The following is a 243,793-nucleotide window of genomic DNA, read 5'->3' as shown; positions in this document are numbered from 1 at the left end:
GGAGAAGGACTCATTTGCCGGCCACATTTGAAGGACCTATTAAATCTAAATGGGACAGACTAGTCAAGTTGCTGTGATGCAATGTCTTTAAGCCTCTAAAGGATATGGCCACTGAATTGAGACACAGGCTGCGTTCGAATTACACTCACTCATTAACGCTTACTTCACTATATAGTGACTTTTATGTATCGGCAGAAGAAAAGGACGCTTTCGGACACAACTCAGCATATCTTCTCTGCACTGGTAATTATGTCATTGTCACAGGATCATGACTTACAACAACAACAACGCCGGCCAGTGGAAAATCCAAAAATAAATTGGATATGTTTATTTAGTATTAATACTTTGAGGTAAAAAGCACGTTGAACGTCTTTATTAAAATGTAGAAATAAACGTTTGACGCCGTTTGAGCTGCTCTTATTTACAATTGTACGACAGGTGGGGCTGTACCTGCTTCCCTCTCTCCTCTTGTCTCCACGAGCGCAATGCATGATGCTATATATTGCTCAGTTAGGGAGCATTGGTTGTACACTACCTTTCACGATGCATTGTGGGAAACAAAACTTTCGGACAGCAAAATGGCAAACTCCCTATATATTCCTTAGTGAGTGATTTCAGGCACAGCCACAGAGATTGGCTTTATTTCTGGATCGGGGGAGGAAGTGGAGACACGTCGTCCATCTTTAGATACAGTCTATGGTTAATCCTGTCCTGTATTCTGAGCTGCAGTGGTGTTACTTTATCACTTCAAGTACTGAACACTTAAAAAAAACAAATCCACAGTTTGTGCACGCGCTTGTGTGTACGCGCAGTGGTGCGTAGTGCCCCTTTAAGAAGAAAGTGGCCTGGCTGACGTCACCCTCATGAACATAATTGACAAAGGGCAGAGCGATCAGCTTTCTTCTCCCCCATCCACGCATCTTTCCTCTGTGTGTGTGTGTGTGTACGCGGCTCCAGCTCAGAACATGGCGCAGCAGTTTGTGCAAACTAAGATCAAAGGAGACAAAGTGGTGCTCTTCATCAAGCCCACGTGCTCCTACTGCATCATGGCCAAAGACGTGTTGGCCAAATACAAGTTTAAACCCGGACATCTGGAGTGTATTGACATAAGTGGCCGCAGCGACATGGGCAGCATGCAGGACTATTTCCTGGAGCTCACCGGAGCCCGCACGGTAAACACTGCACTTCACTTTAAAATCACACAACAATAGAAGAGAGTCAGTTTGACCAGTGTAAAAAAAAAAAGTTTTCATTCGTTTGTCTAACGAAAGTTAAACATGTTTTTGTTGTTGTAAATTACGTCATTTAAAACTCTTTCCATTCACCTCAAAGGCCAAATATAACCTGCAACACCTCCGCAATGATGTGGGTGTTAGCTATGATGAAAAACACTGTTAGAATCTGAATATATATTTTTTATTAGTTGTCCATGAAAGTCTGTTAGGAAATCAGGGCGTCTTCACTAAAAGAACTGCGCAAGCATCACCCCCATGACTCAGCCTTTTATCTCAAGCAACATAAAGTTCGTGACTGAACTCCAGGAGTGTACGATCAAAGGTTTAAAACTCTAACTGAGTGAAGTTATTATTAATGTCTGACAATATATGTGCAGGAGTGGGTGATATGGATGAATGTCTTTATCCTGGCAGATGATTATTTTCATACTTATTCTGGATAGCATATACTGACAAAAAATACTTAAGTCACATTAATGTAAAAAAAGTTTGGCCCATTCATTTGCAGCATCAATTGAACTAAAACACCCAGTTAAAGGGAAGGTTACTGTGGTTTGAACAGGGTGGGAAAATCTGTGATAGTAGACGAATGCATGTTGTATGATGGCCCTGAAGTGCAACTCACAATAGCAAATCACTATGACGACAATACAAAACATGACGACAAAACAAAATGGCTACTAAAAAAACACGACAATGTATCACAAAACACATCAAAATTGACAAAAAATCACTATTAACTCACAGAAAATGTTACCTGCTACTGACAAAGTTCTTCACTGGTTGGGCGGATGCACTGTCCGACTTTTCCACAGGAAGGAAACGCTGACAAAACATGTTTTTGGCTCGTATTGTGTTTTCTTATTTGTCGTGTTTACGTATTTGCTGTTGTGTTTTGTGATTTGCACTTCAGGGCTACCTGAATATTGTGGTATCATCATATTGCCTGACTCTGTGCATGACATTGAAAATCTGTGATTGCATATTCACCGGCTATTTTTCTCGTATTGATTTTTAATCTAGGTCCCTCGGGTGTTCATCGGTGAGGAATGCATTGGAGGCGGCAGCGACGTGGCGGCGCTGGATAAGAATGGTAAACTGGAGGTCATGCTGCAGTCTATTGGAGCCCTGCAGTGACCTGCCCCAAGCCCTGCAGGTACAGGATACTGCACAGACCCTCATGATGCATCTTTCTTTTATCTTGACACACACACACACTCACTCACTCACTCACTCACTCACTCACTCACTCGTATAATGTAGTTTGTAACAGCAGGCAAGGTAAGGAGGAAGGTGTCGCCGCTCTGAAGAGCAAGACATCAAGTGCGTAAATTAGTAGCAGTAGGCTCTCATTAGTGAAGGAATAAATAAACAATAGGGAATAAGATGCCTCAGGTGATGATCAGAGAGGTGAGATGTAATTACTCTAGTAAAAACCGGAGTAAGATCAGCTCTGAGCCCTCACTGCACCACATCCTGATGGAAATGTACAGTCAGTCGACAAATGAAACACCTGAATAAACAGGCAGAGAGACACAGATGCTTCCTGACAGGGTGTGTCGGGGGTGTGACATCACCCTCTGCAACCATAACAAAGTCCTCTTTAACACAACTATGACCAGGTACAACGGTCATCGTCAGTGTTATCAGATGGAACAGTAAAGTCGGTCCACGGCAACTTAACAATCGTCTGTCTTTAAGGACATAAAGCTGTGATTGGTCGGGGTCCAACTTGGACCTCTGTAATGTTTTTTGATTGAGTCACAGTAAGAGTTGATGACCTGTTCTGATGCAGTGTGAAAGACAAAGGTGTTATGATGCTATATAGCTGATCCTAGAATTAAAATGCAATCGTCAACACCACAATCACCAAACTAGATTGTAGCTCAGGCCGCATTTTCCTGTCTGAACCCATCCAAGAGAAAACTAACCGGGCCTGATCCAAACCTGACAGGCATTCTGTTTCTTGTTCCCCAACCTGAGCCTGATGCAGTTAATGTAAGCTGCACTGAGTCTGTTATCCTTTCCCTGACACGCATGGCTGATTCCAGACATGTACAGTGTAAGAAAATCAGCCCAGCCAAGGCAACCAAACCGGATCTCTTCAGAAAATTGTTGTCCAAACCAGGCAGGTAATCACATTCCACACCACCCCCCCACCAAAGAATCTATGCTGAAGGTTGTGGAGGCTCAAGGTGGCTCAACACCCCAAGGGCCCGGTCACATTCTGCAAATGGGAGGTGAATATCACCGGTTGAGGTTCACCAAATTTTTATTCTCAAAAGGTTGGCCCCTGATACATCCACCCATGTGTGACCAAGCCCTCAGGCACGTTCAGTAACAAAAAGGTGGATTTTGAATGTAGTCAAAGTGCACAGGGACACACACGGACACCCGGCTGCACCTGTACACGAATCAACCAACACAGCAGTTAATCATGGAGTCTCTCTTCATTCTAAAACATGTCTTTATTTAAAGTCAGACGTCAGGTTATCTACAGTCTGTACAACACTGGCTCAGTGGAGCCTCCTGTGTGGATTCACTACTTTCACAGTCCAGTGTTTCAGCTGCTACTTACTCACAGTAGACCGGGACTTTTTTTTTTTCTTTTCGGTTGTCATTCAAACTAGACACTTGCACTGTTGTGTTGCAGCAGTTTGTTGTTACTAAGGTTAAATACACACTGGCTGGTTAAGGGTGCAACCTCTTCGATGTCAGAATCAGACAGTGATTGTGGTCTTTACACAGTGTGCTGCAAGAACTGGTTAAACACACATCTACATGTTGTTTGACTCATACTGATGCAAGTCACTTTTGACCTGTTAGTACCATTTGCTCTTTTTTGGCTTTTCTATAAAGTTCTTTTGTCTTCTGTACCTCCAGTTTTTTTTTATTTTATATATTTCTCAATCCTTTTAAAGTAAATGTCAGTGAAACATTGGACAGTAAAGTAGTATGACCCAACTGTGTCTGCTCCAAATGTAAAAAATCAAATCATAAATGTCCACATACAGCACAGCGTACAAAAATAACTGCAGCACCAAGAAATCATAATCTCATTATGATTCAAAACAACCTCTCAAAATCAAAAGGATCAAAGAAATATTGCGAATACACCCAGAGGCATTTTGGCTTTATTGTACCAACTTATGTTCATGATTAGGGACATTCAATAAAAAAAATCAGAAAACAGTGGAAATTGAACACGATTTAATCTGGATCACAGCATGTACGGACTTCATATTAGTTTGCCGAATGTGGCTAACGTTAGCGTTGCCAACACCAGCAGCCTTTTCACCTCGCAGGCTAACGTGCACGCGTCTGTGCTGAATGTAGTTATGCATCCCTTCCAGTTTATTCTGTCACAGCAACCACACAACTTTGTTTTTACTGTCTAGATGAAGATGCTGCTAAACCATGTTGGTTTAACAAGATGTCGCCTGTCCCACTGTGCCCAGTGCTGGCTTACAACATCCAGGCATGAGCGTGGGGACGGTGGGCCTGCTGTCTGCTGGGAGCCGCAGCGCTTTCCAGTGGCAGGCAGCAGGCGGCTGCTTAGCATCTTACACTCAACAGTTAGACGCTGTTGTACATGAGTACTGTATAAATTCTAATGGCACTCAGTAGAGCACATACCTCCCCCACATCTGAACAATCCTACACATGACATGTAAAATAAAATCCTGAATGCTGGATCTTAATCCACATCTGCAACAAAATGTAAAGGGTTCTTCTCAGACCAAGGCTCAGCTCCATCCCTCCCACGAGTTTGGTGGAAATTGGTTCAGTAGTTTTTGTGTAATCCTGCTAATAAATAAAGCAACCAAAAGATACAGAGTAAAACAAGAGATGTTCCGATACCATTTTTTCTTTAAGAAACCGATTCAGATACTAGTGTATTTCAAAAACTAAAACCGCTGTATGCTACTAACCCCGTATGGAAGTGATGGTTGCTATCATCATCATCAAGTGTTGTAAATGGCATCACTGGTGCCACCCCTTAAAACCCGTCTTCATTTTACTTGTGGGCCTTGCTTGGAGTGGTGAAGAAAAAGTGATTTCTAGGAAAACAGAATTGCAGTTTTATCTGGATGAAACTAATATACTTTAAAAACATGGTAATGGATCAAATGTAGATTTATCTACTTGCCGCTGCCGGATCAGAGGCGTTTTCAATGCTGGTATCAGAGCATCTCTAGTGAAATCATAACCTCCTTGGCGGAGGTAATAATTAATTTAACGGACTAGTATTTCTGGTGCTGTCTAGTGAGGGTAGCAGCGTTTAATCAGAGTTGACTGATTACAATCATCCCTCTTCATGATATGGTTGTTTGTCCTAAATCTGTACAAGTAAATGCTCCAAAAGGCTTTAGCCTGTTTGTGCCACAGACGGATCTTTTTATTATTTGTTATTGCAGATATATAAGGAGTAGTTTCTACGTGATTTCACATTAACCTGCAGAGGAAATGTGCGCAGTTCAATGTCAGAGTTTAATTCTCCAGTCATTTCTCAATGAAGGTGAAATGGCCTCGTTTGACACAAGACTCGGGGCAGAACGTATTCCACCGCACGCTGTAATAACATCAGTCTGACTCTGAGGCGCTCACTGATGTCTTGCTATAGATCTGAAGGAATCTAATAAAAGAATTATAATTAAATTGGTCCTGCTCGTCTGCTTAACTGCAGCCTTGTTACATTACAGATGAAAATGAGTTTGACTGTGCGAGCAGCAGCGTTACCAGTTGCTCTCCACGCTGCTCCCTGTGTTAATGTAGGTCACCGCTCACATGAAATAACTCGCTGAGAAGTTAGCGGCTCACGAGTTATTTCAGCTCCGGATGAAATGCTGCAGATGTTCACATTCTTGAGATCCAACAGGACACAGATGCATTGTGGGTCTTCGTGGGTTCATTTCAAGACGGAACAGTCCGGCGTGTGTCGAATTCATTCAACCTGTTACTGACGTCCACACGTGATCCCGGGCGGCTGTGTGAGCTCATGTGTGGTGGTTGGATTCAGTACATTTGTACTTGTAATGGAGCCATTTTGTGTCGGTGTTTGTCTTCAGAAATCCTCCATTTTGCAGCAGCCAATAGAAATAAAATGATCTTTCACTCACGGAGCCACTGGCCAGTGACCAGACAGTCATTTTAAATTCACATTGGCTTTAAAGGATCAGTCATTTCTTATTGCCCTCAATGGAATAGTCACTATGCAAAGGACACACACATTCCTTCAGGGGAGGAGAGGCATGTCGCAGCGGTGCACGTCACTGCTCGACACACTGTACATACGACGCTGTCCGATTGGTTAAGGAGTCTCGTGACATGTTCCTCGCCCAGAGTCAGCCCTTCATCCAGCAGCACACACATTGTTCCTACTGTTTCCCCCACATTTTGACGAGCAGTTCATTATTTTCTCCTTTGATTCCCCAACTTTGCTTTTCTCAACAGGCCACTGGAATCCGCGTGCTGGGGTCACATGACTATGCAGCGGGACTTGCGTAGTTTGCGCCGCCGCTGCTGGTACTCGCTGAGCTCCTGCAGGTAGCCTCTGGACGGCCAGCGTAGCCTCTCTACCTGCTCGCGCTCCTCATCTGGAACACACAATCACTGATCAATAATCCACTGCATACGCAACTGTGGAAAAATCATTACAGCCCGATTTACTCCACTCGGCACAAACACACAAACCCACATCCAGTAACAGCTCCCTGGATTGTTGCCATGAACTCGTCTGACATGTCTGACTGAGATATTTGTTTACACCAAGAAGCCACAGAAGACCAACAGTGACCCATCATGTGCTGTCTCTTTGTCCTGACCTTTGACTTCGCCTGTGCCCTCCAGTACCCGTCCAATGATCTGAAATAAGTCTTGTGTCTGTGATGTCAATAAAAAGTGCTACTGCTACAAACCAGAGCAATGTTGCCGTTGGTCATTTTTCCGTCTTTAGCTGCTTTTATGTGGTTAGTTTAACACACAGGACTAAAATAACTAGGAGGCCAACAGAACTCAAGTGTTAACTTAGTAACAAGTAATCCACATAAGGACAATAAGAAGGCTTTAGTGTAAAAAGGCTGACGGCTCACAAATCTGCTAATGCGTGAAACACAGGTTTACACAGGATGAGTGCGACCAAGTTGGATTCTAAAGTGACGACGTTCATTCTGTTGTATAATTTATTAGTGGAAACCTTGCACCTCATGTATTTTGTCCGCTGTTGGCCATTTGACAGAAAACGAGGCATTCACAGCGTTTATCAGACAGATGCAGCCTGACCTGCACATACTGTGTTAAAAAGCCTGGAGGCGTTCTCACTTAATTATAACTGCGCAGCATAGCCGGAGGCAGGATATCGTTTTGATGTGTGTGGGCGTGTGTGTCTCCTAACTCCACAATGCATGAACGGATTTTAATTAAACTGTGATTATTAGTTGGGAGGGGTATCTCCAGAGATCAGGTTTTGGAGCTGATCAGTCAAAGGAGAGAGACAATCTAAAGCTTATATTGACCAGACAATTATTCCTCACGTAACATCATGAATACGTTTTCCAACCAATTACATTAGAGACAGAAATTACAGCTTGTTAAGATTAACCGAACATTTATCATATGATATCAATGACATTCATTCTTATTATATACAAGTAATAATGCTGACGCTTCTCATTTGTAAAAATGAAGAATAAACGTGTAAATGAGCAATCACATTAAGCTGTCCGTCAATGCAGCAATTTCAATTTTCATAATCATCACTTAACAGGCTTGGTTTCAATTGTCGGACGTGTTATTAGAAAGCTCTCGCACTGACCTGAGAGCTCCAGGAAGTCCGGTTTGTGACTGAAGATCAGGTAGTTGTTGGCGATGAAGTGCAGGAGCCAGACGTACAGCTGCTCTGCGTTGTGGCACTGGGGGTCAATAGAAACAACATGGTGAATAACAGTTATTCTCACAAAAACACTGCATGGAGCAATTCTTCAACCAAAGGTAGATTTCTTCCAAGAGAATCATCTGCATTTTGTTGGGTGAAGGAGATTACACTCATATTTTATTGAGGCAGTCATCAGTTCTGCTCTTGTTCCTTATTTTCCCCTCGTATACGAACCATTTCACTGACCTTTGCTCTGCGGAGTAGTCGCACCACGCTGATACCTGTGGAAGCCAGCTCTCTACTGGGCATGCTCTGAAGGTACGCGCACACACACACCTCACACAGGTGCTGCAGACGTTTCACCTGGTACATCTCGGCACAGACCAGCACGGCCATGGCCTGCATCACACTGGCTGGACACACAAACAAACACACAAGATACACAGCTGATATAAGCACTTACATTGCTATAAAACCAAGTATGTCACATTTGAACCCTGACGTGTGCTGTAGATGAAGACCTATTTAAAAACAAACGCCTCTGGAATAAATTAGAGGTTTAAAAGCATCGCATGAAGTTGAAGAGTTTTTATGTTTATTGTTTCAAAAGTCAAATCGGAACAGACTAACACCAAAAGTTTAAAAACAGCCAGATAACAATAAAAGTATTTTGTGTGTCTATTTCTCATACTTACTCTCTCAATATTTGAGAATGCTTAACAAGTTACAAAGACATCAGTCCTATCAGTTAATAAACTCTTAGCAGAGTCTTAAACGTAACTTTGACAAAATACCTCAAGTTTGTTGAATTGTTTGTTAATATACGACTTTATGAAACACAAGAAGTGATATCACAACAAAAACATGTTAAATAATACATTCAATGAAATAAATGAAAATTAACATGAGATAAAATGATCATGTGTCTGTCGTGTGTAAAAAGTAACTGTCACCCGACAATACGCCTCATCTCCAGAGAGCATTTTAGCATCGTTCAGCACATTGTTTTGGTTTTCCTGTCCACAAACACTCATCAGTCGCAGCAGTAACCTGGTTTTATAAATATACATAAACAAAGTGTACATGTCGTGACAATGTTAGCAACTAGCTGGTGAACATAGAGCATTTAGAAGGTATTTATGGAAACTAAACTTAAAGCTTACAGGGCTTAAGGAGTTAATACTGGACTCATTTAACATATAAACATGAATTCAAATGAATGTAATTGCTGGATATGTTTTTAATTGTTTACTAACACATTTGCAAATAACTGTATGGAGCTATATGAAGTGAGAATGTGTCACTAATCAATCTTCAGCTTGTTCTGCTGCTCCCATGTGGCCAAGAAAATCAATGAATGCAGCGTTAAATGAAGAAAATGAAGGCACGTGTACATATGAACCAAAGTGCAAAATCTGGCTCAGCTACAGCCTCATCTAGTGTTTACAAACACCATGTACGTAATCCACCTCGCTTTTCTCGTCATATTACAATTAGTGCAGTCGACAGTACATCCTTTGTGCACAAGATTTCATGGAAATCTCTTCCAACTCCATGGACCAAATCTCAGCTGTGTGTTTCTGAATAGACCTCACTTGTCAAATCCCACTTTATAAAACAAATTGATACATTTTCTCATTGCTCTTTTCACGCTGTCAAATTACATCCCTAAATGCATAAATGCAAATGTCAAACAAGTGGTGCCAATCCTCTTATGTAATGCCGGCACGTCAAATCAAATTACCCCTGATGTAACCTGTTTCCTGACATTAATGTGAGTCAAACACCGCCGTCAACCTCCCTCCCTGCCTCCCCCATCCTTACTGACTCTCTGCATGCGGCTCTGACAGGCTGCTGCACCGCCAGCTGAGCGGCATCCATTACACAGGGTTCGTTCTGCTTCACTGCACAAATCAGCCAAAACATTTGAATCAGCATTAATAACGGATTCTACGTAATACATTATTGATCTGAATGAAAAGGCTCTGATCGCGCCCCTGCTTTGATTTCACGCCGGTCGTTCTCGTCGCTGCTGGTGGAGTTACCTTGCTTTGACCTTGAGCGCTGAGCTCTTACGTAACAGTGCAGCGGCTCCAGAGGCTGCAGCCGCTTCATGGCTTTAATTTCCTGTTTCCATGGCTCAACCTGAAGCCGTATCTCTGGGAAACAGCTTGTTTACCCTCCTCGTACCTGAGCTGGGTCTTAGGGGTTGTTTGTTTTCCATTAAAACATCTCGTGCTGCAGAAGTATGGGATTGTCAGCTACTTATTCACAATGTGATTGTTCCACAATGTGAAAGTTTTACATTGTCAATCCAGCCGCTGCATTGTGTAACAGTACTGGAAATCAAGATGACAGTAAGTGTTATAATTAATGTCATCATTCTGTGACTAAAAGTTTAAGCTTTTTATTATCTAGTATTCAAACGAAGGAACATAACACACAGCCTTTTGTGTTTTTTGAATGTGTCATCATCTGTTGTTGTGAAGCTTTTACTAAGAGGGAGTCCAGCTGTGATGTCACCATGGTTGTCATTAAAGTATGCACACACACACACACACACACACACACACACACACACAAACTCACACACACACACAAACTCACACACACACACACACCATCAGTCCTGTCTCCATGACTTCAGAGGACATTACATTGACTGACACTTTCCTTCTTGAGGATTAACCATATTTACTTCTTTCCTAACCCTTAACCTAACTCCAACCCTAACTTGAACCTTAACCTAACCCAAATCTTAACTTTAATATTAAACGTTAACCTTAACCTAACTCTAACCTAAACCTAACCTTCAAACAGGTCCTCACCTTAAAATTTTATGATTTACATTATGGGAAATTGTTTTTGATCCCCATAAGGAAGACAAGTCCCCATAATGTGACTGTGTCAACAGATTTAGGTCCCTGCAAAATGAGCAATATAACACACTCGAAAACACACACACTCGCTCACACACACACACTCGCACACACACACACACTCGGGCACGCAGTCTTCTCAGACAACACTGCAAAGCCTTGCCATTCAATGCTGCATTTAGTAAACTTTAACCACTAGGGGGCATATCATTAAAAATATATACAGCATGATTTGATATATCAGCTTATCCAGTTGTTTTGGCCAATATGTTAATTAGTAACTCCCCACTCACTCATGACGCAGATACAGAGAACTTTAACATTGGATTCCTTCTGGCCACCTGATCAATATTAACTGATGTTTCAGGTTTGATTTAACAAACTCCTCAAACTATATTTCTAAATGTTCCTCTTTAAGTTGGACCCCATCATATGGTTAGTTTTTAATTTATGGGTTCGGCTGAAAGCTGCTCAGAGCTGCACGCCGGGGCGTTGATTCTCAGTGGGATCAACAGTATCAGTGCAGCTTGCACATGATAGGAAATTCCCTAATACAATTTTAATGTTGTAGCAGCTCCTCAAATTGTCCTCATTTGACTGCAGCTCACTGCCGTCAGAGATTTATCAGCACTAATTACTTTGAAAAGGCAGCGCACAATGTACCAGATAGTGACAACAGAGGAAAACAACACCAACAAGGATGTGTCTGGGGTCGTGATTTGGCAGCATCAAAACAGCACATGAGGCAGTGATGCCACCGGTTGCTTTTGTCATCTCAAAAGCTAATTTAATTTTTAGCTTAATGCAGTTCTCACGTACGCCTCCTGAGACCGACACTGCCAGCGTGTTGCACTCACACAGATGGTTAACAGGCTTTTGCTTTAGGCAGTGTTTTGTGTTTAGCGGCGGCCTATAGAAAAACTGATTCTTTTCATTTGAGATTTGTGCTTATCTCCATGGTTCTGTACAGTTACATCAGAGGTCCACTGTCCTTCTATAAATGGCTGACACTGTTGGTCAGAGACTTTCTTTTCCCCTTTTCAAGTCATTCTTATCTAAGCAAACATATTTATATTTACAGCAACACCCTGAGGATGTAGTTATCACCAGATGAATGGAAAACACACTGAGAGTAATCTATCTCAACACCGTGCAAAATCCACCACAGTTTAATTAATCCACAAGATAAAAAAGAGGAGAGGCCCCTGCTGTCACTATAATTAGCACCACTCTTATTGTAGTAAGAATATAGTTAAACACCTGGAGTGTGTGCAGTAAACTCACAAGGACAGCAGGAGTCAGTGTAGAGGTACTCCAGGAAGGAGAGGAAGGTATCTGAGGAGACTCCGTGGATGGGCACCACTCGGCTCCGGGCCTCTGCGTACTTTCCACTAAACATTGCCGCCATGACATCGCAGCGCGCCACCAGCACCGCCCGGTGGGCCGGCAACACGCTCCCTGGGACACAAAATAAACAGGTAGGCTTAGTGTGATGCTAAAAAGCATAAAAGATTCATAACCAATATATTAGTAACAGATTGTGCATCTTCGGTTAATTTGGACAATCACATTAGTATAGAGACCATAATTGACTTTGGCTTGTTATAAGGGATAAAATGATCTCCACCACGCCCCGACAATATGTGAATGAAAATGTATATATTAGATATTGAGGAAAAATGAATGGACATTGAGAGAAGGGTTTGAGGTGAAGGATGTCTCATAGGCTGGTCTGGGAGGACGCACCAAGGCCCCCAGGCAGTACCTAGAACTAGACATGCAAGAGATATACACCAAACTAGATCTATATAGGGATGTTGGTTGGGAAGAGAGAAGAAGGATGAATACATGTGGGTAGGGATGTGGGATGAAGGGATGAAGGTAAGGATAAAGGAAAGCGTATGGATGAGAGAAGGAGGATGAATGGATGTGGGTAGGGATGCAGGGTGAAAGGGTGAAGGAAGAAGGATGATGGAATGCATAGGGATGAGTGTAGGGATGAGGGTAAGGATGAAGGAAAGGGAGTAAGGGAGAAGAATGGAGGGATGAGGGTAGGTTTGACCGTTTTCTTCTTTTTCTCTTTTCCCAGGGAAGGGAAAGGGTGGGTCAAAGAATCTGAGACAAACAGAGCGTGATGGGTTGACTGGGTATGTGTCGGCTCCACAGGTGACTAGAGGTGTGGCTGAGGTGTGGCCCTGCTCCTGAACCTAAATTAACTAGTTAACTTCACAAGAAATCTGAGACATGTAAATCCTGGTCCACTTTCACTAAATGCCATTAACAGCCCCTGACAGCTCTCATCTCACTCCGTCAGCAGGTTATTACGGTAAAATTCACAAAATATTCTAGTAGAAATTGACTCTAACCTCCAGGAGCTGAACTCTCAGCTCTGAGGTGCAAGGACAAGTTCAAGCTCACTGCACTTTTTATGAGATAAATATTGATTAGCGGAGGCGTGTGGTCATTATGTCTGTATTTCTCTGTCTGATTCTTTAATAGAACAGTGCAGCTCGTGAAAGCTTTTGGCTGAAATGAAGCTCGACAGGTAGAGAAGGCCACCCGTCGCTTTTTATATCCTAATTTGTCTCCAAGTGGTTGACCACGCCCGGGACTGAGATCACGATTCAATCACAGCCACTGAAGTGTGACCTTCCTCCGCTGTGTGACGGTGCATGTATTTGTCAGGGTGTGTGTGCGTCTAATAGATCAACATGACCCCCCCACCTTGCACCATGAAGATGACATCTGAGTAGAGAGGAGAATTGAAGAGGTTGACGAGCGTCTGGGGGCCGAGCTGAGCTGCCCGCGCGCTCGGGGTATCCCTGGGGCCCTGCTCACACACACACACACACACACACACACACACACACACACACACACACACACACACACACACACACACACGCATACACACACACACGCACACACAAAACAGTGTAGAGGCAGCCAAAAGGAAACGGACAGAGTTAACATTCCTCTGCTGGATGTCAGGTACTAGTTACGAGCCCAATTACAATTCAGTGCATCTCTCCCACCTTGCCTGTGGAATACAAATGGCTTCTCTGCCAGTCTTGCTTAGTGCTACCAAAACATACTTGAACTGCAATGCCAAGAACGACACAAGGAAACTGGCGAACGGTGAGAACAGACTGAGAAGCAGACAGTCGTCCGAGCTGACTATTTATTAACACATTACTGCTCATTTGAAGCCATTTAAAGGCAGAATATTCCAATATGTATTTACATCACACTGCAGGTGAAATCAGAAGTGCACGAAAGGCAGACACTTCTTCAAGTTCTAATGAGCTTCTGTCCACAGTTGAGTGCCGTCAAAGGCTCCCATTACCATTACGTGACCTTTCTCAGCCAACTGAAGCACAAAGAACTGCACATTCTCAGGGGGAGAGCTCGGGAAACACAGTCTTCAGTCGAGGCAGCAACAGCCTCTTTTTATTTTGTAAAACAATGGAGAGCTTATGAAAAGCACATTTCTGCTGGTCTAATGGAGTCAGACGTCCTGGAGCTGTTTGCCGAGGATGAGATCAAACCATGGCAGGACCTCAGGGTTGTCTCCTCACATTAAAGTGGCCATGTCATGACGTCTCGGTGCACCGCCTCAGGTGAAGACCTAATTCTGTACAAATGGGTGGGTGCAGCATGCACGGTGCCAAAGGCTTGTCAGACGCAACTGTGTCATATCTCCTTGTCTCTGTCTAAGAGTTCAAGGCTACTTCCTATTACGCAGAGCACCACCTCAGAGATTAAAAGTGTGACGTTGCAGTTATAACGTCTGTGCTTTTTTGTGTGTTTTCTGGTGAGTAAATGAACGACTATGGCATATTATATATATTTTTTTTAATCTTTATTAGATTGTATTAACTGCATAATTTATTACATGCATTGTGTTATTTTCTAGTCTTTATGCATCAACCTGGAGTACCACTCTTAATCCCATTGTATTTGGTACAATACAATGACGATGAAGGCTTCCTATTCTATTCTATAATGTTAGATTTAATGGCTGACGTCCAGTGTAAACTCCTACACAGATCTTGTGTTGTGCTTTAACTCCTTTAGGTGACTGTCTTGTTTATTTTGTGCTAATTCCCACAGTGTGTGAGAAGTGATCACAGCCACTAACTAAGTAAATATGCTAATTGTAGCCTCATTATTACTGTTTTTTAACAAGGTCCTGCTAATTAAGGCGCCGTTGCACTGCAACTGCAAAAACATGTGTTTATACCTTCAAAGAACAAGTTTGACACATTAGAGGTATTTAACCTCTTTCGCTGGAGAGAGCTGTTATAGCATACACACCATAAGATATACCACTCAAACTTAAAGAAAGACAAGAGAGTAAGACCTCACCCTTTCTCTCCCGATGAGAGATCGTATGCGCTCCATAAGCTGAGCAACAGCCAGCGAGCTCTTCAGCTTCTCTTCCAGGGCCTCCTGGAGGTGCTCCCACTCCCACGCTCCTGCAAAACATCCATAGACACATTCTGTGGACCCACAATAGCATCGTTCACAGAAACACAGAAACAAACTTTTCTCTAGCTGGCACCGCGCACAGACCACCCACGTACCTGTACACCCAATGTTCCCTGCCTGGTTTTGACAAAGTTGGCTTGTTCTAAAATGTGTCTCTTTATGTAATGTATGGTGGTTATGGGTGTTGCAGCCATTCAAGGTTCTTCTGAACAGAAACCAGTGACCAAAAGATTGCCTGTTGCAACTCTGAATCCAAGTCAGTTGTTTAATAGTTGTAATAATAATAGTATGCAGGTTTAACCTTTTTCCATTTGGGCGCTGGCTACAAATAAAAGCTATAAATGTATTTTTAAACTTCAAATGATATTTAAAGCTTTGATACAATTTTCACAATTTAAATTTGGTTTCAATTTAGTTTAATAATCACAAGTGTAATGAAATAGTTTGACTTATAAACAAAGAGTCTAGTTGTTTTGAATTAGAATACAGTTGGATCAAGCATTTCCACTTCCTCCCACAATCCAGAAATGAAGCCAAAATACATCTTCTGCATATGAAAGCGGAATTTATGACCTAAACTGCAGCCAGCCACCAGGTGGCGATCAAGATGCTTTGGTTTCATTTTTTGGGAGCAGTCATGTCATCCATCTTTACATACAGTCTACGGTTCACATAGATAATTGTGAGACTGTATTCAAGCACAGCACTACCATTAGCTAAATGCTTATCTCAGCATGCTCACAGTAGTATAGTGAGAAATGTTTTCACCATCTTAGTTTAGCATGTTAGCATGCTAATATTTGATCATTGGAAATAAGCACAGATTGCAACAGATTTCAGCAAATTGTTCTAAATGTTTTGCCCTATAAAGCAAAACATTTCTAAGGATGACATTTTGAACTAACGCATGAGGCCTCAACTGCTGTTGAGACATTTCAGTAAAAACCACAAATGTGAGTAAAGTCTGGATCATCGAGGTCAGTATGAATCATGGCCGACCGACTTTTCCCTCCCCGGGGCTACATGGGAAATAGAAATTTACCGTCATATACATCAAATTAAAGTCATTAAAACAATGTGACATATAATGAGGGTATAAACTGGTGAAGCTGTTACGACACAGACATTTCTAAGTAATATTCTATTTGTAAAACACCTCCACTGCATTTCAGTATGTATATAGTTATACTCCTTTCCAAAGGCTGCACAGCACGCTGCAGCCTGATTGGGGTGGCGCTCTCTGTCTCACTGGGACATAAACAGACTGTCGAGGGAAGAAGGGAGCCGGACTGGGCAGGATTTAGCTCATCATTAGTTCATTATGACAGTTTTTTGTGTGATAGAGGGATTATACCTCAGCACACGGTCGCAGATAATGACACTGCACTGCGCAGGCACCTTCTCTGCAGGGTGAGAGATTAGCTGAGGAGCTGTGGTGCTGACACATGATGCAGCCAGGCACCAAAGAAACAGCACTGAATGGGCTGGTGCATGTTTTCATAGGCATATAATCGGAAAAGGAATAACACAATATATATATAAAAGATTCTACAAAATAATATCACAAATACAGTGAGTTTGAATGTTGATGTATTTCCTCTTATCCACCTACACAAACACACTTGGGAACAATTTGTACAGATTAACACTCATTCCCCCAACGTTGTTCCTTAATCTCGTCCAAAACTGCTGCATTCCTGACTCATAATCTCATCCAAACTTAAACCAAATGCCAACAAAGACAGAAACCGGTGACGTCCGTGCTGAACTCAGCTGCAAGGAAACGACAAGTGAGACAAGAAAAACAACTGGTGAGTGGTAGAAAACATGACCCCACACAAGGCCTGAATGACCACAAGAGACACAATGATTCATCTGTGTCACATACATGTACCACACGTGGTAAACATGCACATACACGTTAGCAACCAAGTGACAAATTCAATAATTCAGTAGAAAGCTACACAAGGAGACACAGTCCGATAGTGTTAACATCACACGAGCGAAGTCACATCCTCTGTGACTGTCCACACACACACACACACACACACACACACACACACACACACACACACACACACACACACACACACACACACACACACACATGCACACACATGTTTACTTCTATTTTAGTGAGGACACTCATTGACACAATACATTCCCTAGCCCCTTATCCTAACCTTAACCATCCAAACTAAATGCCTAACACCTAACCCTTATCCTAACCCTAACCCTAACTCCAAAACCAAGGCTTAACCCTGAAACAGCCCCCTGAAAAATTGACGGCCGGTCAAAATGTCCTCACTTTCCAAAAAATGTCCTCACTGTGGTCTATGCTTAAAATGGTCCTCACAAATATATAGTACAGAAACACACACTCAAGTGACAAAAAGCCAGAGTGTGGAATAATACCACGAGTGTGACGCTCTGTTTTTGCAGAGACATTACATTGTTATGGAAATTTGTTCTGCTGAGCCACTAAAATGAGCTACAATTGTCAAGTGAGTTGAACTGAATAGCGAACAGAAGACGCTTGTCCTGTCTCCGGCAAAGAAAAAGTACGACTTTATGCGGATTCACTGCAAATGAACATCAAACACTGGAAAACTGTTACTATGGGAACATATTCACGTCTGATCAATCAATTCAAGAAAAGAACATAAACACATGCATGTACACACACACACACACACACACACAGACACAGTCATTTCTCCAGGGCTTCAGAGGACAACACATTGACTTACATTGATTTCCTGATGACTTACTCTAACCTTAACCATGGTTACTACTTGCCTTAACTTAACCCTTATCCTAACTTTAACCTAAACCTAAACCTAAACCTAAACCTAAACCTAAACTTAACCTTAACCTTAACCTTAACCTTAAAACATGTAACATTTTATGATTCATATCATAGGGATTTGCCTTTTTCCGCACAAGGAAGACAAGTCCTCATAATACGGATTTAGGTCCCCACAACTTGAGTAATACCTGGACAGACACACACACGCACACACACACACACACACACACACACACACACACACACACACACACACACACACACACACACACACGCACATTCACACTGCATATGAGCTCAACTAATTTTAACCTACTGTAAGACCCAACATGTTTTCAGCATCAACATAATGTTCACACTAGACTTAACACTGATGCCCTGCAGTGTTTTATGGAAATGTGACAGTCGTATTCTTCTCAGCACACACACACATATTCCTTTTTCAACAATTACCTCCAAACCATACACACACACACACACACACACACACACACACACACACACACACACACACACACACACACACACACACACACACACACACACACACACACACGCACACAGCTATCCTTGTAAGGACTTTGCATTGATTTCACATCTTACCACTAACCGTAACATGGAGCTCAGAGAGGATGTTTTGCATCATTCTGACTTTTGGGCCTCATGAGGTCTACTGGTCCTGACAAGGTCAGTGTTTATTCTGGGAAGGTCCTTAATAGGTGACAACAAGTACACACCCACACACAAACACACACACACGTATTACCATTATGCTCTAATGCCCAGCTCTCCCACCAGCCAAACACTCAGCCTCACGTCATCTGACTGAAATGCACAGTAGCAGCACCTTATACTCCACCCCTCCTTTCTCTCACCTTCACATCCCACCGCCTTCGTCTTTCACCCTGTTTACAATTTTACACTCCTTACTTTTCCATCTTCCACACAAGCACTTACATACGTGCGTGGAAATACACACTGCCCTCTCCTACCGTATTCTTATTCACAGAGTCACTCACAGAGACTCGGTCTAACCCTATAATCTTTTTACCTTCTCCGCTCACCCTTTACCGGCACACACATGCACACAAGAGGCAGGCATGAATCAGATGTTGGCACAGCTTTCCGCCACGAGGACTCACGCAGGACATGCAGCCTGTGCTGAGGCGCTGGCATGCACAGGCGCTGCGAGCGAACATACAGCAGTCTAAGCCGCAGACTTAGACAAATGAAGATTTTCATTGCAGCACTAAAGTCACAGAGAATATCACTAACTCAGCTACTTAAATGATGGGAGTAAATTTTGCATGAAAGTGCCACAATTTGCATTCGTAATTGTTTTGGCTCTACATTTGATGCCTGTATCCTTGTTCAACCAGGTTAATATATGATACTATTATTTTAAAAAGGCATGTTTCATCAGAGTCCTTTATTTGTTGATATGAGGCTGCTGCAACAGGCTTCCGAGGCAGATTCTATCAATAGCCATCCGAGTGATGGAGACTCGGTTTCTGCAGACACGTCGCTCAGTGCACATAACCATTTGTTACTTATGTCCAAAGGAGTTTAATAGAGCTGAGCTGGCCGAAGATAAAGGACACACGAGTGGTCCAAGGCATCAAGTACAAATGTGGGTTAAGAAAAGCAGCGTGAGATCACACTATTACACGATGAACGACCAGGCTCTAGATTAAATATACTACTGTTGCTTACTATCAAGCACTTTCAATTTGACTGATCTCTGTTCCTCGGCGTAATGGAATATTGGACCAGACCCAACGGCAAGAAAAGTGCCCACTGCTGCCAGCAGACATTAATCATCACATCTCAACTATTGGAAAAATCGAGCTCCTCCTTTCGAGGGAGTGGAATCCCTGAGCTGTGGATGTCAGCCCGGCTCTGGTAGCTGTATTCAAACCCCAGTAGTAATGTGTGGAAAGTGTCCAATATGGCAAAAGCACCAGCATTTAGTATCACCCACAAATAATTGTCAACAAACATCTGCAACTATTTGATTTCCCAGGAACCATGTAGTGTGATGGGAGTGAACGGATTGATCCATCCGTGTTGAGTCCAGATTCCTCTGGACAGACTGTGTGTTGGCTGCTTTCGTTATTTGATCTTTCTATTTGGCTCCTGTGCAACTGGTCCTGATGCCAGAACGTCAGTTTGGGCAACTTCACTCTGGTGGAGCCAATCTGTGTTGCAGCCCTGCTGCTGTGATTTAGGTTAATGTAGGAATAATTGAATGACCTTCACTTAAGATCACTCCACCAACTGGAGATACAATGTTTTTTACATTACAGAGTTGGAACATTTATTAACTAGAGCATACATCCACCAGCACATACATCCACCAGCACATATATCCACCAACAGTCCAATTATGAAACCACATTTGAATTCACTAGATCTGGATTTTCACATGGATCTGCACCAAATTGCAGTTGGTTTATGACCAAATACCTGCAGAACTACAGACATTACTGTCAGTCTCACTTGCCCACTTTGTGTTTGTTGGTCATTCTAAAAGTTGACATGCTATTGATCCATTTTCTATAGCGCTTATCCTTTGATGCTTGTGGGGGGAGCTGGTTCCAATCCCAGCTGACTTTGGGTCAAGAGGTGGGTTACATGGGGACAGGTCGCCAGTCCATCTCAACATATAGAGACAAACAACCACTCGCTCTCACACCTACAGTCAATTTAGAGTCTCCAATTAACCTATCCAGGAAGCCGGACTTCCTGACCACACCACATTGCATTTCAACATGTGAACACGCTAAACTAAGGTGCTCAACAATGTAAATATTATACTGATGATACCAAAAATCCACATATTTAAACTGACAGTGCGAATAGAACAGTGGGTAAACGTTACAATGGATGAGTGTAGACTGGTGGTTTTTACCTCTGTAAATAAACATGAGCGTCTCCCACAAGCACATACACAGGAGGGGGTCCTTCACCACCAGCCGGGAGAGTCGTCCTGTCAGGTGCCCCTCTGAACGTGGCATGTCATCAATAATCCCCCCGTCCCAGGTGGAGAGCAGTGAGGGGGGGCCTCCATCCCGCTCTCTGCAAACACACCGCGACTGTGGGCGTTCCCTTTGAAATTCAAATTGAAAATAAAAAATTAGCTTGTCGGAGGAGTCCAGCTTGCGACTCCAGGCTCAGGTGGTGAAATAGCTGATTAAGCTCCGTCCCGTGGACCTGCTGCTCATAGCTCTCCTACCTGGTCTTAGGCCCCAGGAGCAGCTGTCTGAAGTAGGGGCTGACAGCACACAGCACAGCCGCGTGGGCCCAACCCAGTTCTTTCCCCGATTCTCCGGCGTAGAAAGCCACGTCGGCGAACTGCACGCCACGCTCCAACAACCACTGCAGGTCCTGGGAGAAGCTGGACTCCTCCACACGGATGGGAGGAAGACGAGCTGGACGGAGGGAGCAAGATGGTGAAACGGAGTGAGAAAGCTGAGTAGGATGAGTTAAGAATGTTCAAAGAACCCTAGATGTAATTTACATTTGCAGCATACTCATCTACCTGAATCTATCTTTTCTACTGAATGATTTCCTCCTTTTTAGCAATGATTTTTGACAACAGAGAGAAATGGAGTGTGTATGTGGAGAGAGTCATTTGGACGGCAAAACTGTCGTGGGATGTTTTTTGTCAAGACATCATTGCAAAGAGTTGTTACTTAAGCTAGAAAAAATGCTTCCGGATATATTTGTCTTAGCACTTACAGCAGAACTGCAGAGATATGAGCTGAGGCTGGATTCTGTTCCACTGAAGAAATATAGAAATCTACACGACAGAGGATTTATTCCTGCTTCTTTTGATCTCGGGGAACTGACACCAAAAAGTTGACGTTCAGTCATCAAGCAAAAAATTAACCCAGAATCCAAACCTCTAATCCAAAAGTTTGTTTTAAATACGGTTAGTGTTTAAAGAAGAAAAAATAAAATGCAGCGTCAGAGAGAAATGATTTGCAGAGAAATGAGCAGTGAAGCCAAAAGACAACACTGTAGTGATAGAACTACAAACTGGAAAAGGTGTCTGGAGCAAAAGGCCATAAATAAATACATCATCGAAAAACTAAAAAAAGAGTAAGACAAAAAAGGATGACGCTGAGTGATGCATCTATTCAGACATTCAGTTAAATACAAATTTGGAAAAAGCACCAAGCAGGAAGGTGAAGGAACTGAGGGCGAGTTGTCTCCACAAAACATTTTCCTATTATATCCCCATTCATGCCTAACACACTCTGCCTCTGTGTACCTCATCTCCTTTTTTATGGCTGCTCAGATCTGACCATGAACACAGCTCCTGTTCCTGAATCACAGCTTGTCATATTTAATGCAAGCTACACCAGGAGCAGGGGGAAGTAGTGTTGGACAGGCCCCAATTAATTCTACAGCACTGACTAGCTTTTTGGCAGAACTTAAATCTGTCAGTCATTGCATTAGATTGAGGCACACACAGCAGAGTGGTCAAATCAATATTTAACACCAGTTTGTGTTTAATTCTGGGTGTTTTATTCTTTAAAAAATAACTGCATGGAAAATTGGCACTAGTAGTCGTACCAGTTATTGTAACTGGAGACAGTACTCCCTCCTTTTCAAAATAAAGCGATTCTACATGATCCGTCTGTGGGGTCTGTGCTGTGTGCTGTTATTTGGGGCAGCACAGTGGTTTGTATTGTTGCTGGTTCGAATCCCAGTTCACATAGGGGCTTTCTTTGTAGATTTTGCACGTACTCTGGCCTGCTCCCACAGTCCAAATATTAAGTGAGGTTAATTGGGGACTGTAAATTGGCCGTAGGTGTGAGTATGAATGGTTGGCCTGTATGTTGGCCCTGTAATGGACTGGAGACCTGTCCAGGTTGTACCCCGCCTCTCGCCCGGTGTCAGGTGGGATTGACTCCAGCCCCCCGCTACACTCAAATGATAAGTGGTATAGACATCTTCCCATTATCTATACCAATCCAGCTGACACCGGGCGTGCGGTGGGGTTCCCCCTGGAAAGGTCGCCAGTGTATCACAGGGCAAACATACAGACACAAGCAACCATTCACATTTACATTCACACACATGGACAGAAGCTGGAGGCGTCTGATGCGACTCACTGAAATTCTCGGCACATTTATTTCAGTTGTATAATTTAAAATTGGGCACACAGAAAGCTTTTAGTCGGTGGCAACATTTGACAGTCAGACATGGCCGTCAACTCCAGGAGTCAATCAGATTGTCCTTCAGTCAATTAGGAGAGAGAGTGTCACAGTCTAAAAAACATGAAGACAAAGTAAAAGCAGCAGAATTGTTTCTCACGATTTGCTTCGATAATCAAATTGACTGTGTCTCTGCTGGACGCTGTGAGTGAATCTTTGTGATTCTTTAGCCTCTTTTGCCGTAGTCGTTTGTCTCTCCTCATAATTAGCATTTAGCATTTTCAGAATCTGATTAGCTTTTTCTTGATTATGTCAACAATAAATCTTACTCCATGTTTCTGCTACCAGCTAAAACTTCCTTTGATTCCAGCGTGAATCTGAAATTCTGAATTTCAAATAAGAAGATTAGAACTAAATTAGAGCTTAAATGATTTGTCAATAATTAAATGTTTTCGCAAAAAGGCCAGTTGTTGCAGCGAGGGGTGTCGAAATGAGCTCAGTGTAAAACGGAATCAAACATCAGTGAATAAAAGGCATCCTCCGAGCCTTTTCTCTTCCTTCTTATCTCCAGATTGGACCAGAGAATATTGATCTGGATAAAACCTTTGTGCTCAGCTCTTTTTATGGCTGTGTGAGCTCGAGAAGAAACAATCCATTCAGTCCGAATGCTCTCTATGCAACATAGAAAATGATTTAAACCGAACGTAATTACTTAAAATGACTCAACACTGTTCTCATCTCATTAATCACATTTGAATAACTTTCATTTAAATTTTTCCAACTTGCCTGACTGTTCATAGGAGTCAATAAGACACAAATACATTAAAAGTTGTCTCGCATTAGCAGCATGAGTTTTTAGATACCACAGTACTCCTCTGACCTGGTTGTTCTAAGTGAGGGGGACGAAGATCGTTCACTTTGTTTCCTCGCCTCTTCTCCGGCCTCTCTTTGGCTTTGTGTTTCAGACACTGGATCATGAAATACTCCAGCTGAACAACACAGAAACACACACATTAGTTCGGGCGGAGGTGGCCGCCTGTCCTCGTCTCCTCTACTTGATATGTGGAAATGTTGATCAGACAGAAAGAGCTGCTGCTGTCACTGCAGCTTGTTGTTATCCTCACATGTTGATTTACCTGAAAATAAGTACAATCAAAGACTCATTTGGGCCACATAAGGGCTTATTTAACCACTACGGCTACAAACTGTCTGAGGTGATGCCTGATCCCCTGGTCCCCGTGTGGCGTCATGGCTTACCACGCTGCCAAAGTAGCGCCCAACGAAGACGTGATTGAGAGAGGGCAGCTCCAGGTAGGTGGCCCCCAGGTCCCGGGACAGCTGCAGACCCTCACTGTGAGGCACACAGCTGCTCCAGTCCGACGCACACAGCGGACACGTACAGGGGGGACCCTCGTCTGAAGACAACAAGCAGAGAATTCAACTCTCAAGATGTGTGCACACATTAAAAGGTTAGCGGGAGTATAAGAGAGTCTCTGATACTGCAGCTATTCGCGATGCATGAATCTAGTGTAAACAGCTAATAATGGAAATGCTTGTCCCACATTTCAACAAATCAGCAGCAACAGACTATGATACACAAAATGAGTTACATGACATTCATGTTTGTGAGATCATTCAGGTAGAAGAAGAATGGCACTCAGTAGAGCGCATTCCTCCTCCAAAGCCCGACTTAAGTCTCCTTAAATCCAGTCAAGGTGCACCAAATTTCACACTCATAGATATCAGTTCCCTAAATGGGCCTGATTTTTCTTCATCAAGATCCATAGTGCATTCCTCCACCTGAACCGGATCCACACCAAAATTCTGTGTATTCTTCTCTGACCCATACAGCATCTTTCCACATTATCGTGTTAATCCCTCCAGTAGTTTTTGTGTAATAATGAATACAAACAAACAAACCAAGCAACAAACAATCGGACCGGGGTGAAAACATAACCTCCAAATACACCTTCAAGCACCACATTTTAATTTATAAAGTTAATGTTAGCAGACGTGGAACAAAACAGCCTCAGAGGACCCAAAATCTGCACAGTGTTGAGTCATATGGGGTTGTGATCTAAATCAACTGCTACCCGACTGGACCAAACAGAGCAGTGCCGGGTAACAATGTTTGACACTCCTTAAGGGTAAAAGTATCATACTAACACCAACCAAATCAAACTTAGAAAACATCATAGGACAGTATTATTTTCCAAACAAGCCTCAGTTCCTTCTTAACTGGACAAAAAGCACAGACAGAAAGTCATTTTGTGTGATGAACAGAACATAAAACACATTTCAGAACCCAGATTAAGACAGAAACCATATTTTGCATTGCAGAGTGCAACCAGATGCCAAAGCCACATCTGGTTTTATGATGCAGATTCGCACTAATTCCTCCAGTTTATCTCGCATTGACTGTCCATATCCAATAAGGGATTATAAAATGAACTGACAATGAATAAGTAACATTTCCTTTTCTTAAGTTTGTTAGCAAAAAACAAGGAATCTTCCTGAACAGCAACATGAGAATAAGGTCGTCTAAATGTGCAAAATCTGCCGTGACATGTGCACTAGCACAAGCCCGACTGTGGCCCGTGTGGATGGGCACCAAAGAGACAGAAAATTTGAAGGATTAGCTCGGAGGAAGAAAGAGAAAAAAACACTAGAGAAAGACTGCACAAAGGAGGAGAGAGCCGGAGAGAAAGAACAGGACATAACGCTAAAAGCTGAGGCATCTGATAAATCATATGGCTAATAACCTACAGGCAAGACACAGGGACGCAGAAAGACAAAGTGTGTGTGTGTGTGTGTGTGTGTGTGTGTGTGTGTGTGTGTGTGTGTGTGTGTGTGTGTGTGTGTGTGTGTGAGGCAGAAGGAAAAGAAGAGGGTGACTTGGCATATTAGTGCGACATTTGTGTGCGTGCAGTTCCAGGGATTAATCCGTCCGTCCTCCTGCGTCCAGCACTTCTTTAATGGCTACGTTAGTGCACGTGTGGTGGTGCTCGCTCTCTGCCACGGATGTGCCTTCAGGTGGTCTGAAGTCCGGCAGCAGGAAGCGCTCAGAGCTCAGCCGTCAGTCTCTGTGGTCATGAGGGGATAGCATGCACTGTACATACTCACGGCAGCCCTAAACAAGAAAAACAAACACAGGCCCGGGCTCCACAGCTTCCCACTCTCACTGCCTCGCGCTTTATCTGCCTCTCCCAGAAAAGAGTTGACTTCCACTGTGATCATCCTGCAGCGAAGACAGGAGCTCAAAGTATGTTGAGCGGCCGAGCTAAAAATATACACTGGTACAATTGATGGGCTTGTTTACAGAATCTGAATTTGACAAGGGTCAGTGTGTGTGCAGAAGCCCATGCAGACTCACTAAGGTGCACATACACATGCATGTTAACGCCCAAGCAGTCTACATGAGGCTTCACACCTCTACACAAGGGTTTAAACTCTGCTGTGCTGCTCTTTGGAGCCTTTAATAGGCAAAAAGTATTAAGCTAATGTCTTTCTTTGGTGTGTTTCCTACAGGGAAACATGAGCCCCGACAGCCTGAAGGCAGCCATGAGGAGATTTAATCATTAGCCTCCTCCTCGTTGCTGCTAGGACACGCTGGAGGACACGAGACTCAGACAGTCATCACACCAGCTCGACAGAGGGAACATGATACTGTCTTGAAAATCAACAACTGAGCCTACAGCAAATTACCCCCGAGATACCAGGATATCAACTTTAGTGGCATTGTGTATTTGCCCGCTCTCAAGCTCAATTGTTTCCTTACAACAATGACAAAACTGTTGGAGGAGCCATCAGTTGTCACGGCGCTTCTGGCACAAAAAAAACTGAAAACTCACTCCAGCTCTGACAAAGACACAGAACAAACAAAAGGCGTCCTCACCGTTCAGCCGCGCTCCGACTGCAACGAGGATGACTGGTACACCCCAGTGCCTCAGCAGCGGGCGCAGTCTCGGGGCGTAGCCGTTCCTGACCTGCTGGAACGCCAGCTTGTCAGTGACTGAATACTTAATGACCAGGATGTCTGCCTGCTCGAGAACTTTGCGCACGCTGGCCCAGTCGCTGTCCAACAAGTCCTGGAAAAGGTGAGAAAAAGGACAACAAATATAAATAGTAACATGATGAGAAGAGGAGTGGGTTTGTCTGTGCGTCCAATCAGTTCCATGAATCTCACCTCATATAACCCTGACCTGTCCCCTCTGAGTCTTCCTCAGTGTAAATACCCTATTGTGGCTCTTGGGACTTTGCCCCTAAGGATGTGTGTGGCTAGCAGATCTGAACCAGCCTGATTCACCTCATTAGGCAGGAGGAAAAAACAACACTTCAGAGAGCTTTGAGCAGTTTGAAAGAAAAAGACGTAGATTTAGACTGACAGACTTTCCCCAGCACCACCCCCTGCCAGAGTTAAACAGCCCTATAATAGGACGCATACAGCGCTGCCACAATAATCACAACAGCGCTTTCATTTCAGATGCATATGCTATTAAGAACAAAAGTTCTTTCATCGTTTCTGGTTTTTTTTTGTGCAGTGCATGTTAAAAGCGTCTGCCTAAGAATAGAGACGTTTTTATGAAGCTTGCAATCAGCACTGGAAGGTAAGTGGCTTCGGAATTTTAGATGTTTAAATGTACCGAGGAAAAGTAGCATGAAGAAAAAGTAAAGAGTATATCAGTGAAGTGAGGCCCAATCTTTAACAATGAGCAAAACTGCACCACTTTCTTGTGGCATGCTTTTTTCCTATTGGTCTGTCTTAATCTTCTTCTGCAAACCTGGTGTGATTGGCTGTCATGCAAGCAGGGAGGTGTAGGGTAAGAGCCAAAGCAACATTTAAAAAAGGATTCTTTTTATATGTATACTGGGCAGGGGGGGATCCAGGGCCGGGATCAGGGGGGCACAGGCCCCAGCTGAACGCGTTCAGATGAGGGGTGGAGCAGCAGAGGAGGGAGGAAGACATAAGTTAATTCCGCTGTGGAGATCACATGTTTGCAGCACAACGACACTGGCGTCAGCCTTTATCAACAAAAGCTCTGTTGACACCTTTGTTGGTGTCTTCTACTTATGGCACCGCTTTTTCATCCAGAGATAAGAGTATTTATTTTTTTTGCCTCAGTTTTGCGTCTCTCACATGTTAGAGCTCACTCGCTCACAGTGAATCCAGAGGATCTCCTGCTGTGTCCTCACATGGGCTCATTTGAACATTATCTGCAGTTTTCTCAGGGGCTGGCAGAAGAAATTCTGGAGAAGGTCCAGAGTCTCTCACTCGGACATATGCGTTCTCACAGCCCCTACGGAGAATGTCAGGAGATAATTTGTGTGTGTGTCAAAGCAGCTTTACTGAAACAGGAACTGTGCATGGATGCTGGACATATAAATGGCCCCTATGTCTAAATGTTGAGCCCTTTATGGCCCCTGAAACACACACATTACTTCAGGTGGATCAAAGCCATGATCCAAAACCCATACACCTCTCATGCTGTCCTGCACACAGACGGACCAACATGTCTCTTACCCAGCTGGGACAATCCCGCACCACCACGGTGACGTCTCCAAACACACGCGAGGTGTACTCCATGAACGCCGGGTTGTGGAGGCTGCTCTCCAGGTCGCAGGGTCCCACCAGCGCGCCATGACCCAGGTAGCTCCACAGCAGGCCTCCCTGCAGCTGCCCCTGGCCCATGATCTCCTCCCCTGGCCCGACTCCTCCGGGGCACTCGCTGCCCAGAGCCACGATGTGGATGGACCTGCAAAACCAGACAAGCGGAGGATGATGAGGATGTTGATGATGATGGTGATGGTGGTAATGATGATGATGATGCTGATGCTGATGATGGTGATGGTGATGGTGATGGTGATGGTGATCCACAGAAGAGGAGAGGAGGCAGCTCACCTCTCTGAGCTCTGCTGCTCATTATTCATGCCTGTCACATTGACTGAGAGGAAGGTTGCCATGGCCCTTTGTTGCATCTGAATGTGTGTTATGGTTCAATAAATCACTTTGATGGGATTATTTCTGATCCTTGATAAAAAAAAAAAAAAGCATGCAGCCCCAGCGGGGAGCGCTCCTCCTGGGTGCCTGCAGGAGTTGCAGCTTCGGGGGAAACTTACATGGTGTAACCTCGGTGTTTGCTGCTGCTGCTGCTGCTGCTGCTGCTGCTGCTGCTGCTGCTCTATGCTGCGGAGCCCGTTCCCCTCACGGTGCGTCTCCTCGCCGGTCTGCAGTCAGACTCGGCTTTTTCCGCAACGAGCCGCGGCTCCGCTCCGTGGTTAATCCCTCTCATCAGCGGCTGCCCCCCCCGGGAGCTGCTGCTGCTGCTGCTGCTGCTGCTGTTGAGTCTCGCATGTCCTCCCCCTTCGTTATTCATTCATAAAAGCGCGGAGCCCGGTACCGTCCCGAACCGACCGCAGAGGCGCACCGGGCACCGAGAGCAGCGGCGCGTGTCAGCAGCAGCGCCCATGGGCAGACACTGCGCTAACGGACACACAAGTTGTCACCGACCGCGGGAGACAGCGTCACAGCACCGCGTCCACACCGCAGACTGTGGCTCCACACCGTGCGGAGGGTGACGTCGGCGGATAAGACAAAAGTCCCAGCGGCGGAGAACAACTGGAGAGAAGGGGGGGAGAGAGAGCGAGAGGGAGAGAGAGAGAGAGAGGGAGGGAGGGAGGGAGAGAGAGAGAGAGAGAGAGAGAGAGAGAGAGAGAGAGAGACACACACACACACACACACACACACACACACACACACACACACAGAGAGAGAGAGAGAGAGAGAGAGGGAGACAGAGAGAGAGAGGGAGACAGAGAGAGAGAGGGAGACAGAGAGAGAGAGAGAGAGAGAGAGAGAGAGAGAGAGAGAGAGAGAGAGAGAGAGACACACACACACACAGAGAGGGACACACACACACACAAAGAGAGGTCGCGCCTGACTCAGCAACACGCACGCGGGCATAGATCAGGGGTCACAATTTACATAAAGGGGGATAATTATATGTCCAGCATCCGTGCACTATTCATGATTCAGTAACATTCAATTCAGTCCTTTCAAAGCCACACCTCATTGAATATGCTTTGAATATGAAGTTGAAGCATATTGTATACAAATTATAGTTGTAAACAAATTCACACAATCAAATACATCATCTATCTATCTATCTATCTATCTATCTATCTATCTATCTATCTATCTGTCTATCTGTCTGTCTGTCTGTCTGTCTGTCTGTCTGTTTGTCTGTCTGTCTATCTATCTAATAATAACAGTGATGTTCTTGTTCACTAAAACACAACACTGTTTCCAAAGCTGATCGTTTCATCATCCAGAGCTGCAGAGCTCTACACTGACTGTAACACCCGGCACATGTGTGTGTGTGTGTGTGTGTGTGTGTGTGTGTGTGTGTGTGTGTGTGTGTGTGTGTGTGTGTGTGTGTGTCATTAACTTCTATTCTCTTGTCACTGACCTTCAAAGACAGACACTAAATCCCCGACACATGACACAAAGGAATAAACCCAGTGGTAAACCCAGTGCAAATGATAATGACAGCAAAGCCATTCATCACACAGTGGAAAAAAGTCCAATGATACAGCAAGATAATGTAACACTTTGTTGTTCTGCTGAGGGAGTTGGTGGCTGATAAGAGGTGATAAGGAGATCTACAGTCCCTGGATCTTGGACTAACTCCAGAGCTTTTGGAGAGGAGGAGCAGCCCGGGCCTTAAAGGTTTAATCAGGGCCTCTTGTGTCATTCACCACCACAATGAATAATAAAACACAGAAGCAACAGAGAGTATGGAGGCCTTGTGGTTTGAATGGCCTCCCCATAAATCCATGCTGTTTACATGCGGTGCAATACCCTCCCAGATTAAGAGACGCTGGCCCTGCTAAGCAGCTGCCCCCAGACAGTCTGCTCCTCATCCTGACAAACAGCCACCCTCCACTTGACCTGCAGCAAATGACCACCTGCGCATTAATGCTCTCAGTCCCGTATATCAAGATTCTCAATTTGACTACATAATCACATTTTAATATTTAATGTGCAGTAACTCAGCCCCCCTTGTTGCATGTAACCCACGGCTCTGAGCACTTCTTGATTGTATCCAAAGCGTCACGCAGGCCGAGGCCCATCAGACTGTGTGGTGAGTGCGCTGCAGGCCAGACCAGCATCATTCATGCACACAGCAGCACCACTACACCACGGCCCACGTGTGCTCAACCCATGGCATTAACAGTCATGGGGCCATGTCACAGTTTTACCCTGCACTGTTGGCACAGAAGCAGAGAAAGAATTCGTAATGTGACAGGCTGTCTGCACCCTTTACATCAAATGGTTAAGAAAGGATAGAACTCAAATAACTTGCAGTGCGTGAAAAGAACAGGAGAGCTGGATGTATGCAATGAATCATGTTGCACAACAACTATAAAACCTGTACAACAGATGTGTTAAATTAGGCTAAATTTGAGTGTTGCGACGTTTTATATCAGTAATAATTTTAAAGAAAATTGGAGGGATGAAGCATAGCTGTATGTCTTTTGCATGACTTGGGTAGTTACCTCCACCAGATATGTTGTGTTTCCATCCCTCTCTGTCTTGTTGTTGGTTTGTATGTTTGTTTGTAAGCAAGATCACACAAAAACGACTGAAGAGATTTGTGTTTAAATGTCCCCTCTGTATAAACTGAAAAGGCAAACAGCACTGAGTGTGTACGCATCTTGTGTTATTAATAAAGTTGTTCTAGTGCAGTTTGATTTCCTTTGCACCTCGCGACTCCTTGTAGATACTCCATCACGTCTCCTTGATACCGTGACATTTTACATCAAGCTCAAGGAAAAGTGGTTCGGAAATGAAATTATTTTGTCCATTTATGGGATTTTTATATAACTTCTCATCGTATATAAAATGCTGAATGTCGGTAGAAAGAATAATTTCTATAATGCACCAGGGAAAAGAAAGTACATACAGAGCCCTTCATAATACACATTATAATAAAGATATTTAAAAAATAAGTACAAAAACAGTACAAGTACATAACACAGAGGACAGTACAGTACAAATACAAACAAAACAGTAAAAACAGAATATATTTATCATCGGTTGGCTTGATGCTGGCGTGTGCAGGTGTCTGTGTGCGTGTGTGTATGTGCGTGTAAGTATATGTGTGTGTGGGTGTGTCAAAGAAAAAGCAAATAAAAAGAAAGAAAGAGAAGCGGAGAGGGAGAAAGAAAATAAAGGAAAAGAAATGAAGAGGAAAAAAGGAAAAGACAGTGATCTGAGAAAAGGGGAGGAGAGAGTGTGTGAATAATAGCTGTCATAGAAGAGTGGCCGGGGAGCAAGAAGGTTCCTCCATCACTGCTGATCCGTTTCAGTGAATGAGGAAGACTCCAGATTTGTAAAGCAACCACTCTCCAATTGTACTATAGTGGCATCACCGCTGCCTCTAGTCTGTGTTCTTAGCTAATGCTGCTGATTTCAGCTCATAAAGTCACCAGACTGCTGCGGATCTCATCTCTGAGCAAGAGCGCAAATGATCACATTCATGAAAATGTGAAACAATTCTTCTAAAGTACAATAACCTGTTTGCTGAATGTTCACAACAAAACCTTAAATATCTCCACCCACTGTGCAGCGGACTGCTCATGAGGGTTGATGAGGGTCAGGACAGGAGAGCCTCCCACCCGCAGCACCTGTCTGTAGCTGCTGCTGTTGTTTTTTATTTTATTAAATTTTGGTTTGTTTGTAGGGATTATTTCCAGTGGACCAGACCCACGTCACAACATAAACCCCAAATGATTAAACCTGTGCAGGCTGTGGCCAGAAGTTCCTGCTTTCTGATATTACATCTGAGGGAATATGCAGACATGGATATTACAAGAAGTGGTCGCTACTGTGGTATGATCTTGAAATTTTGCATTAACCCTTCTCCACTCGAGGGCATTATTGATCAGCTTAAAACATGTTATCCTATTGATTTATTCATGTGTGTGCATAATACACAGAGTATTGAGATGTAAAGGGATGCACCAGTGTGGGCCTGGTCGTTAGTGAAAGATGAAAATATTTGACCCGATCTTGTAGGAAAACATTTTAATGTCTGTTATCAAGTAGAAAACTCACAATTAAAACAATGAAAAACTCTAAATTCTCCCGAAATAAAGAAGATTATGATTAAAGTGTTATATTGATACCTGACATCCTCTCTATACACACATCCGTTGGAGGAAATTAGGGGAGATTAAAAAAGAGAGACTAAAAATGGCATCTGCATCCATCTGTTACACCATCAGGAGGTTTTTTTCTCAGCAGCCCTGGCTTTGGCCCTTTCCACTTTGCCCTTTTCTCCCTGGTAGTAGTCTGAGTCGATCCAGCCTGTTTCCGCGGAGAGCTGGACGTAGACATCCCCGTCGGTCTCGGTGACCATGTGGGTCCGCTGCTTCACGCCCTTGGAGTACCATCTGGGCACAGGTGGCTTTCCCCTGGGGTCTGTGCCCTTGTATATGCCCTCCCCTTGGGCCAGGGAGATCTTGTACTTGTGATTTGGACAAATTATGCACAGCTTGCCATCAATTTCCTATGCGTGTTCGGAGAAAACAGGTAAACAAAGGAAGTGTTACTTCTTTGACATTTTAATTATAACATTTAATATTATGCAGGTTTGATTTCTTAAATACTGCATTCCTACAGGCCTTAGCTCAGTATTTACCATTAAGGATTTTTAATGCAGATGAATGCATGAAAAAAACAAATCTTTAATGGTATTTTTTACTTCTCTTGAGTCAAATGTTAACCTCACCTCAATGTCTCCATTCTGCAGCATCGCCCCAGTATCTGTAGGAACCATAAAGGAGCAGTGTGTCACAGACTTAGCACACTAACATGCTGATGACTGCACATACTGTACTTTGTGAGGTGATATGAGGTAAAATGTAAGACCTATAACAATTTGAGGCAGCCCGGTGTTAAGTAGCTCATGACAGGATTTCTATTAGCAGCAAAATATTTTTGAAGTGGATCACTGGAGGTCTGTATTAACATTCATAATCCCAATGAAAATACACATTGTTTTGTACTAGTGGTTTAATAGTTGCTATTAAATTTGCTCCAAGGCCCACAGGTCTCCTTAGATTAAATCAAACCGCACCAAATTGCACACACTTGTAGGAATCAGTCCCCTGAATATGCCGGATTGTTTTCACTAAGATCCTTGAATCATTTCCTGTAAAAATTGTGAAGGCCCTATCTCACAATATTTTAAAAAGTGGAAAAACTGATCCGCCCCCCAATCCGGATCTGCAACAACATTTGAAGGTCCAGTGTGTAAGATTAAGGTGAAAGCGATCTATTGACAGAAATTTAATATAAAATAATCCTAGTGATGTTTTCACGAGTGTGCTTCATCTAAATTATACAAATTGTTGTTTTATTTACCCTAGAGTGGGCCTTTATATTGAAATACTATGTATTTACATTAGGGGGGGGGGGGTCCTCTCTAGGGAGGCCAGCATGTTTGTTGTAGTAGCCCGGTCAAACTAAACACCGTTTGAGTTTTTATGACAACTGAAGGTTACCACAGGTTCTCTTACATGTTTAGAAGGGGAGGATGAGGTGAGGGGTATTCATCTGCCACATGCAACTTCACAACTAAATGTCACTAAATTCTACACACTGCAACTTTAATGGGTTCTTCCCTGACCCATACCCCCGTCCTTCCACAGTTTCGTCATCAAGATCCATGAATTATTCCCAGGGATATTGGTGAAAAATGCCCTATCTCCCAATGTTAAAGAAAGTTTAAAAAGGTATTCTCGGACCCAGCCTTTTGTCAGGATCCGCGCCAAATTGTAATGGCTGCTTTGTTGACCTAAGTCCCATCCTTCCACCAAGTTTTGTAGAAATATGCTCAGTAGTTTTTGCATAATCCTTCTGACAAATACAAGGTCAGGGGTGAAAGCATACCCTGCTTGGTGGAGGTAACTAGAGCATGAAGGTCACACTCTGTGCCAAATAAATGACAGGTGCTTTATGTTCAGCATGAAAACAACTATACTCACGATAACAGTAAGAATCCAAAGCATAGAACACTCCCTGTTGGTAGACGATAAGTATGTCCCGACCCTCCAGAGTTCTGAACGAGCGCTTCGCTGCAATCAGTTCATCTTTTGTCCCCACGAAATGAGGCCCTCCAGTAGACTGCTCCTTCTCCCCCATAGCTCTGTGCAATGTGAGACGCTGTTGAGAGGGAAGCAGGAAATATACCAATTTATCATAGTGAGGAAAGATATTTTTCATGACCAAATCACAGTTCACCAGCAGTCAACGTCCTATGGGCAGCAATGTAAAAATATTGTATTTCTTGGGTGAGAACTTTCACTAAAACCTTAACCACACAAGAAAAATGTATCCTTTGGATTTGTCTCTGCGATTTGTGTTGGCAACTCCCATCACAGCTGTCAGCTTAAACTAAATCCACAACACCTCCAGAACATTTAGCTTCAAGAATCCAAGCAGGGACACTTCCTGGCACTGATCTGTTCCACTTCCAAACACACAGACCTGCAACATTAATCCCTTAATATCTGACTTATCATCATAAAGTTGAGATATTAAAATGACTCAAGGAATAGCTCAAATGTGACTTTTACCTATTCACATATTAAGATTTATTTTTTCATTTGGCATCTTTCTTAAATCAAAGTAGCTAATCAAGTGATTGCAGTGCATCACCTACATTAAATTTTTGGCAAACAAAATGACATGAAACATTTGTCATCTTTGTAGAAAAGAATCAGGGTCATCTACAGAGCACAGTCCTGCATCATCTCAATGAATAAATCTCAGTGACAGTACAAATATCTGGATGCAGAGCAACCTGATCCCAAGTGTGATTCATGTATAGTGGGTTGAAATAATGAGCTCTTCAGTGCAGGCTGAGTAAGCACAGTAGTAGTAGCAGCTATAGTCACATGTCCTGAAGCCTCTGGCTAAACCAAAGACAGCTACATAATGTGAAGGAAGGAGGTAGAGAACGGTAAAATGGTTATTTATGTCAAGAAAACCATATATTTTTATCAAGTGAGCCCCCAAGGTTAAGTAAGATAGTTTTTTGTTAAATTCCCTCAAAAGCATGATATGGTTATATATAATCTCAATCTGTCTCTCTCCCTCAATATTTTTGGTCTTTGATTCAAAATTTAAAAACACATTCTCTTCCTGTTTCGGGCTTTACCTTAAAACTCAGCAGCAGTGTCTCCTCCGCTCCGTTCAAGCTGAACAACTGTCTGACAGCCCAGCGTTGTGTGTGAGAGGGGGGGGGGGGACCCTTCTTCATTATCTGCACACACAAGCTGTCTTCAGTTGGCCCTCTCGACACCGAGTACATTTCTTATCTGACTCCCACAAACCATGTGTTTAACCTTTCACTGGGAGACATTTCCAACAGAATGAAACGCAGTTTAAATGTGAGAATTTGAAATACACATGTAAATTACTTGGCCATTTAGTCTAATAGGTTCACCTGTTTTGTGTCCTTACATTGTTATATTTCCTCTCTCCATCATCATCTTCAGTTTGAGTTATAAAGGTAAATGAGAAACCAAGTACATGCACTCAAGCATTGTGCCTAAGTACAAATTTATTGGACATTATTTGTGTATTTACATTTTCTGCTACTTTATATTTCAGATGGAGATAATAAGATATTTTACCCCACAGTCAAAGTGCAGCTGTGGTTAGACTACCACCTAGTGTACATGTTACATACAAAAGACACGTCAAATGTATTATAATGAGGATAAATATATAAATAAATTTATTACAGTTATAATAATCTATAATAATATCAATGCTCAATTAATATAACATAACAGTATATTATATACAGGATAGAAGGAATCTATGTGTAATATATTAATAATACATTCAACAATACAATAATACACTTAAATAAAATCATTATAAATAATAAGTCATTTAATTCACTATCCGACCCGAGAATATTTAGTAGAGGGCTTTTGCAACTATTACTGTAATTATACAAAGCGGAACTGTCTTCATTGGAGGGCGGACCCATTTCTCAGTGCACCACTGTGCACCGCGGTCCCCAGTCCGTGTGAAACACACAGAGAGCGACAGTGAACACAGGTAAGTTGCAGAGTTTTTGCAGGTCAGGTGTGTAAATAATGACCAGTCACACAAGTGTTTGTGTAAGAAGAGAGGATGGTCTTTAAACATCCGCATTAACAACAGAAACCACAACACACGAAGAAAGATCCAGTGTGTTAAGGCACAGAAGTAAAGCTAGCTAACATGCTCGAGTCATACAGAGAATTAACAGCAATAGAATTTCTTTCTGGTTATGAATAGGATAAGAATAATGGGAGTCTGATAGTGTTTGGCCCCTTAATAGTTACATTTCTATTCATATTGATGTTTGCTTTCTGCTCACTGCTGGAATTTGCTTCGTTAATACACCAGATAAAAGCTAAAGTTAGACCAGTGGGCTGTTTGACCCGGACGTCCTGAACACACCAGGTTTAACTTGTTTGATTCAAGAGTCAAATAATAACTGGTTCAAGATTAATCCTCGATTTTAAAATATATTTTAAGAATTAGAAATTCCCTCGTGTCCCAATATATGTCTTCATCATGGCAGAAAGATATGAAGTAATAAAAGAATATTAGTAATATTGTTAATACATTAACATACTGCTTTAATTCAATGACTTAGAAGCTTGTTATGTGGGTGAAAAATCAGTTGTTAGAAACCTGACTAATGTTTCAATAGCTTCTTTAACTTTAGTGTCTATTTATTTTCTGGAAATCTGGAACACAACATGATGCAAAATGTGTAATTGTATTAAACAGAGAGATGGCGCTGCGAGCCTGTGGCTTCATAGTGTTTCGCCTGGCCGACTCTCTTCCCCCACCAGACAACATCGAGTACCTCCTCCTGCAGACGTCCTACGGCAAGCACCACTGGACCCCACCTAAAGGTGTTTACAAGTTCGAAAACTATATTCTGAGATTCAGAGTGAGCTTCTGTTCACATGGAATTTATATATAAATAACTAAATATGTTTGTGCCCAACATGTTTACCATCAGGTCATGTGGACCCAGGGGAGGATGACCTCACCACAGCCCTGAGAGAGACCAAAGAGGAGGCGGGGCTTGGGGCAGATCACCTGCAGGTGGTTGACGGCTTTTTGCAGGAGCTGCGCTACAACGTGCGAGGCCGACCCAAGGAGGTGCTGTACTGGCTGGCCGAGCTGAGAGACCCAGGGACAGCAGTGACTTTGTCTGACGAGCACCAGGACTACCGCTGGGCCCGGCTGGAGGAGGCCTGCAATCTGGCCCAGCACAAAAGCCTGCAGGACACACTGAGAGCAGCACAGACACACTTACAAGCTCGGGAAGACAAACAGTGATGTGACAAGGTTTAGGCTGAACAGAGAGGATGATTATAGAGATGGCTCTCAAGATGATGTGTCGACTGGCATGTTGAAACATCAACTCTTTTGACATCCAGTCTGAAAGCACTGCTTTTAATTCATGCAACAGAATAATGTTGTCTCTTTCTGAATGAACTGTATTTTGTCTTTGTTAATACATTGTCTGTGCTGTGCAGTCTTAAGGGAAATCACAGCTGGAAATGAATCAACGGTTGAAAATCAGATCACTGATTTGATGTTAGTCACTGCACAAAAACATGATTATCTATGTCGTTGAATTCATGTGTAACAGGATTAAAGCATAAATGATGCTGATCTGAATGTTATTAATCTGAAACTCTCAGTTGGACTCTTAATCCCTCTAAAGGTCAGTAAAATATCACATAAAGATGAGGATATGTGGTAATTCTTCTGTTATCTGTCTGTAGTTGAAATCAACAAGTTTTGTCTCGCATTCTGATTCTAAATATTTCGATTTCAATTATTTAACATTCCAAGAAAAGAGATGCAAAGGATCTCACACTCACAGAACAGATACCAGTATCCAATACTCGGGTAGTAGTGTTATAGCTCAAGTGATAAAGTAAGTGGATGAAATAAAAACAGATGCTATCACAGGTTGGAGACAAAAACTATTTTTCTCACAACGCTGTACAACACCACAGGCTGTAGCAACTCACCTCAGATGACCTTTGAGTTCAGTAACCGCCCTCAGGCTTTTCTTTCCAGCTCTCAACTTCATAATCAAAATGAGATATGGCTGTCTCTGTTGCAAATGAGTTCCTGCTCAGAAATGAACAGCCAGTGGGGGAGATAATTTTATTATGTAACAAATGGTCATAAATTGTTTTAATACAGTAATTCTACTTTAATTAATTTAGGATCATAAACAATGGGCAGCCCTATTTTATGATTAATAACAAGGTTATATATCATTTCAGCACTTTGTAATGAAATGAAAACAAGCAGTACTACCTTATAACTATGCAGTTTTCCTCAACTACTGTGAAGAAATGACCAAAGGAAAGGAATTGGGTCATTTAAAATATGGCGTCCAGTGGTTTGATGTGTAGACTAGGTATAACAAGAATGAAAATGTTTTAGTTCAGTCAGCTCAACATCATACTGGACAATAGTCCAGCAGTGCTGTGTAATCAAACTATACTATATCAACACAGTCAAAACCTAAAAAGTAACACACACACATCAATTCTATCCAACTGCTTGTTCTCTTACAACCTAAAGCTGAAATTGAATGGTACATAAAACCTTTACCCGATAGTGATCAACATAATGCCTCATTGTTCTATATATAGGTGCTTGTTCTGCTCTGGACTTCACTCAGCAGAGTTACAGATGGCCTCTGCTGAAGGTATGAAATAAGATTAATTAAAAAACATGTGCTCTTTTACTCGCACAGCAGAACGGAAGCCCTCACTTCAATTAACTAATGCCTATTATAAGAACATGGGAAAATCCAGTAAGTGGAGGTCAGTGAACTTTCCCACAGTGGCCATAAGATTTACATGAGATACACAGACTATAAAAAAACTATATAAATACTATAGCAGTCCAAGTTGGAATATTGCTTTGAAAATCACCACGGCATCGTTGACCCAGTAATTAATATGACGCCTGGAAGATACTTAAATTCCTGCCCTCAATGATAGGAGACAACTAATAGTTCTGAATTAAAACGACTATCTGTCTTCATGGTAGTTTTTGTGTGGTCTTTTTATGAGTTATTGAATATCATTTAATACATTAAATGCATTCATTGTCATTTGTTATAAATTGGGTGCAATTATGGACCATAATGTTTCATAAAATTGGCCATAAAAGAGTTTTAAAGGTCATTTGAGTACAAAGTAGGGGAGTATAGAGCATGGGAGATTTTTAATGTAGTGCACGAATCTCTAAAATTGTATTATTTAAAAAAATCCAGCAGCAGCAGCGACTTTCTGGGAACAATGTCACGCTGTTTCATAGGTGAGTGGGAAGTAGTTCCAATTAAAAGCTGTTCACACTGAGATATATGGATTATCCACAACAACAAGGCCATCATTTCTTGAAACACGGTGCTGTAGGATTATAAATGTGATCTGTCTAGTATTATGTGTGGGTCAAATTAACTCAATGCGATTTACATGACTAGATATCTGAAGTTATCCAGCAGTGACGGTGAACCAAGCTTTAAGCTAACACATTTTCAATAGCACACTAATTACAGTCTTTTGTGGTAATAGTCAGTGGTAATCAATGGGAGAATAAGGTGAAACCCTTCCAGCATTTTTTTAATGACATACTGATTTATTTTTGAATCATTTTCCAACTTAACCACAATAACTGAAACCCCTCCACTTGCATATCACTCCTAATTCTACCCCAAATACCAGGTCGCTGTGTTGCCTGTTCTGCATGACATGTAGGCTTAGCAACAGATACCAAAGCAATTTCGCAAACAAACCCAACAATGTATTTTTTTTTTTTTTTTTTTTACAATAGAAACTTTATGAGTGACGTTTGCATCCTCACAAACACAAAATTTGGAGGAAAATAATGAAATAAAATCAAAGATGAAACCAACAAGGACAGCATTAACATCAATAGGTGTGTACACGCTAGTGGTAGCATTGTGGACAGTTCATTCCATTACATGTGTGACTGTGCGAAGGCCTCAGGGGGACCGCACAGTGTTGACCCCCCCCCCCAACTTCAAAAAACACACACCTGTGCACACACACATGCTCACACACACGGATTAGATGAACTAAATGATGTCATTCAGTCTTTTTTGTACGCAACAGTGTGTATAGAATAATATCTCAACATCCTAGACTGTGATCCATTTTTTGTGTGTGTCATTACTTGGGTTGAGTTTGGGAATCCCTGTCCCTCCTTATCTTTGCTACACCTGCACTCATTGTAAAACTCAAGGCAAACATTTACGTGGATGATTCTAATATCGCAGCGCTCTAGACTGATCATGGAATTACTAATGTGAGGGCTGTAATACGCCTGGACTTTACACTAACAAAAACAATGATGCAGATTCAGATTTTTAACTTGCAATCAGAGGCAAAAACTTGGCTTTAAAGCAGGAAATCCACATTTTGGGGGACACCCTTTGATTACTTGAGAGTTAGATGAAAAGATTGAAACCACTCTCATGTATGTCAGTGAAATATGATGCTGCTGCAAGCCGCTGGTCAGCTTAGCTTAGCACGAGGCCCGGAAACAGAGGGAAACCACTAGCAGAGAAATGATCTGGCACCGAATTGTTTTTACTAGATATAAATATACGTTGTTTTTTGAATTACCAGCAATATATTAATTAGTGAGCTTCAAAAGTGCTGGTAAATGTTGTTACCTTTGGACAGAGGTAGTACTGTCCCAGTCTTTGTGACAAGGCTAATCTGCTGCTGGCTGTAGTTTTAGTTTTTAATAGTAAATTGGAATAGTCAAATATTTTGAAGAAATATGCGTGCTCACTTTTCGGCAGGGAGTTAGATGAGAAGACTGTTACTGCTCTCATCATGGCTGCCTGTTCCATATAAAGCCACAGCGAGCAGCCTGTTCCTGTCTAGGATTCCCAAAATGAGCCTCCCGGCACCTACAGCTTAATCATTAACATATTTTTTATCCAAACCAAACTCGTTTTATGCCATTTTATGTGGTGGACGATTTGCTCAAAGCAGTGGTCAGGCTATGAGCAGAGACCCCGACAAGTATATGACAAATGACAAACTGTAATCTTTGCTCCTAAGTTGTTGACGATATATTAATCACTAAGCTGAACTGGTGCTGCTGTGGATGTTGTTACTGCTGGATATTTTCAGTCTTTGTGATTAGCTAAGCTAATTGCTAGCTTCATATTGAACAAACAGACATGAGATGGTATTGATCTCTCTAACTCGCCACCAGAAAGCAAATAAGCATATTCACCCAAATAACAAAATATCCCTTTTGAAGGCACACATGAGATTGGTTCTTTCTGTTACCGACTATAGTTTCACTTCTCCATTATGGTGATGAATGGGCAAACATGGGTACCACATTAATAAAAGTTCAGAATCTCTGGCGTCGCTCCACTTCCTGTTGTGCCTTGATATCAAATCCAAGTAAGATCCGGTTCAGAAGACGTCCTCTCCGAGTCCTCCGCAGAATCTAATCTCTGTGGGCCGCTAAAGCTCAGCGGCCGGCCGGGCCGGGAGAAAGTGTTCCTCTCCTTTGGCTTCACATTAAAATCCAAAAGGAATCTCTCGAAGAGTTTATTCAAACAGCGTTAAATCTACTACATGCATCCATGGCTCCATAGTCTTTAACATGAGCAGTCGCAGGGGTTTTCTTTGAACTTTGCATAAAATCCAGCCGTGTGAATCAAAGGTGTGTCCCAGCGCTCCGTCCGTCGTGTTGAACAGGGCAAATGATTCTCACCCACAACTGTTACCCAGCTCAAACGTGTAGTTTACTCCATGCCATACGGGTCATATTAGTCTGTTCAGTGTCTTCACAAGTTTAATATTTGGAGGGTGTTTTTTTTAAATCAGTCAAAATTCTCAGTGAATTCAGACTCACTGAAGCAGCACAGGGAAAACACACTGAATGTTTTCTCAACTGGACAAAGCCCAAAGGGTCATTTGGGCAAACTCACTTGTGTGACAGACCGATTCCACAGAGACAGGAACATAAAAACCCTGACATCACAGTCAATGGATGAATAGTTAATGTAGATACACACACACACACACACACACACACACACACACACACACACACAAATAACAGGCAATCAGTGTCATATTCATTCAAATGCGTGTGTAGCGAAGCTGCATGTTGATTTTGTCCCTGTTGATCTTTGCAAGTGATTCAGCACAGTAACAACGTCCAGTTTTCACTATTTAAAGCATGATTTGGAGTCACAGCGCAAAATGTAACATTTCCACATCTATTGCAACATAATGTGACCACTGGCTTGAGGACAAAGTCCCTACAGGTGTATTTAGATTTTTTTCTTCAATTTTGACTCTAGCCTACCAAGAAGAAAACTACTGCAAATAACCCTAATCAGGACCAACAGCAACACTCAGTCATGTGTAAACACGCAGGCGGTGGGTTTGGAGACTTCAGTTCACTCTCTGCTCTCTAATAACACCCAGAAAATAAGAAAAACGGTGCCGGTGAGTCGCAGTTTGTGTCTTCGGTTTCTCTATGACTTTTCTTTCTCTCAGTGAAAATCTATTGAGGCCCTGAGGTTTAAGAGGCAGAGAGAGGTCTAGGAGGTGGTGTGAGCAAAGGTCTTTACCTTGTTCACCCCCACAACAAATGACGCTGCTTGGAGCAATGAAGGAACAGATGTGATGGACACAAGTAAAGGTAGGTACAGGAGGGGGGTGGCACAGCGTAGCCTGTGTTTGTCAGTTGAAGTTGATTGCATCAAAGTTGAATAGAAAGGTGTTAAGAGACAGAGATATTCTGACATGGGACAGTGACGAGGCAAGACGCCCAGTTCATCATCTGGTGGATGAGCCGACACATGAAAGTGTCCATTAACCCGACCGTCTGAGCCATCCCAGAGAAAACAAGGGACAAGTTAAGAAGGACAAAATGTCAACTGAGATGTACATAAAAAGACAGTCTTTCAACACAAAACCATACAGACTGACGTGTCAGCAGACAAAGAGCCGTCCAGATACAGTGGGGTTCAAGAGACCACCACACAGACAGTTTGTTTTCATCATTTATCAAAATCCTAAATGAACTTAATTTGAATAGTTTTCAAATAAAAAATACATCATATAGAATTTGAAAATGTGATTTTTTATTTTTGGGGGGGTGGGGGGTGGGGTAATTCCTAAAATTAAATCACTGGTATATGTAATGGAAAGATATACTAAAATTATTGCTGAATTCAATTTCAAATATCAACACATGTATGTTCCTACACAATGTTGCATTTTTGTGGTGGTTACTCGTTCTAATGCCTGCCCACGACAAACAGTTTTTCTTTGTTTTCCTCCAAACAGGGACCACACAGACCTACCCAGCATCTCCAGAAAGAACTGCATCAGCATCCAAGATGCAAATCGGTGCAACAAAACTAAAGTTAAAAGATCAATCAGCTGCAGCAAAAAACTATAATGGTTTAGACTCCACCAGACTGGTTACAATAAAGTATGTGAGGAGCTGCATGAGAAAGTAAAGCAGGAAATTAAAACCTTGAGTTGAACATGGTGGTGAAAATAAAAATGTGTGTGGATGTTTTTCCTTGTCTGAACTCTTGCACATGATTAATCACTCCCTGACCATAAACTAATACTGCTCCACTCTGCAGAAGCATGCCATCATTTCTAAACTGTGAGGCAGAAGATGGATCCTCGGCCTCCACATTTAAAAATGTGAAAATGTAACGCAACATTAGAAACGCTCTCGGCGTTCCCTCAAACAAGGCTGGATTCATTTAAATTCTCAGACTCTGCCAGACATTTCATGCTGGACCGATGCAGTGCAAGCTGTAATTAAGGCAAACGGTGGAAATCTGACTTTCAGTGAAAACAGTACCTGACAGAACTATTATTTGACCAATCCTCTGTACAAGTTTAATAAATGATGAAAATATTTTGGCAGTAGACTTTTGACCCCACTGTGTGTGCAAACACACACACACACACACACACACACACACACACACACACACACACACACACACACACACACACACACACACACACACACACACACACACACACACACACACACACACACACACACACACACACACACACTATTGTAACTTAACAGGGGAGTGGTGTGGGAGTTGGCAGGGGGAGTTCTGATCCAGATCATCACGAGTCTTCATTGCCAGAGTCGTCCTGGTTGTCGTAGCGTCTGGTGGACATCCCGCCATCCTCCATGCCGCTGATCCCACCGGCTTCGCCTACAGATTCCATCTCGCTCTCGTCATCCTCGTCATCCTCCTCCTCCATGTCGTCGTCATAGAGATCGTCATAGAGAAGGTCTGAACTGCTGTCCTGGGAGGGAACCCTGGTCTGGATGCAGTACTCCGCCAGCGTGGTCGGCACTTTGACACCATCTCGCTCAGCCTCTGCCGTTGTTGACAACACCTGCTTCCTGTAAGCCAAGAGCAATCAAATTTAAGTCTGTGTATAAGGTCAATTTCCAATTTTTTAAAGTGTAAGAAACAGTTTATTACCTGATAATCTCTGCATACTCCTTGTCCTTGCCTTTGCTGTCTCTCCATTTACGGAACATGACAGAGGCATCAACATTGGCTGGGGAGAACGTGTTGGGCTCATTGAGCAGCGAGATCACACTAAGCAGGATGGTCCTGAACATCAAAAACACCACAAAGAGTCACAGATTGACAGACGATGAGGACACGCCAACATCACATCCTGTGGTTCTATGAAAGAAACCCTCTCCACAGTCTTTTTGAAACGGTAATAAGCTGTAAGACTGCCCAGACAGAGGCGTTACCGCACCTCTTTTCTAGTAGCAGCCCAGTTACACGCTGCAGCCAATCTGCTCAGCTTTTTAAACACAGACTCAGCACTTTATCTCCGCTCCTAGAGAATATGTTTCTTGCTGACTCGCTGAATTTAAAATAATTTCAGAAATCTTCCCTGCGTTAGTGTCTTGTTCTTTAGAGGTAACAAAGGTATATTTAAAGTAAACTGTTGATTTACAGTGTTCTTGATTTTTGAAATTATTGAGCTATGCTGTACTGCATGGACATCAGATTCCTTGATTTTCTTTAGATGTGTTCTTAATGTAGTATGGCAATAACTCCAACTCAGCTTTTCTATCCTATGTTCTATATTTGACAATTCCAATTACCCTAAACCAGTGCTGAAATAAATAGTGACACACAAACACTGGGGTCCAAACGTCTGAGAACGTCTCATTCATTGGATCTATGAACAGACAAACTCGACAGCCTTCCCTATGTTGTAGAACGGTTGTGTAGTGTTGTGTGGCAGGAATTACCTGACGTTCTGGGTGGGGTTCCACCTTTCAGAGGGCAACTCCCCGCTCTGAGGGTCGTCAACAGGAGGGTGCAGGATGGAGATGCACACATCTCCGTTCTGGATAGAAAACAAATATACGGTGTAACATCTGTCATAAAGAAATGACCTTTAAATGATGAATATCTCTTTGCGGTTACCTCCATCAAGGAAGTTATATTGTTACCTGTGTCTGTTTGTTGGTCTGTTTGAACTGATATTAATGTATCGTTCTTGATGTGAAAGATCTGACATATGTATCATTGTGTAGACAGGTGTATGCCCTGCTGAGTGTCAGTCTAGTGAATGAAATGGCATGATATGACCAAAATTGTACGAAAACATTTAATGACAAAAAATGTATGTTTCACCTCATAAATGTTGGGGTGCCACATCTTGGTGAGAAAGCGGAAGGTTGGCGGGGAGTATGGATAGTCAACTGGAAACTTGATGTGAGACTGGAGGAGCAAACAGAGGCTGGTGGTTAAAACATGTGTTTAACAGAGAAGCAAAGCTCGACCTTCAATATGGAAAGTTTCAGACCTAAGACCCCACAGAGATGGGACATCAGGCTTTGGATGTTTATTGGTGGTATGAGGTTTGGAGATTGTTTGATTGAGTTGATGGTTCAGAGGTATCACCGGTGTAGCACAGTGACATGTAGAATGTGGAAAAATACATATTTTATAAATACAAATGAACCAAAACACACATGTGTGTAAAATATATGTCATGTTTCCTCTAACAAAGCTGAGGTGAAAGAGCAGCAAATGAATGCGAGTCCAGACTATATAGATCAAATCTATCTAAATTGATTGAACAGTAGTATTGCAATAAAAATAAGTCGTCTCTTTGCTGACTTCAAGCCTGACAGGCTGATTAATAACAAGAATTCAACCACAAAACAACTTCCTGTACCTTTTCCTTTGAAATAGTCCACATCAGACAAAAATACATGATTTAATCAATCACAACTTTATTAAATCAATAGTTCCTAACAAAGCTAAACAGAGCTGAACGTTACAGGAAGTCAAATAAGGTGCTTCTGTTTTGTTGTTCCTTGCCAAATTATTGACCAACCATCGAAGTGAAAGGCTTGTAGGCTTGGGTGTGTACGTGTGTGTAACACCACCCCAGCTCCCACTGAACTGCTGCCACTCAGATACGACTATCACTACTCCACAATTAGTCACTACTAGACTACAACTGCAGCCCTGGGACTTTAAAAACATGCTGTCATGTCAAACTGGCACAAGCTACTCTTTCCAATATCTGTCAGTTACCATACTCATACTGAATATAGACAGTGACACATGCCAAAAGGTCTTGTCCCTGTCACAAACACATGACTGTGCATGGTGTGCTTTTAAATCCACTGTGCTGCAGAAGCCATGCAGGTCAATCAGAGACAGAGCAATATAGTTAACATACATAGTCAATATTTTCTGCTAATATTTCATTGAATGCAGCCGAATTTTGACAGTTAAGGCTTTTCTGCCTGTAGTAACCCAGACTCAACAGGTCTTTATTAAAATATAAAGGGGATTTAATGCTGACTGGTTTCCCTGTATGATATGGTAAACATTTCTGAGGGTTGGTTGTACTGTTTCAATGTGTAATTACCGGGATTACTGTGGTGATTTGGTTAGTACTGTAACAGCATGAGCTGCTAGTGCTCTGCCATAGCTAGCAACTGCTAGAAGCCAACCATCGCCAAAAAGCATACATTTAACAAACGCTGATATTTTGTCTTGAATTTCCGACATTTGAACTTGAAGGCTGCACTTAACGAAACAAGTTCTCAACCTATTGTTCAATTGTTCTTACATGTAGCAATGAGGGCATCCCAGTGAGGTATTTGCCTCAAAGTAGGAAGGTCATGGATTAGAAAGTATGAGCAGGCTAGAGCCTCCAATTTAAAGACATTGTAGTCAGCTTGGATAAAAACTCTTATTTTCCCATCAATGTGCTTGTTTGTCTAAATTCTTTTGCTGTATATTATTTTGGAAACCTCTCAAGGTTGAATTGACCCCAGGGTCTAACAACATGAAGTTGACTATAGTGTAAAAGCCCTCTGAAACTAACGTGTGATGCAAGGCTATAAAAAAGATGCATCTGACTTGACATGACAATAGAAAACTCAAGGATGCCACTGTAAAGGCTAAACATAGATTAATCAACAGCGACCACCTACATGAGTCGACAGAGACACCTGCTCTGTGGGATTTTGGCGTTCCTGGAGGGCTACAGCGACATCTGCATTGACCTGACTCGAACGCTGGGCTCTCGCTGTACCGCATATTCTCAATTCGGTGAATAAGTAACGTTAAAAAAAGAAAAGAAAGATGAGTCTCATCATGCCCTTCTCTCTTACTCTTTCTCTGTGCTAAGGTGCCATTTATATCAGTCTTGCAGCTAAAAATAGCCATCTGAGGCACAACCATTATACAGTCAGGGGGGAGAGGGCCGGACAAGGAGAGTGGAGGGACAGGGGAGAAAGACAGAGAGTGAAAAAAAAAGAAATAAATAGCTGCAGCAAAGGATTCTTAGATTACACATATGAGACCAATGCAATCCATTACTCTACCATAATTGAGAGTTTTTTTTGACACTGTCAAAGAAGTGAGAATTTAACTGTAAGGTCATTGTTAGTGCCTGTTTACCATTGGACTGGCACTATAATCAGAGGTGTTTTTAATAATCTATGAGTGTAAATGGGACCTCTAACATAATGTAGTCCAGTACAACACCACCTTTAACTGAGACCTCTGTAATAAGCATATGAAGTAAATTAAACATTAAGGACAAAATGACCAAAAACTGAACGTTATAAACATTATAAGCCTCTGAATGTACCGTGTATCCCACAGAGATAAAAACAACTTGCCCAGTTACACGCCTGCAATATTTCCTCTTTCAAGGACGTTGTGATTTCATTGCTGTTTGTCTGTTTTTTAACAGGATTATTCATTAACTACAGAACCAATTTGACTGAAACTAGGTGGAAGGGTGGGGTATGGACCAAAGAAGGACCAATTAACTTTTGGAGCAGATTCGATTAAAGGGGCAGTTCCAGAATTTTTTTTTAAAACATTGTGAGATAGGGTGATGGCCTTTTCCGAGGTGGGCTCTCTCCGAGTGCCCTTCTCATCGAGTATCTAATATGTTGCTGTTGTTGCCCTGCGTTGACTTAACAGAAAACTTTGTCCCACCTTAAAATACCCCCCCTCGTACAGGGTGTTTGGGGGCCCGAAGATGGCCACCTCCCAGTTGTAGAGGTCAGACTCCTCCACCAGAGTGATGCGGAAGCCCTCCACCGGCTGATCCTGCAGGGACTTCAGCTCCATCATCAGGGCCTTCTGGGAACTCGGGGTTGACTGGTGGGCCATGGTGATCCCACGTCTGACACTGACGACCACAGATCAGCGAGGAAGAGGAGGGGGGTAAAGAGAGTAAAGAAGAAAAAAAAAAAAGAGCTTAATGACATTTTCAGGATTCTACTTTAAATCAATGCTTTTTTTTTTTTTTTTTCACTGCAAGTGTGGACTGTGCAGCAAACACCTGTAATGTGTTAGCTTTGTTTGCATTGACATGACTCTGGGACAGATGAGAAACAGCCTGCACAGATAACAGCCCTGCAGACAAGCTGAACCACACACACTGAACCCAAACTCAGCCAGGATATGTGGCCTGCCAGGCTAGCTCGGGTCAGTGGTTCAGCTCGCCACCAGGCCCTCTATGGGAGAAAACAGCAAAGTTATGAGAAGTGTTTACCTCCGTCTCCTCGCACTGTGATATGGATTCGTTTGGTTACAGCTGCACTCTGGAAGCTAACCTCACCGGCTGTCCATGCTAGCCGTGCTATGTCTTGACAAAGAGACAGTGCCAGGAGCAGAGAGGTTTTCTGCTAAAGCCTGTGGCTGCTGCTCCTCGTGTTGAGCCTCGGATATTCTTTGTGTTGACAGTTGACATGGAGCCTGGTATCAGTGTAAAGTCAGCGTCTCCTGTGGATCATGGTGGGGGCTCCGGCAGAGGGGAGCCGCTCTCCCTAACACCGCTCCGTGCTGCTGGCTCGGTTCGGACAGCCGCTCAGCTGATCGCCGCTTGTTTATGTTTGTTTATCTGCTCGGTGGCAGTCTCAACTTCTCCACACGTCAGCTAAACCCCTGCCGAGCAACTTGGTTGAAACGGAGCAGCTTCCCCGCTCCTCAGCGGCTCCCCCCGCACACTGGCAGCGCCAGAGGCCGATGATTTACGGAGAAAAGAGCAGAAAGTGAGAGGTTTACACTCGCGAATTCAGGTGGATTTAATCGATTTTTATTTTCCTCCCATCGATGCTTCCGGCTATCATTGCGCGTGTCTGCAGAACGTAAAGCACGCACGGTTCTAGACGTGACGTGCGCGCACCCGATGATGAACAAAATAAATAAATAAATTTGGGAACCTAAAAAAACGTATTTGTTATATAGCATCTTGTGCAACATTGGATAATTGCTCAATAAAAATAAAAAAACATTTTACATCCTGCTTTTTAAGTTTACTTTACTTAAAAGTAATTTTATTTACCTGCTTGAGTTTAGGTTTCTATGATTTCTTCACAGATATCACATTGATTTAATTTGAAATAATAAAAACCAAACGAATTCTGCTTCAGGTACTTTAAGAAGGTTATTCATATTTTAGGATATAATATTTCACATTAATATTACACTGGATAGTGAGTTAACGTTTGTTTATTCAGAAAGTTTCACTGAGCTCAAGCTAGTTTTTGCTGAAGAGATTAAATTTAATGAATTTATACTAAATTCCACCAATATTACGTCAATGCTTATTCTCAGTCATGGGGCTAAATGAACCAACTTTCTTTCAAGTTTGGGAACAGAACATGATGTTAATCAGTCTTTTGGTCGGAAAGCTGTGAATAAAATAATCACCATCAATATTGTGGATGACAGTGTTTCTATTTTTTGTACAGCAATTTTTGTACAGCAATAAAGATAAAGTATGATACAAATTAACAAACTTTGCTAACCAAGGTTTTTAAATGAATGAACTGGAGTCTGCACTTTTTGTTATTATAAGCCTTTTTAAATTTGTTTATAAAAGCACACTTTTAGATTGTATCCATTTTTTGTATTGCAACTAGTGATGGCGACATGAAGCTTCATGCGGCATTGAAGCTTTCCATCCAATTGGTTCACTCATGGGCCGAAGCTTCATGGTGCTTCATTTGCTCTACTGTGCCATCAAGTGGACAATAAATGTAAAACAGGCAGAGTGATTATAATGACACCATGGCTTTGGTGTGTGTAGCTTGAATTGAATAAATGAATGAATGATGTTTGTGACGCCAATACATAAATTATGAACGTATTAATATGGTGTCTGTCTTTATGATACAATGGCGGGGTCGAAAGGGAAAGAGGAAACAAATTGGGCAGAGGGCTGTGATGTGAATGTGTTTGTGTTACTTGGTTTGTGACTGTGCTTATGTTACTAGGGACAACATTTTATTTATTTTTATTTAAAAAGAAAAAAAATTACACAGTGCTGGGTCTCAGGCGGTTTCTTTTTTTTTTTTTGCAAACAAACGCACAATAAAGTCCCAAGTCCACAAAATGTGAGGGGGGGCTTTTAACGTCACCACATACGTCATCAACACAAGCCTCGATACGCGCTTCACAAAAAATCCTCCTGGATTACTCGACACACGCTTCGAAGCCTCGACACGGAAGAGCACATCACTACTAGCTACTCCCTTAGAATAAGACTTGTGTGTTTTTGCTTATTTTAATTTTCGGCCTGAAAGTCGACTCTTGTTAAATTCAGGGAGTTTTGGCCGCATCTATTTATAAGCTACTAGATGAAATGACTCATCTTTAAAGTGAGGAGCTCAGCTGTGACGGCCTCCTCCTGAGACCTGGACCTGTGCGAGCTGCCGGCACCTTCCACTCAGCTGGACGGGGAGTTGCGATGCTCTGACGTCACGTAGGTGAGTGATGTCAGACAGGAACCAGTGGAAGGGAGCTTGACAAATCAAGATGGCGTCCCACGCCGAAGCAGGAAAGAGGGTTCCAAATAAATAAAACTCATCTGGAGGACGGTTAGACTCGAGCGGCGCTTCGACAGAGACGTCGGTTGCATTTCGACAGAACAGGACGAAGCAGATACAGGTGAGAGCAGCGTGTGTTTCCACCGGGACTCAGTTTAGTTTCAGGGGCGGTGGCAGCGGATACAGCGGGTCCGTCCTACCCAGCCCCACAGCGCTTCTGCCAGGCCACGGCCACGGCTAAGCGGGCTAGTGTGGACGGTAGCTTCTCCCATAAAACATTAGCCAGCGGCTAGTGGTGCGTGACGGTGACTGGATCAATCTCACTGTATGATTTGCCTTAAAACCCAACGAATGTCAAACCCGGCGCGGACTCCTCAGCCTGTATGTTTGCTGTTAGCGCTCTGAGCTAGTATTAACCAAAGATAATAGTAGCTTAGCTTGTTGCTAATGGACGCTATCACAACTTATGTGATACTCGCTATGAACATGTCGTATCACCGTGCGTCTCTCGGTAATATCACGAGCCACGCGTGTCTGCCTGGAGCCTCGAAGTGTTTAACGCAAATTTCCTGTAAATGTGACGAACCACAGTAAATGGTATAATTTCGCTATCGTTTTAAGTTGTAAACAATTTCCTTCCACCGAGACAGCGAGCTAACACACCACCATGACGAGTTGTTTTGTGTACTTCACTGGATCATTCCAACTAATTACTCTTGATTGTGCTCTTATACTAAGTTAAAATAGCTGCCGGGAACAGCATGTGACGGGCTGTTATATAACGTTATTCCCAAGTACTGTAAGCTACTTTCAAGAGGTTGACCACTGAAATAACACGAGTTAATGCTGATGAAATCTGTCAGAGAGTGAAAGACCCACTCATTACGTGTGACCCGTCTCCACACATGTCAGAGACAGAGGAATAGTTAGTGATACTTCTGAATACTCAACTCTCCTGTAGACGTGTTGACTGGCCTGGTTAGTGTGGTGCATGTCCCCTGCCTGTGGGATGCATATTTACACAGATGTGCTCAGAGTAATGCATTGTCACATGTGTGCACCTCTGACCTATGCTGGTAATAATCAGCAGATTGGTATGCATTCCTAAATACTTACTTTTTGCACAAGGCACTTTATGAAGTTATTTTGCCGGAGGGCACAGACTGAAAACTGTTTTAATGTCTAATATAATGCTATCTGGACCTTTTCAAGCTATAGCCAAACTCAGTTGGACTAGAAGGAATCTTATTTTCATAATTTCAGTCATTAGAACCACGTTGTTGTTGGTTTTGTTGTTTATTTTTACTAAAACACATAATGATTTTCTAATTGGAATCAAAGGGAATCTATGACTATATGAATATCTCAACAAAAAAGGAGCAGCACTGAAGTAGCTCCTGAAAACTCAGAGACAGACAGACTAATCAAGACCAAGTTGAAAGAAACCATCAAATATTCGGTTTTTAGGCAGAAGTTTTGTTTAATCCGTAACATGCAGACCTCTGTGCAGTCATTTAAATCCAAACAGATTGAGTCAATTTCCTTTGAGCAAAAGTTTGATCCCAAAAATTCCTGGGAAAGTGGTCTGTCTCTCTTTGGCTTCATAGATGTTTAGATACATTTTTTCTATTTTAGTACTATTTTGTGCTGGGTGGGGAGTGTAAAATTGTGAGTTAGCTTTATGGAAATAACTGGCTATAGACCCATGTGTAATTTGGGAGATTGGATTGTAATTTAATGAAGAAGCACACAAAAGCAATCAGCTGCAGAGCTGGGTGTTAATTTTCAAGTGTTAGCAACCCAGTCATGTATCAGTTATTTGAGCTTTAAGAAGTTTTTACTGACAAACCAGGCACTTTCAGTTGTGTAAGTAATCAATGAATGTGGCTCTACAGCACACAGATCAAAGTTCTTTGTCAGCAGATGTGAAAACAGTGGTGTCTCTGTTTTGATAATGTCAGCCATTGTTGCACAGCATGACCAAATAATGAGATTATGTGAACTGAGATGCAAAGCATTGGAATTTGCAAAGCCACTGGGGTAGTTATGTGTTTATAATTGGAATAGAAGGAACAGTTTGTACAACTATGTGATATTGTTATTACTCGTGTGCTTTGATTAAAACTGTTGTGTGTGATCAGTTTCTTAGCTCAATGAGTCACGTAAATCAAAGTTATGATAATATCCAACCAAACCTGAAGGCTGGTGAAAGTGGGACTGGGATAATCCACTTTAAGATGGTTTCAAACTTTTGCACCAAAGTGTGTGTATGGTCAACTCTATGTCAAATAGAAAATATTTGCACTTCTAATCTTCAATAACATATGTCCACAGTTCTGTTTTCAGAGTCTCTAAATGGCTGCGAGGAAGTCTGGATCAGATGCATACAACAATGGTGAGTGCCTTTTTCTGACCCCTCTTAGTTTCACTGTTTGACGACCCTGTTGCTTTGAGTTGTCAGTTAAGGTTAGCTTCATGATCTTGCCTTTAGTTCCCATGTTTCTCTATCTAACACATGAGCTCTTTGTTTTTCTACACAGGACCCATCAGCTACCTTGATGAAGTTCCCTTCAAGATTAATGACAAGTTCCGCTGCCCAGCCAAAGTTGGGCTGCCTGTTGGTTTCTACTTGCCTGACTGTGGCTCTTTGCTGGTCGACACACAGGTAAGATTTTGTACTAGTGTTTGCTGTGGCGTGATGCACTTAAATGCTGACCTACAAACAAGATGGCACAGATCATTATGGGCTCTCCCATCAGTCCTGTATATAATTTTATTTGTTTTGAGAAATAGCCGTCCCGGAAAGTCTCCTTGTGCCTGGCTTGCACTAATTTAGATGGAGAGCTTTAGTCTCGCAAATGGGGGATAATATGTATCTTGAATTAATTTCAGTTTTCGTGAGGTGTTGGTCATACCTCCTGGAAAAGTTGAAGTACTTTTTATTTTAATTTCACTTTTTTTATGATTTAATTGCTGAACTGGAGTTGTAATATCATGCAACTCTTGTATTTATAATTATTCATCCTTTTCTCTGTTACTCTCTTGTGCCGCCCCCCCTCATGCCTCCTCTTATTACGGTTTCAACAGTATGACTTTTCTCTGGAGAGACGTAGCGTGCGGTGGGGGGTTGAACTGGCAGAGGCCAGAGCAGCAGAGGCCCGAGCAGAGGAGGCAGCAGCCAAGCAGGAGGCAGACAGCAGGGAGTGTTTGGCTAAGGCCCAGGACATTGATGGTGGTGGAGGGAAGAAACCCCGGTCAGCTGCAGATGACCAAGACCTTCTACCACCAGCGTTGAACCCCGTCATGGCGGGGCTGAGCCATAATGCCATCCTCACTCCACTGCCTGCCACAAGCCTTGGCCCCAGGAAAGCCCAGCCTAGTATTCCTCAGCTGCACAGCCTCAACCTAGCAGACTTTGAGCGGGAAGAGGACCCCTTTGACAAGCTGGAGCTCAAAACTTTGGACGATAGGGAGGAGCTTAGGAACATTCTCCAGAGCCAGCCCCAACCTCAGCCGCCTCTCTCTGTATCCCCACCAGAGCTTTCCCAGATAGGGTCTGTGTCTCGAGGAAACAGCCCATCTCCTCCGAGCAGCCACACCAGCATCCCAGCCAAACCAGGCTTCACCCACAAACCCAATGGGTTGGTTGCCTTGCTGGACATGGACAGGGTTGGGCATCATGGGAGAGTGGGATTTGAAACAGATGACCGACCCTGTAACATCCGCTCTCTGACTTTTCCCAAGCTCTCTGATTCTGGTGACCCAGAGCCAGTGAGGTACAGCCAACTCCCTGCACCCATTCCTGCTCACAGACAGAACCTCCCCAACGGAAGCCCTCCGACCATTCCCAAGACCCAAGTTATTGTTGCCCCTGAGCCACCTAGCCACATCAAGAGTGGTACACCTAAACAGGCGAGTAGAAGAGAACATACTGCTTGTATGACAAATTCTATAACTATAGATTGTTTGTGGTACAACATTTCAGAGTAAGATTCTAGATGTTTATTGTCACACCGTTTATACGGTAGAGTAGACATACAAAGATGGATGACATGACCGCTTCCCAAGAGTGAAGTCAAAGTGTCTCAATCACCACCTGGTGGCATGCTGCAGTTTAGGAAATGAGCCAAACTAAAAAGTCAAATTTCGTTACAAATATTTTTTTCTCAAAGATGTTTTCTGTCATTTTAGCTAGTTCTTATCACACTGATGTTTGTACAATTGCTCATTAGTTATTTAATACTAGAAAAACAGGTTGAAATGTCATGATTTACGGCAGAGACGGACCATTAGCAAAAGATAGGTAGTTTTGTAGTGAGAAAGAAGAATCAATAAATATTTAAGCAATTAAAAGAGATAGTAAGTGAGAAATATCATTGATATATTTACTTTGTTTTTTACTAGACCAACCCAGGGTCAGGATCCGCTGGTCTGCCGTGTGGTGGAGCCCTGCTTAGCATGACTCCCAGCGAGCGTCAATGTGTGGAAACCCTTGTAGGCATGGGCTACTCCTATGAGGGCGTCCTACGGGCCATGCAGAGACAAGGACAAAACGTGGAGCAGGTGCGATTCCCTCTAACCAATGCACAGACATCTGGATTCCTAGCTTACTCGCTCTCCAACATGCCTAACAATTAATTGTGTGTTTGCTTCTGTTTGTTTTCAGTGAAACATCAATCCAGTACATCTGTAAATGAAGCCTTAAATTGAAATAAAGTTGTTGCATTACACTTTCTGTTGTCTCAAAGGTTATGGGTGATATGTGCAGCTAATATTTGACAATATAACTTGTGCAACCATTGTCACATGATTAATGTATGAAAAGCAGGAGATATCGGGTAAAATACAAGCAGAATATAACCGGATCCACAGAGTTGGTGTGCCAGGTTTAAATTGCACCAACTGCATTTAAATGATTAACCAGCACTAGGCATCACTAAATAATAACACTTAAGCAACATACTCCACCAGAGGGCAGTAAATTAACCCTACAAAACAATGAAATCATCAAATTTCCATCCATGATAAAACATTTGATTGTATTCACAAAATAAACCTAGAAACCTCACAGCCATATTTTCTTTGTCTTTTATGTAGTGTTTGACTTAGCCTTATAAATATAAGGACTAAAGGAGATGCAAAGTAAACTTATAATAATATATTCATATAATAAACTTGAAATTACTGTTTGTTTAAGGTACTGGATTATCTTATTTTATCTGGACGTCTGTGTGATCGGGGCTTTGATGCAAGTGCAGTGGAGGAATGTTTAGAGATGTACCAATGCTCAGAGGAAAAGGTCTGTACACTTTGTTCTTAGGGAACTTTCCATTTTAAAAACATGCATTGTGTGATATTGCTTCATTACACTGCTAATTATTTACCTAAGACTGTAAGATTACATGACATACATAGATTATATGATGTGTATATATAGTAGTTTTATGTTTTTTCTTTCCAGACCCTGCAGTTTCTTGAACTAATGTCAAGATTTGGTGAAATGGGATTTCAGCGGGACGCCATCAAAGAGGTGCTGCTGGTCCACAACAATGATCAGGACAAGGCTCTAGAGGACCTGATGGCTCGTGCTGCAGCCAGCTGAGCCGAGCTAACCAGCCCAGCGGAGCCCAGCCCAGGGCTTGCTTCCCGCCACCACCCGACACAGCCCCCTTCTGCCTATCCCATCACACCATGCCCTGTCCTTGCCTTGGCTGTGGAGGGGACAGCTGGGAAACAGTTGTATTTCTCTCTGTGCTTAAGCGTATTGTGTCTCAGCACTTCTTAAAGACCGTGTGCCTAGATTGGAGGGGGGTCAAAGTGTAACAATTCGTCATGGTGGAGGTTTCTTTTGGTTTTTAAGAAATACTGGAGTTGGGCTCCAGGATTTGGTACTGTTAGATTATTGAAGAACGACCGAGCTTTGATGGAGAAACTGGGAGAAATGGGCTGTGGCGTTTTTGATGCCATTCTGATTTGCTTCCACTTGGAAGTGTTTATTATTCTGCTGGCAAAGCTTCAGGACTGAAAGGGGAGCCGGTGACACTATGTGCACACGGACAGACCAGTTTGAACTCTTGAAACTCCAAAACAATTAAGCTGCCATCTTCCACTGCTCAGTGCAGACATAGTAAATGGTGGAGGCGATAGGGGGCCTGAGGAAGCTCTCTTCAAACTGAACTAACTAACATTAAAAGAATAAAAAAAGAAAGGAAGAGGAAAAAACACAGGCAGTGACCAGACAGAGATCCGACTCTCTGGAAGTGCCCTCTCTGCTCTGGTGCCCTGCAACTAGCTCTGTTCGACTCTATGCTTTCATTCATTCACCTTTTTCTTGTTCGTTTGAGCACTTTTTTTCATGTCAGTTCAAAGATTCCATTTCTTTGCTTTAAGGTTTGGGAACTAAAGAACAACATAATTGATCTTTAGTCATTATAACTCAATGTAAGAGATACCACTGCCCCGGTGTTGCTCTTTGACCTGCACTGGAATGGCCTGTTGAAGGAGTGGGGAGAGATGGCGGGGAAGTTCCTCTGCGGGAGACAAGAAATATCCCATAATCCTCTGGCACTGGGGTGTCGCATACTGCACACACGTTTCATAATTAGAAACTTATTTAAAACAGTACACTGACACATTCATTTAAGAGTTTGATATGTTGATGTCAGCTATGTTAACTTACGAAAGTGATGCTCTTAACTATCACAGACTTCTGTTTGCAGACTGGAAAAGAGCGAGTGGTTTAACAAGAAACAAAATGTAAGTGAGGATTGTTCCTGCAGCCTCATCACTGTGCAATAGACCTATTTCATATTGTGTGACTGTTGTTTGACATTTTGAGTCTCAAGTTATTGTTGGGAGGTAAGGCAATTGTTTTCAAGCCTTGCTGGGAATTTGGATGTAACCAGACAAAAGTTTTGATTTCTATCATTTTTTCTCTGTTATTGGATTTCATGCCACAAAATCTAATCAAACATGACTTCAAATTTGTTGACTTGTCCACTTTTTTTCTCTTGTTTATTGTGAAATGGGAGTTCATCTTGATTTTAGGTTTGTTAGCATCTCCACTGTCTTAAATGTAAAGTTGAAAGGTCAGTCACCACATGCGAGAAGTGTTTTCACGTGTTGGGTGGTCGTCATCCTTCATTTTTTGTGAACCTAAATATGTTTTTAAAAATGTCACCTCAGCTGCACCAAGGGCAAGGATGGTAGAAGTTTTCATGATCTTGAGCTCTTGTGGTACTGATGAGAATTGAGAGGCTTAGTAACAGATTAAGGGCTTGAAGTTGGAAAATGTCTCTTTGAGAAATGCTCCTTAGTTCAGAGCTGGGCTAGTCACTTGCTATCTGCTCCACAAATGCAAATAGAATATTTTTAACTACCAGTGTATTTTACAACAACCCTGGGGATTGGTACATTTATTAATTGTGCAGTTTGTCTATTCAGACATCACTGTCTATTTGTTTGATTGAAAATATTAGCGACCACATGATTGCAGATATACAGTACCACTCCAACCAGAGGGATGAGCATGTGCTTTCAGTAAATTAAAACAGCTTCGCTCGTTTATCCAAGCATCCTGAAAGTGACATCACAAAACTTCCTTCATTTTTTTAAAAAGTGTGTTAGCACATTTCAATTATGTGTCTGGTGTCCTGTATGTTGTTGATACCATGATTGGCAAATAAGTGCTGTCACCAATCACCTTCTCTTTTAATTTACTGTGATAAAGGAAAGCATGACTCTTACCTCACAGATTATCACATGAGGTGTTGTCTTCATACACAACTCAAGTGTGGTTTTGTTGATCCTACACAAAGCAAGCTGATGTCCACTTGCCTCTCTCGATCTGACAGCCACAAAAGCTTGGCTGATTTCAGTACAGCAGGTTCTGGAGCTTCTGCATCAATGCCCCCTTCCACCTCTGTTGTGACCTTTCAGTTCTGTGGGGATGAGGTGCAACTAGGTTCTCATTATTTAAGGGGTTGCGTTTGAAGGTTTGTTTATCAGATCCACTTTAAGTCACTTCGTAGTAGAACACTGGGGGCTCTAATTTATCTAATGGACATTGATCTAAATGGTATAATGAAAGGTGGGTGAAATGAGGGTTTGTTCCCAAGCTACTCAAACAATTGCAAAACGTTCAATTCCCTTTTGGATCATCTGGAAAATCCATTTGATTAAATGTGCACATCTTTTTCAGTGGTGAGACTCAGTTGTTGCTTTTTGAGCTCATTTTTTTAATAGATATTTCACAACACTTTAAATGTGTAACAAGGAGCTGTTGAGGAAATGCAACTGTCCTGCTCCTCATTTTTTTCTCTTCTACAGCACATGGTTTTAATTCTGTTCATTTGAGAAGACAGCAAAAATACAGATGATTATCCATCCAGGTTTTTTCATTGAGAACTGGAAACATCCCACTGTGCAGCCTAGTCAGCAGAAAAAAGATGAATATGCATAAGAATAGAGGTCATATTTGCCCTACCTGAGCTTACCCGGGTAAATAAACAGAGAAAATGACAAAGTAACTTTTAATGGATCATTGTGATTTCAGATTTCCACATCAGCCATGTTTTGATGCTCATGCAAATGACGGCCATCTTAAGAAAAAGTCCAGTTTCAGAAGAATATATGATGAAGATGTGTCATTCCTTCTCTTGACCTTGAAATTACAATATTGCTCAGGTTGCTACTGGAAGTCTTTAATGCTCCCAGTTTAACTGTTATAAACATATGAGGAAACGTGACATAGACGGAATAATATAATAAAATAATCATAATCAGCAAAACTAGTGAAGAGATTACAATTTTTGTAATGTTTTATGCTTATATTTGTATTAACATTTATACTGCGTTGAATTAGATATTAGACAAATAATTAAATGCAAATGTATAATTTAGAATAAAAATATTAATTCATGCAAATTGAAGTCAAATAATCGTATATTATGAATCATTATAGAAAATAATTTACTCGCACTATTACTTCTATCACTGAAACAAAATAAACAGAGAAATTCGCACCATCACCTGACCAATGGCCCGACGCGTTTCACGTGAACGAGCACGCAAGACGTTCGCGCTCCCGTACGACCTTGTTTTTGTTGATGTCTAATTTGAGTGCGGCTGCGCGCTGCTCAATGCTTTCGCCGTTGCTGACGCGAGCTGGCCGGAGAAAAAGGACTGTGAGTCTCTGAGAAACATCCTCTACGGACTCAACCGGACCCAGAGCGACATTGTTCGGGGACGAAAGCAGCGATCATTTTAGCAAGCGACGAACCCACATCTCCCGTATGTGATCGCCCTGACCTCGTCGACGGACGCTGCCAGCGAGGGCCAAGGAACAGAAATAGCATATCGCCATTATATGACCCAGTGTCCAGCGTCACTTTTACCCTCCATGTGGGTGAGGGAGCTGTGTGTGTCGGATTATGGCGAGAAAAACAGTTAGCAGGAAAAGGAAGGCAGGAGAGCCCAAGGACCAACAACAGGTAGGCGGAAACCGGTGCGGGTCCGTATTAGCTAGCTAGTCAGTTATGTTAGCATGCTAACTAGCACTGGGCTAGCAGACTTATACTGTACGTCAGAGGCAGAATATCGATGACGTTTTGACAGATTGAGTACCCAATTACACTGCGTAGAGGTTATAAGAGATTAACTGTTGTAAAACACACACACAATAAACGTATATGTGATCCTATTTACTCAACAATAGTGTGTTTCTATTTCAAATTCAGTGTCCGGTAATGTTAGTTTGGCGTTAGCTAACGGCAGTCCGTTAACAGTTCGACAGCTAACGTCATCCAAAGCGCTAGCTAAAGGCTAGCATTCAATACGATAATGATAAAATAACATTTTTGCGGGTAGACAACACTGACAGTGGCTTGTTTGGTTGTGTTCGTCACATGTCATTCTCAAGCTGCCGTCCAGAATAATGTAACTCATCACTGAGGACTGAATTAGCTTCAAAGCTGCTAAATACCAGGAGTACCACTTAACTTAGCTAGCTCCCGTTAGCGTTAGCTGGGGGAAGAGCTGTTAGCAACACACACCAGTCTACCATAGATAATGTACGGGGACATTCGCTGAGCTGACAGACAGCATTCCCCATCAGCACGGAGCTCTCGTCTGTACAGTCGACACCGAGCTCAGCTGCCACACATTTGAGCTTTGACAATAACCAGAAACTAGTCGTCACTATTCAGTAGCGTTGTTTTCTAAGTATCATACGATGCGTTACTGCATTGCATGGCAACAATGTGAGCTCCTGTCTGGGGCCTGTGGGGCCACACACACTCACCAGCAGGAGACAGGAATAGATTAGGCTAGACTGACAAAATCAACCGTGATATTTTACTATGAACGTTTAGAAGAGTGAGGATTTCTTTGCATTTCTCGAATAGAATTCTATCTGTGAGATTAGATGCTGTGTCCACATCTGTCAGTGCAGAATGAATGAAGCAACGAAGGAAGTCATTTATCTGCTGATATCTTGTTTGGATTGTGGCTGTTACCTCTTCCGAATATGAATAACCACATAAAATATGATTGTAGCATTTACACTGATTGATTTTGTGACAATATTAATTTGCAATATTTACAAAAACTAAGCCTGCTGTTGCCTGAAGGTTTTTGAAGAGAAATGCTTGTGTGTGTTTAAAAGAGATTTTGTTGTCTTCCTTTCCAGTGATAACATGGTTAGTATCTTACTGGTGTCTGATGTTAGCTGTAGTCTCCACCTTCACTATAGTCAGCACTGACATGTGACAGTGGAGTTGTCATATGAAAATAGGGACAAAGACAGCATAAAAACATGTGATTGAATAAGATAATATTATTTTAAGTCTACTTTATTTATTTAATTAGAATAATTTAATTAAAAGTGAATCAACTTTTAATTGCCATGGGGCATTGGTTAGCAATGCAATTGTAAGCTATCTTCCACATTTCTCTGCTAAACATATTTAATGATTGTCTCAGACATTTTGGACATGACAAGGGTCTTGTGCTTTCCCTGTAGAAAATCTCAAGGCTTGAAAACCGTTCCCCTCTTTTTCCCCAGCTGGGCTGGTGTCAGGCGCCACACAAGCGGAGCCGTGTTTCTTGTTCGTCACGTCATGCCCAGCAGTGGTGGTGCAGTCGGCACTCAGTGGTTTGTGCCCTCCGTGGGCGGGAGTTCAGACCTCAGCAGCAGCATGAGTTGCGTTTCCAGCGGAGCCTACGGGGCTTTGCAGCGGGAAGACTCCCTGGCATCCTCAAGGAGAGGGAGTTCTCTCTGGGACGACTCAACAAGGTGTTTGCTTCACAGTGGCTCAACCACCGGCAGGTGGTGTGTGGGACCAAGTGCAACACGGTAAGATGTCCATAAATTTCTAACCTTTATTTATTGGTTAGGCATACCCACACGTAAACAACTTTCATGGCAGACAGGGGCGCGCATGTGTCTCTGCTCGTCTCTGTCGCTCTGTTTAAATAAGTGTCTCATAAATTCCATAGTGAACCGAAATAAACGCAAACCAAACCCCACAGGACATGCAGCAGGGTAATTCTGCACGGTACAAGGACACCGGACATGCAATGTGCCCCTGCCCCGGTACCGAAGTATCGGTTCTCGTGACATCCCTAGTCTCTATCATGAAATATTTTTGGAAACCATAAATTGAGGGAGTAAAAAAATTTATTTAGCAAAAAGGTTAGAGATGAAATGGTATGAAAATTTAGTATCACGATTATAGTGACCAAAATTATCATGATTATCAATATTATCGCAGTATTGTTAAAATATGCCGCAGATTTCAAAAGTTACTGATAAAATAAGTATTGTAATTTCACCAAGTTTTATATAGACATAATATATATTATCAATGAATAAGATGATAGTATTTTGATTATTTAATGAAGGTCAACAACTTGTTACGTTAAACACATGCAATGTGGCGACAGTGGATGTTAGCATTTGTTTGCTATGATCAGAGATTATTAACAGTTCTCCTGTTACAGCCCCCACCTGCCTGCCGCTACTTCTGCCCTGTTTTTATAATACACAACAAATGCTGCGCCTGTTTCTTGGAGACTTGCTGACTTTGGTTGATGCTGGAAAGTATCAACTCACACGTAGAACTGATATTTATAATAACCTGCTGAATTCATATTTATGTTCCTGGATAAACGGGGAGTTGCTTCTTTTCCAAAAATGAAGTTAAAACACAGCGTTTCGTCATAATCTGCGGCAACTTTTCTGTCTGCAGGAGTGTGTGCGTGGTTAATCGTAAAACCGGTAACCCTAGTCACGGTTTGCAGTTTGGCTACCTTGGGGTTCTATCCCCACATATTGCAGATGATGTTGGCCTGCAATGGTCGCAAGGCTATATATTCTGTTTGTGTTTGTGTGTGTGTGTATATATATATATATATATATATATATATATATATATATATATATATATATATATATATATATATATATAGCGTACACAAGAGTGGTTTGCCATTGGGTCCAAGTCCGAGGTTATGCTCCTCAGTTGGAAGTTGTGAGTGTGATTCACCACCAGTTTAGCAACATTGTGCCTTTGAAAGAGTGTCATAGATAATTTATTGGCCTAAACATTTTCAGATAAAAAACTTTCAGTAGTCCACAGTGACGCACATATTATCATTTATGATTCATTAACCTGTTTACATGTTTAAGATCTTTCATTGTGTCAACTCTATGCTACACTAACCGTGTGCCTTTCCTTTTTTTACCCACAGCTTTTTGTAGCAGATGTCCTGACAGGGCAGATAACACGCATTCCCATGCTGAAGGACAGGGAGTGTCATGGTAGTGGCTCAGCAGCTGTGGGTGCGGTGGTGGCGGGGCGGCATTACTACCCCACTGGAGGCTCTCGCTCACGGATGGACCAGCAGGGCTGTGGAATCCATGCTATTGAACTCAACCCCTCGAGAACGCTGCTCGCCACAGGGGGAGACAACCCCAACAGCTTGGCCATCTACCAGCTGCCCACACTGGATCCTGTGTGTGTTGGAGATGTAAGTGGTTTGGATTAATTTGGCTTTACAGACATCCATTGGCTGGAGCTGCACTGAGATCAGGGCGATGACGGTTGATTATTGTGATTGCCCAGTGAAAAACTGCATGCCCTTTGCAGGACTGCACACACGTAAAGTGGAAGCTTCCGATGTTATGTCAAATTCTGCCTGCTTAGCTGGAACAGTAAAAACTTTGACCTTGCCGACTTGACGGGCGAGCCAAAGTTTTTATATAAAGAGAAAAGGCAACAGTGGGGTAAAGATCAACAAATCATAATGAAAATGTGGTGGGACAAATTAGACTATGTGGGATCACCACTACCTAGGTAACAAATGGGACACACTGCAGTTATGTTTTATTTTCGATGAGTCACTTTTAGTCGGCCATTATTTGTGTAGTTGTTCAGCTGTCCAAGACACGGATACCACAGATAATAATTAAATCAAAGCAGAGCCGGGGTTAATCAAAGAATTCCCGGAAGAGTATTGAATATGAAGATTATTGGTTGATCATTCATGCACCGTGGTGGCATCAGCTATTCGGCGTCTCAATCTATGCACACAACGTTGAACGTGATTTGTTGTTATGCTTTTCTCATAGTAACATTTGTTTTCCAGGATGGCCACAATGACTGGATCTTCTCTATAGCATGGATCAGTGACAGCATGGCGGTTTCTGGTGAGTTGTCTTTTTGACCTACGGTGTGTGAATGGGTGATACAATGAGCAGGTCAAAGTTTTCTGATTCCAAGTCAGTCCTCTACGTACCCCATTGACAATCCTATCTTTTATTATGTTACTTTGGGATGTATTAGTAGATGAATAGTCTTGGCAGTAATAGACTGTGTGTATTTTAATTCGCAGGGTCCCGAGATGGCTCCATGGGCCTGTGGGAGGTGACAGATGAAGTAATGAGTCAGGCTGAAAGGAGTCAGACAGAGGAGGCCGTACCCTCCTACGCCCACATCTCCCACCGTGCCCTCAAGGACATCCCGAAGGAGTGCACCAACCCATACAACTGTAAAGTCCGTGCTCTGGCCTTCAACAACAACCATAAAGTAAGGGTCCTTCTGATGCAGCTGTTGGGAAACCATGATGCAGAAAAGTATTGATCATTATGTGATGAACAGTGTTGATATTGTGGAGTCGACATTTAAACTGTAACGAGTCAGAGATGTCAGCTGAGTCCGTGTGTGTTTGTGTCTCTGTGTGTTTGTCTCTGTGTGTTTGCCTGTAGCTCGCCAATGCGTGAGAGAGAGAGAGAGAGAGAGAGGGAAAATAAGAGTATGTGTGTTAGTGAGTGCCTTTATCTTAAAAAAAAAGTTACCTTTCCTTATAAGTTCTGGGACTCATCATACAGAAGAATTCGCTTATAGTGATAAATCTGACCCGCCAATATCTTCTTAAGAATTTTCTTAAATTTCTTCTTAAAGGGATAGTTCACTGAAAAAGAAAATTCACTCATTATCTACTCACCACTATGCCGATGGAGGGTGGATGAAGTGTTTGAGTCCACTAAATACTGCTGGAGTCTCAGGGGTAAACAACGTTACAGCCAAATTCAATACAATTGAAGTAAATGGTGACTCATTCAGACGTGATAAAACAACAGAAAAAGCTTAACATGCCTCTTCACTGTGCGTAGATTCTGTTCTTACATAACAACGAATCCCAGATAAGAAAACATTGGTGAATGTCAGAATCTTCGTTAAAAACTGCTTAAGTAGGTTTAAAGAATAAATTTCTTCTTTAGAACGGTTGGTGAATGAGGCCCAATAGGGGAAATGTGATCTTAAAATATTAAGGTTTAGGGTGATTTGCATCTAAGTAAAAAAGCTAAGTAGTCATTTGGAAGTAGCTGTTGTTTCTGGTTTCTTCTCAACAGCTTCACCTCAGCTTCAGTCATTTACCGTAAGTCTCATCTTCTTGTGCTGTTTTTCTCTTTGCAGGAACTGGGTGCTGTTTCTTTGGATGGCTACTTCCACCTCTGGAAAGCTGAGCACAGCTTGTGCAAGGTAAATTAAACATTTGACTAATAATTATTCGGTGACGCATCTCCCCTGCTTACTGAGGTGACACATTCAATGAATTATAAACAGGAGGTCATTACAGCCTGCGTTTGGTTTTATTACATGTTTACCATGCCTGTCTAGTAAAGTTAATGAGATCACTTGTCTGCCAAAAGACTAAGTAGGTCTCTGATTCCCTTAGATTTTCTTACTCTTTTTAAAAAAAAATTTTTTTAATGGAGCATAAATGTGCATTCTCACACTCTTGTGCTCAAATATCACAAAGAAACGGTTGTTGACAGCTTAAATCTTGACTTCATTTTATGGTGTTTCCCTCCAGATACTGTCCACCAAGCTGCCTCACTGCAAAGAGAATGTGTGTTTGGCATATGGACAGGACTGGTCGGTGTACGCTGTGGGTTCTCAGGCCCATGTCTCTTTTCTGGATCCACGGCAACCTACACACAGCATCAAGTCTGTCAATTCCAGAGAAAGAGGAAGCGGTAAGTGATCTGTAAACATGTCGCACAAGCAGAGAGCTGCTGATCTCCCTCAGCTACTCAATGAAGATGTTTGCATATTAAATATCTTTCTCATTTGGGCCTCTTTGTTTTTTGCACAATAGTAGTGGATGTTCTTTCATTTCTCTGTTTGCAAATTATGTGTCAGAGCTCAGTGTTAGTAGAGAGTAACTGTTATGGGACCTAGCCTTTAAGTTGGAGGGCACAAACAAACAGGGAGGGGTGGTGTTTACTTTTGAGGATCTTTGCATTTAAAACATCAGTGTGTGTTTGTGCAGGAATCCGTTCAGTGAGTTTCTATGAACACATCGTGACAGTCGGCACCGGCCAAGGTTCACTGCTCTTCTACGACATCCGGGCTCAGAGATTCCTGGAGAACCCTCTGAATCCAGCAGGGGGGTACCGGAAGTGCCCAGGAGATGGCATCATCAAGCTCACTACTGGCAAAGGCTGGCTGGTATACATTTTATTTTATTTTTAATTTTTTTATATATAATCTTTTTTGTCATGGAATGATGATGAGCTGCTGAACTGTAGGGTTTCCGAAAAATGTAGTTGCTATACAATTATGAACTAAAATGGCACTTAGTAGAGTGGATGCCTCCACCCAGGCCCAACAGTCCCTTCATGAAACCACGTTTAAGCCTTGAGCCAAGAAAAAATACAAATGCTCAAACAATCATGCAGGACCAGTAGGTGGCGATAAAGTCAAGATCACAGATTCATCAAATTCCAGGGAACAACACTGTCTCCCTTTTAGTGATTAAGTGCCTTTTTTATTGCAAATTATCCGCATTAGTATGGACAAGGCATCCACTTTGATTATTCCCCTAAATATACCTGATCCATAAATTGTCTGTCTCGCAATGTTAAATAAAGTTACGTTAAATTGAAAGGGTTCTTTCCTAATCCATACCACATCCTTTCACCAACTTTTGTGTTAATCCATCCAGTAGTTTTCGCGTAATCCTGCTAACTAACAGACAATCAAAAAAAACAAATGCAGATAAAAACATAACCGTCCTTGGCGGAGGTAATAACTTACATATTCTTAACATTTTCCTTTCTTCCCTCCTAATATCCCTCTCCTTTCTCTACAACTCTCCTTGTCACCCTCAGAATCACGATGAGACGTGGAGGAGTTACTTCTCAGACATTCATTCCTTCCCCAACGCAGTGTACACCCACTGCTACGACGACTCTGGCACCAAGCTGTTTGTAGCGGGTGGACCTCTCTGCTCTGGCCTGCACGGGAACTACGCAGGACTGTGGAGTTAGCCCTCTTTCGTCTCCTCCACTGCCTCTTTCCCCTCGTCCAGATTTATACTTTTACCAGTCCCTCCGATCCTCTCCCTCTTCCAGTCTGCCGTGACATCACTGTCCTTGTGCATCCCGCTGACTGTCACTCTGTTTTGCTCACACGTGGACTCAGGAGCATGAATTTTGTTCTTGTGTGTGTTTGTTTCCTCCATTATTATATCCCTCCTCCTGCAGTTGTTCTTTTTCTTATCCCTCCTCCACTTGGTTTGTTTGTTTTTCCATATAAAAATGTACAAACATTTAACTAGTAATTTTCAAGAGCTGCGGAGTCTGCCACTGAGGAGTAGTTTTGGAAAACATTAAGAATAAAGTTATACATATTCTCATAATTTAAAACGTACACATCCAGCCCGTGCACAGGGATTAGGCTATGGCCTTTTGTATGTAAGGAAAGTGTTTACCGTTGCTTTGTCTGTGATAAATGACGGTGTCTTTGTGAAATATTCGTGGAGATCTGTTTTTGTTCTTTCACTGAAAATGGATGGCAATAAGAGAGCGAGGCAGAGAGGAAAGAGGACTGAAAAGACAATTAATTTTTAAGGACTGAACCTGAATGCAGACAGAGAATATTTACTGGTTGGAACAGGTCCTGTCCTGCCCCCCAACAATCACTGAGACAATTCTCTCTTCTCCTGTCTGAAGTCAAATGAAGAAGCCAATCAAAATGGGACTTTGTGTTCATAACTTTTCTCACTGAGATGATGTAAAGGAGAAATATAAAGATTGCTCAAATGCTGTGTTGCTGTTCTGCTATGACTTAATCCCATCAAATGCTTATTTTATTTTTTGTGTGATTGACAGGCGTACCCCTGCTGATATCCTTATTTGCTTTGTGTATCTATTTTCTCCTTCCTGTGTCACCTTTATTCAATTGGTCAGGGGTATTTATATAAGCTTCTTTTGAATGACATGTCATCTTTTTGCCCTCTGCTTGTATTCCTGCTCTCTTTGACCAGAATGTGTTCAGACAATTGGTCGACAGTGTTGGAATCCTGAACTATAACCATTCTGTTAGTAGAGAATCCACCCTAAGATTTTAAGTTTTGGTAGCAAGTGTCATCAGATACGATGACTAATAGAGGAGCCTTTAATCACTGGATTAAATCCCTCTGTGGTTCTGGGCCTCCTCCACAGAAACTGGGGAGAAGATGACGTGGTAGCTCACCTTGTTCTTGTGAACCAAGCAAGAAGAACTAATGAGAATTGTTTGGACTGTACCGAGAAGTTGGAGGCTACAGGCACATATCTGTTTGTCGTCACAGTTCTAAATGTTTCTCTTCTTCTTTTTGTATCAAGGAGTGAGTAATTCTGCTCTTTCCCTTGTTTGGTAGAGGCAGGGTAGACTCAAGTTCTGTTTGGGTTTTGTTTTTGCCTTCAAGTCTTTCTGTGAAAGACTGCCACAGGCGATCATCGTTTTCCTTTTCTACATGGAACTTTCCACCAGTTTTCATGATAATGACAGAATCGAAAAGAGAACCCCCCCCCGATTATGACCACAAATTGAACAAAGAACCAACACTTTAAAAGTGTATTTTATATATAAATGTGTATATGTATGTGTAAAATACATAGGGACAATTGCATACATTTGTATGTATATGTCTGAGGAAGTGTGTGGATTGATGTCTATTTGGTGATGCCCTGTTTTTTTTTATACACGCCTCATGAATGTTTTTACAAATGACTGAATCTGAGGATATTGTAAGATAAACATCTGGAAAAAAACAAGCTATTAAATCTTTAAAAAGAGTAAATAATAAAAATGAAATGTATATTAATGTTACACTTGTCTTTTTTTGAATGACTCTGGATTTGGCCTTTCACAAATGAACAACGCAGCAGGAGATTCTCCGCTCAGACACGTTCACAACAACAGAGAGGCCTCTGGAGCGTTCAGGTGAGGGGTGGCGCAGAAGGAACATATCAATTCCGTTGCAGGGATCAAATGTTTTTGTCTACAGCACATCTACCTGTGCTGGCCTGCGTGTGACACCAGATATTTGTATACCTTTACGTTTTTTTTCAGTTTTGCATCCATAGCGTGTTAGAATCGTCATCAACACGCCCACTCTCTCGTGGTGAAGCCTCTGGAGAAGCTCACATGGTCTCACTCTGACATTATGCAGAGCTTTTATCAGGGCCCTGACAGGAGAAACTCACTCGGCCATTTGTGTTCTCACATACAGTCACTGTATTAATTCAGGACATTATCAGGAGTTCAGTGCATGTCTAAAACCTGAAAGCATCTAACAATACTAACATAACAATTAATGACAATTTGTAAAATATTTTTACCCTCTAAGCTTTTTTTGAAGTAGCCTACACTTTGTTCTTGAAAAAGGAACAATTTTCTAAATATATTCAACGATGTGTGGCTTTACTCGAAGCTATAGAGCTCACAGTAATAAAGGAATGACTTAAATGTGATGAATCAGGAATTGTACATGGATGTTGGGCCCCTCTGTGTAAATTGTGGCCCCTCCATGGCCCCTGGTCTGGAAAAATCCTAGATCCGCCACAGGCTCAGTCTGCAGTTCGAATTATTGAAGCTGCATATTCACAGAACACAACAGAAAAGCAAGCATTTTAGAAATGAAAGTGTAAAGGTGCGTGTCGACTGTGGAGAAGTTGTGACCCGATCGGGAGCCGAGCATCCACCGCGGCAGCGCACGTCACGTGACCACCTTGTCTGCTGCTGGCGATTGAAGCGTGATAGCAGGTAATAAAAACACCATTTCTACCACGTTTATAAACTTTACTTTCTCCGTTTCGTTGCATTTAAAGCACGCACCCGAGTGGGTTTGGGCTGAAATGGCCGGACGCCGATTTCTCCGCTGAGCTCACTCGCTGTTGTGAGGGATGTCTTTCGCAATTTTTCTGTTGTCTTGTTTCCCGGAGAGTAATGTCGGGATGGGGATTGTGCTCCGCTGCGAGGCCCTTTTTTCTCCCCTCACATTTGACACGGCTCTGTTGTTTAGCCTGTTAGCATGTGTTGATGCCGCGGACGAGCCTGGTGTCACCGCTAGCTGTTAGATAACCGTGCCCGTCTATTAATACCCCCGCGAGACTATCAAGCGAGCCAGGTCTTTTGGCTAACAGCTCGGAGCAGATTTAGATAGCATCGTTGGCTAGCTCCAGCCGTACCGCAGCGTTTATTCACGGCAGAAGCGTTAGCATGTCGGCTAACGTCGGTCCATGCTAGCGAGGACAAAGGGGGACCCCCCAGTACCAGCCACACTCAGCCGGTCAGTGTTGTCGAGAAAGACGCAATGGGTGTCCGGTTTGTTTTTGTTAGGTATACATGTGCCGTTAACTGTAGGAGAATTAGCCCCCTTAGGCAGGTTTAAAAAAACAAGCAGGCTAACCCAACAGCTACTTGCTAACGTTAGCATCGATTCAAAACAACGCTCCAGTGGCGTTAGCACTAAATTGTAATACCTGTCAGTTAGCTAGCTAACATCAGTTTGGTGTGAATACGTGGTAACGCGTAGCAACATGTAAGTGGGCGGAAATGGAACCGGTGGTTTTCTGTGTGTCCTGATAAACGATGAACAATAGAGATGTTCACAGTTACTGATTGATTGTTTTGTTATTGTTTGTGTCGAACCCTGACGGCTCCCCCACCGGCAGTGATATGTCAACATTTGATTTATAAACCGCAGACCGCAGCTGCTGCAGGTGAGTTCACGCTCCTGGAAATTAAACGGATTTTAAGATTTTCCTCTGAAATGACATTTAAAGCCACTTGATCCTTCTGCATTAGTTAGCTTTGTTCCGCCCAGCAGCCAATGGCAGCAGAGCGTTTGGCGGCGTCACTCGGCCACTGTGAGCTGGACTGCTATTGTTCTCTGATATCAAACAAATGGGTCAGAGGGGGAAACTATAGTTCATATTTTAGTAAAGGACACCACAGTCCGACTTTGCAGCACAGATTCAATCACAGGGTGTTTTGTGTTACTGTGTTGAGCGGCCACTCATTCCATGTATTTGCAGGTGGATAAAGCCCCATGTGTGTTTTGTTATTTAAATGTTTAGTATTTGCTTCTGACAATTATAAGTGTGTGCTTACAATGGATCGCACACAATTTGCAGTGTGGTACAAATTGTTCGGGGCTTAGTTTTCAAATACAGAGAAGTTATTCAGCCTTCGCTGCAGTAGCTTAGTGTTTAAGATGTGTGTGTGTGTATAATCTCAGTTGCCCTGAGCTATCAAGCAGCACAAGGGGATGTGGGGTCAGGGTGTGTAGGGTTTGTTCTGCTCCACACACACACACACACACACTGTGGTCTGTGGTATTTGTAAGAGGACACTGGGTCGCTCTCCTTCCTTGACCTAGATTTTCTGCAAAGCTGTTGCATCACCAGGCCACCTGTGTGTCTCTCATTCCACAAGGGGAGTGTTCATGGATGTGCAATAGGGCTTAACCATGCTCACAACACATTGCTCCCACTCCCACAAGAGAAAGTATTGAGTGTCTGTGGTATAAACATTGTAAAGAAACTGTGTGTGTTTGTGCGTCTGACATAATCTGTGGATTTATGATCTGTCAGTATATTTCACTCATCCTTCCATGTTTCTTGTTTTTTCTTTTGCAGATTTTTCTATTTTGTACATACAGAGTTTTGTATATACTGTATATGATGAGCTTGCTGGGCGGCGACAAGGCCCGGGGCCCCCGGGAAAAGGTGCTGCCCTCTGTCACTCACACATCACAACCACAGAAACAGATACAGGTGAGACACCACAACTACATGATAATGGGGAAAAAACTGTGTGAAATCAATCCTCTCAGCCAGAGAAAATTAAATGCAAAACACCAGGGGGAACAACTACAACAAATAAACTTCAGTGGACACATTATTCATAGGTCATTATCAAAAAGGACTTTCTTTTTCAATTGCTAGTGCCACACACACTTTTATTGGCATCAATAGGAGGCACTTGCTCAGTTACAATTTCTTTGTCAGCGATTTTAGACCATGAAAAGCAAGCTAAACAATGTAATTCCACCTCTATAGACTCTCTTCTCTTCTATTTTTCTCTTGTTAACCAAAAGCTTACCCTGTGGTCTTATTGTCTTTGTGTTGCAGGCTACTGCAGAACAGATCCGGCTTGCTCAGATGATTTATGACAAGAATGATGCTGACTTTGAGGACAAAGTTAACCAGGTGAGGAATTCTTTGGAATAAAAAAACAAGAATAGGCGTTTTTCACAGCAGACATTTTGACAGGTGTAACTGATGAAATGACTTATGGGGACAGTGACAGAAACACGACTAATGTTACCTGGAAGCCTGGGCCTACCCTACTGTGACAAGTCATGTTGCCATGTCTTCTGTGAAAAAGGTCTATACAAGCCTCATTGTCTGATTACTAAGCTGCGTCAGGCTGTGCTGACACATTCTTACATGACGGTGGTTCTCTATGTTTACACATGAACTCTGTATATTTTATGCTATGAGTGACACCATAACCTCATGGTCATGCTCTGTAAAACTGGTGCATTTTATCATCTGTGCACCTTTTTAATTAGGGCTGGGAAATTAATCAAAAATGTATCGAAACCAACTTTTATAACCTCTTCGACTTAATCTTGCTCATGTCATTTAATTTGGTTAATACTTTCCTCCCTCCACACAATCATACTGACCTGCGCTCACTTTACACTTAAAAAATGAACAACAACACTAATCAGAAGTTACTGTACTTGAAGTTTACTTTCTGTTTGTCTGCCCCTCCTGTAAAAATACTATATATAGAATTCTATATAATATTACAATGTTAACTTCAAATTACAATGTAATAAAATACTAAATTGAGTCATCTTTAAAGTAGAACTAAAAATATGCACTTCATTAGAAAAAATATATCGGCTTTAAAAGTTCAGCATATTTCCAATATAGACCCTGTCAGACGAGGGCAATGTTAAAAAAAAGATAAAATAATCGTTCATCAATTGTAATTGGGGTAGAAGTTTGAAATAGTCATGATATTAATTTGAAGTCATATCGCCCAGTCCTACTTTTAATGATAAACTTGACATTTCTAATGCGATGTATGTTTTTTGCTTTGTACAGCTGATGGAGGTGACTGGGAAGAACCAGGACGAGTGCATGATAGCGCTCCATGACTGCAATGAGGATGTTAGCAAAGCCATCAACTTCCTCCTGGAGAGTACCTCGGACATGGTAAATGGTAGCTTCTCACTTAAGTTGAGAAGAAAAAAAAAAAACTCCCCCTTACCAGTCTTATGTTTTAATTTCCACTATATTAACAGGAGACAACAAACAGAAACGGGCCACATGGATGAAAAAATTGATCTATGACCTATTTGGACATTACTTACTTTTACAACAACAAACTTCCATAAGAAACAGTCTCTACAGCTTTCTTTTTATTCACTGCAGACAAATGTCCCATGACAGTGAGCCAGCATGAGAAATACCAGGACCGTGACACTGAAGCAGTTTTTGTTATTTACACATTTGCTTTTCTTATTGTGATATGTCAGTAAGTGTCTCCTGCATATATTACAATATAATTTGCTAGACTAAACCAAGAATAAAAGATGATGGATCTGATGTTCTTACAATAAAAACGAACATGTGATTCGTTCCAGTGAAACCTTAAATTCATTATGGTCACAGATTATGGTCGTCATAGAGGTGGGTCCCAGATGGTGCAACTGGAGAAGAGCAGCTGCAGCACCTGACTCAGAGAACAGCGGCTATTACACACAGTGACATGGTGACGTTCTGCAGCGCTGGAAAAAGTCGCGCACATTTTTTAATCATCACTGATTATTTTTAAGTCCAGCATGCCTCTCCCTAAGTCACTGCTGTACGGCTCTGCATAAAGTTGAATGAGGCTTTTCTGATTAGTGCAATCTATGTTCTGGTAGAGCGCTCAAAGTCCAATACACAATCACTGTAGTTTTACTTTTAAATTGCATATAAAACAAAATACATGTAATTGTGCAGCCTTTGAAGACTCTATTGATTAAAATAGAATAATCTCTGTCAAATCAGTGTGCGACAGATGAGTAAAAAAGTTGCTCAGAAACTTCCCAAGTTTAACACGAGCAAAAATACAGAAATGTCAAACATCTGTGTTTCCTTGGGTAACAATGGGTAAAAATAAAGGATTCTGTCTCATCATTACTGCACAAAAAGTCAAAACCAATGTTGTGTCAGACATAATTTTCTTCTGTGACTGTGGTTGTAAATATCAAAAATGGCACTCAAATTGAATTCAGTAACATCAGTCGATGACTCTTGGACACTTTTCTCTTTCTAACATCAGACGCTTTTAGCATGAAGACATGATATTGTGCTATTCTCTTCTCCCTCCACTGCTCAAAGTGTAAAGTCAAAGAAGCGCCGAAATAATCTGCGAAACACAGAAGTGTTGTTCGACCTGTATGCTTCATGTCTGAGTGTCCCAGCCTTTTTGTAGAATACCAGCTGGCACAGATGCCAAGGAGAGGCTGTAGGGTGTGACTGGCCGCCAGCAAGCTCTACACATTGTTGGTTCAGTTTTATGGAAATCTAAAAATAGCAAGAAGCTGGTTCTCCTCTTTACATGGAAGATGCTATTGTTTTGGCAAACACTGCAAACCTCTGATAATATCTGCTTCTCCTGTTCTCTTTAAGATCTTAACTGCTATAAACAAAACAAATGGTCTCAGGTGTAAGAGTAGCTGTCATATAAGAGAAGGGTGGCCTTTTTAAATCATTAACACATTAGGTCCTGAATCTCAGTCAATTCATTTTGATTGACTGTCGATAAGGTACATAATTTTGATATTTCCTGTCTTTGCATGACACAGCTGTGTGGTGCGCACTTACATAGCAAGTTGGTCAAAAACAAAGCTGCCATCACAGTTCCGGTTGTGTTTTAAATGTGTTAATCAACCAACAGCAGAGCGCCGGAGGCTACTTCCACAACCTACAATTGTGAAATGTCACTGAAATGGAGGCAACTAAATGTTTTTGAACAATAAAACCTCTCTGCCTGCTTTGCTCACTAAAGCACATTGTCAGCATGATATCCTGTTTTGCTGCTGGCTAGAGATTTATAAGAAAATGCAATCAAAAACGCTATTCTATTATGTTAGGACAATGTTTTACGTTGTTTCATGTACTTGTTTTAACTCCCTGAATAGATTAGTCCTCTCTGATGTCATTCTTGTTCTGTGTTTAGACCTCATGGGAGACGGTGGGGAAGAAGAAGCCGCTGGTGAAGGAGGGTCCATCAGAAAGCAAGGAGAACAAGGAGAACCGGGAGAAGAAAGGAGAGAGGGAGGCAAGCAAAGGCCGCGCGGCTGCTAACCGCAGGGGCAAGGGGGCCGGTCGCAGCCGACCGGGTATGGACGAGTTTAAACTTAATATGAATCCACATGTACTGTAGAATCCCCAGCCTCTCAATATCCCATTTGATTATATCATATTGTTAATAATGTAGTTTACGATTTCACTTGACAGCGCGTCCAGAAGAGAATGGCGTGGAGGTGACACCGGTGGACAGAAGTTCAGATCGAGGTCGGAGAATCAAAGGTGGCCGAGGTGAGCAGCTGCTCAGCAAAACACCATCACTGTGCCAAACGTTTGAGTACATGTTACTGACTTTTGTGTGGATTTGATGCAGGATCTGGAGGCAGAGGTAGAGCACCAGCAGGGAACCGGTTCTCAGCCCAGGGCATGGGGTACGACAACAAGAACACACACACACAGTCACAGGGCTCACATTTAACTGAAGGTACTTGTGGGCCGAGCCTACATCCAGGACATGGGTAAACCTTACACCCCAGCCCTTCAACCTCGCTCTGCATCAGCCAATCGGCTTGCTGCTCCCTCACTGCGAGGGACACCTAGCCACTCAACAAAATCCCAACTGTTTGCTGTCCTGGCTCCCAAATGGTGGAACGAGCTCCCCATTGACATCAGGACAGCAGAAAATCCACACATCTTCCGCCGCAGGCTAAAGACACATCTCTTCCGATTACACCTTGGTTAAGAAGATGATGGTCTAATAACCATCGTCAACTATGGTGTTTAGATAAAAATAAAAGTTAGTTGCAGTTGTAGATTGCATTTACGTGTAGCACTTGTAGTTTGGCTTTTTTTAAGCTAATTGTACTTTCATGATTCTTGCTGTTCATGTACTCACTCTGACTTCACCCACTCTCCATTATAACTAATGACCATTGACTCTTCACCAGGACTTTCAATCCTGCCGACTATACCTCAGAGGCTCGTACACGGAACACACAGAGTGAGGTGTGGGACACGGTGGCCAACGACAGTACAGATGGGACAGGTGAGCTCCAGCACGTGTTGCTCCTGACTTACAGTAGCACTGTATTTGCTTTGTGTACTCGGCCGCTCTGCGTGTGATATTTTATGCAAACGTACACAAGCTCCAGGCATCTTGCATCTTGTTAAACTACTTGCCACACCCGTACTTGAGTTTGTGACTGGTTGGTTGTCTTCTAGTTGCCTGGAGGTCCACCATGGAGGACTGGACACCTGAGGACTGGAGTGAGGATGTTAGTGTGAGTTAACACAAAGGCCATCTACAGGAGACGTTTGTCATTTACAAGTGAATGTTTTCGTTCACAGTTCTGTCTCTGTGTTCCTGCAGCTCTCTGAGACCAAAGTGTTCACCTCCTCATGTGCAACTGCTGCTGAGAACCACATCACACCTGGGCAAAGGTATTTACCGCCCTGTTAATAATATACTCACCCCCAGTTCTCTTGTTATTTACACAGCAGTTTCCAACTGTTCCATCCATTCATAAAGTGAGTCAGTGTAGAAAAAAACATCATCTTTTTACATACATCATTTTTCTGTGAAGTATGTATGAGAAATAATGTCCATAAACAGGTTCTGCTTGTGAATATGCAGAATCTGTAGGTGAGGGACATGATTTGCTGCCTAGTTTGTCCAATCACGTTTGAGGCTTTGGTTTGAGCCTTCGCTGATTCATCAGGCTATTATCACATGACTCCCTTCTGGGAGAAAACACCCGGCATTAGCCTGGCTAACCGGTGTAGAACGCAACATGGATGATCAATTACAAGAGTTGCTGACTGTGATGACTTTGCTAACAACTGTTGTGCAGTTAAATCCTGTATTTTACAATGATACAACTGTTTACACGTGTAGAAGACAAGCTATTATTTGAGCAATCTGCGACAACCTCTGTGTTCAGCGGGACATGTGTGCCTTCCTGTTAATGTGCATGTCCAGTGTATGTGAGTGGTCACTTGATATGTGCTTTCTGGTGTGACTGTATGGACAGGGATAGGATTAAATCTGATACAGGTTCAGATATCGTTTTAGTAGTATTGATGTAGCCGGTGTCTGGGCCCAAGTATCTGCTGTCTACACCACAATCCACAAAATATTAGCTATTGCCCCCAGAGGCTACTTTGTCGTCAGCCAATGGGCTCAGAGATTGTATTGGAAATGGGAAATTGATGCCATACAGATGCTATACTTATCATTGGCAGCTTTTTGTTGTCTGCCCTACAAGCGTTTTCTAAGACTGTTCAACTGTTCCTGTGTTAGTCTGGACCTCGCCTCTCTGCTGCAGAAGCCTGTGGGTGGAGGAAGAGAGCCACCATCTTCATCTTCTCAGAGTCTGGTCTTCACCAACTCCCACCACCACCACCAGCCACCCCCGAGCCGCAGCGCCACCGGCAGCACAAGCTACGCACATGCTGCTCTGGTAAGAAAAGTTGCATTTGATAGTCTGCTTGTCATACAAACTCCTCATTTGTTAATAGAATACAGACAAGCTTAGATAATTACACTCTCTCCTCTTGCCTGTGGCAGTCGTCGGTTCTGGGAGCTGGTTTTGGGGACTTGGGTCAGGCCAAGAGGACTCAACCAAGTGCTGGAGCTCAGATACTGGAACAGCTGAAGGGCCCGGGCTTGGGTCCACTACCTTCATCACAGGCCGTGCCTCCTGCCAGCACCCAAGGAAGCAACACCTCCATTGGCCGACTGCCAGGCCTGGGAGCACCTGTACCTCCACCCTCGTCCTCTAGCTGGGACATGAAGGCTTCAGAATCCAACACCACCTCGCTGTCCTCACAGTTCAGCCGTAAGTGTTCAAATGGTGCACAGGTGCAAGCATTTAAAAAAGCTCTTTTTATTATGTGTTCTCTCTTTTGTTTATATATGTACCTATTTTTAAATGGTTGTGTTTTGTTGTGTGTCTGTGTCTGCAGGTGAGTTTGGCTTGCAGCCGGAGCCATCTCTGGTGCTGAGTCAACTGGTTCAGAGGCACAACGGCCCCTCGTTGCCTATGGCACGTCAGTCAAGTCCGCCGTCACAACAGCAAGCGCTCCCTGCTTCAGCCTCGCCTGCTCCCCAGCACACCAGCACGCCAGCACAGGCAGGAGCGGTGATGACTGTTGCTGGTATTAAACCTCCTGCGCCCAATGTGGGGCTGGACCCTCAGGGCGGCAGTACGCCACAGCAGCAGCGGGCACAGCTCAAAGGCCAGAAACGAAGGATACCTCCCACATCGAAGGTATGAAAGGATGCTGCCAGCTCCAGTTTAGATCGAAGTTCCTACATTTCCATTGTAAAATAGAAAATGCATTATTTCGTGTATGACTCAACACCAGTAGTTGTATGAACTTGAGAAAATGAATGTCACGGTTCTGAAACCCAACTGTGCTCTGTCACTCCTTGCAGATCCCCTCCACGGCGGTAGAGATGCCAGGCTCAGCTGACGTACCTGGTCTAAACCTCCAGTTTGGAGCCCTAGACTTTGGCTCAGAGTCGGCATTGCCAGAGTTTGGAGGTGTAGACAATTGTGTTGGAGCGGCATCCAGGGAGTCGACTCCGGCCCCCGCCCCAGCACCACCTGCACCGGGACCAGGGACACAGAGCCAAACAAGCCTGTACTCCAAACCGCTCAGGTACCACTGTCACTGCTGACTAACTAGTTATGTTTCTATAGTGTAATATACAGAAGCTTTGCATTTGAACAGTTTCATTATAAAGCACTACAGATTACATATACAAGATGCATATCATCAAAAAAACTCATTAAAGCTGTGTCATAAACAAAGAATACGAGATTGATGTTAGTCGTACATTAAATCCTGCTTTTTTCTCATGATTATTTCACAAATTTCCTAATAAACCAATTATTTTCTTGACTCATCTGATTTAACTTGTTCATCTCTCATCTTCTTTTATCCTGCAGTGAGTCCCTGGGCAGCCCGCTGTCTGTTACCCTGCCTCTGCCCCTCTCCTCATCAGAGCCAGTATATCACTCCTCATCGGTGGCGCTGTCCAGCCTCACCACCTCGTCATTAGGGACTCCCAGCTCCAACAATCCCCCCTCTTCCATGTCCTCCACCACCTCCGTCTCCGTACCCTCCTCCTCCCCCTTCTCCACAGTGGGAGGAAGCTACGATGGGACCATGCCCCCTCACACACGACTAGCTTTTTCACAGAGCAAAGAGGCCACAGGGCCCGTCATGGTGAGTGCTAACACTGAGTGTAAATACCTGCCTGAGCTGAACTTAAGTTGTATTCATTCTGTTTGTTGATGAACATGGGAGAGTTTGATCTGTTATCAGAGTATGTAAACACCTTTTGCTGTTTTTTTTCCTATCTCCAGAATGGTCTTAATGGTGTAAGGACCTCTGCTGCTCTCGACAGTAAGTTGCCTTTGACTGATTTATTACGTGTTCTAAGACTATGCTTCTTTGACTCATTTACATTTGACATTTCTCTCCTCAGCATCATCAGCGTCCTCCACACCAAAGCCAGAGTCGCCATCTCTGAACATCAGCACCAACGGCGCCCCAGCACCCTCCTCCCACTTAACCTCCTCCCTCCCTGCACACAGCTCCGCCACTCTTTCCAACCTTGCACAGGACCTGCCCTCAGCCAGCCAACTCAACTCACTCAATAGGTGACACACACACACACACACACACACACACACACACACACACACACACACACACACACACACACACACACACACACACACACACTACTCAGTCATACTCTAACTTTCAAAGTGAAAGTCCACAAACATCCACAAGGCAAACTTACTTTTCACATCTTAACTTCGTGTTTCCTTCTCTGTGCTGTTGTCTGGCAGTGAGTTGAACAGTTTGGGCCACCACCAATTTGACTATGTTTACACACACTGAACTCTCAAGGGAGTGACCCCTAGTCAGTGCCTGTTACTGTCGGTAAGATTTTGTAAGTGTCTCTGCCAATGGACAAAGTCAAATTTGTTCTCCTGTGTAATGAATGAGGGAGATAATTGGTTTTATCAAAGTGAAATACTACAAAGTTATTGTGCACTTGCTGATTATCCCTGTCTCCTCTGTGCCTGTAGCCATGTCAGCAGTCATTCCTCAGCTTCAGCCCTGGGCTCCAGCTCCATTGCTGTAAGTACCTCATGGCCAAAACCTTCTGTGTGGTAGCTCTGTAATGGCATGTAAGCAAACAGCACGCTGTTCTATATTATAACACATGTAGCTGCAGGGTTTCAGCACTGTTGGTACTCCATTAGATGCTACCGTGTTCACACAAGAATCTGGATGCCAAGTAAAATCAGCATCACAGCCAAAGAATCACACATTTTTCAGGGTTTTCAACAAGCTGTTTATCGATTTGCTGTTTAAGCAGACAGCCAGTTGCTTGATCGCATGTTTGGAGAAATGAGAACAAGATGAAATGCAAATATTTTACAATTTGAATGAGGAGACCTTTTCAGAATGGAACAGCCAAATTATACTAATTATCAATCTGAAAATATGGAGGGGATCCCACAGTGTAGAAATTAGTTGATGACACAATGTACACACACACACACACTTCAAATGTGTATAGAGCGGTTTCAAATGTTCCCCTTTCTCTCTGTCCTCAGTACACCAGTGTCGACAGCAGCATTGTGAGCTCCATGGTTCCCTCCTCTGGCTCCTACACGTCATTGCACCCCTCAGTACTCCACTCGACCCACAATAGCAGCAACAGTAGCAGCATCAGCCACCTGGCCAACATGCCCATCATGGGCAGCAACATTAGCAGCACAGTCTGCGGTATCGCTGGCACCAGCGGACTTCACTCTGCCGCCAGCGCAGCGCTTGGACTTGGCTCCAATGGAGCTATTGCCACGTCCAACCTCTCTGCACCAAGGAACACACCCCTGCTCTCCTCCTCCACTGGTACACAAACACACCCACCTCCACACCTCAGACACTAGGCACGTTATGTGTGATAGTTTTTATTGCTACGTGTAATAATTGAGTTATAAATACTTGAAATTAGGAGGAAAGTTAAATAGACCGAGACTGGAGCTGTTTCCAAACATGAAAGTGAGTTGATTTTCCATTGTATAACCAGGTAAAGCTCCTCCTAACCTGTCCCAGGGAGTCCCTCCTCTATTGCCCAACCAATATATCATGGGCCCAGGGGGGCTGCTGCCAGCATACCCAGTAAGTAGCCCTCAGGATCTAGAACCATTGTAATGTAGCTTTTAATGTACTTGCCAGTTTCATCTAAGCAGTCATTTCAGTTCAGTATTCTATCCTTAAACTACACATTTGATACACTTACTATCTTCAATTAAATCATCATACCTAGTATTTTTGGAAAGTGTATGAGGGTACAAGAGTCTGACCCAAAGAATGGGTGGCCTTAGACACTGCCTGTCTTTTGTGTCCCACAGCAAATCTATGGCTACGAGGACCTCCACATGCTCCAGTCCAGACTGCCAATGGTAAGAGTGAACTTGAAATCACGTTTTACTTTTTTAGGTAGTCTGGCTAATGTTTGTATCTTAAGTCGATCCTCTCTTGTACTCTCAGCCCTCTTTGCAGGATTACTATGGAATCACATTCCCGGGCCCCACAGCAACTCTCTCTGGCAGAGACGGGAGCCTAGCCAACAACCCCTACTCAGGTAATACACCCTCTCCATTGACTGGCCTCATTTAAAATCCAAAGATCCTGTGGGGTTTTTTCTCACATGGCATCTCCCCTGTTGCTCAGGTGAAGTCACAAAGTTTGGTAGGAACGACTCCACCTCCCCGGCACCTCCCACAAGCCTGGCGGCCCAACAGGCTTCCCAGGGCCAGAGCCAAGGACAGAACCAGGGCCAGCCTCAGCCTCCTCAGGCCCAGCCTCAGCCCCAGGGCCAGCCGCAGCACCACAGCAGTCAGCAGGCCTTTCTGCCTCCGGGCTACAGCTACACAGGCCTGCCTTACTACCCCGGAGTGCCCGGCGCCGTGCCCAGTGCTGCTGCCTTCCAGTATGGCCACACCATGTTTGTTCCTCCCGGGGGACCAGCCTCGGCCAAGCAGCACAGCATGGGCCTCGGCCTTGGAAACCCCACGGCAAGTCCTTTCCAGCAGCAGACGCAGCAGCAGCCAAGCGGCTACGGCCAGCACACCTTCAGCTCAGGTTAGTGAGCAAACTGGGGGAACCCATTGATTTTGAATTTATGCTGAAACAGTTTGTTTTTTTAGCAAATTGATTCTGATTCTAAAAATCCACCCAGGACCTGCTCTAAGGATTGTTTGAGTTTTGATGCTGATGTTTTCCTGTGCAGGGTATGAGGAGCTGACAGCAGGGCCGGTTGGAGTGGACTACAGTAAAGGCTACAACTCCTCCTCACAGGCACATGCCAAATCTGCTGCTAGTGGGCCTGGGAAAGGTCAGAAATAAACATGGTTCACTGTTTCTAATTTCATAATTTCCTTTTATTTGAAATGTATTGCCTTACAGTGTATTAATGTTGCTGCTGTTCTGCTAGGCGTCTCTGTGACATCCAGTAACTCGGGAGTGCCAGACATCAGTGGAAGTGTTTACAATAAGACCCAGGTGAGCCAGCCCCCCCCCCCCCCCCTACCTTGAAGTTTTGCTTTTATTTATCCCAATAAATAATCAAGTTTGGAGTTTAATGTGTCGTCACTCTTCCGTCTGCAGTCTTTTGATAAGCAGGGTTTCCATGCGGGGACCCCTCCTCCCTTCAGCTTGCCATCAGCGCTGGGGGGTCCAGGCCCTCTGAATCCTGGAGCAGCTCCTGGAGGCTATGCACCGGCCCCATTCCTCCACATCCTGCCTCACCAGCAACAACACTCACAGCTGCTGCACCATCACCTAGCTCAGGATGGACAGGTAACACTAGAGCTGCTTTCGGACTTCTTCCTGAAATTTTCCGCGAGCTGTATGTGAGAATTCAAATGTCAGAAGTATTTGCTCAAGACCAATTTGTGGAACTTTTCTGCCAGCCTTCTTGTAAAATGTCCAAGTGTGAGCCCATGCAAGAAAACAGCAGGAGAATTCACAGTGAGCGAGCAGGTGGTTTGATGACGTTTCCAACACGTGATGGATGTAAAATTGTAAAAAAAACAAAAAGAATAAAAATATCTCAGGATGAAAAAGAGGTTTCATACATTTGGTGATAAGGGCAAACTTGTGTTGATGTGTTTGTGAAAAATGTACGATTTCCTCAGCAGAATTAGCAGAATGTTCACGTCATGTCCTGCCTCCTGCATGCTCTACCCAGGCTCCACCCCTCGCCTAACATTTTTATGTTGTTGTGAACGCGTCTGACCCGAACAATCTCCTGCTGTGATCTTCAAATGAGAAAGACAAAGTCTGGGGGGGAAAAAATTCCGCTGATTTGTGTCTCAGATATTTTCTCTCTCACTCTCTCACTCTCCCCCTCCCCCTCCCCCTCCCTCCCCATGTTCAGGGTGGTCCCAGCCAACGTGGCCAGTCTAGCAGCCTGCAGCAGAAGAGCCAAGTCAACAAGTCCAGCTATGGCGCCTCCCCCTACTGGGCCAACTGAGGTGGCGAGAACCTACGATGTGTGTTTGTGTGTACGTGCATGGACGAGCAGACATACACCCGCGTATCTGACTGACAAGATCATAGAGGGACAAACCATTTTACAACACAACCTAAAACACACACACACACTACCACCCCCTCCCCTTTGCTCTGTATATCCCCTTTTCAAATTTATGGCTGTTGTATGTAAAATATATTTATGTATGTATTTATACAGTATATATGTATTGGTAGGACATAAAATGTGGTTTTCTGAATTTTGTTTTTATTTTGAAGGACATTTTATTTTAAAAAAAAGTGTAAAGAGGAGAATGCTAAATCATGGAGATGAAGTTGGTGAATATACTTGAACACAAGCATCTTGTGATGTGGATTTTTTTTGTATGCATACATGATCTGAGAATGATGTACATAGATTTTACGCATCGTTTTCATGGCAAAGGCCTTTTTTTATTTTAGAAGAAATACGTTTTTGTAAGTTTTGGTCTCCCGCATCTGTGAATCCTTATATTGAGGGTGACTTAAGTTGATAGCTTGACTTTTCTTTTTGCCCCATTTCCCTCCATCTGTCTCATTTCTCAAACTTTTAGTAGATGGTTGGTTTCACCAGCCAGGCCTTGGATTTGATGTCATTTTAACATTGGTTTAATCCTCGTTGTCCAAATTAAAAGTTCTGAACAGTTTGTTTGAGTCTGGCATCAATATTTACGCAAAACATTTCTGTATTTGGACCCACAAATTATATTCACATACATGTGTCTGATAGTGCAGGAGAGTCAGGGTAACAAGTACATGAACAAATGATGTATGTTAGCATGTTTACATGGACAGCAACTTTCCAACTATTGAATATACTGAATAAGAAATTGTACTTATGATGTTCACATGAGTTACTTATAGAATATTCCATTCATATTCCTGTTTACTTACATCCTACTACTCTGCACATGTCGTCAAGCAGTTGGTAACCGCTGTATGTGGATGTTGCTAGATGCTCTGAAAACTCCAATAAGAGACTAATGTGATTAAGACGTATACATGTCTACATGATGTGACTCAGGTCACAATACTGCACTTTTCTTAATTTGCTTGTTTATTCGAGTATGACTTTATTCAAGTTATAGGAAAATACTGTTTACATGGCAGTGTTTAATCCAGGCTTTTGTCTTAATTGGGTTAATATCAGGATATTGGGGTCCATGTCTACTATGCAACACATTTCCAAGACACACAACACACACCTGGCAGTTATGGGCCAGAGCAGAATCAGGCTTGAGTCAAAATGCACAATGTATTAACTCCAAAGACCATTGGACAAGTTAAGCAGGTCCAGAAACAGTCAAACTTAAAGGTTCAATGTGTAGAATTTAGTGACATCTAGTGGTGGAGTTGCATGTTGCAGCTGAATACTTATCTCATCCTCTCCTTCCAAACATGAAAGAACCTGTGGCAGCCTTCAGTTGTTATAAAACCTCAAAAGGTGTTTAGTTTGAACAGTGTCTGTAAAGAGGACCTGCTCCAGATGTAAATATAAAGTTTTATAATATAAAGGGTCTATTCTAGGGTAAAGAAAACTTTATTTATTATATATTTATTTATTTATTTATTATTTATACAATTTAGATGAAACACACTAGTGAAAACATCACTAAGATTATTTTATATTCAATTTCTGCCAAAGATCTCTTTAACCTAAATCTTACACAGTTAACCTTTAAACTCAAAACTCAATTAACTGATGCTCAAAGATAAATTACATGTTTTACAAATGTTTTTTATGATTTGTAAAAGATTGCAAGTTCACTACAATTTATACACGATTCATTGTTTGTGTTAGTGGATGTTTACATCATACACAAATCTAGTACCTAGGTTCCTAGTACCTCCAGAGTAGTTTTGATAATGTTTTCAGTGGTGATGTTTAACTGGCAGAATCTTTAGCTGGTTAGTATTTTAATTGTTTGAGAAAACGAACTCATGACAACGCTTCAGTACCAGTCTATACTCTGCAGCATCTTTGGAAAACCTATTTAAATTGGTGTCATTACTATTATAATCTCCTTCTAGTCATTTCAACTTATTTTTTCTGAACCATCTCTCACAACATTGACTCGTGGATAGAAACAACGTTCAGCACCTGTGGAAACCAACATGGCTTTTCACGTTTTAATTATACTAAGCCTGGGGAGAGCTTCTTCAGTCAGGCTCTTACATAAATAATTCCACTCAAGTATTCTAGTACCGAGGCTCTCAATCGACAAGTTGTCAGAAATATAGAATCGCATTTGTGTGAACCAGGTTCCCCACCATGTTACGTCTCGTAAACAGAATCAATCTTGGCCAAGAAGAACATGCATGTCACACCACAGATATCCATCTATTAATGGAAACAAAACCCTATCAGGGGTTCAGATGAACTTTTTACATTGGGCCCTAACTTTTTCATGTAGATGAAGACACAATTATGTCACCACATAGTTCAGGTGCAAAATGTTTCACTGCATCTGTTTGCTGTGCAATAATACTTATAATACTCTGACAGTTCAGATACATTGATTTCTTAACTGGGCGTCACCACTGATTTCACAAATAGATTCTATTCCTATTCAATCAAATTTTATTTGTATAGCCCCTATTCACAAATCACAATTTGTCTCAGGGCTTTACACATCAGTAACACCTTTGGTCCCGTTCATGCAGTTCATGCTTCATTTGTGTACCTTTGTGTACCTTTGTGTAAATCTGACTGTCTACTGGCTTGCATGGCAGTACTATGAAAGTCATGTTGCCCACTCAGTAGATCAGTCATTACCTCTGCCTTTTTAAACTAACAAGGTGTGACATCCTTGGCCCTTAACAGTAAGGAAAAACTACTAAAAAACCCTTTTAACAGGGTAAAAAGAATGTAGAAACCTCAGAGAGCCACATGTGAGGGATCCCTCTCCCAGGACGGACAGAAGTGCAATAGATGTCAAGTGTAAAGGAGATCACCAAGATAAAGGTTTTAGCTGATACAGTATTCCAACTCGTTCATGTGAAAAGACCAAGTTCTAAAAATGCAGTGACATTGCGAGTGCTTTAGCAAATGGTCACAATCTGCTCACTGCACTACAGCATCAGTAAACATCACTGAAAATCCATTAATGACCCTTGACTTCCTTACACACCAAAAAAAGACAGATGTGAGATGAAAAACGTTCACCGATCATTTATTTACAGAAATACAAGTAAATACTATTACTTCAAGGCACAGTTACAAGCATTTCGTTTGCAGCATAGCCTTCTTTGAAGTTATAAGATGACGCTGTGGACAAACTAGCTCCCGAAAGTATAATGAATTAAAAAAAAACTGTACAAAAAATAAAGATTTAGTCTTTGCCCATAGTCTATTCATCAGCATCCTTTTTCTTCTTTTTCTTCTTCTTCTCCGACACAGGGGTTTCTGGGGTCTGTTCTGCTGGCGCCGCTTCCTCGGATTCAGTCTTTCGCTTCTTTTTCTTCTTGGATGGAGTCTCCGTTTCCTCTGCTATGTCTTCTGTGACGGCTGCTTCTTCTGCCTCCACCTTTCGTTTCTTCTTCTTTTTGGATGGAGTGTCTTCTGCTCCATTCTCTGCAGCGGGAGCTTCCTCGGCTTCCACCTCCATCTCCTCGGCTGCTTGCTTCTTTTTCTTCTTAGCTGAGGTAGCGTCAGCGTTCTCCACCTGCAGCAGGCAAGATAAAATACAGTTAGAAAAGGGGCAAGTGGCCATTTTTATTCCAAAACACCAACATTGAATAATGCTATAATAATAATTATCTCCTCTGAAAAGCTTTTCACTGTCTGACTCACTTCAGCGATCAGGTCCATTGTTTGGGGCCTGTCAATGGTTCGGAGTCAGGCTGATTTAGCATGTAGTACACTGAGACAGGACCACAGGTGGGTCAAATCTCAAATCAAAACATGCGTTGCCCAAAACTAAAACAGGCTTACCTCAGGTTCTCCGTTGGCGTCACCATTTGCGTCAAGTTCTTCCAACTTCTTTTCACGCTTCTTGCGTTTCTTTTCCTTCTTGTCTAGTTTACGCTTCATCTCAGCTGCAACATCAGTGGCCTTAGAGGGAAAAGAAAAATATTTTAACAATGTAAGCGCAGAGATATGTTGGTTTGTTTTTACAATAAAGCAAAGCTGTGTCAGGCTCATTAAATCATTTTACCCTCACAGTCAAGTCAGGATGAGACTTGTCATCACTCACAGCATAGACAGACTTCGAATGTATCATAAGAGCATTTGGAAAAAACGTAGTAACCAACTCGCATGGGCAGTGTCCTGTGATCTGAGCTCACCTCTTTCACAGCTTCTTTCATGACATCCACGTTTTTCCGTGGCACGTCGCCCGTTTCATAGAAAGACAGACGCTCTTCCACCTGTCCACGCAGCCGGTCACCATACACACTCGTAGGTACCTCTGAAATACATGTAAAACAGGAAATAAAACTCCAACACAAATCCAGCAGATTCAGTATAAACTTGACAGTGTACAAAACATGTGGCTTTGCTCAGGGAAAAAAGCTTCAACATCAACCCGAGGGATGTATACTGTTGACGAAAAATATGAGCATCACTGCAATTTCGCCACATGAACTTTGTGCCAAAGCGAAAACACCATTATTCTGCAACGTTCCCGTCACTCACCAGAGAAACAATCGATGCGCGAGGCGATGGTGCATTTGTTCGCCAGGTATCTGGAGATGCGACCTTTGTTCTTGGCGGCGGCGCGTCCGATAAAGGTTGAGTGGAAGATGAGGCCGTACTTAGGGGTGTTGCCCTTTGTCTTTAGAGCTCTGTGTAAAAATACAACTTCTTTCACATTCATGTTATAGAAACCAAACATCTAATAGTAGCACCATTGAAGCAAGTGTTATGGAAACTTTTGAGAGTTTGAGTTTTAATTTACTCAGGCATGTAAAATTTCTATCAACTTCTCTGCACTTGCAGCACTGGCATGTACAACTGGCCTTACAATGACTTTATAGCACCATCTTGTGGAGAAGCTACTGAACATGACCAGATGTTACAAGTCAGCTCCACAATAAATCATACACACACTTGTGCCATTAAAGTGCACATAAAAACATGATTATAATAAACTTAAAATAAAATAGACTTTCCATCATGTTTACTGGAATGCTAAGTGCCTCACAGGGACAATGTCTGATTAGGTGTATTGGCATTGAACAAACATGTTCCAATCAAAACAAGAGATAACATTATGAGCTGTAAGAAGCTTTTTCAATCTGCTACCTCAGTGCTGTGAGTGGCTGCTCAGACTATGGGGTGCAATAGGGAGAGAGGGATCACTCCAGAGAAGACGAGATGTGTCTGCTCCAGTCACCCTGCTCTGCTACTGCCCAGCCCTGCCATCACTGCAACCACTTGTTTCCCCAGCAGGGAGGGGGTGCCCCAGTACCTGAACAGGGCCTTTTCTGCTCCCAGGATCTGCACGGTGGAGGCCGGGTACTTCGCCAGGTTGGTCAGACTGCCGGCATGGGAGATCAGACGAGCTCCGACCTAAAGGAAACAGACAGTCCCAGTGATTAGAATGCCAGTAGAATAGATTTTGATGAGAACTGATACTTTCTTTAAAGGACCATCAGCACACATAGGGTTCAACACAAAGGTTCAGTGGATTGACAGATTGTATTTTACCATCATTGGTCCCATGAGTAATGCAAAAAATTCTAATAACTGAACTAAGACAATTACTCACCACTTCTCCAATTAAGGCCGCCAGGTTTGGAGCCACTTGGCTCATCTTACAACGCAGGTACTCCTGCAGCTCCAGCCGATAGGCAGCCAGAGACACCACACGATTAGAGAACCTCTCTATGTTGATCAAGTCGATGGGGGAGATGTCCATACCTGGAGAGGCAGCAGGAGAAACAACTGGTCAGTGACACATTGCGACTAATGCATACTTAAATGGTTATTAAAATAAAATGTGTGGATGTCTCTCCCGACAGGATCCGCAGTGAGGAATTGTTCCTTCACTACAGGTTTATGACAGAGGTTAATATGCCCCCCTGTGTTATCCACCAAGGACATGTGTTGGTCCAGGGTGAGCAAAAAAGGGGCCAGACACCTTGATGAAATCAAAACTCTACACTAAAGCCTACAGTAAGAATATGATATGCGTACCCATGGAGGAGCGTGACGCCTCCAGGATGGCCTGAGCCTTGGCACCGTCCATCACCACCTCCTCCAGGCTCTCCAGACTCTCTTCTGACAACTCCTTCCTGTTTCCGATGAGCTGAGTCAGGCGGCAGTACAACGAGTTGTCTGGCACGATCCTGACCAGCTCTGGGAAGTGGTAGCCATACCATTCACTGTAGAAAGAAGGAAGAGGTTGTAACACCTGGGAAGTCATTGTGGAAAATAGGCAGTAGAAACTATACATTTGACTAAATAAACCCACAACAGGTTTGGTCAGTGAATGCACTTGTAAGCCTCACTAGATCAAGCTTTATATTGGACTGGTATGACAATCTACTAACATACAAACAGAAAATCCGATACTTAAAAAAAAAAAGGGCCATTCAATGTATTGCAATACAAAACTTAACCAGCAGGCACTTTAGTGTAGAGGCTTGATGCAGAAAACCTACCGGACACGCATGGAGAAAGTGTTGATATCTTTGTCCAATTGATCCAACAGAGCAATAGACTGGATGATCATGTTGTCGACCCTGTTCACATTGAACTTGACCTTAGCTCTGGAGTAGCTGTGGCCGAGACCCAGCTGTGCTTTGGAGGCAGCCAGGCCAGTCAGACCCTTCACCAGTGAGTGGAAGTGCAGACGCAAACCTGACAGGAGACAAAGACATACGGGTTTGTTGGCATTAGGTGGAACAGGGGAATGAACAGCGTGTGGCCAGTGGCTGTTCAGATTTTCAGTATGAACCCTCATGAGTTTCAGGATCTCAAGATCACATCACAACAGGCCACGATAGGGCAAGTTGTTCATTGGTGAATCAACACCTCACCTCTGTTTATCTCGGCCACCACGCCACTAGTCTGGATGGAAACGCTGAATTCCTCTTGTAACGCTGCTCCCACTTTGGCATCTGAAACACCCAACACTGCTTTCTTCTTCCCAGAAAGGGGCAGATTAGTTTCCAGGAACAGCTTCAGGTCAGCATGAACCACACCTGTGGATGACAAACAGGATTTTATTTCTGTGCACTCACCATTTTAAAGCAGTGGCGCCAATGTACCAAATAATGCAATCAGACTCACTAAGTGTGAAAATCCACACTTTCAACCAACTAGCTATAATGCAATGTGGGAATAAAATGTAATAAAATTTAGACTGTAAACATGCTTTTAACTGTATTGCATGGAAATACACCATACACTATGGTCAGTTAAATTGAATGTATCACAATTAAATACGATATATAAGCAACAGCGAATCTAAGTTAAGACTCAGCTTGTTAAACTACTGTATTGCATTTGTTTTCCTCAGATGTTCAGGGTTGGAAAGTTGTCCGCACTTTTGACTCAGTGGATTGACAGATTGATAACATCATTACAGCTGAGGAAACTTAACACTATGGTCAGTTGCTAGAAGAAAAGCACAAAAACACACCTTCAGAGATGGCGTTGATGTTCTCCAGTGCAGCCTGGGCCGACTTGAAGGGGAAGAAGGCAGCCAGGCTCACCATGCTGTTAAACTTCCCGAGGCTCAGCACGCTCTCCTCCACCTGAAGCAGAGTTACATCAGCTCCACATTAAAAACTAACAACCATTAAAAAGTATTGGACACAGCAGCGCATGGAGAGGATGCCGGAGGACCCACCTGAGGAAGCAGCATGCCGATCTCCTCCACCTCTTTGACGGCGAACAGCGCGTAGCCTGCCGCATGCTCGAACAGCACGTGTAACAAAACCTGGAAGGGGTAAATTACAGTTAAAGTCCATGCGGCTAATATTAAATGACATTTGATACCACAGAAACAAGCGTAAACAGTTTGTCAACACTTCGTGTTCGATGCTACGTGTTTAGCAGTCTCCACGTGGTGAGCGCTAAGGCACGAGTTAGCATATCACGTTGTCTTTAATAGCATACTGGTGGTTATAGTTGTCGGGTGAGGCATAAAACAGTAACATATTGTTTCGGATTCCAGTGTAGTGACCTAAATGAGCTGCCATAACTTTTACACGCAACCACGTGGTAGTCCTGATGAACCCACGTGTTGACCTGGGCCCTTGCGTTCCAGGAAGCTAACTTGTGCTAGCAGCCCGGCTAACATTAGCTTGACGCTTGCTGTCGCCAACTCGAGCACCGAGGCTGAAAATGCAAATGTCTGCATGTAACCTGCATGAATGTAACCAAAGCTGTCGGTGTTCGGTTTCTGCAGCGTCAGTGTTGACAGCGGTTCACACTAAAGACGCACACGTAGCAACAGTTAGCTACCTGGGCGGCTAACTGCGGCACGCATGCGGAGAGGCCTTCAGCTGAACTGCGGTAAACACATTAAAACCGCTCTTTCTAGAGTTAAACCGTCGGTGGAATCAGACAGCCGAGTCCCACAGCAACACAGTGGTTCAGTGAGTCCACACATGGAGAAGTGCGAATCATTCTATGTACTTACCATGATCAGTGACTCAGCAGCAGCAGCACGTCCGCTCTGCTGCTGTTCCGCAGGAAAAAGACAGGGAGTACTCGTGTCAGCCAGATTTAACATGATTCAAGCACCGCGAGATCAGCCAAACACCGCGAGATCAGAGCGAATGCCTCCCCCTGCTGGATACACAATCCATCATGAGTACGTCTATGTGTTCTGTGTGTCGACATATTCTGTATCCTCTTTTCATGATGCTGTGCATCCACACTGGTCTCTTCACTAAACTAGCCTATTTCACAAGTTCTCACCATCATTGTCTTTCAGTCTATTTTTATTTTGTTATTCTACACAGTTCTATCTGTTTTATTTCTATTATATTCCCCTTTCTACTTTTTTTGAGTTTCTATACAGATGTTTCCTTTTTATTTATTTATCTCTTATACTAATATTTTCTTCTGCTTGAATTTGTTTTAAACTGTGCTTTCAGATTTCAAATAGTTTTTCCTGTTTTTATTTTGTATCTGTTTGTTTTTTAATGTCCATGTCCTTTATAAAAACGTTTGCCTCGCCTTATTACCTCCACCAAAGTGGTTATGTTTTCACCCAAGTCTACTTGTTTGTTTTTGTTTTCAAGCAAGATTGCACAATAACTACAGGACGGATTGGTGGGAGGATGCTGTATTGGAAAACCCTATTACATCATGTGCATACTGGAATATTTTGATCACTTTCTGCAACATTGTTTCACAACATTTTCACATTTTTCCAAAGGAATACTTCCTGGATCATAACGAAAAAAGAAATCAGGTACCGAGGTATTTGTTCCCGTCAGTGACATTCTAGTTCTGGCTGAGTCGCTTTGCTTACTGTGTTGTCTCTCCCCAACAGATGCAACAGGTGAGTCAGGGAGATGTCAGTCAAACTCTGTGGTGATTGAGCACCGTGTAGAATCGGCTGTGTGACAGGGCCATGTGTGTGTAGGGGCTTTAAAATCCATACATTTAGTGTTTACAGTAGTAGTGCAGTGTATGTGGGAGTGACTCATGCCCATGGTAATGAATGAACACATTGCACATTGCAGTTTTTGGACAACAGCTCTGTGACACAGATTGTGAGTTGATTTCACATTCACAATGTCACTATAGACATATCTTCTAAAGATAAAGTCCAACAAGCACAGAGTCAGTGCAGTGAGTGGTAGTGATTCAGACTGAAATATCTTACCAGGCAGTAAAGTGCTAATTTCAGAGAACAAACTATGGTCCAAAAAACGAATGGACTGCAGTGTAAACTAGAATTGCACTCTGTAGATTGAATACCTCTGCTGAGGCAGAACAGCTCCTTAGCTTCAGTCAAGCTACACCAAATTTCACACACTCATACAAATCAGTTCCCAGCTGATTTTTTTCATCAAGATCCATAAATGCATCAAGATTTTCATCAAGATGAATTATTATTAAACAGTAGTTATCAATCAATCCTGCTGACAAACAAACATATAAACCAACAAACAGACATACGTGAAACCATTCAGTCCTTGGCAGAGGTAATAAATAGAAATGTATCAGTATTTGAACAAGCACCCCTTTGATTTTAATTAGATATGAGACATTTGTTGATTTTGGATGTAATACTGAGTTGGGTCTAGATGTTCTGATCTCCAGCTCAGGGTCACAGTGTCTGTAGATGTTGATTTGATCCAGCACAGGGTCAAATAACAAGTAATATCTCTTTATTTATACACATGAGTTACATAACTATGATAGCAGAGGTATATGCAATTCATACCCTATTCAAATTGGATATTGAAGTTGTAAAGGGCATTTAAAAATAGATAGATTAAAAAATTATTCCATGTATTTGACAACACATTGTTAAAGACCTAACATTAGGTGATGGAAAAATGTAATAAGAGCTTGTGCGTCAGTGTGGCAGTGTTATGATGACACTACGCACTATAAATACAATAAAACCACATTGAGCAGCTACAATATTTCAAATTGTCCACTTGTATTCTGACGGCAGCGCAGGCGCCACCTGCGATAACATGTCAGCGTGAAGTGTCAAATTTGGGGGAGAAATATCATTAAAGTTCTTCAGTTGTGACGGTTTCCTAGGAACGAGTGCATGTGGCTCTGTTTGCGCGCAAGTAAATTACTTGTGGGTCATAAACATCACAGTGTGTGGAATAGTAGTTTAGAGAAGAGAATTTATGACCGACCTCTTTGGGCAGATTGTCTCCTTGCTGCTACACACACACACACACACACACACACACACACACACACACACACACACACACAAAAACACAGACACACAAACACAGACACACCCTAACACACACCACGTTAACCTTAGAACTTTACCTTTACCGTAAAATGTACTGATTTACCTTATGAGGATTTGCTTTTTGTCCCCATAAGGAAGACAAGTCCCTGTAATGTGACTGTGTAAACAGATTTAGGTCCCCACAACATGAGTAATACCTGGACCACACACACACTTATACACAGCATTGACGTCCACCACATTAATCAGAATAATTAAATAAACCAGTTCAGTATTTAATTGTGGACTGAAGTGAAAAAAAAGCACAGACTGAACTTTGCTGCTCATTTCGCAGTTAAGATAAAGTTAGTTTGTAGTTTTATCTTCATATTAAGTTGTTTGAAGGTTGAATGACTGGATATGTATTTGTTTGCTGTCATGTGTGATAAAGGGAGTTTGAATGGAGAGTGATTTCTCATATTCACCCAATAGTATCCCACCACAGTTATTAACATGTGTAGGGCATCGCATTGTGTGGTTCCCGAAAGCCCCCCCTAATAATACGGCAGACACCGCAGGGGCTCCTCCATCAATGTGTCGTTTTGTCCGTCCTGCCACAGGCCCACATACATACAGCGTGGTGAGCTTAGTGCCCTAATAAAAAAGCCAGATTCCTGAGTAGTATGTGTGTCTCCAGGAGCGTGGAGGAGAGTGCTGGAAGGAGCCTGTTGAGGAGCGGATGTGAGGAAGGACAGTAAAAAGCTTGGGGATCAGGAGAGGACTTGATATAAAGGCTGCCTGGGACCAGCTGACACTCACACCGGTGGACGTCTGCTCATCTTAAAGCACACTTCCCCCAAGTGACTGACCAGCGCTCACACAGCAAGTGAGTAACAAACGGCTCCTTCCTGTTCTCTGTCTCTCAGACTTGATACCCTCTGTTGCTCCTGTCTTTCTCCCCGTCCACGTCCTGCCTTCATTCTTTAACATTAGTGCACAGAGCTGGGTTGCTGTTGTAAGTGTGGCTGGTTCACTCCGGCATCTTATCTCTCTGGTCAGTGGAGCAGTTTGTTTGTTACTTTCACGCATCTCTCCCCCACTCCTCCCACTCCTTTCTTTCCCCTATCTGCTGCCTTGTCAACCTCTCCCTTGCATAATGACACACATGTTCGCCTGTGTCCTTCTTCTGAACTCTGTAATTGTTTCTGGCACACAAAACACACACACACACACACACACACATTGCACCTCATGTCAAATTCTGTACGTTTGACCTATTTTGACTGCCGCCTCTTTCCCACTGCTAATTTCTGTAAGTGACCTGCCCTCAGTTGCACTCACCCCTGCTCATGTGGAAAAACTGACTTTACTGTATGTCTGCATGAACCCATACTGTTCTGCAGGGCCTGTATACCCATGTACAGTGTGTGTGTTTATGTGTGCGTGCGTCCAGGACGGAGCAGAATGAGCATGCGCGGAGCAGTGGCTGGTTGCTTGGTGCTGGTGTGCCTGGTGGCACTGCTGGCCGAGAGGACAGAGGGACACATCACCTTCTTCAGCCTAAAAGAGATGAAGCAGATGAGGGTAAGATAAACCAAGCAAGTTTATCTCACAGTATTTTGTCCTGTTGCTCCACTGGATGAACATTCTTTTGACTATACAGTGTGATTTTGCATTTGCTGTATAGAGTTTAAAAAGCCGATTCATTGATTGGCGAATCACTAAGTTTAATACTAAAGATTAATACTCAGCAGATATTTTGATGATTAAATAATACAAAAAAAATAAATAATAATCTTTCACTCTTAAATACCTAACAACTTTTTCAATTGGGCAGTTTTTTTTTACATGTGCAACAGTAAATTGATAATAGTTTGAGTTTTGGTTTGTTGGCCTATGATCACAAAATACACAAATTGAGTTGCAACAGGCATTGTCACTTCTTTTGCTCCATTTGACTTAAAATAAAAATTTTTACAAAGATAACTGGCAGTGGTATGGTGTCCATATAGCTAATAACATATCAGTATAGGCCACTTTTTTAAAAAGGCAGCATTATTCTGTCTATTTTATCCAACAGGAAAGAAGGAATGACACATTTATTCTAACAGTTCTCATTCATTTTCCAATGTGATGTTTTAGCTTTTCCAAGTTTGAATGATAAAGTTACAAAACTCAAGAGGAGGAGGTCGCCAGCAGTGTCACATCAGTATAAGAGGCTGATAAACTGTCTTTGGCTCAGGAAACAACAGAGTTTATTGATAAGTGATCAGTGTAGGTGTTGTCGATCTTCATATTTCGAGGCTGTAAAGTCTCTATCACTGTTTTCTCCTGCTATCTTGTGCTGCAGGATAGAGAGGGTACAAAGGACTTGGGGCCTCGGTCGGAAGATAGTCAGTTAGAACCAGTCACTGTGCCAGAGCTTCCTCAGGTGGAGCATGATGGGAATCCTGTGAGTGCACATGCAAGTTACTGTACATTACCTTCACAGCTGGTGACCCTGCTGGTTTCCAATGTCCTGTTGTCATTAAATGCCAGCCACTAACACCTCTTTTGCGTTTGTGCTCAGGATAAAACAGTGGAGTTCACCGTCCGTCTATCCCCAAAACAGCTGGATCATGTGGCCCCGGTGCTCGAAGAGTATATCGAGGAAATACTTGAGGAGAAAGGTACAAGAATTTGATTGGTGCACGGCACGGTGGTGAGACACTTTTGTTGAAGATCCCATACCGTGTCCTTGTAACTACTTTTATTATCAACAGACTCACAAGTGATAGTTATTTGATTAAAAAGACCTCTCTGTAAATGTGATGTTCTCTCACTATCTCTCTGCAGCCCAATAGCGAGGCCGCAGACACTGGAGGAAGAATGAAATCAATGCTCACATGTTTTATTGTATTTTAATGAATCAGTCAATAAAGGGAAGTAATCATATCACTAATGGGAGCCTCTGATGTAATTTCTAAGACGTTTGTCTGTCTGTTTCCCCTAACGCAAACACACGAAAAGACAAACAAAAGAACAGGCCTGCCAGGGATGTAAGACAACAGGAAAACACACACACAAGGAAATCCAGCAAACACAGCCCTGAGCGAAACAGACAAACCGACAAAGAGCGAGTGGAACAAAATTAGACTTAAACACACAAAGGCCAGAAAGTTTGACAATTTCACTCTTTTCTTGCATTTTATTGAACAAACAATTTATCAATTCATCAAGAGAACATTAAGTTATACATGTACATGTTTACATTAGTATTTATATTTTTTAAAGCAATCCATGATGAGAGGTGAATGAACTGATCCAATCAGCGGTCAGGAAGGTAACGTTAGACCCCGCCTCCAAACAGGATTCAGAAGAGGCTGAGACTCATAATGCTGTAGTAGACTTTTACATTAGCGAACAGGCTATACTGAGCAAGTACTTTTAGCTTTAATATTATACGTATACGTAACATACGTAAAAGTAAACATAAAAGTAGAACTTCAACTTTTCTACTTAAGCAAATGTAAAAAAGTTGAAGTTCTACTTTTATGTTTACTTTTACTTGAGTAACTTTCTGTGTATTTATTTGTTCTTTTACTTAGGTCAAATGTTTTAGTACATCCTCCAGCCCTTAGAGCAGGTAATAACAAAGGCGGTAAACAGACTGGAACGGGAAGTGATTCCAGAGCGGACATAAGAGGAAGATAGTTTTCCCAAAATGAAACAGGAAATAATGAAATGGTCAAAGGGGCAGTATATAACAAAGTGATTAACCACATTTGACATGTTGTTCACACCAAGCCAAGGAGGACTGACAAAGACTTGTCATTTTAGGAAATGTTTCTCCTCTTTGATGTAGAGAAAGCATAGAGTGGTCCTAATCAGGTGACAGTTATTTTAGATCTCTGTAAAATAATATAACTAACATTCATTTGTACTTCCCTTGAAAATCATGTCCCTGTAATTACCTATGGAAATATATTCAGAAAATCCGCCTGCTGGTTTTAAAGAGAGCTCTTTGCCCAGATGTCAGACTTCCTTCATCCCATGAGATGAACATAAGCCTTTTCTGTCAGCTGCCATTTGCCTGATAATAGTCTCAGAGCTTTGATGTCAGTCTCTCACATATCTCGAAGTCCTTGACCGCCAGGGCAGCGTCTCGTGCTAATGCCGAGGGTAGAACCAGAGAGCAGTCGCTGTCAAAATACTTCCCAGTTATCCCCTCGGTTTCCTCCGCCACTGCGCAGTAGAGTGGGCTGACTGCACCCTCTTCTGGAGACTGGGAGGGAGACAAGGGTGGTGGAGACGAAACTTGAGATAACAGTCAAAAGAAACTTGCAGTTTAATATCTCACTGCAATCTGTGCTGGTGGAAAAAACAGTTGTAGACCACATCACACAGTCACATCAGAGCAGGAGGACCTGAGACCGAAACTCTGAGAAAAGTCACTCCTGTGTGGTGATGGATCCCAGATGTGAAAGTGAACACACACACACACACACACACACACACACACACACACACACACACACACACACACACACACACACACACACACACACACACACACACACACACACACACACACACACACACACACACTATTATATTATGTTCATTGCAACTTATTTGCTTTTCTTAACAGCTGTTAACTCCAGCAGTCAGACACTCAAGCGAGTTTCAAACAAACATCCCTAGCTGAATTTATATGACATAGAAAATTCGATTAACTGTTATCTAAGTGTTACCCAACATTGTGTGTTGTAAACATCCATTATAGTTTACAGATCAACTTCTGAATTCATCTTTGACCCAACATGCTTGCATTAGTTGTGCAACACTTAGTTTTCACAGGGCAGAGTTTTCCTGTGCACTGAGGGGTTTGTGGTAGCATTTCAGACGAGCTCTCGTCCAGTTCCTCCTCCATATAAACTCGATTATCTACTATGATTAAAATGGTTGTATGTCTTATAGCCTCTATAGCTTCTTTGAGACATGCACTGAATGCAAATGTCCGAGTGAGAGACTTTGCAGTTTCTGCTGACTTTCTCCGCCTGGTCTCCTACATTTGAGAACACACATGAGGTCCCCCACTGGATTCCCCGCGAGTCGGGGGGGGTTGATGATGCTTCTAACTCGCGACATACGCAAAAATCAAACAAACAAACAAAAACAAAAGAAATATCTCCCGGTGAAAAAGCGGTGTCATACACGTAGAGGACAACCTCCCGCTGTGCTGTGCATGTGTGAAAGGCAAACAGCGGGTTATCCCCGTAGCCAATTCTCCGGATTTTACCCACATGTCATGTTGGAAAACGGCTTATGATTCCCTCTGTGAGAATACAGATCCCCTTTCTTCTCTTTTCCTCTTCTTGATAATAAACTCAGTGCCCCTTACTGTCAACTGGAACCCCCTTCCTGCCTCCTGCTGTTAAAGCTCTGTGAACTTTGGTTCTACACACATGTGGTCCCACAGGCCTCTTTGGATTGTATCTCAGATTGTATCTCGACCAAACAAATCAACGAGAAGAGAATGTTGGATTCAAAGTGAAACTGTAGCGGCTCAGAGGACGTCAGCTGAGCAGGCAGTCCAGATTTGCGGTCATACCTGTACTTAGAACTGAGGTTCTTGGGAAACATGTGGGAACACTTCAACTCCAGTGTTCCTGTGTTTTCTAATGCGGGAGCTGGTTAGCACATTGAACTCTGCCGGCCAAAGCTTATCATCGTAACACTGCAGATGATTACATACAATGTGGTTGGAACCCGGCCACACACACACATGCACACTGATCTGTATCCGCAAACTATTTTTACACATTCATTTCCCAGCGTATATCATTTCAATTGCAGGGGGATTTTTGGTCTATTTCAACTGGTGCAAAATAGGACACAATGTTTACTCTCTCCAACATGTTTTTAATGAAGTGTCTTACAAAATACTGAATTCCCCTGTTTGTCAAGGAGTGATTATTCCCTGATGAGGGGATAGCAGGTCTGGGTCACCAGTCTCACTAGCCGATTTCAGACATGTCCTATGGAGGACCACCGGATAATTGGGTCCGGACTTTCTTTGCAGTTTGCCTTTCACACATGCACATCAAAACAGAAGATTCTCTGCTCAGGCGCGTTCACAACAGCAACAAATTCCCAGCAGGATTCACTTGAGGGGTGGTGCAGCAGGCGGAGACAGGACGTGACTAATTATTTCTGCGGCGTGATTATGTGCTTTCTGACATCTTTGTTGGTGTGTGGCACTGCTTTTTCATCCAAAGATTTATTTTTTTGTTGTATTTATGTCTTGTGTTAGGAGTGTCATAAGTCCCCCCCACTCACTCGTGGTCGATCCAGCAGATGATCTGCTGTATTCTCACATCGGGGGCCAGTTGGAGAAAAATCAGCAGAAACTCCAGAGCATCTACTGAGACCCACAAATCACATTAAGGGATCATGTGGACAGGACCAACACTCACCTTGAAAAAAAAAAATCCAATGATGTTTAACAGGAAGCGGATCCTATACGAATAGTGTCTCAGCACCTCTGTCATGACAATACCAGGGTGGACGGAATTTGCAGTGACACCTACATGCACAGAGACACACAGAGACATATAGACTCACATTATTAAGCACAGAGGGAAACAGAGCGATGAAGAGGGGTTGAGAGAAAAGTCTCTGAACGCAAGTCTCTCAACGGTTGATTGATTTAGGTATTTTTATGACTCAGAGGAGGAAAATCAATTTCAGCTGAATTGTTTTGCTAAAAGCTGGACGCCCTGAGCGGCCTCACATGTGTTCTCCATTAAAGTTCAAAAGACCAGAAAAGAACTTTTCCCTTTCTTTTAATTTGTCTGAAAACATGTGCTGTGTATCCGTTTGTGGAAACATGCTGAGTAGATACTGTGGGTTGTGAGCGGAGCACAGAGACACAAACTTTGTCGTGACTGTGAAGTTGGATACTGTTGTCCTAAACTAAACTTTAAGTATTTTAGCTGTACATTTGAATCTAAATGGACATTTTAATTTAATGAGAAAAAAAACTATGCATGAGCTATATTTATATAGGTAATATTGTAACAACTTGATTTTAGCACCTACCTGTCCCCTCTAACCGGTGAGCTAGTTCATTGGTACAGATGATATTGTGCAGCTTCGTGTGGTTGTAGACTTTGTCCATGTAATACGTGAGGTTCTCGCCATGAAAATGAGAGAAGTCCACTTGACCTTTCTTATGGTTGACTGAGCTGAGGGTGACGATACGCGCCGGAGCCGAGCGCTTGATCAGATCTGGGATGTAATGGAGAAACGCACATGAGAGAAAATGAAAGACAAAATCTTTTATGCTGCAACATAGACAGTCGAATTCATTTCAAATTCATTAAAGTCCTTGTTTTAATAAATAGAGACCACAGAGTCTTCTTACCCAGCAGCAGGTTGGTGAGAAGGAACGGCCCCAGGTGGTTGGTGGCAAAAGACATATCAAAACCTTCCTTGGTAATCTGCCTGGGCAAACCTGTTGATGTGGGAAAAAACAATCCCTTTAAAGGCTGTTAGGAAACAGTATGCTGGTGGAATACGAGCAGAAGCCACTTTTCAATAGATTCTTTTTATTGTTGAATTTCTGTGTGGCGGATGGGCAATTACTGACTGAATACTTTCTGTGTTGTGTACTTTCACAATGCAGCTATGAAATAAACGATTACATTTTTGCATATGTCACCTGATACGGCAGCATTGTTGACAAGGATGTGCAGAGCTTTCTCCTCCTCCACAATCCTTTGAGCAAACTCCCTGACAGAGTCCAGAGAAGACAGGTCCACCAGACGCAGGTGGATGTCAGAGTTTCCCGTTTTCTCCCGGATTTCCTTCAGTGCTCCCATCCCACGGGCTTCGCTGCGACAGGCGAGGATGACACGGGCTCCACGTCGTGCAAAGTCCATGGCAATGAACTTCCCGATCCCTAAGAGAGGGGAACAGAGAAAAAAAAAAATCAACAACAAGCAACCTCTCTCTCTCTACAACAAAATCCCATATAGGCTGCTTAAGGAAGTGTTTCCCTAAGTTAGCACATATTTACTAAATATGAACAATCTGTCTTCATTAACAAACTAAGGTGAGATCTGCTTAGAAACTTCTTAGAAATCTCAAACGGCTCATGAGCGTTTGTTTAAGACGTCTAATATCTGACCAAACATCTGAGTGCACAGCAACATGGCGTTATACACATGTGACTAGCTCTCTTATATACTAAAGAGGTTGCTTAAGATGTCGTACTGAAGGTCGTATAAGTCCACAAGTCTATCACACTTCACTGTGTGTGCAGAGGGACTGTGAGGGAAATGTAACATTTTGATCATGCACAATGTAATCATGTTAATTTCCCCTTTGAAACAGCTTCCGATTGGTGTGCATATTACAAACCAACCTTTGTCTTGTGCACCATGCTCTGAGCATTGAAGTGTGACAATACTGTAAGAGATTTGTGTCTCGTTCCTCATTGTCAGAGTGGGATTGCAGAATTGCCACGACAGGACATAAGCCAGTTTTGTGCAGAGTGTATCAGGATGATTAGATAAATAAGATGTGTTCTTTATTCATTGAAAGAGATGAACATGAAGAGAGGACCCAAGTTGTTTTATCTAACAAAACAGAAACCCACAGTTGGTTTCCTCTACTCACCAGCTCTTGCTGTTTCTTAGTTAATGCTAAACAGCTGCTAAATGCATCACTTATACAAACAAAGGTACAAGTTTAAGTTTATTACAGACAGTCAAATCTGTCTGTAATTTAACAAAACTACTATTCACGCAGTAACAGGATGAAAGAGACCACTTTCTTCCACTTCATCTACAACATGTAAAGGGTGTGACAGTCACGATGAAAAGCGCTGTCAGATGCCACCAACCTGTATTGGCTCCGGTCACTATAGCCGTCTTCCCATTGAGGCGCACGGTGCAGGAACGTGGATCCCAGCGCCCTCTCCGCTGAAGGCGCACGACCAGCGCCAGCAGCGCGGTGGAAAGAGCCCACAGCGGGTGACAGAGGATATCGAGCAAAACCATTTTAATTGCCTGAGCCGAGAGCGTCTGAGAACCCAGAGAGAAGGAGAGAGCAGGTCCTGAAGTGCGTCCTCCCAAAGTAGGTGTGACTCCAAAGTTTGTACGCGCCTCCCGGTCGTGGAGCTGTGGTTCAAACGGTTCCAGACGGAGGTGAGCGCGTCACTGAGAGGCAAAGGTCACCCATACAGACGTCATACTCAACTATGGGTAATAAGGTTGTTTCATACACAACTTTGGTTACTAAGTACAGTCCTGCTCACCATTATTGGCACCCCTTCATTTTTTGCATAACCTGTACAATATCTTCAGAAATAAATGGAAATGTACCAAATTTATATCATCAGGATCTTTTAATTGGAGGTCCAAAGTAATTTAACAAAGAAAATAGTTTTTTCAACTTGCATATTGTAATTTCAAAGAAGAAACAGAAAAAACATCATGTGCAGCAATAATGGCACCCCTCTTTAATATTTGGTTGCACACCCTTTGGCAGTGATGACAGCCTCCAAATGTTTCTTGTAGCCATCTATAAGCTTCTTGCACTTCTCAGCTGGTATTTTCTCCCACTCTTCCTTTGCAATTTGTTCAAGCTCTTGAACGTTTGCAGGGTTCTTTTCCCCAATAGCAGATTTCAGCTCACCCCAAAGATTTTCAATCAGATTGAGATCAGGACTCATTGCTGGCCATTTTAAAACAGCCCATTTTTTCCTTTTCAACCATTCCTGCGTGCTTTTGGATGTGTGCTTTGGGTCTTTGTCTTGCTGGAGGACCCATGATCTTCGACTCAAACCAAGTTTTCTTACACTGGATAGGACATTTCGCTCTAAAATCTCTTGATAATTCTCTGATTTCATGATTCCTGTGATACGGTCAAGGCCTCCAGTACCAGATGCAGCAAAGCAGCCCCACAGCATTATGGATCCTCCACCATGCTTAACTGTTGGTAGGGTGTTCTTTTCCTTGTAGGCTTCATTGCGCTGTCTGTAAACAAACTGTTGGTGTGCATTGTGCAATTGTTTCACCTGTCCACAGAACATTTTCCCAGAAGGACTGCCGTTTGTCCAGGTACTCTTTGGCAAAGATCAGTCGTTCCTTTTTATGTCTTTTCCTCAGCAATGGTGTCTTCCTTGGCCTTCGCCCATGAAGCCCTGTTTGGTTTAGTGTGCGGCGTATGGTACTTGTTGAAACCATGACCCCAGACTGTTCCAGGTTGGCCTTCAGGTCTTTGGATGTTTGACGTGGTGTTTTTTCCACCATTCGCACCAACCTCGAAGACTTCTCTCATCAATTTTTCTCTTCCCCCCACGTCCAGGGAGGTTCTTGACAGTTCCATGCTTGGCAAACTTCTTAATAACATTACGCACTGTTGAAACAGGGATACCAAGGTCTTTGGAGATGGCCTTATACCCTTTGGAGGTCTTGTGTATGCTAATAATAGCCCTTCTGATGTCCTCAGACAGCTCCTTTGTCTTCACCATTGTGACAAAGGAACAGGGAATAGCAGGTGGCTTTTTAAAACACGGAAGTCATCATTCATTGGCTAATTAATGTCACATGGGCACAGACAATTTATCACAGGTGATTCTCATTTGTGATTTACCACAGGTGAGTCATAATGTGTTTCCATACTGATTTACAGCAAAGGGTGCCAATATCAGTAACACAGCAAGCTTTAATTTTTTCTATTTCACCCCCCCCCCATTGTTTATTGTTTTAAATTGTTGTTTATCATTTGCTCTTTTGTATCAAACACGAATTCTCTATAGAAAAAAGTTGTTTCACTTGATTCATTTTTTTTCAGGAGATATTCCACACTTACTTAAACTTCTTGGGTGCCAATAATGGTGAGCAGGACTGTATGTGTTTTTTTGTAATGGAATTGATGGTGTCCTGTTCTTTCCGCTTACTTAAGAATGACAAACTGCAGGGTGCTTCCATAGAGTTGATTAACTCATCCTCAGTGTAAAACAATCATTAAACGTTCATGCTTAGGTCATCTGGGTTTAATCTCCTTCCCACCAGATAGCATCAAGAGCATAAACACTTCTCACAGAGAGGGAGACTTTTTCAATCTCTGGCAGACTCTTGGGGACCCTGTCTCTGTATTGGACCCTTTGCAAAGGTTTGAAGCTTCTTATAATAAAATATACAAAGACAGGTCTGTTGTGCGATCTTTATTTTCAGATTTCCACCACATTATCTAACATGAAAACCCATTTACCGTCATCTAAATAAATAATTCAATCAACTAAATATGCAAAATGTTAAAACCTCTCATAGTTCAGGGCACACTCTGGGCATTTTGAAATGAAATAGTGAACAAGGTGTGACCAATGATATTGAGTTTCTTTACTGACAATTAAATACATTTTTTAAAATTATGTTAAATTCTGAATATTTGAAACAAGTAATTTCATCTACAATATTTATTTTAATACATCATTTCAACCATTTTTAGAGGTTGCTTGAATGCAAGAAAAGGAGGCTACATGTTTTACTGATGCCTTAGAATAATTCGTAACCCCTTGATTATCTTATTTTCTTTTCGGTTCCAACTTTCTTCATTTGTCTTCTTGTCTGTCTGTAAGTTATAGAATTGTCTATATATTGTCTGGTGTGCTTCATGTGTAGAGCCTATATATGATGCTGTTGAAACTGCCATATGTTGTTAGCTTAAGGTAAACATTTCCTATAGCAATACGTTGTTGAAACAGTTACTGAAGGACAGTGTGTGATATATCGGGAGACACTGTAAACGGATCAACTCACTGGTCACACCTGTATGACCTGTATCTCCCATAGTCCCAGAATCACACAACCACACATTTTAAAACTTCCAAAATTGCTTCAAATCCAGCTCCTGGTGTCCATCAGCTTTTCTTATCACTAATAACTTATTTTACTTTAGTTGTACACATCAGAACGTCCTTTACACAAAGTGTAGAAATGTTCTTTTTCTTTTCAAGATAATGTGGTTTGTTTATCCATCAAGTGACATTGACAGGTAACTTTCCAAGAGCAGAGGTCTGCAAAATCAATCGCTGTTTACTTTGTGAACTTGTTAGCAAATGGATACGAATTTTTGTGTTTGACGGCGAGCTCATGATACTTTCTGCTCTTTTGAACGTTTGCCTCAATCAACCAAGTTTTTAAAATTAATGTTTAAACCCAGTGAAAGGGGAGTTAATACAGTAAAAATGTTGTAGAATGTAAATTGAATATTACATATACACACATACATAAATATTAAACAGAATGTTAAATGCACAGGTTGAAATCATCTCTTCACAACAACATACATTTCTTTGCACACTGGTATATGTAATGCAATGTAAAGAATAACATTTATGTATGTATATTAGTCATTGCTTCCATTAACCTGCACATGTTGCCCATATACATTCACTGATAAATAACTAAAACGGACATAACCTCGGCTTGCCTTGAAGTGGGCATTACATTTGGTAGGAATTTAACACAGGATGCATTATCTATAATTACAATATCTTGCATAGGCATTTGTATTCATTCATAAAGAAAAAGTTGAATCAGATATTATGTCTAAGTCGTTTAAAGGTGGCAGCAAATATTTCTGTTTTGCACAGCTGTTGGATTTTTAAACCTTTTCCCTTATTGGCCAAGTATGCTCAGATAATGCAAAGCCATTGGAGGATGTGTGTGACTGTGTGTGTGTTTCAGCATATCCTGGGGTGGGGGGTTGGTCAGAGCTATAAACTGTGGACAAATCTCAATGGGTATGTGTGACAGAGTGAGAGAGAGAGAGGGGGAGGGAGAGAGGGAGAGAGACTTACACAAAGAGAAAGTGAGAGGAGGAGTGCAGTTAGAGGAGAGGGGCTAAACAGAAACAGACTGCTGTTTGTGGACTACTGCGTGACATGGGAGGTCTGTAGAACATCTTAGAGGAGATCGGAACTTGAGCTCTATTTTACTACTATAACTCCAGGGGCAAAGCAGAGAAGAAAGAGGAAATGAAGAACTTGTCAGTAGAAGTCGGGGTCTCTCAGCGGAAAGGAGATAAAGTAACTCGACCCAAAGTCTGGCTAAAGAACAAATTTGTTCGAGTGGGACTTGCTGAATGTCTTTGCACGTATGTCATGATGGTAAGAGTTTATTATAAAAGATGTGTCCAGCCATGCATACGTTGACAGCCTCTGTTGTAAGGATATGTGACTTTAAACTTTTTTCTCTGTCTGATGACAATTTCCCTTTTAATTGTCAATGTCTTACTTCTCTTAAGAGCACATTGTGGCACCATCTACTACTCATGCCATGCTCTTGACCCCGATGACACGCTCCGTCGTCCAAACACATTGCACGTTTCGGAGTCGCATGACAGGGGGTTGTATGTGGGGATTGGTGGATTCAAGTGGGTGAACCAGGAAATCTAGGGTTACCAGAGAAATGGGCAGGCAGCAGGCCACATGGAGAGGGTTGCAAAAGTCACATGTTATCTGTCAGCTGTTACAAAAACCCCATACTTAGAAGGAAGGAAGAACTACACACTCACACATGAACAGTGAGCACACGATAGTTCGATAAGCATTTGCGCACATGCACAGTCACATTCTGTTTCTTATAAAGACTCATACTTGCTGTGTTTGCACATTGGAAGCCAGACTTGTTTTTAACCCAAATATGCACGAGTCTTATCAGAGGAACTTGTTTCCTGTTTCCTGTCTGCAGTTTGTCAGTGTCAGCCCTTTTCCTCTCTGCCGACAGTCTTACACTTAAATGAAATCAAATTCTCCAGTTTGGCTTCTTTAAATGCAGCATCATGGTAACATTTTTCTAAACTAAAACACTCACTAGCACTGAATTAATTGGCACAGCTGTTATCTGTTGGACACTCAGTGTGCTGCTTGTTGGAGTGTTTCCCCTTCATTAGTCTGTCTGTGAGCGTCTCCCTCTCTGTGATCATCATCTGTGACCCGGCCTTGTTTATTGTTGGCTCTCAGGCGTTCGGCCTGGGGTCTGTGGCCCAGGTAGTGACAGGACAGGGAGCGTTCGGAGAGTACCTCAGCATCAACCTGGGTTTTGCACTGGGTGTCACTATGGGGGCGCATGTCGGAGGGAAAGTCTCAGGTAAGGGTGGCGCATGAACTCATGCAGAACTTACCTCACAAATATTATTGCAGCTGTTGTGCAGCTCATATACTGTGTTTCTCGTCTATTAGGGGCACATATGAACGCTGCGGTGTCGATCACAATGTGCACGTATGGTCGCCTTGCATGGAGGATGTTGCCTGTGTATGTTTTTGCACAGCTGTTGGGATCATTTCTGGCAGCAGGGACAATTTATGCTGTCTATTATGGTGAGGGAACACTGCATGTTCAAGCACACTGCGACCCTGAACCCTGTAGTGCTATAAAATCTTATCGATTACTGGTAAATGATTGCTGTATTATCTGTCGTCATATTTGTCTTATCGATATTGTCTCCACATGCAGATGCTATACTTGAGTATTCTGGAGGAAACCTGACAGTGACTGGGGAAAGGGCCACCGCTGGTATCTTTGCCACATATCCAGCACCATACCTCTCTGTGATGTCTGGATTCATTGACCAGGTACAAATCACTATCACTCTGCCTTCAACCTCTTCACCGTTATATTATTTTACACTCATCTATCGTGGCATTAAGAATGTTATGTCTTCCAGGTGTTTGGCACAGCCATGCTGCTGCTGTGCCTGATGGCTCTGTCCGACCACAGGAACAAGCCGGCCCCAGCAGGTGGCGAGCCAGCCGCGGTGGGACTCCTGGTGCTGCTCATCGGCATTTCTTTGGGCAGCAACAGCGGCTACGCCATCAACCCCAACAGAGACATCGCACCCAGGGTCTTCAGTGCCATAGCAGGCTGGGGAACTGATGTGTTCAGGTGCACAGGGGCGATGTTAGGAGAGGGTTTGCTGTTGCTGCATTTCACCTCAAGTTGGGGTCTTTGTTAATAATTACACAATCTGTGCTGCTTTTCAAAAAACACTACAAGGTTATCTCTGATTGTTTATTAGCTAAAATACATACTAAATGTTTTTCTATCTTCCCCTCTCTGTCTTTATCTATAGGGCTGGAAATGGGTGGTGGTGGGTGCCGCTAGTTGCTCCCCCCATTGGAGGGGTGCTGGGTGCAGGGATCTACAAGGCCTTGGTGGAATTGCACCACCCACACGTGGATGAACTGGGTGAGGGGTTGCTGGAGGAGTTAAAGGACACTGTTCATAAAAACAATAGTGAAAACGCAATTGTGTAAGAAACTCAGCTATGTTAAAGGCATGCATAGGAGAAATGTTCCGTGATTATTGGAATTTAAAAAAAAGAGACCAAAAATGAAATACTTTGTCAAAAGACGGAACAAATTTAAGCAATTTTAAAATTCAGTCAGTTTTATGAGATTACATTTATCATAACCAGATACTGTAAACAATCTACAGTGGTACATGGAAAACACTATATGACAATGTGAACCATGACACTGATATCAACTATGGTTTGCTCCTAAGAATGCTATTTCTGGAAGCTTAATCCAAAAAACAAAAAAAACTACATTTCATGCATGAAAGAGGAACAAAAACTCATTCACCAGCTCATATTTAATGCATATATTATTGAGGCTATAGCAGCATATATAACCTTGGTATCATCAATTTCAGCAAATCAGCAGGAGACCACTTACATAAGCTTGGGAATTACAGTGTATGTGAAGAAAAACACACAAGCCCCAATACATTGCACATCAAATAAAATAAAGTAGAAACGGTAGCTTCAAACATAACATATGTTCTTCTTTGCAACAATCCAGCACTCAGCAGCCTCAAGGCAAAATGTGTGTATAATTTAGTGAGAGGCTTACATCTAACCCCCAAATTTGATCTGCTGCGATATATGAAATAATATTTTCACTTTTAGTGATATCATCAATGTTAGGATCGACTTGCCTAAACTCAAACATATTTTTTAATCTAAGTTTACATGATTATAACACAGTATGAGTGAGGCACTGCAGAGATCCAGTGGATACAGTGGGAAAAGTCCAAGATGACTAATGTTTGGTTTGATGGCTTGTTGCCAGTCTTTGCATACACACTTTATTTGTGTAACGTTAGAGTCCACAGACAGAGAATTGTGGGTTGTATTGATTGTGGTGAATTGCGTGACAATGTCTGCAGGTAAAAAGCACTTTTACCGTCCAACTGAAAACAACAGTATTATTTTCAGTCTTGCTCTTTCAATTTCACATTCACAGAGATTTCTAGAGCAATTCTTTTCAAACTTCTTTCATAAATTTATATATATTATATATATGTTATTGCTGTATATGACATTCAAATTGAAATATTTACAACAGCAAACATAAGGGATAATACGTATAATTATAAATTAACATAGTGCCCTTATTCAGTATTAATAAGTCCTTTAGTAGTTATAGCAGTGGTACAATTTGTTGCTACCTGTCAGTATTACTATGCCAGCAGCACATGATCAAACTTCTTGACTTGGCTGATTTGAGTTGTTTTGACCAGCAGGTGTCACCAGTGAGCACTGAGTTAAGTGAGTTTGCAGATAATGTATCTGCTGCTGAAGAACTTTGGTTGTCTCATTGGAGACAAGCCTCATTTCTCCATCACTATCATAAAGCTGTGAAAGTTAAAAAACAACTACACTTGAATTCTTGGGATTTTTCAAGTCTATTTAAATGTAAGGCAGGTATTTTTTAATCACCTACACATAAATAAGGTTAGAATAACTGTTTACATGCCGCACTGCCTCCAACAGCTGGTACCACTTCAGCCATGTGTAGAGGCAGGAGAACCCTGGTTCGTCTGTCCAGACGTTCAGCAGTCCAAGATGAAGGAATCACTGACTGCTTTTTTAAGCCATGTTAACCGTGCACACGTGATTACAATGTTTTCCTCGATTGGGAACCTTCTCACCGCTTTGTCCCACTTAGTCTCCCTGTGCTCCCTTGGCTCTTGGCAGCGTTGCCTGAGCTGCACTGTGATGGCGGTTTCTTCTTGGGGGCCGGCGCCTTGGCTTTGCCTTTGAAGGCCTTGGTTGGATCCAGTTTGTTGAGATAAGAATCTCCCGCAGCATCAGCCACGCTGTGCTCACTGCTGAAGGTCAGCGGCTGGTACAGTGAGGCCCACTGCTGCATAGGGAACAGCACATAGACAGGGTGTCACTTATCTAGTCATGTGGAGAAAAAAATATCAAAATAATAGCTTATAAAATAACAATTAGGAACTGGAGGTAACAATAGGAACACAAGAGACACATTGCAAAGGTCTCACTACATACATTACTCTATGTTCCTGCAGTGTAGCTTACAATCTCAGGAACCTTTGGGATTCAATGCATATAGGACTTGAAGAGACTTGAACAATCTGATGTGAAGAAGAGATGAAGAGATTAACTGTTATGTAATCATGTTAAAATGTTAGACCAGTCAATGTTGTTATATTATTATAATATATATTATATTAGACTGGAAAGGGAAAAACTGAATAAAATGTATTTTATACACCTGCAATGACTCCAAGTGTTATTAATGATACTGAAATGCCTACAACACAATGAAGAACATTCTGAATACACATGAATGGGTAAATTCTGAAAGCCTAGAAAATCCAAAAGAGGGAAATTTGAAGGTTTTAATCCACAGCACAGTGAGCTGAACATTTGCACATTAGGCAGGAACATTTTTTAATGTCCTAAAAATCCTTTCCTTATTCAGACCAGTGTTTTAAGGAAGATTCACCAAAGTTATATAATCGCACAAACCTATAATATATCCCTCCTTTTAGACAGATGAATACGACCATATTATAAGATAATCAAAGAATGTTAATGGCGCATCCATCAGTGATGTGACAGAAATAAAGAGGGAATGGTTGAGGCTATGTGATATTCTGAAGGGTAATATGCAAGGTGGTTGGAATGACAATCACTGAGAAGTTAGATATATTAAGACATATTGCAGCCTGCAGTAGATGCTGCGACCGTGTTGCGTGCAACAGATTATGATACTGAGCAGTGACCTGGATAAAGACCCAGAGGCACCGACAGGAGTGAGGTGATCTTCCTACAACTACGGAAATGAAGAGGCTGCTGTGACTAAATTTGCAGATGAGAATAATAAAGTCTTAATAAATCCTCTCTGTAAATTGGCAAGTTGTGATATTGATGATGGTGAATTCATTCACATTAAGATTGTGATTGTTAAGTCATGTGTGTGTGTTTCCTCCCTGTGAAGTCAGGCAGTCTATCTGTTCATGAATTCCACAACTGATCTAGACCACTCCTGAATTTTGATCACATCTAAGAGGAAATTCTACGAAACTGAAAATTGGTGAATGCCACAGATTCCTTCACACCGCTCTCATGTGCCACTTCACTATCTTCTTCATTTCACTTCATTTGACTGGTTCATGCAGAGGGCTGATTGTCTTGTAAGAGTGATTTGGGCCTTTTGCTACCTTGGCCTGGGGGCTGGGGCCATACGGAGTGAAGGTATACTGCCACTCAGGCAGGCCCAGGTGGGTTATCATCAGTCGGTAGTAAGAGGTGAAGGTTGCGGTGAGAAAATGCCAACACAGTGAGCAATCGAGGAACCAGATTTCACTCTGCTGGGCTACTACACCTGGAAAACACAAAGAAAAACAACTATCATGCACAATTATTTAACATGAGGTAATATATTGATGTTGAGAGGGAAAGATGCAATAAACAACAGACCTGCGGTGCAGTTTTTGTAGACCAAGCACACCTTGCCATTCCCCCCACAGGAATCCAGCTCAAAGATGCGGCTCCGGGAATCAAAATGGGGCACAGCAGGCGCTCGCTCCGACCCTGGCGGGCAGCATTAATGAATCTTAAATAACTATTTACTCTCCAATCAAAATTCCATTCATTAGCCTGCTTTCTGCACAAGTGGGCACATGTAAACAGACTTAATCGAAAGTGACACGCTGTAATTGTCGTGTTAAGCCCACATCAGCATTCTGACAGGTGAGCTTTACCAAGTTGAGCGTCGCTTTCCTCCCAGTCCAGGTCTGCCAGGGAGGGGGCGCTGGGAAGGGAGAATAGGGACACTGGCTGGAGGAGTGGGCCCAGCCGGGCCACACTGTTGACCATCATGCATCCTAAGGGAACACACTCATCTGGAACACACACAGAAGGATAGAGAGCGATTTAGGGATAAATAATAGGCTATAATTTGAATTGTGAGATAGAATATGAAAAAAATGAAACTAATAATGAAATCCCCTACTGTCTAGTTTAACACTCCAGGTCAGAGTAAATCCATCGGTTGTCAGATAGAAATCTCTCAGGTCTTCTGGCAAAATACAGGTGTTTTTCTGAAAGGTGGAGATGTAGAGCACAATGTTCCACCAATGTTTAACCACGTTCACACCACACCACGAAAAGGGATGTTTGAGATGTCCCTTCGTTTGTCACCTGTTCCCATGACAACAGGCTCCTCTTCTCTGCAGGCTCCCTCTCGGCGAACCGCACGTCCACGACACCAGGCATGTTCTCTGACACAACACGGACAGATCAGTGAGATAATGAGTGCACATCAACACACATCAACACACATCCAACGTGTTAGCTAGCTCGTGTTGACACGAGCAGGGGATACACACCGAGTATTCGAGTGATGCCGAGCGTCAGTCTCTCGGCGACACCTTTAAACGCCAGGTTTCCTTTTCCTTCTTCCATGAGGAGAACGGTGTGGGCAGCCACTGGGGATATAAGTGAGGATATCCGCTCCGGGTCGGTCACCTCGCTGCTGCTCCATCAGCTGGCAACGCTTTACTTTCCCCTTCCCCAAGCAGGAGCAGACCCGCCCTCAAAGTGCCTCTGATTGGCTTATCCTGATATTCTTCCCCAATTTTAACCAATCACCAGCCTCACTATCGTAACAGCCAATCAGAGTCAGCACAGGGGCGGGTCTTTACGCGCCTCGGGTGGGGGAAAAAGTCAGGTTTGACACATAACTGATAGGTGTCTAAGCCAATAGAAAGTCGCCTTTTTGCAGCAGAACCAATTGGCTCTTAGGTTGAAGCAGGAGAGGCGGGGCCGGGAGTCCTTAGCAACGCGCTTGGCTCTCAGGGAGTGGTGGCGGTTGATTCAACATGGCGGCAGGAGCAACAAGAGGTGCAAGTTCGGGAATATTTTGGATGAGTGACGGTATATCAACTTTTACTTAACTACATTAACTTTCTGACCTAGTGCACATTCGTACATATGTCACGAGGAGAGGAAAAACTTAGTCTCGCGGATATAACTTCCGTGTCAATGCGCGTTTGTTGTTATTTCTGAGGAAGTGAGAGCTCGTTAGCTACGCGGAGTTAAGTTAAGTTATTGTTACACTTTTAAAGTCACATCAATATGTTATATCGAAACTCGGTGGTAATAGTATTCACTCATGTCATTAACCGGAGAATTCATCATGCTGCTGAGCTGGAACGCAAAGGCCACGTGTAGTAGTGTGTTAGCTAGTGTTTGTTTTCTTCCTATGTGACTGGACAAGAAGATGAGTTATCTGAGTATTAGACTAGGAAACGATCCATCTGACAGTTAGGGCGAGAAAGCACATGCATGGCCAAGTTTCATTAAAGTGGACTAAATGTTAATATAAGTGTCTTGTCTTCTTTAGTGTCAGATGACGAGCATCCATTGGCTTTTGTTCCTGGTGAGTCTCAATAACATTGTTTCAACACTTTTGGAATATTTGCATGTATTTTTATCTCATGGGATCCTCTACTTCTCTTTGCCCATCAACTGTCTCAGGACTGGATGGAGAAGTGATCCCTCGGACCCCCTTCAACCTGGGACCAGACAGCACCGGCTCATTCAGTAGAGGGGCCACAAAGATGCGGGTTGCAGCCAGACGTAGCTCTGGTTGCAAGAGAGGTGGCAAAAAACCGGGCTACTTACAAAGCGATCGCTCTGGGGTTTATACTAAGGAAAACGTGTCATTCCAACAAAGTGCTGCTGTGTCAACAGAGCACACACCATCCCTGGCATCTGATGCTTTTCTCCCCCCACCACAGGTAATCCTTTGTGTTGTGTAGGCTTTTTTCCCCTCTGTCCTCTGTGTATGTAGGATCAAATATTTGAATGAATTTCATAATTAGTTCCTGTTAATGTCTTCTTACACAGGTTATTTCTGGGCCCAGCAGAGGAAGCAGCCAGGTCTGCCTGAAGGACCTCTGTTCTGAAGATAAGCGTCGAATTGCAAACCTCATTGAAGAACTAGCCAGGTAGCCAACAGTTTACTGCACTAAACTCTGAGATAGTGTTGAGGTTGATAAAGATGTATAATAGAACAATTTAAAGTGACCCCTGATTGTTTTATTTTGCACTGCAGTGTCCTTAAAGACTATTTGTTTATTCCCTGTTCTCCAGAGTGAGCGAGGAGAAAGAAGAGTCAGTGAAGCGTCTGAAAGATGAGCAGGAACATTTTGAACAGAAAATCCAACAACTGGAGCAACAGAACGTGGTCATTGCAGAGGAGAGGGAGAGTATCCTTCTAAAATAACTAAACAAACAAACAAAATTGGCAGTGATGGGTGAGATGATTCTTAGTATTTGTATAGTTTTTTTATTGAAACAATACTACCTCGATGTGCTATTGAAAGTTGCAGACTGGTTCAAAGTAGAGCAGTGAACTAATGCAGTTCTGTTGATCCACAGGGGTTGAAAACACTTATTTTGTTTGAGTAATCTAATTGAATAGTCTGGTGCGTTGATTGTTATTCAGCAAACTGTAGTGTCTTTACCACTGACTAATCTAAGCTGTGGTCCACTGAGGAGACCAGAGATCCCTTGAGAATTCCAGGACGTGATGGTTCGATCGTTATGGAAGATGCTTTTATAATGTTTGATAAAACTACCTGATAATATAAAAGACAAGATAAACTTTATTGATCCCACACCAGGGACTTTAAATTGTCACAGCAGTATTTAGTCAAAAAGAGGAAGACAAAACGGCAAAAGAAAGCACAAGATAGAATAAAAATAGTCAATAAAATAAAGTTTACAGAGGTATACACCTGTCACTACGCTGATACACTTCATATTTATTTTGAAATTATAATGAAGGTACACCATTTGAGGTTCTGCACTGCCATTATTAAATAATATTAAAAAAAACCTGCAAGAAAAGAAAATGTTGAATCAGAACAAAATGACACAAAAATGTGTGAAGGTGCAACAAGGTGTAACACAGAGCACACTCCAGGCAATTTCCCCCTTTAGCATAACTTCACCCTAAAAAGAGGAACTGAAAAGATCATGTATATAAAAGCCTGCTGCCAGCGCTCTGTAACACATGGGTGGATATCCTTGTAAGATGTTCTTAAAGTTCCACAAATGTTTTATTGCTGGCTACATGGCTCTAGTGCTGTATGAGCTATGCCATAGGGTAGTCTGCAGGGGGCAGTGTTGTCTTAGGTAAAGCTACGTACAGTCTTGGGCTGAGACTATTCAATCTGACACAAAAGGCAGAGAAAAGGAGCAGATGCATTTAAATTATTTGATGCTTCTGCAGTTGTCTTTTGTGAGTGGTTGTAGCTTATCTGTTGTTGTGTACAGAATCAATTTCATGGTTGGAGACATAACCCAAACCTTCTAAATCAACTCATCGTCATCCAGAGACGAATTTTGATATTTCCTGAGAGGATGACAGCGTTTCATTTCATCATATGGTTTTGTATCTCTCTGTGATTGTTGAATTTTAACTGAAGAACATTTTTTCAGTTCCTCCTTACAAAGTGAAATGAAAGTGATCACCAATTTATTGATGATCTAGCAAGAAATTAACACAAGAGCTGTAGTGATAGTAGGTTGTGGGTATGCAATAAAAATCATACTGTCTTCATAACAATTCCGCTCACCATATCATGGCCAGCAGTCAATTAAGGTTAAAAACACAGCAAAATATGAAGAGTAATTGACATGGCTGGTAAATTGCACGATTGGCAATGGCGGCAGGGAAAATGAGGAAAGCACAACTCAATTAAGGGCACTTTGGCTCGGAGACTTGGCATTTACGCCAAACTTCTAAACTCCATTAAAAAGGTATTTGAGAGGAAAAAGTGTTGGGATCCAAACACCTCCGGGGGATAACGTAGTCTTTTAAAGTGCATGCAAGAGTCATGAAGGCTCTTCTCAGGCAGCGGGGTCCGGCACTTCTCTGAAAGGTTAAGGAGACACCAAAGGCAAACACACTGAATGAGTCTTGTCAAGTCTAATTCCATTACGCCCCAGCTTATCTTATCTAACCAAGATTCAGGGTTGTCAGGGATATAAAGAATGTAGGGCTATACTTTAGCCCCGAGCCATCTAGGATGAGAGGGAAAAGGCACCCTTGATATTTGGGGTGTTCAGCTGACATTTGGAACCGACTGGCACACAGGACTGAAAATTGAGTTTCACAAAGGAAGGTTGCCTTTTGTACTTCAAGGCATGTTGGCATGGGCAGAAGTCAAGGTGGCGTTCCTAGCGCTGTGCCCCATTCTCCGAGCTGTATCCAGAACAAGGCACAGCAGATGCTACGGCTAATGCAATTTATTGCGTTGAAATAATTGGAGGGAATCCTGAGGCGATAGAGAGGGGAATAAAAGCCCTGTTAGGGTATGTCATTGAAAAGCTCTACATGTTGTGATAGAGGATTGCCAGCGTGAAATCCCTTTATAACCTCCCAGGTTTCGGCTGGATGACATTTACGATTTGGAAATCTGGTTCCTTCACGTTTGCTTTTTGTTTTCAACGTACATTAGAAGATTGCCTCTGGAGAATTCTTAGCACTTTTATTTCTTCAGCAAATTAAACCTCTAATATTCCTTGATATCAACTTTGAGTGTTGTGTATCTTACCTTATTGCAGGAATGAGTTATGTGTTTAAAGCTGTGAGCTGTGCAAGGTGCACTCTATTTATTGCAGGTGTTCAAAACAAATTAAACCCAGTTCTAATCTGTTTCTTCCCATCGAAGCTCTACCTTCTGACTAGTGTTCGCACAGATAAGATGCATGGTAGATGCCTTGGGTTTAACCTTTTTGAATTAAGAACTTTTTTTTGTGAGGCTTCCAGTATACTGAGCTAAATAACAGGGACGTTTTTGAAAATATAAAGATTCACTGAGCTGCTGCCATTTGAAGCTGAAGTTTAGTTTTGAAGATACATTTTTGGAATGGCTGTCTTCTTTTGTTGACTGACACTGCTTAAATGAATACAATCAAATCACGGTGGAACTATTGTCAGCTTATTGTGAAATAAATAATACATAATGCATTAAGTCTCTCATAAAATAATTGAAAGGAGTTGGTGTTGGCACACCTTTCACTACGAATTGTGTGGATTTTTGGCTTTGTGAATTGTTGGCTTGTGCATGGAATATGTCAACTTGCAGCTGACATATTCTATACACACACACAATAATTTATACAAATGTCATGTCTCTCCATTCTTCCCGACACCACTTAGTTTGTGACAACTCGCATTACATTTTAGTTGTGATCATAACAATGAAGACGGCTGAGAATGTCTCTGATGAGAATGGTTTTCTGTACGTTGGCTCTTGGAATTTTAAAGCCGTTTTCAAAATAATTGTGAGCTGACATGTGGGGTTATTTATTGCTTTATTGTGTGACTTGCTCTCGTGTCTTTTCTCCCGATTCAGTCGTATAGAAGCAGTTATGTAAACTGTCGTCTTCCATTAATTCCCCGTCATTGCCTCCTTACACACACATTCATACCCATCAGTCTCCTCCCGTTTCCCCTCACACTCCTGCTCGGGCTCAATCTGTTTGGCACACTGTGCTAAAACAGGCTTTAAAATATTCCCCCCTCCTGTGCAAATTTGTTCCACCTTGAAGTGGATTTCATTATTTCATTTGAGCCTCAGCCTGACAGGGAAGTGAATCATTTTGACAGGCCCCGTCTGAAGCCTCTTCAACCCGAGCCCTTGATTCCGAGTATTTTTGGAGCAGGGGGAGGAGTAACTCATTGTTGGCACTTTGCAGCTCAGATGTAAAGTAGGGGCTTGCCGAGTGCTTGGCCCCATTGGCTGACATCCAAGGCTATGGAGGAAGCATGTTTAGTGTAGCGACGGGCAGGGAGGTGCAATCTTATCAGTGTTCCTCCACTCGGTTCAGATTACCTAGCTTTCGCTGTCCAGGGACCTGTCAACACATTAACACACGTTACCTTTATTTACGGTGTTAGCTTGCTATGATGCTGCAGTCCTGTTGGTACTATAGACTTTATCCTACCATACCATCCTACCCTACCATACCCACTTGGTATTTGGACTTTGTATCCAGCATATTATACTGTATTTGTGACTAGTATGAACTTTGTTTGGGTTTGAATAATCACATGGAAATGTTGTTTTATGCGACTCTGGTAAAATATGAGCTGCATACATTTTGCGACTCGACACAACAACCCTCTATCTTAGATTGAAGTGAGGTGTAGCCGTATAAACGTGTTCAGTATCTCCTCTTCAATACCCTTATTCATGCTGCATAAATAGACCTCCCAGCACTGGTTTACATGGTGTGATGTCCTTGTGATGTCCTTAAGCTTTCCATATAGACCCACTTCCATGGACATTATCTGTGCAGCGGTAGAGGAGCCCGAGTTCGACGGCGGGTTCAATCAAAGTGTTTTCTCACATTTTCCCAATGTTTATGAAAGCCGCTGCATTGCAATTCACTGCCGCTGTCTGGTCGTCAATTCAAAGTCGTCCCCCGCTCTCTTCTCTTTCCCTCTGTTTCATTTCCACAGCCTGATTGAAGTCTCCTAGCATCCAAAGTGTTTTCTTATGAAGTGTTCCGCCAACTGTTCCTTCAATAAGACTCCACTTTGAACTTTGATTTTTCTTTTTAAAATGGGGGATGATTTTTTTTTTTTTTTCAAACGGATGCAGAGAAACTCATCAGCTTGGGGAGCGGGGCCACCATCATAAAAAGATATGGCCTGGAGGAACACACTTTATGGTCAGCTTTGGTGGGAGTGTGTGTGTACTACTTGCTTTATTGGAGTGTTTTTGTGTGGGCTGTTGTTTGAGTGCAGGTGGGGGGGAACTTGTGCTCTCACATTCTTGTTTTTGTTTGTGTGTGTGTTCTAGAAAGTTAGTCAGACTGGGGTGGATTATTGGACGTGTGCGAGTCTGCCTGTGTGTAGTCCCTCCATTCTCTCGCTCATTATCTTTGTATGTGCTGGTGTGGTGTGGTGCTGCCACTGTCATTAGTGGGCTCCTGAGGCGCAGCAGTAGTTCCGCTCCAGATTAGTTTTCTTGTGTCTGCCAGCTCTGTGTCTGGCAGATAGCCTGGCACGGCACTGCCCAGCTCAGCTCAACGCAGCTTGGCCCGACCCAGATGGTGAAAGCTCCGTGCCACAACAACAACTTTGATTTTTCTGGCCTCTTCTCCTTCTCTATTTTCAACTTTGCTGTTCTCTCTACTTTTCTCGTCCAATGTGTAATCGATTGCAGAAACAAGCGTTTAATTCAGATTGTCATTGTTTTTTTATTTAAATTGCATAAGAGAGATTTTTCCTCACCAAAAGGGCTGTTGTGTACAAGGTTACATTCTCAGTCATAGTTTTCATCTCTACTTTGTAAAACAATTTCCCATTTCATCAAAAATATTTAACCCAGTGTCTGTTTGGTGTGTTTTTTTCTCATCTAAATCAATAGGTGGATTTTAAAGTATGAGACTAAAGTTTCTATTCTTTTTGGTTTTGTTATTGAATGAGGTTGTTAGCAGAGTTGGGAAGTAACAAAGAACAAATACTTTTGTTCCACTAGAGTCGATTTTTAAAAAAATGTATCTGTATTAAATTTTTTTGGTGACTTTTTAATTTAGCTGCTACATTTAGCTGCAACACAAATATCTCTACTTTCTATTCCTCACCTTTTCCAAACAGGCTAGTTACTATTGTTTAAATGCATCTGAGGGAAATGATCCATTATAAAAATATTGAATTCTTGAGCATCGCCTTCCCATCAAGACAGATTTCAACCTAAATAGACATTAATACAGAAAAGACAGTTCCCTGTCGTAAAGCTATCAATGCATATTTTAAGAAAACTATGCATAACATGGCGTATCAAAAACAAACAGGCAAGAGAGGGCGACTCAAACGCTGAGAAGAGTTACCAATGTGCAACAACATGGAAAATCGCTAATTATGTCGTCAAATCGTCGACGAAGAAGCAGAGCAACAAAGCATTTGCAATCCCTGGCCTTATTTGAATTAAGAATACTTCAATACACAATTAACATTTCCTCCTGGACTATTTTTCATGCTCACAAATCTTTTCCTGCTTTGACCCATGTTACATTTTTTAAAATTGTATTTGAATCAACTGTGATTTATGTAAAATAATCTTTGTAATATATTAATGTGACATAAGTCTCGTTTCGTTTTGCACAGTTACAGCTGGTAGAAATGGTCTTATTTTTATACTTGAAGTACATTTAAGAGCCTGTACATTTATTTATTTATTTGTTTATTTATACACACACACACACACACACACACACACACAAATATATATGTAAGTATCTGTACTTTGACTTGACGAAAGAATGTGTGTACTTTTACTACCTCTGGTTGTTGGTTACTTAACCTTTGGTCATCCAGGCCTGCAGCAGCAGTACAGAGAGTGCCAGGAGCTGCTTGGTCTCTATCAAAAATACCTTTCTCAGCAACAGGCGAAGCTCAACGAGTCCATTGCCCAGCTCAGCCAGGCACCAGCCCAAAACAAGGTAGTGTATGGTTAAGGCTAAATGTATCATATGTTTTAGCTAGTGCACGTGCAGTGGAAGATGCATAGTAAAAATGAAGGTTGTACTTATATCTTCAGAGAACACACCTGTCTGCCATCCATCAGGCATTTGGGTGCAGAAACATCCATATGCAACAGCATATTGTTCCATTGCCAGGTGCCATAATAATGCATAAGAAATCACTATAGAAGTCAACTTAAGTCACTGGTTTGGTATTGCTGCGGTGTAGTGAAAACTCCGTCAAGGTGACACTTTGAGAGTGAAGACGCCTCTTTGGCTTCAGCCTCTGTAAGAATAGATGCCTTGGCCAACCTCGTCGTCCTGCGGTGGCTCTTGAGTAATGTGTGTTTCCCTGCTCTCTGACCCACAGCAAATTAGTCACAGTCTCTTTCCCAGTCGACCATGAGATGGGCTTTCCTCCTTATGTTTATCTCATAATGCTCCTAACCTTAGCTTACCTGCCATTTATGCTCAGTTGAAAACAGTTATCTTAGGCTCGTAGCCAGTGTTTAGTTTACACTTTTGAAGGATGATTTGCATTTATGCTGCTATAAAGTCCAGCAACACGCCTATACAAGTCGTGCAGTGAAAGCAGCATGTTAGCAGTCCGGTGTCTGTCTATACACAATGTGTTCAGTCACCTGCACGTGGGCTGTCATCGGAGCCCAACACAGAATCACTGTAGCATTAACAAAATAAGAAAATAAAACCGGAGAAGATTCTTCAAGTCACAGTTAACCACATTAAGTGCAAGTGATATGTGAACAGCTCTCGCAAACACACGGGAAAAGCTTTTACTGCACATGGCAACATGAGCAAATTAGGTTCGTAAGTGACTTCTAATTCAGTGCTGGTAAATTTTGCTGTGTTGCCCAGTGCTACATTAGGGTTTTATGGAGCAGTCTAATGTTTTTTGGTTGAAATACTTCATACATTTTTCAGAGGCTTCCCGAGTTGGCTAAAATGAATTTGTTGTCCTCTTTGTTCTCTATCCAGGTGCTCAGCAGTGATGCAGCCACCAGCAAAGCTAATGGCTCACTCTTGGATGGCTCATACCTCGGCCTCGCTGCTGCCCGAGCACGACAGCCTCAAGAGCACAGGAGTGGGAATGGAGGTAGAGGAGAAGCACAGACATCGAGCAACCCTGCCTCCCTTTCCTGTGCGAGTGAGCTGAGTCCAAATGATGGGCCAATAAATATGCACAGGATTCACAAAAAGGAGTGCAGGCAGCCACACATGGAGTCCTGCTACAGATGTGAGCGCTGCCAAGCCAGTGGTCAAGACAGTGGCTACGGAACACAGCAACGGAGAAGTGATAATAGCTCTCGTCTAGAGAATGGCCAACATGACGCCTTGAATCCACATGATTGTGAAAGGTACAGCAATTACTCTACTGCTACATTCATACTACTGGTAGAAAACACCCGGCATTTGCCTAGGCTACCAGTGTTTTTCAGATGGACAACGTAGCAGTATGGATTTAGCCTATGTTGTCATTATCATCCCACATGATTACATTACCTTTCTCCAGTTTTAACCAAATTGTGCACTTTATCAAGACATAAATTAAAAGAATTGTAAGAAAGTGTATTTACTCACAGGCTGCGGAGTGGGACTGCTATGGGCTCAGAGGCCAAAGAAGCCCTGACCAGGCCTCTGCTGGGTCATGAGGACTGGGAGGAAAAGAGGCACCAGCTGCTGCTGCAGAAAATGCAGTTGGAGATGGAGAGAGAGAAGCTGCAGGCACGGCTGGAGGAGCAGGAAGAGAGGCTCAACAGACAGAATCAGCAGCTCCAGCAGTCGCGTCTCGATTACAGCAGGTAGAATGAATGTGGTAACACTGGTTTATCCTTCTAGTTGTTGGTTGTATAGGATAGGTACCTCTCGGACAGAAGCAACTTCCCCTCCATGTTGAATTTTCTCGGTTTCTTTGTGCTTCTTCAGTCTTTGACATTGCAGACTGGTGGAACCTGGCCTTTCTCTTTTTATTCTTCTCCTTTATTCTTGTTAGGTTTCAACAAGCTGCTCAAGCTGAGCTCAGCAGCTCAAACACTGGGACTGGAGATCCTCAGCTGGAGGGCCCCTCCTGCCAAGATTTACCCTCCAGGTAAACTGAGTAGACAGGAAGACAGACAGTCCAACTGCAACTACTTTTTTCAGATACTCTTTCTCACACACACCTTATTTATATTGCTAAAATCTTATCAAGATAAAAAAAAATCTTATCAGTTGATATGGGTAATTCTGATAAATGTCAAGTCATTATTTCTATTGAGTTTAAAGACACATTTTTGCTGCTCAGTGAAGGAGCATGAAACCATTTATGTAGTAAACCTTCTCTCCATGCTTGCACAATGCATACAAAATATATTAATATGTATAAATATATATATTTTTGGTATATTGCTATTGTTGCAAATAAATATTGCAATATTTATTGTAATTATTTCATCGCTCAGCCCTACATCTTACAGATCAAATTCATACATATGCACTTACTCAAGTCGCACATGAAATCCATTTTGATATGTTTGATATGTGTCTGTGGCATGCAGTGTGCGTGGGGATGCAGAGGTACATCGTGCCGAACAGAACCTGCATGAAAAATGCTCACAAGCGGCACCTGCTCCTGTAGATAACGGTATGCAGACACATGGTAAGTTGTAATCTTGTATTCTCAGTTAATCAGAGTTATGTGCTTAATGGTCTACACACAGAGGAACATCTCAGCTCAAAACATCAAGTCTGTTGAGAGTTAGATTTTCTTCTGGGTTAATTTGAGCACTTTGATATGCAAGCAAAAAATTGGCAATGTGCACCAACAGGGTAATCCTTCAAACTGTCTTGCTGCTCTTGCTTCAAATAAAACTCTTTTGTCTTGCAGAGTCGTCCAGAAGGGACATGGCCACTAGAAAGTCCCCTGCAAGCCTGAGTAGGCCCACATCAGTCTCTGCCCTCCATAAGAACCCTGAGGCCAGGTAACACATCTACACTCAACATCAGTGATGCATTTTATAAATATTTACCATTCATTCTATTTACATAGTTTATATAATTATTATGTTGGTTAAACAGGGTGACTAACAAACATTGAAATGTTATTTGATTAAAAAATATTAGTTCATTAACTCCTTAAGGCGATTACTGAAGTTCTCAAAATACCAGCCATATTTACAACACATCAATATGATATAAGTTTTGATATAAAGTTTGAATCTTGAAGGTTTTCCTGTGTTTGCAGTTGCTGCAGTGTTAGACGCTAAATGATGACTTTCCTTAGTCTAGCTAACTTTTCGAGCTGTAAGAAGCTAAATGAAGCTTTTTACTGGTCTAGCTAGCGCTGGGGCCAGCCTGTCAGGAGACATGCTGCGTTCCATTAGTCGGCCTAGCAGGAACCGTGCAGCAGGTGTAATTGAACAGACTTCTGGATGCACACACTGCCCTCCCCTCTCTCTCTCTGCCACAGTAATGAGACAGAAAAAGCGAGCGTGAGGGAGAGATGTTAAATGTGTGTTTTGGGGTGAGTGAGGGGTGAGAGAATTGGATAAAGTGAGAAATAGGATGCAAGGAAAGTTCGAGCTGGTTGAGATGGATGAAAATGGTGAGAAAGACATAGGAAGGGAGGGGGGTTCTGAGGACAGGAATGAATCACTGAGTGCAAGCATCAGAAAGAACATTCATTACCCTTTTTTTATTGTGTGTGTGTGTGTGTGTGTGTGTGTGTGTGTGTGTGTGTGTGTGTGTGTGTGTGTGTGTGTGTGTGTGTGTGTGTGTGTGTGTGTGTGTGTGTGTGTGTGTGTGTGTGTGTGTGTGTGTGTGTGTGTGTGTGTGTGTGTGTGTGTGTGTCCCTGCATCTGTGTGTGAACTTCTAAGTTGCTGTGGAATTGTAAATGCAAAATAAATTGGGAGGGGGGGGGGGTTAGCAGCTGTTTGTTACCATGTTGATGCAGAACTTAACTTTTAAAAAATAATATTCCCAAAGTCGATCCAATATTTTTTTTCTTGCATCTTAGATTTCCTTTCCTTTGGTAAATGTGGTGGTTTAGAAAGCAACACAGTAACTGTTATGGCAACCTCTTTGTTCTAAACTATACTTCTTTCAAAACTGCACAAAGTTTACAACTTCTGTGACTCTTAAGCAAAGCAGAGCAAAGTCCAAGTTTAACTGTGTGCTCTGGCAGATAATAATAAATTCCAGCAGGGGACCCTGGGTTTCAGATCTTTTTAACATCTATTTACACCTCCAAAGCCTATTAAATCATTGCACTCCTAGCGACTGTTGTTTTTCACTGCCAGTAATGAGAAGGTCTGCCTTATGTATACCTTCATGTGCCTCTTTTCAGATAGTTGTAATCCTTTGGTAATTCACTGATTTGGATTAGACAAGTCTTTTACATGACAGTATTTTGTGGTTCTTCTTTTTAAATTAATTTAGCAGAAAGTACCTGCTCTTTTTACACAGCCTGTTCAAGACAATGATTTATTTACCTTTATTCCGCCTGGCTGCTCAGTATAAAAGGTGGGAGCTTGGAACTAGGGGGTATTGTTGTTCTCCTGGCAGTGGAGGTGTTGTGAGGAAGACTGGCTGATTTATATGTGTGTAAAAAGGACAATCGCATTGGTGGAGCCGACACCAGCGCTGTTGTGTTACCCATCATGCCTTTGAATTCTGAAATGCTGGTTTTCCAGCTGGGTTACGGCAATATGCTGGCTTGTTTGATCCAGTGTAAACAGGCAAAGGTGGCATAATGAGGGGGGAGCTCCTCATGGGCAAATCTGTCCATAAAAGGCCTTCTCAGAGCTCCTTGACTCAAATTAGCAGTGATGTGAGGTATGGTGTCATTTTTTCACTCACTAATTATATAGAAAAATATAAGTCATCAGTGCCTCGTGTTATTGTCATGAATATGAATCGAAATTGGCAACAACTCCACACGGAATGTCGATGCTTTGTGTTGTTTAGAGAAATGCAGTATTGTTTTGTTGCTGTAAGATTTGTCTTGTTACCTGAACCCTTCTCCTCCACTTGGCAGCAACACACACGTGCCCCTTGTGATGGTCTAATCTTAACCAATTCAATCTTGATATTGAAATGTGAAACGAAGCTGGGGTTAACATGACCTTCTTAATCCTTTCATGAATCCCATTGCTAGTTAGTAATGAGACAGTTCCAGTGCACCCCGCCCATCTCATCTCCATCCTTCCTGCCATTGCCCGCCTGCTATTGATTGGTTGGGAAATTGACATGCGGAATATACACACCGGCCATTATAGGGTTTTCATCTTACTGTCTGGACTGCAGATGAAAAGGTGGTGGTAGGGCGAGTGCTAAGACGGCTATCTTTAATGAAAGAGAGGAGCCAAATATGCAGGGAAAGTTGCGAGTGGGAAGAAGAAGGTGGTGGATTATTATGCGGCCTTGCAGAGCTAGAGAAACATACTTGGTGTACTGGTGCATTGGGAAAGAAAGAAGCCCAAAGGTTTTTATTTAGAGAACTTAAGAAGTATTTGAAGGCAGTATGCTTAATAATTGCTTTGGAGTAGTTGTGATAAGGCTTTTTATAAATTCATATGGGATCATAGTTCAGTTTGGGATTGAAGCGTCTGTGCAGTATTAATAAAACACAGTTAAAATCTACTGTCTGTAGTCCGGGCATTCTCCCTGAGGCTACTTACATTTCTAGTGTGGGGCACAGAAGATTTAAGAAGTTAACAGTACTTAAATATTGGTGATGTAGTGTCTCTAGATGCTCTCAAAGTGACCCAACCTCCCAGTTTATTTTTTTCCAGTGTCAGAAACTTGTGTTTCTGCTCCTGTTGTTTTCCGGCAGTTTCTGTTTGCATGTGGCAGTAAAAGAGATTTGCCAGGATTCTCTGGAGGGACATTAATATCGAGCAGCAATTCACAACTTTACGTCACACAAAGTGGAGCCAAGAAATGAAGTTCTCTGCAGCAATGTATACTCCTCTGAAAAATCCATTGGCATTCTCTCTAGCCCTCGTGCAATCTCTGTGCCCCCCCCCCCCCCTTCCTCCCCCTCCTCCCCCTCCTCCTCCTCACCCCACCCACCACCATTCCTGCCCAAACTGTACCCCTACCCCCCCCGCTCTCCCCTTGTTATAGATTGTGACCGCCCGGTAAGTGATGCATTATTCATTACCAACATGTCGTTTGTTGATGGATGGCTGTTTGAGAGCCCTGTCCGTTAAATAAATCAACAAATAAAAATGCAAATTCTCACATTTCGAAAGAAGGAACCCAGCCAAAGTCCCTCCTCCATATTCTCTTCCTGCCATCCTCTCTATCCACAAAGCTTCTCTCGCTCCCAGTCTTTCTCTTACAGGCAGGCCATATACTCTCGCTCATGCTCGCTCGCTCTCTCTCTCTCTCTCTCTCTCTCTCTCTCTCTCTCTCTCTCTCTCTCCCTCATTCCCCTTTGCTTTTGACAGGCAGGAGACCAAATGAGGAAGACAGATTTACTTACTTTAGCTTCAGTCTCTTTTTACATCAGTTATCATCCCTTGGCCAACTTCGCCCTCATTTACTTTCTCTCCCTCATGCTCAAACATATGCATGCATTACTTCATGTTTCTCAAGCAGAATATAGCCTTTTAAAGCTGCTCAGCCGCTGCTTTGTGCCGCCTGCCTCCAGCCAATGTGAGAACATGACATATCAAGGTCTGTAGTTACGTGTGGGGGAACACAAATGTGCCTGATTGGAAGTTTCACCTGTGTGTCTGCTGACCACCCACATGCATATCAACAAGTACACGCCAAAGATCTCCCTTACCTGGGTGAGCTGTGCGATGCAAATCGATGCAGCTTTAAACGAGCAGAGAATTATGTTAGCAACATCGGCGGAGCGTGCTTTAAAGAATTCATGTTTTGTATCTGGAATGGCCGTTGTCGACTGTGTATACACTGAATAATTTATCAAGCCAGCCAGACTGAGGGATTGAATCTCTATTAGCTTAATCTCCCCCGTTTTGGTTTATTTATTTCCCTGCACATTCCCTCATTTCTATTCCAGGGCAGAAAGCACCGGGTTCTCTTCCTCTTTTTTCTCTTGCACCTGCAAGAAACGGCTTTTCTGCCGGGACGCCCCAGCGGTTTTGAGTTGTTAAGGCTGCTTGTTAAGGTTCAGTAGGTACTTCAGCAACAAAGATTGTGTTACCATTTTGAAGAGATTTTCTTTTCTATTGTCTGTGTTAACAAGTGAAAGGTGAATGACAAATATTTTAGAACGAGTGTTGATCTTTAAGTAGGCTTCATCCTTGTGCATGTCTGACTCCTGCTCTGATTCACTTTAAAGTGGGAAGTAGTGTAACTGGCGGTCTGTGTGCTTTCCTTACAATGAAACAACGGCACAAGGATGCTCATTTACAACATCGCCTGTTTACAGGGCTCCACTGGGTTCTGTATTAAAGCCTGTGCCAATTCAACCACGGAAATAAGCTGAGGTCACGCGGGGGGCGGAGATGAAATGAATCAAGCAACAAAAACTGTTTTTTTATTCTTTCAGGTTGGATTTTTCTCTGGTTGAGTTATTGGATATCATTAGTCCAGTCTCTGCCCCTGAGCCCAACAAGCCGTCCACTCGAAGGACCAAAATGACACAACATAGGCCGACCCCTGCTACCCCCAAACCAATGGGCAGATCCCTGCTTACCCCTGCCACGCCTCATCCACAAAGTACCCAGCAGGACCTGGAGGAAAGCCAAATACTGGAGGATATTTTCTTCATTTACTGACAAAGAAGAAAATGAGAAGCACGAAGGACAAGATTCCAGTCACTTGACATTTGCCTGTTTGGTATTAACTTTTGAAACTGTCTTTTACTTTTCCAATCACATTCGAAAATCAGAATGAACAAGATTGAGCTTGTGTTATGTTGCAATTTTGAATAAAAATAAACAATTATTTATTAAGAATTGGCTATGCTTCTGGTTCTTAATTGAAATCTTCGGTTTCTACAGCAGGATAACCGTTGACCACTGAGCTATGTGATTGTCTCTGAAGACCTTGAAAGAATACATGCTAATGAACCTCACAAAACACAGTTGTATTGTCAATTCTACTAAAATGTATTATCCCCAAAAAATATTTAACCTCAGAGATTCACCACTAGCATCCAGTCACTGGTTTCATCAGCCATCTTCCTACTGTAATTCAAGAAAATCTGTTCATATATTTATGACGTATACTATCCATGACAGACATTGCCCTCAAAGGGGACACTTTTTTTTTTAAACATGTGAAACATGGGCGATCATGTATTGATAAGCTTCTATCAGTAATTATGACATGACACAGGACACTTTATTCTAGACTGTGCTTTATTATTGGGCTAAGCTGAGACGCATCATTCATTTAAAATTACAAAAAAAGAGTCCAGGGGACCAGAGAATGGTGCAGTCTGGAGAGACGGGGGCGGGAGCCTAAAGCGCACTGCCCAATCAGAAGCTTCGCTCGTCAGGACCCTGGCAAAGCTTAATAAGCAACATTCATTTCCCCACCCTCCATGTGTGCTGAAATTGGGACACAGATTTCCAGAATACTTTGAAAACCGTATGAAGTAAGATGTGATTTCTATCAACACTACTGAGCTTTAGAAATGAAACCACTGATAACAGCACTGAAAGAAATGATAGTATAACTCCTTTTGTTGACATAGTGCAGTTTCCATTGAATTTTGCTCCTAGTAGAACACATCAGTTGAACAAGATCAGAGCTCTGTTGACCCATACAAAGCATGGTGGGAAAATAAGAGGAGGGGTGTAAAGTTGTAGAAACCGAAACTGACATTTTAAGCAAGCAGTTAATCTGGGATTAGAGATGAATCACAGATTGGCTCTTTACAAATTAGCAGCAATTTATAGTGACCTCAAGGAATGTGCATTGTGGAATACGTATCTGATTGAGCAGTTGTTTGAACAGGGAGTGTTGGCATTAGGTCTTATTTTTGACCGTGTTAAAAGGTTTAAGTTAGGAGGTAAATTGTTCTCAAAATATAACAAAGAGGAACCTCAGGCTGGCATCTTATTTTTTCAAACAATCTTTTAACAAAGATATTTTTAGAACAGAGTAATGTGAGTTGATAATTACAAATATACATAAGGCTTTAGTTTTGTACTGCATCGTTGTGAGTAGTTAATCAGCATCAGACAAATGTAAAATCCGTCTTTGAGCGTGTTGAAAGCAGAATTTGCCACTTCTTGAAGTTGTAACATGTGATGTAGTGATACCTCCGGTGAAATAGTAGAGCTCAGATCTTGAGTCAAACAGCACAAATAAATAAATAAATACATAAATGCACAAATAAATAAACACACATACAAATAAATAAATAAATAAATGACTAAAATCTGTCTTTGACATCACTTGGTCAATTGGAGCTTCTTTTTTTTCTCCGTCATCAAAGAAGTGCTGAAGGCATGGTCCTGCACACAGGAACAATGATCATCTGTGGACCACAACAGTGGCCCATGCATGTCATATAAAAACTATTTGGTCACGTACCAACTCATAAAAAAATAATGCCATGAAAGCATGCATATCATCTCAGACAAGACTTATAAATAAATGTCTAAACAAATCGATAAATGAATAGAACCCATCAAAGTATTTTTTTTTTTATAAAATAGGTCAATGTGTGTCTAAGCTCTAACTGAGGTCAATGCTCTCCCTGACTGTATTCTGGATAAATGCCTTGGTCAGGTCCTACAGTTTGTACCGTATCCTAGTGACTTATTTTTTTTTTTGTACCTGGTTTTAATGAGCATTATCATGTTTTCATTCATATATTTTTTTTAAGTATTTAAAGTACTTTATCCAGTCCTTGTAGATAGAAGTAAAAGTCCTATAAAATATGCAAACCTATGTACAGAGGAAAACAGAGCAAAAAAAGAAACAATTTACAGTATATTCATCGGTTTATGTATATATTTATATATATATATTTATACTCAAACTTCTGCTCTTTTTCTTGTTGTTTTTGAACCACTATACTTAGTTTTTACTTTTCTTGTGTAAACTTGCAGCTCAAAGTTGGAGCAAATGGAGATGAGGTGCTTGACATTCTAGTTCTCCTTGTTCTTCCTCTTACCCCCTTTTTCTTATTTCATCCGACATGGGAAATGTGGGCTCGGTTTTGGCGAAAGACGTGAGTGATTGCTCAAACAAACCATTAGAAAAGCAGAGACCATGTCGACACATTTTTCAATTTTCTCAGCAGCGGGGGGGCCAGTCAGAGAGGGCACACAGTGTGGCGATCAGCGATACCAGACATATGACATTTAGTTTCAGTTGTTATTGTTAACTCAAACACCGCTCAGGTGGATGTACAAGGCGCTTTGTACTAACCCACCATGGATTGTGTGAGAGCGAAACAAAAAGAAGATCGTGATGGTCAACTGGCTGGCACTATAGGCCATGCTCACAGCATTGTTATGTGGCACACACAAACAGAGGCATCCTGGGATGTGATGGTGGCGTCTTTTACCCTCACTGGAATTGGAAGGTAAATGTTAAATTATGCAATCTGCTAAAAAGGTTAGACACAGACACCAGGGAAATGGCATAATGAGCAGTTTACAGGAAAACTAGTAACAGCACCCAACAGGAAGCATTGTCTTCTAAAGTGTCATATAGCCTTATAAATATTCATATGTATAAATATTCATCGAGTAATCTCCACCAGCTGAATGTGTGTTGAACGCGAGGTCCAATAAATCCAAGTCTGTTGACCTTTTGCAGGTACGTAGTTGGTGTTCCTACCATTTTTGTCGACTACTATGAGAAACTGTAAGCTAAAACAATATGAAACCAGCCTCTGATACAGCAGTTGTAATGAATGACTCGCTTTTCACATTTATTGCTTCATTTTACAGTTTCATTATGCTTTTGTGTTTGTATTTAATTGTATGATGACATATGACAAAAGGCAAGGCAATATAACATCTTCGAAAGACAATATGCTTCGTGCCAAGTACTACCACCTGAGATCCACACATTTACTGCTGGATGGGAAAGAACATAAAACCTTCCCCCTTGTTCTGCTCTGTGGGAAACCAGCGCTGCAGTTCTAACATATTCATCAATATCACATCACCGTCATAACCATTAAAATGAGCGAATGTCAGGTCCAGTAAGCTCGATCACTTCTTTCATCATGTCAATCGCAACCTTCACCTTTTACCCCAGTTTTGACTCCAGCCAGTGGAACAGCTCAGATTGTTAGCACCTGTGCTCACAGGTTACCTAATGCCCGCGTTTGTCTGACATGTATATGCATGAGTCCGAAAAGCATTTTGTTCCCCAATGACAGCAACGGACCAACAGTGGTCGGGTGGTTTGTTATATAGGACATGCACTGCAGCTCTCTACATGGCTGAGAAATGATATGGATCTGGCTGTAGTTTTGACATCATCATAGCGCGTTGGCTGCTTGCAGTAGTGTGTGTATGTGTATGTGTGTGTGTGTGTGTTTGTGTTTGTGTTTGTGTTTCATTTTTTTTTTAAAATTTGTTGTCTGAGGAGAGCACAGTGCTTGATGGCAGATTCTGCAGGTGACAAGGCACACCTTGACATGGTGACAGCCCATACGCTACATGCACTTTACTGAATGCAAAAGAGAGCAAAGGGTTGTGAGACGTATTTGTTTTGGTTCAAGTTTCAAAGAGAAGTTTGTGTGTGTGAGTACGTGTGTGTGTGTGCGTGTTTGTGTGTGTGTGCGTGTAAGCTCAAAAGATATGTTTGGAATAGAGTCGAAGATAATTGTCCTTTTCCTCTAAAAATCATTTAGCCTGATTCTCTTAAAGCCTGCTACTTAGATGTGGCTTTTTGCATTTTCAGATAATATTTACACCATACGTGTACTTTTTCACACATGTATCTTTTATCAATATATTGTGTGTCAGCATATAGGTAATCAGAGATAGGAATGCCTGCAGTTTTGGGAGCTGCCAGATTTGCGATTCTTCCCAAGCAGAGCAATGTTTCAAACTCCAGCTAAAATCTACAAAAAATTACAGCTCAACATAGTCAGTAGCCGTTCTATATACAGACACACATATATAAAATATGTGCATATAAATACATATATTTGTGATTAATATCTATTTATCCATATATACTGTATATATGAATGCATTTGCTTGAATGCTTGTTATACATATATATGTACTGCAAATATAAACAAGTTCCTATATTTCAAACGCTTCTGATGTTATTCTATCTATGAGGTTAGGATGTCAAGTTAAAAAAGATAAGGCTGTGATACGGAGCAGCCCCTCCCATGCACTCGCCATCCCTCCCGAGACAAAATGAGAAGAGAAAAAAATAAACATTTTGAGTAATTGTAAACTAGCGAAGTGAGAGACCCCATTTGGTCATCGGAAATAGTTTTGCCTGTATTCAAAAAGCATATCAGCAATATATATGTATATATACAAGTGTTGTATATATTCGAAATGTACACTTCTTTTAAGTGCAACCGCTCAACCAGTTAACACTGACTGAAAGAGATGCAGTGGTCCGAGTATATTAGAGCTACAAGTCCTCAGCAATAAAAATGTTTGGTCTTTTGGTCCCTAAAACAACTAAGGAATGACAGGTAAGACTCCCTAGAGACCGTTGCTATGGCTCTCCTTGGCAACGGTGTCCCCTGGAAACGGACAGGCACTCCGAGCTAAAGATGGCCATCCCAAATCGAAGCCAATTTGTGTCCTGAAAAATATCACATTCCCTACTTAAGTTCTGTCTCTGGGAATTAGTCCCTTCTTGTTTCAAGCCTTATAAATTGGTCTTCAAAAGTCAATTTCCCCAAACTCAAACCATCTTACAGAAAGATCTCCTACGGCAATCCTCTATTCAGTTTTTAAAAAGTTTGTTTTTGTTCTTGTTGGACTTTTGACATCCATATTCCCATTAAATGTTCAGCGGGGTTGGTCATTGTAAGTAGATTTGTTATAGTTTCTTTTACTTCTTTTCCCTTTGTTCAAGTAAAAGTTGTTTGTGGTCCAGAAAAGGTAGCTGTCATTCAAGCAGGGTTTTGTGGGGAAAGAGTGTGTATATGTGTGCAGAAGAAAAAGGTCCTGGGGCTAACCAGGCTGGTACAAATTCTGAGTTCCAAAGTTTTAGTACATCCAAAAAGGAGGTGTCCTTGACTTGGTCATCACTCTCGCTCTCTCCTCTGTTTCTGAAGCAGCCTCAGTGGTCCAGATGTTGAGTTTGCACTCGGGTAGCAAGAAGTCAACATATGATTCAGCTCAACAAAACCTGGGAAGAAAAGAAGAATTAGGAATTGAGTGATACGAAGGAAAGGGTTTAGTGTTTCTTGTGCACAGCTGTCAGTCCCTCAGATCCTCATCGCTTTGTTGACATATGATTTTGCACAGACACTCATGGTCCCCAGGGGATGAACCTGACTGATGCTGGGTATCCCACAACTTTTCTTTTCGTGGCACTATAAGCTTTACATCTGTCTTGAATGAGTTTCCCTAAAATCTGGTCGATATTTGAGAATATTCGAGATGCTCAGAAGATGAATCCTAATCCTAATGACTTTGATTCTTCCAAACAACACAACAACTGGGTCAAAAGTTGTACTTATCTTGTGAGATGTCCCAACAGCTGCTGCTAAGGGACCAAGTTTTTGGGATTTCCAGAGGATGAATCCTAATAACTTGATTGATACCCTGACCTCTCCTTTGATGCAACTTGAAACATTTTTACGTTCAAGTGAGAGGTTGTAAAAACTATTGGACAGGTTATCCTGATCTTGTTACACCCACTCATGTTCCCTCAGGATGAATTGTAAACATTTGTCTTGTAATATAGAACCATCAAATAACACTTTGCTATACATTCCCATCAGACATTGTGTTTTGTGGTGTTCATGGCTGCAGCTTCTTAGTCTTCTTAGTTTTTGGTGGCTACATTTGCACTTAAATTTCCCTTTGACATTGGCAGTTGTATGTTTAAAGGAGAATCTCTTTTAGGTTATTCGAAGAGACAATTGTGCTTAAATATAATTTATTACAGTAGAGACACCGTTTCTTCGATGTTTGCTTGTTTTGTTCTTAAAGATTTGCCATCATATAATTTCTTATGTGTCCTCCTTTACTCTATTTACATGCAGAAGGAGCAGGGTAACATACTTCCAGGATGCCTGTCTTTTTGCAAGTATCCAGTGAGTATTAGAATTGTTCAACAAAGACGATTTTGCTAAGACCTTTTTGAAAAAATAATTTATAAAAAACAAGTTTCATTTTCATTTAAATTAAACAGTTTAATCCCATTTTTTGAAATGATGAATGGATTTAAATCAAGACACATCTTAACCCCTCTGTGGAATTAGAATGAAAGCCACACACTTGTCTGCTTTCTGTATATGGACCTGTCAGTCTGATAACTCTTAATAAGACAGTAATATTATCGATGGATATAATAATAGTAATACAAGGATGGCAGAAGGCCTATGCTTGTTTGTCAGTTGCAATTTCAAACAGCGCAATAACTGTCAATCTCAGGCGAGAAGAAAAAGAATCAAAAAGACATTTTCCTAGACATCATGCTGAAAATGTTTTGATATATCAAAAGCAATGGGGCTACATATTTTGTGACACATTCATATGAGATTGCGCTATTCTTCCTGCAGTGATTTGCCTCAGGACACTGTCTGGTACGGTTCAGTTAGTTTGTGAGTGGGTGATAAGTTGCCCTTGAATGAAGTCATCAGTGGTGAATGAACGATGCAGCCTAAACTCTCCATCACACAGATGAAGGGAGGAGACAAAGAGGAACGGCACAATTACCCGCCTGAGGGGCAATAAATGCTTCTCCCTCGGAAGCAATTCCTTCCCTGTGCAACACACTGAACCACTTCCCGATTATCTTTTACCTACAGGCTACACACAGGGTCACCTACTGTAAAGCTGTTCTACAAATAGACGAGGCCACATGTCAGTAAATGCTGGACAGTTTTGAACCATTGAAACTGAAAGTAAAGCAAAGACATATCATTTTTGGGAGAGGGTATAGATTTTCACAACACATAATGTCTCATATACACACACAGTAAGTTATCAAACTTTAATATCTTGTGTTTTTATGTTGCCTCCAGTGCTTCAGTTCTGGTTCCATTGAGATAACTGGTATCGCTGAACAGGACACTACAGTAAATCTTATACAATAATGAGTCATGGTGTCGTGGGTGGAATTACTTGAACTATCGGCTCAGGGGTGAAACTTCATCACTATTCTTTACAAGTACTTTGCAGATGATCAGCTAGTTATTGGGCAGCTGCAAATGTTTTATGACATTTATAAAAGGTTACTGAAACCACATCAGGCAGCACCATAAGTGGGCTTGCCATTTGAGCATTTGTCAATATAACATTGCATTTGTTGTGGACGCGATGGCTTAGTTAATCACCTATAAAACCGAAGTGACAGCCAAAACGAATTTCCAGAAACATCGAGGTTGATGCCTGACCTGTTTTTCCCTGTGTGCGACGGCTGCCCCAGGCCACCAGGATGGCGGTGGCTGGCTGGGGCGGGGGGCTAGTAGGGGCGGTTGGCATCCTTTGGCCTCTTCAGCTGCACCTTGAGCCTTTTCATGCCGATCTGGAAGCCGTTCATTGACTGGATGGCAGCTTGGGCACTACCTGGGTTGTCGAAGCTCACAAACCCTGGGGGAAAGGCCAAAAAGGAGAGAGCAAGAGAGATAAGGTTAGATGAAGCGGCAAGGACAGTTCGGGGTTACAAAAGAATGGGTCATGAGGATGAGGCAGTCTTTTAACATGTATGTATACAACTTTACAACAAGAATGGAATCATTTCATTTGGAGATAAAAATTAAAAACAATGAACATCAAATGTTTTCTGACAAAAAAAATGCACTACGAGTTACAAGCGTTAATATAACAAAAACAATAATTGTATTTATAAAAACAATATGACAACAACAGTAGCTTCACAATATAAACAGAGAGCATGCAGCCAAAAATCACAACATGAACTTGGTGATGGGAAAACCAAAACATCAACATGGTTGTGCAGCTTTTAAATTTCGTTTTTTTTATTTCCACTTGAAAGGGAAGAAGCATCAAATCACAAATTAAAACCAGCATTTCAAAATTGCAACATGAATAATACAACATTAATGTTGTGTTGTATTAATGAGCAAAAGCTACTTTGCAAATGGGTTGCACCTGACGGACTCTCCATTAAATACTCTCCACAATCCATTTATAATTTTCCACATAATTATATGTTCGGCTAAATTGTGCTGTCACGGCACAAAGTGAGACAGCAGCTCTTTATCTCCAGTATTCTTAACATGCAGTGCTTTGAGACAAAGGTAGAGATGAAGAGTATTTGTGTTATACACCATGTCATAAAGAGCACAATGACAAAAATAACTGTCCCAATATGACATTAAAACAGATTCATTTCACAATACAGTGCATTCAGAAATGATTCCTGTCTTTTCACATTTTATGTTGCAGCCTTTATTCTAATATTGAATTAATTATTTCCCTCATCTCTCACACTCAATTCACCATAATGACAAAGTGAACACAGAATTTAGGAAGCTTTTCTAGACTATAAAGGAAATAGATAAAACAAACAGACATATTCAGACCCTTTGCTATGACCTTTGAGATTTTGCCTCCCATTTATCTGGATTGCCATAGAGATGTTTCGACACTGGTATACATTCAATTGGTTTGGATTTAGAAGAGGCAGGATTGGTAAGACACAGATCTAGGGAAGTGCTGCAAAAAAATGTCTGCTCCATTCAAGGTTCCCCAGAGTCTCAGTGGTCGCCACGATTCCAAATGGAAGAAGACTATTTCTAGAACTGACCACCCAGCCAAACTGAGCAATCAGGGGATAAGGGTCTTGCTGAGAGAGGTGAGCCTGATGGTCACTCTGGCTCGAGCTCCAGAGATCCTTCCGTGGAGATGCGAGAAACTTCCAGGACAACCGTCAATGTAGCACCTCACTGATCCGGGCTTAATGGCAGAATGGACGAAAATCACTTCTCAGTGAAAGACACGTGAAAGAACCTTCAAGACTGAGAAACAAGATTCTCTCGGCTGATGAAACTGAGATTGAACTGTTTGACCTCAATTCTAAGTGTCATGTCGGGAGGAAACCAGGCACCGCTCATCACCTGCCCAACACCATCCCAAAGGTGAACCATGGTGTTTGCAGAATCATGCTGGGGGGGGGGGGGGTGTTTTTTAGTTATAGGGACAGAGAGACTGGTCAGGGTTGAAGGAAAGCTAAATGGAGCAAAGTACAGAGATAAAATTGATGAAAACCTGGTCCAATGCGCTCAGGACCTCAGACCGAGCCGAGGGTTCACCTTTCAGCATGACAATGACCCTCAGCACACAACCAAGACAGCACAGGAGTGGCTAGAGGGACAACTCTGTGCATGTCCTTGAGTGGCCAGAGAGAGACCAGGAAATGTCCCCGACTGTCCCTATCCAACCTGACAGAGCTGGAGAGGATCTGCAGAGAGGAATGACAGAAAATCCCCAAATCCAGGTTCACAAAGCTTTTCGCGTCGTAGCCAAAAAGATGAGTCTGTAATCGCTGTGGTTCTTCAACCACAACTGAATTAGGACTCTGAATACTTATGTCATTGTGATATTTCAGTTTTTCCTTTTTTAATAAATTTACAATAAATAAAAGTGAGTTTGGATTGATGAACAGTTTTAGCATAAGGCTGCAATATGAAACGGAAAAAGTGAAATGGTCTGAATACTTTGTGAGTGCACTGTATATTACTGAAATATTTATCAAAATAAGAAATTAGCCAGAGCTTCAAAAGAAAACAGCTTTAATGATTAATAGAGAAATCCAGACATGCTCATTCTCCATTCCAGCTTTTGCACAACTGTTGAGAAATTCTCCACTGTTTTGTTTTCAGCTTTTTTAAAGAGAGGCTGTTGAGAGGTTAGGAAGGGGGGGTGTTGACTGCAGTAAAGAAGGTGATTAGTAAAAAAGAATAATCAGAATAAATAACCAATAGTCTTTTGGTTTTGTTCATTTTTACCCACCAAAGCATTTACTTTGGTTTGTCGCCCGATCCACAAACACTTTGGAGGAGATGACATTACCGAAAGGCAGGAACATCTGCATCAGCTCTCCATCCCCAAACTCCTGAGGGAGGTGGTAGATGAACAGGTTGCAACCCTCTGGTCCTGCACATGGAAACACAGAGGGAGACATGGAGAGAGAGAGAGAGAGAGATGGGGAGAAAAAAAGAGTGATAAAGGACAAAGGTCAGAAATAGAGAGCCGAGGAGAAAGGAAAGCGGAAAAGGTAGACCGTGGCAGGAGGAGAAAGAAAATGCAAAATCATAGAAATACAAGAAAATATTGAAAGCAGAGATTAAAAAAATAAAAAGGATAGAAAATCGATTGTGTTGTTCTCACTGAATTCAATTAGTTGTTATGTGTGATATGATACTACTACATGCACTATGGGCCAATTTGGAGACATTTAAACAACCCAATAAATAGAATTATTGATAAATAGAAAATCAATCTGGAACTGTTTGATAATAAATTTATTATTTTTCAAGCAAATGTGACAGAAATGCCTTAGCTCAGTTGTGAGATTTTCAGTTTTCCTATATTAGGTGATATTAGATAAGATATCTTTGGGTTTTGGACTGTTGGTTGGAACAATCATTTAAAAAACAGGGTTAGGGGGTTTAGGGGATTTAAATAAGTGTGATGGTAACTTCCTCTATTTCCTGATGGACCACGGAAGCTCTGATTTGCAGATATGAGATCATTTGCTCTCCTGTTAAACTAATACATTTGTATCCATTGCACAAGCATTCAACAACACTGTGAGAAAAGAAAATGAAGATTCGAAACCAATTTTTCAGGGATTTTAAAATACCTCGTTCACTGACTTCTATATTTGCGTTGTGATTACCTTCCTTGAAATATCATTGTCCTCTCCCTCATGTTTGGCGTCGGAGTTACAAAAGGAAGCACTTTATGTCAACACGCCGTCATCAGTGGAAAATCATTTTATGTTGTTTGACAGTTTCTGATTTAATAGAAAACTCCGGTTTTAGTTTTCACAGCTCTCCGGTATAAATAATTGAAAGACTAAATGCTTAAATGGTAACCCCTGGGATGCCACAGCTGTTTAAAGATTTGTATTATTTTGTTTATTTTCCACAAGAGGGCAGTAAGGCTCCAAGCATGGGTGTCCCAGGCATCCAGTCACGGAGGTCACTGAGTTCACAAGTAGGTTTACAGCTCAGTTTGAAACATTTGAAGTGTTGGTATAGTTAGTTAGTTACCCACAGACAACTAAGATGTCCACTCTATAGTCACTCGAATATTCTCTGAATGCTATATTTTAATACTGTGATATATAATATATGTTATCCGTGTCTCTGTATTGAATATTTTTTTCGTGTGAAATCACACATGGAAACAAAGGGAGGACTGTGATTTCCCTTGATATTTTTAAACACGCCTGTTTATTCCATGGCTACATAAAAGATGGATAGAGAAGAGGCAAATATACGTATGTGTTTGCAGCATATATGAATATTTAGGAGTGAATGGTGGGAGTGTGCGTGCGTTACCTTCTCGCTGCTGCTGTGGAATGATGGGTGGAGGGTGGGGGAAGGCTTGGCTGATCTGGCCATATGCAGCGGGGTAGGCTGCTGAGACACATACACACACAGCACGGATCAGATAACAGTCATGACTACACACACACACACACTTGGATACATACAAACAATGTGATATATGCAGGGGCACAGCAGGCAATCGATCAGATAACAGACAATAGAGTCTACATGTCTACACACACACACACACACACACACACACACACACACACACACACACACACACACACACACACACACACACACACACAGAGAGTGAACACAACGTGGAAAATACATTTGTGTAGTGGGACTGAACCACTTAATGTTACAGGATCAAAATTCTAATTAAAACAAAGACACATCTTTATCTCCCTGCTTTTATTTCTCTCTGTCATCCCCACAGTCTCTCTCTCTCGCTCTCTCTCTCACATGCACACTTGCTCACATGAACGTTCGCACACAGATCAGTGCTGCGGCGAGAGTGACAGACAGACCTGCATACTGCTGGACTCCTGTGTAAGCCTGCTGGAGAGGATCAGCTGCAGTGGGACTTTGAGCTGCTCCAACAGAGACACAGAGAGGGAGAAGACGGAGGGGGGAGGTGGTGGTTGTGGTGGTGGAGGGGAGGATGGATGGATGGAGGTGTGTGTGTGTGTGTGTGTGTGTGTGTGTTGGGGTGTGTGAGGCACGGAGGGAGACGGACGGAGAATGTAGATGGAGGAGAGGGCACGGAGAAAGGCGAGAGTAATATATAACAAGGGTGAGAGGGAGGAGGGATGGAGGGAGAAAAGAACAGATAGGAGAAGAAAAGCAGAAAGGTTAGAGAACGGAACAGTGCGGTGTCAACTCTCCTTGCTTTCAGTGTGCGAGGAACTGAATTCTGAATCTCTCTCTCTCTTTCTCTCTCTCACTTTTCTGGGCTTTTTAATTAATGCACCATCCACTGCATTCTCACCCCCCCCCACCCCCCAACCCCTGGTAGACAAGCAGAAAACCATAAACGTTTAAGGACCACAGGTAAAACAAAACAACAAAGAAAAACAACACACGTCTCCACTGTCACCACAGGAAAGAAAAAAGAAAGTGTCATGAACATAAACCTATTAAACACTAATCCCATTAAGGAGAGATGGATTTATTTCCCTGACAATCTACTGCAGTTAAAACATGTAAAACAGGACAAGCACCGTACACACTCACAACACTGGATGCACCTGTTGCTATGACTGCACACGTAAGAGATAAAGTTAAAACTGAACATTTCTTCCTGCACACACACTGGTAACTACCACAGATGCTGTGCCACACTTTATAACTGCCCATCTGTATACATAGTACATGCACAGTAAGTACACCACTGAGAAAACAGACAGGCACACACACACACACACACACACACACACACACACACACACACACACACACACACACACCAATAAACGCACTGTCACCAAAAAACCATAGAGATACTGAACACACCGTGGACTAACAGGGCTGAGAGACGGACGGCCAAGAAAGGAGAAGTACGGGCTCAAATAATAAAGGGGGTGTAAACATTTTACAGCTTGTGAAGTCATGTTCGGAAATAAATTTAAAAGGCTGTGATTGTGTGTCATTCTCCGTAAACCTGCGGAAATACATTTGCATGAGAGATTGAGCGTTTGTGAATGTGTAGAAAAGAGTGTTGGCGTGAGGCAGACATAAGATAAATGAAGTGATTAAAAATTGTGCCCGCAGTATAAAAAAAATAAATATCATGCATAAATCATCACGTACCTATAGATACCTACTACTTTACGTTGTTATGGTTATGTTTAATATGTATGGACACATTGCGTATATACTTAAATGCAACATAGAAGATGTGTGTTTGTCAGAGAAAATAATATTAATAATAATAATAATTTCAGTGTTGTATCAGTAATTCTATCTCCACATTTTTTTTTTTTTTAAAGCTCCGTAATAGTGTAGAAATAATGTACAAATCAAATGAGTTTACATAAAGAAAAAAAGAAAAAGCCTCTGTCAACATCAATCTACATAATCTTTTTTTTATTTAATAAAATGTTTCTTTGTTTAATATAGAAATTACACATTGTCCAAATATATAAATTATAGTTTCTTCTAGGGCTCAAAAGCCCTTTTTATCATTTGTTTCTGTATTTTAGATTTGTAACCAAAACATTGCAAACTGAATAAAAACATTTAAGCTTGGGACAGAGTCAGTTTGGGACTGATGAATAAACAGTAATACAGGTAATAAAATATGAAAGATAATACACCATCATCAGTGTCAGTTAGTCTCAGTAATTCCAGATGTAGAATCAGGGTCAAAACTTGAACTTTGTAATTTACACCGATCAGCTACAACATTAAAACCACCTGTCTAAAACAGTGTAGGTCACAAACACAGCTCTGGCCCATTGGAGAATGGACACAGGATTTTTGGGGGTGTCCTGTGGTGTTGGGACATTGGTGGCAGATCCTCAGGGTCCTGTGGGTTTTGTGGCCGGGGGCCTCTGTGGATCTGACTTGTTTCCGGCATGCTTGATCGGATTGGGATCTGGGGAGTCTGGAGCCCGGGTCAAAGCCTCGGGTTCTTTGTCGTGTTCTTTCAGCCTTTCCTGAGCAGTTTTCGCAGCATGGCGGGGGGGGGGGCACGTCCCAGTGGGGGACACTGCTGCTGCTGGCGGGGAGTGTTTTGTGGGGGGGGGGGGGGGGGGGGTGGCCATGACAAAGCAGCACCCAGATGAATGTCAGGACCTGTGGTGTTCCATTGTAATGAGATGACCAGCTTCCCCTGTCTGTCGGTTTAATGTTGTGTCGGATCGGTGTAAATCTGCGTGTTTAACTTCAACCCCATGCTGAAGTTTTCTGCTTTGAATTTTAACCTTTTATTTTACTGCAGCTACAAATCTTTTTGACACATTCACAAACTTCAATTTCTTGTGCAAGTTTGCCCAGCTAGAACCACAGGCTTTTTGAAATCACTTCTGAACATTATTTTACAAGCTCAAAATCTTATTTGAGCCCATAGATAGGCGGGATGTAAGGTTGGGGGGGGGGGGGGCAAGGGGAGCGCTACCTTCAGAGAGAGAGGAGAGGAAGCAGCCACCCTGAACCCCAAAACAACTTCGCGGAGCCACGCCCAAGCCGTTTTTCTCCGAGTCCTCCCTAAAAACCAGCTCCTGCAACACTGGGGAGACAAGAGTGTAAAAAAAGACAAATTTTTTCTTCCACCTCTTCACAAAAGGAACCAATGAGGTACCAGCCACAGCTCATGACACAAGCGCATACTTAGGCCCCAGCAGCCCATAAGCACCTTTGCCAAATACTCATCTCCTCGACATGCTGCACTGACTGTGCTCTGCGCCCGTCTGGCCTCAGCCTCCTGAACATGCTTCGAGGCTAGTCACGCCTGTAGGCCAGCAGCATGCACACTTTCCTCTTATAATAGGGATTCAAGCTTCACTTTCATGAAATCATGGTTCTACATAACAAGCAGTGCACATTACTTAACATTTATACTGCAGTAAAACAACAATCCTTTTCCATATTTCTAAGAATTCTTTTATGTTTCCATACGTCTAGCTGAATACATCAGGCTTACCAGGGTAATGGTGTATCCCATTGGTGAAGACAGCCTCTGCAGGGGGCTGCCCATTTGCCTGGGGGGGTGGCATGCCAGTAAAACCATTTACACTAATGGGGGAGGGAATGCTGGTCACTGTGGGGGCGCTGATGCCTGGAGGAGTGCTGCCACCTGCAGCCACGGGACACATGGGCAAAGACAGAGAGAAGCAGAAGCATTCCACCGATTATTTTTCCCCCAGAAGACATTATGGAGAAGTTTTACTTTGACCGGCTATCTAGTAACTCTTGGAAATGTCAGAGGGGCCGGTTCAGTGGGCCGGTGAAGACACTAAATGTCAGGGGTGATTTCTTGTCCCAGTAGAGCCTTTACTGTGACACAACAGCTATTAGATGTGAATTTCAGACATACTGTATGAGAACAGGGAACACAGTGTTGATGCTTTCAAATTGGTACCAATTCTATATTTGTTCTCACATGATTGGATGTTGTGCCACAATGCATCATGTTCATTTGCACCCCTACAACTCATCTACATTTACAGTCTAGATTCTCTTTTATGTCCATTTAAATCCACTGCTCTTTGCTCCCTGCTGTATTTTTCCGCTGCAACAAACAGTTTCTTTTTTTTATTCTTTACTCTCTTCAGGGACTGTTGTCTGATGCAGCTGTACATTACGTTATGCTAGTGCAGTATGTTGACAGAGAAACTGCCCAATGTACTGTATGCTATTAGATAACCTGGATAAATACTTGTTTCACTTTGTAGTCAATGGGAGTGTCACGTTTCATTTAAATTCCATCTTTAGACATAAAATAAATATTTGTTTCGTAACGATCTGCTCAAATTCATAATTTTTTTGTATTTAAGTGCATTAGGTTCTACCTTGTGCTTCACGAGCCTCTTATCCAGTGCTGACTCTGAGTCAGACTGTTTTTGTTCTCTTGTTAACTTGGAATGGAGAACAGATAATCATGACACCATTAGAGAGGAAATGGGAGGAGGCATTTGAATTAACACCAAAGTAAGAGAGGATTGTAAAACAAAATAAAACTAAGGCTGTTTTCTGACTTTATAAAAAGCAGTTACCTTCCGATAGCATTAGTTCTTACAGCAGTGTGCTGTGTTCCAGTTTCAATAAATAACTCCTTACTTTGAACTTGTTGAATCATAAATTTCCCTTTGTGATTGCAAGGCTATTGAAAGCCAACTGAGAGTATCAGTTTTGAAAAGATCACATTTGTCATAATGCATTGTGGGTAGGAAAATGCATTCTACAAATCTATGTTATGCTTCAGGAAATACTTGATAATCCACTTTATGTGTGAGGGAGAATATATCCTATTTTCAAGGCACGCACACAGAAATGGAAACACAGTGTGGTCCTGTAACCTTTAGTCCTCCACTAGTTTTACCTGACGTGGGGGTCAGCGGTCCTCCTGGGAGGCCATTGATGGTCGCCATGTGCTGCATCTGAGCAGCAGCAAAGGCTGCCATTGGACTGAGGTAGCCTCCCTGGCCTACAGACGCCATCAATGCTGCCTGCTGCTGCACCTGCATAGCAGAAGAGAGGGGATCGTACGGAGGGTGCAGAATGAATGAGAGGAAAGACGAAAGAGATTAAGAGGTTGCTGAGTTACGAATGAAGGAAAAAGGGGAAGGAGTGGGTGAACAAAAGGAAAGTGATGCACAGAATAAAGGAAGGATACAGAGACTATTAACCAGGTAGTACATCTTGTGAAATTCCAAACCAATATAAACAGAGAGTTTTTCGAATCGTAACCTGGGGAGATATAAGTTTCCGAATTGCAGGAAGTTATTCCACATTCACAAGTGAGCGCGATTTGAGCCCTTAATTTAATCTCTGTGGTTCATTGACTGAATTACTGTAGATAAAAGAGATGCTTTGCCGGACGTCTTGCCTGAGCGTAGGCTCCGTAGGCTCCAAACTGCAGGGCCATGGGGTTGAAGATGCCCATCTGACCGGCCATCTGCTGCATGCGGCGAATGGTGCGCTCCTTATCCGTGTCGGCGAACTTTACCACCAGGCTGGATGAGGCCCCCTGCGCACACACCCACACCCGCACACGCACAACACTGCATGTTAGTGTGGACTTATAGACACAGGACATAAGCTTTCATCTGCCCTTTTGCACGCACACATGCACCCATACACATCTTCTCCTATACATCCTGACAAAGCACCGGCCTCCGTGCTGTAGCCGGTGCCCATTGCAATGAAATAGTTAGGATGGGTCATATATAAGGGACAAATTTCCTGGCAGGGATTAATAAAGTATAACTTTACTTTAAGAAGGTAATTAAGCGCTGTGTGACTCATCTCTCTACGTGAGTCACCTCTCTCACATAAATCTAGAGGCTCACACACAGCGTACTCACAGGCATTGTCTGGCTCCCGTGTAGCGCACTGATGGCTGCCTGAGCTTCGGCGTGAGAGGAGTATTTTACAAATGCACAACCTAGAGAGAAAGAGGAGGAACACGGGTGAAAGGGACAAAAGAGAAAAGTTTGCAAAACATTGCCAGTAACAAGACAAAAAGCTAAAAGTTTCCAGTTTTTTTTCCCCTCACTCGGGATAAACCTCCTGTACAGCATGTTCAACAACAAGTAAACAAAGCCCTCTTTGCTGAGCAGGTTTGTTCCAGTGTTGATCAGCACTCAGTAAGTACGCTAAACATGCCTCTCTGACACCATTAACAACTTTGGGATCCTCCGATGGGGCTTAAAATGCCACAGCATTCTGGTGTCGCTTACTATTGACAAGCCCGGTTGATGAATTTGAATGATCAAGTTCCCAGTAATTATTGAGCTAAAGCCCACTTAGCCGAGTAAGCTGGCTGATGAGGCCTTGTTAATGGAGCTTCACGGAGGAATCAGAATGATCAAGCCCACTGTAATCATTAGGCTTAGTTATCATCGGGCCTCATTGATTGGCTGCTAAGCCCACTGATGAACTTCGTGCAGTGAACTTGTGTTGCACAAAAATGTTGAAGGGACAATTTTCTGGCCTGACATTAAGCCTGATGGTTAATCAGGAGGTTGACTTAGTTTTTCCTTTTCTTTTCTCCTTATCAGGCGCTTGTTGACTCACGAGGTTAACGGGGTTCATCTCTAAGGAGGTTGCTGGTTCATATCTTTCATCCCTGTGGGGCAAAGCTTTCTGATGGCATTTGCTGTTGAAATGTACAAATTGTACAGTATTCTTATGTAAGCACTGTGTGAAAATAGTCTCCTTTGGCCTCGCTCGACATAGAAAACTTTGCAAAGTCACCATCTTTGAAAGGCCAAATCATTTCTGCGCGGCAGCCTGTGAAAACGTCTGCGGGCTCAAAGTCATAAACAGCGAGAAACTCACCTTTGCTGTTTCCGTCGGGACCTCTGAGGATGGTGCATTCCTCGATGCTGCCGAAGGCCTCGAAGAGGCGCCGCACGTCGTCTTCTGACTGTTGCTTGTTGAGCATGCCCACAAAGAGCTTTCTGTCTTCTAAAAGGAAGAGGGAGAGGTCACGATCAGAGGAGCAGCAGCGCCTTTTAACATTCTCTATTCTGTAGTTACATGTAAAAACCTTCAGGGAGAAGATTTGTGATACTATATCGTGCAGCAATTTCCATTGTGGAAATGAAAGATGACATGTTGTTCACCCGGTCGTTCATGCTACAAACATCTTTGCGCCTCATTATAGCAGCACTTTAACGTTATTTCCCTGAAAAACCACTGCCTCTGTAGCTGCTACATGCTTCACTATTTTCAGCAGCTAGTCGATAACTTGCTCCACCTGCTGTTTGTTGCCGGATGTGTAGAGTGCAATGGGTTTCTCAGAAAAGACGGCACCCAAACGGAAAAGCTTCAGACTGTAAAGACGAAGCAATTACTTGAAAGACCACACTTAGTAGAGCGGAGGGGAACTGCTGCGGAGTTGGGTGATAATTCTGCGTTTGCCAGTCTAAGTGATACCTTTTCACATTACACATTTTTTTTCTGTTGGCATTTGTTTGTCTGTCAGATAAAAGCATTACACAAAAACTAGATGGATTCCCACGAAACCTGCTTGAAGGACGCAGTATGGATCAGGGAGGATCTCATTCAATTTTGAGGCGCATCCAGGATTTTTTTTTCCACTTTCGATAACATTGCAGTTGCATTCACCAATTTCCCAGGGAATCATTCATGGATCTGGATTAAAAGAATCAGGCATATTTAGGGAATTGATATGGATGCGTGTACAGTTTGATTGAATTTAAGGGAACTGTTGAGCCTTGGCAAAGGTCTGAGCTCTTCTGAGTGCTATTCTAGTTAACAAAGGTTTTATGTTTATAGGCCATCAGCTCCATTTGAAAAACAGAAATTAATTGTACAGAAACAACATCAACAGATACGGGTCTTGATTTTTACATTTAGCCCAAACATGTAGGATTTGAAATGTGTTAACTTCAGCATCAAATATGAATGGCTCTAATGGTGCCGTGCTTGCTCATGCCATATTCAGTGGTACTTGCTTCAACATCTGTGGCAAAGTACAACTTTAGATGGAGTTACTTGTGTATTCAAATATGTATTTGTTTCTTATGGTTTCAGAAAATAAAACAGATTTACAAAGGGGTTTTTTGCATTTCGGGCTTTTGTAATTTTATGTTAAAAATGCATCCCCCTGTTTTTCTGTGTTTCCATCACAAATTAGAAATTGAAGATCAGTGTGTAATTAAGGCAAACAAAATGATCTTTAGTTCAGTTTCTATCCTCGGGGGAGACAGTTGGCACTTTGCCCGCAGCAGGCGTTCTTGTCACAGATGCTCATGAAGAAGCCTGGCAAAGTTTGCCTAATGGCAATGACACAATGTCCACTCACATCATGTTCATTCATGAACCAGTAAACTTATATTCACAACCAAGAGCCTCAACCCTTTGGGAGAAAAAGTATTGTTAAAAGCTGATATTTCTCAGACAGTCAAAGAGCTTCCGACCTGTTCTGGCCTAAAGCTGCAGAGCTCCACACTTTAGATAACACACTCCTACAACCAGTGAATGTTGTGGTTTTTCATTTACTCTTTGGATTTCAGGCAGCCACAATTTCACAGTTCTTGCAGATTTTGTAAAAAAAGAATAGGCTTTGCATTTACCTGTTTTTTGTGGACAATGGGGAATGTGATCTGGGGAAAGATATTTTGATCTTAATAAGCTAAAAAACCCTCCAGATGTTTTTCTGCAATTGTCATAGTACCACTAATGCATTCACACATATCCAAGAGAAGAACAATGCATGATATAAACTAAAGGTGAATCTGTTATAGTCTGAAGTCTTTTTTTGCTTTTCAATTTTATTATAATTTATGTTTACTTAGTTGAGAATCTGTTATCAGAATCAAAATGGGCTTCATTGGTCAAGTGTGTCTTAACATACAAGGAATCTGACTCTGGCTTTCTCTCAGTGTACTTATATAGAAATAGACATGAAGCTATGGATGTGGTCAACACAGGAAAAAGGAACACAACTCAACAAATAATGTGTGCAGGGTCTCTTGCACAACACCCTTGTATCTATTTCAGAATTGACATAACTCGATATTAACGAACGACATGAATGACAATCCATTGGTTGGACTTGTCACACTAATGGGACACCACCTATGGTTAAAGAATTGGGCCCATCACAGGCATTAGACAAGACAGATGTGGTGGTGTGCCTGTCCTCAGGTCGACATTTAATTAAAATTGAATTGAACTGTGGATTAAGTTGCATGGTTTTTCCGGGAGGCTTCATTGAAACGGAGCGACACATTCGTTGTTGTGATTATTGTTAAATGTGCATCACGTTGAGGATGCTGGTGCCTGTTGCACAATAATGAGACAGCAAGTTTAACAAAGAAACAGATAAATTAGGCAAAAATAAATATATTGCAAGAGAACTAGTAATATGCTTTAGTCAGAGGTTATTCCAGCAGACTACTAACAACACGGACCCAGCACTCTTAGAATAAAATGCCCACTTTTCTGTGCATTAGGTAAAACATACAAGTGCATATGTTCATGCTTCATATTGTCAAGTCACACATCACCAGTTTAATTCACATAGCAACCGACTACTTTGCACTTAGCAACTGCTGCTTTCTCCGATCTTAAAATGGACCCTTTCAGTAAATTTCATGAAATCACTATAAAAGCAACTCATAACCTCGACCACACTTATTTTTCCCAATTTAATTTTTTACAATTAAACTTTTTATGCTGTCAAAAAGAATTAGAGGATGATATAATCGGAGGCAAGTTATAAATGCAGGGGCTTAAATGAAATATAGGCAGACGGAGGTCGAGCATTAGTTCATTAGTGTGAGCACATGACAGCGTGATTGAGTCACTGAATAAGTGTTTGAGGGGGATCGTGAGGCAGATGGTGAAAGTGTGTTAGTGCACAACAGCAGCAGATGTGTCAGTGTGCAGGGCCGTCTGTTTTTACGTTACACAGATTCTTAGCTGTGTGGAAATGGATGTATATGTTCGGAAATTAATGAGCCTCAGTGCAATTGCCTTCGAATGCGCTCTGTGACTTAACATGTGTATAGGTGTGGGTAAATATGTGTGGGCATGCATGCGTGACCAGGGTCCGTTCCTCCCTGCTTGTGCGTGACAGGGTGTCCTTGCCGAGTCAACAAGACTAATCTGCGCTCTGGCCTTGCATTGGGGATGATGGTGTACGTGTGTGTGTGTGTGTGTGTGTGGGGGGGGGGGGGGGGGGGGGGGGGGGGTGTTTACGAGAGTGGAGCACGCATCAGGAGTGGTGTGGAGGACGCACACATATGCACACACACGCGCACACAAATCTTTGTCTGTTTGCTCCCCCCTCATCTTCTCACACACATACACATTCACCTCATTGGTGGCCAAAGTCTACAGTTCCCCAGGGAGGACACCAATAAACATTACATCTTTCTCAGGGAAAGGACTGTTAACACACTCGCGCACACACACAAGAACACACACATATTCAGCTGGAGAGCAAATCAATATACACCAGAGTCTCGACAACGACGTAAACCCTCTCTCTCTCTCTCTCTCTCTCTCTCTCTCTCTCTCTCTCTCTCTCTCTATCCCTGATTTCCCTCCACTGTGATATTTAGAGGCAGTCGTGTTACCAAGAATCATAAAAGTATTTGTGTCTGATTACATTTTTTTTTTTACACAGTAGTAAACAGTAGTCATTTTTATTATAACATTATCATTTGCATCATTGACAATTTTCCTTTTTCAAACAGTGGTGGAAGAAAACCACTGTGTATTACCCATGTGTTGCACTTTCCATTTGGTGCAGCTCTTTACTTCTAGTCCACATTTCAGAGAGAAAGATTGTACTTTTTAATCCACTGCACTTCTACAGTAATTATTTGTTAATTTTCAGATGAATTTTTTTGATTAAAACATTTGACTATCCACTGAAATGCATTTTTTTAAAGATTAAACTACTGTCTCTCAATCTCTTTGGTTTGGTGTCCTTTACGAAAGAGCCGTGTCTAGTTGGGGTCCAGGAATGATTTTCTAATCAAAACTCTCTCAGATGGTTAAATTAAAATAGCTGCTCAAGGTCCAAAGATGTCAAATTCTAAATTATTTTAAATAAAAATATTATTTTCACGGCGGGCCATTCCTTAATTTGAGAGCCACTGGGCCAAACTACCCTCATATGTAATAATTCTGAATAGCACCAACTCCAGCTGCGACAGTAAAATGCTATTTAATAGTGTCAGTATTAATACCCAGTAACATATAATAATAATATATAATACTCTAATAACAATTTAGTCACAGGGAAGAACTTGTATTTTGAGTAAACTTTACTAATAATACTGTTCTTTTTTTAGTAGGATTTTAAGTGTCTCTTAACAGTGTTCTGGTCCTCCAGATAAAGATTAGAGTTTTTCTTCTTCCACCATTAGAAATGTCAGACTCTGGCAGTATCTTTGGGAAAGAGGGATTGAGGACGGCAAAGAAATAGACACTATGGAGAATAGAGGAGAAGGATAGAAGTGGGCTGAGGTTATACATGCAGAGAAAGATAGACCCAAATAACAGACGGAGCTGTGGACGTCCTGCATTGCCCTCACTTTGCTTCCTCAGGCTCGGTGCTCGCCTCTGTTCCATCCCACTCCATCAATCATACTCACAGCTCCACCAAACTAAATAGAAGAGGATGTCGCACAATCTCCCTTCCTTTCCTTAAAGTTATTTTTTTCTTTCACAGGCTAACACCTCTCTTTCAGGCCCTATGCTTCTCCCTGCTTATCAACCTACAACTCCTTCCAACTCCATCTCTTTTTTCCCTACCCCCTCTCTTTGCTCTCCTGCTTTCTTGTGGTTGAAGAATCACTCCGGTGCCAATTATATTAACAACTGCAAAGTTTGAAAGACTCCAGCCGAAAACGGTTAAACTACATCAATCTTCTCTTGTGCAGTCCATTGATTGGTGTCAGGAGCGGGTCACTATATGTCTAGACATTGAAAATCAGCTTTAAGCTGTCTTAGCTGTCAATACAGTGCGACACACACACACATACACACAAACACACACACACACACACACACACACACACACACACACACACACACACACACACACACACACACGCACGCATGCATATACCACACCGGACAGGCTGCCACACTGTCATTCACACACATCTGTCATTTGAATTAATTTGGTCGATACAAACTTGTGACATTAATCGATTTGGTCTGTTGCAGTCACTGAAGGTGTTTGACAGAAAGAAGTGACTTGTTTCCCCCACGAGCATGACAAGACACACTCGTGTAGGCTTCTGTGTGTATGCTGCATATATGTGCATCAGTGCATATGATGAAACTGCAAGAAATGAGGTCATACCAGCTAAGTATACAGTAAAATAACATGTTGTGGATACTGGAGGGTCCGGCCGTGCTGTCAGACTGTGTTGAAGTAGGGCATCGTGTGATGGAACAGATGATGCTTGGGCTGACATGTACCGGCAGCGTGTTTGTAGGGCTGTAACGAAGGGAGGAAAGTAGAAGAAAAAGAGTGGAAAAAGAAGGAAGGGCATACAGTACCTCCTCGGCTCTCACTGTCTGCTGGCTTCACCTGGATCGGTCTGTTCATCTGTGACAGAGACAGAGAGAGGTCAAATAATAGAAAAAAGAAGGAAACAAGAGACAAAGAAGCCAGTTACCATCAAGTACTCAAATAGTATCACATGCTTTTACCCTCCTCCCCCCTCTAAAATAACTTTTCTGGTTTCACTCAGCCAAATTGCGGGTAAAGTGTATTGAAAATCTCCAAAGCTGCAGCACTTATAGCCATTGGGGGGATAGCTAGTTTGGAATATGGGTTGGAAATATTATTTGATCTGAGATGAAAGTAGAGAGAGAAGGGTTGGAAAGGGGGAAAGCAGAGGGATGAAGGGAACGACGGAGAGAGGGATGGTGAAGGTAACTCTGGGTCAGCGGTGCTACTGTGACTGTGTATCATCTCGGTGGCTGCTTCTGGATGCGAAACATGATTCATGATGTGGTTTATGTGCATGAGTTAATATATTGTTGTGGATCTACGCAACACACACGCAGATACACGCACACAAACATATACAGAAAATTCAACGGACAAACTCCCAGGTCTCACTACAAAATGTTCTTGCACCAACTTCTCTTAGCTTGGCACACAAGGCTGCATACACGCACACTCACACACACAAGCATACACACACATTTGCAAAAGAATCAACACATACACCAATTATCTTGTGTGAGTTTTGAAGCTCACTACAAAAATGTATTGCACAATCTTCTCTTAGACTCACACACAAGGTTCTACACACACATGCATAGACTCACACGCACACGCACACGCACGCACACGCACACACACACACAAACTGTTCCCCCAGTGTGTCCGCCAAGGCCCTCCTTTCATTTCACTCCTGCATGTCAAACCTTCCCTCTCCACCTCTCCACTCTGCTAAACGTTCGGCGGCAATCAATTTTTAATAATGCCAATCGCCACGCTGCCAGGAGGAACGGAGGGGAGTGGTGGCGTTGGAGGGTTGGGGGGTGTGTGTGTATGTGCCTGCGGAGGAGGGTGGGGGAGGCTGTGGCGTTGGAGGGGTCGAGGAGAGGAGAGGAGAAAGCTGAGGGGGAAGAGGGAGGAGGGAAAGGTCAAGGTTCTGTGTGATGCAGCATCATTGTTTTGCTAAATGTCATTAAATCTTTTTATTTTGGGTTTTGCTGATAAAGTTGTTGCCGTAATGAATCTCATCGTGTTCAGATGATTCACCAAAGGCAAAAAACAACCTTTGAGCATGAGGGCACGATGTCAGCACACAAACACAATTAATGCTCAGACCTTCACCCTCTTCCGGAGCTTTTCTGCTGCTAATATTAAATCTCATAATTCTCCATAACGCTTATTTAAAATAGAGTTACCCGCTCCTCGCTCTCCCTCGTCTCCTCCCTCTCTTGGATGGCTAAGAGAACCCTACTAATGTTTTTAATGTGCTGTGATGCATTATTTATCAGACCGGCTGTTGATATGGAAAAAGGATGAGAGCGGATAAAGAAAATGGGGAATGGAAGAAAGGGAGTTAAAAATGAGTTTAAAAAAAAGTGAGCGCAAAGAGAGATGAAGAAGAGAGAAAAATATAAGAAAAAAAAGGAAGGGAAGCAAATCAAAAAAAAAAGTTTGAATTGGAAAGAAAGTGACCAGAAGAAGGGTGAAACCAAGCAGGGTGAGAAAAAAAGGAGAGAAACGAATTGGAAAAAGTAAAAAAAAAAGAAGAGGGTGATGGGTGTGAAGAGAGAGGAATGTGGTAATAAAAAAGGAAGTGGGGGAAAGGAAAAAGGAGAGACGAGGCGGAGGAATGAGGAAAAGAGGACATGGGGGGAGATGAGGACATAGATCAGAGAACGGGACAAGGTCAACCCAGTGCTCCCATGGGGCCTATAAGCCTGCATACATATGAGTGCTTTTACCGTGACCCATACAAATGGTCTGGCCTCAATCTGACCTAATTGTGTTCCACTTCCACTGGTTTTATATGCAAGCACTGGTGTTAACCTGCACTGTATCTAATGGCACTAACTCTCCAAGGTTCTGTTCAATTCGTTCTGGTTTTAATCTCTGCATCGAGATTTTAGGGACCGTACGAAAATGTGTGAAGGGGGAATGACCTTTGTTTTTCTCTTTAAAGGTTTTAGATAAAATCTGCAAGGCCAACGCCCCAAAAATATTAGAACAACGTCACCAACCCCCTTTGTGATGCCACGCCAAACAGGACCAAACAGGACCCTATGGAACAGGATGGGATACCAAAAACTTTAAACACCTTTCCCTGCTCTCCCAAAAAAAGCTAGACTGTCCTCCTGTCAGCAAAAATTTAAATTAAAATACCATCCCTATTTTCTGGCCTCCCTTCGCCTTACACGTTTTGTACTGTGCCTTATTATAACTGTTTTCCGCTATGAGGCATTTTCAAAAATAAATCTGCACCTCTTCCTCTCTAATATCTAGAAGCCAGTGAAGCAACCTCACCTATTCACCTCTTGAATCCCTTCATTCGTCATAACTTGTTCAGCAGACACATGCAAAATGTCCTTTCATAACTTTTTTTTAGATACAGTTCAAAAATAAAAAATGCTAAGTGTTCAAACCATTATTTTGTCAGTGACAGCTGAGTGCACTTTCATGGACTGACTATCAGTGGCCGCCATTATCCCGGGCACATAAACTGCTTCATGGTCAGTTTTATCATCCTCCTCATAATAGGGTGAGTTAGCACCAGCCCACTGGACAACTGATCCCAAAACAGTTGTTAAGACCAGACGCTGACTAGCGCGGATCACTCCCCTAGGGTTGTCTGTGGTGGAGTTGGCCATAGCCAGATGGCAGCATTGAGCAGCAGAAGCAACACAATATACAGACAATACGACAAGCTCTCTTTAGCCTAATGCTGGAATGGAACTAAAATCTCATCTACATGCACACAAAAAATGCACCGAGATGCGAACCCATACACAACAGGCACAAGCATGTAACCTTACATGAGTAGGCATGCAAGCTTATACACACACACACACACACACACACACACACATACACACACACACACACACACACACACACACACACACACACACACACACACACACACACACACACACACACACACACATACACACACACACACACAAGCTTGGCCCATGCACAAAACTGCAAAATTACAAATAGGCCTATGCATGCAAACATCCATGGAAACATATAAGACATAAGTACACACGCGCACACACAATAGATATGTAAATGTATTCTTGCAAGTCCACACATGCAGCAAATTGGCTCATCTCTCAGCATGCAGATCTAATACCTCGTACGTAACGCGCTTTTCCCCCTCCGCCTCGTACATGTGACCGTCTACTCATCCACACACATGCCTTTGAGAACAGGATGGAGCTCCACACACACACACACAGACGCACGCGCGGACGCAGGCAAAGCTCCATTGTTGCTCAAAGTCCACCTCAGCAGCCTTGTGTTAGAGTGGCCTTGGTGTACCACATGATCGACAGCTCAAAAAGAACTGCGGCTACACAAATGCATTGGCGCGCACACACACACACACACACACACAGACGCACGCGCTCACACCGCGCACGTTCTTGCTACACTTCTCTGTTGATTATGTAACTCAATGACAGCGCTCTGCCTCAGTGCTGCCATAGATTCTCTGCTAACTAGAAGCTGAGGGAATTCATGGTCTGCACGCAGTCTGTGCTGTACCAAACTGGTGAGTCATTCTTCTGAATCAGTCTCGTACGGCCTGAATGTGTAGCGAGATTAGCTGAAAACAGTGTGCGACTATCGTTTGCTTTATTGGATTCTACCTTGAAACGGGACAAAATTGAAGTCCTTGATCCGAGTTTGGTTGCTTACTGTATTGATTTCACTGCGTATGAAGCACAACAACAAAGTTACCAAAACAACGTTACGATGACAACTCTATGGGATTTTTATCCACTGAATTTCTGTGCAGCACCTTGTTATGTCAAATGTGCTTCAAATTCAGTTTATCACAAGTTGCTCAAGACGGTGCAAGCGCTCACAACAACAACACACAGAGCACACACACACACACACACACACGCACACGAGTCGCTCACACCGCCATCATTGTCTGTGAAAAAGCAGAATATTGAAAATCTGCTTTACGAAACACGGGAGAGGAGGTAGGATTTTCTCATTTTCACCCTCCTCTGGCAGATGTGTTTTTGAGAGAGAGAGCGGAGCAGTGCAGGCCAGGTCATTTCATTATCACAGTGAGAAAGCACTCCATGAAACTCTCCCAGGGAAGCAAGGAAGGCTGCCTTCATAATGTTCCCCCCCTCTACTATTGTCAAAACTTGCTCTATTTTACATTCTGCAGCTGAAGGCCCCCATTTTTTTCCCCTTTTACATTCCGAATGCTTTCATTCCGTCTTCGTCCCATTTGAAGGTGTTTTGCGTTTTTCGTGCTCTCTCTTCATACATATATTTACTGATTTTTAAGTGTTGTGTATTTGAAGACAACATCTGGAGCAGCTATGTTGAAGTTCCTCTCTTTGGCATTGATTAAACAAAAAAATAAATAAACATCTCCCGTCCTCAAAATTACATATTTAGAAGTTGTTTTCTGTTTTTTTTTTATGATTCTGTGCTGGAACACTACCAATGGGTCTAAGTGTAACCGAATGCCCTTATTCATATTGTCAAATGAATCACTGGCACTCGACCCAGATCTGCTTTCCAAAAGTATCTCAGCATGCAACACACAACACTCATCGTGGGATGGAAACATGCCAATGGAAACATTAGCTGAACAAATATGGTTATAACCCTGAGATGCTTTTGGGAAACTGGGCCCTTGTGTGGAGCAGGAGAAAAAAAAAAAAGAGCCTGTGTTTGGAAGATTAGCTGAACAAACTAGAAACATTTAGCAGGTATGTAATAGATTTCACAAAGAGGACAGCCTATTTTAAAAGTATTGATTTGACATTAGTTCACAGAAGCGCTACAATCACATGGGATACCTTCCTACGTTCCCAGCAAAGCTCCTACGGTACATGTATAATTTTACTTTTTTTTTTTTATTTGACTTTCGCAGCCTCTTGGGTCACAGAAGTATTTTACAGCATCTGTAGCGAAAGGGCAGCTCACACACCCTCCCCGCCGCTATTACTGTGCCACTGCAGACTGCAGAGGGAAGTGCCGTAATGTGACTAATGGAAGTGGCTTGTGTGAGGAAAGGGAAAGTTATTTTTCCCGTGGCAAGAGATGTGTTCATCGGGAGTGAAATTCAGGTCAGTCAGTCAAATAACATCTCCCCACCTCACTCTCACTCTTCCTCTTTTTTGCAAGTGCTCGGGCTAATCTTGGCAACAAATGTTTTTCCAGTCAAACAAGTCGCACAGGAGACAGAACGAGCGGAGCACTCGCTTTGTGTAGAACATTAGGGTTGGGAATATATAATGCTAGCAGCATTGCTAACTCATGTGCTATTCAGTAGCGCTGCATAGGACATGAGGTGCAGTTGACAACATGTTCCATGCACTTCTTGATACATGTTTAAAAAAAGGTGTTCTACTACTTTCTAACAACAAAACAAAGCTAGTGAAGTTTATGTTTAAAATATATTTAACTCACTCTGTTGACTATGCAGTGATCACTTTACAAAGACCTTTATGTACTTGTAAATACATCAGCTCGAGTTGCAACAACCACCTTAAACAGTGAAATAGTCTTTCATTTTCTATTTTATCAGTGTCTTCTTCACGATCCTGCATTCAAATTCAGCTACATCGGGGTTTGGATATTTCCATTCTCGGGGCCCATCGGCTATTGTCTGGTGACGAATCAGCCCCTGCTCCAACGTGATTGGTCGAACTACAAATGGTCACCAGAAATCTTTCGGCCCCAAAACCTTTCAGATTCTGCATATTCACATGCTGTATCTGTTTATAGAGTGCAGGATATATCTTTCTTCAAACTGCCGTACAATTCACTTAATTTATAGCCCATCTAACCGTGACTTCTCCGTGCTCTACTGTGGGTACTTTTCCTCTTTCCTTCATCCCCTGTAGTACTTCATCCTGACGTATGGCCAAACACAAAACCTCTCTTTAGATGTTTAAGGTAAACATATTTCAGAGAGATCAATGTCTCTGTAGGAGGGTAAAGAAAACTGTAAAGCGAAAACATCCCAATCTTTCTCCTTTTGTTGCATTCTCTTCTCCTTTATCCCTGCTCATCTTTACAGACAAGCAGAGATGGGCATTCTGTTTCACGTCAGATCGAGGGAAGAGAGGAGTATTTCTTCCGACAATGGGAGATTCTGGCCCAGTTGTTTGGGCTGGAATTGAGTGGCAGGCTGCAGTGAGGCTGAGTGGACAGGAGCAAAATAAATACTAAGAAAAAAAGGAATCGTCCAGATGAATTATGAATTGGCACAGACTCTGCTTTTCTTGGCGATCACGCCGCAGCACTGAGGTGGCTAGTCGGACAAAAACATGGCCGCACTGTGCATTACGGCAAATGAGACATCAGGCCTCATTTATCAGTATTTCCTCAAGTTCAAAATGTTGTGGGATGATGAAGTATTGCACCAAAACTTGAACAATAGCGCACATGCAAATGTTTTAATGACTTGTTACTGACTCTCATTTACGGCTGACATGATTTTGATAGCAGAAATTTAATGACACTGAATAATAGTGACGGATGAGTTTGAACAGCAGAGGTTGGATGTTAAATTACCACACACCCCACAAGATATATCATCCTAAAGCAAAGCAATTCATAATGGATTTATTTGCCGACTATAACGCTGGAATCTAGCTCGACTGCGAGCGTGCGAATGAAAAGCTCAGCCTGTTTCAATGTGTCGCAGCTCGCTCCGCGGTGCCGCTGTCCCAGACGTGTTTTCCAAGATCACTACGTCTCCACAGAGGCAGGTGAGAGGGAAACACACAGAGATCATAAAAGGAGACGAGCTCCTCTGTTCAACCCTCTGATCATAGCTGGCTCCTTCATCAACATGGCTTTTACACACTCACGAGCACACACAGAACATGAGAACAGAGAATGATAGACACACACACACACACACACACACACACACACACACACACACACACACACACACACACACACACACACACACACACACACACACACACAAATCAAATACATCCTTCATCGAGGAAGATTTTTCCAATAAAATAATTTACACTCAAACCATTTTCCTCTTATTTCTTTAATTCACGGCCTCCTGCTGCTTTTGCTTCCTGATTAAAGAGCGTTTCTTTTTGCACACTAACTACTGTTGCTCTGAATGTACTTTCTCCAACTTTCATGAGACCCGTTGTTGGAAAAAAGAAAATGTTACAAAACACAAGACATTTTAAAAGCTGCAAGTTATCACACACCCCCATTCCTCCTCCACTCCTGCAGTCGGTTGAGATCAGCATCGCTTTTTTCTCACATCCATTGTTTGATCCATTTCACACCAGCCCACCTCTTCTTTTTTTTCTCCGCCTGTTTTCTCGTTCGTTCACTGGCAAGCAGCCTGTGTGCGCTCGCAGTAGTGGGACGGCTCTCGAGCAGTTCTGAATGAGAGGTTAAAATGCAAATGCGGTGCTCTTCCTCTTTTTCCTTTCTATTCTCATTCCACGTCTTATTATTTTTTCCCTCGTTATTCTCCCCTCCTCTTCTTCAGCGCGGATTTATTGTCAAATAGAGTAAATGAGTGTCAGTGTGAAAACGATTTTTTATTCCAACTGCAAGTTAATGCATAATACAGCGTTTCTCCCTGTTTCCCTCCATGTTTTCAGTGCTCCTCGCGGATAAGAATCAATGTGGAATCAGAATGGATGAGGTTAACGCTTCCCCTGAATGCTTTCATAGGAATGGACAGCTGAGAACTCTGTTGTCACAACGAAACGGGAGAGAAACAGCACATCAGCTATACCTCCAAATTATTCTACCTCATCAAAACCTGTTATAGCTTCACACCTGCCTGTGTCGTGCACTTATAGATAGTCTGCAGCCTCACGCACTCAAACCTCATGTGCAAATGAGATGCACATACTGATGCAAACGCACGGAAAACATCCAATATTCAGTTTTGAGCATGTACAAGTGTTTTATTGTGATGCTTTTGACATAAAACATTGCACCTGACTCTGAACAGAGACCAATTATCACACCACAGCTTGATCCATTGCAAAAAAGAGGCTTTGCTAATAGAGGACACTGTCGGGGTGAGAAACAGAGTGCACGCACACACACACACACACACACACACACACACACACACACACACACACGCACGTCCACCAGCAGCACGACCCCTTGCGATAGTTACATAATTAGATGTACAGCACCTTGGCAATCAACAACTCTGATGTTGCCATGGGGACTATAGCTTTGACTATAAAAAGCAAGGATCTATATGTGGAGGCGGCCGAGGGCGGAGGTGCGGAGCGAGGCGGTGAGAGAAAGAAAGAGGAGAAGACGCAGAGAATGAAAAAGTGTGAGAAAATTGGTGCGAAAGGAGTGAGGGTGTCGCTGAGGGGCTGAGCAGCTCTCATTTTATGTGCGAGCGTGCCTCTATGTGCATAGTGTACCTGCATGTGTGTGATTAGAAGTGTTCAAACCTCGCGTATGGAGGTGCTCCTTTGTATGTTAGCTTGAAGGAGGAGGGATGGAAAAAAAAAGCGACAAGGACAAAATTTGATAGAGTTGGTTAGTAGGTGAGAGGGGGGGGGGGGTGAAAGAAAAAAAGCTAACTAGAGAGTGTAGAGGACAATTTTCAGCCTCTCTCGCTCCCTCTCGCTCTAAGCTTACTGCATTTCCTGGGCTTTGCAGCATATAATAAAGATTAGGCCAGACGAGAAAGCCATAAATTCTACTTTTCTCTTTTCAGAGGTGAACATAAATCATGGCTGCTACTGGTGTGCCATCACTGGGTTTTTGCTTTTCACTTATCTAATGAAGAAGAAAAAAAACAAGTTCAAAAAGCTGTCATATATTCAGAACTGGGCAGACGGCTTTCACTTCCATCCCCACACAACTTTTGTCCTTTTCTAAAGCGATCACTGAGGTACAGACGATGAGTGGGTTTCCCATAATTGCTGGGGGAGTATTCATGAGCTGCATATCGCTGGACGGTGTATGTGTGAGTGTGTGTGCATGAGAGGAAGAGAGTGAGAGCTGACTTGAAAGGCCTGTGCATATGAAAGAATACCTTACAGCATATGCAGATGCAAATATAGACTCAAATACCAGCATGGGCAAACACACTTGGAGAAGAAATGCAACTTCTCTTGTATTCAGATACACACCAAAAGGCACACATGCACACCCTTGTGCTTTTTTGCACGCACGCACACTCACACACACACACACTCTTGTTTGTGTCTCAGGAGGTTAGGGGGTGAGAAGATGGTGTTGTAATGAGCTGTCACTCACAGTGACCTGCCCTTGTATTGGAAAAAGGCTGAGAGACACACAGTTATGAAAAACAAAAATAAAAATGTGAGGCCTTTTGTTCAATACTGATCTCCAGAGAGGTTGCATCTGAAAACGCCTGCCTCCTGATTGAATGTGCAGCAAAATTAAGAAAGAGTAACGTTACCAGAGCAACTCTGTCCCCTGTTGCTGTTCTGTGTGACAACACTGAGACTATTATTGACATGTTACCGTGGCAGCACAGGAAATACTGTTTGCCTTGTTAACACGTAGGAGTCCTGAGCCCTGATCAAATCATTATTTCATGCTCATTCAGTTTTCTAACAACTGGAACAGGGGAAAAAAATGCAAATGAGAACAACTAAATTGGGACGGGGCCGTGTTAAAACACAGTAGACGTGATTATGGAGGGCAAGCATGAGCAGAATGGAGATTTTAAAGAAATACTTTGACATTGTGTAGTGCACACCAGTGGAGTGGTCAGGAAGTCCCTTCTCCTGGGAAAGAATAACTCTCCATAAAACCACATGTTGAACGGCAGACTGTCTCATTACCCTCAGACACACAGGCGAGCTTCTGCACCCTGTTGCCATGTTTTTTCACTAAGCAAAGCTAACTGGCTGCTGGGGGCAGTTGAATATGCACGATGAGAGGCATCAAGCTTTCTTTGAAATCTCAACAAAAGAGAGCTAATTTTCCAAAGTGTTGCACTATTTCTTTATCTGGTTGAGACTTGCGTTGGATTTCTTGATTAACAACCAATGTTTCCTGTCGTCAAGGTGTTTAAGTGTGGGTTGTATTTATACTACCTTGAAAGGTTATTGTGGATGCACATAGAGCCTTACATTAGTGCGGCCAAGTTGTACATCTGAGAAAACATAAATACAATCGAACGCCTGATCACCGTTAGTCCATTTCCACATGGAATTAAAATGTGTGTGTGCAATTGGACAGAGCTTGACCACATGACAATGCCGGTGTAAATGCACCCAAGATGCACTCAGGATGGGTTGTGATGAGATGAAACCAGCTCCGCAGGTGGTCAGGGACGCATTGGTCACCACCTCAAACCAACTTGTAAATGTGAATGCATTGTCAGTCCACATACAACAACTGCATGGGCAGAAATAATAATCACACCGATCCGTTCCAAACGAGTTAACAAGCAGCCGTTCGAACAACCATGTTATTCAATGGGTGGAGGACGGAGTGATGTTGAGACCAATTGAAAAGCAAGCAAACAGTTACCCAGCAAATAAGATGGCTACCAACTCTTTCTATTTTAGTTTTTAGATTTTCTAATCGATGTAAACAGAGTGAGACAATTATTGTATCCTAATCTTTCAATGTTGCGAGTATACCGCGAAAACAGTAGATCTACAGCCACATGACAAAGTAAACCAGGAAAGCTCACTTTCATGTATTCAATAGCATGTTACAAATGATGTTGCATTGCACTGTGGGAGTTTTTTTTTTGCCAGACATCCCTGTCTCTTTTTTTTGTTGGAGTCCTCTATACAGGCACCACTGCTGCTGCCTCAATGCAGTTTTCTAGTTGACATAAATAACTCTTTTCATGCACGGCTAATGTCGGTCTGGACACTTCGTTCACCTTTTGTGAACGAAGCCTGAGTAAAGAGAGGAAAGGCACAAGAGGCATAAAGGAAGAGTGAGAGTGATGCACACACAGAGTGAGAGGAAGGGAAAGTAGCACAGAGGTGTCATACATGTCTGGAGTGTCCAACTAAAAACCCTGCAAGGCCTATTATGCAATTCATTAACCTCTGTGCTCCTCTGCTCTCTGCAAACTCTGAACGGAGGAGATCTAGACAGATACAGTGAGTGAGAGATCAACTCTTCTCTCTTCTTCCCACATACACGTTCTCTCGCCTGCAATTTCCCATCAAATAATCACTAATTCCACACTCCCTGGCTGATTAAATATAGAAAAGGCCGGAAGAGAGGAAGAAGAGAGAAGGAGGTGAGTGTCGGTAACAGAGGCACAGAGCAGAACGAGGGAGAGGAGTGAAGAGTGGAGGAGGAGTAAGAAGGAAGTGATACAGTCAGATCTGCCTGCTAGGCTCCGCCAAAGAAACAACAGGGAGTTTTTCAGTAAGACAGCTCTACTGGCTCCCAGCTAGAGCCCAGGTGGGCGATGTGAATGTTCTCTCACTCCCACACACTTAAGAGTCAAAAATATGCACACGCACGTGATTGAATGCAGTGTACACATTCGCGCACACAAGCGCGGATGTTTGCATGTACGGTACCAGCCTGCACACACAGAAGGAATTCACAGACACAATGCCGACAGCAAAACACACTGGGGGCCGAACGGAAGGATCTTTCGTCCTTGTCAAGCGCCAAGGACGCTGGAGCCATAATGTCAGACCGTCTCTCATCTTTGTCTTTTATTAATCTTACTCGTTCACATATTCACACTGATGGCTTCAGCTATTCAGCGGCCTGTCATAATGTCAAAGCTCGCTCCCTCTATAATGTCACACGCAAGAAAAAGCCAAGAGGAGATTGAAAAGGAAGACGGCTGACCATGAAAATGAATGTAGCACTGAAGAGGAAATTGAACTGTGGTTACCATACGAACCGCAGTTTTCCGTATTTTCTTGTTTGACTCTATTTTCACAATGTACGTTGACTATTGCAAAAGAATGTTTAGCAGGATAAGAGGAAGAGAGTTGAGAAATTAAGTGTGAAAGAGAGTTTAAAGTAGGAGCACTACCTTCATTCCAGGATGGAAGTGAGAGAGAGAGAGAGAGAGAGAGAGAGAGAGAGAGAGAGAGAGAGAGGGGAGAAGAGGGGAATAGGATTTCATTATTGATGGAGGAAAAGTTCCTTCAAACTGAACCTATAAAGTATCTCCAGGTGCCTCTCCTTTTGAGCTGAGGGGGACTGGGACAGAAAGAGGAGGGGAGAGGATGTGAATGAAGAAGCGGCGAGGAGAAGCGAGGAAAACGGGGCGATAGCATTGCCAAAGAGATTTACATTCCTTTTAGCGCAGTCTAGTTTTGCATAAGAGGCAGTTATTTCCTTACTTATTATGCAGTCGAACCAGGGGGTCAAAGTGGTCTTGGTCTTTGAAGGCATCATAAGTGGACATGTAAAAAGGAAGCTTTAAAGCAGAGACTATTTGAATTTTTTAAAAGGGAAATAACGCTTTATACTTACAAATGAAAAGTTGAATTCATAAGCATTAAAATTCACCACTGCTCAGTTCAAGGGTTTTGCTGCTATAAGGCTTCACTTGATCTGGTGTGACCATAGACGGTGAATAAAGATGGATGACACGTCTCCAATTCCTCCCACTCTGCAAAAATGAAGCTAAAATATTCCCTGTATGAATGCTGCCATCTTGCGTTGGTGACACTATTTGGACCCAGAGTCAGAATCGTGGAGTGAGGCGGTTCCAGCAATAGACCCACTCGCCCAATCACAAGTCACTTTCAGCTGTCAATCATGACGTTTTGCCTTGTTTTTATAGCTGATAAAAAATTCAACCTTGAATATGAGAAATACCTAAAATTCCAGTAATCATCTTGGGAAATTTTTTTTTACTTCGACTTTTTATTTTGGTTCATGTCCCATCTGCTTGCATAGAGGAGGTGGAGTTTATGACCAGGAGTGCAGCCGGCCACTAGGGGGTGATCAAGATGTTTTGGCCTCACTTTTGGGTGGCTTTCATGTCGTCCATCTTTATATACAGACTATGTGTATGACCAGTTGATTAGGGGGCTAATGTTATGTATGTTATTGCAAACTTTAGATAGATATAATACTATACAGCTGATACTGAATTAGTTACTGTATTTGTTTGTTAACTATAGTACTACTGCTTTTATGACAGTTACTCTACGTTATTGGCAAGTCAGTTTATTTCTTTTACTTTTACGAGAAGCCCACTGAAATCTTAAATTGTGAGGGAGGAAAATGATAAAATTAGAAACCTGACTCAGTATCATTATATGTTTGCCAGCATTAGCTAACATCAGACACCACAGGCTACACTCTCATACCAGAAGATTGTGGTATTCCTTCTCACAAAATAATATATTCGCACTTTAAAATGTGGATAATTTAACAGTTCCCCTATTGCACATCACGGCAGCGTTATGTCTTTGAGCTGAGGCGCTTCCGCTCACATGTCCTTCTCCCTTGGTACTGAGTCCTATATGTACTTTGGAGGAATGGGGCCAAAACACTGCAGTTTTTCATATTTATCTCGCCTTATGAAGAAGACTCCCTTTACATCTGGCACAAAATGACTCAAATGAACTTGGATTTAGTCCAGACCGAGCCTTACCACATAAAAGTGGATTTTAAATGCACCCGAGATAAACTGGAATAGGTAATCCATTCACCTCAGGGATGCATTTGGCCATAACGATACAGCAGGGTCAATCCAGTAGGGTTTGAAGTTCAGATATAACTGCATATGGTGAAGAGTTAAATTCTTTTTTTTATTTGTGGCTTCATTTGTATTTTAGGGTCTAGACTGTCTGCACCTTACACCACCGATATAACGAGTAATTGCTTGCTCTACAAGACATAAAACTAATTGGGAATTAATAAAAAGTGCATACATTATTTCAATTCTCCACATATTTTAATAGTTTTGCATTTTCAGTTAAAGAAATATTAGTCAGGCTGGATATGTTTTCCTGCATTTTCTGAGGGAGCAAAAAATCAAATAACCGAGATGCATTTTAGAATAATATCTTTACACCAAGGTGCTTATATACTGAAGAACCTGTGGATGCTTTGGATGTGAGAGCGGAAATCAAGTGTTTCATCTTCAGCATCTTTTTCCACCTCTAACATCCCACCACTCTGAAAACTCCCCTCGGGATATCCCATATGTCAGGGGTAATGTTTTACGTTGTATGAGCTAAAGTTAAAGTGCTTATGCAACTCTGCAGTGGAGCTGCCTTTATTTTCATTACCTGTCAGGATAGGTATTATGTCATTCTTATGACAGCGCTGGCCAATATGTCAGCCTCTTTAGGCTGAGTGCATCCATCTGTGTTACTATATATCTGACTGTAATATCTTGCTGGCTGTTGGCCAACTGAATCGTGGTCGGCCAGGTTTGCTACTGTATCTCACTGTATCTCTCCAGCTCTTTCCCTGTACCCCAGTGATAGGAGAGCAGATGCTCCATCCAACGTTTTACGTCCTTCAAGATCCAGGAAGAAAACCAACCATTTGTTCACTTCAAACAATTTCTGTGAGGACCTGATTCCAAATCTATCATTAAATGCACAAGTTTGTTCATCCAGTGGTCGCAAAGAAATTTAACGAAAAGAAATCTATAAATATCTAAGTGAATACCCTTATGGTGGAGTGCCTGGGAATGCTGAGGCAGAATGACTGATTTCAGACGATAGTTTCTCCCCCAGCAGAGTTAAGAGGGCCTACTAGCCCTTGGGAGCAGCCTGTCACAACTAGAGAAACTCCTGCTGGGGCCACTCTGTTGAGGTTTTCAGCCGGCTCCCAGGGGGTCCCCACCACCACTTACCCGTTGAAACAAAAATCAATGGCTTAATGATCCAAAACAGGAAATAGAATGAGAAAAAAAGAAAGTCCCTAAAACAACAAAATGTCTTTTGGCAAGGGACATTCTGTCCTGGGCCTTCATTTGTTTGTGTGCAGCGTGTGTATGTGTGAGTGTGTGTGTGTGTGTGTGTGTGTGTGTGTGTGTGTGTGTGTGTGTGTGTGTGTGTGTGTGTGTGTGTGTGTGTGTGTGTGTGTGTGTGTGTGTGTTGAAAGAAATTTTCAGGGATGGTAAGTGAGTGTATATGTGTGTGTGCGTACATGCACACAAAGCTTTGAGAGAGTGAGCTTTCCCTAGCTTAGTGGCGCAAAACATATTGATTTATTGATTGCCTGTTTCACCTCCTCGCCATCTCTCTCTCTCTTTCTCCCTCTCCCTCTCACTGCCTGTTATAAAGGCTCTGGGGACTCGAGACTGCAGCGGGGACTGAAAAAAGGGACGTGAGGCTCGGAAAGATGGAAGAGGAGAGAGAGTCAGAGAGGGAGGGAAAGAGACAGAAAGCGAGCGAGGGATGTCCCATCTGAGAGTTGATCCAGCAGCCTTTTAACCAAGGCCCCTACATCATTCAGATTTATGAACTAAGGTCACGACCAAATCAAAACCTTGACCTATCTGTGAGGATGCCGATTTATAAGCACCTTGTAGTGGGGAGGGGGTGTTGGGGACTTGGCAGGGGCTAGTATTCTTCTCCTTGGCCCTGGCTTTACTTCCCTTTGGAGGAAGCTGGATCACGACTGGAGGAGAGAGGCTGGCTGTAATTTGTGATTAGCAGAAAGGTTGTGCTTTATGATATATCGTTGCCCCGGCCCGTGCAACTCCCAGTTCAAAAGAATGTCCCTGTCCCACGAGATCAAAGTGCCAACACTGCATAGTGCAGGTTTTTATAAGATCTAGTAAGTCACATGATCTGGAGTTATTAGCAGGCTTGCAGGAAACCCTAACTAGCCAAGTTGAGTCGCCTCAAAAAGGCTTTGGCAAACTGCAAAACAGTAGCGAAAAGTATCGATGACACGTAATGACTGTTGAAGCGAACGTATGCTGCAAAGGCTTAAGATAGTAAAATGGCTTCAAGTGTGTGGCTGAGTCGCTAACAGAAACACGGGAGCCGCTAACAGAAACATGTGTCACCATCGATTTGTACCCCCTCCAGTTGCTTATGACAAGCATCCCCCCATGTTAGCCTAATGTCCCTGCCTAAACCTAGTCTCTCCATAAATTATGGACAGGATGAAATACGAGTCCCCGTTTGACAGCCCTTCATTTCCCCCTCCCAGAGAGACCCAGCACAAAGAAACATTTGCTGTTTTTTGTCTTTCTTGTCCCTCTCAGAACAAGAACAAAGGATGCAAAGACATGCGCCAAAAAGAACTGCCTCACAGATGTTAGGAAACAGTGAATAATAAAGGAGAAATACAGCAGGAGAGAAAGTGCAAAGTCACAGAGAGAGAGAGAGGAAGACTAAAAGTAAGTCTTTCCATTTTCCCCTCACCAGTTGCCTCCCGGGTTGTCATGACTACTTCTTATCCTGGGGCTGGTCCGCTCCCTCCGGAGGCAGCTGGGAAATCAGGTAGGGGAGGGCCAAGGGGACCAAGGCCGTTCTATTCTTAAATACACAGCATCAGGCAAATGCAATTACAAACCCGAGGAGGGCCAGAGTCTAATCTAATAAAGTAGACGTGGTCCACGTGGTGAAAGCCTGCCACTCGCCTGAGATGGCACACACAGGCACAGAGCGCCGCCGCCCCCCCTGTGGCACTGACTGACCCCCCCGCCAAGTGCTGGAAGAGACGAGATGCATGACTTGTATAGAGCGCACAGCAAGAACAGTCATTTTATCTTTAGTTCAAACCCACTGACTGGAACATTCCCTGAGTAATCTGTTGAGCGACTGGGACTAAACTAAACAAAGTCTGTCTCCTCAGTGTTTTATTGTAAATGTAGAAAACACATTTCTGCCACTTTTCATGCATTGAAAAGCATTTTCACTGTATTTTACTTTTACCATTTTAGTTTATTGTCTATTGTTTTCTTGGATTCATGCACTTTGCAACACGGCTCCAGCAGCCGAGCACTGCCATGAGATGGTGAGTCAAACAAAAGCTGCCTACTCAGAGGGGCTAAAGAGTCCGATTGAGTCTTGGACGTCAGCTCATCAACACCGGCCAACTCACTCAGATTACAAATGAGAGGATCTGATGATGTCGGCTGCGGCCAAATTTCTCTAATTAAAATCACAATGGCTGAAAACGCTGCAACGTTGGCTCGTCTATGCTGAGGGACAACCACTTTGCCCTTATTAAAGGAAACCTGGAGAGGAAAGGTTAATAGCGCAGAGCTCTCTGATCCTGTAATCCTATTAAACACAGTATATAATACAGCTGTGGAGCAGTGATTCGCACATATATGTCACATAAGCCACATGTGTATTACTTTTTCCTCTATATTACTTTTCTGTTACTTCTAAGAAAAACCCCCTGCAGATTACATTTTCTCCGCTTTAAGTATAATTGTGCAGGAGATTTATTTTCTTATCGTCGCTCAATAAAGTCAGAGAGAAAGACAACTTTTCTGCAGTTTCTCATCCAAGCTGTGGTGGGTCAGCGCACATTCACGCCAAGTGACAGAACGAGAATCAAATACGACAAAAATAAATCATTAGGTGTGGGGGGGGGGGGGGGGTGAGGTTAAATTTATGAGTTATGCAGCTTCACTTAAACACCCAGGAGAAGTGATAATTGTTATATTCAACGTATAACTGGCAAAGCTTAAAGGGAAAAAAATGATCTCTTATTTTTAACTTATGATTTACCACTCAACGCTTATCATTAACACTTCCTATATAAGTGCAACAAAAACAATCCTGGATAATATAAAACACACATAACATAACCGAGAGAAGCCACTGATTGCATTGAGCTGTTGAAGTGCACGAGGGATGCATGAACGCTCGTTCTCCTTTCCCACTCTCGCAAGCTATTTCAACATGTTAGCGCAGTGTTATTTACTTTGCCCACGCAGGGTCTCGGCGCCGATGTGAACCACTTATTTCTGGCTGGTTTGGGGTATAGCGAAACTTTAATCAGTCAACTCTTGTGTTGAGTTCAATGAGTATAGATGCCAGTCAGCTCTGACTGCTGACGGATAAACAGACTCACGGGGACAGATTTACTGAGGCTGTTTTTCTACCTTGTTTTCAAATGTGGTCTGTGCCTGGAGACACGCATGCTATTTATCAAACAAGCTCACTGGCCTGGAAGAGCAGTTTGCTTGTCATCGGAAAGCCCACCTTGCATGTAATCAGTAAATTGTACCTTTTCTCCTTCACGCGAGTGCATTTCAGGGCAGGCTCACAGGAGTAAAAACACAGAGTGGTTCAGTACGTAGCTGCTGAATTTGCTTACACTTACGCAGTTTGCGAGGGCAAGTTTTGCAACATGGCCTGGAGGTGTAAGTGCAGTTGGAATGAAAGGGTCTCATAATTGTCTAACACGTTCCTCGGGGGACTCTATTGCATATTCACGCAGCGGTTCGGAGGTTGCTTTGGTCCAAGAGATTTGTTTCGTGAGACTGGGAGGGAGAGAACGTGGCCTGATATGACACAGTGCAATTGCTGACAGAGAGACGCAACTCGGTGCTTTCACGAGGCAGTGATGAGTGTGCGTCTTTGAACAGGCTGTAACAGCAGCAACCTGACTGAACCCTACTGTTTCACCGATTCTGACTCTGCACTTGATGAGTTATGTAACCACTTTCCTCAAAGCTTTGCTGAAAACATTAGCTCTTTGGGTATTTTGCATCTTTCTCTACTCTCAGATGTACCATGGGCTTCCTGCTGATGGATAAATGGTTTTTTTTTCCATTCATCTGGTGAAGATGCCTGATCGGGCTCATCTCTGTCAAGTCATTGACTTAAAAGCACATCACCTTAATACAGACATCGACCCGGTCATCAATGAAGATGACGAAGAGAGCTTGATAAATCTGTTTAGCTTTGGGGTCTTGTGGATAGAGAGGAGTTTGGTTATAACTCATGATGTCAATTTTTCAAAAATGTCCCTCAGTAACATACATGGACGTAAGGAATAAAAAGAGAAACAGGGTAAAATAGCTGTGTATGTTGTGTATGCACCAGGTCACCTCCACATTCTCAGTGTTTAGCAAAGCATGTACACAGCAAACCCCAGTGTACATGGTGGCTTAATTCTTTGCTCAGGGACTCAGGAACCACTTAGCATTCATGTGCTGGAATAATACCCCCAGATTTCTGGTTTGTTGCTTTAGCTGTTTTTTGATTTATTTTATTGAGGAATGTGCTCAATATGAGTGGAATATAAATGAAAAATACAGAGGTCTTAAAACTAGTTTTTGACCCAAGGTCCCTTTCCACAAGTCCACAAAATGAGCTTGTAAAGCCAGACCCACTTTAGTCGATATAGTACCTTCATACTCTGAATTTAGGATTTGAGAATCTTAAGGCTTTCCTGCAGAATTGGATGTAAACAAAGCATTGGCAGTTGATACAAACTATCGTAAACTTCCTGTACGATGGCAGTGTTGGAACAAACTGTCAATACAACATCCATTATCAGGACAATAACGTACTTGGGGAAGTAGTACAGTGTTGGCCATACCAGAATTGTAAGAAAGGAGCAGGCAGAGGAAGACAGGCTGGTCGATCAGGGGTTGAACCTACAGCGAGATAATGACCTAAAAGAACAACATGTTGTCTGTAAGTTGGAGGAGCAGTAAAGTCTCCACTCTTTAACCCCACTGAGCTGGTTTGAGATGAACTGGACAGAAGGTGAAGGCAAAACAACCTGCAAATGCAACACATTTCTGGAAACTTCTGGAACAGTGTTAAGTCCAACTTTCTGATTCCCTTTGTAGGAAGACCACAAGTGTGTTTGGCTGCTGAATAAGTCAAAAAAAAAGAAATCATCATTCCGAGCACATCCAATTTTTTTTATTGCGGCTGAAAAGGTGTTTTAAACTTTGACTTGTGGTGTACTTAAAGAGTTCTTACTCTGTATAGGTAGCCAAAAATGTGTTACATTTTAATAACAACACAAATGTGAAGCAAGCTGATATAACTTATCCATCCATTCACCCATCCATTATCTATATGTTATATATATCCTCATATATCCTTTGAGGATCAAGGGTTTGCTGGGGCCATACCTGAGCTGGAGTACCCACTACCTTTTTGATAACACTCTGATGCAGTTGTCTTGGAGTTCTGGGTTTTCCTAATTGGATGTCTCCAGTCTGCAGAGATACAAACAGCACCTGCCAGGTTTATAATCTGTTGATATTAATTTTGTAACTTTCCTAGAAATGTTTGATTTTTGCAGGGCGTAAGAAAACTTACTTTAAGAAATTGTGTTGCTCTTTTAAATACAGGACAATGTGGGCTGAATAAGTCACATCTCATTCGGCCTAACTGCTGAGAGAAAAGCATGGATGAGATTATCTTTTTTGAAAGCAAACTCTCGCTGCTCAAAATGTTCTTCCACATCAAAGAGGTCAACTAAAGTTTAGCTTATAGGAGTAAAACATGGTGCGCACGACTAGAGGAACGAAATAAACTCCGCTTGCCTCTGCAGAGGATTGAGAACTGACAATAGCTGGATGTTATTTTACTTGCCATTATTAAGGAAACTGTTGTAAACCGGAGAATCTTAATAAAGACTACAAAAACTGCACAGGGTAGAGCTGCGGGACAGAGAGGGGAACGGGAGGAAAGCACTCAAGGGAGAGAGCAAAAAGCACAGAGAGCTGCGCCTGACATGAGATGATACATGCTTGGTAATAAATGAGAAATAAAGGGAGAAGAAAATAGGAACAGCGTTCTTTCCCCCAGATAAAAGTGAGATGCATTATAAGACTCAGCTGAGTTATGCTGAGTTTACTTTGAACACATTTTGACACATAATATTTTAAATTTGACATTTTTTTCCCTGTCTTGGTCCCTCAATAACAAATGAAAATAAATCAAAGGAGCATGAAAACTTGGCGAGGGGGAATTTTTGAGCGCTCTGATCTGACGATGTGTTTAAACAAGACACTTTGAGAATGAGATTATCCTGCGCTCACTAATTTTTCAGAGGAGTAATGAAAAAATAGTAACCTGAACAAATGGGCACTAAGGGAGGCCAAACAGACAAAGAGCTCCCAACATGTGGGCCAGATGAACTTGCTCTCTTGGAACCTTGCCTGGGCAAACAAGAGAGTAAGCTTGTAAGGTCTGTGCATCAACACACCTGACACCAGCCAGGTCCCTGCTCTGTAGGTTTTGGCAAGGCACAAGAAAATGTAGCTTTACTCACATCGACGCTTCCTACTTTTCTATACCTTTCATTATATACACTAGTCATTCATTTTATTCTTTCTCGGTTTCGGCAGCAAGTTTGCGGGCTACTGTGATGTGGGCAATATTGCGCAAAAACTCATTTGTGCACCTGAAGGACTAAAATAGAACCAGTAGGGGGCAGAGTAGCAGTGCAGAAGACAGCGGAGAGAGCGCTTCAAAAAAGTTATAAAAATTGCATTCGAAAACATGTTGGTCATAAAATGGACAACGTGACAGTTCCTCAAAAGTGAAGCCAAATTATATGGATCGCCCCCTGGTGGCTGGCTGCAGAATAGGTCATACACATGCCTCCTTCATATTAGTGCAAGGGTCACTAGACGATTAAAAAGAAATCTAATAACATGTTAGGTAATTCTTATCAAACAAATGTAAGTCCAAGTGCTCATTTGTCTGGTAAGTTTGGTTGTAATTAGTTATTTGATGCTATAAAAACAAGGTGATTTAACAGCTCAGACTGAGTTGCGAATGGTTGAACATGTGTATCGGCTCCACACATTGATCACTACTGTGCAGACTCTGGCTTCAAATGACATCAAAAGCCCAAGATGGCAGTTATCCGTCTTTATTTACAGTCTATGCTGTTGGTGGACATCACTGATATGAATGAAACAAACTTTGCAGGGACATACTTTTTTCACAGTGTTAACGCAATATATCAAGAATTAAGTTCTCTATGGATCCCTGAGTTGCGTTCTGCCTTTACTGACAATAGCCAGTTGTGCAATTCATGGCCCTGAAGGACAATCTTAAGTTTCCTCCTATCCTCTCACCTGTCCTCCACTGCTCCTTTGTTCCTCTCCTTTTGTCCTCCTTCTCTCCCCTGTTGGCTCCCCCTCTTCCCTCTGCTAATGAGCAGGGTAATTAGGATTGGCCCAGGCCAAAGGGAGAGGGGGAGGCAGAGGAGGAGAAGACAAAATAGGAGGAGAGGAGGAGGAGGAGACCCTGCCTAGTCTAGCCTGGTGCTCCAGATAGCATTAGTTCTCTCCCCTTCTCCCCCCCCCCACTCTCTCTCTCTGACACATAGCCCTACGCTTAATTAAACATGCCTCAGAGGGACAGAGAGCGAGAGAGAGAGAGAGAGAGAGAGAGAGAGAGAGAGAGAGAGAGAGAGAGGGAGGGAGAGAGGGAGAGGGGGAGAGAGTTAATGTTGGGAAAGAGTTAGAGGAAGGGAGAGGGAAAAGTGAGGGTGATGCAAATGCAGAGAGAGAGGCTGATAAGAAGCTGGTGATGGAGTGTGAGAGAGGGGGATGTGGGGAGGGTGAGGGGAAAGGTGGGGAGATATGGCGAGGAGGCTGGAAGGGTGTGTGGTTAGTGAGCCACAGAGAGAGAGAGAGAGAGAGAGAGAGAGAGAGAGAGAGAGATGGACATAGATGGAGGAGCAGGAAGGGGTTCGGAGCAGAGCAAGAGCTGAAGATGAGGACATATTCAGAAGAAAGAACAAGTGAGGTCTGATGGAAAACAAAAAGGAATTAAAGACTGGGGAAGAGCGAGGCGAATGGGATTACTATAACAGATGAAAAACAATTGCAAAGAGGCTCCCATGAGAGTGTGCAGCACGAGGGGGGGAAAAGTAGTGAAAATTGCACCTCGAAATAATACATCTGCATCCTCAATTCACATTGTAAAGCGGGACAAAAACATGACAGCAATCTAAAGCCTTGCTAGCGCCACAGAAGCTGATGAGTTTACAACTTATCAGTCCAAGGGTATCATGTTAGTGTCACGGAGCGCTGCATCAATTGAAAGTGTGTGTCCAACAAGTCCACCAAGATCAAAGGACAACATAAGTTATTCGTCCACGCCCCAGTCGGCACGACAACAACTGTTGTTTTGGAAGTCTCAAAAAGATTTAAAATCAGAAATGAATCTGTTCAATGATGTGGCATAGAGTTAGGCACAAAATGACATGGTTAGGTTTAGGGAAAGATTAGTGCATCACTAGTCATTTACACTCATGAAGCAACAATGATGCACAAGATGCCACCAGTGTGTGGGCTTACGTTTTCAGACATGACCTCCGGGTAATATCCGGATAATTAGCTACGGAGTTTACCCAGAGTTTGCCTTTCACACATGCACAACACAGCGGGAGGTTCTCTGCACAACAGCAACAAATCCTCTGCATTATTCAGGCGAGAGGTGGAGCAGCCGGGTGCAGCAGACAGAGGAAGGAATTGACGTATTAACCCTGTTGCTGAGATCACATGAACATGTTTACAGCAGCCCGACACCATCGTCAGCTCTTCATCGGTATCTTCTACGTGTGTGTCACCGTTTTTTCACCAGGACATATTTGTTTTCCTTTTGTTTTTTCGTTTTTGCATCTGTCGCGTTTTAGAAGCATCATCGACCCCCCACTAGCTCGCAGTGAATCCAGTGGAGGATCCGCTGCTGTGTTCTCACATCGACCTCTCCTGGATTTCTACGGACATTATACTAGGAGGCCAGGCGAATAAAGTCTGTAAAAACTGCAAGCCTCTCACTTGGACATTTGCAGGTGTTTGAGGCTCATCATATGCTGCTACTCTAGAACTCAACAGTGCTGGAGATATTATATTTATTGACAGGGTGGTGTCTCCCCTGGGGAGCATGAATATCTGCAGAAAAAACATGGAATTACTGCAATTACTTTTTAAAATACCTTTGTCATGGCCTGAAGAGCTATTACCGCAACAATGAGGCTTGACCACGTCACCTCTCCCTCGCTGCACTGGCTCCCCGTTAGATTTTGTATTGATCTAAAATTTGATTTCTCACTTTTAAGGCCTTTACGGTCTTACTCCTCAGATTTAATAAACTGGTATTTGCCATCTCGACCGCTGAGATCCACAGAGATCTATTGTATTGGGTTTATTTTTCTTTTCTGCTCATGTTCCTTTGCCTGATTCTTATTTTATCTGCTTTATCTGGTTTTACTTCTTTTTTTTGTAAAGCACTATTTTTCAAGCCATATGAATACATGGACCAACAAATCATCCATGTGACTAAATATACCCATAGGGGGAAAATAATTACCCCAACAGATATGTATTGACAATGAAAAATTAATTCAAATTTAAAATTCAACATATACCTTTGGAGAGAATGAGTGACAACATGCTGCAGACCCATGCCAATTAGTAGGCTTTGCTGTTGTGAATAATAAACCAAGCTAATAATGTCTCAATTATGAATGTGTAATCACATTAAGGGGACAGGAAGACTGGTTTCAACCTGGTAATGATGACATGCAATTAGAGCGCAACTGTTATCTCCAGGATCATATCAATAATTCATCACCGCACGCATTTTGTGTTGCCCAAAGATGACATCCAATGATTAAGAGCTTTATACACGTGTGTCTGTCTGATCTGCAAACACTGACAGTTGATGCCACATAATTGGACAGGATTGTTCCTGCAGTTTTTAGAAATGAAAGAGATGGAAAATAAATAAAATGCCAAATATTTCTTGATTTAATAAGATGAGTATCAGTTGCCAGGAAGTTATTAATATTTAGAAGCGTACCCATGGCCATAAAAGATAGGGAATCAAAGTGATGAAATTCTAATTTTTTAGCATTTTGGAAAGTCACATAATAATTATAGCAAGACAAATTATATAGTATAGATCTAAATGTCCTGGTTAAATGCAGGCAGACTTTATATGTGACACTGTCTTCCTCAGCTACATCACCGGCTGTGACAGCACAAAGCCAAATACTCTGTCAGCCTCCATTTAAAGCAATTTATTTGCCATGTTCTTGCTCCGAGGCCCATGTTACGTAAGTTTATCTTTTAAAAACCAACCACAGTTGATGAGTCAAGTTCTGTTGTTTGAGGGGTAAAATGAATCTTTACTGAGGCCTAAGGTATAAAAAAAAAAAGGAAAACAACTATCAAAGAGCCAAAACATTTACTCCCACATATAAAATGACACTGTCAGTGCGGCTTCCTCTGAGGGAAATGAAAACTTTCTCAAAGTTTAATTACAGAACAGGAGTGTCGTCACCAGGAGTCAACTGCCAGTGTCAACATCTGTGCTCTGCTGAAAGCGTCGCAGCTCGTGGGCAGATTCTCTCAGTGGTCCGCCTCTTTGGCGAAGGAGAGGAAGGGCAAAAGAAAGAGACTGGCACTTTCAGGTCCTCGGCATGCCACAGAAAAACAAAGAGACAGGAGGGAGTGACCACATGGAGATGGAGCAAGCGAGCAGCCTGAGACATGACTAACAGGGTCTGTTATTTACTGCAAGACACTTTGGAGTGCATAGTACTTTTAAACTTTAATGAATACAGCCCTTAAGTCATGATGTAATGAGATCATGAAAATAGAAAAAAATAAGAGAGAAATCCCAAAGACGGTGAGGGGGGGACAGTGAAGGGGGCGGGGACGAGAAAGGAAAAGAAATGCTGTGTCATTATTGCTGACTCAGCATCCATTGTGTATATACTCCAGAATGATAATGTGCTCACACTGTCCAGTACAAGCAGATACCCAGCTAGAACTCACTTTTAAATTGCTATTGATTCACCAGAATCACTGCCTGCTCACAGCTCACAACAAAAGGATTTGTATATCAACAGCTCTGTTAACAGGATTTTCCAATCAGCTGTTTGGAGTAGTTAGCTGTTTCCTGTGTAAAAAAAACCCTCTGTGATGGTACAATCAAATTACAACTGTGTGGTTAGTATGAGAAGAGGTGGTAACTGAGGATGAGTGGCTGGAGAACAGAGTGCCATCTGCTGAAGCCCACACGTGAAGTATAGAAAAACTATAATTACTGCCTCGCGGTTGCATGCCTCTGCCAACCAGCGAAGAGTTGATGGAAATATGGTCACAATCTCCCCTATTGTTACGGACTTATTGAGTTGGATGATGGCCAGAAATGTGGTTTTGCAGAACACTGAGATGTCACAGTGAAGTTGACCTTTGGCCAGTTGAATATAGCTTCATCAACATCATCATATTATCATTAAATTGTGTCCTAATTAGCTCATTGAGTTTTGTGTTTTTGACCATTAACATCTAATCAGTTCATCTTTGAGTCCAAGTGGGCATTGGTGTATGTATTTAAGTTTCCTCAAGATGTTCCTGAGATATTGTGTTTACCGACGAGAGGTTGACACCAAAATCTAAAGGGTTTGGATCCAAGTGAAGGTTCGGGCCAAATTTGAAGAATCTCCCTCAAGGTTCATATGAATGAGACAGATGGATGTACAGTCAGAAAAACCTCTCAGGCCACTGTCATGAAAATGGCATTAAAACATTATTCACTTAGAGGGAGGTGAACTTAAGAGAAGCAGTTCTCTTTGCGTTTAGGGAAGAGTCAACATGAGTTTCCCTCTTACAAGATGAAAAACCACTATGGTGGCTGTGAAATGCAGATTTCCTCTTGAACCGACTGAACTGTCACTTCTTCGCTGCAGTCAATACTGACTTATATTATAATTTTGGACGAGTGCCTGGATTGAGATGCTGTTATTCAGATGTATTGCTACAGTGTACAGTGCAGTAGCTCCATGTGCAAACTTGGTCGGCAGCAGATGCCTTTTGTTGACGTGGTGTTATTACTGGTTAAGAATCTGAGGCAGCTGTAGCATATTTGCAGCAATAACACCAATTATCACATCATGGTGTTAAAGGTATTGTTGCAGTGCAGATGTCGCGTGTCTCCATAGATACGGTCGTCTTCAATTCTGATCTTTGTGTGCCTCAGCAGTGTCAGTAGATACCTTCATGTTGGGTCGCTCGCTGCAGTTGGTCCAATCGGAGAACTGGGGACAGAGTTTCAAATGAATCCCTGGGAAATGCAGTGGCAGGACACAAACACAATGCCTTCCCACAACCAAAGGTGTCCCCCAAATCAATTAAAAGATAAGCAGGAATTAGAAGATTAGAATTTTAAAAAATGTACCGAGGTGAAGAAACAGACATTTTAATTATTAGTGTGCAGAGAGAGCTCTTCACAGCATCCATTAAAGGGGAAAATATACACTAGGTAGCTTACCACTAAGTGCTCCTGCAAGAGCCATGTCAAACTTTTAAGTCCTTTACTGCCGAGGAATATGTGTTACTGTAAGGTAAATTAATTATAGGTTGGACTGGATCCTTGCCAAAGACAACCTCGCTGTGGAACATGATTGTTAATTAGGTCTAGATGTGCTTGAGGGCTAAGAAAACTGCACAAGCACCACATCTCCAACATCCAGCCGAGAATACACCACTACTACAGCCCTATCCCTGCTTCCTTCACGGAACCAAATCTTTGACTAACGACTTGAAAATGCTCTGCCCTTTAGCATTAAAAGCAGCTAATGCATGCCTCGGTTTAGCCATCTTACATTAAAGGGTGATGTTCTGTTTTGCTGCCGGCGGGGAACTCATTTGTCTGTTTAATTTCACAGGTGCCCTTAACGCACCGATCAACAACAGGCGGCACCATCTGTGTGCAAGAGGCGCCAATGGCCCTGAAGTCTTTGCTCTTTGCTACCAAGCACTAAGACTCCATTAACAAGCCCGAGTCCATGCATCTTTGGCCATCATTTATGTGGCAACGGCAATTAAGATCTTCCCCTCCCAAAGACAGCATGTGTGGTAGGAGCCACGTCACACCTCTTAATTACTGGTAGTAATTAGTTCCTGCGAGCGGTATCATCAGGTATCAGCAGTTGTCACAGTCGGTGCACGTCTGGGATGACAAAAGGAGACGGAAGGAAAGAGGAGAATCTTTGCTGTAACAGAGAATCTGTGTGCGTTCGAATCCTGTCCAAAAACGTTACAAGGTTGTCCCACGAGGAGCATAATCCATCAAAGTGATTTTTCTTCTCTCTCTTTCTCCCACCTCCTCCTGTTTCACCCCCCTGTCTTCCTTGCAACGTAATCATTTTCCTCTCACGGGCTGTGACATTCATAAAGGATGCTGGTGCAGGTGCCACGTCTTGCCAAAGTTTGGGATGAGTTTTAGAGGTGTACTTACAGTATGGGATTGCCAGAGGTGAGTTACAATGCTCCTCGGCAGACTTACCCTTCTAAGTGTCCTTCTTGCCTAGTTTCTTTTGCCCTACTCTTTTTTTCTTTTCACCATTTAGTTCTGTCGACCATTGATCCGCTCTGATAGGAGCTCTGAGCGGTGCTACCTTTGGAAGGCCACAGTCTCTGCACCTCCAGGGTTTAGCTGTAGTTTATACATATCAGGTGATCAGAGCAAATGGATTATTGGAGTAAAACCAAACAGTAATGATAATTAAGGCTTTGAACTAGAAGCTAAACTGTGCTAAAGAGTGCAGGGTCTAAAATATCAGATCCTTGTCTCCCAATCAATTCTAGTTTTACTGGCAAGCAACCCTCCTGATTGCCATCAAATCCACAGGAATCAGAATCTTCTTGGCTATTCAGCGGGTATGTAATGTTCTCAGTGTTTGTTTGTTAGACTCTGTGCTGCATTTTCTTATGTAGAGAGTTTGTACCTCTGTGGAATCGTGTTACACTTTTTGGTGGCAGGAACGCAGCTGTTCAGTCCCTTATACACCTTTGGTTTCAGCAAAATATCCTCTGTTCACAGTATCCAGGGAGCCTCGGTGGAGAGGTTGTTTACTTATAGTCTTCACATATATGCCGACAAGCTGTCTGAACATACAAAGCTTATCATCACACAAACCTTGTGACTCAGTCTGGCGCACCCCCAACCCCCTTTCCCTCTTGCAGACTCCTATTTCAATAATGACCCCGCATATTCTCATTCTGTTGACGTGCGAGCGCGGCGCATGTCAAAGCACTTTGTCAAATACATAGACGCCGTTAAAACACACACGCACACACACCCGTGCGCTGAAAAAGAAGTATGGGAAAGGGGTGGAAAACAAACACCATCTGACAAGTTTGTGGCACATTTGGTTCAGACAGTGTGATTCCCTCTGGATCTAAGAAAGTGGTATAGCGCGGGGAGGAAGTGTGGGAGAGGAGGGCGGAGAGACAAGGGGGAGGGAGAGAGAGGGAGAGACAGAGTGAACTCTGTCAGAGCAATTGTTCTTCCAGGTGGAAAGGTGACAAAAGAAAAGTGTGAACAGGTTCACCATAGAGAAAGAGTGAGGGATATCGGAGAGGATGGAGAGAGAGGGGAGATGGAGAGAAGGGGGAAATGTTGCAGGAGAGGCAGGAAAAGAGAGAAAAGAAAGTATGTGTGAGGATGTTAGAGAAATCTGCATTTCAAGTCTGTCTTAACAAAATACTTTAGTAATCCCTTCCTAACATGACTACACTGTAGAAATATGAGGTACTTATAGGCCCTGTCTACGAAGATGCAAATATTTTACGTCAAACTCTTTCCTCTGTGCTTGAGCCTCTCAACCTCACAAACAACGTTTCAAGTCACTAAAACTGAGATTTTTACCAAGTACTCATTTTCAAAAACTCGGTAAAGCAAAGATTATTTCACACATGCCTTCTGTTGCTTTGTGTAAGGAGCAGGCACAGGAAACAAGGACAACAACAGTGATACCAATGATTATTCTCACAATGTTCGTCTCTGGTATTTGACAGATCGTTGATGTGCACTTTATCGCCACCTACTGGTCGGGCATGCTGGTTTGAGCGTTTGTAGTCGTTTTTGTAGTTGAGGGTGAACATTCATTGAAAAAAATGTCTGCAGTAGTATAGACCAGGCCTTCAAGTCTATCAGTCTGGTAGTCGTGTGTAAGTTTGTTGTCAGTCTCCCAGCAACAAACATACATGGGAACATACAAGGAAACTGAGTACAGGAGGGACACAAAGATAGAATATTGTATTTAAAAGCCAATTCACGACTTAACAGGTTCAATTTCACAGATGAGGAGATCACTTCAGGGCCAGTGTGTGGAGGAGGAATGATCAAACAACCAGACAAGGCAACATACGCCATTAAAAAGGTCCAAACTCTGAGAGATACCTTCTTACATTAACTTAGAAATCTTTTGCTTTTTCACAAACACAATACACAGAAACTCTCTCTCTCTCTCTTTCACTCTTCCTCTCTCTTACACACACACACAGACACGCACAGAATATTAAGAATTGATGATGCAAGAGTTGATGCTCCCAGCAGCAGCAGCACATCAGGCCATAATGAAGGCCTGTTACACACAGTTTGCCAGTGTGGACCAAACACCCTTTCTGTTTTATCTCCCTCTCTCACCCCCACACACACACACATGCACGCACACACACAGTGAATCACACACAGAAAAGTTTAAGTGGGTGAGTCAGACCGACGCTCTTCCTGTGTCTCGCGCACAAACACTCGCCCTGCATAGTCGAGGCGAGCAGCAGAGAGCCCCTGCCTGGTTATATGGAGGGACAGAGTGTTCTGAGTTACTGCGCGGTGCAGCCACTCTCCACGGCAGCGCCATACAGAGTCCATAAAGCATGATGGATGACCTATCATCATTTACCTCTTTGGTGACTTCTCAATGCTGTCACACTCCGCCAGGCACATGCAAGAGAGGTGAGACGCACCAAAACAGACAGGCAAGCAAAAGGCAGGGTATGACGACAGAAACACAAAAAGGCAACGCAGACAAATTGATGTTAAAGGAGGATTAGAGGGAGTGACAGAGGGAGGGGGGACGAGGAGGAGAGGAAAGACAGAGAGATGGATGAGGGAGCATCTTTGATGTTTGCTGGGATTAATGCGCACTCTGTCACATAGGCAAACAGTTGTATACACACACACACACACACATGCACATGCACTCTCACAAAAGAACGGGAGCCATCCCCTGTCCCTTCTCTCCTCTGATGACAGCACCCCACACACGTAGAGGCTGTATTTAGAGCATGCAAAATCTCCTGTCTCCTCCACTCTTCTCTCCTCCACTCCTCTCCACGCCACAGCAGAGGAAGCAGGAGGAAAGGGGAGCGAGGGAGACAGAACGAGAGAGGGACAGACAGAGAGAGCGAGAAGAAAACGAATGAACAGCAGATGTGGAGAGATGACAGTGATAGTTTAAATGTCAAAGTGGGTGAGATGTCAACAATAGGAGCAAGAAAAGAGAAACAAAGGCAAAGTCGTGTCTGTGTGTGAGTCTGTCAGGGGAGCGTTTTTTGGCTGGAACAGTAAATAACTTCCATGAGAACGAGTGCAACCGGGGGAGCCAGAGGGGGCACAGGGCTCAGAGTCTGTACTACAGTTGAAAGTGAAGCATTGTGATGATGCTGGATTTGAGCTCTTGTGCTATTCTAACCTTCTGAACCCGAGGCTTTCTCTCACTCACTTTATGTTTCAGCCACGTATTGTTACTATAAACGGGCACCGCATTGATTTAGTATTGCTCTTCCACAGGTCTCACAAGAGACGGATTAAATGGTAAATGGTCTGTATTCTACTCTTGATGACCACTCAAAGTGCAGTACAGTTTTGCCATTCATCCATTCATGCAGTGCGTCTACGTGCAGCACTTTCTCGAATGTACATTACTCACACACTGCTGGCTCAGCCGTCAGGAGCATTTTGGGTTCAGCGCCATGCACAAGGACTCTTCACAAGGAATGTAGGAGATGGGGATCAAACCGCTGACCTTTTACTCAGTGGACGACCTGCTCTCCCTCACGTCCAAAAACATAATGTCAAAATTTATATAGGTTGCAGAGATAGCCAGACTCCAGATGTCTGTCGTGTAGGTCAAGATAGAAAGAAAGAGCTAAACTTAGACCCTATATTCTGTTCATGCATATCAGTCATTTTGTTAGACCTTCCCTACCTGGTGAGCATCTGTTAAACCACACAAACCCAGTTACATCTCCAATCTCAACCTGAGGTAACGTGATTATGTGTTATTTTCTCTGACTTATTCTTTGGTGCCATAGCTGTTTTTAGATTTTTGTGAATCATATATGTAGTGTAGGTCCGGTGTTGGGCTCATTGAAGTCAGTTTCATCAATTGTTAAAACAGATGAACCAGAATCGGACTCTGAATCTAAACCAAAGTGGCAACAATTATAGATGGACAAAAATGATAAATAAGGGAAACACAAAATAATCTGTTTACCGGGCCTACCAGGAATATGACTGCATGTGTGAAAATAAATGTGTTTTGTGGCTCTGGAGGAAGCTGAGTAAAGTGAGCGAGTGTCGTCATGGCCTGAAGCTATATTATCAGGTACTAGTGGAACACACCCGAGCCTCTGACCAAACTGTTGGCGGTCGAGTTGCATGTGGGTGATGTAGGCGCCAGAAAGAGAAATGCAATACACAGAAAAGGATAGTGTCTTCGGATGTGCAGCATTGATTTTGTTTCTTTTTAAAAACATGTCCATCAAGAGACAAAATTGTGATGCGGTGATAAATCTGTGACATACTCGTTTAATTGAACTGCTCCTGGAAAACACGACCGCAATTTGTGTGTTGACTGAAATGCTACTACACATACTACTAATGTGCTAGGCCAAACTAACCACCAGAAGCAATAAATGAATAAGTAAAAGGCTGACATTAGCATGACGTCAAGCTGAATATTGTAAAACGAGCTCCCCCAATCAAGCTCCTCACATAAACTTACATACAAGTTCTATTCTACACAGTCTTGGATACTTTAAATGAAAACTACATTTTAAGGCAATTTGTGTATTAGTACTTGAGTATTCAAGGCGTTAATGTGGGTAGTGGTTGATCACAGCGACTTAACTTAAATTGAACCCAGGATTTTAATCTGATTTTAAAAGAAAAAGTCCCGACATTGTTGCTTTGGCAGAGGACAATGAAAGAAAAGTGTTTCCAGTGGACCTCTTGCTTTCGTTCAAACAGAAAGATAGCATGAGAGAGAAAGAGAGAGAGGGGAGGTGGTGTGTGTGTGTGTGTGTGTGTGAGGGGGGGGGGGACTACATCTCTGGACAGTGCCTATTGATCGCCACCCAGCACACATCACCACAACTTTCACAAATTGCTATTGAGAAGTGACCTGTAATGCAATTACTGGCCAATCCGGGGCCTTGGCTGCCATCAATTATTAAAAGCTGCCTGAGTCGCGGCCCGCTATCCAGCCTCAGTTGGTGCGTTGTGTCATTATCACATCCCCCGGCCACCAGCTCGCCAGCTGCTATAGCCGGGCCGGGAACAAGATTTGCGAGCGCCACTTCCCGCTCTGTCGAACATATCAGATAATACGGGCCAAATGAAGAAATTGAAATCTCTGTGTTATATATTCCGAAGGCTTCAGCGAAGGTGAGGATGGTGAAGGTCACAAAATAAAGTGGATTGTGGCTTTTCTTGGAATGAGAATTGTATTTACAGAAGAATAAAGCCCCCTTTGTAAAAAGTGAGCGGTTAGTTTGTGCTTTATAGGAAACTTTGAGAAGTGGAAAAACAACATTAATATTGCAGCGAGACTCACCGCTGGGCCCTACTTTTAAAAAACTTTCATTCCAGCAAACTAAAGCATTGGCTACTGTTTCTACCTCTAACCTGCTCCGTCTCACTGTCTTCTAATCATCGCCTATATATTCCCTCTTTGCTACACTGTTAGCTGTTCTGTAATCACTTATACATTCCTCGAGTAGTTTCTGCCATCAGGGTTATGATGAAAGAAGACAGAGAAAACAGCAATGCAAGCATCGCATGATAATTGCCCTTTGCTTTGAACTGACACAATAATTTTTCTTTTAGTTGTTCTCATTATAAAAGCCCTTGTTCAAACTGGGCTTGTGATTTTTTTCCTCCGCAGTCATTGTGAAATAATTTATTTGTTATATAGCATAAGACAAAAGGACAATTTTATAATACTGCTACCAGAGAGGCAGCATTGCAGAAAGCAACTTCAACATCATCATCCATTTTAAAACACTTGAGCAGTTTTATTCCAAATTTCCACAAAAACCAATTTGGAAAAATGTTCATCGCTTCTACAAAGTATCTTAAGGAAACTTCCAATAAAATCATTTGTGTTAGGGATGTGAGAAACTAATCTCACACTGGCAGTTTGTCCAAATTGAACGCTCCATTTGAAAAACTGGAAAAGTCTGATTAATAGAAAGATCTTGAGAGAAATATAGAAAGATACAGCAGCTACAAGAGCCTGAGGAAAAGAATGAAATCACTGAATGAAAATGTTATCTGGTGTTTCAAAGCCTCGGCCCCGTCCCGCACTGACAACTGAGGGAGAGACACGGGAGTAGAGCACGAGTAGTCAAGCTGCACTAATGCATGACAGAAAGAAAAGGTATACAGTACGGACCGTAATATTCTCCAACGATCAATAAAACGCCGCTCTAATATATAAATTATATTGTAGGTGTGACTGATTTATTGCATTTTATTGTTTTCAGTTATCTGTTCTCTGTTCCTCGACATTTAATGTGCATGGTAAATTAACTGAACAGGCTACAATAAAAAGATCAGACAACACCGCACTTACTGTTGTGGGAAGGCGGACTGTACTGTATGTGTGTGTGTGGAGCTTAAGGGCATGAAAAAGATAAGGCAATATAGCAGTGTGACATACAGCTATTCACAAAGAAGAAGAAAAAAAAAGCTCGGACTGGCAGGATATTTCAAAGCAGCGGGAGTCGGGCAGACTCAATACAGCAGCAGCAGCAGGAGGTAAAACTATGACAATGACAGAATGACTACCACAACCAGCTTATGGAGATGCTTAAATCTGTGAAGTATTCGCATGACCAGGGCTGAAGCCAGGCGCACACTGGTTAGGGTGCTATTAAAGCCTTTTTTTGGGGGGGAGAAATAGCTCCAGCTGCAGCGGCCCATGCCTACGTCCTTTCCCAAGTGACAGTCAAAAGCCGTTTTCACATAATAATGTCTGGAGAATCAGGTCAGGCCATTGTCTGGGGTTGCCCTTTCACACTTGGAGCACACAACCGGAGATTGCCTGTGTCAGACGCGTTCTCACCTACTGGAAATACTCCGCGTGGTTAAGGCGTGGGGCAGTGCCTAGAGCGTGCGGGAGAAATGATTGAAATGTCATCAACACGCTAACTTGCTTGCTGTGAATCCAATCACATTCTATTCAATCGTATGTTACGAATGCGTTTGTGCTCGAGAGCTGGCAGGTTAAAGTCCATTTAATGCCCGTTGCAACCGATTTGGACATTTGCACTGTCACGCGCTGCTCCACCAGGTAATGTCTAGATTCAGGGTTGCAGTGCACGTGTGAAAGCAGCTATGGCCACTGTCGTCTTTATTCCAGTAAGGAGGTGCAGGGCTTTTGGGGTTCATCCATCCATCCATCCATAGGATAACATATAGAGACAAACAACCGTTCTCATTCACATTCACACTTGCGGACAATTTAGAGTCTTCAATTAACTTCACACCATCCTGCATGTCTTTGGGCTGTGGAAGAAAGCTGGAGTCAATGATTTCTCAAAGAAAAGTTTCTGTCAAATATCTTTTTTTTTATAAAAGGGCAAAAAAAAAACCCACTGCCCTGGAAGGACTTGAATTTGTCTCCTTCCATGCTGGATCGTACATGGAGGAGTCCTGAAGTGCCAGTAGTGACATTAACACTTGTAAATGCTCAGTGACGTGTGATACTGAGGATGAAGACTCATTCGTGCATTGTAGGGCTGTACTTTTGTGGATCAATATAAACTCAAGGGAAGGACAAGTTGATTTCAGACTGTGACAATAACTTGAGCCAGCAGTAGATGCTGAAAGGAGCTGTAGCACCTCTGAAGTTTCTGTAGCGAGGACATGCTTTTAGGGAGAATACAACGAGTTCTGGATCACCCAATAATGGCACTTAACAGAGGTGTTTTGAATTGCTCAGACAGTTCAATCCATTCGTTTAGAGAGCATTTCACACTTTTTAGGACAGTTTGCGGAGGACTCTTCAGTCAGCAACAATTTGTAGTGGATTTTTTAGAAGGGCATGTGAAATGTGTTATGGTGTTATATGAATCACAACTTGACTTAACACATGTCCATGTGATAACAGGTCATTTTGCTAAATTGTTATTTTTTGTATAGTAACACTGGGGAGTCCTGGACAAAACTCCAAGCTCTCCTTTTTAAAAATGAGATCAGCATCAAAAACTTGGTTATTGCAGTGACACTGCATTCTCTGCAATATTGCTTTGTAGCATTGAGGTGTGTAATTTCACATTTGGATCATCAATTCAATGACCCAGCGGGTGGCGTGCACCGCTTCTGAAGTTAGTTGGATTACTGGACTAAAGGGAACTTGCTGCCTCCAGACTTTTGTACAATCTGCTCAAACTCCACATGGCAATGTTGTGAAGTCATAACATCAGGTCTAGAGCCCAAAGTTAATAGGAGACTTTGTAGATGGTGTGTAGGCTGTGATAATCTTTATTACAATTGTGGCAGCATTCATGTTTCACACCGTATGGCCAAAAGTATGTAGACATCCACACATTAAACCCATACGTAATCTCATAAACGGGGCATTTTCAAAGCCTCCTTATGAAAATGGGGATCTGTATTTTATGATTTGCCAGATGGTTCATGTTGATTGTTGTTGCTGTCTAGTATCTTGTAAAGTTATGGGCATTATGACTGAAATAACAAAGTTCTTATGTTGTCAGGCCTCTGCTTATCGCTGCTCATTCAATTGGATGTTCACTTTGGGACAGTCTTTCCTCAAAGTTACAGTGTCGCAGTTGTTTGTACAAACGTAAAATAATGGAAGTAGTTGTATCAAGAATGAAAGACAGCTTGAACGAGTAAGTCAAACCTTGTGTATTTCTGTAGAGATTATTTTCCTTTCCTTACCCAATTCAAGGGGTCAAAGGGCAGAGGGTGTTGTATGTGGGTTTTGGACAGTTACTTCATCCGACAGACACAGGCCCCCAATTCGGACATTGGAAAGGTTTCTAGGCAGGGTTCAACGATCCAACAAGGACTCGCTTACTGCTAGAAGCCCATATGCAGCGGACACCATGCGGTTCAAAGCATCAATCAATCACTTACACAATTCAACCCAAGCCCTGGACTGCTATAATAGCCTACATTCCTCTTCTAGGAAGGATTTCCACAAGGTGTTTGGCTGCAGGGAATTGCTCCCATTCAGCCTCAAGAGCATTAGTGAGACAGGGCACTGTTGCTGCAGGATAAAAAACTGGCTGTTATTTTTGTTATTTGGTTGGGTTGAGGTACAGGCTCTGTGTAGTCTTGTCAAGAGTGTCCAACACCAAACTGGTAAAACCAATTTTATGGACCTGGCTTAGCTGAGCGAAAGGAACCAGATCTCAACTGGTGACATTGTTCCAAAATGTCACTGCCCCTAGTTATTATTTCATAGATAAACCAAGTCCCCAAACAACAGATTTATGGCTGGACATACACATGCACATTGGGAATGAGCTGCACTATTTGTGGTTAGTCATTTGGAAAATAGCAGCAGCCAATTGGGAAACTAACACTTGGCCAATCAATGGTGTAACTTCATCACTTAATCAGGGAGACACTCTCTTTTCTGGGGCTGTTCTTGGTTTGCAGTCAAAAAAGAAAACTAAAACAATGAGCTGTTTCAGGAAAGACACAGCACCATGAGATCTGGCTCAGTTCAAAGAGCAATAAGTCTCATCACTAGTTTCAAACAAAATTGCACGCTGCAGCATTAAGATGTCCCATGAATTGAACAGAATTTGTGTTTAACTCTGAATTTATTACAAACACTACTTTCAGAAAGTCTTTCTGGTTTCCTACTGTCTGTTGTGGAGACTCATTTGAATTTTTATTGCAGGCTTACGACCTGCCAGGACTCAGGCGGCATACTGCCTCTCTTAAAAGCTTTGCTCCGGTTTTGGACATTGGATAATGTTTATTCTTTTGTTGCACTGGCTACTGACAGTGCCCGCTAGTTTCTGCTGTTAGGCATGCAAGAGTGAAATAAGCTGCTAAATAGGTGTATGAGTTTACAAAAATCTGTGTTTTTGTGAAGCCTATTGATACTTGCTTGTGCATCCTGTCAGCGAATGTGGACTCATTAACCGGTCCTTGATATGTGGCAAAACGGTTTTTTTTTTCTTTCAGTAAGGGTGATAAGGATGGCTGAAGAGGTGATGGCGTGGGGAGAAAAAGGGGATGTTTTAGCTGGAGGGCCTGCAGCATCGTTCATGTGGACGTGCAGCTACGCCTGCTGCACACTGCACCACTAATCTAAATCTACAAAAAGTAGTGAAATATTGTACTTGCACGCTTACGGGAAACAAATCACAACCGAGCACCACTGAAACTCCCCCCACCAAACACCCCTTGACCCACTTCACCTGGGGAGCCTGGCAGTTATCGACCAATAAGGGCAACTTATTGAGAAAAAGCTGCCATGAAACTGGGTCGCAGGAGCCAATCAATGACATGGATTTCTCGCCCTGGCATTATCTCAACTGAGGGGGGGGATGGAAAAAGAAACAGAAGACACAAATCAGTCAGTATGGAGGCACCCGGCTATACCTCTCCTCCCACTCCCTCAATCCACCCACTCTCTCCAACCTGCCTTCATCAGCCCCTTCCTCTTTCCTCCCTCCTGCTATTCATTTGCCTTCCCGTCTTTTCTGGTGTTTGTTTGCCCCAGGGCTGAAAACTTGGTGTGTGTATATGTGCTCCATTATCTGTGTGTGTGTTTGTGTGTATTTGTGTGTGGGAAAGCGCTCTGAAATGACGCATTGATTCACAGTGTTCTATATTTTCTCATCTGGCTCACTATTACAGTGCGAGTCAATCGACGCCGTATTTCTCTCTCTCTCTCTCTCTCTCTCTCTCTCTCTCTCTCTCTCTCTCTCGCTCTCTTCTTCTGTTTTACTTTCTCTGTATTTCTCTCCATCTCTCTCTCTCTCTCTCTCTCTCTCTCTCTCTCTCTCTCTCTGAGTATCACAGTATCAGGTAGTTGAATGGAAGTGTTTACGAGGAGTGTTGTATTTCTGCTGCGAAGAGTAGGGTTTGGAGTGTTGAGTGCATGTGTTGTGAGTATCGGCGGTATGTTTTGTACTTGTGCGTGCTTGTGTGTATTTATATGCATTACTTTTTCAAAAAACTTGAAATATGCTGCTAAGTATTCAATAGTGCATGTCCTTTTGTGCACTGTGTGGGGGTTTATGGTTGTAGGGAGGCCCGTACTGTATATCTGACAGTGTGTTTGAGTGAATGCCAGATCAGGTTTTTATTTTTTTTGCATGTGAAAGTATATGTGTGCGGGAGGATTTGCTGGTGGGTATTTGCCCCCTGTGGTAGCTCAACTCTGCAACTCCACCCTGCGACCCGCACGTACACTCACAGCCACACACACGTGCACACACGAAAACACATCCACCCACATGTAAGGATTTTTGCCAGAATCAATAGAGGCTTTTTAATGCCTCTCACTGTAGTATGAGTCTGAAACTGGAGCGCGGGATCACAAATACAGCAGCCAGGGACCTGACGTTTGGGACGCGCCCCATTTTTGGCCTGTCTCACGTAGCATCTCCCAAAAAAAACCACCCAAACTAAATTTATCAGCTCAGTTGTGTACTTCCAATCCAGAATCTGTTTCACTTGTGATAACTTGCATTTAATCTACTATGCTCATGCTTGTGTTTTGGGATTATTTCCAGGAATGGATGGAGTTCTTTCCTGTAATTCCTATAATACGTTTTAGCTTGACCAGAATACTAAAGTGCTGCAGTTGATTGAACGCAACAACTAAGAAGAAATGAAATGAATGAGTTTAAAAATATCACCTGCCCACCACTGTGCTGTTAACCCAGAAACATTGGCTACACCTTATTTATAAACACTCATGCAGGCCCACTGAGGTATGCTGCACTTGGTGTTGGAAGAATGAGTGCATCCCCAAAAATAAGTTTTAAAAACAAACATTTACTAACTGAAATGTCTCACGTGGAGGCTCCGACACTGGTAGGAGTTTGTGAATGGGTTCAAACGGATCAACTTTATCTGTCAGCACGGCAGCTAGCTGCATGGAATCTTTCCAAAAAGACTGTTTAGGCAAAAGCCTGCTGAGAACACAAAGGTAGGGGGAGTTGTAGTCGGAAGGGACGCAGATGGAGCATTTATTTTTGTACGAGATGCCGGTGCTTGTGTGACATCTAGTGGCAGCGAGCATCGTATATAAAACCTTCAGATCGCGATCAGGAACAAAAAGACACGATCGAGACATTCATACATTGTTGCTGAGCCCTTGGACTTTTTCACCCAAAGACTTCATTGAGAGTGGCTCTTGCTTAACGGGCAAATAAACCCTTGAGGCCCCGGACCTGTGCTGAGAAGATCTGCTCATTTATCCATCTATTGAATGAATGTTCTGGCCTTGTATGGGTTTATCATTCAAACGTATCTCTTGGCTGTTTTCATTGTGAGTTTCAGTGCCAGTCTGGTTGATTTAATTACACTTAACGTTTATTTATTTTCTATCAGCCTAATCCTGTGTACCTGTAGTTTCTAACACTACGATGGAGCGAGGGATGGGAAAACAATTTGTCGCCTATCAGGAGTAGGTCAATGTCAGTGTCACTTTAACATCAGTATTTTTGCTTGCAGCTTGTTTACCCAAAGTCTCTCCTGACACTGCACTCACTCAGTTGCGTACACACAGACACTCACATACACACAAGGCAGCCCTCAGTACTTTGTCGAAGCTACACCAACAGCCTACAGCCATGCTTACAGGGCATTTCCACGAGGAAGCCAAATCCCCTCTTCTCTCGGCTCACCTGGCAGCGAAAGAAAAAAGATGGCAGAAAACTTTTTAAATGTGAGGGGTTGGGGAGCAACTTTGACGATAAAAAGCGCATCAGGACGTGAAGTGAAGGGGAAAGAAGCTTTAAGGGGAAAAAAAAGGGATTTCATTTGCAGGGTTTTGGTTGTGTTGGCCTGTGAGTGGGGGGGGGACTGAAAGATGCAGAGAAAAGGACAGGTGAAAAAAAAAAGCGGAGGGAAGAGGGTGTAGTCGTGTGCTACAAAACGTCCCACTGCCTTTCCCAGGGCCAAGTCCGCGCTCTGTTTCTAATGAACTCATTTATTCTGTTTTGCTGGCTTTACCTCCACCAGCAACAGAAGACGTTCCCCTGGTCTGCCTCTCCGAACGCACGGCTTCAGGGTTTGTTGAGCATCTAGGACTGTCCTGTAGCATTACTTCTGTTTACTTAACACTCACCATCGATCAAATGCAAACTTGAGACCGTCCTCCACAGGCAAAGGCATTGCTAATTTGCATTTCCCTCTAAAACAATGTTGATCGCAAGTGACTGATTAAATTTATTTGCTGTTGATGCATTACTGTGTGGCATGTTACGCTAAATACAGTCCCTTTCCCTTGAAGAGGTAATGACAGAATCCTTAAAGAGGTTGTTTTTGTGCCCATATATTTTGGTCTGTGTCAAACAATAGCAGCAAAGGCAAAAACATCAATCGGCAGCAGATTTTGTGTGAACACAAAATCGCATTCTGGTTTTGGCCAAATATTTAATCTCTCCTTCTCTCTCTCTCTCTCTCTCTCTCTCTCTCTCTCTCTCTCTCTCTCTCTCTCTCTGCATGTCTCTGTCTCTCCCGCTCTCTCTTTCTGAATAATATGCCACTGGGAAGTGAAAAAAAAGGAAAGCACGGATCCCCACTCCTCCGCTCTTCTCGGCTGCACGTCTGTGATGTCATAATCACTCACATCAAAGGCTGTGCGCTCAACACGGCGACTGTCAGCTTCCCTGGAGGCGTCATTAAAAACGAACAGAGCAAACTGAGCCAGGCCTGACAGAGACGCATCAAAACTTCCTAACACGCATACATGCGCAGGCGGGCTCGGGCGCCACGTTTATGTGCACGCGCAAGCACGGATGCGTGTGCATTCAGGTGCATGCAGACCTTAAGAACACGATTGCAGGAATGCATGCACACAGACACACACACACACACAAATACGTAATCATTCAATTATGTGTACACGCAAGAAAATGCTCACGATGCATATAATCCCTTGCACACACATATAAACTAACGCACACGATAGCTGACAATCAAACTATCTGCTACTCCTCTACGACAGTGTCACAGCTCCCTCGATTCTAGCATACATGAACAGGAGCTGAGCAATACAACGAGACACGATTTGCATCCAGCTGCATCGTACATGTGAGCGCCAACATCCACAGCATCTGTGGTGAGGACGTGTTGTCGAGATGGTACATTCACGATGCACACTCATGTTGCTGCCAGGCCGGGGCACAACGCAGAGCGTGCACATAAATGTACAAATAGCCTACATCCACCCGCCCACCCGCTTTTCATCCCTCTCTGTCTATCTCTTGCACACTTGCCCACACACATGGATGCTCACACACACACACACACACACACACACACACACACACACACACACACACACACACACACACACACACACACACACACACATTGAGAGAGAAGGAGATAGAGGCACACACTCATTTACACAAACTGGAGGAAGGCCTATAAATAGTATGCCTATGATGTGATGCTGTGTGTGGTTTCTCCCTATGGGTTTGTGTGTGTGACTGTCAAAGTGAAGAGAGAGAGTGTGTGTGTGTGTGTGTGGGGGGGGGGGGGGGGGGGTTTGTGGAGTGGTGGCGGTGGGGGGCGGAAGAGGAGGGATATTTAAGAGAAAGAAGAGCTGTGCTCATCTCTGGTGTACAGCCAGTGATAAACAGCACATGCCAGGAATGGTGAAGACGGCGGGTCCCCTTTGACTTGAAATAAATATAATGCATTATACTGTATTTTAAAAATGAACCCTGCATCTGCAATGTGTTTATGTAAGATCCCGCTTCTGGGTCGACATGGCTTTCATCGTGTTCAACTTACCCCTGGCAGGGTCTTCTGCTCGTGCAATGCATTCTGGGCTTTCAGGGCCGACTCTCTGGCACAGTAGGTGAGGAAGGCACAGCCTGAAATACAGCGAGAGGGAGAGATAATTATTTGATGGGAACTGGGGACAGAGAAGCAGAGACAGCAATGGGAGGGGGCTGCACCAATCATCAGTGAACAGCCAAAAGACTACACACACACGCACACACACACAAGCACACAAGCCTGCAGCCACAGCTCTGACACTCTGTCTACATGGTCGCACAGGGAATTTGCTTGTGTTTGTGAGTGTGCGCCTGTGAGTGTTTGTGCACAACGAACAGCATTTCAGCAACTGAATAAACGGAATATTCCTGTGTATACAAACATGATCCATACACATGCAGAGACAGAAATGGACGTGGGACCAAAAAAAAAAAATAAATCGTGGCGCTTTGGAGATCTGTTGCATGAGAGCCACTGCCCACCAAACACATCGCATCTGAAAGCGCTTCCTCCCTGGCAGTCTGAAAATTGTAGTTATCCATTTGTCCATCGCGCGCCTTCGGCTGCTGTGACAGGGATAGACATTTCCCTGACAGCTTCTCTCTCTCTCTCTCTCTCTCTCTCTCTCTCTCTCTCTCTCTCTCTCTCGCACCCCTCCCTCCCCGCTCCTCCCTCCACCCTTCATTTCTCCGTCTCTCTGCTCCATATGTTCCAAGACTACCCACAATCCTCGGTTTTGTTAGCACCTGGGCTGACATGTGGGGGTGGAAAGGAAGATGGAGACGCAGGAGGCAAGGAAGAAGAAGGAGAAGAAGAGGGAGCCGTGGGGAACGTGTAAGCCGTTCCCTCGCCACCCTCTGTTGACAGCGAGGCGCGCGCCACTGTCAGAGAGCTGACAAACTGTCAATCTGCAGATCAAGGCTAATGATTCATGTGTTTGACAGTTTAATAAAACACTTACAAATACAATTGCACAATAGGCTGCGGTGACGTGAATCGGTTTCAGGCAAAATTTCCCCTCGCACTAAATATGCAGGTGTTGTGCATGTATGCTCTGATCCAGACTGTAGACAGCCTCTAAATGAAAGAAGCATTCATTTAAATAGAATTCAATTAAATTCAATGAAAGAAGGAAAAAGTCATGCAGGGGGGGATGATTAGTGTCTGTGTTTGCACAATGACAACAATATTAACAGACATTTGAAGCGTTTGAAAAAGAGCTCTGTTCCTGAACAATTGAGTCGACAGAAACATCACATTTTTTGGAATTACAGAAGTCTGCGTGAAGACATTGATAAACTGTTCCCCGCTGCCGTGCAACTCACACGAGAGACAAAAGAACCCCAGTTTGCTCTGAGAACATCAAGGACTGAATATTAGATGATTATCATAGACCCCTCCCCCCCAAAATACAAACACTGCAGTTTATAAAAAGTGGACCCCCCCCCACCATCTCGCAGCTCTACCCAGTTCCACTTTGTTCTTTTTTTTTTGCATACCGGGGGCTATTTATTGTTGAGGGCAGCACCATGCACTGTATGTAGAAGCAGCGTGCGTCTCATCCTCCTGGCTCCGTGTCTTTAACCCTGGGTCGTCCTGATGGCGGGACGCTGGGGAGCTCCGCCTGTTGGTGTTTTTAATTAACGGGCCTCTCTCTCATTAGGCGAAGTGGGAGCTGGCCGCTGACAGCTTGGCTACCTCCTCATCCTCTACGGGCCTGTCGTGTTAACGCTACATGCCGTAGCACCGTCCCACAGGAAGCACACGCGAGCCTCTGATTCACACGCCCGACACTCACTCGCATGATTGCAGCCTAGGCACCCACTACATCCAATATATCCAGAGGTCCAGGAGAACTGTGGAAAACACCGCTCAGTCAGATATTCTGATATTGAACACATCCATAAAATACTCACTGACAGCGTATTTTATTAGTTTTTTTTTTACAACATTCATTCTTGCTTGTGGCATCTAAAGCATGATTTGACATTGTTCTCGCTGAATTTAGGCCCTGACAGCACTTGGTTAAGGTTAGAGAAAGTCTGAGGAAACTAGAGGACACAAACACACCAAACCAAAGCCGCGTTATTTTAAGTAATCTTTACCAACATTGTTTCTGCTTGTCTCCCTCTACTCCCACCATCCAACCAACTACCCCCTTATGTACTGATTACGTGCACAAAAACCTGGCACTTCCTACTCTTGTGAAATGTGCACAACGGTGCCAGGAAATGCAATCCAGGCAGCGATTACATTTTATATTTCACATATTTACACGACACGGTGATTCTGGTATCGTTGATGTTTAGACTTATAGGGTCTTAATTCTCATTTTCAACAGATCTAGATGTAAACTGCTCCCATTTGAGTAGCAGAAGTTCTACTTTTCAACCCTCTAGCCATCATTTATTTATTTTTCAGCTATTTATACTCCACTGCTCATTTACTAATTTCCATGCACTCATGGTTCTAGTACATGATGTTAGCCTGTTACAGCTGAGGTCATCCTGTGGACCTCTAGGTTTAAAGTGCTGACCATGCAGTTCAGCTAGTGACCTTTGTTAGAAGTTATTCCCCATCTTCCCCTTTCCTCATTTCATGTCAGCTCTATACTGCATACAATCGGGCAAAAGACCATAGAAAAATACTTATAGCAAGTATACACTGGTGGTTTGTACTTATTGTGTCAATAAATATACTGAAGATCGGACTGGTGAACATATCAAATCATCAACTATAGTATATCAATTATATATATTTCCCCAAATCATAATTTGAATTTTTTTTAATTAGCTGGGCTCTTATACAAAGTCCCATTTTCTGCAAAAGTACTCTCAATGGCAAACTTTTCTTTAACTCTAGCAATGCATTATGTTTTAATCGTTTTTCATACATATCTATATATATATATCATTTTATTGTTGCGACTAATCCATGTACTCCTCACCTAATATTTTGCAGTCACGTAGAGCCTGATCACACCCCGTACTTGGAGCTCACATGGACGCATTTGCTATTGAAACGCAGTGGGAGCTGGACGGTCTAAACCTGGCTAAGACACTTACGTCACTCCCGGGGTAAGTTGGGGCCCACAGTCAACTCGTTAGGGAAACTACATCTAGCAAAGAAAGATGATCGAGTCAGAGATTCTCATAGTTAACAAGGTCAAAGCTCAACGCGTCTAACACAGCTGTCGTTTAAACGAGGCCTGGTGACAGTTGGCGGGATTCACCACTGCAGCTCGTGTCTTTCTCCTTCTTCCACCGGTAAGTATTCATAGTCTCCACCATTCCCTTGCTGCTTTCTTTCATCCTCTCTCTTCTTCTTTCCCATATACCCCCTTCTCTCTCTCTCTGTCCCATACTCTTTTTGTGTTTCCCCCCCCCCCCTCTCTCACCTTCTTTCTGTCTCTCTCTCTCTCTCTCTCTCTCGGTGGGTGTGTGTCCCTTTAGGGTGTCTGCAGTGGTTGAGATAAGAAGCGAGTGTAGGACACAGGGGGATGGTGTTCACAGAAGCTAGGTGATCTTATCTTCTTTCTCTCCCTGTCTTACCGAGCATCCCTCGCTGTTCTGTTGCTTTTCCTCTTCCGCTGTTCTCCTCCCCCTTTCTTTTTGCTCCCTTGCCCTTCTCTCTCCCTCCCTCGCTCCCCTCTCCTCGCTCCCACAGATCCCCTCTGCACTGCTGTTGATTTGAATTTGAAGTGATGGGAAACCAAATTGGCAGCATTGACAGCAGAAACAAACAGCTTATCTCTCTCTCCTGGGCCAATATGGGTCTTAGTCAGATACCAGAGCTGCTGCCAGCATCTGACTTGTAACAATGATGATAAATTGAACGTTTGTTGACTGTCACTTTCTGTGTGTGTGTATGCGAGAGAGTGTGTGTCTGTGTGAGGCCGTGTTAGCATCTACACCAATCAGCCATGACGCTGAAACCAGAAAGTGGTTTTAACGTCATGGCTGAGTGGTGTAGTTCAGATATTTTAGCTTTGGTTGGCTGTGATAGCATGTGGACCATTGGGCATTAACAAGGATTTTACAGCTATTTTAGCTTTTCTTTGATTTTAAAACCCACAATATTTTATTGTCCAATGGGGGAAAACAAAATAAGATGGACATAGAACACACGCTTTTAAGTTTATATGGCTAACATATTAGCATGCAGTTGCCTTTTTATATGTCTGGCAGTAGCATAACAATCTTAGTTTTAATTTGAAGTCATGCCATGGTGAAGGTAAGATATTCTCTCCATTAAGCTATGGTCTTGTTCCCCACCAACTGTGGATACTTTGGAAAGTACCTGCGCCAGTAGTTCCAGAGGGAAGCTTGTTGCTAACTTTCTCTGTCAAACTTTTTTAAGTTTTCAAGATCTTTCACTAAAAACATGATATTTGCATTCATTTTGTGCTTTTCTAGTCGTAATGACCAATCAAACTTTTTAAAACTACGAGTCACATTCACCCATTTGCTTGGCATGCATACAGCGTTTCTATATGACCAAACACTCATACACTGATGCTACATCTGGGAAATTTGCCCCAAGGCCACTTAGAAATGCGAACTGGAGGAGACTGGGATCAAACAACTGACCTTCTGATTAGTGGACTGAGCCACAGCCGCACAATCCTGATGAGAGCAGCAGAGTCAAAACTGAGCAGTAAATTGACCAAATACCAAAATAACAAGTGGAAAGATGCTGAAATACTAACACAGCACTTAGTGGAAGTGCAGAGTCTGCTGAGTCACAGTGGGTTTGCGACCTTTCTTTGTGTAATTTATTGTCACTATAAAAATACAGACTTTATCTATTTTATACCATTGTGATAATGATGTTTTACCATATGTAGCTATGTGTTTAATCAATTACAAAAACCTGTTTATCATACTTTATTTAATTCAGGATTCTTTTGCTTGAAGACAATAGAATTTAATGATATTTAGTCCCACCATTATCACAGAGTGTAAAATTCTTCCTCGAGTCATTAAAACTCCAATTCCCAGAAACATAACACAGACCATGACCAGGGACTTGAGTGCTGTAGATGTGGCTCTGGATGGGGACACTCCTATCTTCAAGTTTTACTTTGAAACTAATAATAATTCTACTAAAAGTAAAACTACAAACGCATTCCTGAGTTAGCGCTTTGCAGCGCTACTGGACACATGAAACACTTTTTACTAGCATGTATTGCCTGATGCCACCCACGAGTAGAAAGCTTGGGGACAATGTTATTGCACAAAATTCTCTAATTATCTTGTGCCTATTAATTCAGGGATTGTATAAGGCTGACATAAAACGTCCCCCCCCCCCTCTCTCCATCCTTTTATTCCCAGCCAGACGGAGAGAAACTCCCAGTGATCATTTAAATATTTCAGAACATCTTGGTAAGAGCCTAAAAAGAGTCAATAGCATTAAAAAGCTTTATCCACAGCGCAGCTGAAACTCCACGCTGCATCGCCCTGGAACTCTGCCTCGAAAAACTTTGGCGTGAAACTTTGTTTGAGGCTGTAAAATCTCAGTCAGTCAATAGAAATCTCCACGTCTCCCCCTTACCTCAGTTCTGTTAACACTTATCTCCGCCTGAAAAGGGTTCACCAAGGACAGCCTTTGCTCAGTAAACAGAGGAATGTTTTTTTCCTCCTTTTTAAAAGATTGACCTTAAGACAAGACTACTCTAACTGGATTTTTGTGAGTGCTATAAGGCTTAGATAACACTCCTCTACTCAATCTCAAAATTGGTCCGGGTAAAGATGAAGATTCTTAAATTATTTTGCATATAAAACCTTGGTCTTTTAGTTATATGGTGAAAACAAGTACCATCGAGTGCAGAGAGGAATACTAATAAGTGCTGTTTCAACAGAGTTTCTGATTCAAGAATGACATGGTTGCCCTTGCACTCAGTATGAGCCGTTTGATTGGTACTATTCACTTCATGTCTCATTCAAAACACCATCAAATGAAAGTTGATAGCAGAGAAAATACAGACAAATAGGATCTCTACAGTTTTTCTCCTATTCAATATTTCCCCACATGTTGTACACGTATTAGCAGCTTAATGAATATAGTGCTTTTACTCATATTTATAATGAAATAGTTTGGATTGCTTCGAGTTAACTCTAGTTTCAAAGTAATACAAGAAAAAACAGACAAGCCCCCACACTTGTGCTTCTGCGAGGAATCCTAATCGCTCATATCCTCTTCACCTTTGCTGACCTTTCAGATCATTACTCACTATGGAAAAAAGAGACAGAGGATAGAGGCTATTTTAGGGGACACGGCCAAGGTCTCCAGGAACGCTCCAACTTTCTCCCCCGGATCATCTTAAAATCTTTAATTGGCAGCTGTAAACCCTGATTAAATAAAAAAGCACTTTAAAGCCCACAATACGAGCTTGGAGATCAGCACTGTACTTTGTGTGTTTGAACAAAAATTCTTAATTTACTGTTCAGAGGCCACATCAAGCTTCTTTTTTTTTTTTCATTGTGTAAAACAGGCCTTAAAAATTCAGGAGCTGTTTCAGGGACTAATGAATGCTGGTCTTGAGTCTGATATTATTTCAGCGGCGTGAGGCAGAACTAAGGGGCAGTGTTATGAAAGAAGAGGTGAATTCATTTATAATGGAGTATAATAGCAGTCCCAGCTCTCCTATAGGCAACTATATGCAGATCTACTCCTTCTCTTCAGGGTAACAAGAAGAATGTGTAATATAGAAACGTGCACTACGAAAGCCATTGAGGAGAAGACGGATCAAAAGTTAATAACCATGTGATGGATGAAACTCAAAGGGACAGCACGACTGTACCTCTTGCTTTCTTTTATTTCTTTCCTCATCCTTAAAAGCAGGAGCAGGGCAAAGTAATTTAGAAGAATAGTGGCAGCAGTTGTAACTAAATTCCTCTCAGCGACGAGGATCATCAAGTATCAAGTTATTTGAAGGGTTCTATTCAGCAACACAGTGAAAATAATAAATTGCTAAAAAATTGTCAAAAAATATGTGGGCGACTACTTTGGGATTAAAAATGATGAAGCATAAAATACATATTAAAATAAAAACCTTAATTTGGAGATTTCTATATGTATATTTAACTGAGAACTTTGACTATATCTGCAAATTCTGGCACTGCAAATGCATGCTAAATATTACAATAAAAAAAATCCCCTTGGTTTTAATATGAATCCTTTTGATGTTTCCGTCAACATTACAATTATAAATAGAATATAAAAAAATATATCTTTTTATGACAAAAAACGTGCAGGAAAGAAAACTTTCAAATTGTATTCACGTGCGTGCATACATACATACGTGCGTGTGTGTGTGTGTGTGTGTGTGTGAGAGAAAGAGTGTGTGAGTCCCTGCAGATAACAAGTCCCATCTCTCGCCCTGCTTCCCAGAGTGGCCGTCTCTAAGCTGTGCTAATCGATTGGCGAAGGAGGAAAAAGGGCCAGCTTTAATGTGTTGCATGTGAAGGATTTACTGGAGAGCAGAGCCACTGAATCAATGGAGTAGAAAATGCATCATTAAGACAGTGTCACCCCCCCCCCCATCCGAACACACACATAAACACACACACACCCCTTAAAACCTACCGACAACACCCCATAGTCCCTCGAAGGTCGGGACGGAATACACACTCAAACATACTTATACACACACACACACACACACACACACACACACACACACACACACACACACAAAAACTAGGTTTACATGCGATGCATGAGCTCTCATGCTACAAAGTAAGACAACTTTCTAAACAACACACAAGTCTATAACATATTTATACAAATTGTGATTGAACTCACACTCACACACACACACACACACACACACACACACACACACACGGACCAATCACCTCACTCTCATCCCTCCTCAGCCATTTTGACCCAAATTCATCTTTTCAAGATTTAAATTATTAAATGTGTTTTTGCAGCACTTTTATGCCCAAATTACAACAGTCCTGCGTGTTTCGGACCTTTACAGTGGAAAAAGCTCTGAAAATGTGTTTGGACAAACTTAGGCCATCACAGGACATGAAAACTCTCCTCTGAAAACTAGACTACACACTTAGAGGCTGAATGGTTTTATTCATCACTTGGGTGATTTGGTTTACTCTCATATACATCAGGACTTTGAGAGACAGGATATACCAGCCCAGTAATCAAAAGAATTACATCTATATCGGACAATCCTGCACCTTAAGACTGTCCAATGTAAACAATGCAGAAAGTTATCTGTCTTACGAGTGAGCTATACTTATGATATCTACTATTATAATTGGTGTGGTACAAGTCGCGGTTTGACAAAGGGCCTTTCTGTGAGCAGTTTGCACGTTCTCACGGTGTCTGTGGGGGTTTTCTCCGGGTTGTCCAGCTTCCTCTAACATGTAAGTTGAGTTTAGGTTCATTGGAGACAACCGAACCGAACATACAATTTATCTGTCATGTATGAAGCGTGTACCTTTTTTGAATGGTGTCAGAAACTTCGCTGTGAATAGTTTAGCTGATAGTATATGTATTGTATTTTATTTTATGAATGTTGAAAATGTGTAGAATGACAGGAAAGGAACTTTCGTATGGATGGATGTATGGATGGATAGATAGAAAATTGAAAAGATGGATAAATAAATGGATAAATTGATAAATGGATAGATAGACAGATATAAGAGAAGCACTTGGCAAAGCCGATTAATCAAAAATCTGCATGTAGATAATCATGTATCACTAAGAAGACAAAGTGCTTTACTTCTGTCATGGGAGTGGTCCCATGTCTGGTCCCCCTGGTAAAACACTTACAGGATAAACACTCCCATTAATATTCCTCTGTGCACCTCTCCACTCCCCTCCACTCTCCCCTCTTCTCCTTTCCTCTCCCTGTCCTATTATCCGGCCTCGGCGGACATCCTGTCCTGTCCCGTCCGCCTTGCCAACCTGCAAGATGGAGATGAGAGGACGATCCAAACGCAGAAGGGGGAACATGAATCATTACACTTCCTGTTGTTGCATGCTGTCCGGGGAAGGAAGAGAGAGGACGCCCCCGGGGCTCCGATTGATTCCGGAGACTTAATTGGGTTTATTAGCCAAGATGTTGGGCCCCGCGAGGAGGCTCCCAGAGGCCACCCCCCCCCCCCCCCCACCCCATTCCCACTCTTCTGAAGGAGAAAGCCTGCGTAATTGTTTTCCCTCCATCTTCTGTGTCATTGTCAGATGGGTCCTGCGGGATTATTAGCAACCCCAGGTCCCTCAATAATTCATCCAGAGCTATTTATACACAGATGGAGAGTCCTCTAAAGTCTCCCCCAGTGAGCTTATCTGACGCTTAGACAGACAGACAGAGAGAGAGAAGGCGATAGAGAGGAACAGTCCTACAAAGGGAAAAAGCAAGAGACGGAAAGACAGAGAGAAAATAGGAGAGACTTACAAAGACAGTAAGAAGGATGGAGGGAGGCGATCACAAAAACAAATGCAAAGACGAGCGACGCGAGTCTGACAGTGTATACAACAGTGAGAGAGAGAGAGAGAGAGAGAGAGAGAGAGACGCGCTTTAGGTAGACACAATGACGATGTTTCTGGTGTGCATTGAGTTTCAAGGTGAAACTCTCATCTGCTTTGTCAAAGTGAACAAAAGCACCGTCCCGGGAATAGCACACCCTCACACAACACACATTAATGGCTTTTAATCCCCCCCCCCCCTTTTCCCTCCATTTAACACAATTAAGATGTTTGCAAAGCGAACATGGACCAGCAGTCGCTATAAGAAGGACAGATGAAAGACGTTCACGGATTTTCATACGCAAAGTAAACACAGTTATCCGTCCTTTCTAACGTGTCAACGTGTTATAAGACCAACAAAACAGCAGCCAGCCATTTCTCAAATCACCTAATAATTCACTAACATAACATTAACACATTAGCATATTAACATTAGCGTGTTAAGTCGCTTCTAATCCCAAACAGATAGCGATAGGGCTGCACAAGGCTGCATGCTTTTAATAGCTTTGGAGATACCTGTGTCTTTCCGCCTCCAAGTCGAGGAGACATTTTGTTGTCGTCCGACTAATGAAGCCTTTGGCGCATAAAGTTGATTTTCAAAGTCCTCTTGTTGGCGCTCCAACCACAGATAATTATATATATTCATCCCCTTTGGCAGTCACTTTTATCCAGCTCATTTAGAAAGCTTGGCTTCCTCTTGGACAAATTGGAACATTGAAAGGCAGATTGGAGTGATAGTTTTTACATTTTGCATTGATGGCACATTAATCAGGACAACTATAGCTATGGGAAAAGATTTGCTTAAACGCCCAGTGAAAAGCCGGCCATTTGTCTGTTGCAAATAGTATCACAAAAGTTATGTCATTATCTGAAATGCATTCTTTCTGCCTGTAGAACAGAGTCTTATGCTGTAAATCCATAATGGACTAAAACATGGGAGCTTAGCTCGAGAAAATAACTGCCAATACATTTACAGAATGTATAATAAATCCCAAGAAAATGTTTTTATATACAGCCCGAAAGTTTTTTTTTTTTTTTTAAAGCTCAAAGTCTGTAACTACTCATTATCTTCTGAACTAAAAACTCAGTTTTTAAATAGAAACGTGGCTGTGCATAATTGTCAGTAAATTAATGACTTATGCCATATTTCATCTTTGGTGCTGTGGTTTGAAAAAAGGGTCATTGAAGTGTGAATATTCAGATTTAAATAAAAAACTGTTATAATTACAGCACTTTTGGAACATAACATTGGAAAGCAGTTTCCTAATTTTCTACATGGGCTTTGTGAAATGGACTTCTGTTGGCTTGGGGTAGAACCCGTGCCAAATTAATTGCTACTGCCCACTGTGTCCTCATGGTATTGATGAACGATCCATAGAGGAATACACTGTTTTCTCTCTATTTCTGTCACACACACATGCACACAGACACACAGACACACAGACACACACACACACACACACACACACACACACACACACACACTCCACTAAGCTTATCAACTGGCCAATGCTGACACACACACATGTGTGCATACACACACACACACACACACACACACACACACACACACACACACACAGACGTCTCTGTCTCTATCTTTAAACCCCGTGAAATCATTCCACACCAAGTGAAGCGGGGTATGTATAGGTTTGGCCAGGATTCCCATCTCCTGTTCTGTGATTAAAGGACCAAACTAATAGGCTCTGTCTCGTTGGGAACCTGCATGAGGCTGGGAGAGACCTCAGAAGCCATTAAATTGCAAATCTGTAATAATTTGCTGAAGGCTTTCTGTCCAGATCATTCCCTGGGCTGATTTGTGCATTGAGGTAGCACTTTGAATAGCCAAAGCACAAGCCCAGCTGAGGCCACCGGCTGGTCGGCCAAGTTAGTCTACCAGAGGGCACGCTCAACATTCACTCAGGGCTGTATTTACTTTACAAGAAATCACGGTGCAGACTTGTGCTGGGCGTTTTTTTCATTTAATTTGTGCCCCCAATCTGTGCAGAATTAGAGCCTGATTCATGAAGGCGGCAGCTAATCATGCAATAAGCAACTATTGGCTGGATCTCTGAGAAAAGCAGGGCTTATAAAACACAAAAAGGTGCAGATAATGGTCAGGTAAAAAAATTTAATAAATGTAATGTAAATAAATGTAAATTAAATTAAGCAATCAGACCCTGCCTTTGTTTGCTGTTGGCTACTGGTCTCCTTTTAGTTAAATATAATTTTCTAACTGATTAAGTGAATAGAATAAAAATGTGTCCTTACCTCCTCCGTTGTGTGTTAATGAACCCATGGATCTGACTAAATCCAGCAGAATATTCACACTACTTATGCCACGTTTGCGAACATCTCCATCAACTCCCTAAAACACATCTTTTGGATCAGCTTTCCTCGTGGAGCGATGGCAGCTGACAAGAACACTCTGTTCACTGCCTCAGTTGTGTTTCTATATGTGCTCCTCTTACTGGTATTAAATGGTTGGCTTCGTTGGAAAAATGTCACATACTGTGCACAAGTCAAGGTATATCAACATGTGTCTGCTGAAGCTGCCAGGCTGTTGATTGAAAAAGTTTGTGACTGTTAAACTGTTTTTAAAGTCATATTTCAATCTTAAGACACGTTCCTGTCTATTTACTTATACATATTTAATTTGATCGAGAAATACTTAAGAGGCATCTTCATTGATTACATTGCTTGTTGTACATCACGTGACAGAAGACTTTGAAATGATCTACCAACAGTCTTAGAGTCAAGAAAAGAGTCCACATGCTTGACTGATTGGAGCTTCAGTATCACGCAAAATTAATTAAAGATATTATTCCTCTTAGCTGCTACCTATGTAATACCAAACATTGAGGCACTGCAGGAGGCAACATATGGAGAAAAAAATGTATGTTCCACACACACCAATTTGACAAATATATGGTAAGACCTGTCCTATTTACATGTTGTCAGAGACGTTGCTAATACGGAGGGCACTTGCTTATTTACCCCCAGGGATGGCTGGGAGCTGCAGGGGTTTAATTCTGCTCCGATTTCCCAGGAAGGTCATTCTCCTTCTCGGGCCATGATGGCCACAGAGTAGTGCTTAAATCTGGCTAAACGCAGCCTATAAATTACAGCAGAGGACGGAGGGGTCAGAGCCTGGCATGGAACTGGGCCAGAAGCTATCAATCTGCTGGGGCCAGCGAGGGCGACATCTGTCTCTGGGACTCCCTCACTCTTTTTACTTCTCACTCAGTCTGTCGTTTTGCCTCCCTGCTTTTCAGTCTTTGCGTCTCTGCCCCTCTTTCCTCTCTTCCTTCTGCTCAGTCGGTTCCTGTCATTGAACAATCTCTCTGTGCCTCCATTTTTAGTCTGCACCTGTCTTAACAATCTCTGCTCTCGTTCTTTTATATCTCCCTGCCTCTTGATATTCTCCCTTTGTCTTTGTGTGCCACCCCCCCGCCCGAACTCTCTTCCACGGATCTCCCTCGCCTCTTTTCACGCATTCTCTTACATCATCCGTGTTTCAACATCCCTCTAATTCTCCTTCTCTCTCTTCCTCTCCCCCTCTCTCTCTCTCTCTCTGTGTCTTGAGCTCCTTGTCGTTTTACGCACTCTTGCACCATCTCCCTCTGCAGCGATATGTTTTGGTCTATCTGCTCTCCAACCAGCAGGATAGGATAAAGCTTTGTTGTACTTTCTCTCAGTGTGATGCCAATATGATATGAATGGTAATATCTGAAAGCAAAATACACTGACCTACACAGTTTTTGGGAGAATGAAATTGGAACAGCGTGAACCCCACGGGTGTGCAGAAACAAATACAAAGTTTGACAAATCTAAAGCTGATCAGATGCCTCGTGTCATTCGGCGCTGCACCAACTAACCACATTTCTCAGATATAATTACAGAGCTTCCCTGAACTGAGTCGCAAACTTCAGATGTTCCTCTTGCATCTGATAATTTAAACATAGGATGCTGGCTCTGGGACTCAAGTCGAAACTTAAATCTAATCTACAACAAACATTTCAGTTTCATCAGAACGTCTTGCTTTACATTTGCTGTACCCAAACCCTCGGAAAACATCTGCACGACTTATTAATCTTCCTCCATTTTCTGAATCAAACTTGGCCTTGAATAATTGAGAGGGATCTTTGAAAAGCCCTAACCTTCATTCCCACCCTCCTTTTACAAGTCAACGTGGTGCATTTTTAATTGGGGGACATGAAATAGGCATGAAGGGAGATGGGGGAGAAAGTGAATTGAATCAGGGACATTTAAACCTGGCAGTCATCACACAGCATATAGGTGATTGTATATACGCATGCATATAAAGAGGAGGCTAAACACTGTGTGTGTCCGGCCTGACAAGTGGCACATGCTCGACAGTCTTTGTCGGGGTTTCTGTCTGGGACAAATAGTACACGGCTCATGTAATCCCTGCTTTAGAATATCCCAGCAGGCAGACCCAGATACGCCACTTCGAGTTACGTTTAGCAATTTGGTCGAGAATAAACATCAATTCAACTTTCTATGAACCATAAATCTCCAAAGCCAAAACAATTTGTTCAGTGTGCATGAGACAATTTTTTACGGGCAAAAAAAATGTAAGTCTGTGTTTCACTGTTTGCGTTGTTGTAACATTGATTTGCTTTTTTAAAAATGACGGCAAAACTTGACCTTATAAGGACAATGTAACAAGTGGAATAAATATATCTGTAATTAGATGGAGTTTGAAATGAATAAAAGAGATTTGGAGGAGAGTGGGCAACAAGAATCAATGCTTGCTGGATATGCATTAATGGGCCACTGCCGTGATTAGCTGTGACAAAGTTTGCTTCTATTTTTCATATTGCTGCTGTGTCATGCTTCTCTCTCCTTGTGGAGATGCCTCTGCAGTCGGGCTGCAACTGGACCGATTTAAATGTGCAGCTACTGAAGCGTTCGAGTCAGGTTTGGGCCTAAAATCTAAATCTTACTATTAAACATTAATGGTGACCATGATAAATGGCTGATCTGTATATGATAGGCACATAGAATATAGTACAGCACAACATAAACACACACATATCCAGACCATACGCACATAAGGATGAACTCACACAACAAATACACAGATAAAATGTATACACATCCCACATATACTGTGCACACACAGATACAGGGCATGGATATTATTATATTCCCTATCATAATGCCTTCTGACTGTGCAAAGCTTGATAAAAGGAGCCTGAAGCTCTAATCCAAAAGGCAAAACACCTGTTTCACACACACACACACACACACACACACACACACACACACACACACACACACACACACACACACACACACACACACACCCAGGGGATTCAGAACCTTTTGACTGTTGAACAAAAGAAATTGCGTTTAAGCCTTTAACATGAATAACTACATATAGAGTACAGTGCCTGTGTAAATGCATGGCACTGATAAGAGATCCAGAAACATATATGGAGCTCAGTAAGATATAATCAAAAATCACATGTAGTTCACTGTAGTAGATTGTAATGGAAGCAGCATGGGTAACACATGTTTATAGTTGTATCCATTCTATTGTAAAGAAATTGTTTTATTAAGCCAAAAAAACTGGGCTCTTCCCCTCAGGTAGTTCTATTATTAGCAATACGGACACAAATAATTGCAACCATAAGTAGAACAAAAGTAAAACTGTGAGACAACATGTAAGACTTTCCAACATTTCAAAGCTATTGCATTCCCCATCTCCAGATCCAGCCACCGGTATTTGAAGCAGTGTGTGTGTGTGTGTGTGTGTGTGTGTGTGTGTGTGTGTGTGTGTGTGTGTGTGTGTGTGTGTGTGTGTGTGTGTGTAAGTGGTATTAGTGGGAGCTAAAGGATTGCAGGGGCCCAAAGCGTCAACGTTTTAAAAATTTAACACAATAATACTTAGCTGATGCAAGAGTCTTGAAAACAGAAAATATTTACCTCTCCAAGGAGTATTTAAAAAAAATGTTTCCCCCTATCCTCTGAAAGAACGGTACACCAGGACAATGAAGGTGGCAACTGGAGAGAAAGAGCAAGGGAAGAAGGTACAAGATGCTTGGCCTCTCTTTGTGGAAAACAAACGGCCAGATGTCGAACGAAACATTTATCCCTCTAAAATCTATCTATCTATCTATCTATCTATCTATCCATCTATCTATCTATCTATCTATCTATCTATCTATCTATCCATCTATCTATCTATCTATCTATCTATCTATCTATCTATCTATCTATCTATCTATCTATCTATCTATCATCAAACCACAATTCATCTTCCAGTACTTAATACTACTATGCATTTCCTTTCATTCTACACATTTTCCATGTGCATAAAACAAAATACAGTAATATTGTCCGTCTGTCTGTCTGTAAATTGTTGACTTCAGCATCAGCAGCCTCTATGACCTGTTACGATAGCCACATATCATCATGATGTTGCCATGTGGAACAAGTATCTCCACACTAACACATACAAGATATACTGTACGCTGACTGGACCATTTCGCTGAACGATACCAGACATGCATGAGCTCCTGTGCTGATAACACAAAAGATTTCTGGGCAGTTAATGGCAAATGGAAATTTTTACACGACCATGCCACTGTGGTTGTTCAAGTTAAATCAACAGAGCTCAACAGCTTGGTTCCAGAAGTAAAAATTAAATGTCCGAATGGAGATTCTGATTATCAGCCATAATGTTGTAACCATCCAATGTAGACTTACCAAAAGCTATGAGATTGATCATAATGGGAAGGAGAAGTACTAAACTACCCACAATCCTTAGGTGTAATTGCAAAGTCTTGAATTGGCAGAGCTCGCTGTTACCATGGAAATGACCACAACAGCAAAAATACATGTGGGCTATGATCTTATCGTTAAGTGTTACTGCACTGGGTTACTATACTATACACTAGGAAACAGTCGATACACACATACAAGTCACAAACGACAAAATATTGCAACACTACATTAAAAACAAGGTTAGATTCAATAAGAAGCACTTGGAAAAGGGATCCTTCGCAATGGTTTATGGGATGCGTCATTCCTTTACTCTTAGAATAAATAAACATCGTCTTGTACCTTTGCCTTTTTTATGTTTCTCAATATTTTTTTGCTCTGAATCAAACGTTTTATGGTCAAGATTAATCTCGTAGCTGGTCGGCCAGGTTCCAGGCTTAAAACTCTTTTCATAAGTCAATGGAGAAAATGAATGAGAAATGTATTTCTTGAACCAGAGCTGTTCTGAAAGTGGACAGCCACTGTCAATGTATGGTGGTTTCGCAGCTTAAATGTGCTTTCATTGTGTGACCAAAACTTTTGCACCAGTTTCTGGGGGCTTGCTGAATGAGAGCCAGTTTCAGTCAGTCTGTAGGAAGGGAGATAAGATGAATGGGTCGGTACATCCATCCCTTTACATTATCTCACTCTCTCTATGTAAAGGCCAGTGGTTTTAATGAGAGGACCGCCGAGGTCACAGGAGCCACAGGACTCCAGCCATCCTGACTGCTGTTAGCATGCTAATCCTTGCACGAGTTCTATGAGCACTCCGTCCTTTGGCTTAGGGCGGTCATCTCTCACTGTGACTAACTGGCTCCCTGCTCGGCCATCAGCCCGGCCCCCATCTGACAGTCCCCTCCAATAATAATGGACAACAGAAGCAGCGCTGCCTTGACAACGGTCCTCCTGACAAATTAGGCTCACTGTACTCCCTGCTCTGGCTCCGCCTCTTGTTTCCCTCTTGTTGCTTGGCAGTTCTGGGCTCTGCCAGGACAAGGGTGCGGCGCGGCGCCCGTGGAGTGTACTTTCAAGAAGTGACCTCCTCTGTGACACATGTTGCCTTTCTCCCTGACAAAACACTCAGAATCGATTGTGATGCATCTTCATAGAAACGGGGCACAATGTGGGGCCTGAGCGTGCATTCTGAGCTGAGCTGAGCAGAGTGGAGGATTCTGGGCCAGGGAGGAGAGGAGGAGTACATAAACCCAAACACACAGGCACACTCATTCATAGATGCACACACACACACGCGCACACACACACATACACACACACGCCTGCACAAACACACACACACACACACACACACACACACACACACACACACACACACACACACACACTCATCCCAAACCAAATGTGAGAGGAAGAGAGGGAAGGATCCCACGGTGAGGATGATGCAACTGGAGTGAAATTTCGGCCGGAACGCATGCTGCATTAACGCAGACCTGCAGGATGGAAAAAAAAACAAAAAAACACACACACCCTCCTCCTTTCTGTCCTTGTTCAAAGGCAGATTTGGTTTTATCCTTTTTCTCTTTTTGCAGATCTCAGATGGCAACCTGTAACATCTAATTGCCTGAAATGAAACACAGCGTGAGTTTTTCATGTTTTTGGCATCATGACTTCCTGGCCTCACCAAACACGCTAAGCTCAACGATCAGATCTGAACCTTCTTCTTCCCTGACATAATCAGTTAAAAGAGCTGAAATATCAAAAGCGCAGGAGTTCAGTGGGAACATAACTCCCTTTATGACCTGCACAGATTATAGCCGCCATCTGTAGCATAAACCATCTGCAGTATGGGTAAATTTAAACAAGATTACTATTGGTCATTACAATGTTTCCACTTGTTTGATTTCAAACATATTAAAACTTATATGATGGTATAATAATTTTCTAAAGTATTGATATGAAATTATAAAATGGCTTAACTGCCATAGTGGTATCACTCATTACCACTCATGGTTTTTCATATGGGCTGGTGGCACCCATTGGAAGATCAATGGAAAGTCGCTGGCCTGAACTAAAGTCCTGTTACATTTTGTTTACATTACTTGTCGGGTCAATATGGATTATTTGGCACAAAACTACATTAAGTTTAAACACCTGCTTTGACTTTGAACAACTCTCTATGCTGAGAGCTGCTAATGACTTTAATCTGGGCAAGGACAAATGCATTAATCATATTAAATTAACACCAAATAAAACAATAGCAGTAAAACAAACTTGGTGACACTTGCATTTGCTTAAAGGTGATGAAGACAATAAGGGTCTGCCGAGGAACACAACACTGCCTGAAGATGTGACAGCCGTAAACAATAGGTAACACCTTCATTTATTACATGTCTTCCCCTTATCGTCGCAGCTCAATTGCCCCCGGTGATTATTACATGAAATCTGGCTGATGAATAGTGCTAGAAGTCATATCTACACAGTCTCCTCTTGAATAGACCCCCACCTCCCATGCTGCATTGCCAAAGAGAGGAGAAAGAGAAAGGGCTGGCTCTTTGTGCTATAGCCATGCCTCTCAGCCCCGTTGTGCACGGCGGCAGCGGCGGCAGCAGCCGGTGACCATTATAAATGGCCTCTATTAGCATGGCTCGGTCGCAGAGGGGAGAGAAATAAAATCATTGGGAGAATGTAGGCCTGCACTGGTGTCCCTGCGCCCGCTCCCAGCCTCCACAGACCCCCGTCCCGTGCTCCCCTCCTCCCCGCCCCCTTCCACCCCTCCATTCCAAGGGGACAGAATCCTAAAGACTAGATTACTAGTGATACATGGAGTCATTATGGGGAGGGTTATGGCAATAGTATCACAGGCACGGCTGACAATGGCTATAATAGGCGTCTCTTTCTTCAGAGGTATAGCATTACCATAGCAAAGGCTGTTTCTTTACTCTTGTTGATGTACAGCAGAACAGGACGGGGGCCTTTTATTACCAGCCGCGGAGAAAAAAAAACAGCTCTGTATTATCAAGCTGAAAACCATGCCTCCTTCTTTGCAAAAGTGCTCTGTCTCTTTGCGTAAAGTTAAATGAACACAACAGTATCCCCAGATAAGGCATTACATTGTTAGCGATGACAGTTACCAAGAATGTGCAATTTGAAAAAGCACAGGTAGAACAAATGTGCAAAGGAAATGGCATCCACAATCTCTGGTTCAAGCTGAGGCTTTGTACTCCCACAGCCATTACAGAACATGATGTACTGTCACTGAAAAGGCAACGAGTCAGTGTGAGTACAAGTGCCCAAGTAACTGTTTGAGCACAAGATTTTCATCCATATTAAAGATGGATTTAAATGGCATGAATTTCACAGAGAAAAAAAAAGACGAAATAAAAGGTATAAAGATAACAAATGATTTTTCTTTCAAATATTCGTATATGTGTTTGCAAGTGTGTTTACTTTTGTTTCAAACTCTTGCTGCGATAGAACACTCTACCTGATTCCCATAATGTGCTGCGTCGTCTTCAATAAAAACCAGTGTGACGGCAGCGCACACAGTCAGTCACTTTGCCTGTTATTTGTGGGACGTGTTGTCTTTTACTGCTAATTTGGGAATCGGCTCCGGAAACCTCGGGAAGGCGTGAGGAGTCTGTGGAGGGAACGCGGCCTTCAAACAGCTTGCTGTGAGCCAGTGAGCCGGTGAGCCGGGGAGTAGCTGGTGCCTGCAGCTAGTTAAAATATGAGCGCAGCGGGGGCTTGCTAATGAAAGCAGGGGCCCCGGCCGGGAAGCAGGGCTGTAGATCGCGGTGAGGAGACAGTTCTTCGAATCAGCTGGCGAGCCGTGCCTATAGTTCGGGGCCCACTGGTGATTAACCGTCCAACGGGGAGTCGCTACTACAGCTGGGCTATTAATAAGAGATAACCCCCCCCAACCCCAAACCCTTACCCTTCCTCCCCTCTTTGGTTCGCCCCATGCCTGCAGACAGTCTCCACCCTCTGGAATTATTTGTATATCATAATCATTTCCTGACACATGGTGCATGTTACGCATTGTTTACACGGGGCAGGGGGAAAGGGAGAGAGAGAGAGAGAGAGAGAGAGAGAGAGAGAGAGAGAGAGAGAGAGAGAGAGAGCTGGCGGTGGTGGTCCGGGTGGAGAACCCGAAACGTGATCACTCATTCTTAATGTAGTACTTTGCTCCCCGGGGAGATGTCCTGCAGGTACAGCAGATCAATTAGTGACCTCTCATTAGGTGGTGATTTGCAGAGAATGACCCTTCAGAGTAGAAAATAAAATACAAGATTAAGGCACCATCGTGCCCCGTTGCACCAAAAGTGCAAGGCCGGTCGTTAATATTAACACCAAGAGGCCGTGTAACATTGTCCCTCCAAAGTTAATGATAATTCACTGGCACCGATACTGTAACAAAGAGCTCAGCCCCGTTTCAGTCAGAAGAAAAGTTACACAAAATAAACCCAGGTGGTGAACTGTGCACGGCTGTAAAGTGGAAGAAATTAAAAATGATTAATCCTCTGTGGTTTATTGTCAATTTCTAATTTTCATGGAGGAATAACCATGATCACCAACAACTGAAAACCCTTAAAGGGTGTGAAAGTACAGTATATTCATTCATAGGCTTACTCCCTTCTGTGTTACACATGTGCGTACACACGTGCACGCGCGAACCCATTCCCCCCCACACCCTCACACACACACACATACACACACACACACACGCGAACACACGCACACTGAGAGAGTTACGGGCAACAGAGTGCACTGTGCTGCGGGCAATCAAACACAGCCTCCCCGCTATTGCAACGTGAAAACGTGCGGTTAATGGCCTGGATTTAGCGGCGCAGTGAATGAAAACACGTTTACAGCCGCTGGACCAGACGTGTGAACACTCCCGCGCACGCAGCCCCCAAATAGGAACATCGCTCCTCCTAATATCGCCCCACATGAATTCATGCCGTCGTGACTCCCGATTCGTGACACTCGTGCTTGGGTATGTGTGCCCCAGAGGAGAAAGCACTGGATTTCAAAGCCAATGGCATGTCTCAGAAAAATAAATAATTCTGGTGACCATCAATGCTGACAACAACACACCGTGCGTAAAGTCATCCTGGCTCCAGCGCTACAGAAAACTGCCCAACAAATGTGCAGTTGTAAGGTGCCCATCATATCACGCGTGATTCGGGATCTTCACTCTCACCAATGTGTGACATAAAAATAAAGTCGAGCCACACTTGTCTCTCATACATGAACACAACCCACCTTTGTGCATGCCCGTGAATCGGTCCTTGAGCACGGTGAGCTCGTAGATCTTGCCGAACTCCTCGAAGAGGGGCCGCAGGTCCTTCTCGTCCAGGTTGCGGGGGATCTGACCGATGAAGAGTTTGATGGCATCGTGGTCCTTCATGGGGATGGTGGCCGGACAGCCCGCCGGGCTGTGGCTGTGGCTTAATCCGTTCACGAGCCCGTTCGTGCTGGCGGAGACCACACCGACTCCGACACCGTGCAGCGAGCCGTCCACCTGCCCGTTGGTTAAAGTTGCCATCTTCGGACCGGCCAGTGAGTTGGGATGGGAGCACAACAGCGGCGGCAGCAGATCGTGATGGTGGAGAATCGTTTTTTTTTTTTTTACGCTGAGAGGAAAAAAAAGAAGCTGGTGCAAGTCTTGGTCAAAATTTGGTTCCGAGACCAAGTCGTGCCAGAGCTGATTCCGCTCTCGTCCTATCAAAGCCAATATTTACATTGATGTGAAAACACATGTAAGCGTTTGGCGAGGACGCGGTGCCGTGGGTCCCGGTGGAGGCTTTGATTCCTTATATTTATGTCCTACCCAATAACTCGTTCATTGATTTCATAAAAGAGAGACAGAGAGAAAGAGATGGAGAAGGGGGAGGGAGAGAGAGAGAGAGAGAGAGAGAGAGAGAGAGGGAGAGAGAGAGACCAAGAGCGTTCACTGTCTATTTACACCCACGTTCCCTCGTCCCAGCTTCTTGGCACCCTTTTATTTTTTTTGCATTGAGGAGTCGGTATGGGTGTCTTCTCGGTTTAAACGGACAGGACCGGTTCAGTCTCCGGCAGAGCGGCGGGGAGGTTTGAGAGGAGGGTCCCGCTGTAAACTCGGCATATGTCGGACCCAGCGTTTTCTCTTCCCCCCTCTTTCTTATGCGAGGACACAGTGGTACATTCCAGCGAGGGGAGAGGGGTCTATAAATAGAGAAATATAGAGAATACGGTCCTTTGTGCTCTCACTCGGAGCAAATAGCTGCACCTTCACGAAGTCAAGAATGCATCAGTTCTTAAATGACACACACACATGCTCCTATTGCAATAAGCTGTAAAACGGTGCAATGATAATTTACACCTGCATGTTTGGAATCGTGCAAAAATAAATATTCGCTGCTGATATGGATGAGGTTGAAAACAATGTCTGCCGCTGTCAGGTTTGATTTTGTGCTTAAATCATAGTTCTTGTTATATTATAGCCTCTTCATCCTCATCCTGCTCCTCATCCTCCTCCTCCTCAGCAGCAGCGAGTCGCTCCGCTCCAGGACGGTGGACAGCTCCGTGGTGCTGAAATGCGGTCCCCCAGGACAAACACACTGACGGAGCTTTTCCTCTGGCGTTCTCCGGCCGCTCGTTTGTGTACAAAGCAAACACAGACTTTTTTATTACAACGGTGAGGGCGACGTATTATCAGTTTCCTCTGCCTTTTCCAAAAAGGCATGTGGATTAGATGATTTGATTTCCAGAAAGGGGAAGTCTGTGAGCACCGCCGAGTGGCGTACAGAGGGGGCACATGGAAGGGAAGAAAAAGAATCACGAGAGAAATAATCGAGTGACAAATTGGAAGCATATACAGAGATCCATATTTAGGTATGTTGATGGTCCCTATATTCTTAAGTTGTCATACAGACATAAGGAGGGGAAAAACACAACATAAAAAATACATGTCTATCTAATCTATATTTTTGGATAGAAAACTCAGCTCAACTGTAGAATGCAAAGCAGAAACAAATTACATTTTTTTAAAATTTAATTTGGAAGGACATCCATATTCACCCAGTTCCCATTGGAATAATGTTGAGCTTACTGTAGGCCTATAGGCACAAACCAGTTTCTAAATCAATTAGAGACGTGCCAGTATGATTACTGTAGCCCAGCCCTTCATTTATGAAAATCTTAGTAATGATAACACTTCATACATAAATTAAAAGGATGTTTTGGTCTGTGACTGATTTACATGGATATGGATAATCCCTTGTAAGAATTTTACAAGAGAAAACAACTTTCCTCTTTCATAGGCCCAAGTCATCACATTTTAGCATCACAGCCAAGGGCAGAGTGATCTTTATTTTATGGCAATGATCACCATCTGACTCCCATAGCTACAAACAGGAGTCTGTCCCAACCATAATCTGTGAGGTTCCACCACTCCGAATAGAGTGACCTGAAGAGGGTGAGGACGCAGTGAGGTTAGGTCTGAACATTCACTGTCAAAGTGGATACAATTTATAATGACAGGACCTATTTTTGGATATGAAATACATCAAATTCATTTCCCACTCGTCTGAACACCAGTGTGGCCTTGCAGAAGATCATTGGCTATTCTGGTGTATTCATTCGGGAGGCAGTTCATGTTGTTTATCTCAATTCCCAAAGGACCTGGGGTCACTGTTATTTGTAAATGATGATATGGCTGATATTCCTACTGTGTTTGATGAATGCTTTTGTAGCAGTACAGCAAAGTCAGCCTATGGAAATTGAATCAATTACAGAGGTGAATAATGACAACCTGGCAGTTGTGTCTCAAACTGGGCAGTCCTTTCCAATAGTATTGAAAACATTATTCAGAGTAATATAATACTTTCTGGTATAGGTCAACATGTGGCCCCAATTTCACAAACACATACACACACAAAAACCATCCATATATTGAATTACATATATATAAAATGTCAATATGTATGGAACACACACACACCCACACACACACACACAAAACCACGTGTAAGACCACGCAGAGTATTTGGTCCTTGCTAAAGTGAAGGTAGGCATGATGATATATTTCACATTCATATCATACCAAAGTGTAAATTGTAGGGAACATGAGTCATGAGACATTGAACTATACTCGAGTGATGAGCAAAATGAAATGGTAATGCCACTCCAGTTATGCTCCAGTGTCTCCAGTTAAATCATGCACCCTAAAGGCCTTGCAGTACAGCAGCGACATCCAAGGCTCATAATGTTGACCTATTTGTTTTCATTTTTGGCTACGAGGCACACCCCCCTCCGCCTAGACATTAGCCAACCATTAAATAACAAAAGCGACACACACAGTGCCTCTCTCACCTCTCACTGCTCTTCCGCCAGCTAAATGGCCCGGTAATGTCATCCCGTTCTCACGGCATGACCGGGCCCCAGCGGGGTGGGGGTGGAGATGGAGGGGTAGTGGTGGTGGTGGGGGGGACGTGGCTTTCTTTGGCATGACACCGTGCTCTGCTCTCCAAGCTTTTCCCCGGGGCCACACTCCATTCACCACAACAGCCTTCGCCCGCGCTCACGCCTGACTTACCTTCGGCAATATTTTTTAATACAAGGGTGAAATGGGAGGGCACAAATCATAGTAATTATGTTCAGTGGGTACTGCCGCGATGATTATGTAAGGTATGGCGCCATGATGGTCCCCTCACAGTCTCTCTCGTCCCACAACCTACCTGTGAGCCACTGTGAAATGTTTTCATTGTCACCCCGAAGTGAGATGACGGCGACTGGGCCCATCAGACTGATAATCATAATAATAATAATAACATGCAATTAACGAGCAGGACTTGTAACAGTGTGTCTCCTCGCTCCCCAAATGGTACTTATTTCAATCCGTTTGGCTACTCAGATATGACTGTGTGGCTGTAGCCAATCATTTGTGCCCACAGCACTGCTGGGGGCAATACTCAAAGCATCTGGTCTGTCTTACAATTTTCATATTTACTCTCTCCTTCTTTAAACTCAATAAATTAAACCCCCAAAATATGTGTGATGCGATGAAATGATTTATTATCTAAATAGCTAAATGATTATTCAGGTTCCAAAGCTCCTCCGTGAAATAAATCAAGGTTAGATTTTTATTAATATTGCAGCCATATTAGATTGAAATTATAAGACAGCAGCAAAGGGCTTTCATACAGAGAAACACTGAGGAAGATGTGCCTCTGTCCTTGGTGCTGAAGCTAACATACAACAATGGTAACAAATGTAAGCCTCTGTCCATGGTGCTGAATTAAATACAAGGCAACACTGACAAGTAGTGCTCCTTTAAAACGCAAGGAGCCTGCATGAATTTCCAAGAACACTTAACAAAGCTTAGGGTCTATAAGAAGGCTCTATGAACAAAGTGTAAATGACCTTATGTGGATACCCTGCTTCACTCAAAATATTCTACTGAAACCCTCAAAAAAGAGGTCACTTCAGCCACCCACCGCCACCGCCACCTGCCCCACCCACAATGAACCTTTTGCAATCACACAGCAGAGGAGGTCTATTTTGCCCTTGAAATATTGCTCCCCTGCTCATCATGGCTTCAATTTTCAGTTTCAGCGATGTAAACGGTTGCAGTAAGGCAAATAAATGAAAAGGGGAAATGAAATTCCGGATAGCCAAGTTACACAAATAGATTAATAATCTGCATGGGGTACCATATAAAGCTCCTTTTAATATTACCTATTCTGCATAGTAATGTCTTTTCTCACCTCTCCTTCATGTGGGACAAAGTTCTAAATCTCCTGTAGCCTTGGGACACACAGGCTGTATATCACCTCCCAGTAATTTAGGGGGAAGAGCGCAAATGACTGAAGAAATGGCAGGTGCATGACTCCATTCTCGGAATGTTTAGAGGGACGAGGAGGGCAGGAAGGTCCCCTTTCACTTGATTAGCACCAATTTGTGAGATATTGGAGGGGATGTACCAAGAAAAAAATATAGCAGTCGTTTAAAATGTGTGTGTGAGGTCTTATAGAAAGCACACAGCACTCTTGACATATATAGTATCAGTGTGACATAATGATTTTACGTATTATGTGTGGAATTATCATATTCATTCAATGCAAAACCCTCAACTTTACATATAAAATGATTTGTTTATGTAGGCATTAATAAGGAGGGACAAACAAATATGCAGAAACCCATAGAATCATAGCCTGTAATTGGGAGATGGAATATTTCTTAATATCCTGAGGAGAAATGTATTTTATTGGGTCATGTGTGGAATGAACAGTCATACAGTGGAAGTTAGATGACACGGGGATGAGAAGCAGCACATTATCTCCTTGGGCAAAAACAAACAAAGCCACAAATGCACTCACTATCGCATTATAACCATTAAAATTATTTGTAAAATATCCTTCCAGCAGATCTGTGGACTAAACATGTCTTACAGCATTTGTATATTTTAATACACAGAGATGATACTGTAGAAAATTACATGTTTGTAAAAATTAGCATGTAGGTCCATAAAGTATTGTAGCCCATATCTAACACACTGTAGAATCATGCAAGGCATCACACTCCAGTGACCAGAGGGAATGCAAAAGAATGGGGGAAAATAGGAATTGGAAAATTGCTGCATTACATCTGCTGCCTAAAATTCCTAAAATGAGCACACAGCTGAGCACAAAACAATACTGACAGGATGCTATGGATTTTATTCAAATAAAGCCTGTTGATTTGTGAATTGCGGAGCCTCCCGGGAATCTCATTCTGTGGAGCAATGAGGTGTGTCTGTCTCTCGCCCCTGCGGTTATACCTGGGCTGCATTGGAAAGAGATTAGTGCTGTGACATTTGACATGGGTGGGCGTCCCTGCTCGTGCTGAATGCCAGCTGCACAGCCATGCTGACAGCTCCTCTCCTTGACTGACTCCCTGCCCTGAAAACACAAGCCTCTGGACAAACACCGGCTTTGTGACAACATCACACGTACGGTCCAAAAGTCTGAGACCACATTCCTATTCCAGTGAATAGGAAAGTGGATCCGTACATAGCTGCACACACAGGCTTTCAGACTCCGAAACAACCAAAGTAAACAGAAAATCAACCTAATTCTGTTGCAGCTCCTTTGTGGCTGTAAAAACCATACAGTCGTGTCTGATGTTGTGAGTCATCTAGTTCAATCATTCAAGACACAAAATGTCTTCGGCGTCTGGCTGCTGTCTGAATTATGCAGCCCCGAAATCCTATTTCCACTACAACAGATCAATTCCACTGAGAGGTTACGAGGTGAGGTGAACTCTGACCCCTGGCTTTGTTGGTGCACACTGATGATACTCTGAGGGCTTGACCTGGTTGTCAGGGTGATGTGACACCTCCATCCCAGATAGGCAGCCATTTTGGGGCCAGAGTTTCTGGCTCCACTGTGTCATTAATTGCTCAGAGGAGAAAAGTGGGACTCACAGGGGAACGCGATAACACCTGGTTCTCTGGTATGCCCTAGGGCCAAAAGTGTCTGGAGTAAGGATGAGGTGTAGTCTATTGTCGCTGCATGTGGGGAAGTGTGTGACTGTGTGTGTGTGAGAACACTGTGTGCATGTGCTCATTCATGTGTATGTGTATATACTGTTTCGGATTTTTGAAATTCACTTATGATGGTTGTCAGAAAAGTGAAAAATAACAAAATGCAAAAGAAAATATAAGCCTGTCTTTAATCAGGTGACCCAGAAACTCTATTAACTGAGCATTTTTTTGTTAACACGCACGCACGCACGCACACACGCACACACGCACGCACACACACACACGCACACACACACGCACACACACACAGCTGAAACAATGCTGCAGTAACGGGTTTATGGATAAGATATATACTTTAGGCTGGCAGCCCCCAAAAAGGCAACAGGACAGTAATTAAAATCCAGTGTTTTCTTAAGTTAAAGCCATTCACTGTATTTATATCATATTTCCTTTCTCTATAGTATTTCTCATCATTAGTAACAGTGTTTGTTACCTTCACCTCGACTCAAACTGCCTAACATTAGATTCCTCACTTTAGTCTGTTTTGTTTGTAAACAGAAAAAAGTGTGCTGCTCTGTCTATGATGTGCAAGTTTACAAGTTTTTATATATATATATATGTGTGTGTGTATGTGAAATATGTGTAAAAGAGTAGATAGTGTTCAAACAGTTTAGAATGAATAGAATTATGTTAACTCAAGAGATTTTATTTACTAATTTGGTCAAAGGTTCATGACAAATATTTAACCTCATTTATTAAGTTTCTGGTCAGATACTGTATTTCAACTGTGTTCCATATTATCTTTTTCTCTTCATTCTAAACAATTGAGTCGTGTTTACCTTGGTTGTAAGAAGAGTCCATATGAACGTCATGTTCTGAACGTCTGAAAGGTCAAAGTTCAGGAGCTGTGACGTGTTTGCTGACGTTTTCAGAAATGGTGGAGGCCATGGAAGGTCATTCTCGTCGCATGATAAGTAGATTTATTTTATTCGTAAAGATTCTCTTAGGAATTTACATGTCAGAGAAAAATTTTGATATGTCCACAGGGCTCATAGTTTCCCTCTTTATGTGCATTTCCTGCATTATGTTAGCTTTTTACTTTATGCTTTAGCTTTCTCAATTGTTATCCTCTGAGGCAAGATGGCAACACTAACGCTGATAGTAGCATCCATGCTGCTGATGCAGAGTACGATTTCTCATGACTTTATCACTTCAGCGCCAAGCATACTGTGTACACAATACGTGATAACCACAAGCTCACAAACTCCATGTGAGGGCAGAAACATTATCTAACAAATGTGACTCTGGTCTGCTTGTTCAGTCAGACAGACCAGCTCTAATGGCTCTAAAGATTTGGTAACAACTAATCTATATGTAGGAACTAGTTTGTGTGGTCTTTATTAGGTGATGCATCAAACCTCATTTAGTAAACACTGTAACTAGGCTAATTCTTATCATATGATCAGATGGTCCATCCAGCTCCTGTGGTATTTCTGACAAAGTAGAAGCTCAAGAAGTTTTTCCTGACCTCAGAATTCTGGGACCTGTATTAATAAACCATCCTCATGACCACAGGTGTCCACAAAACAAACAGGACTGAAGTCTCAGGACGTGTCTTAATTTGCGTTCCTCTGTAAATACACATGCTGTATGTTGTGCTCACACTGATAAGTTATGGCAACATGCAGAGGACTATAGTAAGACACCGGCCATTTCTCACCCTCAACTGTCGCCATCTTAGCAAGAGGAGCGACCAAATTGAAACAAGTGAATATGGTGGCATAGGAAGGAGGACGTGTCATGTGTGGGTGGTGGTGTAATTCCCATGTTGTGTAAATGTGGGGCACACACAAGAAAGTAAGACATTTACTTTTAAATCAAGCAAAGTAGCCGGCAGACATTTTGGTGGGCGACAATAGCCGTCAAGTGTTGGGATTGTCAGTAAGTGCACATTGACTTTGAGAAAAAACACTTCCCTGTAGCAATTCATTCAATCCATATAAAGTGTGCAACAGTGGTTCCAAAATCTTTTCTGCAGGGTCCCTCTTGGGTAAATAAAATTATATATGTGTATTTAAAATAAACATTTGGTCTCGTATCATGTCATTAAGCTTCCCCTTTTTAACACGTCATATATGTTAGCCTGTGTTGTTTCATCAGTCCTAGTTGAAACCATATCAATCAGAAGTATTCATTTATTGGCTTTGGTTTGCTGCGTTTTACACTGAGCGTCTTTGTGGGCTACTTCGCAGGAGGCGAGTAGAGATGCCTTCTTTAGTGAAGCGTCTCCGTCGAGTAGGTTTATTTCTACAATAATCTCTTTGTGTTCTGAATGTGAAGTCTCTAAGTGGCGTCTTAATTTGTGTGACTGTCAGACGCTAACATTATGAGACATTACACACTGTGGCGTCTCCTCATTACCCACCATGCATTGTAGTGGTGAAGCCGAGGGGGAGATACGCCTCGTCATATTTTATGGTCTTTGTTTTGGCATGGCCATCACCAGCTTTACCTGTTTACCTTGCAGTCCTTTCAAACACTTGTCCTTGCTTTGCTAACAGTGCAGAACCGTACACCATTTATGTTTAGCCTCGCTACGCCCCCGCGTTTTTTATAACTAAAACCATAACTCGATGACAGCAAAACAAGGTCTCAATTGATTTCGTCAGAGCCCTCTTCTCACAGAAGGCTATGAGTCTTTAGTTTGGCTGAAGTTCTTCACATTGCAATCCCAGTAAGCAGTCTAATTATGGCTGAAAATAAGGGAATTGGTAGCGAATATTGACGGTGCAGTTAAATCCCTGGCACAGAGAGGAGCCTATGATTGCATATAATAATTTGGCATTTGGTGAGACAAAGGAGGCTGCAGCGAAATATGTTTCAAGTCTCTGAAAACTGAAAACAAAAGGAACAGTGGGATAACGGAGGTGAGTTCTCGCAGGGGCTGGTGCGCATGTCGTCGCCGGGCCCCCGCGGAATGCTCCTGAGTGATGTGTGGAGTCTTATCGGCTGGGGAGAGGGAGTGTGAGTTACATTTTCGGTCTGATAATGACAGATGAATGGAGGCAGACAGACAAAAGGATGACAGACTGACGGAAGGGATTGCTGGATAAACAGACGGGTGGAGCGATAGATGGATAGATCAGTTTTACTGTACTGGCTGGCAGTGAAGTTATGTGCTTAGGACTATGTCTTTCACGGTGTTGGGATGATTGTCAGTGTGTAGGCACTGTGAATAGAAAATCGAGCCTGGATGAGCACATTCGTGGGGATCGTTCGAGCTCATAAACACACACACACGCGCACATTCACAGGCGCACCCGCAGTGCTCTGTACGCATCGCTGCTCTTTAAGTTCAATTAGCATGAGAATGCTTTTTGATGAGACAGAAAGCGTTAAATGCAAGAGGAGTGAGGGAGAACGGAGGGAAGACAGTATCCTGTCTGTCTGTATCCAGTTCCGTCTTCTCTCCTGCCAGGTACAGACAGACAATGGAAATACTGAAGCACCAATCTCCACTGTCTGACCCCTAATTTGTGTTCAGCGTGCTGCTCTAAACTTTAACATCATGCTCACTATGCTCATACTATTCTTTACTCAGCGTGTGGACTTGCTGGGTCAAATTAAACAGTATACATGTGAAAGACGTGTACATTGTGTTGAAATCCATCAGCCAACAAGTCCGCAGCGTCTGCCCTCAGCTTCTGCAGACACAAACATGAAGGGGACTTCCTGGCAACAGCTTTGCTCAGGTACGGAAAGGTCATTAATAATGAATACTAAATCAGCATCTGAAAAAGGTTACCGTTTTCAAACGCCGCTCTCTCTTCCTTGTACCTCTGCCGTAGCATTTATTATAGCCTTTTCACTTTCCTTTCACTGTCACCTCTTTTGTCAGTGAAAATATGAGCTATGGCTTTGCTCCGGTTCTGTAGGGGGCAGGAAGGGAGATGAGAGGAAAATGGTAGCATAGTGTGATTCATTCATACACGGATCAAGTGTGATGGCTCGGGGAGTGGTGCTGGGTTATTTGGTTTTCTAGGGCCTGATGCCATTGTGTGTGGTTTTTCATGAAAGGTAATGCAGTCCTAAAACTGTGGAAATGTGTGTGTGTGTGTGTGTGTGTGTGTGTGTGTGTGTGTGTATGCATGGCAGAAATTTCATAAAGGAAGGTAGAGGAAAAGAAGAGGCTGTTCCCAAATATCTTAGTCAGGAGGTGAATGTACATTATAGAGTTTGTGTCTCCTTCCTTTTGATAGAGAAAATATGACTCCCTCTCCAGCTGGCAGTGATACACACATGTGGACCCCATACAGCTCTCCTGCACAGACACACATGCACATATTCATTACAAAGAAGAGAGATGTGATACAGCACCCACACTGTGTCGTCGGATAAAGGAAGCGGGAAAGAAGTAAGCAGTGTTACAAATAGACTTTCAGAAAAGGCTTTTGAGCAGAAACGAAGGAAAGCCTTGAAGAGTGCGAGTCTTCGAAAAAGGAGGACGAAAAGCACACGAGCACGCCGCCTCCCTCCTCCTCTTGTCTCGGCGTACTTGTACTCGCGCTGCAGCGAGAACCTGATAAAAACCATGGCGTATTTTTTGCCATTTTGTTCATAAATTCTTTGCCTCATCTTCAAATACATCACCCGCTGTTCACTCAAAAATGCTGTGCTCTCGCTCACAGCTTCCCATGATCCTCGTGGAGGACTCCTGGAGGACACCATAGTATCATGCTGTGAGGCTGTGGCCACATATGTGTGCAGCACATGGTTCCCCTGAGGGAACCGTCTGATTGGATATGGGTGCTGGAGCCTGTCGCCTATCTGTGAACTCTCCCTTAATCTGGATATAGTAGGCCCACGGGGAAAGACACATCACAGGGGCTGGGTTCAGTGTTGACTTCCCACTATCTCTCTTTTCAACTCACTCATGCAGCTGACAAGAAAAATGTATCAAGAGTAGTGTGTTATAAACGGTAACACTTTTATACTGACTCTACACCCGGAGATCACATTTTAGACTGGTGTGCATGAACAGAAAGATTGTTCAGCTCGATGGGAGCTGTTCATTTTCAGGTGGTGCCTCTAAACAATGCTTACTTATGTGGTATATTTACATTTATATGTATCAGATTAGAACGCACTACATCGTTTGTCTTAAAAAAGTAAATCAAAAGTAACATTGTATCATGTGAAAATGCTATTTCCTTGCCATTATAAGCCCTGCTGCTTAAAGAGAGAACAAAGTAATGCAGTACTGTTGTTAATTACCTAGACCTCATTACTGAGGAGTTGAATCATTAGGAGTTAGGCAAGTTAACTGGGTGTGGTGCTGCTAGGAGACGTTTCCAAGGCAACTTCATCCAACAAAAATGCATCTGAAAGGATTATTGTAAGGGAAATATTAAAGTTAAGATGTTTTAAAAACTAATATGGGTGAGTGAGGAATATCTTTATATAAAATCAATATACAGTAAGTTTTAAGTACGGAATTTCAGAAGTTTGATGAAGAGGATGATTTACGCTTATGTGTGCTTGTGTGTTTTTATTTGCGTCATTGCACACGCTTGTCTAATGGACACATGTGTGCCGGCCTGACTCTGGCTGGGTGACCTCTCGCATTATGTTAGAAGCTCATGTCATGCAGAGGCAGAGACAGCGCTTCCCAAGTTGGATCGATCTCCTCTGCACGGCAGTGCTCTGCTCATCTCCAACATAAAGGGAATGCACCTGTGTGGAAGTGCGGCTCTGACACGAGGCCTGCAGGGAACCAGATGTCTCTGAGGCGTGTTGTGGAATTGATGCTTCCACTCCCCTCCAAATGAATATAGATGTGAATAAGATGCTCGTGAGTCTCTGCTTTGTCCAGGAATAATCGTGATGGTAAAAAGAAAAGACGATAATACCAAACATGCTGATACTATAGGAAGTAGTGTAAATGTATTTATTGGTTTTTACATTGGGAATGAAAACACAAAGTCAAGACGGTGGTGTGGCTGCTTAAGGTTGACAAAACAAGCAAAATTAAACACAACAAAAAAAACACAGAAGACACTGTCTACAGCCTGTGTTAATTAAGTCCTCTCTGGGAACATGGCAGACTCAGTGAGGAGGATCTGCTCCTGATGTAGATACAAAGGGCTCATTCTAAGGTAAAAAAAAAACACACAAAAAACATGAATCTTTGTTTCAGGTGACCAATTATGAAGATTTTTTTGATTTCTGCCAATAGATCCTCCTAAATCCTACTCACTGGCCTTGTGAACTGGAAAGTTCACGGCATTCCCGTTAAAGTGCAGTAGTACACTAACATAAAATAGCAATGCTTAAATGCAGCAAGTAGAAGTACATCAGAATTGTACTAAAGCATAGTTGAGTAAATGAAGACGATAGGAAAACATGGACGTTCTCTGCCGGCCGACAACTTGTGTCCAAGTCCATCTTTGTGTGTGGGGATGATGTTAACCACTGAGCCTCTGTGCGATATACCTTAGCTCTGTGTAATTACCGTTACAAATGAGGACATTACCAGTAGGATAATTGAGTTTCCAAAATGAAGACCATGTTTCCCATAAGCCTCAGTCCATCCAGTCACTGTTTCTTGCAATTTGAAACAAGCTGAAAGTTTTCTTCCATCAAACTTTCAAACTTTCACTTGTTCTGTCACATCAGAAACTGAGCTTCCACGGTAGAGCCTGCCAATTTTCTCGACAATGAACCTGCTTGTTTACTGTGATTTATGGTGACAAAAATTAACACGCTAATGATTTATTGTTGTCAAATTTCCTTTGACCTTAGTATGAGCCACCTAATTTTCCTTTGTTACAAGAACAGTTCAGTGAACCTGGAAATACCTATAGAAGCTGCGGATTTCCATCAGACACTGAATATTCACATCGTACCTTCTGTAATTCTTCACATGAAGGTAGGATTAGAGCAGCTAATGTGGTAATCAACCAAACATCATTAGCTGGATGATGCTATGTCATATGCAATATTTACATCAATCTCTATTATGCTTGTTAAATGAAGTGAAACTGGGAAAGCATGGGTATTACAAGATCACTGTTTTGATTGAGTAATAATAAGCTTGACCTACGTCACAGAGAAGTAAACAGACTAAAAGAGACGGATAAAGACAAGGATATGAGGACAAGGTTAAGACACACACACACACACACACACACACACACACACACACACACACACACAGTGGTGTCTTTAATGCCCCTCATTTCCTCCCATTCTTGTTTTCACATTCCCAATCATGTTGACTATGATTACATGGAAACCAATATACAACCCAGTTAAACCAATAGTTTGAATAAGACACTGCCATGTAAACAGCATTTTCTGTTTTCCCTTACCTGAATAAGGTCATCCTCAGAATAAGCAATAATCACATGAAGTCATGTGGAGTAGTCCGATCTAAGTCGCATTATGTAGACGCGTTTATGTCTTAATCGCATTATAACGTTGCATTGGAGTTTTCACAGCATTTTGCGACATTGACATGAAGCAGGTACCAATCACTTTCATAATGCTTTGTTCTGAATAAGGTCAATAGTCTGCATTTTGGTGCCCTTGTAAACGCAATAATACAGACAAACAAAACAAAGAAGCTGATGTGAGGAGCTCATCACGCCAGTGTGGGGGAGAGACGACACTGAGTACACTAAGAACTAGTCCCCTCTTGGTAGGAACAACAAATCCTTGAATCCTTGAAACCCTTCACCAGAAATTGCTCCACTGCCAAGCGTCTGGTCTCAGGCTGAGTAAAGATTAATGCTCTGCCCATTAATAAAATTACAAAGAAAGCCAATGAACATAATATCCGAGGCTACCCTCTGTGAAATGGCCCTCTGACTGCCATCCTAGGGTAGAGCTGTTTTATGTCCAAACTAACACCCCACCACCACCACCACATGCCCCCCCGGCACCTTTCTCTGTTCCAACACATTTCAAATCCAAACCCAAACGTCAATAGTCATTTCAGCCACAGACAGGGAAGAATGAGGAGTGCGTGCGTGCGTGTGTGTGTGTGTGTGTGTTTGTGTGTTTGTGTGGGTATTAAGGGGTGGGTGGAAGTGTGTCCGTGTGTGTGTGTGTTTGTGTGTGTCTGTGGGGGGGGGGGGGCTAGTTGTACCATGACGGACGTGGGGAACAACAAATGAACAACGCCTCGAGCAATATCAAAGATGTCGATGGGAGGAGATTTGAATGGCGTGTCGGTGGAGACGTTGATTATTACTCATGTCAATTGTTGAGACGATGAATGCTCTGGGGCATCTCTCTCTCTCTCTCTCTCTCTCTCTGTTTTTCATGTCATATCCAGGTATTGCAAGGTAATGAACGCCCTACATTCTGTTGTCTGTCGTAATTGAATAATAAGTGACGTACACATGTCATGCAGCGTGAAAGTGACACGAAGAAATCAAACTCAACGCCGGTTCACTTTCCCACACATACACAGTCACGCTGAAACACACCACATCTTATTTGTCGCAGGAAACAGTGTTGGCACTTTAAAAGAAAAAGCCGCTGCTATTCCCTAAATGTTTAGTCAACAGATTCAGTGGAATTACTAAGTATTTCCCATGTAGCCAAAGTTTATTTATCTTTTACCACAGCTTCTACTAAGACCGACTGTCGCACTGGGTGACTTGTTCAACAGCCATTGTAGTGTATTTTGTGTCAATCCCACAAATGCCTTTGTGTTGCCATACATGCTCACAAAGGAACCAAACACTAATCTGCAGGAGAAAATGGTCCTTAACAAATGTTTTTCTCTTGTTTGAACATTTACTAAGTACTCCCATGCCCACAGTTTTGAGGAAATTACTTTCATTTTTACCTTTTTAATAATCAAACAATGTACCTTTGATCTCTTGATTTATATCTGTAGGAACAAATGAGCTCGGGGCTGAGTGCCACTAACACAGCAGATGATGATCAAGTCTTGAGACGGTCAAATTTATTGTTGTTTTGATCTTTCCATAGCATTTGTTGACAAGAATAAGCACCAGCCTTATCTCTTTAAAACCTGATTGAGAAGATTTTGAACACTAAACAATCTAACACATTAGATAAGATACGATAAGATGAGATAATCCTTTATTAGTCCGACAGCGTTTGCTGTGTTGCAGCAGCAAAAAGAGCTGTCGCAAAATAAACATCAGTAAAGTAACAATAAGTGAACATGAATTCTAAACGCAAGAAATTATAAATGGAATAGAAATAATATTTACAGTTTAAATATAATATAAACATTATTAGAGTATATACAGTGAAACGGATTACACATGAGCCATTGAACTGCAGAAGAAATGAATATTGCACAGGTAATAGAGTTAACGACGAGTTATAAACAGTTACATGCCCATGCATGTTCAATATTGCCTCTTGTTTTTGCTCTGCTTTTGTCTCCACCCACTCCTGAAAATATGTCCAGCTCTTCCTCTACCTTGGTCACCTGCTTCCTATAAACTGTGTCTGTTGCTTGCAACTGATCGAGTACATGTTGGTGTATTAGAGCTTCTTTGCCAAAAGCAGCTGCGGCTGAAAATGATGCTGATGAGACTGGTGAGAGTGAATCAAGATTGTAAAGCTTTATTCTATAAAATCCGAAAAACACAGCATTCATCACTACCAGTGACCACTTTTCCATTATGGTAGTCACTTGAGTCATTGTTATTTAAAAATGATGGATTCTAGCAATCTCAGTTGTACTGTGTTTTTTATACATCCCTCCTGGAGCAGTATCTTGCTAATATTATACTAAGATAAGCAGACTGAAAAAATATGACAATATTACACATTTTTTCTGAATATTATTCAAAATAAGAATAGGTGTACTGAGAGAAAGACAAGAACATAAGCTGACAGGCATGGAAAGGAAAACAGACAGTTAGGCAGAAAGTGAAGAAAACAGACACACAGATGGATGGCGATGTGACTGGTGGAACGATTGATACACAAGCTGCTGGCTGTGGACAGGTAAACACACTGGCAGATAGAGAGACAGCCAAGCATGTACAGTAAGATGACAGGTAGCAAACATGCAGGGAGACACAGGGGCAGATATACAGTGATAGAGGAAAAGACGCAGATGTGGGTAGACAAGCGACAGACAGACAGACAGACAGACAGACAGACAGACAGACAGACATAGGATCCAGGCAGCCACACATTTAGACACACTGAGACCGCTTCACGTGACCAGGTCAGGACCCGAGCCACACGTGAGACGGTCAGGAATTTGGGGAAGTCTGAGAACCTGCAGATGGAGAGACCAGAGGACAGACGGGAAAAAGATAGTGGGAGGGAAAGATAGTGATGCAAATGAGCAGGTGGAGAAGGGTGAACACACACACACACACACACACACACACACACACACACACACACACACACACACACACACACACACACACACAGAGGGCATGCATAGCAGCAGGCAGGCAGACAGACAGACAGGACCAGGAATGAGCCTGGGCAGGAGATAAGATTCCTGGGTGGCTTTGCCATGGGCACCGGTCTGCAGAGCACAGCAGCCCGGGGCAGAGGGAGGAGTAGGGGGAGGTTGCAGTGGGGGAGAGGGGGTAGGCAGCGACGGTGTTATCAAGCCGGTGCAGGGGCTGGGCTGGACAAATGGGCAGTCTGGGAATCCCACTTCCACTACTGCCCTCCCTCCCTCTGTGACCCAGTGGCGTTGGTGAGACAGAGGATAAACAGCACGGAAATAAATAAAGACAGTAAGAAAGAAAGAGCTTTAAACGAGGGGTTCATGTGTGAGTTTCTGGGAGTATACATGTCTGCAAGTGATATTGTTTACAGACGAGCGAGGGACATAACAATCTTTTATAACCTTACTTAAAATAGTGGCTTTTGTCAGTGTGAAGAGAGAGAAAACATAAGCGATGTTACACAAAGAGGTTCAGGCTGTGAATGAACGCACAGATGCTTTGATAATGATGGTGTTCCGTGTGTGGGAAAGCTTACAAAATATTATCCATGAAGTTAGAGGCAGATTTCTTTGAATCTGAGAGAAAGACCCTGGTGAAACTAAAAATACACATATATTCATACTCATCCTGCCCTTTCTATCCTCCTTTTGTTCTGTGTCTGTGTGTGTGTCTGTGTGTGTGTGTGTATGTGTGTGTGTGTGTGCTCGCGATTGTGAACCCTCATGTGTCTTTGCAGTCTGAATAAGTATCTCCCAGCATGCAGACGGTGCACCTGCATGTTTGTGTCTGTGTTCACAGCAGGTCCTGATCGACTCTCTATACGTGAGGGTCCATATAACATGCAGCATGCTGCCTCACCAATAGCTCTGTGCAGGCAGCGCTGCAACACAACAACAGTGTCAGGCAACATCAAAAAGAAAGTTTAAACAATAACTTGTATAGTGTGAATGTCATAAAAAATTAATCTGACATTCAGTCCTACGGTATGCCCATATCTGCCAAATTACCTCTATTGTCATTACGTTCGCCAAGGAGGTTATGTTTCCACTTCCTTTCCTTTCCAATTGTTTTTTGACTGTAAGCAAGATTACACAAAAACAAATTAATAGATTTCCATGGAACCTGGTTAAAGGATGGGTCAGGGAAGATCCCATTCAAATTTGATGTGGATCCGGGAATTTGTTTCTTTAACGTAACAACATAGGATGCTTTTGACATTTTCACAGATTTCCCAGGGAATAGTTCTTAGATGTTGATGAAAAAAGTCAGGAACATATGGAGGAGTGATATCTATGAGTGTGTTAAAGTTGGTGCAGCTCAATTGAACTTCAAGGGGCTGTTTGGCCTTGGCGAAGGTACGTGCTGTCGTTTTTATTGTTTTTGTTTGCAGGGTACCTTAACAATTACTCACTAGATATAGGTCAAATCTAGTTCACAGCCCAAGAAAGATCTGATATGCTCTTGGTGCAGATAGAGACATTATATGGGGATTTACTGCACGAAGCTCATTAATTTGCAATACGTGTACATGAATTTCCCCCATATATTGTCCCAGCTGTACATTTCCCACATAACTGTTGAACTGTTGGATGTGAGGTGAAGAAATAAAAAACATAAATCACTGTCCAAATCTCCATCTTTAAGAATATGGCCCAGAGCTCAGTGCACTGGAGCTTGTAAATGATGAGCCAATTGACAAAAAGCAAGCAAAAGACGTAAACATCTTCACCTACTTGACAACACTTTGAGAGAATTTAGAAACAACACACAACACACTTTGACAATACATATGCTTTTTTCTTGTGTTCTTTTACATTGCAGTGCATTGAGGCTGCCTCCCCTCCCCATGGATCTGACGTGGGTACAGGGTTTCATGGGCCTCACGTCCAATGAGTTGGGTATTTTTGCGTTGGGTGGTTTTCATAGGGTCTATTTTTTTCAGACGTTAATGGCTTAAGTGTAAACTGTAGACATCGTGTTGTGTGGATGCTATTGATTTTAAACTAAACTCCATTCCCCTCCATTGTATCGGTAACATTTGTTAGACAGATATCTAAATTATTTATGTATCTAAATTAATACAAATGGCCAGATACGATTAGTTAGAAATTATCTTTTCATTTTTATTGATTTATTTATTGTTAATTTGGATGAATTTGAGAGTAAAAATGTTCTGCTCTTGGAAGCCCAAGTATAAAGGCCCATAGACCCCAAATCACTGCCAGTATTCTTTTTCTCCCCGTTTTTGTATTTATCATTCACGAAAAAATAAAACTTCCTGTCAGTAAAGATATAGCAGATAGCATACTATTGTTGCTCCAAAGCAACAATAGTATCTACAATAACCTATTATTTGGGCTGAGTACAGAAAATTGCCACTATACTGAATATACATTGCAGTTATGCAGCGGAACTTACAACTATCTTTTATAATCCACTTGACATGCAAAAAGGAAAATCTTGTGACTCTCCGGAGGAAACGATAATAAAACGGAGGAACAGCTTTGATGGTGGTGAACTCATCCTGAGCGCTGCCACTTCGCATGAATGTGGAAACTGTGTGCAACAAATTACCTTCTTCGCTGTGCAGAAGAGCATTTAGGGTAATAAGGCTATACAGGCAGACACAGAAGATTTAAATAATGAATGAAGTTGCTGCTGCTGTGTCACATGCGTTAACTCCACACAGCCCGACTCAGTCTGGGGTTAGTGTGATCCCTGCTGCAGTGATCACACCCCCGACTCAGTCTGGGGTTAGTGTGATCCCTGCTGCAGTGATCACACCCCCGACTCAGTCTGGGGTTAGTGTGATCCCTGCTGCAGTGATGCCTCTAGATATTTGATCAAGTCAAAGAGAAGGAGCCCAAATTCTACATTTGATGGGTCAATGTGAGACAGAGGCCAAAAGCCAACGTTGAAGGCAAACGTGTGAGCGTTGATGACGCTGTGATACTGAGTTAGATATGGCCAAAGTCTAACGGGGGGGGGGGGGGCTCTTTGTTTCATCACGAGGGGAGCTCATCTGTTAGGGATCATCCAACCTGTCTAGGGTCCCTAGAGATAAATGTGATGAAAACCAACACATGAGGCAAGATGAGTATACAATAGAATACATCAGAATAATTAGAAAGACTCTATGATCACATAAAAATAAGACATAGTGCCTGTAAATGTGACGCAAAAGATAAAAATGAAGTTCTTGTATTTTTTTATGTCTAGCATATACATTAAACAATCTGTATAGTTTATGTATTGCATGTATGAAAATAATTTTAGGATTCAGTGGGTTCCCCATCCATCTCCTTTTTAACCACGTCTCAATCTAGCCGTGATAAAGGAGCGTCTACTCTGCCAGACACATGGCCAATTACAAATTAGCTAGTTTGTCGGGGGAAAATCGTAATCAGGCTTCAAGAGGTGGAGGCCCTTGAAGATTAATTGGAAATGGGCCCCCGGTAAATGTCAATGGCAATCAAGGGTTTGTACAGCTCTGATTGACTCTATACACAGACCCCTCTACCTAGGATAAGCTTTCTCTAGCCGTGACATCGCTGGCAACCCTCCCTCACCCTCTCCATCTCCACCGAGAAGAAGAGAGGACAGGCACAAAAGAGGCAAGGAAAAATAGAGTAGTGAGACAGTGATGGAATACCGAGGGAGGTAAGAAAATAGGAGCGTTTGACATTTCCAACCTCGCGATGCGTTCGTGTTTAGGAGCTTTGGTTATGATTTGAAAGGGCGCCACCGAGGGAAGTAATTATCCATGTTGCGACCACAGGCCGTGTAAGAGCCATCTTGAAGGCTGTCACATACATGCTTGTAAGATTTTTTTGCGGCAGGTTCGTTGCATTTCCCCTCCTTCTACTGTCTCTAATTCAATTACATGTGACTCATGATCCATCTTTCACCCTTTGATCGTACAAGATGTTAATGAAGTTATTGAATGTCTCACCTCCCACCACACACAGATGAAACAGCCCCATCATTTCTCTGAAGTTGCACGCAGCTCCATCTGAATAGAATCACCCAGTGCGGTAGTTTGTATGCTACAAAATAAGTTGTTTATCTTGTGCATTTGTCAGAAGTCAGAACCTCATTTACTCTGAGGCAGATATGCATTATTGTGAGTGGCAACTCAATTAGGAGACGTGATTCTCAATTCAATCATTTAACAGCTCTTATGAAACTGACGATTGCAGAGATCTGAAATGTATCAACATTATTATGAACTTGGTTGTGCCAATTAGAAACTGACACATAAAATGTAAAATCAGATGGCTGTTTACTACTATGTTTGTTCTGGTTATATATATATATATATATATATATATATATATATATATATGATATGAAGCTTAATTATGATGCAATTATATATATTGTTTTTAAATGGAAACTTTGCCAACTTTCAATGTCCTTTGTATTGTTGACTACGAATTTGTTCTTATTCTTATAAGCGGTATAGCAACCCAGGCTCTGCCGCTATTTGTAAACATACCTGAAGCTCAGGTCAGGCATCCAGTAGGAGAGTAGGAGTGTGGCCTGGGAGTCTGGGTGTTGTAGTATTTCTACCTTTTTTGGAAAAACGGAAAACCAAAGTCTCCTTTCTCTGTTTGCTCTGATCACATTGCACTCCTTTTTTTTCTACATTTCTACAA

General features: G+C 42.5%; 15 protein-coding genes and 2 non-coding genes across 52 annotated transcripts; 8 read left to right on the top strand and 9 right to left on the bottom strand.

The window, feature by feature from the left end:
• Nucleotides 1–886: 886 nt before the first annotated feature.
• glrx (glutaredoxin (thioltransferase)) lies at nt 887–7,157 on the top strand. The gene is made up of 3 exons (XM_034585449.1): nt 887–1,172; nt 2,259–2,391; nt 6,690–7,157. The coding sequence occupies exons 1-2, from the start codon at nt 966–968 to the stop codon at nt 2,370–2,372; spliced, it is 321 nt and encodes a 106-aa protein (XP_034441340.1). The 5' UTR covers nt 887–965; the 3' UTR covers nt 2,373–2,391; nt 6,690–7,157.
• Nucleotides 3,685–30,139, bottom strand: rhobtb3 (Rho related BTB domain containing 3). Of its 2 annotated transcripts, XM_034585448.1 has the most exons (13): nt 29,353–29,506; nt 28,975–29,206; nt 27,349–27,541; nt 24,711–24,868; nt 24,334–24,442; nt 21,524–21,719; nt 21,200–21,396; nt 15,357–15,466; nt 13,713–13,818; nt 12,273–12,446; nt 8,356–8,522; nt 8,050–8,146; nt 3,685–6,832 (listed from the first exon to the last, which is right to left on the bottom strand). In XM_034585448.1, the coding sequence occupies exons 1-13, from the start codon at nt 29,427–29,429 to the stop codon at nt 6,714–6,716; spliced, it is 1,935 nt and encodes a 644-aa protein (XP_034441339.1). In that variant the 5' UTR covers nt 29,430–29,506; the 3' UTR covers nt 3,685–6,713. The 2 variants fall into 2 exon arrangements, with proteins under 2 accessions (XP_034441339.1, XP_034441338.1); XM_034585447.1 differs by lacking the exons at nt 3,685–6,832; nt 29,353–29,506 and adding an exon at nt 29,571–30,139 and having other exon boundaries at nt 7,976–8,146.
• A 3,153-nt stretch (nt 30,140–33,292) lies between these two features.
• rfesd (Rieske (Fe-S) domain containing) lies at nt 33,293–36,809 on the bottom strand. 2 transcript variants are annotated; one of them, XM_034586485.1, is made up of 4 exons: nt 36,680–36,809; nt 35,505–35,697; nt 34,247–34,281; nt 33,293–34,024 (listed from the first exon to the last, which is right to left on the bottom strand). In XM_034586485.1, the coding sequence occupies exons 1-4, from the start codon at nt 36,779–36,781 to the stop codon at nt 33,737–33,739; spliced, it is 618 nt and encodes a 205-aa protein (XP_034442376.1). In that variant the 5' UTR covers nt 36,782–36,809; the 3' UTR covers nt 33,293–33,736. The 2 variants fall into 2 exon arrangements, with proteins under 2 accessions (XP_034442376.1, XP_034442377.1); XM_034586486.1 differs by having other exon boundaries at nt 35,505–35,682; nt 36,680–36,796.
• Nucleotides 36,810–37,496: 687 nt separating this feature from the next.
• nudt2 (nudix (nucleoside diphosphate linked moiety X)-type motif 2) lies at nt 37,497–54,026 on the top strand. 3 transcript variants are annotated; one of them, XR_004613978.1, is made up of 4 exons: nt 37,497–37,593; nt 38,317–38,444; nt 38,555–39,062; nt 54,015–54,026. XR_004613978.1 is itself a non-coding variant. In XM_034586768.1 (3 exons), the coding sequence occupies exons 2-3, from the start codon at nt 38,321–38,323 to the stop codon at nt 38,875–38,877; spliced, it is 447 nt and encodes a 148-aa protein (XP_034442659.1). In that variant the 5' UTR covers nt 37,497–37,593; nt 38,317–38,320; the 3' UTR covers nt 38,878–39,518. The 3 variants fall into 3 exon arrangements, 2 of the variants coding, with proteins under 2 accessions (XP_034442659.1, XP_034442660.1); XM_034586768.1 differs by lacking the exon at nt 54,015–54,026 and having other exon boundaries at nt 38,555–39,518; XM_034586769.1 differs by lacking the exon at nt 54,015–54,026 and having other exon boundaries at nt 37,538–37,589; nt 38,310–38,444; nt 38,555–39,518.
• ube2r2 (ubiquitin-conjugating enzyme E2R 2) lies at nt 43,435–51,290 on the bottom strand. Of its 4 annotated transcripts, none has more exons than XR_004613975.1 (7): nt 50,700–51,290; nt 50,138–50,327; nt 47,297–47,383; nt 46,909–47,006; nt 46,115–46,249; nt 45,694–46,032; nt 43,435–45,605 (listed from the first exon to the last, which is right to left on the bottom strand). XR_004613975.1 is itself a non-coding variant. In XM_034586767.1 (6 exons), exons 2-6 carry the CDS (start codon nt 50,312–50,314, stop codon nt 45,747–45,749), a joined length of 783 nt encoding a protein of 260 aa, XP_034442658.1. In that variant the 5' UTR covers nt 50,315–50,327; nt 50,700–51,289; the 3' UTR covers nt 43,435–45,746. The 4 variants fall into 4 exon arrangements, 1 of the variants encoding a protein (XP_034442658.1); XR_004613976.1 differs by having other exon boundaries at nt 43,435–45,601; XR_004613977.1 differs by having other exon boundaries at nt 43,435–45,595.
• On the top strand, nt 52,651–61,179 carry ubap1 (ubiquitin associated protein 1). Of its 3 annotated transcripts, XM_034586765.1 has the most exons (8): nt 52,651–52,669; nt 52,857–52,917; nt 55,312–55,372; nt 55,518–55,642; nt 56,065–56,889; nt 57,382–57,540; nt 58,175–58,276; nt 58,439–61,179. In XM_034586765.1, the coding sequence occupies exons 3-8, from the start codon at nt 55,333–55,335 to the stop codon at nt 58,577–58,579; spliced, it is 1,392 nt and encodes a 463-aa protein (XP_034442656.1). In that variant the 5' UTR covers nt 52,651–52,669; nt 52,857–52,917; nt 55,312–55,332; the 3' UTR covers nt 58,580–61,179. The 3 variants fall into 3 exon arrangements, with proteins under 3 accessions (XP_034442656.1, XP_034442655.1, XP_034442657.1); XM_034586764.1 differs by lacking the exon at nt 52,651–52,669 and having other exon boundaries at nt 52,857–53,098; XM_034586766.1 differs by lacking the exons at nt 52,651–52,669; nt 58,175–58,276; nt 58,439–61,179 and adding an exon at nt 57,644–57,708 and having other exon boundaries at nt 52,857–53,098.
• An 865-nt stretch (nt 61,180–62,044) lies between these two features.
• dcaf12 (DDB1 and CUL4 associated factor 12) lies at nt 62,045–71,639 on the top strand. The gene is made up of 9 exons (XM_034586763.1): nt 62,045–62,468; nt 64,040–64,330; nt 65,728–66,006; nt 66,625–66,685; nt 66,871–67,064; nt 67,956–68,021; nt 68,356–68,518; nt 68,815–68,993; nt 69,656–71,639. Exons 1-9 carry the CDS (start codon nt 62,409–62,411, stop codon nt 69,812–69,814), a joined length of 1,452 nt encoding a protein of 483 aa, XP_034442654.1. The 5' UTR covers nt 62,045–62,408; the 3' UTR covers nt 69,815–71,639.
• Nucleotides 71,640–72,461: 822 nt separating this feature from the next.
• Nucleotides 72,462–87,384, top strand: ubap2a (ubiquitin associated protein 2a). Of its 6 annotated transcripts, none has more exons than XM_034585655.1 (27): nt 72,462–72,575; nt 74,453–74,590; nt 74,948–75,025; nt 75,935–76,045; nt 78,060–78,222; nt 78,341–78,421; nt 78,504–78,561; nt 79,078–79,175; nt 79,352–79,410; nt 79,500–79,570; nt 80,430–80,589; nt 80,697–80,967; nt 81,095–81,399; nt 81,567–81,793; nt 82,084–82,363; nt 82,504–82,543; nt 82,626–82,800; nt 83,239–83,290; nt 83,773–84,070; nt 84,249–84,340; nt 84,574–84,624; nt 84,713–84,806; nt 84,896–85,306; nt 85,455–85,559; nt 85,659–85,726; nt 85,832–86,023; nt 86,604–87,384. In XM_034585655.1, the coding sequence occupies exons 2-27, from the start codon at nt 74,495–74,497 to the stop codon at nt 86,697–86,699; spliced, it is 3,732 nt and encodes a 1,243-aa protein (XP_034441546.1). In that variant the 5' UTR covers nt 72,462–72,575; nt 74,453–74,494; the 3' UTR covers nt 86,700–87,384. The 6 variants fall into 6 exon arrangements, with proteins under 6 accessions (XP_034441546.1, XP_034441549.1, XP_034441545.1 ...); XM_034585658.1 differs by having other exon boundaries at nt 72,552–72,575; nt 74,476–74,590; XM_034585654.1 differs by lacking the exon at nt 72,462–72,575 and adding an exon at nt 72,607–73,101 and having other exon boundaries at nt 74,476–74,590; nt 84,725–84,806.
• A 2,509-nt stretch (nt 87,385–89,893) lies between these two features.
• nop56 (NOP56 ribonucleoprotein homolog) lies at nt 89,894–95,414 on the bottom strand. The gene is made up of 12 exons (XM_034584730.1): nt 95,332–95,414; nt 94,537–94,626; nt 94,327–94,441; nt 93,722–93,886; nt 93,344–93,542; nt 92,877–93,064; nt 92,449–92,600; nt 92,149–92,249; nt 91,374–91,522; nt 91,025–91,146; nt 90,672–90,791; nt 89,894–90,402 (listed from the first exon to the last, which is right to left on the bottom strand). The coding sequence occupies exons 1-12, from the start codon at nt 95,332–95,334 to the stop codon at nt 90,088–90,090; spliced, it is 1,719 nt and encodes a 572-aa protein (XP_034440621.1). The 5' UTR covers nt 95,335–95,414; the 3' UTR covers nt 89,894–90,087.
• Nucleotides 90,869–90,934, bottom strand: LOC117762319. The gene has a single exon (XR_004614007.1). It is a non-coding gene; the product is annotated as a small nucleolar RNA SNORD57 (small nucleolar RNA).
• Nucleotides 92,684–92,815, bottom strand: LOC117762321. The gene has a single exon (XR_004614009.1). It is a non-coding gene; the product is annotated as a small nucleolar RNA SNORA26 (small nucleolar RNA).
• On the top strand, nt 95,059–100,507 carry mlnl (motilin-like). 3 transcript variants are annotated; one of them, XM_034584735.1, is made up of 6 exons: nt 95,059–95,204; nt 98,270–98,458; nt 99,026–99,156; nt 99,923–100,036; nt 100,142–100,241; nt 100,408–100,507. In XM_034584735.1, the coding sequence occupies exons 3-6, from the start codon at nt 99,037–99,039 to the stop codon at nt 100,413–100,415; spliced, it is 342 nt and encodes a 113-aa protein (XP_034440626.1). In that variant the 5' UTR covers nt 95,059–95,204; nt 98,270–98,458; nt 99,026–99,036; the 3' UTR covers nt 100,416–100,507. The 3 variants fall into 3 exon arrangements, with proteins under 3 accessions (XP_034440626.1, XP_034440625.1, XP_034440627.1); XM_034584734.1 differs by lacking the exon at nt 95,059–95,204 and having other exon boundaries at nt 98,194–98,458; XM_034584736.1 differs by lacking the exon at nt 95,059–95,204 and having other exon boundaries at nt 98,200–98,458; nt 99,923–100,024.
• A 1,005-nt stretch (nt 100,508–101,512) lies between these two features.
• On the bottom strand, nt 101,513–106,701 carry zgc:64106 (uncharacterized protein LOC393348 homolog). The gene is made up of 6 exons (XM_034584731.1): nt 106,463–106,701; nt 105,278–105,517; nt 104,981–105,070; nt 104,656–104,844; nt 104,031–104,140; nt 101,513–101,836 (listed from the first exon to the last, which is right to left on the bottom strand). The coding sequence occupies exons 1-6, from the start codon at nt 106,617–106,619 to the stop codon at nt 101,657–101,659; spliced, it is 966 nt and encodes a 321-aa protein (XP_034440622.1). The 5' UTR covers nt 106,620–106,701; the 3' UTR covers nt 101,513–101,656.
• Nucleotides 106,702–110,443: 3,742 nt separating this feature from the next.
• aqp7 (aquaporin 7) lies at nt 110,444–112,979 on the top strand. Its single transcript, XM_034584732.1, has 6 exons — nt 110,444–110,737; nt 111,593–111,719; nt 111,812–111,949; nt 112,086–112,204; nt 112,297–112,514; nt 112,702–112,979. Exons 1-6 carry the CDS (start codon nt 110,606–110,608, stop codon nt 112,883–112,885), a joined length of 918 nt encoding a protein of 305 aa, XP_034440623.1. The 5' UTR covers nt 110,444–110,605; the 3' UTR covers nt 112,886–112,979.
• An 801-nt stretch (nt 112,980–113,780) lies between these two features.
• tpgs2 (tubulin polyglutamylase complex subunit 2) lies at nt 113,781–117,475 on the bottom strand. The gene is made up of 7 exons (XM_034584733.1): nt 117,279–117,475; nt 117,091–117,170; nt 116,903–116,990; nt 116,652–116,792; nt 116,368–116,481; nt 116,109–116,272; nt 113,781–114,781 (listed from the first exon to the last, which is right to left on the bottom strand). The coding sequence occupies exons 1-7, from the start codon at nt 117,352–117,354 to the stop codon at nt 114,563–114,565; spliced, it is 882 nt and encodes a 293-aa protein (XP_034440624.1). The 5' UTR covers nt 117,355–117,475; the 3' UTR covers nt 113,781–114,562.
• Nucleotides 117,476–117,702: 227 nt separating this feature from the next.
• Nucleotides 117,703–133,365, top strand: kiaa1328 (KIAA1328 ortholog). 3 transcript variants are annotated; one of them, XM_034584728.1, is made up of 12 exons: nt 117,703–117,825; nt 118,295–118,330; nt 118,429–118,691; nt 118,801–118,901; nt 119,047–119,162; nt 125,294–125,418; nt 126,436–126,815; nt 127,041–127,259; nt 127,451–127,546; nt 127,995–128,095; nt 128,319–128,417; nt 132,963–133,098. In XM_034584728.1, exons 1-11 carry the CDS (start codon nt 117,771–117,773, stop codon nt 128,369–128,371), a joined length of 1,545 nt encoding a protein of 514 aa, XP_034440619.1. In that variant the 5' UTR covers nt 117,703–117,770; the 3' UTR covers nt 128,372–128,417; nt 132,963–133,098. The 3 variants fall into 3 exon arrangements, with proteins under 3 accessions (XP_034440619.1, XP_034440617.1, XP_034440620.1); XM_034584726.1 differs by having other exon boundaries at nt 117,704–117,825; nt 127,995–128,100; nt 128,317–128,417; nt 132,963–133,365; XM_034584729.1 differs by lacking the exons at nt 117,703–117,825; nt 118,295–118,330 and having other exon boundaries at nt 118,520–118,691; nt 118,818–118,901; nt 127,995–128,100; nt 128,317–128,417; nt 132,963–133,365.
• A 3,583-nt stretch (nt 133,366–136,948) lies between these two features.
• celf4 (CUGBP, Elav-like family member 4) lies at nt 136,949–223,178 on the bottom strand. 18 transcript variants are annotated; one of them, XM_034585317.1, is made up of 15 exons: nt 222,426–223,177; nt 200,928–201,010; nt 157,791–157,839; nt 153,839–153,868; nt 152,076–152,204; nt 151,100–151,179; nt 150,622–150,780; nt 150,115–150,253; nt 148,717–148,869; nt 148,192–148,302; nt 145,601–145,663; nt 145,074–145,154; nt 143,578–143,661; nt 140,937–141,132; nt 136,949–138,718 (listed from the first exon to the last, which is right to left on the bottom strand). In XM_034585317.1, the coding sequence occupies exons 1-14, from the start codon at nt 222,706–222,708 to the stop codon at nt 141,005–141,007; spliced, it is 1,572 nt and encodes a 523-aa protein (XP_034441208.1). In that variant the 5' UTR covers nt 222,709–223,177; the 3' UTR covers nt 136,949–138,718; nt 140,937–141,004. The 18 variants fall into 18 exon arrangements, with proteins under 18 accessions (XP_034441208.1, XP_034441200.1, XP_034441199.1 ...); XM_034585309.1 differs by having other exon boundaries at nt 143,518–143,661; nt 145,074–145,151; nt 222,426–223,176; XM_034585308.1 differs by having other exon boundaries at nt 143,518–143,661; nt 222,426–223,175.
• Nucleotides 223,179–243,793: the final 20,615 nt, after the last annotated feature.

Source organism: Hippoglossus hippoglossus, chromosome 5, assembly GCF_009819705.1.
Source record: "Hippoglossus hippoglossus isolate fHipHip1 chromosome 5, fHipHip1.pri, whole genome shotgun sequence".
NCBI lineage: Eukaryota > Metazoa > Chordata > Actinopteri > Pleuronectiformes > Pleuronectidae > Hippoglossus > Hippoglossus hippoglossus.
Note: the sequence above shows the minus strand (reverse complement) of the source record. Positions and strands in the feature narration are given on the sequence as shown.

Coding starts and splice junctions, on each gene's coding strand:
- zgc:64106 (XM_034584731.1), bottom strand. CDS start 106,619: ATGGTTTTGCTCGATATCCTCTGTCACCCGCTGTGGGCTCTTTCCACC. Junction 104,845..104,980: donor TCTCACCAACCTGCTGCTGG/GTAAGAAGACTC, acceptor ATTACATCCCAG/ATCTGATCAAGCGCTCGGCT. Junction 104,141..104,655: donor TCACCGGTTAGAGGGGACAG/GTAGGTGCTAAA, acceptor CTGTGCATGTAG/GTGTCACTGCAAATTCCGTC.
- aqp7 (XM_034584732.1), top strand. CDS start 110,606: ATGAAGAACTTGTCAGTAGAAGTCGGGGTCTCTCAGCGGAAAGGAGAT. Junction 110,738..111,592: donor TTTGCACGTATGTCATGATG/GTAAGAGTTTAT, acceptor GTTGGCTCTCAG/GCGTTCGGCCTGGGGTCTGT. Junction 112,205..112,296: donor TGTCTGGATTCATTGACCAG/GTACAAATCACT, acceptor TATGTCTTCCAG/GTGTTTGGCACAGCCATGCT.
- rfesd (XM_034586485.1), bottom strand. CDS start 36,781: ATGAAGAAGGGTCCCCCCCCCCCCTCTCACACACAACGCTGGGCTGTC. Junction 34,282..35,504: donor TTTGGATTCTTACTGTTATC/GTGAGTATAGTT, acceptor TGGTTCCTACAG/ATACTGGGGCGATGCTGCAG. Junction 34,025..34,246: donor TGCAGAATGGAGACATTGAG/GTGAGGTTAACA, acceptor GAACACGCATAG/GAAATTGATGGCAAGCTGTG.
- glrx (XM_034585449.1), top strand. CDS start 966: ATGGCGCAGCAGTTTGTGCAAACTAAGATCAAAGGAGACAAAGTGGTG. Junction 1,173..2,258: donor AGCTCACCGGAGCCCGCACG/GTAAACACTGCA, acceptor TTTTTAATCTAG/GTCCCTCGGGTGTTCATCGG.
- tpgs2 (XM_034584733.1), bottom strand. CDS start 117,354: ATGGAAGAAGGAAAAGGAAACCTGGCGTTTAAAGGTGTCGCCGAGAGA. Junction 117,171..117,278: donor CGGCATCACTCGAATACTCG/GTGTGTATCCCC, acceptor GTGTTGTGTCAG/AGAACATGCCTGGTGTCGTG. Junction 116,273..116,367: donor CTACAAAAACTGCACCGCAG/GTCTGTTGTTTA, acceptor TGTGTTTTCCAG/GTGTAGTAGCCCAGCAGAGT.
- dcaf12 (XM_034586763.1), top strand. CDS start 62,409: ATGGCGAGAAAAACAGTTAGCAGGAAAAGGAAGGCAGGAGAGCCCAAG. Junction 66,007..66,624: donor ATCCTGTGTGTGTTGGAGAT/GTAAGTGGTTTG, acceptor TTTGTTTTCCAG/GATGGCCACAATGACTGGAT. Junction 68,994..69,655: donor CTACTGGCAAAGGCTGGCTG/GTATACATTTTA, acceptor TGTCACCCTCAG/AATCACGATGAGACGTGGAG.
- mlnl (XM_034584735.1), top strand. CDS start 99,037: ATGAGCATGCGCGGAGCAGTGGCTGGTTGCTTGGTGCTGGTGTGCCTG. Junction 99,157..99,922: donor AAGAGATGAAGCAGATGAGG/GTAAGATAAACC, acceptor CTTGTGCTGCAG/GATAGAGAGGGTACAAAGGA. Junction 100,037..100,141: donor GGAATCCTGTGAGTGCACAT/GCAAGTTACTGT, acceptor GTTTGTGCTCAG/GATAAAACAGTGGAGTTCAC.
- nudt2 (XM_034586768.1), top strand. CDS start 38,321: ATGGCGCTGCGAGCCTGTGGCTTCATAGTGTTTCGCCTGGCCGACTCT. Junction 38,445..38,554: donor CCACTGGACCCCACCTAAAG/GTGTTTACAAGT, acceptor GTTTACCATCAG/GTCATGTGGACCCAGGGGAG.
- ubap2a (XM_034585653.1), top strand. CDS start 73,052: ATGCTAGCGAGGACAAAGGGGGACCCCCCAGTACCAGCCACACTCAGC. Junction 79,571..80,429: donor CACATCACACCTGGGCAAAG/GTATTTACCGCC, acceptor TTCCTGTGTTAG/TCTGGACCTCGCCTCTCTGC. Junction 85,727..85,831: donor GTGTTTACAATAAGACCCAG/GTGAGCCAGCCC, acceptor TTCCGTCTGCAG/TCTTTTGATAAGCAGGGTTT.
- kiaa1328 (XM_034584726.1), top strand. CDS start 117,771: ATGGCGGCAGGAGCAACAAGAGGTGCAAGTTCGGGAATATTTTGGATG. Junction 125,419..126,435: donor AGGCACCAGCCCAAAACAAG/GTAGTGTATGGT, acceptor TTCTCTATCCAG/GTGCTCAGCAGTGATGCAGC. Junction 127,260..127,450: donor TCGCGTCTCGATTACAGCAG/GTAGAATGAATG, acceptor TATTCTTGTTAG/GTTTCAACAAGCTGCTCAAG.
- ube2r2 (XM_034586767.1), bottom strand. CDS start 50,314: ATGGCCCACCAGTCAACCCCGAGTTCCCAGAAGGCCCTGATGATGGAG. Junction 47,384..50,137: donor ACGAGGGGGGGTATTTTAAG/GTGGGACAAAGT, acceptor TTGCTCCTCCAG/TCTCACATCAAGTTTCCAGT. Junction 46,250..46,908: donor AACCCCACCCAGAACGTCAG/GTAATTCCTGCC, acceptor TTTGATGTTCAG/GACCATCCTGCTTAGTGTGA.
- ubap1 (XM_034586765.1), top strand. CDS start 55,333: ATGGCTGCGAGGAAGTCTGGATCAGATGCATACAACAATG. Junction 55,643..56,064: donor CTTTGCTGGTCGACACACAG/GTAAGATTTTGT, acceptor CGGTTTCAACAG/TATGACTTTTCTCTGGAGAG. Junction 58,277..58,438: donor ACCAATGCTCAGAGGAAAAG/GTCTGTACACTT, acceptor TTTTCTTTCCAG/ACCCTGCAGTTTCTTGAACT.
- celf4 (XM_034585308.1), bottom strand. CDS start 222,708: ATGGCAACTTTAACCAACGGGCAGGTGGACGGCTCGCTGCACGGTGTC. Junction 153,869..157,790: donor AGACAGTGAGAGCCGAGGAG/GTACTGTATGCC, acceptor ATCTTTCCCCAG/ATCACATTCCCCATTGTCCA. Junction 148,303..148,716: donor TGGGATACACCATTACCCTG/GTAAGCCTGATG, acceptor TTGTCTCCCCAG/TGTTGCAGGAGCTGGTTTTT.
- rhobtb3 (XM_034585448.1), bottom strand. CDS start 29,429: ATGCAACAAAGGGCCATGGCAACCTTCCTCTCAGTCAATGTGACAGGC. Junction 29,207..29,352: donor GAGCAGCAGAGCTCAGAGAG/GTGAGCTGCCTC, acceptor CTGGTTTTGCAG/GTCCATCCACATCGTGGCTC. Junction 27,542..28,974: donor TGCGGGATTGTCCCAGCTGG/GTAAGAGACATG, acceptor CACCTTTTCCAG/GACTTGTTGGACAGCGACTG.
- nop56 (XM_034584730.1), bottom strand. Junction 93,543..93,721: donor GGTGGCCGAGATAAACAGAG/GTGAGGTGTTGA, acceptor GTCTCCTGTCAG/GTTTGCGTCTGCACTTCCAC. Junction 92,601..92,876: donor GGCGTCACGCTCCTCCATGG/GTACGCATATCA, acceptor CTGCCTCTCCAG/GTATGGACATCTCCCCCATC.